This window comes from Phaenicophaeus curvirostris, chromosome 7, assembly GCF_032191515.1.
Source record: "Phaenicophaeus curvirostris isolate KB17595 chromosome 7, BPBGC_Pcur_1.0, whole genome shotgun sequence".
Classification (NCBI taxonomy): domain Eukaryota; kingdom Metazoa; phylum Chordata; class Aves; order Cuculiformes; family Cuculidae; genus Phaenicophaeus; species Phaenicophaeus curvirostris.
In genome coordinates, this window is record NC_091398.1 from 11,196,752 (window position 1) to 11,485,109 (window position 288,358).

At 38.4% G+C, this 288,358-nt stretch overlaps 2 protein-coding genes across 2 annotated transcripts; one reads left to right on the forward strand and one right to left on the reverse strand.

The window, feature by feature from the left end:
* The first annotated feature begins 65,436 nt into the window (after positions 1 to 65,436).
* On the forward strand, positions 65,437 to 115,901 carry COL3A1 (collagen type III alpha 1 chain). Its single transcript, XM_069860771.1, has 51 exons — positions 65,437 to 65,666; positions 83,228 to 83,433; positions 85,291 to 85,329; positions 85,920 to 86,036; positions 87,032 to 87,103; positions 90,321 to 90,386; positions 90,955 to 91,008; positions 91,224 to 91,277; positions 92,022 to 92,075; positions 92,233 to 92,286; positions 92,723 to 92,776; positions 93,377 to 93,421; positions 93,590 to 93,643; positions 94,267 to 94,311; positions 95,039 to 95,092; positions 95,565 to 95,663; positions 95,786 to 95,830; positions 95,942 to 96,040; positions 96,792 to 96,845; positions 96,966 to 97,073; positions 98,265 to 98,318; positions 98,444 to 98,542; positions 99,645 to 99,698; positions 100,022 to 100,120; positions 100,280 to 100,333; positions 100,462 to 100,515; positions 100,953 to 101,006; positions 101,353 to 101,406; positions 101,618 to 101,662; positions 101,754 to 101,852; positions 101,952 to 102,059; positions 102,596 to 102,649; positions 103,710 to 103,763; positions 103,854 to 103,907; positions 104,514 to 104,567; positions 104,886 to 104,993; positions 105,159 to 105,212; positions 105,723 to 105,776; positions 107,142 to 107,303; positions 107,430 to 107,537; positions 108,312 to 108,419; positions 108,802 to 108,855; positions 109,032 to 109,139; positions 109,775 to 109,828; positions 109,934 to 110,041; positions 111,170 to 111,223; positions 111,449 to 111,556; positions 112,221 to 112,500; positions 113,043 to 113,230; positions 113,418 to 113,660; positions 114,733 to 115,901. Exons 1-51 carry the CDS (start codon positions 65,588 to 65,590, stop codon positions 114,877 to 114,879), a joined length of 4,380 nt encoding a protein of 1,459 aa, XP_069716872.1. The 5' UTR covers positions 65,437 to 65,587; the 3' UTR covers positions 114,880 to 115,901.
* Positions 115,902 to 122,858: 6,957 nt separating this feature from the next.
* On the reverse strand, positions 122,859 to 238,176 carry COL5A2 (collagen type V alpha 2 chain). Its single transcript, XM_069860770.1, has 54 exons — positions 237,899 to 238,176; positions 178,656 to 178,880; positions 176,632 to 176,645; positions 174,313 to 174,345; positions 173,659 to 173,691; positions 172,972 to 173,025; positions 169,819 to 169,929; positions 168,766 to 168,843; positions 166,664 to 166,708; positions 166,084 to 166,137; positions 165,407 to 165,460; positions 164,012 to 164,065; positions 162,088 to 162,141; positions 161,355 to 161,408; positions 160,271 to 160,315; positions 159,003 to 159,056; positions 158,051 to 158,095; positions 154,486 to 154,539; positions 152,798 to 152,896; positions 152,309 to 152,353; positions 152,109 to 152,207; positions 151,664 to 151,717; positions 150,615 to 150,722; positions 150,181 to 150,234; positions 149,734 to 149,832; positions 148,973 to 149,026; positions 148,413 to 148,511; positions 148,250 to 148,303; positions 148,100 to 148,153; positions 147,567 to 147,620; positions 147,105 to 147,158; positions 146,746 to 146,790; positions 146,191 to 146,289; positions 145,212 to 145,319; positions 145,034 to 145,087; positions 142,096 to 142,149; positions 141,925 to 141,978; positions 140,845 to 140,898; positions 139,894 to 140,001; positions 139,732 to 139,785; positions 139,480 to 139,533; positions 138,454 to 138,615; positions 138,226 to 138,333; positions 137,146 to 137,253; positions 136,936 to 136,989; positions 136,508 to 136,615; positions 136,355 to 136,408; positions 134,921 to 135,028; positions 133,744 to 133,797; positions 132,141 to 132,248; positions 130,397 to 130,688; positions 129,286 to 129,473; positions 125,643 to 125,867; positions 122,859 to 124,752 (listed from the first exon to the last, which is right to left on the reverse strand). Exons 1-54 carry the CDS (start codon positions 237,996 to 237,998, stop codon positions 124,606 to 124,608), a joined length of 4,488 nt encoding a protein of 1,495 aa, XP_069716871.1. The 5' UTR covers positions 237,999 to 238,176; the 3' UTR covers positions 122,859 to 124,605.
* Positions 238,177 to 288,358: the final 50,182 nt, after the last annotated feature.

The following is a 288,358-nucleotide window of genomic DNA, read 5'->3' on the forward strand; positions in this document are numbered from 1 at the left end:
GATTGCACAAAGGAAATGGAAAAAATGGAACCTATGACTTCAGCAGTTCAGAGAAATGTTTACATGTTTTGGAAACCTTAATCTTCTTACCAAGTACAGCACAGTCTTATAAATCACTTCCAGGTGACAATGAACTTTTTTCCTCCCCTTATTTATTCAATCCAGCATGCATTTTCAATCAATCTCAGTAGATTTATAAATGTATCACAATGTGATTTCATCAGAGGTGACTCTCATATGTTCCACTGTGGAGATGCTGCTGCTTCCGGAAGTTTGTGGTTTACTTTTACAGACACAAATATAACCTCTCTAGGATGTGGCAGAAGCCAGGCTCAGAGTTACTTGGTGGATGTAGATAAAATACAGCCAGAGTCTTCTGGCAACTGGAAAAAATAACTAGAGGGTAAAGCGCAGCAGATTTGCTAGGCTTTTTTTGAGACCCAGCCTTACTAGAAGAGATCACTATTATTTCTGTTGTGGTATCAGCAAAGCACATGACCCCTTAGTCACTATCCTACGGTGCTAGATTCTATAGCACTAAGGGCTCTTACTCACAGTTAAAATAATTAGGCCAGCCTGTATAATATTGAATTATGGATTGAAAATGGAGGAAAGAAGGAGTTGGGGCTGCTGGTGGATAAGAAGCTCAACATGAGCTGGCTATGCGTACTTTCAGCCCAGAAAGCCAACTATATCCTGGGCTGCATCAAAAGAAGTGTGACTAGCAGGTCGAAGGATGTGATTCCATGTCTCTACTCTACTCTCTTGAGACCTCACCTGGAGCCTTGTGCTCAGTTCTGGAGTTCTCAGCACAGGAAGGACATGGATCTGCTGGAGCGAGTACAGAGGAGAGCCATGAAGATGATCAGAGGGCTGGAATGCCTCCCATATGAAGACAGGCTGAGAGAGAAGAGAAGGCTCCAGGAAGATGTAATGGCAGGGGTAGTGTTTTTAGGATGAAAGGGCATAGATTTAGATTAGATATTAGGAAGAAATTTTTGACTGTGAGGGTGGTGAGGCACTGGAACAGTTTGCCCAGAAAAGTCACAGGTGCCCCATCTCTGGAGGTGTTCAAGGCCAGGTTGGATGAGGCTTTGAGCAGCCTGGACTAGCAGAAGGTGTCCTTGCCCATGGCAGAGGGGTTGGAACTGGGTGATCTTTAAGGTCCCTTCCAATGCAAACATTCTATTATTCGACCCTTTTAGAAATGGTTGGTATTTTTAATATTCATAATGTAATTTTCTTTAGTCAATGGAAAAATAATTGGTGACTAAGAGGTACATCATCAGAAAGAAGTTACAATGCCTGTTTCAAAAAAATAAATAAGCCACAATGAACAATTTTAAATATGTCTCTTATCAAGATCAGCATTTATAAAAAAAATGAGACTTTAAAGGTGATTTCATACGGACAACATACCTTTCATACCTTTCCATCTAAAACCTAAAAAAAATTGTTTAAAATTGTCTAAATAGATTAAATGAATGTGAATTATAACTAAAAATCAGGAAAGAATAAAATAGCTCTGTCACAATATGGTAAAATCATCATTGTACTTGCAGAGTATACAAATGCACATTTGTATGTCTGCTGTAAAAGGGTTGTTATCTTGATGTTTTTTCATGAAGTCTGAAGAAGGATGATTACTCTATGTTGTTGTTTCAGAAGTGTTCTGGCGTGCATCTACTAACGCTACATCTGTCTTTTTTTAAAGTATTTTTTTCTTTCCTCCTCAATTTTTTTTCATGTTTTTAATGTCCATCCTTCCCTCACTGAATTCCCTTTGTCTTTTGTGAGACTGGATGTGCAGTACAGGAAAAGACACCTTGAGGATCTGGATAAAGTCCTTCTTTGAGGGAGTAATAGCTTTCTGTTGCAAATTACAAGGCTGTTTCATCAGAGATTTCACTATGTTTGCTGAAAACTGCCTCATTAGGCACCCCAATGCCTGATTAACTCTGAGTGCTGAGTCTGCTTTAATAGGTGCATAAAAGCTGGAATAGTTATTGCTGTATTAAGGATAACCATGTCTTAAGCAACTTGATTTACTTAGAATTTGCAGTGGTATGAATGAAAGCAGATGAAATGAGAGCTTTGTAATACTGTTCAAGGGTAACTCTTTGGGATGTGGGGATTCCACACTGGTATATTGTGGTACTTTGCAACTTTTCCAGGAAGGATTTTCTCTTTCTTTCCAACGTTATCAGCAAACTATTTTTGTCCCTACCAGGTAGTGGAGAACGACTTTTACAGTAACTAACATAACTAGGCTTTGAGCAGAAATCTTTGTTTAAGAAGAGCTAGCATTTTACAGTTACATGACAGAATTTAATTTCAGATGATTAGACAAGCAATAAACTTGTTTCTGAAGTAGCAAAGTAGTTCTTCTATCTGTGAGGACACGGTGCCTTGATTAATGAAATTCCATGATCACATGAGTAGTATTACCAAAAAAGCAACATTTATAAACTCTGCGAATCCTATTTAGGCTTCTGTTTGTCCACGTTAATACTCTAGTCTGCCATTTTGTTATGAATTGCATAATAGTATTCTAGTCCACCCTATTGGCAATGTTTGTGAAACACTTATTTGTAGACTTGCGGAAGTCTCAAAAGATTGTGGAATATGGACAATATCCTATATAATGAATGAACCTACTATTGTTGTTAAGGCATTGCATGCAAGAATGGTTCTGGATCAGTAGCCAAAGTGTTTTCTTTGCTTAGAAAATGATGTTTAAGCTCATACATAGCTGCTTAAGCAGTTCAGAAGTATCAAATTGTATTTTAACCTTCCAGTCATGAGAATTTCTTAACCCTCACTCATCTCCGTACTCCAAGGCAAACATTTTCTAATGCTTTGAAACTTCAGTCATTTTTTTTTTTTTTTTAATTTGGCATTTTCTTACACATCCACCAGCAGCGGCAGAATCAATACAGTCATTTCCATTAATGGCTCAATAATACATAAATAGTAAATGAATCCTGTCCTCACATGAAGTAGTCTTAGATAATGACTAACTGTTAGAATTAAACAATTGCTTGTTATTAGTTCAGTGAGAGCTAATAAATAAGGAATGGTGCAATCACTTCAAATTTACTGCATTCCACCACATTAAACATTTGGTGTTTCATGTCATGTAACCCTAATTTTTAAACAAACCATAGATTAGACTCCAGATGTTCTAAAATGTCTACAGTGACTTTCTTTCATATATTTTACACCTTAGTAGAGGTATCTTGCATGCACTAAAGCTTGGTCTGTACGTTATTGTTCTAAGGAAAAAAACCTATTGGTGTTGACTGAAGCAAAGCATTGACTCTGGCCTGTCTAAAATTCCTCCATATATGCTTTGCAAGACTGTCAGCATGACTAACATGAATCAAGGTATCCATTTCTGGCTTTGAGTTTTGCCCCTTATATTGACTATTGTGGCAAATGCTCATCTTCCATTCCTAATTAACATGCTCAAATGCAGTTTTGAGGCTCTTGCATAAAATCTACGTGAAGTCCTCAAATCAGAGTTCTGAAGACATAAACCAAGTCAATTAACCTTAAGAACAGTATACTGGGAATCTTTGCTAGGTTGAGGTAACAGTGTCACTTCTTGGCTATCACTTCTTTCTACAAAAGTCCTCTGGCTGTGCTGTCCTCAGGTTCAGTACCAGAAAGCACTGCTCATTTTTGTCACAAACAAGGTGGAGGTGCCACTTTCATGAGTAATAAATCTTAGTATGCTTCTTTAATTGCTACAGAAATTTCACTTTCTGGTAGTACTTATCCTTACGGAATTTCATTTCTTTAGGGTAGTCAAAAGTTTAGACTGAGGAGAGGGAATACATTTATGTGGTCATAGTTTTCACAACTCTTGCAATTGGAAGAAAGAATAAAATGAATCATTGCTATGACTGAGTAGTGCTACGGGCAGGTACTACTCTTGGAAAAGTCATCTTCATTGGTATCCTTGGTATCATTGGTATCAGACTGTGTCTGATTATTAATGCAAATAGTTGCTGAAAAAGAAAGTCCAGGTACCAGGTGACACAATCCAATGAAGATACAACCATTGATTTATTCCTTCACTTTGGTGCTATCTTATTTCAGAATAGTTTCTGTTCATTGATAGCACTGACGTACCTCCCAAGTAGAAGAGGTTTAAAAGTAGCAGCACATTATTAATGACTATTGTCATGCTTTCTAACTGCCAAAAATGATGACTGACCAGCTTGAACTAAATAATAAAAACTAAATAATAGTGTAGTTATTGGGCTCATATAGATAGGAATGCAGAAAATGTCACTGTTACCTCTTAAAGACTACCTGTCTGTACAGTATAACGGTATTTTTAGGAAAAGAAAATGTACTGTGCATGTTTGTAGAACAGACAGTGAAGTGATACTTGCAATTGCTACAAAAAGCTGGCATAATAACAACACAGTTGACACTAGTCAACATTGGGGTTTTTTTGGCTCAGGACAGCATCTGAGTTTCTCTGAAATATCTAAGAAACAATAACAGTACAAGTATTATGTCAACCATTGATTTTTAAGCCATGAAAATACTTCTTGGGGTGTGGAGAAATAGTTGCTTGTAAGAAAAACCCTAGCCTTTACGAGGAAAAGAACAGGTAAAAAAACCAGGAAAAGGTGCACCAATTCCACAGCACAAATGCAGAAAGAACAGACACATATGTGTTATTATCCAGGGTAAAGTCATTATAAAAGCACTTGCTGTAGGGCTTCATTTGGTTTTGAAGAAGTCATTGTCCTTCAGTGGTTTCTGATGGAAGAGGAATTAAGTCAACTCTAAGAACTTGGGAAAATGCTATTTTGTTACCATATACGTTGAGACATTTTGATTTCCATTTATGGCTTTGTGGGATTCTGCCTCCTAATGAAAATTGCGTTTGATTTTCACCCATCATGCATGACAGAAAATCTTCAGATTTTCCATGGAAACAGATGAAAATAATAAGGCTAAAAATAAAGTGGACAGGTAATTAACACTGTAAGACAAAAAACAGGAAAAGATTTTAAGTCAGGAACAGAGAAGACAAATATGAATGGCATATTCTGATGTTATGTAATTACTTTTTTATGATATGATTATTAGATCTCTGGTTAGGGTAAGTTAAGAGCAGCTTAGTGAGATCACCGTAAGAAGGGAGATATAGAACAACAAGGAATAGGGCAAATAATATTCAGCATAATGAGTCAAAGTTTCTTCACCCTCTCAAGCATTTGTTTTTCTATTATGCTGGTTTCAGATGGGATAGAATTAATTTTCTTCCCAGTAACAGCTGTGTTTTGGATGCAGTGTGAGAATAGTTTTGATAACACACATTGGTTTAGTTGTTACCAGGTATTGCAAGAATTATTTTGTGGTTTTGACTTAGTATTGAAGGATATTGATAATACACTTACGATTCACAGTAGTTGCTACGAAATCAAGGACTTTTTCAGTTTTCTGTGCTCTGCAGGTGTACAAGAAGCTGGGAGGGAGCATAGTCAGGCAGATGACCCAAACTGGCCAAAGAGATCTTCAATGATATAACATCATGCTCAAGATATAAACAAGAAGTTGGCAAGCAACCATATTGTGCATTACTTGTTTTGTATATGATGGCGATGATGATGATTCTTGTTACTATTACCACCACCATTATTCTTGCTTCCTTTTGCTGTTCTAACAAACTGTCTTTATCTCAACCCATGACTTGTCCTTTTTTTACCTGATTCCCCTCCCCATCCTACTGAGGCAGGGTGCGGAGCGGGAGTATGAAAAAGTGACTGCATGGTCCTAGTTTCTGGCTAGGGTTAAACCATGACACCTATATGCCTTTCCCTTCTGAGTTAATTAACCAAATATATTGTGGCCACATGTGAACCATATCTTCTTGTTATTTAATTAGTCAAACGTGAAACTTTCTTCAGTTGAAACCACTAAAAATGAAATTTCTGTAAATTGTAAAACAAACTCAGATTCTTGTAACTATGAAGTGTGATCAATACAACGTCAGTTTTGCCATCTACCAATCCAAATACAGAGCAGATTCATTGTGTGAAAGCTGGGAAACTGCCATTTCATGGTTTGATACTGCCCATCATCTTAAGTTCTGAGATTTGTATATATGTTTGACATCTAAGTAAATAAGAATGGAAAGATCTTTCTTAATCAAACAAACCAGAAAACCTATCTTCATCTTCCTTATTACAGGACCTTCCCTATTTTGAAAACTCACATGATTGTTTTGAAATTGTCTGCTCCTACGTGCTGCTGTTTACATGTAGCATAGAACAGAAAGAGCACTCCAGAGTCAGTGAGTGCAATCTTGATGCTTTTGTTCAACCACCATGAATAAAATTGAATGAATAGTTCCTAAATGGATCAAATCCTCCCTGTGCGATTATGATCTTCATGAACTCATGCACTAACCTTTTTCTTACCAATTTTACAAATATTCTCTTGTCATAACTATACATTGTACTTTATATCTAAACAGCTCTATTTTTTCTTCTTTTTTCTTTCTTCTTTTCCATCTAATCCCTTTGACAAATTTCTAGAAAGCAATTACAGCTTTTCTAGTCTTTATTTCACCATGTTGAAAAAGCAAACTTTTGTTTAACCTCGTAAGATAGCAGACTTTTCCTATGATTCTAAATATTTTTCAATCTATCCTTATTTGAATTAATCTTTTTTTTAAAAAGAACAATCCAACGTCTCCTTATTCAATATCACAGGAAAGTTTCCAACACTGCATCAATTGGTATTAATAGTTGGTAGTCCTACTGAGATTGCCTGTTTCATCCAGGTTTCAATCCACCTTTGTTTTTAATTGAGATTGTTTTTATGATTCCCAAAGTGTATGGGTTTACATTTTCTATACTTTGCTTAGTCTCTTTTCTGTTGTACCTGTTGTTAAGATATCAGACTTGTTAGGTAACATAGTTGCTGACAAACTTCCCAGCTTTAACTCCTTGAGTCCCACAGTTTACATATCATAGAATCACCAGGTTGGAAGAGACCCATCAGATCATCGACTCCAACCATTCCTATCAAATACTAAACCATGCCCCTCAGGACCTTGTCCACCCGTGCCTTAAACACCTCCAGGGAAGGTGACTCAACCACCTCCCTGGGCAGCCTGATCCAGTACCCAATGACCCTTGCCATGAAAATTTTTTTCCTAATGTCCAGCCTACACCTCCACTGGCGGAGCTTGAGGCCATTTCCTCTCGTCCTGTCCCCTGTCACTTGGGAGAAGAGGCCAGCTCCCTCCCCTCTACAACCTCCTTTCAGGTAGTTGTAAAGAGCAATGAGGTCTCCCCTCAGCCTCCTCTTCTCCAGGCTAAACAACCCCAGCTCTAGCAGCCGCTCCTCATAAGGCCTGTTCTCCAGCCCCTTCACCAGCTTTGTTGCTCTTCTCTGGACTCGCTCCAGAGCCTCAACATCCTTCTTGTGGTGAGGGGCCCAGAAATGAACACAGTATTCAAGGAGCGGTTTCACCAGTACCAAGTACAGAGGGAGAATAACCTCCCTGGACCTGCTGGTCACGCCGTTTCTGATACAAGCCAAGATGCCATTGGCCTTCTTGGCCACCTGGGCACACTGCTGGCTCATGTTCAGTCGGCTGTCAACCAACACCCCCAGGTCTTTCTCCTTCAGGCAGCTCTACAGCCAGACTTCTCCTAGTCTGTAGCACTGCACAGAGTTGTTGTGCCCCAAGTGCAGGACTCAGCATTTGGCCTCATTAAACCTGATGCCATTGGTCTCAGCCCAGCGGTCCAGCCTGTTCAGATCCCTTTGCAGAGCCTCCCTGCCCTCCAGCAGCCCTTCCACCCAGCTTATTGTCATCTGCAAACTTGCTAAGGGTGCACTCAATGCCTTCATCCAGGTCATTGATAAAGACATTGAACAGGGCTGGACCCAGCACTCATCCCTGGGGAACCCCACTTGTAACTGGCCCCCAGCTGGATTTCACACCATTTCCCACCACTCTCTGGGCCTGGCCATCCAACCAGTTTTCCACCCAGGAGAGCGTGCGCCTGTCCAGTCCAGAGGCTGACAGTTTCTCCAGCAGAATGCTGGAGAATGCAGCAGAATGCTGGGAGAAACTGTGTCAAAGGCTTTACTGAAGTCCAGGAACACCACATCCACAGCCTTTCCCTCGTCCAGTAGTCGAGTCACTGTGTCATAGAAGGCGATCAGGTTAGTTTGGCAAGACCTGCCTTTTGTGAACCCATGTTGACTGGGCCTGATCACCCAGTTCTCTTGCATGTGCTTCATGATAGCATTCAAGATCACCTGCTTCATGACTTTCCCCAGCACTGAGGTCAGACTGACAGGCCTGTAGTTTCCTGGGTCCTCCCTGCAACCCTTGTTGTAGATGGGCACAGCATCAGCCAGCCTCCAGTCCAGTGGAACTTCCCAAGTCTTCCAGGACTGCTGGAAGATGATGGAAAGGGGTTTGGCCAGCACATCTGCCAGCTCCTTCAATACACTTGGGTGGATCCCATCTGGCCCCATAGACTTGTGGGTGTCTAGCTGGGCAAGCAAGGCTCTGACCACCTCCTCTTGGATCATGGGAGCCTCATTCTGCTCCTCTAACTCCTGTGCATGTACACAGGGGGAACAACTTTCCTTACTATTAAAGACTGAGGCAAAGAAGGCATTAAGTACCTCAGCCTTGTCCTCATCCCCTGTCACTGTTGTTCCTTCTGCGTCCAATAGGGACTGTATGGTCTCCCTAGTCCTCCTTTTATTGTTAATGTATTAATAGAAAGATTTTTTGTTATCTTTCACAGATTTTGCCAATCTGATTTCTAGTTGAGCCTTAGCCCTCCTGATTTTTTCTCTGCATGATCTCACTTCCCTCCTGTAGTCCACCCAAGATGCCTGTACTTTCTTCCAAAGCTCATAGACATTTCTCTTCTTTTTAATATCTCTCAGGATCTCCCTACTCAATCAAGCTGTATTTTTCCCCTGCTGTCTCTTTTTCTGTAACATGGGGATGGCTTTCTCCTGAGCTGCTAGGATTTCCTTTTTGAAGAGCACCCAGCCCTCATGGGCTCCCTTGCCCTTAAGGGCTGTCTCCCATGGGACTTCACCAACCAGCCTTCTGAACAGTTCAAAGTCTGCCCTCTGGAAGTTTAATGTGACTGTCCTGCCTACCCCCGCTCTTCATCTTACCTAGGACTGAAAACCCCATCATCTCGCAATCACTTTGTCCCAGGTGTCCTCCAACCATCACATCCCCCGCAAGGCCTTCTCTGTTCATGAACAGTAGGTCCAGGAGGGCACCTTCCCTTGTCGGTTCACTCACCAGTTGTGTGAGGAAGTTGTCTTCCACGCACTCCAGGAACCTCCTGGACTGCTTCCTTTCTGCTGTATTGTACTTCCAGCAGATATATGGAAGATTGAAGTCTCCCACGAGGACAAGATGCAGTGATCTAGAGACCATCCCTAGCTGTTTACAGAAGATCTCATCAGCTGCTTCTTCTTGGCTGGATGGTCTGTAACAGACTCCCATCAAAAAATCTGTCTTCTTTTGGGCTCCTCTGATTTTAACCCACAGGCTCTCGATCTCGTCATCACCATAATCGAGCTCGAGGGTATCAAAGCAGTCTCTTACATAGAGGGCTACCCCGCCTCCTCTCCTACCCTTCCTGTCCTGCCTGAAGTGTTTATACCCCACCATAGCTGCACTCCAGTTATGTGAGTCATCCCACCACGTTTCCATGATGGCAATGACATCGTAGTCTCCTTGCTCTACAACAGCTTCCAACTCCTCCTTCTTATTGGCCATGCTGCGTGCATTGGTGTAAATGTACTTCTGCTGGGCTGACAAACCTTCAGCCCTAATAAAGGGAATAAGGTTTATTCCCAATTGACTGGCCCTTAGAATAGCTAATGCCAGAGTACCAGTTTCATCCTTACCGTCACCAGGTGTAATCGCCCACACTTGCTCTGTGGTGATGTACTGGCGGTCCTAACAGCGCACCATCAATCAGTCCCTGGAGTCCCACTTCCAGGCTCACTCCCGTCTAGCCTGGTCTCATCCCCCTCCCCCTTCACATCTAGTTTAAAACTTGGTTTATGAGCCTAGCTAGATTTTTAGTAAGGGCTTTAGTCCCCCTAGGAGACAAGCGTGTCCCATCCCTAGTAAGAACGCCTGGGGGTGCGTGGGCTACCCCATGATCAAAGAACCCAAAGCCTCTCTCCTCACACCAGGCTCGGAGCCAGGCATTAATGAAGTGCATCTTTTTGACTTCTGGCTCCTCATTCCTTAGCATTGGAATGGAGCTAAATACTACTTGCACCCCAGAGCCCTCCATCATACTCCCTAGAGCCCTGAAGTCTCCCTTAATGGCTTTAGGCTTTCTGCTCTGTATGTCATCATTGCCAATTTGAAATACTACTAGAGGATAATAATCTGTCTCTTTGACCAGGGAAGGAAGTTTTCCAGCTACATCCTTCACTGATGCCCCTGGTAAGCAGCAGTCCTCCCTGTGGAGCAGATCCGGTCTCCAGATGGGTCCCTCTGCTTCTTTTAGGAGGGAATCCCCTAAGTTAATCACTCTCCTTTTCTTATTAATGGAGGATGCTCTTATGGTTTTCTGAGGATGGCGCAGCCTAGGTAAAGATTCTAGGCTGTGGGATCCATCTTCTTCATCCTCAGGGACGGATTCCACCTGCAGCGCTTCGTATTTGTTCTTCAGGGGAATCTGGGGTTTTGTCGTCTGGGTTGGGGGAGCAGGTTTCCTTCACCAGGCAGGAACTTGCTGCCATTCCCCATCTCTTGTTCCCCCAGCCTTGCAGTCTGCAGGTGGGTGGTGCTCAGACACACCAGCTCCATCAGCCCACTGAGTCGGTGAGAAGGCCCTGCTCCACTGGTCTATCTCCCTCTCACATTACCTGATGGTACTTAGCCTATTTACCTCCTCCCTTAGCTCTTCCACCATGTGAAGGAGTTCCCCCACTCGAGCACAGCTTCCACAAGTGGAGCCAGTACCAGAGGCACGAGCCGGTGTGGGAGGCGGGCACTGCCTGCAGCCCAGGGTCTGGGTAGCTGCATGCACCCACTGTGGCTCTGGCTGGGTGGCAGCATCCATCCTGCTTGCTGCAGCACACAGAACACCTTCAATCTTCTGCCAGGTGGCCACCATGGTCTTCAGTGTCTTTTGGCTAGTCTCTAGCCCCTCTCTGCACCCTGCCTTCGCGCCCTGCCCGCTCAAACTGCCCCACCCCTCTTCGCTGTGCTCCCAAGGGACCGTTTAACTCTCCCGCGGTAGCCGCCGGGACCGCCCCCTCCCGTCAGGCCCCGCGCGGGACCAGCGTGTGCCGCCTGTCAGGGCCTCAACGCTGCTAGCCCCTCTCCCGCGTGGGTTTTTCTGGGATTTTCCCGGCTCAGGGAAGCCCCCACCGCCTCAAAATGTCCGCTCCACCACAGATCTCACCGTCCTGCTGCCAGGTGCCGCCGAAGAAGTGTTTGAGTGGTTTTGGATACATATTTTTCTTTTTTTTTAAACAGTTGTTTTATGTAAGTAAACACTTTTCCATCTCCTGTTTTGGAGGTTTAGCTTCACTGGAGAAAATGCAAAATGGTTTTGCTGTAGATCATGACTGAATATATTAGTGAAACAAGTCAATGTCTTGTCACCTACTGTCTGGTAGTATTACACAGGTTTTTGGTGAGTCATCTTTTGTTTTCAAAAGAGGAAAGAGTTAGTCTTACCAATGTAAAAAGTGAAAATCTGTGGTTTGAGTAGTGCAATTCCATGGATGACTCAGTGATTGGTCAAGGATTAGTGGTCATGAAGTGCAGCAGCTAAAATCCTCTTGCAGATGATCCCGTTTGGATTTTGAATATGCTTTAACTTATGCTCATTAGCTTCACAGAGCCAAATGCTTCTTTTCTGAACATCTCTGTATAAGCAAGCCCAGATGTTCTCTCAAAAGATCATGAGAAAATTCTTTGAAAATACCATGAGAAATTCTTTGTAGTCCTTGACGTTTCTGACAGTATTATGCAGCAGCCATCCAATGTCTGTCCTAAACTAAGTCTTAGTATTCCGGGCAAAATGATGCTATTGCAAATAAACCCTCTGCCAGTGACAAACAAAGAGCTTATATCACTTTTTGTATATTTGTAGAAGTTATAGGTTGGGAATATAATCCAGTGTTGGATACTGTCTTTCCTGGCAGTGCTCACTGAAGATAATGTGATTACTCCCTGTTGTCAGTGTACCATACTGGTAGTTTCCTGCAAACATCTTGCAAGCATTGTGGGACGTTAGGATAACAATATCACTCTTCAAACAGATTTCTGATATAGAGCTTCTCGTGCATGAGGCAGACTTGAGATCAATGAAAAGATATCAAGGCTGTTGAACAAATCACATTGCAGAACTCCCATGATTTTCTAATGCTTGTTGATTCAGAGGAACAGGTTCTCTGAATCTCTTTTGCCAGTGATTTAGATGGTGGGCAAGGCCTTTAGAATTGAAGGACTTAATTAATTCTGTCACTGATGTTTTGTGCCTAATATTTACATGAGATTGTTGACTAAGTTGTAGTTCAGCTTGTTAGTCATCTCCATGCTGAAAATACCACGTCTGTGGTTTCTCCCCATTCTGTGTTTCTTGGGAAAGCAAAGGGTCGGCTGCCTAGCCAAGAGTTTTGCTGGTGAAAATTTACTTCCTGTAGAAGCATTGTCTTCAACATTAAGCACGGGATAGCTTTGGCCATAGAGAAAGCAGCTCCAAACTACAAATTAGTTGAAGTAGTGGGTAAAGAGCAATCTCACCTTCAAGTTTTTTTAATGCATCTAATTTTAACTAGTTCTGGTAATATCTGTTCATAAGGAATGGCTGCCGAGGCAGCAAACTTTTTAGACTTTCTTTATATAAGCCTGAAATTATATTTTGCATCACTGATAGATCCAAGTTCAAGACTTCAATGCTCAGGATTTTGCTGGGAAAATATGCCGGCTATTCCTGTGGGATTTCTGTGGGCTTCCCACAGAGCTGAAATCATAATGGGCTAAAAGGATATAAGACTTAATACTGTGGTTCCAGGATTTATGGATTTAATTGACCTTTTCTAAGTAACATAATTGTCCCTTGGCCCGAAAGATGACAACGTAAATATAATAAAATGCCAGTCTTCCCCACAGGATTAAGTATGGCAATTAATGCTACAAAATTATCAACATGAGGGAAAAAAACAAAACCAGAAGACTTGCATGTTATCTTTTTCTGTGTACTTCCAGTGCTTTGTTAGACAGGTAATTTTCAGCAGTCAAAATTAAAGACTAAGGGAAGCATAATTAGGATTTGGTAAAAGAACAGAATGTGCTTCAGTAAATCAAAGTATGTTTGAGGGATGCAGCCAATCATCAATGCTCCTATGTACATATCCAAACATTTGCTGAATTGTAGAGGCACAGTCAAAATCAAACAAAATCTCACTGTACCATTGCAATGAATTTTATAGAAGAGCTGCCAAAATAAAGAACATATTAGCCAAAACATTCAGGACTTCAAAATAAATATGAAATGATATGATTAATGTGAAATGTGAGCAACTTGAAATTGTAAACTGCTAGGCTGATGTTACTATTTCAGAAATGCAGTAATGAATGCTGTAGTGAGAAAGCAGCACGTTCCACATGCTTTGTATTCAAGCATACGGAGTTTAATTCTGGGGTTGGAGTACATGAGGAAGATGGATTTAGAAAAAGACGTATGTTAGCAATGTTGAGACAAAAAAATGAATTCTGTCAGTTTCATCTTGAATGATCTGCAAAGGCTCAGTTGCAGTGAGACTAAGAGAAGCTATCAGTAATCAGAGGGAAATATGGCTACAAGCTGAGATTTGGAGAGTGAAGACAGTCAGAAATGCATGAAGATTGAAGAATACGTACAGTTTACAAGGAAAGAGAAAGGAAGATGACTGCTCGGTTCCAACAAAACTATGATCCTAGTAACAGGGAAGAGTAGTGAAGTGGGTTTTCTTCTTTTTGGTTGGAGTGTGGGGTATGATTATTCATTTATTTGCTAAATCTATTTTTTTTTTTTAAGGTGATGCGGACTTACTGAAACATTGGAAGAATTACCAAGGGACAGAACTGTTACATAAAAATGTAAGAAGGGCAGTAACAGACATCATAAACACTAATACTAAAAGGTGTTGCTGAAATTTAGTGAAGGTTATAAGAGGAAAAAGAGCAAGTATTTTCTAAATTCAGTGGCAAAGCTCTTGCTAAAACCACAAGGTCCAAGTCAGACTTTGGGGGCAGAAAAAGAAAGGAACAGCAGGCAAATTGCAAGGATTCCAATCAAAGGATAACTGAGGTACAGCAGGAAGAGTGTGCTAATACAAATCCAAATACAAACTTTGGATTTGTATTAGCAGCTTATGCCTTCTGTCACTGAAAGCAGCAGTCTCTGTTTGCTCTGCTCAAACCATGCTACAGAAAGTTTGTGGCTTTTTGTCCTGTCAAGATTAGTTTTAACATTAACTTTTAAGCTTTCAGGTACTCAAGGATAGACTTTTTTTAAAAAAAAAAATTAAGTATTGTTGATGTATTTTTGTGAAGTTGCTACATAATTGCTCAAATAACAATGGTGGTGATCTATGCAGAATTACTGTGCTTGTTCCCATGAAAAACATGCATATTCTAAACAGCAAGCTGCTACTACTATTATCAGTTGTACATTGTAAAACCACAATATTCTTTCATATTCAGGAAAATATTTTGGTGACTAACTATGGTTGTCTTCACAAGGGAACAACACCTCATTCATGCTGTCACATGGTCCCTTTCTGGTAGTGGAAAGGACTGCAAACCCTTCCATATCCCAGATGGGTATATGGCTAGCTCCTGTGTTTTCCAGTAACTCTTTGGAGAATTTAGCTTCTTGCTTCAGACTTTCCCATTTGGCATAATGGTAACTACACTGTGTATTTATTATTAAAAAACAAACAAACAAAAAACCCAGAACAACCACACAGTTTTTTTACAGTTCTTGAAACCCCTTTCTAATTATGATGTTACTGTAGGGGCTGTATCCCCCAAGAAAAGATAAAACAGTAGAACCATAGAGGGACAAATGGATTTAAGTGTTTGGGAAATTTGAGTTGTTTCTCTGTCTTGGATTTGTGCAGAATGGGCATTGTGGTATTATATCTAAAACTGAACTTGTTCACTTAGATTCATGCAACTGAAATTTCAAATGGATGTTATGAATTCTTGAGGATGGTATCTTAGGGCTTGTCTAATGCTTGGCATAAAATATTAATCTTGCCTGGGGTTCTACACTGAAAGTTTTCAGCAGCATGTAGAAGGATTTGTAAGTGAAATAATAACTTCTTATATTGTTATTCCTCCTTTTGTGTTCTATCTGTGCCAGCAGCAACTTTTACTCGTGTTAAGGTTCTGCATGTAAAATGTTTGAGGGTTTAAAATATCTTAAAGTATTATCCAGTCTGCTATGTCATCAGTCTTCTTCACACAAGACCTATACTTTGTCCATTTTGCAAATTACTGCAGCAACATTATCTTAACTAACCCAACAAGATCAAGTCTCAAATATGGACAAAATTAGAGAGGAAAATGTGAGTGTTCAGAAGTTTCCTTTTAAAATGAAAGTCTAATTATTTTTTTATTCTTTCTTTCAAAGACCCAATTTTGTAACTAAATGCCAGACTTTCTATATTTCTGAATTTGTCAGATCTTGAGGGACAAATTAAAATTTAAAGTATTTTTACACTACTACCATCCCCCCTCCCCCCTCAAACCCTCTGATCTTCCTAAACCACAAAATCTGCATCCCTACTTAAAAGGCACAAATAGAATTGATGTGGGATTCACTGCAATAGGTGTTTGTTCACCAGATGTTCCACGTCATGGAGAGAACAGACGCATTAAGAGAAAGCTAGTGTATCCAGCTGTAGTAGTAACAATCTGATAATGGTAATTTGGCCTTAAGTGGATATTGTCCAATAAATTTAATATCTGCAAAGTTTTATCACTCTGGAAATGATAAACACAAATAGTGAACAAAGAAATTAGTGTGTGATTTCTTACGTTCAACTAAAATAAGCAGATATAAGCACTGCTGACAACCATAACAAATATCTAAATTCTCCCACTTTTAATATTCTTTCTCTAATATTCTCATATGGTCTGAAGAATAATGCAATTTCACAGACTTTGTAATTTATTTACTACCAGCATTAAGTAATCACTGAGAACACAGTGGGAGAGTGGAAGACATCTTGTAGGACATGCTCAGGACTGCACACATCCACTAAATTTTATACATAAGAACAACCTGTCCAGAGAGAACATTCACCCGTTAATTATCTGGTGCAATTTTAAAACACATTCTGAATCTCGGAAAACTGTTTTATGAACCTCTTGTTTCAAACCATTGCAAATGTGTCAAATCAGGCAAACGCCTAAGACCTTAGGATTCTTGCCTGTGGGATTAAGCACAGGCTCTGTAGTAGAGCAATTCTTAGAACAGTGCGACAAAATCTTGCAAAGGATTTGCTGGCAAGGTGCTTGCAGCTACTAAAACATACTTTCTTCCCCTTAATGTGAGAGAGTACACAGGGTACAGTAATTGCATCCTGACAGTGATCTTTCATGATTACACTGGCGACTCCTGATTCCACTGTACTGTAGTTCTTCCTCTTGGGAACTATTCAATGATGAATCATTAACTTGAATGAAAGCAGCTGTGTTTTGCATTTCAGATTCAAGAGACTTTGCAGTGGTTCTCATCAGGAAGGCATCTATATTATCATTATTTCCTGTGATTGAAATTATTTAGTATAATTTTATGGAAAAGGTTATGTTAGTACTTAATAAAATTATAGCTTCCTTTATGCTGGACTGGTCAGTCAGTTGGAGTGGTGTTTTTTTAACGAGTCAATACATGAAGAGAGGATCATTGAAACCCTTCAATGTAGCTCTTGCTCACAGGCTGAAGCAAACTTTCCTTCTTTGTGGAACCACTCTCTGTCGAAAACATTCCTTTTGTATGTACATACATATAAAATATTTTACTCCTTTATCTGGCACAGACAGACAAAGTGAGTTTCAATTCTGTTGTTTACTTACCTGTAAAATCAATAGTGTAGTTGTATCAATCTTATCTGTAGGATCCTTAAAAAACTTATTTTCAAACAACTTTTTCAAAAGGAAAAAGTTACCTCACCATAACCCTTCACATCAAAAAATCCTGACAGATATCCCTTAAAATGCAGCCAAGTGCAGGGAAAACAAATTTAAAAAAAAAAAAAAATTACACATAGCTTGTACAATTTTGAAAAAAATATGTAAGCCTGGGTCATTTAAAACTGTGCATAAACTTAGGAGATTGTAAGTGTGGCAGATCTAATCACAGTCTCTCTACAGAACAACAGCACATCTAATAAAGAAGTTTTCCAAAATGCAAAAAAAAGATGAGTTATGGAAACTGGAAGAAAAAATAATTCACCACTCCCTGTGCATTGGTCACCATAGTGACTAAACAACGATATATATTCATGCTTTTCCACTACAGAGGTAGCTGAAGTTTTCAACTTGTGATAATACCCAAGGTGAATTCTGTGTACCTATAAATACACGTGAAGCATGTCCACGCCTGCATAACATCTGTGTTCCAGCACAAAGAGTCCTTGATTGAATCTTGTGTTCAACTAGAGTTGCATGACTTTGTGTTTTGCCTCACAAAATTTGTGTATTTCTAAACAAATTTTATAAAAGCCAAACTTGAATTTTTATCCAAGCCAGGGAAATTATCTGGAACTAATGTTTTACAGGTGTTAGCAAAACTGAGGACAACTTTCATTCTCTGTGATTGCAGTAAAAGATTAAGCCAGCTGCAGTGTACTAGGCCAGAGTCTTCGGGTAAAAAAATGTGTTCTGTGACCCAGGCAGAGTCATCATGCAGCTGATAAAGAATAACAAGTCATTCCTAAGAACAGCTGCTATACTGAGCAAGGGCTCTAACTTCCTTACTGTAAGTGAGCATTGTTAGATCCTATTGATTTAAAGAGACCTTATCACAAAAACTGCAACACCTCTGCCTTCAAACAATGGTTTACTGTGCAGACCGCTTTGCAATTCCCAGAGGTTTGATTGCCAGCAAAGCACTTGTCTCCAAAACTGTCCTCTAAGACTGACTCCCCGGAGAAACATCAGTTTAGTCCCAATGGGCTGTTTCACGTCTTTTTGGTTTTTGTTTTTGTTTTTTTTTCAGAGACAGTACATAATTTAAATGGAGTGCTTCAAATTTCTGTGGTAGTAGTAGCATAAACCTTGCAGAGATGAATAATCGGTTCTCCAAGATTTTCCAGTACATGTCCCCAGTACGTGCTCGGGCAGTCCAAGCGGAATGAGGCCCTGGCGATGGCACATAGTACAGTCAGTATGGATAGTTAGGCAAGCATGGTTAGTGCCACGCAGAGGTCTTGCCAAACACAGAAGTTGTAGCCACATAGGATCCTTTGTCAACTGTAGATACTGCCTTTTCTTTTATCCTACCCAGTAACATGCCTGTTGTTAAATTATTTTCATTTGTTAGTTGGAAACTTCCTTTAGAAGCATAAAAAGGCCAACAATAGGGGCATCTGGCTGAAGAGAACTGTGCTTTACCTTGTGAAGTAATTTCTTGTAATGTGTCCATCTGTCATGTATCACAATGTTAATGGCATAGTAATAGCAGTGGGAAATACTGGAATAGCTGATCCAAGTTTTGTTTGCTCAGTGGGCTGGTTTTGAACTTTTCTTGTATAATTTCTTTTTTTCTGAGATTTCTCTCCTTCTATTAAACTCTAAAAATACCTCATATGTTTGCGACACTGAGGTGAACAATCTAAGGAGAAAGCAATGTGGGCAACTGTCCAGGACTCTAGGTCATGGGAATACAGAGGGCCCTATTTAAGCTAGATATGTGTCATCCTGAGGAATGAGAAGCCTATGGCTTGGATTTTACACATGGCCAGACAAAATCTTATGCTGTGTGGATTATAATTTAGATTATCTGCATGCGCTTACACAGCATTTATGGCCAAGCACTTACAGACGAATGTATGCTAACGTGTACATTTAAGAAGTCTTTAGTCCAGCCTTTTGATCACAGTGGGATCAGCTATGAGGTCAGAACAAATTATTCAGGGCTTTATGCTGACAGGTTTTGATAAATTCCAATGATGGAGACTGTATAACCAGTCTGGACACCCTGTTCCAATATCTGCATACTCATGATGAAAAAGCCTTGCCTTTTACCCAACTTAACCTTCTCTGTTTCTCAGTTTCTTTTTGCCCCCCTCAGTTTTTGTTGCCCCTCATCATCCCACCATGCATCACTGCAAATGAGCCTGGCTCCATCTCCTGAATTATCTGAAGCTGCTCCTTCTTGGGTCTAAACAACTCCAGTTCCCTCAGCTTCTTCTCACAGGGCAAGTTCTCCAGTTCCTGACTGTCATGGTGGCCCTCTGCTAAACTCATATGAGTTTACCAATGTCTCTCCTGAATGGATGGGCCCAAAATTTGAGGTAGTATTCTAGATATGGTCTGATAAATACTGAATAAAGGGGAATAATTGCTTCCTTTGGCTTACTGATTATGCTTCTGTTGATACAGCCTTGTGAGCTCACTCTTCCAGCCTGCCAGCATTTGTTATGATAGAATCATAGAATAACCAGGTTGGAAGAGACCCACCGGATTATCGACTCCAACCATTCCTATCAAATACCAAACCATGCCCCTCAGCACCTCATCTACCCGTGCCTTAAACACCTCCAGGGAAGGTGAATCAACCACCTCCCTGGGCAGCCTGTTCCAGTGCCCAGTGACCCTTTCTGTGAAAAAATTTTTCCTAATGTTCAGCCTGAACCTCCCCTGGCGGAGCTTGAGGCCATTCACTCTCGTCCTGTCCCCGGTCACTAGGGAGAAGAGGCCAGCACCCTCCTCTCCACAATCTCCTTTCAGGTAGTTGTAGGGAGCAATGAGGTCTCCCCTCAGCCTCCTCTTCTCCAGCCTAAACAACCCCAGCTCTAGCAGCCGCTCCTCATAAGGCCTGTTCTCCAGCCCCTTCACCAGCTTTGTCGTTCTTTAGACTCGCTCCAGAGCCTCAACATCCTTCTTGTGGTGGGGGGCCCAGAAATGAACACAGTATTCAAGGAGCGGTCTCACCAGTACCAAGTACAGAGGGAGAATAACCTCCCTGGACCTGCTGGTCACGCCGTTTCTGATACAAGCCAAGATGCCATTGGCCTTCTTGGCCACCTGGGCACACTGCTGGCTCATGTTCAGTCGGCTGTCAACCAACACCCCCAGGTCTTTCTCCTTCAGGCAGCTCTACAGCCAGACTTCTCCTAGTCTGTAGCACTGCACAGAGTTGTTGTGCTCCAAGTGCAGGACTCAGCATTTGGCCTCATTAAACCTGATGCCATTGGTCTCAGCCCAGCGGTCCAGCCTGTCCAGATCCCTTTGCAGAGCCTCCCTAATCTCCAGCGGATGCACGCTTCCACCCAGCTTATTGTCATCCGCAAACTTGCTAAGGGTGCACTCAATACCTTCATCCAGGTCATTGATAAAGACATTGAACAGGGCTGGACCCAGCACTCAACCCTGGGGAACCCCACTTGTAACTGGCCCCCAGCTGGATTTCACACCATTTACCACCACTCTCTGGGCCCAGATATCCAATCAGTTTTTCACCCAGGACAGTGTGCACCTGTCCAGTCCAGAGGCTGACAGTTTCTCCAGCAGAATGCTGGAGAATGCAGCAGAATGCTGGGAGAAACTGTGTCAAAGGCTTTACTGAAGTCCAGGAACACCACATCCACAGCCTTTCCCTCGTCCAGTAGTCGAGTCACTGTGTCATAGAAGGCGATCAGGTTAGTTTGGCAAGACCTGCCTTTTGTGAACCCATGTTGACTGGGCCTGATCACCCAGTTCTCTTGCATGTGCTTCATGATAGCATTCAAGATCACCTGTTCCATGACTTTCCCCAGCACTGAGGTCAGACTGACAGGCCTGTAGTTTCCTGGGTCCTCCCTGCAACCCTTGTTGTAGATGGGCACAGCATCAGCCAGCCTCCAGTTCAGTGGAACTTCCCCAGTCTTCCAGGACTGCTGGAAGATGATGGAAAGGGGTTTGGCCAGCACATCTGCCAGCTCCTTCAATACACTTGGGTGGATCCCATCTGACCCCATAGACTTGTGGGTGTCTAGTTGGTCAGCAAGGCTCTGACCACCTCCTCTTGGATCATGGGAGCCTCATTTTGCTCCTCTAACTCCTGTGTGTGTACACAGAGGGAACAACTTTGTTTACTATTAAAGACTGAGGCAAAGAAGGCATTAAGTACCTCATCCTTTTCCTCATCCCCTAAGATGAGGAAACCATCTTATTCAGACCATCAGCTTTGTCCTTGAGCGTGTCAACAGGTCCTTTCAGTCTGCACTGGAATGGGGTGGACTGTACAGATACAGATTGAGATAGATCAAGACTCTTCTTTTAAATTCTAACAGATGAAGTGGGTGATACTGTGTTCTTACACATCTTGCAAAACAGAAAATCTTACATTCTTAGAGGATGTAAGCAAACACTGCCAAGTAATTTGTGAATAAATGAATCGGGACTTAAGAACTTCTAGCAAACTCTTCTTACCAGTGGTAGCAGTACAGAAAACACTTTATGAAGAGTCAGAAAGATGTTAGTTTTCAAACTTTCCAACTCAACTGGCTTGACTTAGTTCCAGTTTTCTGCAAAACAGTTCCATGACTTCTGCAAAGCATACATGGGGTTTTTTGTGATGTGGTATGTGTGAACATAGGAAAAACAAGACAAACTAAAAATGTGAGATTAGACTGGAATGGAAATCTTCACAGCATCATGGCTCTGGTTCCATCCTGAGAGATTAGGGTAGAAATAGAGCCCCGGTCCTGTGGGGCTTTAGTATGCATGGAGACTCTTTTCTCTGGTGTTGTGCATGAAGTTCTGCACTGTCTCCAGAAGTGGCCTATCAGGCATTTTAGCTGTAGATTTTCTTATTACTTCAGAAAATACAATGAATGAGTGTCTCACTTAGAGGCTGGATGGGTATTTCAGATGTAGGGAGCATTTATGTTGCTGGTATTCTGTCTGGATCACATTCTTGCTAAGCAGTATGCCTACTTGGAAAAGCTCCATGCTATAGTGAAGGAAATCTGAACTGGAAAAAGATTCCTAATTAGATACTAAGCAGATAATCAAGCCAGAGATTAAGAGGGGTAAGCTATAAAAGGCAAGAAGGGAGCACTGGGAGTATTTGGAAGAACTGTAGAGTTCACCCCTTTTCATGACAAGCCAAAATTTATAGCTCTATGCTGATAACTTGTAATGATTGGTTGTTCTCTTGAGCTATTACTAAGCAAATTCTTGAGTGCTTCAAACTTTCCTTTATTGACAACATTCTGTATAATGTTAGTTGACATTAATAACTATTATTTATAGGTTTTAGTAAACATTTCTTATGGAAATGTAACCACCTAACACGTTAATTTGTTGTTTTCTAGCCTGTTATATATCTGATACAGTAAATTGCCTTATTTTTTTTTTTATATTACATCTAATTACTGTGATTGTTGCACAAAATACTTTATTAATTAGGGAGATCCTTGAGCTTTTAAATATGAGTGCAATCCAATGATCCTTCAGATGACAAGCCATTTGATCTTTCCTGTGTATAACAACAGGAAAGCTCTTCCATGAATACAGTATTTGGAATTTTCTACTGAGCAAATGTCTTCTAACTTTAGCTTGGTCACTTTCTAGTTAATTTTTAACTTCTTTTCTCTTACTGTGCATTTCTATCTGGAACCTTCTTTCCTATGATTCTCATTAAGTGTGATCTCATTAAGGTGATGAAATACCAGTAAGGTGCAGTCCATTTTACTTAAATACGTTTGACCTGTTTCTGTCCTTGCTGAATGATCTGTTTTTTGAAATCTGGGCAAATATTATTTAGCTAAACGGATGTGTTTTGAGATACTTACTATTAAATCACTGAGTTTCTTGCGTGAAATGTACAAAGCTGGAGATGCAATTAAGCTCTCCACCTGCTCCCCCCGCCCCCTTCTGGTGTACTGCTCAGTGGAGCTTGTTCTGGCAAAGACAGAAAGCTGTGGCTAAGCATTAGCGGATAAGACACTTAAAGAGAACTGGAAAGGAGTGGAGGGGGGGAGGAGGGGACTGACCCTGCTTGAGAAGAGCCAAAATAGGTCCAGATGGTCTCCATAAATCTTTTCATATTTGCATGAAGGACAGCAGATAGAAACATCCAGGTCTATGCTTACATTTTCAGCAGTTCTTGTTTTCTTGGAACAACAGAAAATTTCAAGTACATGGGAAACCTCTTCATCAAGTTTCTGCACAGGTTAAGACCAGTCAGGCCAAGCTGAGCACCACATTGCTTGCAGAGTTGCTGGTAACAGTATAATAAGGATTATAACTATAGTTATTAGGAATAACAGTTCTATTACTAAATACTAATATAAATAATGGAAAATACAGGAGTGAGTGAACTTCATTCCAGTGTCATGACTTTGCAGAGGCCAGTACAACTCAGAGCTTTAGTTGCGGAGCACCCCTGCTGAATTCTTGGCCTGATTCCAGGACAGATGAAGTCTCCAGAGTAGTGATGATGAGGCAAATCCCAATAAGCATGCACAGACTGTGTTTCAAATGTTTGTGTGTTCAACAGGGTTTTATAAGTTTGCACAAGAATAGTGAAATATGTTAGGCCATGCCTTGTCATATTTCAACGCTTAGCCCACCTAGCTTAGAGATGTATAAGGTTTTCAAACAAAAAGTGTTGTTATTCTCCTTTGCATCATTTTCAGAAGCGACAAAATGCTTTTTTGTGTAAGATTCTTCCTTCTGCTACTTCTGTATCAATGTGATACAGAGAGTTTGGTCTTGGATAATTTCAGCATAAGGAGCCAGGGCTGTACAAACCTCCAAATGTGGAACTACGTGATGACACACGTTGGGAAAATGTGATAAAGATGACAATACGAGTGTGGTCTACATTGTGTGTGTATGTGTGTCTCTGTTTGGAGCAGTATTTATATTACAGTATCAGCTTTGTAGATACATTATGCTTTCCACTGGATTTTTTTCTGCCAACTATTATATTGTTGGGAAAATATCCTTGAACTAAGGAGTTAAGAGTGATCACAAAACTGTGCAGTGCTGCATATGTAATGCTAATTTATGTAGATTAGATGTTCTGAGAGCTATTTGCTGATGATTAAAACTGTCAAACAAGACCCTTCAAGTTTAACTTGCAGCTCTGTGTAGCCATTGGCTGCTGCAGTGGCCAGATGTCACCCACCACTTATTAATCAGTTGATTGAAATTCAGTGCAAAGGCAATACAAGGTGGAAAAAGGGGGGTGGGAGGGGAAGAGAAAAAAAAATAGAAGCAGCCTTACTAACTAGGGAAGGTGAGGATGTGAGCACAGCTGCCTAAGCTTTGCTAAGTAAACCACATAAAACTTCCTTCAATTCATGTCACATTCTGGCAAACTCCAATGACTAATCCTTGAATACCCACATTTCTTCACCACACAAACAAGAACTGCTCAAACTTTGGCTTTGCAAGGGGACCAAGCAGAGCTGCAAGCTGAATGACAACATAAGAGGGTCTGTAGTGTGCTGCCAGCTCTCTCCTGCATTTTGTCTAGGCTGTGCTGGAGTTGATGCTGGGAATACTGCAGATAAGATCCCTTCCCCATATCAGAGATCTACATGGAAAGCCTGCAAATGTTCTTAAGTGGTCAGCACAACCAGCTTCAGTTTTGCAAACAGCAGCATAGTAACGGTGTGCCTGTCTGGAACAGTTATCTTGATAGATTTTTCTTTGGATTTAGTCAGGCTTTTTGATTTAAAAATGCAAAGCAAATTCCACATAGACATAGGCTGAACTAGGAGAAAAATAGCTCCAAACTGCCCTTGGAAACTGAAATGTCAGTGTTTCATTCAGCTCACAGTGTGAGGAGCAACGCAAAGGGGAATAGGTTTTAAATTGGCCTTTAAACCTAACTGTAGATGTGGGCATCTAAGATTATTTTATTGTTGTTGATTTGGGCTTTGTTTAAACCTGATACAGGACAAAGTTGTAGATGCAAGGGGGCTTTTGCACTAAAAAAAAAAAAAAGTCATAAAGAAAGAAAATCAGGAGGAAAAATATTTTGGAAGACTATTGATGAAGTGTACATGTCTGACATCTATCGCATTCAATTTACACATTTATGATGCCTGTGTTTATAGGCTGGAGATGTTTGACAAAGCTGGTGTTTATACACAAAGGCTTTTTACAATAGTAGAGAGAAGCATATCATTAAAAAAGTGACCCTCTCCTGGAATAAAACTGCATGTTTCTGTAGTATTACCTTCATTTCTATCTTACTAGTTTTTGTGCACATTTTTGCAAATTCTGCCATGATTTCTTCCTTCCAATCACCGGATTGCTATGCTTCTTGGAATGTAGTTTATCAGAAGAAAGACAAGGGGAGAAATAAGCTAGACCCTTTAACTTTACAATGTCAGCCAAAACCCCCGGTTTATAAATTGTCTACTTGCTTAACGAATAAAATTAGTGCTATCGAAGTGTTGTTAGCATTCAAATCAAATCAATGGTTTTATCTCAGGATCAAATGAAAAAACTTACAAATGACAAACTGATTTTTATAGCTTTTTAAAGCAGAATTTTGGGTTGGTTTTGTGATTGTGGAATAGTCCAACCATTCCTACGTGCCACTAAATCTATAAATAATGTTAGAATTTCGATTGAACAAAGATAGGATGGAAGAGTGAAGGAATGGGACAAGGTTTCAAAATCTATTTAAGTTTGTTAAAATGATCGAAGCAGTGTAGAGCAACGCGAGTTTTCTAAAGGATGATCAAAGTGACACAGCTTCTACAAAAGCGAAAGTTATGATATATTGACCTGAAGGAAAGTCTAATGGGAGTTTGGGAGGAAATAATTATTTCAAAGCAATCATACACAGATCTTCTGAAAAAGATTAATGAAAGAACACCGGGGAAGTATTGTGTAAAAATGAGTCAGAAATTCCAGTTATTATTTGGCACCCAGGAAAGGACAAATAATGCAAATGTGATGAGACTGTGACATCTGTGCATCTGTCTCCGTTCCATTTGCTGTGTTATGCATCTTTTGAATCCAGGTCTTCATCCCTTCAAACAGTTGTCATCTTTCTATATGCAGGCATTTAAATATACAGCAATCTTCTCAGTTGCAAAATACTGCTGAAAAAAAAATCACATAACTAGTAAAGAAAATTACAGTAATAATGACAGAGCATTAAATTTTTCATCAGGAAACTGCAATATAATAATGGAGAGCCTAAATGGTCTGTAAATGCCTTGGACAGAAAGAGTGGGCCAGAACAGCCATATGTATGTAAAGAAAGAAAGCAAAGTACTTCAGCAAAACTGAAGATTGATCCTAGTCTCTTTAATCATAAAAGCTTATGAGAATGCAGTTAATGGTGCTTAGAAACTAGGTGAAGGGAAAGAAAAATTAAATCCCAGCTATCTACTGGTCAGCATGAATCACGTAAATACCTACAAGTACAAAAGCAACCATCATACTAGGTAAGTACAAATGTAGAGGGGGAAAGACCTGTTAGTTGGCTGTTTATTTTTATCCTACCTATTATGATTTCCATTGCTTTGAGTAAATGCATATGAGATGGTATGTTGATATGCTTCTCCAGCATACAAGGTGGAATTTGGAAAAGAAAAAACAACTGTCCGCATGTTAGTATGCCAGCCTTACATGTTTAAATCCAGATTTTCCACACTTCTTTCATTATTAATATTTTATTCTGGGTTGCTTTATTTCTTTGTATTGTAGAAAACAAGCAATGCTTATTTTTAAACAGCTATAAAAACAGTTAAGTCCTAAAACAGGCAGAGCAAAACAAGGCTCAATGGGAATTCTTGGCTAATGCAATCATTTATTCTAATGCTTATTTTGCACTAGGGGCTGTTCCACAATTGATTTTAGGAGCATGAGTATTCTCATTAGCACATGTTAGTATATGTCATAAAAATGTACTTCATGTGAGAAGTTGCTCTACAAAGAAATTGAGCCCTTGAGGAACGGCTTTGTTCTACAAATGTAAAATTAGAAATATTTGTGATTATTCTGAGGGCATAGTTATATAGAGCAGTTATGTTTAAATCCTATCAGATTGGCTATCATAATACGGTCTTAAAATCTGAAATGTACCTATAGTTTCTAAAAGATAAGACCAGTGAGGATGGGATAAAAATGCCAGATTAGATTGAAGCATCAGTTTAGCAATATCTCATCCCAATAATGAAATGCTACTGCACAAGACGTGCAACTCATCTGCAATGCGAACATTTATCTTTCCCTGGGGACTCTGTTTTTCTTTCTTTTACATCAAATTCAGTACTTCTGTGGGGCTGTCATTTATTAATAGAAATGTCTTCAAACTTTTTCACCAAGATACAGTAATATATAAAGGAGTTTATCTACCTTTTTAGAAAGGAAATTGTCACTACTATTTTGTTTTCTTCTGAGGTCTAATTAATATGTTCACCGGCCAGCATGGATGATTGATTCCATTTAAGTTACAGTCTCTCTCTGTGAGTTTTATCTTGTAACTATTAGATAAAACTAGCTTTCAAAAACTTTGGGGGCTATTAAAAATGCTTAGTAAAATGAATTTTAAAAAATCTGATTTTTTTTTCTGCTTTAATCATTAAAATAATCTCCAGTATTGTTCAGAAAAACAATTTCTGTTTCACATGGCAAAGCAGAAATATTATTTACCATTCGTCTGCTTTCCTTTTAGAGCTGAAATTTTTCAAGATCTCTACCTGATTCAAGAACATGCTACACATGTTGTGCATTCTCGGTCAGCAATCATGGCTTACAGCAAAATACATGGATAAATAGGTCTTCTCGGGATTGTAAGAAAAAGTCCAATAAATTTTAAAAAGGAAGCAGTTATCACCCAAATATTATGAGTGCTTTTTCCTCTTTATTTTTATTAGCGGATCCAAACCCACTTGGATTAGAAACTTTCTGGCAGGCCAGCTAAGTGCTGTTCACACTGCAATTAGATGTTTCACTCTAAAGTAGAGAGAAACAAGGGCAAAATCAAAAGATGCGGCTGAAAGCTTTTGTATAAATTTTTAGTGAGGGATGCAGAAGTATTTTCTATGAAAAAAAAAGTGTTTTGAAAGATTCAGAAGAGAGTGTGGATGCTTCTTTCTGGTAGGCATCTACAAGCATTTCCTGCTTCTCCAGACTCTTTCCTTGCCACTTCATTTTAGCCTCATCAGTTTTGCAAAAAAACCAAAGTGTTGGAATAAGTAGCGTCCAAATTAGAACATCAGAAGAGAGGATATTAATAGCATTTTAGTATTTACATGAAATACCTGGATTTGATGAAAACAAATGACCAAAATAAAAGACCCAAGCAAAGAAAAGAAAGGCCACAACACAGGAATAGGAAGAAACATGACACTATAGAAAAAGATCGTTAAAGAGAAAACCAGTGATTTCACAAGTATAACGTTGTTTTATCCCGTCTGTTTATGTTAAAAGAAAAACTAAGTAGCACTCAGATTTTTATCAGTAAGAGTTTCTGAGCTTCAAAATGACTGCAGCTAACCATTATGCTATTACAGGCAGTCACTCTCTTCCCTTAATTCTGGTCTCTAACTACTTCAGATTATTTGTATTTCTTTCTGAATGAAGGAAAACCCATCACAAATTTAATCATTATTTATTCTTTAAAATAGTAAAAGTTTGAAATAGAGTCTGCAAAAAACATCAGGTTCTTGGTGTACTGTCCAGCTTCAGTAATATATGTCTGTCCATATATTTTTGTAGCTTTCAACAATTTTAAGAGGTAAGGTACCTGTGGACATGATTCACTTCAGACCTAAGACGAATATCTGGAACTCAAGGTGGTTTTCCTTTTGAGGTCTGCAGTTGTGTTAGATTATATTCTGCAGTAAATATTACAGATTACTCCTAATAATTTCCATTATCTACTCTTCCCCATCTCCCTACCTTCCTGCTATGTAAGCCCTTAACCCAGACATTTTCATGACATAATTGATGGTACAGACTTTAGGTCAGGAATCTGTTTGACAGATGCAGGTGTGTAATTCTGAGATTCCCTACATATCTTTGTATCATTAACTCAAAAAATAAATTAGTTCAGTCAATGTGTGGTGCACTATTACATATAAAAGTAGATATGCACTGCTGTACTTTTCTACTAAGTAATTTTTAATTCTTATTGCAGGAGTATCTTTCTCTGCTACTGAAGCAGTAGCCTGGAAAAATTAGAGTTTTTACACATAACTGGGGGAAAACGACATCAACAGCTTTAGTGAAAGTGCAAGTGGCAGGATAGAGTTCTCCGCTTTCTGAAAGCATTTAAAACTGGGGCATATACTGTGGAGTTAAAGCCCATGTGTTTCCTTATTGTAGTAGAAGAGGAGCAGTTGAAAAGAAGAGTCCTGGGAATTTTAGTGTGTTATTTAATATTACATTATCACAGAGAATTACCTGATATATTTACAGAAAATAAAAATATTCATCTCTTTACCTTTTCTAGTGTCAAATACATACTCTAAACATTCTAGAAACACAAGTAAATGATGATTGCATATAAAGTACTGTGAGTAGGCACTTGTTACTGAATTAATTGTTTTGTTTAATGTAGCAACAAATTACGCTTAAAATGGAAGTTAGGAGAATCCACATCTATGCTGTTCGGCTATATATGCATGGCGTGTGAGAAGAATCACTAATTTTGCCACATGGAGTTTCCAAGATGCTGAATTTAATTTTTTTATTTGCTTCCTAAAATATTCTATTTCAAGTTTCAATTAAAACGTTCCTACTGATGACACATAAAGTTTTCACATACTTTGATAGTCTTATGAGTAAATTGCAAATATCAAAATATTTACAGTACAGCACAAAAAGAAACAAACCTTTGGCAATGATAGATTGGGACAAAGATTAATTTTGTGATTTGTTATTCTGTAGCTGCTCTGCAAGAATATTTTATGCTTTACTTGGTAGCAAGTGATATCAGCTACTGTAGGTGATGGAAGTCAGAATAGTTGGAGTTCTGATCCAATACAGTATTTTCATTGTATGACCGAAACCTCTTCTTCTCCATTTTTTCTTATCTTCGATACAATATTTAGCTGTGACAATTTGACCAAACATACATTTTTTTGCAAGAATACAACATGAGGGCAATATATCTTCATGAATGAAATTTAAAGCTTATGTTACACAGAAAGACATATGGCTACCACTTTATCCAAATTCTTTCGGTGGATGAAAATTGAGAAATAATAAGCTTGTTTAATGTTTATACTTAAAAAGCCTCCAAAGAGTCTCCTGAATGTGCACATTTCTGGAGTGGTAGAAGATCTCCTATGGTTTATGACTAATCCCTAGACTAATTAGTCGCACAAAGAAAAGTAAACACAGTCTAAATTGTGAACTTCTTCCTTCACGATTTCATGTTTGCAGAAGCTGCGTGAGGAAAGATAAACAGTCCTGAGATACAGAGGAGGTAAAAAATCCTTTCTACTAGGTTGTGTAAGATTAAATCTTAAGAGGTAATCCGTAAGGCTGGGTTCTAGATTTGCATTACAAAGTATGTGCCAGGAGAGATTGAAGAGTAGCGTCACATCAAAACTCTTCCCTGAAAATAACCTTGAATGTTTACTGTTTCCATTTGCATCTGTAAAAATATAACCCTTAATAATAGTCTTTCGAAGTATTTCAATTGATAGCACATTTTTTACAAAGACTTTGGGTGGGATTTAGGCTGGTCTTCCCAGTTATGGCCCTTCTTCAGTAGCATCTCATTTTCTAAAGGCTTAAATTAAAACTAAGTTCCAAGTGAAGATGGGATGGATCGTGTGAGCTTCTATGGGGCATTAATAATGAGTTTTTCTACACAGATTTTATTTTGCACATATTATGTAAGCTAACTATATATGAAATAATTGTATTAACTACATTGCTGTTTGTACAGATCCAGTGTCAAATATTGTTCAAATTAGCAATTTTAATGTAAAAATCATCTGTCTTTTAAAAATTTAGTTTTCTTTTATTTATTTAAGACAAAATGTAGTGATTTTATACAGTCATACAGCTTATGGATAACGGCATCTGTTTAGATATCTAGAATTTGCAGTATTAATGCTCTTTAAAAAAGCAGAGCTGCAAGATTGACATAGGGTAGGGTAGAGCTGCAACTCTGAAACTGCAAATGGACAAAAGATATCTTTATATATTTTTTCTTCAGAAGTGGCCTATTTTCTTGTGGATCTTGGGGAATTTTATTCTCGTTCCAATCTCATGCATTTATGAGTTGAGTTTCTGTTGCAAGTTCAGCATGTTGTTTGCTGTTATAATGCCATATGGATTTGTAACCCACACACTTTGCCACATCTGAGTTGGTCATGCATGCTTTCCACATCCTTGCTGATAGTGTCAGCCATCCAAGTCCCTCCTGAGTATAATACTGAGTCTTAATATTTGTGGCAAGTGCTGAAGATGATCCACAGTATCATCAGCCTCTGGGTATAATAAATACTTGCTTAAATCCTGTCTTTCCATCACATGGAACAGCTGATGGAACATCTGTTTCATTGTACGCATTGCTCACATCTGTATGCAATTGAAGGTGTTAACCTGTGGCATGTTTTCACTTTTCAGAACAATTTGAATGCATCACTTGGATCTCTCAGCCTGCAGTCCTTGTTTTGGCATAAGGACTTTTTTTTGAAATGTGGCTTTATGCCCTTCAATATAAACAGAGGATCTTTGGTACTTGGGCAGAACTGCTTGACCTCAAGGTTGCATTTCCTAATAGGTGTCTAGCAAACCAGGGGCAGAGGCTAGTATAGCCTGAGTATAGCTGCTGTACCACAGTTATTGAGCCTGAGATGCCTGATGTAGAAAATCTACTGCCTAGCCCTCACTCAGCTTACATTTCCTTTTTTGTTCTTCAGGCTGGTACAGTATGGTGGTTATAGACCTCACCTTGCAACTTGGTCTGCCCTGTCCTGGGCCTCCATCCCCTCCTTGAAGTTACATAAGCATGTGTAGTGTGAAATAGAATGAAAATTGCATTTTGTCTTGAATCATAGGGAAATTTGCCATTGTACTGTGCTCTTGTCACAGTATTTTGTGCCTTGTGAGAGCCCCAACTGTGCTGGAGGGCAGAAGTGTACTTTGAAGGCAGCTTAGAACCAGACCTGCCACCTTCAGTATCAGTGGGAGGTGAAGGGCAAGCAAATGCATCATGCTTTTGGGAGCTGCAGCAAGGTGAGGCTGCCTGGTCCTTCTCCAAATTCCCTGCTGGAAATAGTAATTGTCATTCATGCCAGAAAGACTTTCAGATAGTCTTGACCATCTGTGGTAGCTGCTGTGTTACAAATGATGTGCAGTATCTTGAGCCTCTAGGTGGTTTAAGTAGTATCAATAGAAGCTATGACTATTCTTCTGTCTTCTGGAGCAGCTGTGGCTCAGACTACAGAGGTGCTCATCATTGTTCACATTGTAAACCCTCTCAGAGCCTTTTTTTGTGCATTGTTTTCAACGATGTGCCCTTTTCCTTTTATGTCTTTCATTACTGTAATGTTGATCCTCTGATACTTGCAAGTGGAAGCACAAAAACCTGAATAATAATCACTGAAAGTTAAGATTTATCTTTCTTGTTTAGTGTTACATATTGATGTCATGTTAAACACAAATCAAATAGGGCAAATCCTCATGAATTCATTCAGATTTTCCAACTTGACTTAAAATCTTTTGCTTCAAGGAGACTTTGATTAAACATAGACTGAGTCTGAAGTATATAATAACAGGAAGCTGGGGTGGTGTTTACTTTGACTTTAATAGAATCAAACCCCTGTTCTTACTCAAACCTATAGCTAAAATGTGCCTTAAACCCACTATATGATACCAATGAATTATGCTATAGAAGTAACAGGAGGTACTAAAATATAAGCAAACCTTTCCCCAGTATTTACTGGGTACAGGAAACTTTACCTAACAGTCAAAGATTGATTTAGCTTTTAAGTTTAGTTCACTTCTAGCTCTGCTGTTGATTTCACTTTGTCCATTATTAGTGTTGACCTCTGGCAAAAGTAACAAAACCAAAGTAGTTCCCCACCCAGTGTATTCTATGTTCTTGAAGCAAGAGGAAAGAAATAGCCTTGCTGTTTGCACAGTGATAGTAAAGGCTTTGTGGCGTAACACATTTCATCATCAACATTATAATAAATATGCCACAATAGTTACACATATACATAAACAATATTATTAGTATCTTTAAATGAAGTGTGACTAAGTTAGGCATGCTGTGAAAGCTATCTCAGTAACCCTTTGAACACCTTAAAAAGAATGAGTAATTTTCTATTCTTTTCCATAAAACATATTATGTTATTCTGTTCATCTAAATGTGCAGCTTGACTTATTGGAAGAAAGTAATGTAAATGAAATCCGAATTACAGCTGTGTTGTGTTATAATGAATAATGTCTACTTAATAAGACACTGAGTCAAGGACTGAGCTCTTTGTGGAAAATGTTTATTTTGTACTGGAAAAGCTGACAGACATACATCTGTGTGCTCTGCTTTGCATGCTGAACACTAGAAATAATACAAATTGTCGGTTTGGTTAGAAGTAGTAAAAACGTGGTTTGGGAATAGTACCACTTTCTGTGTGACTAATTTTGGGAAGCAAATGCAAAGTGTTGGGTGTATTTTTCACTTGTGTTTAGCTTGTCTTCCATACTTATCTTAGTTGTGTTATTACCTTCAATCTGGAATGTCTTAGCAAAGTTCAATAAGTAAATCAACACTTTTTTTTTGATCCTAAATAGATAACTGATTAGCAAAGCAGGATATAAAATAGGGTATCCTATTATGGTCTGAATTTTTCATGCATATGCATACAGCTTTAAATAAAAACATTAGCTTTCTGAACAAGCAACTCTTGTCACAGAGTTTGAGATGTTTGTATGATTTATAGTAGGGCTGTTCTAAGAGAAAGTTTTCTGTTTTGCAGTTTCACTGCAAAGTCAGCTCTGGATATGAGTAAACCTTAATCATGATACTGGACTTCCCTCTGTTCATATGTTCCACTTGCATAAGTTATTTGGAGTATGCACAAGAGTTCTTTTGGATCATATGATAACAGCATGCAAAAATTTCTAAGTCCTTTTTTAAATGTAGACTATTTTGCCTCTTTAATTTCTGTATTATATATGCTCATACATCTAAAATTAGTTGTAAAATTGTAGACAGGTATTAGAATACATTTGAAAAAGCTTGTAAAAATATAAAAAATGTGTGCGACCATCTAACAGATGATGATGCAATTAATTTTCCAGTGCTCAGATTGAAAACTTAGAGTTCTGTATAAAATAGGAAGGAAACACTTATTCTTTAAGAACAGTTGCACAGTACCTAGCCCTCTGCTCTCAGGAAGGGGGTGAAAAACTTTTGGACACTGAATCCTGTTGGCTGGCCAAACTTTGAGGAGGCCAAAGTTTCATCGAATCAGCAAAACAGAAACAGTGCCAGAAATTAAATTTGCTGCTTCTCCTGGTGCTATAATTTTTTCAAGCATCGCCTGACTGACTGTGCTGATGGCTTAGAATCATATGCATCAAAATGTAAGTCCTGCCTTAAGTAGTATTTAGCACTCCAAGACAAGACCTAGGTAAACTGAGCCTTCTAAGATCTAAACTCTACTAAAACAACAACAAAAACAAAGTTGGGGAAAATAAAAAAAAGAATAACTGTAAAAGCTGCTGCCACCTATCACCTAGGCACCTTCTAGTTTAACGCTACCATTCCTTATTTTCCCAGAGCATTGTTCCCATGCATGTCCAGAACTGCTTTTGTGCGGACAACTCCGAGCCTGTTTTCTACCCAGACTTGGTTTTGATCTAAGAATTAGACAGCTGAACAACTAAACACAAGACAGCCCTAATGCAGTACGTGCTCTAGGAGCATGTACAACACGTTCTTCAGAAGTTGATAACATTGCAGTTTGAATAGTTGTGGTGATTTAAACAAACCAAAAGAGTTACCGATCTAGAACATGCACACAGAAGTGCACATACACATGGAAGAGGAACATTTTTGACTTCTGCTCATATAGGTTTATTTTAAAACTTCAAAGGAAAGTTCTTCTGTGTTATGTAGGCCATTGCAGATGGTATTTTCATTCCCTTATCAGCCTGAAAGGACTTATGTTTTCATTTCTCCAGGAAGAAATTTTGACCTCAGGTTGCCTTAGGCCTTTTTAGTGCTTTCATCAGTACCACTATATACAAGAGGTTCTTGGTTTGTCCCTGTTGAAGTCTCCACAACTTTGCCATTTGTGAAAGTAGGAGGACACTTTGCTGAGAGACTAATGTTCACTAGCAGCAAATCGTATGTTTTAGGTGTAATTAGACCTGAAAGAATAGTGTTGTGTATAGAACAGTTATAGAAAGAACATTAAGCCACTGCAGTTATATCTGATGTTATATAAGTCAATATTTAAACTAAAAGCACTGAAAATTTTATCATGATCTACACATCAGGCAATGGTAATAGGCAAAATCAGTCTCTATGTAGCAACAGAGCTTTGTGAGGGAATTTGATTTTCAGAAAATGTAATTACTTTAAAAGAAATACTGATACAGTCCACATATACAGACAAGCAGTCATTTTTGTAAATTGTGTTGCTATCTAAACTCAATTCTTATAGTTAGTTTGCTGCACATCTTGAGCCCTTAGATGAATTGTTGTTTCCACAGTATTGACAGTGGTGTCAATAGACTAATGAAACTCAGTGAAATCTTTTATGAGTGCCTGAAGTAAAATTTACGTAAAAACAAGATTCAGAGTTTCTAGGACCTGGTTTCCCACTGCAAGATGCAATTTTGCTGAGAGCTTTTCTTACCCAGCAGTAAAAGAAGTGACTGCCTAGTTCCTTTGTAATATATATGTTACATGATATGAGTTACAGAACTGACTCACTTCCTTCAAGCAATGCATGTTCTATCAGTTATTTCCCCCCCCGCCTTTTTTTTTTGTCTCTGAGGTCTATGTTAGGTATTCCAGTAATGCGAAAGAAAGCACATTGTTATACTTCAACTTCGAAAATATCTGTGCAGGGGCACAGGACAAAAATAATTTATCTGTTCCTGTAATTAACAATTTAAAAAGTTGCTTAGGCCATTTTGATATTTATTCCCCTTTAAACGAAGTCTGTCTGGTGTAAGTATGTATTTCGTAACTGCCATCTAGGAGACAAAGATTAATTCTCATGTTATGCAAACTTTTAATAACACAAAATGATTTCCTATTTGTTTATATTTAAATATTTTGTAGCTTTCTATCTGGAACAATAGTTAATTTCACTTAATTATTTTAAATATCCATCAGTATTACAAAGGTGCTTATGGTTTCAGACATGTCAGGCATAATTGCCACATAATTCAGACCACTGTATAAATGTACTTGGATTCCTTCAATCCTCTCTCTACTTTTCTTCATCTCTTCCCTTTCTCTTATTTAAACAATATGATGTTTACAGTTAAATTATTTCTCAGTAATTTTGTTCATATTTTTTGATTTTTGACATATATAATGACATATTTGGACACTGATCAAATTTATCTCTCATTTTTGCGTCCTAAGATTGACATAGCATGGCATGGAATGTTTAGGAATCCTTCTAGCACTTGAACAAATGCATGTGTCTCTTCTGTTCTATCTTACCTTTTCTTGGTAAATAGTTGAGAAAGGAAAACAAAACCCAAACTTTAATTTACATCTTTTCAGTACTTCAGTGTTACTTAGGTTGTCAAATTTGACTGAAACCAATGGGACTTTATGTCCTGAATACTCAGACCTTATATGTGTTGAAACCCAATTTAAAATTTTCCCTGAGAATCTATTGGGGTTGTGGTTTTTAATACACAATAACAACTGTACTTCCTAGTAGTAGCCAGCCTTCCTTGGTACTACAGTGACTCTTTGAAATGAGATTTCTTGATTTATATTTGCTCTAAAAAGACTTTATGAAATTCCTTTGAAGCAGGATGGAAGACAGGTAAAGACAAAGCAATAATTTTGAAATATTTGCATGAAAATAGACATCTGGGAAGAGAAAAGAATTGTCTGAGATTCCGTTACTTTAAAATTAGTCTTTTCTCTGGGAATATCCCAAACAAATACCACACATTTCTCTAAAGATTGCATATTACTACTCTTTCAGTCACCATCCCCACTCCCCTGGCCCACATCCCCTACAATTTCCACCAGAAGTAAACATAAGGGGAAATGAGGCTGAAGCTACAGGTGCTGAATTGATATGTTGCTTCATCACAACAGTTCTGTCAGATCTGAAGTTCTGAAGCAGTTTTGCATTTCCATGTAAGTGAGAACAAACAGATGTGAACATTAATTTCAACTTTCACAATGCCTTCATGCCTAGTACCACTTTATTTTGCATCAAACCTTAGCTTTCATCTTCATGTGGACTACTGTGTTGCAACTGGAAATCGTGGTTCTTCTCTTCTTCACCATGAGCTGAATCATAGAGCTAAACATTCCCAAATTTGTATGGAAGGAACTGAAATATAGCTTTGGAGTGTCTCCTGTGGATAAAATCCACCTCTACATGTGATTTCTATCACTGCAGCTTTTATTGCTTTTTTTTGCTATTGAAAATGACCGTTGCAGAGGTATAGGCAAGCTCTTACATAAGCCAAGTATAACCATCATCTCTGTCATTTTTTTTCCAGCAGTTATCTTGATTAGACAGACACATTCAGTCACATAATATAAATGTACAAACCACGCCTTTACAGCACAGAGTTGTAATCTGACAAGCTGAGTCTCTGTAACTTGTGGGCCAGACAGGAGTGAGACAAAACCAGCAGCACTTGAGAAGTGCAGTCACCTAGGTCTATGCCAGAAGGAGAGTGCTACCAGGACAGGCACACATATCTTTAGCAGCACTTGACAGTACAGTCACAGGAAATGTGAACCTCATTCAAAGTCATGCATCAAAAATGCTCTGGAGACAGTCCAGAGCAAGAAGACGTAAAAGTACTCTTTGCTTTATCTCCAAGAGGCGATCTTCAGCTCTTGCACTGTAGGCCTTTCTTCTTCAAAAGTGTCTATACAGCATAATATTTGAGAGATTGTGAAGAATCAGTCAGGGTATCCATGAATGCTAAAAATGTCACAGCTTTCATGCAAGTACTTGGATTCACTCAGGTATTTATTCAAGGAATTTGCAAGGATCTGTGCTACAGCAGAAGTCACATTCGGAACCAGATTCTGGTTATCTCCTAGTGTTTTTTCTCTGTCTCTTTAAAAGTACAGCCATAATGGAAACATAGTATTAGTTTTACTGCTTACTAATTTCCTTCTTAAACTTATCAGCCAGAAACACTCTGTGATAATATTCCAATGGAGTAGAAATGAAACACTCAAATAAAAGACTTTGGAAGCATCCTACCTTCTGAAATTGTAAATTAGGATCAAATGCAAAATGCTCAGGAATGTAAAACTAGTCAAATCTTCAAAGGCAAACAATTCCATTCCCTTTCCTCTCATTCTGTCTGCAAGTAATATAAGTAAAGGTCTGAAGAATAGCTTTTAATAGATTATTTAGGTTATATTTCTTTTCAGCATAAAGGAAATATAAGGTTTCTTAATGCACTGTTTTGTTACTAATGAGACTATTTTCCAAATCTATGAAAATCATAATGAATTCTTTTCTTAAAATACCCTTTTCTTTTGATATTGTTTATAATTAGCCTGTATCATGGCATGAATCTCTCTTTCTTAAGAACTTGCAGACAGTATATAATTTAAGTATGGGCCAAATATCTGTAAATGCCATTAAATAACCTAGACTTCTCTAACTAACTTTCCGGGCAGCACATTCCAATTTACTGCTTTGCTGGAAACACAAGAAGGAACAATAGGACTAGAATTTCTTTCAGAGCTGCCTTTTAAACAAAGATTCTGAAGTCTAGGTATTGAACTAGTCTTTGCAGCATCTATCATCTTTCCAATTTTTTTTTATAAATTTTAATCTGAATTTAGTTCTCTGTGTTCATGTATTTGTCTTACTTTATGTATGTAGCAAGATTTCAGTGAGCACAGGATAGGGCCCAAGTCTTGCTTCACAAACTATCTCTTTCAGAACGTTATCTTCTCTCTGGCATTTTCCACCCCAAGAATTCAGCAGTCTTTTGGAGAGAGGAATGAGAAGGGAAAACTTCTGAGGGCTGAGCAGCAAAGCTTGATATCCAAAACCAAAAAGACTCCCAGATGAACAGAGCAAACCAGAAAACCCAGCAGACATGAACTCTGCCTCATAACCTGTTGATCAAACTGTCTGCATGGACAACTACCTACACAGTCTAGTGATGTTGGTGGAAATCGTAGAATTGCTAGGATGCAAAAGAACTTTGAGATCATTGAGCCCAACCATACCTGCCCACTACTAAATCATATCCTTAAGCACTTCATCTACCCATCTTTTAAATACCTCTAGGGATGGTGACTCAACCACCTCCCTGAGCAGCCATTCCAGTGCCTGAGAACCCTTTTGGAGAAGAACTTTTTTCGTAATGTCTAATCTGAACATCCCCTGCCACAACTTGAGGACATGCCCTCTAGTCCTATCACCTGTCACTTGGGTGAAGAGACCAACACCCACCTCGCTATAATCTCCTTTCAGCTAGCTGCAGAAAGTGATAAAGTCACCCCTCAGCATCTTTTTCTCTAGGCTGAACTACCCCAGTTCACTTAGCTACTCCTTATAAGACTCATTCTGCAGCCCTTTCACCAGCTCCATTCTTCTTCTCTGGACAGGTTCCAGGACCTCCATATCTTTCTTGTGAGGGGCCCAAAACTGAACACGGTATTTGAGTTGCAGCCTCACCAATGCCAAGTACAGGGGCAGAATCACTTCCCTGGTCCTGCTGGCCATGCTGTTTCTGGTACAGACTAAGATGGCCTTCTTGGCCACCCGGGCACACTGTTGATTTGTATTCAGCCAGCTGTCAACCAACACCCCCAGGTTCTTCTCTGAAAGGCAGCTTTATAGCCACTTTTCCCCAAGCCTGATGCACTGCATGGGTTTGTTGCGTTCCAAGTGCAGGAATTGGCACTTAGCCTCATTGAATGTCACACCATTAATCCATGCAGGGGTAAGGATTCCATCTCTTTGCAAAGTAAGATAGACATTAGATTCTGGATGCCATTACATTCTTCTACACGACTCAGTCCAAGCCATTTGGAACTGCTGGATGTCAGGCTGAGCTGGGTGCTGTATTCATCCCTTATTACTGGAAAGTTAGCTACATATCCTAGACAAGAGCATGAGTGAAAGTAAGATTTTTCATCCTATTGTGATCTCTTTTTTTCCTGCCACACAACAAAGCTTTATTTAATTTTGCCCAGTTTTCAGTCATGCAGGAGGAGGCACAGACTAAGGAAATGTGAAATTAGACTTCCACCAGAGTTTCATGGGAAGGTTGACTATGATGCAATTACTCAAAACAATGATGCTATGATTTTTGTACGTTTATGAAAAAATTCCTGTAATGACTAAGTTCTTTATGCTAGTTTATAAATGTTAAAGGTATTTTCTATGACATTCAGACTGCTTTTCTGGACGTGTTTTCTCTCAGAAATCTAAGCTAGTTTAGACTAGATTTTAATAGACCAAACCTAAACCTGAAAAACACATTAAAACTTTTTTCTAAAATGTGTAACATATCTGTTACGTTTAGAGCCTGATTAACTTCAGAAGTTAATTCTTTCGGTATACATAATCCTAAGAGAGTTCTTACAGCATTCTAGCTGAGGAAACAGACATACTTAGAAAAGAGTAGAAAGAATTGCCTTTTTCTCTGAAGTAAATATTTTTCTTTAGTATCTATTTCAAGTTTTAATTCTCTTTCTAATATCCTGTAAGAATTCTGATTTTGTGAAATGTATCATAAGCTTTGTTTTTCAAATGCCTTAAGAATCTGAAGTTTATAGTTTCCAAAGATGCAAAGACAAAATTCATGCTGAGTAAAAACAGAAGAACAAGGTTTCTGGCTTGACCTTCAGGTAGGCAGAAAAAAGATAATCAACCACATTGTTAACAGCCGTTACCTGAATATTTTTCAAAATCTCCCCTTTGACTAGTTTAAACAAATTCTCATTTCTTATATTTTATATTATTATGTTATTATTTTATTTTGTCTTGCTTTACACTAGTGGAATTTCGTACTCATCATCTCTTGGTTCCAGGAATAGCTAACAGCCATCAGTCATTTTCTTTCTATATATAGTTGGGTAACCTTCAGCCTGAGTAAATATCTATATGTGAAACAACTGATTGTCCTAAATTAAATTTGTTACATTTGTATATACATTCAATCAAGTGTCACATCTCAAGTAATTTCATTTGTTGGCCAGGAAAAAAACATATGAGTGAGTGGTTAGGTAGGGCATCTGGTTAACTGTGGAATCTATGCCTGCTGTTCTGCCTGAAATTTTGTTTTAACACAGGTATGCCATTGAAAACTTGGCTCTTCCATTAGCACTCCTCTAACATAGATGTTTTGAAGAATAATATACTTTGAGATACTACAGTCAAGGCACATTAATAGCGAACACAAGACCAGTATGGCAATTCAAGCCTTATTAGATTCTAATAAAAACAGAGAAGGCTAATGATACTGCAAAGATCATTATGAAAATATGGGTTTGAGTGATTAATTTTGGCTGTTAACCTGCACTGCGTGAAAATCATGCATCACTATAGGGAATAAGGATAGTAGCTAAACATCACTTAGACCATCTCTGTTGTGCCTAGATATTCCCATATCACAGCCTTGCAGTTCTGTTTGAACAAGGCTATAAAAGGTTCCTAGCTTCTCCGATAGTTATATCAATTCTTTATCCACTTTAAAAGATACCAACTCCTCTGATTCTGGCTGTTACTTTTCTCTGGAGTAGCTGAATTATTCTATACGACACAAACATTCCCACACCTCAGCTCATGCCTCTAGCAAGGCAACTAACCCCTGCTCCTACAGAGACAGAATGAATGGAAGGCAGCCGTGCAGCTGACATGGGTTGATTTAGAAGACTGTGATTGGAGAGAGTGAAGTAATGACTCTCCCAGAACAGGAGGTTCTCAGAAGGAACTGTTACTGCTGCACATGACTTGACCTTTCCATTCATTCCTTCTGGTCTCTTCTAATAGTGTCTCAGCCTTCACAAAATGTACTTCCAAAAAACACTTGGGCTAAGTGGAGAGGAAGAACACTGCCTACTGTATGCAAGATTTTTACTTTAGGCTTTCATTTGCAATTCAGAAATCCATAGTGTTTAGTTTTTTCTTGTCATAAATGCTTTTTATTTTTTTCTTTCAAGTACTTAAAAACTGGGACACTGGGGAAATCCTCAAGACCACTAGACCATACTGTCTGTTGTTCATTTATGGATTACCATACTGATTGTTATTACAGTCCTTTTAGTCTCTTATTGTCAGGTTACACTGTAAATAATAACAGTGTGAAAGGATAACTTTTACTGTTTATATTACATGCTTGTATTTTACTGCTAGTTGTGTCATACATAGTGAACAATGCATGCAAGAGCTCTGAGGGATTACTTTCTTGATAATCTGTGTTGTAGTCCAGCACTGTTGCCTGTTAAATTCTATATGTACACAAAACGCAGAGTATTAGGGTATTAGTATTATATTATATGTTAGTATTATATTATATATTAGAGTATTAGTATTAGAGTATTAGAGTAGGTTACAGTATTTCTTACTGCAGGTTTTGCCACTGATATGTCTAACAAAATATTTAGTGAAACCACATCATGATGTGTGTAATTTAATCCCATTCTTTCAATACACATTTTTTTATTTGCATAGAACTGTTCATGTCCTAAGATTTTATTTAGATATTTAAATTAGAGTATTAAGTTTGGCCTAATTCCTGTGAAATGTTGTCCTCATCCAATTGGGATTATTCAGGTATATCTCATGTGGGAGGAAGTGTTGATCTATGCAAGGGTAGGGAGGTTCTGCAAAGGGATAAGAACAGACTGGATCAGTAGACTGAGACCAACAGGATGAGTTTCAACAAGGCCAAGTGCACAGTCCTGCACTTGGGACAGAACAACCCCTGTGCTACTGGCTTGGGTAAGAATGGCTTGAAAGCTGCCTGGCAAGGAAGGGCCTTGGGGTGTTGTTTGACAGCCGACTGAACGTGAACCAAGTGTGCCTATGTGGCCAAGAAGGCAAATAGCATCTTGGCTTGTATTGGAAACAGCATGGCCAGAAGGACCAGGGAAGTGATTCTGCCCCTGTACTCTGCACTGGTGAGGCTACACCTTGAATAGTCTTCAGTTTTGGGCCCCTCGCTACAAGGAAGACATTGGGATCCTGAAACCTGTCCAGAAAAGAGCAATGAAGCTGGTGAAGGGGCTGGAGAACAAGTCTTGTGAGGAGCAGCTTAGGGAACTGGGGCTGTTTAGCCTGGAGGAAAGGAGGCTGAGGGGAGACCTTATCACTGCATACAATTAGCTGAAAGGAGGTTGTAGTGAGGTGGCTGTTGGTGTTGTCACGCAAGTGACAGGCAGTAAGGAGGCTCAGGTTAGACATTAGGAAAAATTCCTTCACTGAAAGGGTTATCAGGCACTGTCAGAGGCTGCCCAGGGAAGTGGTTGAGTCACCATTCCTGGAGATGTTTAAAAGATGGTAGATGAAGTGCTTAAGGATATGATTTAGTGGTGGGCAGGTATGGTTATACTTGATGATCTCAAATGTCTTTTCCAACCTAGTGATTCTATGATTCTATGATTCATATTAAGTGTAAAATCTTAACTGTACTAGGGCACTCTTTAACCATAATACCTTTCTTGTTTTTACAGAATCAGGGGGAAATATGGGAAAGCTAAACAAGACAATTGCAAATAAGATTTGTCCAACTTCCCTGGTATATTACTCTGTAGGCAGAGAAGAGAAAGAAACCAAAAGCAACATCTGAGAGATGGAATTCAAGATGAATGTGAGTAAAAGGTTTCTTTTGAAAGATAACACACAAAACTTTTGAATCTGATTAAGTCAGAGACATTTTTCATGTTTCTTCTTACCATTGAAGCTCTATAGGCCATATAGAATAAAGGGATAGTTTGATTTCTTTTTTGAATGATTTTAGTATTACAAGCTTCAAAAATCTTCCCATCCCTATTTATTCACAGTGCAACTACAGCTTAAGTGTGTAAGGCTCAATCTCCTTGCAACCACAGTGTGTCTCTAAATATGTGGGAGTAAAGGCTGCTGCAGTATCCTGTGGGCATTGGCTCTTAGTTTTCATATAATAGGTAGTAAATTTTACCTATTTTTTTTGGTCCTGCAAATAAACTGTCTGTGTTTAAGACACACAAAACTGAAAGACTGTTGTTATGATGCCTTTCCTGTGTAGGACTTCTGCATGTTTTCTTTCCCATATAACTTCATAATATCATAATCTTCTTTTTCCAGTTTCAGAAGGGAAGGCTGAAGTCTTCTGTAATCCATTAGAAGCCAATAGTATCTTTTCTTAATCATGGTCATAAATAATTTCCTATCTTATTTTTCAGGTTTGAGAACAATAAGCATAGCTTCCAGCTGCATTTAGTATAGGCAATATCAGAAAAAAAAATGTGAGAGCATCAGTCATTTCAACAACTTGGAACTTATGACAACCTTGGAAGAACAAGTAATTCTAAAGCTACACATGTTAGTGTTTAAGTTACAATTAAACAAATCAATGTACACACAGATACATGAGCCTGATTATTCATTAAACATTTTAAAATCCTTGTTCTTCCTGTACATCCTGATTTCTGGTTTGTGAAATGTAGAAAAATATAACTCAACCAAGGTGGGTCTGGCTGACTTATTTGTTTTGCTTTTGCAGACTGTGATGATTCCTTAACTCCTTAAAGTTGTCTCTGCTGAGACAGAATATAGGATTTAAAAGATCTTTAATGTCATCCCATATAAGGAAAAAAAGTTTTTGTCCTAAGTAAGGTATGCATATTTTTGCAGAAAAATCTCTGATACGTGGTGCTTTATTATTAAAAGGGAAGTATTAGTGAAGTTAAATACATTTCTGACCATGTAATGCATTCATTGAAGGAAAGAGCTTGGGGTATGTAGTAGTGAACCAGCAGTCAGAGTAATTAACTTAGTGCTAAATCACAGCTGCCTGATAATTTTGGAGAAAAATCGCTCAATGCATGAGACTGAACATATCACATCACATGTTTACAAAAGTGTAGGAGAGTTACAGTTTTCTTTTCTGTGGCCTAGATTCTCTGTTGTGTTTGAAATAAGGCCACAATGAGAATTCTAGCCTATGTGTCAGTCTTAAATGGCTAGAATTAGTTGTGAATCAGGGGATTTCTCTTATTAATCTTCAGGCAATTCACAGCTCATTTAAATTTACAAGTGTTAATAACTTCACTGGGCAACTACGGGACTACATGGAAATATAAATAATAACCAATAGTTATAATAAAAATATTCAAGGTTTCAGATGCCTGTCTTAAGCACGGTAAAGCAGTACCTCTCACTACTAAGTTGTTAATTGAAATCGAGGTCTCATGACAGCAGACCATTTTGAGGAAATACTGGGGGTAAGATGGGGAGGGAATTAAGAGGATGATTCATATACTATATACAATGTATATGTATGTGTATATGTATATGTATGTGTATGTGTATATGTATATGTATATGTGTGATTGCAGAAGTAAAATGCGCACTGAATTCATGGGTTTTGAAGGGCTTTATGCATATCACAGTTAATGATGACAAGAACAAGTACAGGACATTTAAAAGATTGCTATTACTGTTCTTTGTTAGGAAAAACACAATAGTACTGTTTTTCGCAATTACAGGAACTTGAGGAAATCAGAATATATAAAAATAGAATAAGATTGAAGCTTTTTCTCGTAGGGAAAAGAGGAGACTCATTTTTAATAATGACTTCATGTCATCAGTTTAACACATGAATAAGCAGTTTGTCTTCATAGAATCCACCAGCAGATGAAATTTGCTATGAGGATGGAGAGAGCAAGACACAGGCCACATAAATATGCACAGTATGTTATTTTAATCCATTCCAAAGGCTGTAATTGGTTCTCAGGCTGTTTGAATAGACCTGTCTCATACTCTTCTTTATTCTTTAGAAGACTAAAGGGCTGTGTAAGAGTTGGTCAAAGGATCGATTTCTGTCTCAACATTTTCTCATTTTTAGCCTCAGAACTTGACTGTATAAATCACAAATGCAGGCCTTAGAAAAATGGTCAGAGCTGGTACAGAACGAATGCTTTGTGCCTAACTACCTGTACCTGCCTCCTTATCTCAAAAATGTTTTGTACCTGTCTTCAAGCTTCCCTGCTCCCTACCACTGTGAAAGATCCATGAAGCAAGGAGGAAAAGACAGGAAGATTAATGACGGGACCTACCACAGACCCATACCCAACAGAGCATGTGCGCAAGGTGATGATGACTACTGGCCTTCATCGGGAGACCCCAGGTCAACCACTGCCACCAGAAGGAGTGCATGCGCAAGGGGAGGAGACCTGCAGACACTCCTCTCTTGGCATGTGTGGCCTGTTAGGTGGAGATTGACACATCTCCACAGGCAAAGGTGGGTCACAGGTGTATCTACTGGCATAAAAGACAGCTCCAGAGCAGCTGAATAGGGGGAAGAATAGAAGACCGAGGCAGAAGAACACCCCCCCTCACACACACCGTGGGATCACCTCCATCAAAGAATGAAACAGCGAAACGCCGTCTGGACAGGGACTCCCAGAGATGCCAGACGTCTTTGGACCCGTGGTGGTAGCTATAATCCCCTTTTCCTTCCCCATCTCTTTCCCTGTTCTCTGTCTCTTTCTATTGCAAGTCGCTTTATGGGCATAATTAATAAAGCGCCAGACTGAAATTTGACTCCCTTGACTCGTTTCCGCTCTGAAATCATAAATGAAACAAACCATCACACATCCACTTATGAGTGGACCATGACAGGCTGCAAATTATTTCCTTTACTTGTTTCCTTTGTTTCTAACCTAGTCTGTGGTTAATTGATTTGCAGTTGAGAATATGGAAGCATTAAGTTTTCACAGCAGGGTAATCCTGCCCCCAGAAGTAGTTAACTAGTAGTCAAATAATCATAGGTGTCATACCTTTTGTTTTTTGAGTTGGTTAAGAGTCCTATTCTGTTTCCTTACCAATTAACTGATCGATATATTTTGCTTTAAAACTTTCATCTGATCTGCCTGGGAAGATGCTGAACCAGCTATTTTAGTTGTTTATGTCATATATGTGTTTTAAAATTAGGTCCTTTTCATTTGATAAACTGACTTGAGCCTTATGATTAATTAATAGTGAATTGTGATGAAAGCTGTTCAAGGGAACTGGTTTTGTGTAGTGTGATGTTCCCTGCTGGTTCTCGCATAATCAAGTTGTCATTTCACCATCACTTCTGGTTTAGACTGCCCTGATCATACTCCCAACCTACCCACATATACTGTAATGTTGTTTGGAGTCAGAAGTGAAGTAAGATATCTCTCTGTTGTGATGATACTCTATTCAATGCTTCACAATATCGCCCATTGGATTAGTTCATGTCTTTTTACCCCATTGTGGAGATTTGGATACGTATGTAGCCATGTTTATTTACTTTTAATTCCTGATTTATGGACTACAAGGTGTGGCTATGAAGATACTCACCCAGTGATTATCAGTGTGTTTTATAAACAACTCTTACATCCTAAGCATAAATAAATACTGAGATGGTTTCTGGTGTAAAACATACATTTACTAAAATCTTATTTCTTGACCACCCTTGTGGACAATTATTCACTAATCATAGAATCACAGAATCATAAAATAACCAGGTTGGAAGAGACCCACCAGATCATCGAGTCCAAACATTCCTATCAAACACTAAACCATGCCCCTTAGCACCTCGTCCACCTGTGCCTTAAACACCTCCCTGGGTCACCTGTTCCAGTGGCCAATGACCCTTTCTGTGAAAAATTTTTTCCTAATGTCCAGCCTAAACCTCCCCTGGTGGAGCTTGAGGCCATTTCCTATTGTCCTGTGCCCTGTCACTTGGAAGAAGAGGCCAGCACCCTCCAATTCAAGGAGCAGTACTATCTAGCAAAACTGAGAGTTATTTACTTTTTACTGGCTTCTATTACAGACCTTCAAAAAAGTTTTAATATGAAATCTAATGCTACCCACACCATCAGGAAATAGCTTTTCCCTTAGGTAGCATCTTACATCCCCTAAGAAAACATGTGGTCTAAGAACTACAGTTCTTTAAGACCACATCAAGAGCAATCTTAATTTAACTGTTTATAAAGCAAGTGAGTTTTTAGTGTATTCCTGTTACTTTGAACCTTTGAGTTTTGATTTCTACATCAACATCCTTTAGAAATCTTTTAAGTTAGTAAGCGTATTTCTTGCCAAACTAAGCGTCAGCAGCTACTTCCTTCGTGGTATTTATTGTTGAAGCCCCACCTCTCATCCTCTGTAGAGGACTCTTGGACATCGTGCATTATCATCATGCAGCTGCTAACAGCTGCAGAATGGTCCTATCTGAGAAAACTGACTTTTTCAAATCCAGAATCTGTGTGCTAGGATTTGGGAAAAAAAGGAACCCATTCTTCACCTCTGGTAAAGATTATGCCAGCAGCATATATTATAATTGAATGTCACAAATCTTGCACGCTAAAAATGCTACCAGACTTTTGGTTTATGGTATTGTGAAAAAAGTAGCAAGTAGATATTGGAAATGGTAATGCCTAATATCCCTTTTGAGCCTGTTCAGATCCCTTTGCAGAGCCTCCCTACTCTCCAGCACCTCCACCCAGCTTAGTGTCATCCACAAACTTGCTAAGGGTGCACTCAATGCCTTCATCCAGGTCACAGAATCATAGAATCACAGAATCACAGAATAACCAGGTTGGAAGAGACCCACCGGATCATCGAGTCCAACCGTTCCTATCAAACACTAAACCATATCCCTCAGCACCTCGTCCACCTGTGCCTTAAACACCTCCAGGGAAGGTGACTCAACCACCTCCCTGGGCAGCCTGTTCCAGTGCCCAATGACCCTTTCTGTGAAGGTTCCAGTGCCCAATGACCCTTTCTGTGATAAAGACGTTGAACAGGGCTGGACCCAGCACTGAGCCCTGAATCAGGAATGGTTAGAATCAGTGGACTGTAACTCAGGCCATGAAAACACAACCACTAGCCATCCTGAGTGGAGGTGTCAGTCAGAATACTATAGGTGTTCAAAAGCTCCAGTACAAAATTAAGCTCAATATAACCAGATAGTCTAACTTGATTTTACACATCAAATCTAAATAGTCACAAAGCCCTGTAAGGTATTCTCACACTTTATCATATATCTTGTCAATATGCTGCGAAGAAGAGGTCCAGAAAGAAACATTTCAATAGAATTTAGCAAGTAGTTCAGGAAAGGATGATTTTGATTGGTCTTCACATACAATGGTATGCTAAAGGTTTAAATTTCTAGTAGAAGCAGAAAAGTGTAAGAGAGCCTTGCATTTGTATCAAATATTATGCAAACCATTACAAAGTATTACCCAGATTACTGAAAAAGTTGGTGTGTTTTCTGTGGTTCCACCCCTGGTGTATAGCAGGGCAACACTAATTAGGTTTGCTAAATGATGTAGTAAAAACAGGTCTCTGGTTTGGACTGCCCGTACATGATGCCTACTGCTTTGGATGCCAGCAAACGCTGCACCAACAGCTCACAAACTTGCATGGGGAATTTATTCCTCTCTTTTACAAAACCTGGTAATTTTCCCAATAAGTTCATCTTCAGTAGGAATTTTAATAAAAAGAATACTCTCATGAGTATACTCACATAATCTGGGAGACTAGAAGTGGATAGGGCTTATGAGATCATCTAGTTTGCCCATCCGCCAGTGCTTGATTGTGCGCTAAAGTGCAGTTTTTAATTCTTTTCCTATTGGCATTTTGTGCCATGTACAAAGACAAGCATGATTTGTTAGTTTAGACAGAAATTAGGTAGAGGAGAGTTTCTCATTTGAAGATTCTGCACATCTTGTTCGCCTTAGCCAATATAAATAATGGGAGGTTTTCCAGTGAGACCACAACCAGCATTTTTGTCTTAAAATTACATCGAAACTGGGGAAAAAAAATTGTGATTATTCTTCAATTGTTCATTTAACCCATTTGCACCAGAACTGTCATAGTTCACTCTCTAGGTGGTAGAACAGGGTAAAGAGTAAAATTAACAATTTAAACCATTCAGAAACATTAATATTTATCTCTTTTTATTTTTTTAGCAGAACTTTGCCTTTATTGACATAGTCCCCAGATCAGATATTTATAGTCTTCAAGATGTGATGATGAGGTTCTACAGGCCATCTCCCCCACTACCTCCATCCTGATTCAGCTCTCCTTTTGCTGCACAAAGGCTGACGGTTTTTGAGTTTCAAGTGATTTACAGTTACTGTCTTCTTGTCAGTAGAATCTTAATGAGATTCAGTCCTTGAAATCAAGTTCTGGTAGACCTTTCATCAATGCAGCAAGATAGTTAAGGATTCTCAGATGATTTGTCAGTGCTATTGTAAAAATGATAGTTTACTCTGCTAGTTAAAAATCTTTTTGGGCATAAGGCTTCTAGATCACAAAAGACTGACATCTTTTCCTAGTTGGGTGTGCATAGTAAGATGAATAAGATGAAGGAACATAAATGCTGTGCTGCATTAGTATCTGCACAGATATCCAGGGTCTGCTGTTTCAACTTTCCCTCACCACTGTTCTTTTTTAAGGCACTTGCAAACTGCAACTGAACTGTTCCTAAATGGAGAAAACAATACTTTAGTTCTCTGGGTAACTGTTGAGTGTCCTTGGCAATTCAGAGCAAATATTTCTTATGTCAAGGCTCATTTAGGATACAAGATCTCAGAAACTGCTCTCCTCTAGATTTTGCAGATTATTAGAGTTTATCCACCAAATTAGTGGACACATATTGCCTACTTCTAACACCTTGTACTTTATATTTTGGTTGTCTAACTATTGTAATAGCCTCAGAGAAAATAAAGGCCTAACATAAATGTATAGTTTATACAAAGCACAGTTACAGCATTGAACACAGTTTCTACACAAAGTTAGAAAATGTATTAAACATCAAAAAGCATTTATTCTAAAATATACTTTATATAAAGAAGCAATTGTTTGTGATACCTAAAATCATGGTATTTCCACCAAGAATTATATTTTTAATTTGTTTGCGCAAACCCTCTCCTATCACTAACTTCTAGATTGGATTGACTGCTTGATAGCCGTGAAAGAAGTGAAACAGATTTGACAACAGGAAACAAGAGGTACTTACTCCAAAATACCTTGTTGGAATTAAAGGATATTTACTCTGAATGCTTGAGATTTTAGTTCAAATAATTCACTTTGACCTTTGATCTTATAATATACAATTAATAATAAAAATGCTTTATTTTATTTGAAATAGGACGTAAATTTGGGGATCTAGTTCATTTTTTTCGGCTGTGGGGAAAGGGGCAGGAGCTCTTCTTCATGTAAGCGCATTGAAAAAGGAATGAATACCCTATAAAAAATAAATGAATGAATTAATACTCTATAGCTAAAAAACATCATGGAGTGGGTTTGGAAAAGACCTTAAAGATCATCCAGTTCCACCCCCCTGCCATGCAGGGGTATTTTCCACTAGATCATGTTGCTCAAAGCCTCATCCAGTCTGGCCTTGAACACTTCCAGGGATGGGTCATTCATAGATTTTCTGGGCAAAAATATTCTTCCAAATATCTATTCTGAATCTAAAAAAAAACTTAAGAACCCAGATTAGTTCATTCTGGACTGACTGATTTTCTTTCACAGCTGAAACTTGTTTCTTTCCCTGTATTTATAATATACATTTAGTTGTACTTAGAATATCGAAAGCTACCGACAGTTTAAGTGTTTTATAGACATAAGAAGTTAACTGTTCATTTTTCCCATGCTTTTACCGATCTTCTTGCTATCTAATCTAATGTCCACAAACCCACTGTAAACACAGACTGATATAAAGTAAACAGTGAGACCACAGTATGAGATAAACAGAACACTGAAGGTTCAGGTTTTTTTTAGACAAGTCTTCCCAACTTAATTTACCACAAACTTTCCATATGTATCAATTTTCGTGGGACTTTATAAACTTTGCAGTGTTTGCTTTGGTGAAGTCTACAGTTCTGCTGACTACACTGAGGCTTTGATGATACTTTGAGTAGATGTGAATTCAGAAAGTAAAGGAGGTGCTGTGTACGATAACCAAATATGCGTTATTTAATACAGATGTCCAGAAGAAAATATTTTTTACTTCTCCTAGAAAAAAAAAATGCTTTATGAGAAATATCTTAACTTTTGTGAGTTTTTTTATTATTTTGTTAAAACTTCCATGCTTTTCTGACATTAAGGCTTCCACAAGAGAGAAGACCTTTTGTAGACAGGAAAAGTTTTATCCAAGTATTGCCCGTTTGCTTAATTTCACAGAAGACAGAAAAAAAAGCCCAGAAGGTGATCTTTGATGAGCTGGGTAAGGATACTAAAAGGACTTTTGATAATTAACACTGTAGAGGAAGACAATAAAATATTTTGTAGGAAAAAGATGATTGGACAGTTGAACATTATGGTATTAGGGGAGACCAAAGTGATGAAGTATGAAACCAAATACTAAAGAATTAATCATAACTTGATAGCCAGATGGATTTTTTTAGGAAAAAAAGGTGCTTTTTTTCAGCATTGTAAACAAAATCCTAATTTTATATATACCAGGATAAGTGGCAGCTAACTTTGTGGGTGCAGTATAGATATCTGATTATATGTATTTTTCAACTGTCTCAGAAAACTCCATCATCTATAGCCTGAAATTTTTGAATTAGTAAATACCATGGGATTTTTTATTGAAATCTTGCAGGAAACAGTATTTCAGTGATATTTTCTTTAAAAATATCGGATACATTTTTGCTTGGGTTATCTGAATAGAAAATAAAAAATAGGAGCATTGAAGACAGAAATAAAATGGGACAGTGAACAGTGCTGATGTGTAAAACTCAGCCCCAAATGGAAAAGGCAGATGTTGCCAGGATAGATGAGCTGCAATTCAAACACTCCAGAGAAATAATTGATGCACAGTTTTGGGTGTTCTGATCGTCAGAGGGATTTTCAAATTCAAAATTTCAAAGTCATTTAACCCTGATGCAAATTCTTAACCCGGTTTCGCTGCTATCTTTGTTAGGCATCAGTAACCAACTAACCAATGTATTAACTTAGGGTTTTCAGATAAATTAATGTCCGCCAATTGCATATCATAAAAATTTCTCCACATTACCGCACATGCATGTTTCTACAGCACCAAAAATACCAGTTTATCCAGGTGAGAACAACAATCTCTGCTCTTCATAAATCTATGAAGAAATGTTGCAAACAGTGCATGCCCTATAAGATAAATCTCCATGCGGTTTTTCAGTCAAGTCATTGCCCATAAATTTTCCAAAACCACCAAAGCAACATTTAAATAACCATATGTATTTGAGAAAAAACACACGCAGAAAGACGGTTTCAAAGTAAGGTCATTTTATTCCTAAACGTACCATAAATTTGCTTAGATGAGTGGATCAGTGAAAGGTTAGCAGACAGAGCAATACCTTTCTGCTTCTGTTGCATCAGTGTCTGATGGCTGGTCATTTTGTGGGTGGTTCTTTTGCCTTTCAAAATCTCAGCTGAATATCTACTACATTTCAGACATTGTACTTCCTGAAGTACACAGAAATCAAGGAATGAATAACGAACAACTGTGAAAATAACTTGGACATCCAAACATGTATTTTGAGGCAGTCATAAAACAAACCAAAACTTCAAAAAGCAAGGCCAGTTTATAATGAAACATGCTTTATAAACCCGGAAAGGACAGGTACACCAAAAGAAGCCACATTTTTTAAAAAGTTAGTTGGTGGTGTCAGGATAATTGGGATGGGAGTTAATGATTTTTCTAGATAAAAAATTTTAGGTTCATATAGATGAGTCAAAGACAAGTAAGAATAAAGATCTAGTCCAAGGGCATATGTAAAACCATAAAATGATACAAGTAGAATTGCAAGTTTGCAGAGAAACAAAACTGTTATGTCCTTTTCATTATGAAAATGTTACTTGTTTGATATTCAAATGTATATCAAGACCCTAAATTTCAGGACAGGGCCCTAAATTTCAGGAAAGCAGATTTTCAGCTGTTACTCAGTAGGACCCCCTGGGACAAGGGAGCAGAACAGAGCTGGCAAATATTTAAGAATGCTTTCCATGAAGCACAAGAGTGCTCAGTCCCCATATGTAGTAAACTAGGCAGAGAAGGGAAGAGACCAGCGTGGCTGAGTTGAGATCTGCTGGTCACACTCAAGAAACAGAGGGAACTGCACAGGCAGTGCAAGTAGGGATAGGGATCCTGAAAGAGTTTAGGGATGCTGCCCGGTTATGTAGGGATGGGGTCAGGAAGACCAAGGCACAGCTGGAGCTGAGCTTGGCAAGGGAAGTGAAGACTAACAAGAAGGGCTTCTACAGGTACATCAATCAGAAATGGAAGATTAAAGAGAACATGCCCCCACTGATGGATGAGAATGGTGACCTCATATCAACAGATGAGGAGAAGGCTGAGGTACTCAACAAAGGGCTGGAGAACAGGCCTTATGAGGAGCGGCTGAGAGAGCTGGGGTTGTTTAGCCTGGAGAAGAGGAGGCTGAGGGGAGACCTCATTGCTCTCTACAACTACCTGAAAGGATGTTGTAGAGAGGAGGGTGCTGGCCTCTTCTCCCAAGTGACAGGGGACAGGACAAGAGGGAATGGCCTCAAGCTCCGCCAGGGGAGGTTTAGGCTAGACGTTAGGAAAAAATTCTTTACAGAAAGGGTCATTGGGCACTGGAACAGGCTGCCCAGGGAGGTGGTTGAGTCACCTTCCCTGGAGGTGTTTAAGGCACGGGTGGATGAGGTGCTGAGGGATATGGTTTAGTGTTTGATGGGAATGGTTGGACTCGATGATCCGGTGGGTCTCTTCCAACCTGGTTATTCTGTGATTCTGTGATTCTGTGATTTTTGCCTCAGTCTTCACTGACAGCTGCTCCCCTCACCCCTCCTAGGTCATAGGACAGCAAGATGGTGATGAGGGGGTAAACCCCCTCCCACAGTAGAGGAGGATCAGGTTCATGACCAGCTGATGAACCTGAATGTATATAAGTCTATGGAACCTAAAGAGATGCATCCCAGAGTCCTGAGGGAATTGGCTGATGTAGTTGCCAAGCCACTCTCCATAATATTTGAAAAGTAATGGCAATTAGGAGAAATCCCTGGTGACTGGAAGAAAGGTAACATTGTGCCCAATGATGACGTAGAAAAGATGATGCTGGGAACTACTAACCTGTCAGCCACATCTCCGTGCCTAGGAAGATCATGGAATAGATCCTCCTAGAAGCTATGCTAAAGCACATTGAGTATGGGTAGATGATTAGTGGCGGCCAGCACAGCTTTACCAAGGGCAAGTCCTGTATGACCAACCTACTGGCTTTCTACAATGGGGTAAGCACAGCAGCGGACACAGGAAAAACAACCAATGGATGTGATATATCTAGACTTCTGTAAAGCCTTTGACATGGTCCCCCCACAACATCTTTCTCTCTAAATTGGAGAGATACAGATGTGATGAGTGGACTGTTCACTGGATAACAAACTGGTTGGATGGTCGCATTCAGGGAGTAGTGGCCAACATCTCCAAGTCCAGATAGAGATCTGTGACAAGTCGTGTCCCTCAGGGGTCCATATTGGGACCAGTACTGTTTAATAGCTCCATCAATGATATAGGCAGTGAGATTGAGTACACCCTCAGCAAGTCTGCAGATGACACCAAGCTGAGTGGTGCAGTCTCCACACTGGAAGGATGGAATATCATCCAGAGGGACCTGGGCAAGTTGGAGAAGTGAGCCTGTGTGAACCTCATGAGATTCAACAAGGCCAAGCACAAAGTCCTGCACCTGGGTGGGGGCAATCTGCAGTTTCAATACAGGATGGGGGATGATGTGATTGAGAGAAACCCAGTGGAGAAAGACTTGGGGATGCTGACTGATGAGAAGGTTGACATGAGCCGTCAACATGCGCTCTCAGCCCACAAGGCCGACTGTATCCTGGGCTGCATCAAAAAAATCATGGCCAGCAGGTCGAGGGAGGTGATTCTGCCCCTCTATTCCTCTCTTGTGAGACCCCACCTGGAGTATTGTGCCCAGTTCTGGAATCCTCAACATAAGAAGGATATGGAACTGTTGGAGCAGGTCCAGAGGAGGGCTACAAGGATGATCAGAGGGCTGGAACACCTCCCATACAACAACAGACAGAGAGTGGGGTTGTTCAGCCTGGAGAAGAGAGGTGACCAAGGAGATTTTATAGCAACCTTCTAGTACCTGAAGGGAGCCTATAAGAGAGCTGGGGAGGGACTATTCACAAAGGCTTGTAGTGACAGGACTAGGAGGAATGACTATAAAATGGAGAGGGGCAGATTTAGACTAGATATAAGGAGGAATTTCTTCATGATGAGAGTGGTGAGAAACTGGAATTGGTTACTCAGGGAAGTTGTGGATGCCCCATCCCTGGAGGTGTTCAAGGTCAGGTTGGATGGGACCTTGGGCAGCCTGATCTAGTGGGAGGTGTCCCTGCCTATCGCAGGGGCATTGGAACTAGATGATCTTTAAGGGCCCCTTCAACCCAAGCTATTCTATGATTCTAAGATATAATTTTATCATTATAAATCAATGGAATTAAAAGCTACGCCGGATTTCCAAGAGTTTTTATTAAGAATTTTTTTTAAAGTTCAGAACTTGCATATCCCTAAATTCCTGGATGCACTAAATTATGAGGGCTAAATATTCAATATTCATATTCAAGTATTTTGTTGTAAGGTTATCTCATTCCAGACTCTGTTCTGGACTACAAATCAGTCAGTACCTGTAAGAATTTATTTCAGACATCATACACTTCATTTATCATTTGTCAAAATATCTGAATCCAGCTCAGTTCAATGGATGGCAATTGTCACAGGTCAAAGAAAATGTGCTGCTCTGCTGTTGCTGATCTTGCCAGATGAGTTTGGAGGCAGCAAAGCTCCTCCTGCCTCCTGCACCTTCCCACTGTATTTCTCTTCTCACAGAGCAGAAAGGCTCCAATAGGACTGGTGGGCCTGAGGTGTCAGCCCTTGTGCACTTTTGCTCTGCTCCTGGACATAGTTTTCTGCCACGCACAGAGCCCATGGCTTAAATGTCAACCTTTACCTGCATAGCTGCCTGGTCTGGTTCCTACCTAAACCTGAGTCTCATAGTCTCTGCATCCTGTTTCCTGGTCACTCCAGTCAGGGCTGTCCTACACACCTTGATAATTAGTTCGTCAAATAGATGACACCCTGTTCATTTTTACAGTTGTCTGTTTAGACTGGGAATTGTTTTGGTGGTTATCATTGGTTGTATTTGAAGGGAGAACAAAAAGGCAAAACTGCCCAGTTTCTTATATCTGAAATTAACACTAAAAACATGATGCTTGAGTAGTTAATTTGAATTTGATCTAATTGTCAAAGCAAAAGATGAAGAAATACTGCAAGCTCTTTGGGGCAATCTTTTCTATTCATGGTACACATGTACTTGCAGTGAAATAGTAGCACACAAAGAAGCACCAATTTAGATGTCCTTAATTTTTTGATGTGTTACGCACTTAAAATCTTTATTGTGATGACTGTGAAACTCTGAAATGGTAATAGAAAGAGCAACTTCTATCTCCTAATTCCCTCAAAATAGCTAAGAGTCTGTAGGGTCAGCCAAGAAATAACTTGAGGCTAAGCGTCTTGGTTGTGCCTTGCTGTCTTACTGTGAGATTTCTTTATAGTCCTCTGGGGACAGGGAGTGAGGCATTTGGAAAGCCTGCTCTTCAGTTGTCACAGGTCTGAATATAGCTCGTCTTAAATCTCCTTGCCTTTCTTTTTGTCCAGCTTGACTCCAGATGTCAGTGGTGATCTTTGTTACTCAATTAATGTATAATTAGAAAGAACCAGATCCAAAAAGGAAAATGCAGTGAGTGAAAATTGCAGGTATACACACCATCCAAATGCTCTTTGGAGCCTCATTTTTTAGAGGTAGATAGAGGTTCCTGCTGTTGGAAATAGGATTATACGTATAGTGGTCCTATTTCTACCTCCTGGTAAATGCTCTCTTAAGACAAATTGATAGTAATTTCTTAAAATATCTCTTTTTTGTGCCTTATAAGTACAGTTTTCATGGGTTTGAACCTAGATTCCCAAGGAGATCAGCCAGTCTAGATATATAAATATAACTTTCAGGAAGTCAATATATCTCCAACTCTAAGGAATGTGTTAAGTCTCTTTGTGCTGACACGATAGGGCTGTGATGCTTATACTGTATTTGATATGTTCAGGGCTCTTTCTTATGTATTATTCAGCTCATTGAAAAGAATACAATGCATTTAAAAGTTTTGAAACACAGTCGTTTCTCATTTTCTACTACCTATATTGAAACCTATCAAAATATCATATCTCAATATCAATTCTAGAAAGAACCAGATGCAGTGTTTCTGGGAAGCACTAATAGTTATTTTTCACTTTGAGGGGTTATTAGCTCTCCATGAATAGATTAAAACTGGCTTGCTCATTGTACTCTAAAGTAACCAAGGCCCTAGGTCCAAAGGAAAACTGATGCATCGTGTTACATTGATAACTTTAGAAGTTTTTCAAGGTCAAATTCTTTAAATTATTGTGGTCTGAATTATTTTTTACTCTTTGTCTATCACAAATTGCACACTACTTGTGTACTTTTATAAGCACCATATTAAAAATAGCTCATGAATATTAAAGTATTGCTGCTGAGAGCTTTGCAGGTTTCCAAAGATACTAATGAGAGGAATTTTGCTAACCGCCATTTATTTGACAGCAGTGTTTCAATAAGTTTTTAAATAAAAGCTCTGAAAAGTTACTTCATTCTAACACTGAAAAAGTTTTATTTAAAAAAATAGCAAAGACCTCTTTCCTCCCTCCTCCTGTGCTTGTATATAGATGTTTGATTTCAATGTCTGTTGTTTTCTCCCTGATATGACATTTTATTCAGAGTTCAACAAAAATAATATGACCTAATTCCAGTGTCAAAATTTTGAGTGCTGTCAGTCTATCTTCATTAGAAAGCTACTTTAAGCCAAAATTAAAAAATCTTCTGGTCACTAAAATGATGGTGCCACAGGTTTGCACCTAATGCCCTCACAACTGGTACTGCAGGTCATACCTAAGCAAGCTTGCACATACTGTCCTTTATTATAAGCCAATGATGAGTATGTTGAATAATGCCTTTATGATCCAACTTTAACTTTTTGCAGAGTTGTGTTCAGATCATACGTCACTTCATATATCTTGCCATTTTACTATGATCTTTGTCTTGATGTCACCCCAGCCTAAAAAGCAATAGAATAGATTTTAATAGAAAGCATCATGCAAGATCCTTCTTTTTTTGTTGCTTCCCTAAGGCAGTGACCTTGAATCATGAAAATGGAAGGAACTCTGCTTACTGAGAAGAATAGGTGTGAGGTAAAAAAATCAATTCGTATTTGTACTGAAATTTATTGTATCAGTCGATGAACCCTGCTAGTTTGTTGATACCTTTTGCATGGTAATGCCTTATTTAGCTCAGAACATGAACATCAAGAGCAGTAGAGCTTTCTGTAGATTGTACCTATGCAAATGTTCAGACATGTTACCCATTGTAAGAATGTTGATTGAATGCATCCTCAGAAATTTGTTCTATGCTGCGCCTGCATTTAAGAAATGTCTTCTTTTTTTCTTTCCATCGGAAGTGCAGCCAAAAGTGTAGAAGGTCTGAATATGGTGATCTGGACCATCTGGATATTGGTAGAGGATAAAAGAATCAGCATAATAAGCTTCAGAAGGTTTTACTGCTTCACTCACTGGTGGCACAACTCTAGTTCCAAATGTAGCAAGAGTTTGATGGGAATGCCATTTATGTTTTTGAGGAGTAACAGTGAGTGTCATTTAGCTGGTGAGGAAACAAATTTAAGGTACATGACATTCTCCATAAACTGTAATTCATTAAATATGACACTGGTTCAAGACCAGGATTCTTCTTATATCTTTATTTTGTATTTTTTGTCACTTCTTTATGTTGTATTTTCCCATTTGCTTAATGCAAAGATGACACAATAAAGTTCTAAGAGATCTAGAGATGATATATGTAAAGCATTTTGAAATTTCATTAGTCTTTGAAAGGAAAATATTCCCTCTGATTTCTGAGTAGTTAAATAATCTTGGGTGATATCTTGAAAGCTGGAAAAATAACAGTATGTAGTGGCTCTGTTCACAATGGCAAAACATAAAGAGGCACAGCAAGGCAGCTTATGGGAAAGATAGTACAATAACAACACTGACCTCCTGACATTTGTAAATTAGGAAGGGCAATTCTAAATCAAAAACAGCACCAGAAACTCTGGGAATGGAAACAAGCTTAATTCTTTGTCATGTAAAGAACCTAAGATTTCCGTAGCAGCAGGTCAGATTTTCAGCCCTGCCTATGTGTCCTCTCATTTCATACATTCCCAACAGCTGTATCCATCTGCTGGCCTTGGGAATAAGCAGAAGCCAGTGGTGAAGAAGTGGGGTGGGTGGATGCGGACTGGCACTCTTTCCATGCCAATGAGACACAGAATTGCCCAGGAAAGTGGGGATATGAATACTCCTCTGTTCCTGCTGGGGGATCTCTTTGCAGTCAAGACCCTCCTTTCCTACGATGTCTACTGAACTGGCTGAACACTACCACCACAGCAAACAACAAACTGCTGCCATCCGGAAACAGTGGCCCAGACCAGATCTCTCCTTAAAATGAATACTAATCAGATATAATGGCATTCACTGAGAGATTATTTCCACTGCTGCTGTTAGTTTTCTGAATGCGAGGTTTCTTTCATAGTGTAGGTCCTGGAGCTTGACTGATCCCCAGCAAGAGTTTGGTGGAACATCCCTTGGAGGACAGGGAGTTCAGCTGGGGCTTGGAATGCGGGGTTACACCTCTTTTCATTTAAAGACACAGTCCTAAATCTTTACTCACCAAATCATGACTATAGTACTCTTCTATAATCACAATATAGCCTTTTCATCTTGTTTTTCAGTATAGTCATACTAGGCTAATCACTGTTGTGCCACTTGAAAGAAGGAGGTTTAATATCTTCAAATATAGATTTAATTAACTGGAGTATATGCTTCTCTGAATTTTCCATGTGTGTAAAAAAAGTGATGTTCTCAGAAGAATGTGTTCTTATATTGAGTAAGAATTCACACTTCAGAACTGTTTATTAAAAAATAAATATTTTTTTTTAATTGGAACAATATTTTTCTGTTACATTTATTTCCACTTCTCCGTGAGACATAGTTGTTAGGAAAGGAGGTAGAAAGCATTTCTTGACTTTAGGAAATAGAGTAAATGGATCTTGAATGGGACATAACAAATTTTTGATATACATAATAGTTTAAGTCCAATTCATTAGCATAGGCGTTTCACATAAATATATAAAAATAAATGTGTTATTACTATTTTTTGTGCCAGAGAGTTTGTGGGGATGAAAAAGATTCAACGTGTGGTATTTTCATTTTGTTTTGCAGATAATTCTTCTTAACTGTTTAACTTGGTCACCAGAGTCCACCACATCTTTGTTTTTACTACTTTGGTGTGGTTTTGAAATATGTTTTCACTCACAGTACCTGCCAAAACTTTCCCTACTGGCACATCATAGCCCAAACAGTTTTTAGCAATGTGCAACTGTTATGTTTGAAATAGTGTATTCTCTTCTGTAATATTAAAAAAAAATGCTGCAATGCCATGTAAATCTTAGCTGTAAAATTAGCTCAGATCAGTAGTATAATTATGTTCTTCTTTATATATATATATGTATTTTCTTTATCTGCCCTTATACCTCATATTATTAATATATGAGGCTCTCACATACAAGGTGGTGATTTAATGTTCCTAGGACAGGATTAATCTTGAAATGAAAGGTAGTTTTTAAAAAGCGGAACAGATCAACCCAAATATCTAAACTAAGGTCCCAAGTTGTTCTTCTATGCATGATATTGGAGAGATTAATTCCTAAGTGCTCCCAGTAGCGGATGTATAATGAGTTCTATGACAGTATGCTATAGTAAACAGCAGAGAAAAGAATGTGACAAGAGGTTGTGGATCAGAAGAAATCCCATAAAACAGATGTCAAGAGAATCCTTGTATTCAGCCTCTGAGGCCACCCGCCCAGTGGCGCGAGCAGCAGCAGGGCTGGCCCCAGTGTGGTACACTTCCCCTTCTTCCGGAAAAACAGCTGGATGCTGTTCCTCCATTCTAGGAAATTAGTGTGCTTTTGGGACATGTGGAGTGCTTACAGTCTAGAAGAGAACGTCATACCTGCCTCATACCATTGGCTAGTGAAAATTGGTCTGACAGTAGTCATGAAGACTATTACCTTTTTCTTTCTTTTTCAAACTGAGATATCATTTTCAGTGGAAAGGCCTTGTATTTACATGTTCATTGACCTACTTGCACATCTCTAGTGGCCTACATTTCTTTTCAGAAATTCAGTTGTTTTTCCTTGGTAATTGCATTTGCTTCTAATCATATTAATACTGAACAGATCAAGAGTTAAAACATTTAATCCTGTGTTCTTCTGATTTCTGTTTTCTCTAAAGGATGAGTCATATGAGTACAAATGTTATTCTTTAGTAATCTCAAACAGGAATATTTATTCCCTCATTAGAAAAACAATAAATCAGCAAACAGAAAAATGTGAAACAATAATGTTTATGAACTCCTAACTATATCTTACAGTTATTGTTCTTTTTTTATTTTAAAAAGTTCCCCCACCCTTAAAAAAAAAAAAGTATTCATAAATGTGCTGGATTGCTATTGCTGAAGCCTAAAACCTGGAACCTTTCTCTTCCAAGGTCCCACATGAATAAACAGCAGAAGTCCATGAGCCCTTCTGAGAACTACATGTCTAGTGCAACAGTGATTTGAGCAGAAACAACAGATCAGCAACAGGTCCTTGAGCAGAGACAATAGAATCACTTTTTGATTTCCATCATGCCTCTACTTTCTGCACAAACACTGTGGTAGAGAGGTAACCTACGTTTTATGATAATTTGTTCTTGGCATTTCTGATGGATTTAACAGGTTTTTATTACTTAGGGATACAGCAAAACATGGTTTTTTTGTGATTGTGTAAAACTAAACATAGACAGCAATTCACAACCAGGTTATTCTTAAATTTATAAATATTTCTGCCATTTTATGTTATTTTGATCTCCAACTACCAAAAGTATAGAGCATAAAAGCCTTTATAAGACATTTTTCTGCCAGATAACATCATAGCCATTTCATTAAGTACTTCCTTAGGTGGATATGACTGTGATGTTTCATTAAAAAGAGAAGGTTTGGGGGTTTTGGGTTCTACAGTGGAAAACGGAATTAGAGACAAGAAGAAAGGATTCCTTGCAAAATAATTGAGACCTTAGTCAAGAGGAGGAGCATCCTTTCAAAGGCATTGGGCCAGTGTTCTAAATTAAGAGATTCTGCTGCTGCTGACAAGAGTAGGTGCATGTTCAGTACAGAAAACCATGCCCTGACTGTAGATTTTGAGTGCCCTGGTATTTGGTAAACCCAAAGGTCATTAAACTTGTTTGGCTTGTGTCTCTCCTACTGCAAAGAGAAAATGCTGTGGGTGCTGTCTGCTTCACCCATATGCAGTCATAATGTTGGCTCTGCCTTAAGAGCCTTCACAGCTGTGCTGTAGCAGTTAGTTCCCAACATGACTCAGATGGAGAATTTTATTTAATCTGCCCAAGACTTTTGCAAAAAAAGGAGAATTTTCATTTGTGAAAACTGCTGAAGCTGTGCAAAGATGAAAACAGCTCATGTGAACAAGAGGCTGCATCTCAAAAGCAGATTTCCTATTCTCTTAGGAAATAATTTCAGTGAAAATGGAAAGACAGGATTAAAATAAAACAATTTCATTGACTTGGCCACCTTAATTTGCTATTAAGACATCAGCCATAATTTGTCTTCCCTCTAGCTCATAAACAAGAATGGTTAAAGAAGTGCCTGGGTGTCTATGGGCTTTTTGTTTGTTTGTTTAGTGGCTATACAGACAGCTTTTCTTGTAAGCTAAATGGTTTTTAAAAGTGGGCTTTAAGAGAAAACACTGTCATAGATGCATCTTAGCCCTGTGTGTTGGTTCAGTAAGTACAAATTTGGGATAATAATGTTTTTTCTCCCCCCCTTCCCCCATATTTTTGTTCACTATTCGCACTATAAACTATAAACTCCCTTTTAAATTCTAAGCTTCTTTACTATCACTGAAATCCACACAAAGCAAAAAAAAAAAATATCTTGTTCCTAACAAAGGGGTAATTACAACAATGAAATCTGTAGATTCAGTTCACCAAAAGCTCTCTTGAAAACAAGGGAGAGCTGCTAGCCTGGTCTACAGGTCAGAACTTTGGGAACTTTTAAAGTAACACTTAGATCATTTGCTTAAACACTGAATTTTGGAGAGGTGGGCCTGAGGTCACCTGATAAATATGTGAGATCATATCTCTTATTTGTAATTCTGAGGCAGAATGTCACTAACCACAAGATTCAAACACACACAAGGAATCCCAATTTGCAGAGCTGACAGGAATACTCCAGTCATCTAACATCTTCATCTTTGTTGGGGAGCACTAAGAATTAAAAATCATCTTTGAGCTGTACCCATTGAATCCTAATTAACATAAGAAAATGCTTTTCTACAGAGGCTTTACCACAGGACTTCTTTTTTTTCAGTTGCATATAACTAACATAAAGTGCACACTAACTATTCATATACAGTCTCAGAGTGTATTTCGTACACACACACACACAAAACCCCTCCAAGTTCCAGATGTGCTGTGTATCTTGTTTAGCTGACTTTATTCTTCTGTAAAGCCAAGAGAAATATTAATCATTCATTTACTGTTAGGGGATGGGTCGTCTTCTCGTATTTCAGGAAAGGGGGTGGAAAAGTAAAGTAAGCCAATTTTTTTCCTATTTAAGGCCAAAGCTGGGTAATGCTTGTGGCTGAGTTCTGTACATGGCCCAGTGCTGCAAGGGAAGGGAACAACCGATGTTGCTATTTTGAACAGATTTTTCTACACTCCCTCCCCCCCCCATTTTTATTTTTGCACAGAGAGTCTCATGTCTAACATTTAGACATGATGAGCTTTGTGCATAAAGTAACTTTGCTCATTCTTGCTGTGTTTCAACCTTCAGTTATTTTGGCACAACAAGACGGTGAGTAATTCAAGCTTCTTATTATTTTAATGTTTCTATTTTATTTTTACTTTCACCAGTGATGTTAATATCTTGCAAGAAATGTGTATTCACAAATCTCACTTTTCCTTTGTTAATTCAGGAGTCAGATACTGAAATTCAATGCTGAAGCTGAAAGCTGCAGGAGTTTGCATTAGCATCCCAAAGGTTTTTCTTTGCTTTGCTTGCTTCTGTGGCTGAAGGGACTCTATAGGACTGTCTCTCTTAGCTGCATTTGTTCTTGTTCTTACTTGTTTTCCTCTTGCAGACACCAGAGAGTTTCTTTTCGCTCTTGGAATAACATTTTAACCGTTATCTCTGTGCTACCTGGAAGTTAATTATCACAAGCAATAAGTCTTTTCTTCCAGGTTTCTTTGTTTGGAATTCTCTGTTGTACTTGCATGTTTTCTGCTGGCAGCATGGGGAGGTGTTTAAACAACCTGTGTGCGGAAAACAGCCTCAAATTCTAAGCCATTTTGATGAAACAGTTTTTAACAATGATGTATGAAAATATGTCAGCCTAGGGGATTTTTACTTTGACATAAAGCAAGAAAGTGTATTAATTCCCCCAGCTGAAATAGTTTGAATTGTGTATCTACAGGCTGTTTCGGTCCCTCACAAGACTCATTAGCAGCTGATGGTATCTGGAAGTCTGTGCAAGTATGTGTGTGCGTGTTTACAGAGAGTAAGAACACCAAAACCCAAATAAATATTGAATTTAGAGGGGTAATATACTTTGTATACAATATTTCAACTTAGATTGAAGATAAGTATGGTATGACTATTAAAGTTAAACAGCTGACATTCCACAAGTACAGCTGACCTTTTTTGGATGTGTCCTGTGTCTGCTTGCCAGACATTGTAAACCAGACCTTCCTTGAGATAAAACCCTTTTCTTTCTTGTAAATATGAAAGATCTGCAATGTATTCATTCCTGCGTCTAGGCAATTAATAACTACAAATAACTTGATTAACAGTTGCCAAATTAATTGTAGTGCAGTAAAGGAAGCCTTTAAAACCACACCCTACACCATTCTGTATGATGCAAAAAAAAGGAAATTAATACTTTAGCCATTTCATGGCAAATTCAGCTGCCTCAGGACACCTGGAAAGGCCTCTGACCTGAAAAGGTGGCAGTGAGTCTGTCAGCTGATGAAGCTCAACAGGCTCTGTGTGTGAGCTTGTTGGGTAACATCATCTGCAACAGTGGTGTACCCAAATAGCAGCCTCCCTCACCAAGCACAGCCACAGGCTAACCCTTGTAAAGTATCTGAAAAGGAAAATAGGACATGTAAAAGTGTTCTATAGAGAACAAATATAGTATATTGTAAACTGATACTTTTCTATTTCTCCTTTTCCAGTATATAAATTGTCCCATCAGTGTTCCTCAGTGAAGAAAATACTATAAAACATGAGCAAACATATGCTGTGAGTTTTCTCTGCTTACAGCAACGGATATTATACGTAGTGCCTAAATGTATCTCCAGAGGGATAAGTACTAAGGGACCATCCAATATAAAAAAAGGAATATCAAGTTTATTTATCTCAATAAGCAATCACCCCCTGAGTGCTTGATCTCTTTCCCTCACTTTGGGCATATCCCTGAACATTTCTGAGGTGCAACACGTATTTGACTCAAGAAATGGTAAATTTTGTGTAGATGAATAATATATAAATGAGTGCGAAGAAGTATTCTCATTTCTCTGCCACATTCCTGTTTCATGGTGTAGTAACATTTCCTAACTGGACTAACTTCCATAGTACTTACAGGGACAAGGTTACACAGAGAGACTGATAAAACACAGATTATCCTTTACAATATTGAATTTTGCCCTCTCTTTAGAATATTCCTGTCCACTCATTTGAATATTCTTTTCTCACAGAAAATAACAATTGAAGGAGTTAATTACTAGCATCACTAATTCACGTGCAGGGTAGTGATGGACTGGGAGGCCAAATTTTCCACAACTCAGAAGAGAATTTCCAGACAAGCTAAAATGTTCTTTCTTGTCAAGAAAAGAATGTTTCTATGGTTAGTGTCAAATGTGAGTCAGTATAAAATTTTCCTTGGGAAAGCCTGCCAGAAGACAAGACTTGGCAAGGTATTAGAGAAACTGCTTAGTATACACTTGGTTTAGGATAGTCAGATGTACCTCTGGGCTATGTATTTCTCTGTCTTGCTGTAAGAGCTAGGAGTAAATATTCAAGCACAGCCTCAGGATGAACCTCTTCAAAATCTCAGGAACTGGATATTGTGGAACAAGGAATTTTCTGTTACTTCCATAAGCAAAAGCTGTAAGCCACTCGGATGCTTTTAGCCTGCAAATTAAATCACCTTGATGCAATTCAGGTTTGTTGAGTTAGTGTAAGGTATTTGCAAGCCCTGACCATGTTCAAGATAAAATGCTTTCTGGTGGTTGACATGATATAAAGCTGGTGCTTCAGATCTGACAGATTATTCAGATTCAAGCAATGTATATTCAGTTCCACCATTTGAAGGCTCCTTTCATTCCTGCATATTAAACTACTGAAAAGTGTAAGATCTTTGAACGCTTCTTTAGAAAGAAATCCATCCTCTACCCAACCAGTATGATTTGTGCAAGCATTTACTAGCCTCATGGCCTACATTCATACCATTTATCTTGAGTTTGTACAGCCAATCTAGACAGCAACTTCCAGAAGACTGCATAATTTTTAGTTAGACAGACTGGAGTGATTTGGCAATTTCCACCAACTACAAAGGAAGCATATGCACAGCCTAGCTTACATCAGTGCCAAAGGGGAGCTTAGATGGGCTTGGCCTGTCTGAGCTGCATCTGAGATTACTAAGGAAAGTCTCAGTCATCTGTAATGTGATACTTCTCATAAGTACAACCCATAGTCCTTGAGGAACTTCACTGAGGTCATCAGGAAAACTAGTGCTCTAAATACAGCGATAGCAAAGCCAGAAACCCTTCATTATTATTCCAACTAATTTTTTGCTATAATGTAATTTAGTGTTTTCCGTGTAATGCAAGTGTTATCTTGGATGTTTGGTCAGGAAGTTCATTTCTGAGGGAATGACTGAATCCTAAAATATTTGAGAATAGTTATTGACCTTTAATATTACTTTCAGTTGCAAATTACAGTTTCAAAATGGCCATTACATGCTTTCAGGAGGCAACATGCAAAGAACTTTATGTTGAACCCCTACTTCTGATCCCCCAGAAATGAAAGATGATGTTTTAGGAAAGCTTATAAACAGCTTAGTTTAGCCATTTTGCTTTCTTCTTTTATTAAGGAAAGGATTAGGTAGGTAATGAAGTAGATGTGTACTGCACTGATGCGGTATACTTGTGAGACTGTCAGACTGACATTTTTAGCATTTACCTATATGCAACGTTGTGCATACGCATTCTTTGTTGATACATCAGCTAGTTTAAAGGTAATGCTAATGACAGAACTATTTCTTCTCAAAGGCTTTCTTAGCACAGAAAACTCTCCCTCCAGATATTTGAAGGTAAAACCAGATGATGCATGACTATGAGCCAGCAGATAATTACACCATCATAAGTAGTATGGACTATGTAAAGGTATGAAAGATCAGAGATCTACTGCTCTTCCATTTTTCCTAACTGCTTTTTACCAAGCACACAGCTGACAAGGTTATGCTTAGGAAAATTGAAACATTCCTTTCAGACCTGGAAAAACCATGCTAAATGAAAGCCTGGGGAATCCACCCCCTCTAAACACTATATATGTTCTTGGAAATCTGACAAATTTCATAAACACATTTTCAATCACACATCCCTGGAAGACATTAGACTGAGGAAAATGAGACCATTATATATCCCTTTCATTATTTTCCAGATTTGTTCTTTATTTGAGACCGAATCTACACAGACTGATTTTCTAAAAGAGAGCTGGAGCTGGAAACATCCACTACTTTATTATAGGGGGAAGAGGAAGAGGTAGAAGGGCATTATGTCTGGCATGAATATTACTGTCAATGCCTCAGTAAGGTTCTTTACATTTGCTCCCTTCTTAGTGCTGCAGATTACAAGCAGATTATATTTCCTCTTGCATCTACTGCCAAAGTTTTGAGTTTTAAAATAGGCAACCAAGCATCACTTACAAAATCTTATCTGGTGCCAGTCTTATGCAACAGCTGGGTTTTGCCTAGTTTTGATTAATGCTATTGAAGGGAAAGAAAGGAGTGAATTACTACCATTCTTTGTTTCACATGGATCTATTAGTCATTGCTCCAGTTACATGCTAATATTGTTCAAACCTTCTTTTAATCAGAAATGTGCAGAAAATGCTTCATAATTGGAGAAATGTGCTATAAGTCATTAATGGGAATGATGCAGAGTGTCATTTAGTATTTTAGATTAAAAGCATTCTTTTCAGAGCTGAAAGGTTCAGCCTACCAGTAGGGGTAACAATAACAAAGCGTGACTTCCCAGGCTATCAGGCACCGTGAAAACTATATTACTCTCGATGTTTTTGTGGCAAGTTAGTAATGTGGAGAAGAGCTCAAGCCACTGCTGCTGTAACAGTTTTAATTTTTTGGTTTGAAGTAATAATTCATCAAAATCCACAGAAATGGAAATTAGTGCAATGGTCAAATTGTCATATCCATTAATACTTCACATTATGCTGTCCTTTAGTCATACTTGTTTAAGAAACTAGGCAAAAGATCTCAGCTAAAAAAAAGAAAACTGTTGTTAATAGCAAAGATCTGTTGTTAACAAAATGAGAGGGTTTTTGCCTTTAGGTAACTGAATTAGACTGCCACATCATTGCAGAAATTTGATGTGATGGAGCAAAATTCAATTTATAATTAGCAACACCCAAAAATATAAAACACAGACTTGAAAGGGGTATAGTAATTTTTTTTCCGGTTCAACTTGACAACTGCTACCTCATTCTCCTTGTGGTAGCTGCTGAATTTTGAATTGCAAAACTTTAATGTAGTTCAGAGTTCAGTACTTACGATCTGTATGTCTACAGTTTTGAGGTATTCTGATTTTGGGTTTTGGCAAGTGTTTCAACCCAAAATGGAACAAATATTTTGGTGTTATCATTTTACTTGCTGTGATACTTAACCAGGCTATCCCTCCTTTGACACATCCATGTTAATAACCCTGTACAGGAAGAGAGCTGGGAACAGATGTGATTCGTTCTCCAGAAGTGATGTAAAGGTTATTTTGCTTCTGTACCTTAAGGTCAGGCTGTTGAGGGCAGTGTGGATGGGAGCAGAAGAATGTTACAGCCTCTGGCCCTCAGCATACTGCCCATCTCCAGCCCAGGGGATCCGGTGGATTCCTTCTGGTGATAAGGCTGTTCGGGGCTGTCCTGCTCACAATGATCTGTTACAGAGATGGAGACTCACTGCAGTTGGCTTCTCTTGGCCATGTTAGTACTAGATACAGGAGCCAGTGTTCTGGCTTAGTTACTGCTGCAGGACAGCTACACCTCTATGGATTTTTTTTCTTCCATTGAGTCTTTTGATGCACAGGGTTTCTGAAGCTTTACTTTCTGTCCTCTCTATGGGTCCCCTGACAAGAGATGCTTTATCCCCGGAAAAATCTATAAGGATTTCCCGTAGAATTTTCTGATCTTTCTCCATTCAGCACAGACATTGTGTATCTGGGAAATTAGATTACGGTATTTATGTTTAGGGACTATTCCATTAATATTTCACACATTGCTTTGAGACTGTATAATGATTTCAAAGATTAATCCTTATGCTACTCCTGACTGTGGCTGATGAACTGACATCCTCCACAGGCAGTAAAAAATTGCATATTACAGGAGTCAAAGAGTCTCTTCTGTGAGTATAACAGAGATAGAGGTGTGCTTATCCTATCTTAAATGCCAGCAGGGTGCAAGAAGGAATGAGTTCCATCAGTGAATGTACAGGAATGCATCTTTCACAGAGAGGCATAGTAGATTATATTTTGCATTTACATTTTCAAGTGGTTGTTATTTCTTTTCATATTATATTTCCTAAGTTCTCCCCATTTGGCTTTGGGAAAACTTAATCTGCTTCCAACTACTGCTTTTATTTATTTCTTTTTGCTTCAGAGCCCATCTTGTTGTCTTCAGGTTTGTAAAGTTGAAGACTCTGCCATTTTTGTGTCAAAATGATGATGGAAAACATGATATCACCCCTTCCGACAACAACCGTTTGTTGGTTTCAATTTGGATAAATTTCAGCTCTGAGACTTCTGGCTTTGTTTAATGAAAGTACAGTGGAGATTCTTTTCAGATTAGCTAAGAGACTACTTCCATTTTCTCTCATTTATGTCAAACCCTTCATTTAAACATGAACTAGCAGACTGAGAATGAAAACGGTACCTACTTTAACAATGGCTGCACATTTTTGTCATGCTTTGATCCACACAACTACTCTGTGAAGAAATGTCTGCCAGGGAGGAGAGGTCATCACAGGACATTGAACAGGATGAATGTGATGATAATGGAAAGATACATACTTTAAGAATGAATGTGTTATGTTATTTTGAAAATCTAGGCCTTCTCCTACAGCTGAAGGGGCACTCAAATGACTCTTAAGAAATGGAAGATGTGACTCATAGATTTAAGACTTTAGCTGAGTTTGTACAAGAATGACCTTCAGCATAATACAAAGCTATCCACAGGCACAGGAGACCCACCCCTTTCTGCTGCTTGTTTTCTCTTACAACCACTGTGCATCCCATCCTGGAGGGTGGCACAGGCACCTCTGCCCTCTTACCAGGCAGCAAGGTTTCCTTCCATGTACAAAACTTCAATGGACTGCTATGGTGGCTTCAGGCACCAACTTATTCCAAACCCCGGCACTGCGAGGGACAGAGGATTGCAGGAACATCCTGTGTATGTTTACAGCAGTAGAAATGAAAGGATGATCTGTGTATGGAAACTACTTCACACAGCAATTTAACATTGGTAGTTCTTGGGAAACTTCTGGACATAATTAATTCCCACTGAAATTCCCCCATAATTCGTGCTCAGTGACCGGTCTTTGCATTAACTGTCTGCTGCAAACATCTTTTTACCTCTATTCTTTCCCTTTGTGCTTCTTCTGTCTCTTTTCTATCTTTCCATTTTCTTTTAGGGAAAGAGGCAGATGCAAAACTGCATCTCCTTTTTCAAATAGACACAAGAGAAACAGTTGCTCACCCAAACACAGCTAATGGAAAATATGGAAAGCATTGCTCGTTGTTTCTTTGATGCTCAATTTAATGGCCACACTGAGTGTCAAAGGAGAATGAACTACATTCCTCATGCTTTTCTTCAACTATAGGCAGTGAAAATAGGATTCATATTATCTTGGAAAACACTTCTATATTCATGAGACACTCTTTTAAAAAAATATATGTTTTTTTCTGTGTTTGGCTTTAAATCTACTGTGTGGTGTTTTCTTGTTTCCCTACAGAGCAGTAGTCATTCTGGGCTGGCTGTTTAAGAGAAGGATATCCTAGTGAAAGCAAACAATAGGCTATGTAGTGGAAACTGCAAATCTTTGAAAAGAGTAATTGAAAACTGCTCAGGCATTTTGAAGATTCTTTGCACAATATTCCAGGCCTGTTGGTGGCTTAGTCTTTGGCAGGGTGGTCCTCTTTTTAGATTCCTCTTTTTTTGTATGAACAAATAGCATATATATGGGGGGGGGGGGGGGGACTTTCAAATCCAACTGATTCTTTTCCTATAAGAGTCACTGAAGATGGAGCATTATAAATATCTTTCAGTGAAGAATCAGAAAAAAAGTACAGAACCTCTTTGTTTTTCAGATTTTCCCTGGCTCACACTGTTCCACTCTTACCTTTTAAGGACTCCAGCAGATAATCTCTGATGGGTCTGGCTGCGTCTGCTGATGATGTTCTAGCCCTCCTGTGCTACACGACACTATTTATTGTCACCCTGTGCCAGTAGCCATTGTTGCTGCACAGAGCAGTGAGAGCTAAATGCATGCCAGGCTTCAGGAAGCCACTTCAGCAGCAGTGCTTCAGACCTCTGACATTAATGAAAAACCAGTTCTGTGCTTGCAGGCTCTTCTGTGCTTGCAGGCTCTTCACCACACCAGAAATGTGGCTTTTCATCTGACAAGGGAATTATTTAGGAAGATCCTTAGGTCTTCACACTTGCAAAATAGGCACAGAACTTGATACTTGAAAGTGGTCCCAAAAATTAAGGAAGTTGTTTGTGGTACTCTGAGAAAACCCTTAGAATACTTACTTTAGTAGCCTGAGAAACTAAACAATAAGAATGTTGTATCAACTGTACAAAATTTCAAATCTGCCATCTGTATCCAACAACTGTCCAAAATGGATGTGGGGTGAATTAGTTCAAATTGGAATAAGGAGTAAATGAATTCAAGTTGTTATGCAGATGAAACTAGGTTAATGATGTTCTATGCATTCACAATCTCCCCCTTGATCTTCTGAATTACAAATACCTTTAATATATTGGCAGTCAAAGATTTGATTCTTTATTTTAGACAATACCCCAGAGTTCTTTATTCCATCGGTGGAATATGAAATACAACAACCAAACCCTTAATTTACTTCCAACTTCTGAAATTAAGGGAAGTAAATAAAACTGTGTAGGCAGTTATGTTAGCGTAGAATTTACCTCCTGCTACTTTACTCATCTCTAATGTAAATTCACTGTGGCCATGAAGCTATATTAGGGCCACCTCTGCCCAATATATCTGAAAATATAAACTATATTACCATGTTTTCTATACCACATTGTAACACTTCCGATCTGTTTCAGTCTCAGGAGAGAAGCATTGAATCAAGCTGATTTCTTCCAAGGCAAATCATAGAAACAGCATTGCATAAAATTGTTAGTCCTCCCAGGGCACTAACGGGAAAGATAAGATCAAGTCCCACTTGAAATTTTAATCATTTGAGAAAAGTTGTTTTAATTACAAGGCTGGGCAATAAAAAAGAAAATAATTTCGCTCCTCCCCCTGTAGCCTTTGGGTTTTATCTTGCGAGAAGTTTAAATCATACTGTATTAAGTAGTATTAGTTGAATGTTTTACATGAGGTGCTATGTAGAGCAAGCTGTAACAATTATCATTTTCCACTGGTTCCCTTTTGCTTAGTAGCTCAGAAGCTGCATCTCACTATCATAATGCTTTGGATCTGTTAGACTGGCCTGCTTATGCACAATGGCTTTTCCAGTTTTTTCTCTATTCTTGTCAGGAAAGACCTACTGCAAGAAATGTTACAGAGAACCTTCCAATGTTATGAACTATTCCTGGTCCTAGCTAAAATAAGAAACATAGAATTACATGTCTTGGAAGTATTTCTTGGGAGAGTTTTTTTTTTTTTTGAAAGCTCTGACAAAATGTTGTGCTGGATTTGGGTAAATTTTTTCCACCTAATCAATCCTAATAATGTTGAGCATTAAGATTTTTCCTTTCATTAGAAACATGTTAGGCCAGCTTGTGGGATCAAATTGGAAGTGTTCAGGTTTTCAAAATGTAGAATGCCTTGACACTTGGACTCTGACTGTGGAAGTCTTCATTGATTACTCAAGGACTGAGGAGGAAGTATGTTTAAAGAAACTAATAAATCTATAAAATCATCACTAATCACATCAGAACTTGAATTTATGTCAGTTTCTGCTTGGCTTAAGACTCAGATACAAGGTCTTTGTGCCATTTGACATCATTCATTCTAAAGACAAGAAGCACATTGAAAGCAGATTACTGCAGAGTAGTGAGAATTCATGCTAGCACTACAACTAAATAGTCATAAATAAAATAATTGCAGCCTGTTCCTTATTTTTAGTGTGACACCAAATGGCACAAAAGGTGAGGTGCCAAAAAATGTTCTAATGCAGGAATAGAAGGAAAGGAAAAATCTCATGGGCATTTTACTAATAATTGGAAGAGTGACTGAAAAATTATGCAATGCCCTCTCTAAAAGGCATTGGATGCACTGAATTAGGAGGGAAATCTTAATTATTGTGTATCCTGCTCTAAGGCAAATGGTTATTCTTATTACAAGGTTTGATGTTTCAGGTACAGAAGTCCTTCAGTCCTCACCAGAATAACTAGAAATTCATGTTCTTAAGGTCTGATCCAGAGTCCAGTAAAATCAGGGAAGGTTCTAACCAGGCAGCATTTACCCTTGATCAGGAATGAAATATACATTCCGCTGATTATAACAAAAGAAGTCTTTCTCTGCTAAAAAGACAGAAGTATAAATTTAACTATCTGTGTTCCAGCATCAATCTGTTGAAAGAGGACTTTGAAGATGAAATCCCAGAATGACATCTCAATACAGATAGTCATTCAGGAATATCTTTTTCACCTACAAAAAACAATTTAGGCCATGATGTTGTCAAGGAACAGCTAAGAACAAAAGGAGTGCAATCACCTCTTGCACCCATCAGGTTTTTTCCTCAAAATTACTTTTTAAAGTTCAGAAACAGTTATAAGGCCATCTCCCTAAAAGAAGCAAGGTAGCAGGTATATGGTAGTCTGCTCTATCCTGCATCCCAAATGACTCAGTTTGAAATGACAGTTCTGCCAAAAACAACCCCCACCAAATAAACAAATAAGAAAAACACTTCTTGCACTTTGTTTTCCTGCTAGTGGTTTTGAAACAAGGAAACTCTTTTGCTATTATTTTTCATGTCAGACACTAGCTAAAACCAATGGGGTCAACGGGATATTGCAGGTCCCTATTTCAAAGCAACGTTTATGTGGCAGGGTGACCTTTAGAAGCTGCATGAGGAACATCAATCAAAGATTTCAACATGCATGCTTGAACAGAGTAATTTGTGAAACATCAATATTGAGATAGAGAATTGTTACCAATTCAGTCACTTCAGATCACATTACAATGTGATCTAAACAATGTTCCTCTGAAGATAAAGGAGGAAAAACAGGGTTCCTAACATAAATCACACTTTGAAAGCTTAGGGAAAAGCCAATAATCTGCAAGGAAAACAGAAACATTTTGACGTTAACTTGGTAGCAAATATGCCATAAGGATTTTTTTTTAATCTTGATATTTCTAAAATTTCTGAAAGCTATAGAAAGGTTGCAGCATTTGGAGCTTGTAAAGATGAATGAATGGAACAGGCAGTGATTTGTTTAAAAGGCAAGTACTTGTTTGTGCTGGTACAGGCCTGGGCTGATTTTTTTTTCCCCATTTTGTAGTCCAAAAGTTAGATTAGGTGGATTTCAGAGCAAGGACAGCTCGGTTACATGACACAATGATCCATTACCAGAGAACCCAGCCTCTTCAATACATTGCCAATGAAAGAGTGTATGTCCCCTTCCTGCAATACCTCTGACAGACAAGTACAGTATTATGATTAACTAGCATTCTTTTATCCTACTTTCCCTTTCTGCTCTACATGTGAGTAAAGAGGAAAACATCTGGGACTGGTGCAGTGACAGAACTGGCAGAAACACCAGCTTTCTTGGCACACAAGCAACCCTAGAACTAAAAGCTTCAACTTCAGTCTGAAAGCACAGGATGTAGCCATCCTTTTTGGTATGGAACTTGGGAAATCTGTGAACCATTCATTCGTACTCCTTTTCATTCTGCCCAATAGCTGTCTGTCCTCCTACAGAACAGGGAACAGGAAAGCATTTTAAAAATGGACCTGCTCTGAGTTTTCATAGCATGCATTTGAGCATTTTGTCTGTCGAGGTTTCATTCCTGATGCCTTTGTCACATGGTGGACATGCCTTACAAAATATTACATCAGTACTATTAAATGTGAAAGTGTCCTAATAAGTAGGAATGCCCAAACTGGCCCTTGTTTCCTTGTGCACCATATGAAATAGATTCAATTAATTAGCTGGTTGTTTTAAGACAATTCCAGCTGAGAGAAGGTCTGTAGGCTTTGCAATAGAAAAAATCTCATTAAGTCATTTTTTTTCTTATTTTTCCACATCTTTTCCTGATTCCTATGAAACAGACACTGTTTCAGACTTTTTGAGTACTCAGCGCTTACCAGACAGGAGAACATGAGGACAAATCAGGTCACATTGGCTCAGCAAGCCAATTAGTTCATTATGTTAGTCTGTTTGTTTCCATTACTGATCTCAGGATGGAATGAGTATGTTTGATTTTCTTATAAACACCGTCACCATACCAGATGGGGAGCCCAAATTGTTCGCTTTGAGGTAGACGCCTTGGCATTCTTTTCTGCTCAGTAAATGGAAAGCAGCAATACTCCAGATGCTGGGATGGATCCCTCCATCTGCTTCAGTGTAAGAGAGTATTGCAGCATTTCCATTGGAAATTAACAATATATCTGCTTTCTACTTTGTCCTTTGATTAAGCAATGTATAAAACAGTGCTGGAATACACAATATGTAGATGTGTTTACTATAGAATAAAAGTAAAACCACTTTTTGAAGTAATCATCCAGTGAAGCAAATGACCAAGTCAGAGTGAGGAAGGGCAGACTTTGTGCAGTTAAAAGTCCATAAGAAGCAGCAAAAAGACCCTTTTTAGCTTCAACAGACTTTGGATCAAGCCAAAGTCAGAGGCCTCCTTCATCTCAGTGCTTTAACCTTTAAAAGGTTCACTTTAAATAACAGCAAAAACTGATTGCTTGACTCATTGTGTTTGTGATCAGATTCTCACAGATCAAAGCACCTCAGTTTTGCTCCCCAAGCCATGATCAAGCAGCTGCTGGAGGATCATGAATCATCTCTATGTGGACTACTGCCCTTTCTGAGGCAGAACCAGACAAGTTCAAGATGTTCTTTAATTTCTAGCCATTTAGTCACACCTCTGCAAATGGGATATGTCAGTCTGCTACTAACGCAACAGCTGGATATTTGCTTTGTCCAAAGTGGGAATGCCTGTGTTTTTTTGAGAATACTATTAGAAGATTTTTTCTTTTTGCAATATAAGTGTGGTTAAGTAATGATCAAGACACTTGCACAAATACAAAAGGTAAATCCAAAATAGGTCAGCTTCTCAGGTCATGACACTCAATAGCAAATTTCCATTCACCTCACTGGAATCAGGATTACATCCCATATGACATCTGCCATCCTTCAGGCCCACAACAACCAGATTTGTTTTCCTCTATACACATTTGGGCTTTTTTATGTGCCACACTTATTAGCACTTTGAGACTAAATGGAGATTTTCCTTTCAGCTTTTGCTGTATGTCTGCTTACATACAGCTGCTAGTCTGCTTAGGAAATGGGAAATAAAAAACAACTTATGATGAAGATCGTGTTGCCTTTTCTTTCTTTTCTTCAGTTTATAGGCTGACTCAATGAAATGCTACTCACAGCAAGATCTGTGAAGATGTGAATACTCAGTGAACAGCATAAATGCAAAGTTATTCAGGCTATCAAATATTAAATTTTAATATTTTATACAATGAATCAGATTGACACAGCTTCCAACAAACTATTACAATAAATACCATTGAAATGAAGTGCTGCATAGCCACCATTTTTAGGACTTTGGGAAGAAGAATTTTTGAGGGAAGAAGAAGATTTTGCATTGCCATAGGTGAATACTGTTGAGATCTAATATTTTTTTTATAAATCTTAGGCTATTATATATGTTTAGGAATCAATAAGAAAAGCTGCCAACTATGTGACCCTTTTACTGCAAGTCCAGAAGTAAGCAAGTCAGATTTTTTACAGCTTTATTATTCCTAAACGTTACTTGCCAGTGCTTCCAAAGGATTTGGAAGCTAACAGTTAATCTTTATAAGCAATGCAAAATGCATTATGTCATAACATGCTGACATACAGATCTACATCTGAGCACAGAGGGGGTGTCTTCAACAGACTAAGTCTTCCCAGATGTAAGTTTCCTTTGGAAACCTATTTAATATTTTCATTCTGCCAAAGGCCACAATGATTTTCATTGTAGCTCTCCTAGCTTATTTCTTAATTCATTTTACAATGTCCAAAAAATTAGAAGCAGCTATGAATGTCATCATAACCAGATGTCTTCAAATTTTTTCACTCTTCTTTCTGTTAAATAATGCCATCTACTGCAGTGTAAGTGAATGACAAACTTGTAAAAATGCAGAAAGATATGCTTTATTTCTGTATTACTGTAAAATTATGTTAGTTGTTTTGAGACACATCTTAAATATCCATTATTTTCATTGCTATTTTTGACTAAAATATGGAAAGGTGAGTATTCTTCATGTAAAAATTTGGTCACTGAGAAAAGCCTCTGCTACAGAAAAGAGCAGCTGTCTTAAAAACAGAATCTTTTCTAACTAGCAGTGTAAAAATAAGAGAAAGATGGCCTTTTCTTCTCCCCATTTGAGCTTTCTCTTCACTGTAAGGCAGCAGAATCACATTTCTGTAAATAACAAAACAAGGAAAGACCAAAAGTGAAGTAAGAATGAAGAAAAAAATTGACACATGAAATTTCAAACTCCTAGATGAAAATTTCCTCATGAATGAGACCCTTGCTGTCTTAAACACATCATTTAACAAAAAATGTGGGTTTGAAAGGATGAAAGAGTGAAACCAAGAGCTGACTATTAAAAGTAATCAAACATATCTTAGGGGTACAGAACTGTGTGTATACTATGCATTTTTTATATGTATACACAATGCATGTAACTGTATATTACATGTGCACACAGCAACACTATAAAGTTCTTTTGGATCTATGTCATGGTATTTTTATTTTACAATTATGTATAAGCTATGTTTTGCCCTGAACTACAGAAGAATCACCTCTTCTCTTCCTCACTACATTTATAATCAAGACACTTTAACCTGTGGAGCTAGGAAGCGCTTAAGTGGAGTGACAGCACAGTATATCACTCTTGGCTGAGGTGGATCTATGCCCACTCATGCTCTCTAGGGTGTATCCAACCAGCTCTTTTTAGTCAGATAACAAGGCCAACCTCCACAGTACCTCTAGTGGTATTCTGCCTCCCAAAGTGTACTGGTTTTGAGGTCTTCTTGCATAAAGAAAACACCTCGTACATTGAGCAACTCAGCTTTTGCCACACTAGAATTCAAGGTTTTTTTCATAAGTCATTAGAAAGACTATAAAAACTATTTCAGTCATAATGCTACACTTCTCAGTTTTAAGATAAATTTCAGACTTCTTGTTTGTCAGGAAACATTTGTCCTAATTTTTACCAAGGCTGGGCAGTTTAGTATTTTTTACTAAGTTGCTGGCAGTGAAATCCTGCTTTGTTCCAGGAGGAAATTATTTCCTCTCAGAACCAGTCAGCAATTAATTAAGCAAAGAATCAGCTTGTTTACCCGGGATCCACTGACAAGATTATGCAGTTTGAGAACTGGAAAGCCAAACAACTTTTTTTAGAAACTAACTCTAGATTTTCAGATCAAGGAAGGATGCCTAGATCTTCTTCAGAGGTTGTGGCTATTAGGCAGTGTCCTTTAAGTAGCATCTGATGCTTTGACCCTGTGTCAGGATAGGTGTGAGGATGATGCTGTCCTGGAAATAAGCAGTTCTTCTCCACCTCTGTTGTGCAAGGTCTGAAGTTTCTGGTGAGGCTCAAAAGATGCAAAAGTCAAGGGAAAAGGACAAAGTGATTTTCTAAGTGATAGAATACATCTGAGGCAGATTACTTTTCATATGCCACTGGAATGTTTTGGATTGTAAGATATTTTGTGTTATCAAAGGAAGGTTAAATACTGCCTTCCAGCCTGATAACAGGCACAGAAAAAACATTAGCTCAAAAATATCTGAAAAGGATTTTTGAAGCTTCTTGCATCTTGTTGTTGTTCTAATCGAGCTGGTGGTCACAGCATAAGCAGTGTCAGCCTCTACAAATCAACTTTTTCTAGTTTGCTGCTTTTATAGTTTAACTGCAGAATTAACTTAATTTGGTGTAGGCAGAAAGCCTGTAGTGGTGTTGGAAATGGGAAAAGAAACCTCCTGTCCCATCCAGTGACCTGCTCCAAGATCCCCACTCTGGTTCTCCACTCCATGAGCCAGGAAGCTTGTATTCCCCATCACCCTTGCAGTGCTCATGTAAGGAGGTGATAAATTTCACAGGTGACATAGAGGAAGAAGTTGCATTAATACGGTCAAGGAAAAGCTGCTAAGTAAGACATTGAGAAGGGAGAAGAGCCTGAAAAACTAAGCTCAGTTGAGTACATGGCAATAAAAGAGGCAAACTGTTCCAGTACAAGACAAGAGGGTTCAGGGAAGATGACAAACCAAGTTACATCTTATGGAAAAGCAAACTGAATAGAGAAGAAAAGGGCCAAAGCAGAAACAAAAGAAGACAGGGTATGCGTCCAAGTGTGTACTATGCCAAAGAGCATGGGCATACGTATGGAAACAGATACCCACAAATACGGAGAGAAAGAAAAAGAAAGAATGTAAAGAGATCCGTGTTCTGATTTGGTAATGGAAAAGATTAAAAGACAGACATGAAATAGGCTGCATGTAAGAAAAGAAAAAGGGACTACATAACTCTTATGAATGGGCTGCACTGTCTGGAACTAGTGGTAATTTCAATGTCAGAGCTTTGAATTACATCTTTTGGGGTTTGAGGGTTCTTTTTTTTTTTTGATGGATGATGTGTAATAGGTAACTTATTCTAATATTAAAGTTTAAGCAACTTTACACAGGTACACAAATAGCCTTTCTCCAGAGGTTTGTGTTTATAAACAGAATAATTTTCTATCAGTGATGAAAAAAACTCTTATTCCATTATTCAAGATTTACGTGTGCAATCTAAGACTTCTAATATCTTCAAAACTCACAAGGAGTTTGCCCAACATCGTGGTGTTAATTTTCGTAGTGGTTTCTTAAATGGCTGGGTTTTCTGGATCTTGTTTCTCTAAGAAAATACAAACCCAAAATTTAATATTTTAAGCTGATTTTCATCAATCCCTTCAAACTCATTTTCCGTAACAAATTTGACTAGTAGAATAACTGTTGGAAAGAATTCACAGAGCCATTAATATTACAGATGAACATTTTTTTTTTTTCCTGAATATATACACACTTGCAATATTTGAGCAGGCCAGATGGCACATTCATTGCAAACTATTTGGGCAATTACTGTGAATGCAATTTATATCTATTACATACATTAGCTTTCAAAAATACTTTGAAAACACTTTGTTCTAGGTAACAATGCAAGATGGTTGTGGCAAGAGTTCATGCTGGACAGATGGCTTATTCTGAATTCATGTGTAACTACACACATTGGCACATGGGGGCAAATTATAATCTTGTTTGAGAGATTTGGCCTGTTTCCTTTTGAGCTGCAGCAGAGAATTAAATTGCTAATTAAACAGTAACTCAGTCTGACACTAAAATTACTGGAGATGGAAGATTATCACAGATTTAATTGGGCTTTGGATCAGCTCCAGGAGGTTTCCACTGATGTCTACTTACAGATTCAGAGCAGACTCTGCCATTAATGTAACAGATCCTCCCAGTGCTTGAGGGGAAATATTTAGCCCTTTACTTCACACATAAATTATATTACTGTAGAAAACAAAGCAGACTATACAATAGCTTTCATTATTCATCTTTGACTTAAAAACATTTGAAATAATATTGAACCCTATTTTGTCTTTCTTTCTAGTTGCAAGATGTACCCATCTTGGGCAGGTTTATGCTGACAGGGATGTTTGGAAACCAGAGCCATGTCAAATCTGTGTATGTGACTCAGGATCTGTTCTCTGCGATGACATCATCTGTGATGATCAGGAGCTGGACTGTCCCAACCCAGAGATTCCCTTTGGAGAGTGCTGTCCAGTTTGTCCGCAGACGACACCACAACCTACAAGAGTAAGTTTGTCCTCTGTCTTGTTACTTCGGTGTTGCCACCTCCTTGTTCCATATCAACTTCAGTTCGCTCTCTTTTAGGTACTCGTAAACATTTTTCTTTTAAATTCTAAGCTTGTCACTTTCTAACCCTAGGCAAATACTTACAATTGGAAAATTTTTCCAATTAAATTAAGAAAAAACACCTTAAACTTTCACAAAGTTTTATCTTTTTTTTTTTGTTACATTTGCACCTGTTCTGATAAAAACTTGCTAGCCCTTTAAGCTACGCAGCTGAAAGCAAGAAGTCCTTTGACTCAGTTTTATGGAGACAACAGGCACAGATAAACAGTAGAAAGGGTCAGAGGGCAACAATTAGCCTTTATATTTCTCATTTTATGGAGAAGCATGAGAATAATGCAAACTGCAAATTTGTCGACTGCATGTTCAGTCTATATCCATAATACTAATGTCAACACAGGGTTGAAGAAAGTTAGACAATTTTTGCAGTATACTGCAAGTCTGCACAATTCTACATCATCACAGAGCAGATTTCCTTTTGCAGAGCAATTGCTGACTTAACGCCCTGTAAAGGAAAAGTGATTTAATCTCTATATCCCTAATTTATCACCATCTTGTTTATAGACACCAACATTATCTAAACCAGTTACAGCAAGTTAACCTCAGGAAAATCAAGAATGTTAATGCATGCCAAGTCCCCTACCTAAACCACTTCAGTGAGTGAGCCAGCTATACTGAACTCTAAGGTTATCTGAACATTTCGTCCTTGTTTAGATTAGATTAGATATCAGAACTTTTCATCCTTGTTTAGATTAGGTTGGATTTAGATTTTGATTTAGAATAGATTTAGTTTAGATTACATTTCACTCTTGTTTAGATACATGAGATTCTGTTGAAGTACACAGGTTTCCACAGATGTGTTGAAGATTCTTATCCAGCAGGTAAAAGAAGAGATTGAGGGCTGTGTATACAGAAGAGAAAGGGATATGTATTTCTGCAGCTCTATAGGATATCTACTTAAACACGAAACATAATATACAAATATGTCACCTAGTGTGAGTTGCCCCATACTACTGCAACTGTGCTGCTTCCAAGATAACCTTAGCTACTTCACTGAACTCTAAAGCAGTGGTACGTATAAGCATGCCGGAGATTTACACAAAGCTCCCTCTCTTGTTGTGGCTAAAGACTCTTTTACCGGTTCTGTGGTTCCTGATAAAAAAGGACATGTGGACTACTTCCTCCAGCCTCTATCTTCAATATATAAGAGTTCGCCCAGCCCACTCGAAGATGTCCTTCTCGCCTTCGATAGTGCATAGAGAAATGCTACCTTGGAAGATCCAAGATAGTTTCACCTCACAATTCTTTTCTACTGTTAGCAGCTGAATAAAACAGTTCTGAGCAGTGATTTGAGAATCCGGATAGTAACACGTTACTGAATTATTAACTGAAAAAAAATAAAATTGGAGGAATAGATAAGAGAAAGTAAAATAAGCTACATTATTAAATCAAACATGCTGGACTTCAAGGATACAAGAAATCTGTTCCTTACAGCTTTCCACAGTAGATTACTGTCCCCATAGTACTCAATGGCAAGGCTCTACTGACTTCATTATCACCATGTTTTTGCCTACAGGGAAGGTGCAGCTTTATGGATGAACCATGAAAATGCAGATAAAAGACTGATCCATAAGCTCATGGCTCTTAAATATACTGAATAAGACTAAACAGAATTCTTTTAATAAAACTATATTCTAATGTTTAAATAAGGGGTTTTTTTCTTGCTTATGTATAAATATTCAGTTTTCAATTTTATTTTGATTTACTGTCTTAATGTCACTACTTTTCCTTTTTTCCTAGACTCCTGGAGTAATCAGCCGAGGTCCCAAAGGAGACCCTGTAAGTGCGGCTGTGGGGATTTTTTGGGTTTGGTTTGGTTTTTTTTCCAAGGAAACTGACAAAACCAAAAGCCAGTTCCTGCAGTGCTATATACCACATTGAAGTTGCTGAGATACCCAGCCTTCATTGATACCTGTACTCTCTGCAGAACTGTGCAATGTAGTTATTTCAAAGTAGCCCTTTAGCTTCAACAAAACTCTCTTGAATTGAAAAGAGAGGGGAAGCGTTTACCCCAAACTCTATGACATTTGTAATTTTTATTATATTTCTTCCCAACAGAAAAAAAAAAGTAATCTGTGGACTACGCTAGTAGTATTAATTTTAGACTCAGGAATTGACCAGTTTAGTATTTCTCATATGGTCAAATATCAGCTGCTCTAAGGCTCCAGCACTAAGAACAGTTTCCATATGTGACTTTTTCCTACAATACCTTTCCTGAATGTTCAGTTGTGGCCTTAGTTATGTTTAGTAGAGAAAATTTCCCACCACAATTGCACAGACTTTTATGAATGGAAGGATTTGTCCTGTGATACTGTTGCAGATGGAGGCAAGTGCTGATGTCTGTATCTGCTCTGTTTGTGTCTTTGCAGGGTTCTCCTGGGGTACCAGGCAGAAATGGTGCTCCTGGCCCTCCAGGACAGCCAGGAAGTCCTGGAGCCCCAGGCCCCCCTGGGATCTGCCAGTCATGTCCCAGCATAAATGGTGGTGTAAGTCATTATTATGGTCAGCTTCTGCCTTGTTCTTCATAAGCATGCAAACAGTACTGTGAGCACCTACCTCTTGTACCTTCAGACATACTTTGGTTTCAGCCACATCTGTCTCTCATTTGAGCCTTTGAAAAATACAGCTGAGTGGTAGAATTTTCTTTGTTGTTTCCTTGGAGATTTGTCCACAAAATTTGGCTGGAGTGCAATTAAATCTCTGTCTTTTCTTAATTTTTATATCTTTTGGGCCAGATCTTATTAAGGACTTACTTAACTCAGAAATAATGTGACCACACAGAAAGTGTGCAGGAGGAAGTACATTCTCTCAAACTTAATGATTAGGAAACTCTCTTACTTTCCAATGTTTTATCCAATGTATATTTAATGAAAAAAATATTTCCAGGAGACTAGACAAAAACACAGGCCCTCTGTTTCCAGGGCAGCACCATGTAAGTGCTATTTGTCATGCTTCCTCTTTAATTCTGGGGAAGGAGATACGTAGGTAAGAAATATTTTGCTACAAAATATTCTGAAATGAGACATCAGTAAGCCACAGGCAAAACAAAAAGAGGAGACTAATTAACTGTTGAATTGTTGCATCTTTTATCAACTATTTCATCAAATTTCTTCAGTGACAACTAAGGCCAACAGAAAAGAGGTTGTTAAAGAAAGTGGGGGTGGCGAGGAAGCTTAAAAGGAGTCAAACAAGAATAAGGAGGGAGAGGGAAAGGCAATTTTTGGGCTCAGCTGAGGCCAGCTGAATGGGTGCAGATTAGGGAGATAATGCTACCATGAACAAATAAAAAGAAAGATATTGGCTGGGTTTCTGTTATGGATGTTTTAAAAATATGGCTGCTGTATGTTGAACAAGTAGTACTCAGTAGATACAAATGTGTTATTTCCAAACATTTGCCATACCAATGTAAGAAAAGGCTTATTTGGTTTGTAGCAATCACCTTTTTTTTTTTTTTTTCTGTTTTTCTCTATTTCTTTTACAGAGTTTTTCTCCACAGTATGACTCCTATGATGTGAAGGCCGGTTCAGCTGGCATTGGTTACCCACAGCCCATTGTAAGATGATATAGCCTTCTTTCTGTCCTTTCTTTTTTTTTAAAAAGAACAAATTTTTTACTTGTAGATTATACCTTGGGTGCATATGTATCCTGATTTTAATTTAACAAGAAAAGTTTTAATTTTGTTATTGCCTGCAAGTGGAAAGGCAGTAGTAAGGCAGTAGTTTGCTTGGCACTATCATTTGACAAAGTAATTATAGGTTATCTGAGGGGTTTATCTCTCTTTCTTGCTTCCTTTTCTTACCTTCTTTCCCCTAATCGCTCTCTGAATCGCTTTCTTACACTACCTAAACATTTACCCTTTTTCTCCCATGCATACACTCTGCATTTATCTGCTTTGGTACTCTTCTACGAATTGCTGCCCTCCTTTCCACCATTTCTTTCATTTCTTCCACTGTCCCTAGTCTTCCTTTATCCATTCAGTAGCAATCCGATTTTACTCAGTTTGATAATCAACACTTGCTTGTATTTCTACTACTCAAATTTGCCTGATAACAAGTTAGTAAACCCTTCTTATAATCTTTATTTTCATCCCAGCAGTAGTCAAAAGCTTTTCACTTTTTCTTTTTGCAACAATAATCTTTTTTACCCACAGCTATTCAGACTGTGAATACTTCAGACTAAGGATGCTGTATCTGCCAGCTAGGCCTGGCTCGAGCTTTTCAGGTTTTTTTAGTGAGATTAAGTATGGATTGCCTGAAAAAGTCATGTATGAGCAACACCTCCTGTGTAAAATTAATTTAAATGTTGTACCTCATGATTTTCCTTTCAGACACAGGATTTGCAGGTACTCATCACTGATTACATGGAATGTTCTTGATTTAATCAATCTGCTATACAAAGGACATGGTGAATTGCTATTATTTGAAGTTGGCTGCTGTTTCATTAAGCAAAATCATCGTTTTCAATTCAATGCTGTGTAACGAAGTCTGGGTATTATGTATTGTAACATACTGAGACAGTTCCAAGCAAATGTGTTATTTCTCAGGGTTCACTCAGATCATCTTGTAAAACGAATTTTAATTATGACAGCTTTTTTTCCTGAAATACAGTTCATTATTTCCTCACCTTTATTTTAATCTGTTCATTTCTACATCATTCATTTGCTAATATGATTGTCCATGCACTTGTCCTCTTCAACCAGCCATTTTTTTATTTGTTTATTCATATATTCGTATCCAGCTCCTCACAGTTTTGGCCTGCAGCTTATTATATCATCCACATTTTGCTTCTCAGTGTCTTAAAATGGGATGTGCTGAACCAGGCAGATAACCAAGATATCTTTCAGTTAGCAAACATGGTTAGTCATCTCTGTTTTGACACTTTTCCCTGGACCTGGATTAAAAATAAAAAATAAATTAACTGGGCTGCCTGGAATGTCTTCAGTCAGAATTGTCTGTGTGCTTTCAGGTCATATGCATCATGCAATGCATGACTACAAAGCCTGTAACAGAGAAGTTACAGGCAGATGTGACTACACTTGCTGGAACTAAATGTTTATCACTAAGATTACATAGATTAACTTCTTGACTGTTAGTTTAAATATATATCCAAAATGAAATGATTTGTAGGTGTAATAAAATAAATATGACAGCAGTGGCACCAACATTTGTCCATGTCACACATCTCTCCATTTCTCTCTCTTCAGTGGCTTTCCATAGCTTTTTTTTTTTTTCCATAGCTTTTCCATAGCTTATATACTGTCAGTTTTTCTCCTCAGTGTGCACCTTGAAAAAAATACTGCCTTGTTTGTTATAGCTGCATCTCTAATTTATTAATAGCAAGTGATGAGCTGATGGTTCATGCTGAGTTCAAACTTTTGTACCAAATGAGTTCTAAAAATTAACAGTGAGGAACTGCTAGTTGTATTCCTGTAATTTACCAGTTTACCCAGATACTAAATACCCTGCCACTTAGTGTACTTCTTGTCTTAGAAAACTGCAAATATCGCAATGATCCATTTTTTCAAACGAAAGAAAATCTGAGAAATAATATTAACATAGTATATGTGTAGTATAGTAATATACTGAACTGTGTATAGTAGTATAGCTATACTATTAATCTTGTATCATTAAAATTATATTACTGTAACATGTATGTTATATGACTTAGTCTGACACCAAGTGACCATATCCCATGAAACACATTATATATGTTCCATAAGATATGGAATATACTGTCAGTACTGCAGTACTTATTGTTTCTCATGTAATTCATATATTTCAATTGTTTTGGTTGTATCAAACCCATGACAAGTTTAATTTAACGAAAGTATCTTTTTCAAGAGCCACATATAGCTGCAGTAAGCCATTATGCTAATTTTCAAATGCTTTCTGTTTTGCAGAATCAAATACTTTTTTGATTGTTGCTGCAGGAAGTAGAAATATCAACACTCTCCTCAAATTAAGAATAGCAATATTTTACTCCCATTTACCAGTTAAAATAAGGAACAGTATTACTGATTTGAGTTTAAACATATTGAGATTTCATCCGAGTCCCTTGGTTAGTCCAGACATCATTTATTTTTTATGACTTAGTACTCTTGAAATTCAGAAATTATTTCCTTGGTGAGAATGCTTGCCTTGCTGACAAGTTATAAGATTATGGCCTTAATTCAGTATACATGCAAGTTCTACCAAGTCTAGGGTTGTAAATAGAGTTTATCACAAAGTTCTTCTAATGGGCTGCATTTGAAATGTAGTTCTTGTATGCAGGTAAGAAATTTTAAAAAATTTTAGAAAGCAAAATCTGGCATTAGTAGACTAGCAAACTAGTTTATTGTTACATTTTGGTTCCACAGCTGAAGATGGAGGGTTAGTCTAATAAAGATAAGTTACATGGCAGAAGAGCTGAAGCCCATTTATTCTGTGTAACAAAGCAAGAGTTCCAGTTATCTCTCCTTCCAGCTTAAGTATCTGAAAAGCTGAGCTGTAAGAATCCTTCTGCAGGACTATGGAAGTGGAACAGTGATTCAAAAGAAAAAAATACAGCTTTGAAAATACCTTGTGGAGTAGGTCAGCTAAGACTGCAAAGAGAAACAAAGACCACTTTTCTGAAGGGACTGTAGGTACTAGACAATGTACTTAGCAAGGTGTACATATATGGCTTCATCTTTTTTTTGGTGCACAAAATGATGTTACCATGTCATGCAACGACATTAAGATTTATATCTATATTACATGAATGTAATGACTGTTTTTTAATCTACACCACAGAGTGGCTTTCCAGGACCCCCTGGACCCAGCGGCCCCCCTGGCCCACCTGGTCAGGCAGGTCCGCCTGTAAGTAAAATTAATAATCTCATAATCATCTAGTTATTTTATAGGTGCCTCTCATTGTCGCTACCATAAATATTAGGTGCATTTTCAACCAATAAATCTAAATACTAGATGCTGAAGTTCATGCTGTACCAGCTGTGCACAACCGAGACTCAATGGTTGAGGGCTATATACTGTTCTTGCTTAAGTTTGAGTTGACCCAGTGCTTTTTGTAATTCTGGTGCTGGCTAAGCTTGTATTAAGGCATGCCACTGCCTGTCATCCTCTGTTAGTATTACCAAATGTTCAAACATACAAAAATTTAATAGACTATAAATGAGAGTGGGAATCTTAATACATGCTCAGTGAACACACAGAGGGTCTGATTTTTTTGATGTACATCTCCTTTTAGAGGAGTAGTTTTTCATGTTTTTCAGTGGAGGCACATTCTTCTTGCATCTGCTGATTTCACCTTTGGTCTTTTGTTGACAGTTCTGACTGAAGTTTTCCTTATGATTATGAGAGGATAACAAAATATCATAATGGTACGTGTAATTGTTCATGTTCTAACTGCCTTTTTGCTGCATTATAGGGCTCTGCTGGATACCAAGGTTCCCCTGGAGAACCAGGACAACCTGGCCCTCCTGTATGTATACATTACACATCACTATGTATATTAATGACATGATTGTACAAGCATGAATCTGTGTCATCACTGAAGTGGATTGAAATTTTACAATTCATCCTGTCTGTTTACTATCATGTATGTCAAATGTATGAGTATTTTATGACATCTAATGAGTTTTTAATTTAAAAATTTAACTTTGTTTATTATAGTTAATCTTAACTATTTTTCTACAGGGACCTCCAGGCCCTGTTGGAATGATAGGCCCAGTTGGTCCACCAGGGAAAGATGTGAGTTCAATATTATTTATCCAGTAATTAATAAATGGGAAGGAAGAAAGAAATGTCAATAAATCCTAAGATAGCAGAGCACATCAATATTGCATTCAAAAATTTTTAACATCTCCTCACTTCTCAAATTGACATGACTGCAAGAACCTGCATTTGATTTCCATTAGTTATAAATGTCCATTTCAAAAAAGTTTCAGTTTTAGAAGTCAATTTGATTCACACAATTTAGAAAAGAAAAATAGAATGCTTAAGCATGAAATACCCTCTTTTGATCTGGTAAAAAAGAAATCAGCAATTAAAAAGAAAAGCAGATAGTAGTAGTAGCTGCTTCCTCCCTTCAAATATTGCTTTAAGAGTTAAGGATGTTAAAACCACCCTTTGTGTCACAGCTGGGAGTCCTGAAAAGGTATTACACAAAGCAAGACAATTGGCTAAATTTTTTGTCCATTTGAATGGTTCACAATGAAAAATAAACTTTCTGTGTTTGTCTCTTTCTAAAAGCCATCTTGAAATGAGTTAGATCTTAAGCAAAATCCTATTAAAAAATTGAGTTTATAAATTCTGGCAACTGATTTTCAGAAGGTAGCCATATACTGCATTGTCACCCTGATATTAATTTTTCCCGCTGTCTCTGGTGGAAGTTTCACCTCCTTATTCCAAGTTGCCTTGATATACTAGGACTGATTATTTGCCATTAACTGAATGAATAGCAAAGCAAGCAAAAAAATTACTTTTCTTCAATAGGGAGAACCAGGAAGACCAGGCAGAAATGGAGATCGTGGAATACCTGGATTACCGGTATGGAAAAGTCCCCAATAACAATGGTCTTCTAATCAAAGGGTTTGTTTGCCAATTTCAAGTTTTCCCAGTGAATGAGACACACAATGAACATTGACTTGTGCCCTTCATGCAGTAAGTATGGAATTGATGTGTCTTTCTGTATTTGTGTATGTAGGGTCACAAGGGACACCCTGGAATGCCTGGAATGCCTGGGATGAAAGGTCAACGAGTAAGTATTGAGTATTGCTGAGTGTTTCTCTATTTGAATTATGGTGTTGAACTGTTGTTCTCTTCCAGTCATCGATTCCCAGTGAAACAGAATGTATCATAGAATTAAAGATCAATTTCTGGGTAATGTAACCTGACCTTCTGTAATGAAAGGCAGTTAAATTTTATCTAGTTGCCTCAGTTGTAGAGAGTCATCCCAAATGCTGGGCTTAAGCAAGCCATCCGTAAAAGCATTGTTTGTTAATTAATGGCTTTGGAGAGAGAGAAGATTCAAGATTTTCTTTCAAAAAGTGTTCCAATAGCTGATAGAACTCATTATTAAAAGTGTGCCTATTTATAGGAATTTGTCTTAAAGCATAAGATTTTGCCAAGAGGAATAAAGTTTTCCAGAATGTAAAAGAAATATTAATTATAGATATGTTTTTATTTTCCCACAGGGTTTTGATGGAAGAGATGGTGCCAAAGGTGACAGTGGTGCACCTGGTCCAAAGGTAAAAAGCTTTCACGTCATGTTTGTAATACATAAAATAATACCATTCATCAATTTTTATAGAATCATAGAATCACCAGGTTGGAAGAGACCCACCGGATCATCAAGTCCAACCATTCCTATCCAATACTAAACCATGCCCCTCAGCGCCTCATCCACCCATGCCTTAAACACCTCCAGGGAAGGTTATGCAGTTAAAAATATCCATTAAACATTGAAGAAACTCATTGAATATCTCCATGAAAAGAATGAGAATGATTCCAAAGGAACTAGGCTTTCTGAACCATGTCGTGTCCCAATTTTCCGTCCATAACAAAGCTGAGATACCAAAATGAAAGGATATGCCTGGACCATCTGACTTTATTGCTTAATATTAAAGAACTGAGCCTTCCTGATTTTTTTTTCCTGTTAAAATATTTTGTTCTGGCACTTGTTTAGATTTCTTAAACTTCACAGGCTATTCATGCTAAGGATACTCAGCACGATGCAGAAAGGGGCAATGGATTGAGTTGTCTCGTTTCTATCTCTCTTCCCCTTAAATAAAACAAAGATTGTTTTTACCCAAGTTCATTTTGTCATTCATGTTTTCTCTCCATGACAGGGTGAAACTGGTCTTCCTGGAGCAAATGGATCACCAGGCCAACCGGTAAGCATGTGTATCCCCTTTGACAGATTTACTTATTTCCTCTTAACTTCAATTATCCCACCGCCTGCATTGAACAATGCTGAGGTATGCCAATAAGAGCAATGTCTCTTTGCTAGGCCATATTATTTTGGAAGGCATGTAGCAGACTGGGGGTTTTGTGTTTTCTAGGGACCAAGAGGTCCAGCTGGTGAAAGAGGAAGACCTGGGAATCCTGGTGGCCCTGTAAGTAGCAGCAGCAGTTGTTCTGTTCTTATCCAGAAGCAGCACCTTCTTTTTTTTTTTTTCAATGTGTTGAGCATTCCCTACTTCATAGATTTACCTTAAAACAGTTGTAATGCAAAGGATCATGAAACTATAAAATCAGACATGAAAACTTGACAGTCTTAGTTGAAGATGTGACACTTCTAACTCACAACATGTTTACCATCTGAGTCTCCATTTCATTTTTAAATGAATAAGTTACATGTTGAGGGACAGTTTGGGGGGTGTCAGGTTTTTACGTGATTTAGAAGTTACTGTTGTTTTGAAATATACATCTATTTCTATTTTATTTATTGAACCTTAAGAACTGTCCACAGAGATGTTGTTTTGTAACTCTTATTTCCATAAGAAATGTAATAAGAATAAGTTTTTGCGTCTTGCTGTCTCATCATTGCAGTACAAGTAATGTAAAGAGTTGGATATTTCTTCATAAAATATTTTAGAATTGAGGAATGTTTGCGTTTTGGTCAACAAAGTGGAAATGTATAGGCACAAAAAGATGGTCTGTGAATCATGGGCTATAAAGCATATGAGTTCTGTTTCTGGGGTAGTGCTCTTACCTAATATCTTTCTTCTCTCTATAGGGTGCTCATGGCAAAGATGGATCTCCAGGAGCAGCAGGCCCACCTGTAAGATGACTTACAGACATTTGACTTCAAGTTTTTGTATTGCTCAAGTCTAGTTACTTCTAGGTGATGTTCTGCAGTGCTGGCAAGCCTTAGACTGGGCATACACTGGTTTTAGAATGAATATTTTTTTTAATTATGTTTCATAACTGCATCAGTTAAGATACTTTAAGCATACAGTGAAATATGAGAGATTTAACACTGTAAATCAGAAAATGCATAAATCCCAATCTAGATTATTCTCAGGGAACATATAGATGGATAGAATTGCTGCTTTCTATATATATTTTGAATGGTCTTATCAAATATATTATGTAGCTCTCTGAGATGGGTGAATGTTTTTCTTTTCCATCTGTCTAGAAACCTGAGCATGTCCATTTGTATGTGTAACAGCTATATTGGTGCTTTTTTTCTTCTACACCTTTTTTATAACTGGAACAAATTTTGAACATTTTTTATGACAATCTCTTTAATGGCAGGTTTCATGTTTTTTAGATTTACAACACTGAAATTTAGGTGAACTTGTAAAAGTCAGAGTAACTAAGATGTAGGCGTGATATCTTAGAACTAGCCAAAATTCATCTTTTACAGCATGATCTATATTTGCTATTTTTTGCCAGGTGTTTCCTGACTCAGAGAAAAATCTCAGAATCACATTTTTTTTTAAACTTAGAATTAACTCCATATGGCTTTTACCTTTTGCATTAATAGTATTTCTTCAACTTTTAAGGGTCCCCCAGGTCCACCTGGAACTGCAGGATTTCCAGGCTCTCCGGGTTTTAAGGTATTCAGCTAAAGATACATACTAATATAGGATTTGGTCCTTTCTCTAGTTAGCCAGCTTATGTCATCTTTATTCCATGAGTCCTTTTTCTGGCTGCTATGTAATGTTTAGAAGACTAGAACTGATGTATTTTCATATGCAGCATGAGACAAACCTTTTCCTTAACATCTTCACGAATACCAACCCCAAAACACTATTAGGTGGTAGATCCAATGCTTTATGTTGCATTGTGGAAGGGGCTCAAGTGAACTTCCCACAACTGGGACAGCTATGCAGCGTGTTCTGGCTGAAGTGCATGGGTACAAGGGAACCTCAGCACTGAGGTCGCCATGCTGATTTGGCTCTTGCATTCCAGAGATGGTGGTGGTAACCTTCTTCCCAAATCACTCAAAGATGCCACAGTAGAGGAAAAAGCCATGCTGGAAAAAAGGCTAAAATCCATTCATTTTCTCAATTCACTGTTTTTCTACAGGGTGAACCTGGTCCTCCTGGTCCTTCTGGTTCTAGTGGTAGTCCTGGAGAGAGAGGAGAACCAGGTCCTCAGGGTAATGCTGGGCCACCCGGGCCTCAGGTACATAACTACTACATGGGAACTGGGAATTGTTTTGCCACCTGCCCTTCACAAAGCCCTACATGTCTTTTGCTTTAATCTTCGGTTAGCAACATCAGTTACTTACACATTTATTTTTTCAGGGCCCTCCTGGAAGAGCTGGAAGCCCTGGCAACAAGGGTGAAATGGTAGGTACTTTTCATATCACTGTCTACTGCTGCACTATATTGCTGAGAGTCACTGGGCAGTTTAAAAATGCTATGCTGTCTTCATCCCCATCTGCTGTTCACTCTCTGCAGGGACCTTCTGGTATTCCTGGTGCTCCTGGTCTTCCAGGAGGCCGTGGTCTTCCTGGTCCTCCAGGTACAAGTGGGAACCCTGGTGCAAAAGGCACTCCGGTGAGTTACTAATATTCGTTACACTGGTTGTTCTAATAAACATGATGGAAGTAGTTCTGATGCTATTAAAAAAAAATTAATTTTTTCCTATTCACATGAGATGATCTTGTAAATTATTCTACAACAGTAGGCAATTATTTTTAAATATATATTTATCTTTCATGCATTCATATTTTGCTATATGTAAAATTACACATAAACATGGTATTTATTTATTTTCCTAAATTGTCTATTAATTCTGAAACACACAACAAAAAAGTATCTTGTCTAAAATGGCTATGTCAGACCAAATTTGTTTCTTTAAAATCCAGTTTCACCTGTTTAAAATCCCATGGGCTGAGTCCACAGCCCAGTACAGCTAGTGAGTTGTACCTAACTCTTACACCGCCATTTACTCCAGCAGGCTTTCTCCTGACAACCTTATACCATATGTAGCTCCTTGTTTGAGAAAATACTCAGGGACTTCATGCAAAATTCTCAATGATACATACCTGAAATAACTCAGAAACAGACGTGAAATTTTACTCAACAGTGTTAAAGATTGTATCGCTTCTTTCCTTTAATGAATTTTTAAGGAGACCCATCCATTCTATATCCAGATTCATCTAGTGCATGCAAACTCCTTTGCAGACTGTAAAATGATAAAAATGTGTCAATACTTTGAAATATATTAGCATTTTACTGCATCTAGTAGCTCTAGAATAATACCCTGTCGCAATTCATAATTTTAATGGGATTTTCTCCTGTTTAGGGAGAACCTGGTAAGAATGGTGCGAAAGGAGATCCAGGCCCAAAGGGCGATCGTGTAAGTGATATTCAGACTTGTCCTAAGGAAGCATGGAGCCTGAATTATTCTCCATACAAAACCCATGGGTTTTTTGAAACTTCTAATTTCACTGCTGGGATTTTATGTTGTTGTTGACAGGGTGAAAATGGCACCCCAGGTGCTCCTGGACCTCCTGGTGAGGAAGGCAAAAGAGGTGCAAATGGTGAACCTGGCCAGAATGGTGTACCTGGTACACCTGGAGAAAGGGTAAGCTGCTGTAGAACACCAAGAACACAAGGTACATTCTGGTTTAACACAGAGAAAGCAAAATCTGGTCTTCAAAATACTTTGAGGACAAATTTGACTTCATCTCTGTTCTGAGAAAATTCCAGATGTGAAACTGGTTTATAAAACTGGGGAGAATTTTTATCTAGTTTCTCATCTGAACTCCAATGCATTATCTCAGTCTGAAATAAATAATTTATTTTTTTTTGGTATTGAAGTAGCAGTGATCTAATATACCTGGAAGCTGTATCAAAAGATTTGTGCTAAAAAAACAACCATAAAACATGAGAACTACATGGGAAAAAAAAAAAATTTCAAGATTGCTTCTCAGTTAACAAAAATGAACAATCACAAAATTTCAGCTCTGAAAAGTGAAATTAATGCAAATTATTCTGCCTGCAACATATGTCTTTTGATGGAAACATCTTCATTATCAATAGATATAAGATGTCAGGAATGTCAAGAAAAACTATATTGTCAGATTATCTTCTCTGCTAGAATATCTTTATTGTCAACAGGGGTTTTTTATTTAGTAGATTCAGTAACTACTCAAAGAGCATTATCACAAAGAAATTCCTGAATTGATTTATTCAACAAAATAAACAGCAATACTCTTACAAATTTTAGATTTCTATTCCCACCTGAACCAAGGGAAATTATGATGATCTAGTTATAATTCCTAATTTAAGAATTTATTGCAGTGTTTGCTGAAGCTATGAGAGAAAAAAAGATGCGCAATGCTCAAATTATCAATTAAGTCTATAAATGCAGTTGCAAATTAAATTTTATAATTCAAATTTCTTGTAAACAATGAAGAGAGTAGTAAATATAAATATTAGAAAACACAATAGAGTTATTTTTGGTATTGAATTAGAAAATAATCGTTCAAGACTAATTGTGGTTTTTTATATTTTACATGAATTTAGAAAACTCATGAATAAAGTAACTAACTGAAGGCTGGTTAAAAATAATGAATTTCAACAGGAGGGTTACATCCAAAGAGGAAATAATTCTGTAGACTTTTTTGCTACTGACATATCTCATTTCTATCTATATGTCTTTCATTAATTTTCAGAATTATATGTTTAATGGTAATTAGTTTAGAACAAAACACAGTTGCCATTACCTAATTCATATTGCCTGTGATCCACATTTAATTCTTTTACTTGGCAGGGCTCCCCTGGTTTCCGTGGCTTACCTGGTAGCAATGGACTTCCAGGTGAAAAGGTATAAGTCTTCCTCCAAAAAAAATACCCCAAATATATGGAGAATCCAAGTGAATTAAAATGGATAATTTTAGATTCAACATGATGCTGATTTCCTTGCTGTGAATTTCAACATCTCTTTTTAAGGGTCCTGCAGGTGAACGTGGTAGCCCAGGTCCTCCTGGCCCCAGTGGACCAGCAGGAGAGCGTGGACAAGATGGAGGCCCTGGTCTTCCTGGAATGAGAGTAAGAAAGGATGTCTCCAAGAAAATGAGACGAACTCTGTTAGAGATACCTCATCAGAGCTGATACAATAGAGGAGTCCCATTAGCAAGATTTTCTGTAAATTCCTTTAAGCAGAGCACTGTGAATGTATCACAGTGCAACAGACAACCACGGAGACACATGGAGCATTCAGATAACCTCTGTCACAAGTGAACGAGGGAGCTTATTTGAAGCTGAATGTGCTCCCCAGTTCTCGGAGTATGCTGTGCACTGTCATGAGATATTGCTTTAACATGAATTAGCATTGGATGATTTTCTGTATTTCTATTTACATTTTAGCAAATTTTCTAATTAATTAAAAATGTAATATGTTTTTATATTTAACAGCTATTTGGGTTACTGTATTTAAATATTTTTATATCTGAGTTTGTGTTTAAATAGGCTTAAAATTAACATTTACATAATTAAATTATACCTCAATTTAAAGATTTCAATATACTTAAGTATTTAACTTACATTTATTGCTTATTTGCAATTAAAAAATAACCTGTTTGTTAGATTTTCAGGGATAGCCTATTGTGTAATATGTACAGAACATATCATTCTGTGAGCTACACTAATAATTAGCAATGTCTGACAACAAATACATTGAAATTCTAAAGTCAGCATGACTACAGGCTTCTGAGAGCTAAACAAGATTTTATTGGAAATGAAAATAATTTTTTTCAAATATAGCAAAAGTAATATTTAGAAATATAAAACAAGGTAACTAAGATGTTATCTATTTTGTTGCTTTTAGGTGGAGGTACATAGTCAAAATTGTTTCATTCTTAGATTTTTACCACCTGAAATTAGTTTTCTTCCCAAATTATAAAACAATACAATTGTTTTACACACTGATCAATGTTTGATGCCTTGATTATATACAATGACTTCCTAGCAAAAGAATGTTATTTTCCCATTTTCCCCGTTTTCAGTGGCATAAGAGTTTTAATCTTTATTAAAGAGGTTAAAATCAAGCAAGCAGATTAATATGTATTTTTATATATTTATATTTATGTATTGTAACTTAATGCTACCAATTTTAAACTGAAGAATAACATTTTGTTTTCTTCAATTGCAGGGTTTGCCTGGAATTCCAGGAAGCCCTGGAAGTGATGGGAAACCTGGCCCTCCAGTATGTACATTTTACAAATATTTTATAGTAGTTCTCTAACTGACCTTGCCCTCATCCCACAGTATCTACACGACAGGTTGTTAATACAGCTGTTTTAGTTAACAGAGAACTTTAATGCTGCCTCAATGTAATAACATTCTTAAAATCTTCTCATTTAATACTACTTAAAATATGGAGGCTTAGTTGAAATATGATACATATAATAAGCTTTCAATGACAATGTCTCTAGGTAGATCTCACCCTCACTTATTTAATGAATCATGGATATTCACTTGTGTCATGCAACAGATGCTATGTTTCCATATCTTTTTTGCCTATCCCAGGGTAATCAGGGTGAATCCGGCCGCTCAGGTCCACCTGGTCCCCCAGGCCCACGTGGTCAGCCAGGTGTAATGGGTTTTCCTGGTCCAAAGGGCAATGAGGTAAGTGGGATTTCTCCTCTTCTCCTGTGCTTATGCTTGATCAGGCAACTGTTATGTTACTCTGTAGTGAGACTATGTGGTGCTGCTGCTTGGAGTTATATTGCGCTGACCAGAACAGGTACTCTATTATAATAAACTATGATCTTTCTCTTTTGTAAGGGTGCACCAGGGAAGAATGGAGAAAGAGGCCCTGGTGGACCACCTGGAGCAACTGTAAGTTTCATTAACATTTTGTTTAATTATCTAATAATTTATTAATCACATAATATTAATTAATAATAATTTTTTTACTCAAAAATTAAATCAACACATAATCAAAGCCTAATTTTGTCTTTGTATAGGGTCCTGCTGGGAAGAATGGTGATGTTGGCCTCCCAGGTCCTCCTGGACCTACTGTAAGTGTGGTCATCACTTAAGAGGAAATTATGATCTATTGGCAAGGCAGTCTGGCATCTACAGATAGAGACTGTGAATTTAGGGGAAGAAAAATATTTTTAATGATACAAAGAAATCTGGGTCTGTTATACCTGGTGTAAGTTGAAAATAAAAGTAAATTTACAGCTCTAGGGGATCTACCAACTTCTCAAATTGAAGCATGTTATTGTTCCCTTTAAAATTTAACAGAGCAGTATCAATTGTGTCTGCTGAATTACAACTAATGGTTGGAATGAAAAGAGGAAATACCTGAACACCAGGATATATTAGTCTTTAGGATTGCACAATCTCTTCATCAGATCATGATAATGAGTAGAGGTGGTGTGGAGGTCTTTATATGCTGAAATGTCCTCAGAAAGTTTCTCTTTTTTTTTTCCTCTCTTTTGTTTGGTTCTAGGGTGCTTCTGGGGAGAGAGGAGAACCAGGGCCAGCAGGTCCACCTGGCCTCCAGGTGCTGTGTTTATTGGTTTCTGATTATTTTTAATGAACTAACACACATACACAAAAAGAGGCATCTAAAATTTTCCATTACATTGCACATCATCATATTTTGAAGTAAGATAGATCAAGCACTTGAACAAAGTTACTGCTTAGTACTTAATTATTGCAAACCAGATGGCTAACTCAGTAAATTACATCACGTAAAATCTTTAGATATCAAATTATCACCTCCTACTTTGTAAAGGATTAGAATTACTTGGGGACACATCTTCATGTAAAAAAAAATTAAAAATTGCTAGATAGTAAAAAGTATAATTTGTCTATGTAACACATGATAATACTGTTCCTTCATATAGGGATTGCCTGGTGGACCTGGACCAGCTGGAGAGAACGGAAAGCCTGGAGAACCAGTAAGTAGTAGTTCCTTGTTTTAAAATCAATGAAAAATATGTGAAAAGTTCTTCCTAGACTTTGTTGCCAAATTCAGACAGCTATCGTCACTCTGCAAAGCAAAGACGTCTGCTTTAAGGGATAATAGGTGAGAGAAAAAGGGTGCCGAACACAAAGCAGACTTACTAAATAAAGTGCATGGGTAACTTGCGTTTATTTTCTCATAAACAGGGGCCAAAAGGTGATGTTGGAGGACCTGGATTCCCAGGCCCTAAGGTAATTCACACAACAATTCTTCTATAATTACATTAAGGAATTAATGAACTATGTGCTTGACAACAAAGAATAACACATTTCTTTGCCACAGGGTGAAAATGGTGTCCCAGGTGAACGTGGTGCACAGGGTCCTCCAGGACCTCCTGGAACACGAGGTGGGCCAGGTCCTGCTGGCTCAGAAGGTGCCAAGGTACCCACAGATTTGCTTGCTTCCTGCTATTAAGTGCATAATACAGATACGTATTGTTTTTTCTACAGTCAACTCTATTTATTTTTTGTTATTCTTTAGGGTCCCCCTGGACCCCCTGGTGCCCCTGGAGGCACAGGGCTGCCTGGCTTACAGGGAATGCCAGGAGAAAGAGGAGCTTCTGGAAGTCCTGGACCTAAAGGGGATAAGGTAACACACCCATACACAACCACACCCAAACTGTCAATTTTGTGCTAACTCACTGTTAGCTTACCATCTGTTTTTCTTCATTTTCGGCCTAATGTCAGAGGTATTGACTGTGTGGTAGTGTTGTTGATTTAGTAGTGCAATATGGGTCCTATATGTTAAAAAATACAGGATTTTTCACCTCGTTTAATATATGCTAGATATTTTGCTCTGCTAGATCTCTTGGTGGAGGAGTACATCAAATCAGTTCTAGTGAAGCTAATAATAAAAATAGTTCATACTACAGGCAAACAATTTGGCATAGACTCCACTTTGAATCAAACTGGGGTTTTTTTAGTCAAATTATTCAGATGCTGAATGCTAACAATGTCTTCCACAATTTTAGATTTATATGATCACAGTAAGGAAATACATGCACCAAGATACCTTCAGTATGAGAACCTAGCCTTTGTAATGTTAGTTCTTTGCCCTGCAACACCTCCTTACGTTTATCTTATGATTGCTTTTTCGTTATGCTTTTTACATCTTGTGCTTGCTAGGGAGAACCTGGTGGCAAAGGTGCTGATGGCATTCCTGGTGCAAGAGGAGAGAGAGTGAGTAGTCTTTAAACATCTAACTATTCATCAATTAGCTTCACATAGTCTACACTGAGAATATGAGTAAACTTACAGTGAATGTATACAATGGATAACTTTTATTGTCATTGAAAGATAACTGTCATATTGAGGTGATTTTGGATTAGGTTTTGATGGTGCGGAAAAGAAGAGGATAAATGTATTGGAGATCTCTCACGTTGCAAAATGGCTTGATCTTTGTGTGTCATGCAGTGCTACAGACCAGGGGAAATCTGTCTAGAAAGCTGCCTGGAGGAGAAGGACCCGGGGGTGTTGGTTGACAACCGACTGAACATGAGCCAAAAGTGTGCCCAGGTGGCCAAGAAGGCCAATGGCATCTTGGCTTGTAACAGAAACGGTGTGACTAGCAGGTCCAGGGAGGTTATTCTCTCTCTGTACTCAGCGCTGGTGAGACCGCTCCTTGATTACTGTGTTTAGTTCTGGGCCCCTCACCACAAGAAGGATGTTGAGGCTCTGGAGCGAGTCCAGAGAAGAGCAACAAAGCTGGTGAAGGGGCTGGAGAACAGGCCTTCTGAGGAACAGCTGAGAGAGCTGGGGTTGTTTAGCCTGGAGAAGAGGAGGCTGAGGGGAGACCTCATTGCTCTCTACAACTATCTAAAAGGAAGTTGTGGAGAGGGGGGAACTGGCCTCTTCTCCCAGGTGACAGGGGACAGGACAAGAGGGAATGGCCTCAAGCTCCGCCAGGGGAGGTTTAGGTTGGACATCAGGAAAAAATATTTCACAGAAAGGGTCATTGGGCACTGGAACAGGCTACCCAGGGAGGTGGTTGAGTCACCTTCCCTGGAGGTGATTAAGGCACGGGTGGACGAGGTGCTAAGGGGCATGGTTTAGTGATTGATAGGAATGGTTGGACTCGATGATTCGGTGGGTGTCTTCCAACCTGGTTATTCTATGATTCTATGATTTCAAAACATAGCGTAGAACAGTACACTGACATTGTAGACTTGTTTGCACTGGGACATAAATAGAGGACTTAACTTATTTTAATACAAAATGTATTGTTTTCTAATTTTTTTAGGGCAATGTAGGTCCTATCGGTCCTCCTGGTCCCGCTGGCCCACCTGGGGATAAGGTAATGATATTTGATACTGTAAATAGTCACACCAATGGCTGTCTCAAGGGAAAAAGAAAACCACCTAGTAATCATTCTTGTTCCTTACAGGGAGAGACTGGTCCAGCAGGTGCCCCAGGTCCAATGGGTGCCCGTGGTGGTCCTGTAAGTGGTAGTACTCTTTTTCCACTATAACTTTTCCATGGGTCCTCTGGCCTAGTACAGACATCAGTGTTGCACCTACCTTATTAGGAACACATGCGGCTTGAGGTCAAAATAAACTAAGTACTTTTGGCTCCTTTTGACTCTTGGGATTTACTGGTGCTATGGGCTTCAGAAGGTCAGTGCTTTTAACACTGTAGAAGGGTCAGAGGGCTATGGTGATGGGTCAAGGCAAGAGTGTGAGCAATAGCTGTTTCTATCTTGTCTTACAGTTAAGTAAAATTTTAAAAGACTTTTATATTTATATTTACATTTTAGATTGATAAAACAGCTCATTTGGATCTTAGTTGGATCTGGGGAATACAATCTTGGATTGCGTTCAGGCTTTATGCAGGTGTAACTAAGATCAGTTTGTCACACTTTAGATAATCGTTAGATGATTCCAGAAGAGTTGGTTTTAGAGCTCAGGAATTTGGGGGATGTTATTTTTCCTTCAAGGGCTGATAAGACAAAGAAACTTCAGTGTCATTCATGGGAGTGTTTTCTTACCTTGTAAAGTGAAACGTATCTTTCTAACATCTTCCATTGCTGACATGTTGTTTTCTACAGGGTGAACGAGGAGAACAGGGTCTTCCTGGACCTGCTGGCTTCCCTGGAGCTCCAGTAAGTATAGATACTTAAAGAGCAATTGAATGTGATGATCAGTTTTTAGCTTCTCTAAGTTCATCCACATCTTGGAAAGACTTGCTGTAACCCCTTAAATATACATTTGATTTACTTGCTAGTCTTTCTGCACTCAGTCACAAATAGAATAACATATCTTTATTCTTCCCCTCTGGTAGACCAATAGAGTTCAACTGCATTCACATTTAATTATATAGTGAAATTCCCTTCAGAAAAGTTATCTGGATAGGGTTTATCTTCACGATGATCACACCTGCATTTCTTGAGTTGTAATATAACAATGTGATTTTTCTACAGGGCCAAAATGGGGAACCTGGTGGGAAAGGAGAAAGAGGCCCACCTGGTCTAAGAGGAGAGGCTGGACCTCCTGGAGCTGCAGGTCCCCAAGGTGGTCCTGGTGCACCAGTAAGTTTTTGCTGTTCCTTGTTGCTACAAAGAAAGGTTTCTCCCTCAATCTTAAGGTGGCTGTGCCCAAGTGCAAACATTTGAACTGCCTGAAGTTTAATGACACTTCCTGTAATTTTCATTTATTTGTCAAATCACTTGCTTCATCTATTTCCTTCCATGTAGGGTCCCCCTGGTCCCCAAGGAACTAAGGGAGAGCGTGGATCTCCTGGAGGCCCTGTGAGTATCTCTTTGACCTAAGTCACTGATATATGGCTCTATCTGTCACAAGAAATGCGATGCAAATGAAAATGAGAACTTCAGTGACTCCGATATCTGCAGTTCAGGAATGATTATTGTTCCAGAAGGAGTAATTAAAGTTGAGGTTTTAGTGATCTGGATTACATTAATTTTAATATAAGTAAGGTGCCAAAAAAGCTTTTGGCACAATTAGTGAAAGCTGTAAAATGGCTTATCTCAAGAATTATTGTATTTACATGCCATCTTTGCCGGCTTTCTCAGAGCCTTAGTTCACCTTTAAGGAATATATGGGACCTTCTGTTGGAACAAAAACCAACCAATCAAACAAACAAAAATTGTGAACTTCTTCGGTTCCAGGACATTTAATACGTGTTTTAAGCAAAACAGTTTAATATAATTCAAAGTCATCTGTTGTATAAAAAAAATCTGTTTGTTCACATTTTTTCCAATTTTCAGAAAATGACAACTAGAATTATTGATTTCTTATAGGGTGCTGCTGGTTTCCCTGGTGCTCGTGGTTTACCTGGTCCCCCTGGTAACAATGTAAGTTGTCTTATCCCCATTTCCTTTTATTCTTACCTTGTGGATATATTTGGACATACATTAATATATTAAACTATATTAAGTTGTATAGACCTTTACATGAATATAGCATAAGCAAAAGCATCCTCAATATCATGTTTGGACTTAGCGAAACGCTTCGGCAAAAAGGAATTTACTTTCCTCTTATTTCATATGGAATGGCAATTAATTCACTTACTGTTGAGATAATCCTTCTTCTATTATGGTTTGCTACCCAAACTCCATTAGAGCTAGAGGAGTCCTTCTCCTGGACCTTGAGTACTTCTGTTGATGGCAAACATCTTACCTTCTCTCTTGCTCTTTATGATGTACAAAATATTCCGTTCAGGATCTTGAATTGGTCTGCATTTTCAAAGCTATGTTTTGTAGATCACTGTTAATGATTTATTATTTTTTAATTCCTTCTGGATTGGAATAGTGTAAGATTTGACTGTCTTGGGACAAGGGAGTTTGGAAAGATACTTGCAGCAAATTTTCTCCCTTATGATACAGCCTATATCTGAATTTTAATCTACTAGTGTTATTATAAACTAGTGTCTTAATCTACAAGTGTCTTTTTATAAAAAACCTATGCTGATATATCAGGTAACTGCGATATTTTGTACAATATCTATGTGGGAAGAAAGTTTGTTTCATAATATCCTTGTGTGTCTAAATGTACCTGCTTTTGACTGGCATAGTAAAAAATAGATTCTGATCTTTTATTATTTAAAAATTAAGAAAATACAAATACTACAATGGAGTTACTAATTTTAAAATCACAATTGTTATCCTTTATTGTATGGTAAATGAGATACGAAGTAAGAAAAATTTTATATTTGAATAAACAGATGTTTATTTTCTGTCTTATAGTTACAGACAGATGCAAATTGTTGCTGAATAAAAAGAAAAAGTAGGATTTTACTTAAGATGCACTTGTCTTATGTCTGTGTCAACATAATTCCTTCCATTGATTGGCTAAGCTAGTTTTAGAAAGACAGGTCAATCTGCAAACATCTGTCACACCACTTTAAATGTGTTGTATCTGGCATCAGTAGGGTGTGCAACCATTTTGAATTTCTGTGGCAGAGCCCTGGATAAGAAATATCTATCCTGTGTTGGATGCATTACAAACACTGGGCATACAAGCTGCAGGTGTTGTATTATGCAAATTGTATGTCTAGAGAGCAGGGATTAAAAAAATCAGGTTTGAAAGTAGGTCAAAGGATTTGGTGCATAGAGCTTGAACCTCTGGTTGGCTTTAATGGGGAAAGATCAACACCAGCAAGGAGGCACTAATTTTTCAGTTAAAACAGCTAACACCCTCATCTTTAAAATTCCTTTTAGGGTAGTCCAGGTCCTCCTGGTAATGCAGGGCCTGCAGGCAAGGATGGGCCTCCCGGACCCCCTGGTAGTGCTGGCTCTCCTGGCAGTCCAGGTCCTGCTGGAAATAGAGGTGAGCCTGGCTCACCAGGTGAAAAAGGGCCACCTGGCGCACGAGGAGAAAGAGTAAGTACATGTCCAGCCAGGGATCGTTATACGAAAGGGCAGGGATTATGTTTGTCAAAAATAAGAAACCACCTACTGAGTGCTGAAGATCCTCAGTATTGACTAATCTGACCTTTTCCTAAACAGGGGGCACCAGGAGAACCGGGTCCTCAAGGCATTGTTGGTGGCCGGGGTAACACTGGTTTGCCAGGCCTGCGTGGCCCAAGTGGTCCACCTGGTATGGCAGGTGCCAAGGTGAGTGTGCATTTATTGCTGCAACGGCCTCAAAGCTAATGCAACAACTGTAATCCAGCTGCTAAAAGTAGCTTGATGTTACAGAAGGTAATGAATGTATTGTCTTTTTAATCCAAAGACTCCATAATTTACCGTTATTTTTGTTTACTTCTGTAAGATCAGGCTTTAAAAACTCTGGTAACAAGTAGCTGTGGGATGTAATGAGGTTGTCTTCAATCTCTGTTACCAACAGTCCTGGACCAGATTATTTAGAAGTATAAATCTAGCTTCACCCACTTAAGAAATGCAATGGGCTATAACCTCTCCTTGAGACAAGAATTCAGTTATTGTTTCACCTGCTGCAAGTTGTTTATCTTTGCTTAATTTGGAATATGTTTCTTGCTTAAATAATATGACCAAGACAGGGAAATACTTGTACCTCTTTCCTGAAAAGGTGGTGTGAAGCTTGATTTGCATTTTAGTCCTAATATCATTATAGACCAGCTTTTGGGGTTTTTTTGTTGCTTTGGCTATTGTTTTGGGGCACATAAGAAGAGACATCCCCGTTTATTATTTCTTAGTTAACAGAACAGTATGGAATGTTCCTTGGGTTCACTGGCCTTGCATGAATATTAGCAATGAAAGGAAATTTCTTTCTGAATTTGATTATTCACACTGTTCCTTCACTTTATTAGATTTCCTTAATAATTATTGCGTATTTAGTTAAAGATGTATAATATGATGGTATTTCATAAGTACATTATCTGCAATAAGATCTATTCCATTTTTGTTCAGGGTGAAGATGGTAAACCAGGCATCAATGGTGTCCCAGGAGAACGTGGTGCTCCTGGTCCACAAGGTCCTATTGGACAAAGAGGCTTACCTGGAGAGCCTGGCAGAGATGTGAGTGGATGTGTTAGACCTTCCTGCTAGCTTACCAGTTACAAAAAGGAGGCATGGGGACTAAACACGCTTTGAGGTTCACAAAGCCTCCCTCAAGTCCCTGATGCACAGGGGCCCTGGGCAGATTTTATCTTCATGTAAGGTACAATAGCCTGCTGTCTGTGCTATACCTTTTACTGCTTGTGGTCCATGTCTGTCTCACTTGGAACTGAACAAAAGACTATGCTGCCTGTATGCCTACAAAATAATGCAGATCAGATAGATCATTTATGGACCTTCCACTCGAGGAACTCTTCTTTCCAGAAAAAATTCAATCTCTTTGATGACCATTATTTAAGCTTTCTGGAAAGCAACCTGTATATATATAATTTTTTTTTCCCAGGGTAACCCTGGCTCAGATGGCTTGCCTGGACGTGATGGATCCCCAGGAGGCAAAGTAAGAATCGCCAGTATCTTTAGATTGTCAAATAAATGTTATGTAGAGCTGCCACACCTGGTTCTGTGCTATTTTACTTGTTCCTTCAATCTCTTATGCTCCACTGAATATACTCTTCACACTGTAGTTCTGTAAAACATTACATTTCTTCTCCTGTCAACTGTGACTATCCACAGGGTGACCGTGGTGAGAGTGGCTCTCCTGGCCCTCCAGGACCTCCTGGTCACCCTGGACCTGCAGGTAATGTTGGTGCACCTGGAAAAGCTGGTGAAAGAGGATTTCAGGTAAGACTAAAGTTAATAGCTTACTGCTTATTTACAGACCTTTCATATGCAAAATCCAGTTCACGCTGTCATAAAGTGGAAGTTTGGAAGAGTCATACATTTGTTACTGTCATCATTTCCTAGCATTGAGGACTTCTTTTATAAAAATATCAAAGAGAAAGACATCACAGTTCATGTTCCTAATAATTGTACACAAACTAAACTAAAAATCCATGTACTACTTAGCATGCCCAAAGAACATCACTCCACCAGGCCCTGTCTTAATTTCCATTCCATCTGGTGCTCATGCAGCACAAGTGATGTTATTTATTTAAACTAAGGGAGTAACTTCAGAAGTCTTTGAGTTATTTCTGAGAAGTGCTGACAGCAGTACAGCTTGAGCACTGAGCTCACAAAATGAAGAAGTGGTCTAGTGAATGTGGTATGTATCAGTGCCTACAAGAAACTGAGTAAGACTAACATTGGTATAAAAAGAAACTGGACAAAACTCTTGCTGATTATATAGTGTGTGTGTGTGGAGCTTCCCCTTGTTTCTGAACAGCTGCTGGCTTTGAATATACTGCCTATCTGGAAATAAAAAAGCAGTCTAGTCAACTCCAAGTGATGCATGCCATTTTATTCTTATTATGACACAGGGTCCACCTGGCCCTCCTGGCTCTGCTGGTCCAGCTGGTGCTCGAGGTCCTGCTGTAAGTTATATTTAAAGTATTTGTGTTATATATTTGCTATTTCCTGTTATTTGGACTTTTTTTATTTGTTTATATACTCATTTTACTGCAAATATACTCTTAAAGGGTCCTCAAGGTCCTCGTGGTGATAAAGGTGAAACTGGTGAAAGAGGCAGCAATGGCATAAAAGGTCATAGAGGATTTCCTGGTACTCCTGGTCTCCCTGGTCCTCCTGTGAGTATTTTGCATTTGATTAGGAATTGCAGCTGTTCTTAACTCATGTGGTTTGGATCCCAGATAGCTAGTTAGCCTTAACTAATTTACCGAGGAAAGAAAATCATAAAGAAGCTGTGTAATTTGATTGTTAAATATGTTCAAGAGTCCAGATTCCCTGAATCAACTTGAAATAAGTGTTAATGAAGTACTGGAAGAAGTTGTTAAGAGCTGAAGCTGGATTTGCTAAAATCCCTCTCAGCTGCATGTCTGCCTTTGCCTGGAACAAACTCTTTCCCCATTCATTTGTATAGGCTATTTCTGATTGAATCATAAAAGATAAGGGATGAAATATTTGTCTATAAGAAATCTATGCTAGACGGTTATCTAAATCCATGAAAAAGCTGCTTGGAGTCCAAATACTTCTCATCTGTCATGTATCTTTTTGTACTAGTTGTTTTTAGGGCAAAATACGCACAAAGCTGTAAACTTTGTAAACTATTGACTTGTAAACATGCATCACAATTTTGAACAGTTGTTTAATGGCTAAAAGAATTGAAGGATAATAGGCATACTCTTGACATTTATTACAAAAATTTTAAGAGGTATTTATATTAAAAAGAATAGCACTTAGGACAGAAGTGAGAATCAAGAAATCAAAATTCGCCTACTTAATGTACCAATGATAGAAAAAAGATGGAATTGTTGACTATAGATGCCACGAATACCAACCTGTTTAACAATGCAATATAACCTGTTGTCTCACTTATAACATGAACAAAAAGATGTCTGAAAAATTCTTATTTACACTATGACATCAAGATGATTATTCATTTTTAAACATATGGCTTAGTTCTTTATGGTGCATACACAAGAGCAGATTTTTTTTAATGTTTTCAAAATGTGAATATTTGTCAATTTCTTTTCATAACTTTATTGGTAATATGGTTTTATGGTAATGTGAAGCATTTTGCACCTGTAGCTATGTTATATTGTTGTGAATACAAGATTTCAATGATGTCAGTTAGATTTCTTGCCTTCTTACAAGGATGTGTTTCATATAATCTTAATATCCTTGTTTAAGGTACATCCAGATAGATACAAAATATTAATAGGAGGTGTATGACTTGACTCACCTTTTCTTCATAGGGTCCCCTGGGTCCACAAGGCACGATTGGAAGTCCAGGAGCTTCTGGTGCCAGGGTAAGAAAAACTCACCACTTAGTGCAACTGCAAGAAAGATTCAAACTTTGTTTAGAAAAAAAAAAATAAAAAAATTAAAGTTGGTACCCTTAAGAAGCAGCGGCTGAAGAAAAGTGTCTTATAGATTATACAGAATTGTTTCAAATGTCTCATAAAGTATTTCTGATTTTCAGATTATCTGGTAAACTGTTTTGACCATATTATTTTTGTTCAACATTTTTCTAGGGTCCCCCAGGACCAGCTGGGCCACCTGGAAAAGACGGTACCAGTGGCTATCCAGGTCCAATTGGTCCTCCTGGTCCTCGTGGTAACAGAGGTGAAAGTGGCCCTGCAGTAAGTAAATTGTGCACACTCAAGCAAATAAATCTCCAGGAATTACTCATGAAACATAAGGTGTTCTCGAATTTAAATATCTCCCTCAAAGAATTCTGTACTTCGTGGACAGAGTTTGTGGTAGGAAATATCTAGCTGTCAAGGCTAAATAAAAAAAAAATACAGATCACTTGCAGTTCAGTATAACTATTGAGGCACTGGGCATTGTGTTTGTCTCGGATAAACATTGACTTTTCTGTGTAAAACAGGTAGGCAAGTTATCCTCTTCATTTGAAAGCACAGGCTCTCTTTGTGTCCTAGAAGCTCTGAAGTGGGTTTCCTAGAATTCTGTAGAGAGGCCAGGACTGGAAAAGTCACTGGCATAGTCACTTCTAAAGCCAAGAAATAGTTGATTTCTAGATCTTGGTGGAAAAGCTTCCTTCTCAAAGCCCAGACAGAAGGAGTGCAGTCAGAGCTTGACAAAGTTAGGAAAAGAAAATTCCAATTTCAGCAAAATAAAATCCTAGAAACGCTAGCGTATTTATATATAGCAAGTGCCACTATTTAATGAATAAGTAAATTAAATGCTTAGGTGAGGATTCTAACTTTTTAAGGTTAGGCCCCACACAGACTTTTAGTTTCAACCTGAAATTTCTACTAAGCACTATGTTCACTATTATTTTAGGGTCCACCAGGCCAACCTGGTCTTCCTGGTCCTTCTGGTCCTCCTGGTCCATGTTGTGGTGGCGCGGCTGCCCTGGGTGCTGGTGAAAAAGGTCCAGTGGGCTATGGGTATGAATATCGAGATGAGCCAAAAGAAAATGATATCAATCTGAGTGACATCATGTCTTCAATGAAATCGATTAACAACCAGATTGAAAATATCATTAGTCCTGATGGGTCACGGAAAAATCCAGCGCGTAACTGCAGAGACCTGAAATTCTGCCATCCTGAGCTCAAAAGTGGTATGTTAAGATTTGGGGTTTTTTCCACCAGTGGTAGAAGATCCTCACTTTTTTTTAAGGAGGTTATTCTCTTTTACTATTTACATGTAGAGATATGCTATAGAAATTTTGTTTATCATGATGATAATTATAGTTTGTTTATCATCATGATAATTTTGTTTATCATCATGATAATTATAAGTGCAATTATGATTTTAAATTTTAATTTAGTATACATTTACACAGTATATACACTAATCTCAACTTCAGTCCTTACATGTTTGTATGTAAACAATTGTTTAAATACTTTTATAGAAAGTAAAAACTCATCATAAGTTCCGTATTTATTTCAAATGTCTGTTGTATTAGAGTATTTACATGAACTCGGTATGTTTTTATACCATATTATTTTCTGTGACATCTCTTCTGTCAGAATTAATATGCTTCTTAATTTGGCTGGGGAAACTCACACAGAACTAAACTTCATCATCCTGCAGTCAGATTCTTCTCCAAATATATTAAGCTCCTTAACAAATTTATTTTTTTTTTTTTCTAACCTGTAGGAGAGTACTGGATCGATCCAAATCAAGGCTGCAAGATGGATGCTATTAAAGTATACTGTAATATGGAAACTGGTGAGACATGCCTCAATGCTAACCCCAGCACTGTGCCAAGGAAAAACTGGTGGATCAGTGAAAGCAGTGGAAGGAAACATGTTTGGTTTGGAGAATCTATGAATGGAGGCTTCCAGGTAAGAAATTACAACAGATATCTGTCCAAAAGATAGTGCACATTGTACTCACGTATATCTCGAAACACTAAGAAATAATCCTGAAAGTAAACTAAGTTAAACATTTAGCGTGTAAAATAAGAGCTATATGGACTGTCCATAGACATGATTAAATAAAAGCTATTTTTTCTGTGTTGTGTTTTGGCAGTTCAGCTATGGAGATCCTGAACTTCCGGAGGATGTCTCCGAAGTTCAGCTTGCCTTCCTCCGCATCCTCTCAAGCCGTGCCTCACAGAATATCACCTACCACTGCAAGAACAGCATTGCCTACATGGATCAAGACAGTGGAAATGTTAAAAAAGCACTGAAACTGATGAGCTCTACAGAAAGTGAGATCAAGGCTGAAGGAAACAGCAAATTTACATATGCTGTTCTGGAAGATGGCTGTACTGTAAGTGAATAAGACTTTAGTATGATAGTTTAGAGGGAATCATTTATTAGAGGACTAAATTCATAACAAAGGAAGTGAGAGCTTTGCATAACCTGAGTAAGGAAAGAATATAGTAACACCTAATTGGGAAAATTTAGATTCTGTACACCAGAAATGCCACTCCTCTTGAAACTGTAGAAAGTGATTTGCATTCCCATGTAAATCTGAGCTTTACAGATAGCTCCTTGCTTTTAAAAAGTCAGTGAGGTCACAGTGACCAAGATTTTTTTACATCCCATGTCAACTCAAAGACTAAGAGTAGTAGAAATTATCTGAGTTGTAAAAAAAAAAATCAAGGCTAGCTGATTCAAGATATGGGCTATAATTATGGGAAGGGACAAACACAGTCATTTCACAGATGCAACACACTGCTTCACTGTCTTGCCCACTGCAGCAGAATATACTGGAGAGGAGCAGTAACATCAGTGCATATGCTGGTTGATGAGCAGCCTTTTCAGTAGCAAATGCAAAATAACATTGATACCATCTCCAATTTCTCCCTCCTGCAGTTTAAGGCCCAAAAAAATATAACACTGACATATTTTGTAAGCCTGCCGTTTAAGGATGCACAAACACTGGAATGAAGAGTTACCTCATGGAATGAAGTGCCACATGGAATGAAGAGTTACCTCATTACTGCTATTGCTTGTTCTTGAGGCCAAATCCACTTTCCAAATAGAGTAGCCATTTGTACTGTCTCCCAGCACTCAGAGCACATTTCAGTCCTAAGTCAGGGCACTGGCACCAATTCTGCATACTTTACTGTCCATTGAGGATCCCATAGCTTCTGAGCTGCAAGGTCTACAACCCCACAAAACCATGCATAAAAGGCCCAGAAAAGAATAATATGCACCCACATGTTCTTTTCTACAGAGGCGGCAACCAGTTTTCATGACATTGAGAGGGCTGTATGAATATAGAAAGAGAGAGTCTGAAATCCAGTAAACTATAATTTTACTTCCACATAGCCCAATACTGATTTCTCTAACATGCTTGTTGGGGTTTTTTTTTTTTTTTCTTTTCAAATTTACAGAAACACACTGGTGAATGGAGTAAAACAGTATTTGAATACAGAACGCGCAAGACTATGAGGTTGCCTGTGGTTGATATTGCACCAATAGATATTGGTGGTCCTGATCAGGAATTTGGCGTGGACGTTGGCCCAGTCTGCTTCTTATAAATCAAGGATCCTGCTCTATCTGAAACCCCAGCAAACAGATTCACACTCCAACTGTGCTCCTTTGTTTTTGTTTTTGGTGTTTTTTTGCCTTGTCAGCTAGTATAGGTGACCATCTATATCCCAGTTATTTATTAACAAAATTTCTGGGGGAAAAAATCAGTTTGATATCAAGGGTGATTTTGATTTTGCTATTACACAAAGTACAGTTAAGAAAATGCTTTATTGCTCTATTTTTTTTAACCAAATTTCATGTTCAAAAAATGTCTCCGTGGTGCTATAATACAACTTCAACACTTAATAAAACAACACTGTTTTGTATCAGTTGAATGTTATCCAATTTAGAAAGCACTGATTGCTCCCACTACCAAAGTTTACCCTTCGTTCTAAGATGCAGTCCATAAAGCTAGAGAGACCTCCCTGTTTCAACTACCTCAACATGGACCGAAACGGGGATGTGTCTGATGCATCAATACAAGAATTGATCAAACAAAACACATTGGGCCTGTAGGGAATCATTTAATACAAAATTTTCTACTTCTGTACTGATTAGCTGTGAAAAAGTACAGAGTTTAATACCTTAATGTCAGTAGCCACCATAATTTTATTGTTGAATTGTGTTGTTATCAAAGGTGCTTCTCTCCTTTCCTGTCATTGCTGGTCAAGACCACTAAAATTAGGGAAGTGTAAAAGACTAATGTCATGGTGCTAATGTATTTTTTACTCCTCACTCTGCAAGTCAGGGTTATTGACTTGCTTAAAAAGAAAAAAAAGGGTAAAGATTTTAAAGCAATTTTAAATGTATTCTGTCGAAGTTCATCATTGGCATGTCATAGTTGAGAATGTTCTCCCTTCACTCTGTAAAAGTCAATAAAGATGCAAAATTGTGAACAACTTCTGTCATGTTACACATTTATAGTGTTGAAGGTTAACCATCTTTGTAAGCTTTTATATGGTTGTCGGTCTATTCCTTACAGAGACACATAATAAAATATCTTAATAAAATTCCTTGTTGTTTCATAGAACTGACCTTTTCAATTATTGTTTTATTATTTGTATCTCTTTAATTCATTTGAAGAATGACATGGTACACAACTCTGGTACCACTTGCAACTATTTTTCTAAGATTATTTTTTGAAGGAAAATGTGATAATCCTGAGGGATGCAATTCATTTCATTATTCATCCTATGAAATTTTCTTTCTTTTTCCACTCTTCTCCATCTAGTGGTGCCTTCTTTCAAGTACGGTGAGCCTCTTTGACTATCATCATCATAGTTATGACAGCAAGATCCAAAACAGCTCCCATGTACTGAGGCATACCGGTTCAGAGAAAATATGAGCTTAATCCTCCCTCCTGTCAAAAACTCCCTCATTCTAAATAAACAGGAAGTTAGAGGCTACTATCCTTTTAGATAGCAGCTTAATGAAATGGGTCTCCTCCAGTACAGCCTAGTGGCACTAGCAGTTTGATGAAGCTGACAATATAAGCACCTTGATGTTTTTTTATGGCCATTAGAGCCCCATAACTAAGTCAGCCCCAGAACGGAGGAAAAATTCAAGGAAATGCAGTTACCACACTAGTTTGATGGTACTGTCTGAGCTTCTGTCCAGAAGACAAAAATTAGCCACACACTAGGATATGAGTTGTGAAACCTCTCCCGGAGATCAATGCTGATAGATGCACTCAGTCTTTCCTTTGAAGAAAAGTGCAGAGCCTGCCCCTAGATCATTACTGCACTGCCATGTGTTGCTCCATAGCCCAGGGTCATTAAGGAAACTCTACAAAAAGGTCAGAAACCAAATATTAGGGAGAATGAAAAAGCAGATTTTTAAAGGTTCTCATTGATGATTATAGATCGTGCATCCTTTGAGAATACTTTATGGATTGGACCAAGCTGGAAAACTAGGCAGAGATGCTGCTCTTTAAGAGACTTCACCAGATTTGTGTGTGAGCCAAGACACTGCCCTGCTCTGGCATCATGGAATTTGGATAGACCCACACACAACCAGAAGAGTCAGAGTCTGTAGAGATCTTAACAGCACAAATGCAGTATCAACACAGGCATGACACGCGACATAAAAGAATACTGCTAACAATTCATAAAAAATACTGGATTTTGGAAGAAATCTCGTTTTGTGGTGAAAATAGCTACTGTTTATGGAAGATGAGAATTACATGTACTTAATAATATTAATACATGGTAGAAAGCCTTTTGATTTGCATAAAAATTTTATGAAAGCAGCTGCAGGCTAGGGCAAACAATCACTTATAAAGGCTTGTGATGGTTTCTGTATTTGAATAGCTAGTAGGACTTTTCTGTAAGCTAACTATTATCAGCAACTTTCCCTGCGAAAACAAAGACATTAGACATTTAAATAAGCAGCAGCATTATTTGTAACTCTCACTTTTCTGTGGCATCAGCTAAGTGGTTTTAGACCTTTACTTGCAGGCAGTAAATTAGAGGAAGAGCTGTATACAAGAATTCTGAATTCACGAAGTCTGAAGATCTTCCCAACACACAGTTCACCATAATATATAACTACGCTGTTATCTTTAGTGGTTCCTTGTCAGCTGCATATTAGTTATATAAGCTGGAAAGCGTGTTATTTTGGAGGGCTGATTACTATTTATGACAGCAACAATGCTTCATTTTAGTCACCGAATTAGAATATTTTGATTATCATAGATAACTCATTTCAGACAAGACTGAAACCTTAATGGCTCTTTGAAAAGTCATATCTATTTCTTTAACAAGGAAAGAAGTCAAGTCTCTGATTTTTAAACCAAGTGCCTCTCTCCTGGAAATGCAAGTAACGAGGTTCCTGTTGCACAAACCTTAAGCTAAAGTAATGCATGAAATATTTTTATTGTAACTTAGCATTTTAATTCAACATGTGCTTGTAATCAGATGTCCTTGATGATCTTGTTATGCTCTTAAAAAATTCTGTAGAGACCTAGATTTAAAATATTGGCAGAAAAACATGTTTTGCAGGAGTTTTCAGGATTTGGGAGATGAAGAGGTGGTTTATATTTTTTTTTCCTACCTGTTTACTGGGAGGAAGTGAGATGTACTTCATCCTACGCTTGGGGTTTGCAACTTCAGGATGAACAAAGCCCACCAGAGCAAGACCCTGATGGTCTTGTATTCCCACCTGCTCTTTGTCCCACAATCACTTCAGTCTAAAGGATGTCTTTGGGAAGCATGTATCTGTGACCCACACTGCTGCTTTCTCACTACAGCAGCCACTCTTGCTCATGACATCTCCTTCCTAGGCAGTTATTGGTCACTATCTTCTATATTTTTTGCCATAAGTTGTCCTCAGCAAAGCCACACGTATCCAAAATTTCTCTCTGCCAGAAGAGGTTCATGATATAAACTGCATGGCCTCCTTTCAGTAAACCCTTAGCCACGGTCATCTCTGCATTAAGAGTTGAAACTTAAGTTTTCTTGCTGGATCCATGCTTACATCCACTGAGAAGGTAGCCGTTAAAAGATCACTCTTGGAGGCACTGGAAATTTTCCAGTTTCAGTGGGGATTTTCTTATCATGACTCACACTCCAGCTTTAATATCTTTGTTACAGTACCTGAAAACATCTACTCGTTCCTCCTTTTAGTCTGGTAGCATCTGCAAAGCAGAGAGCTAGATTCCTATCAGCAAATAGCTGCATTGATATGGCAGCAGAAGATGTTTGTGTCTTACTGCAAATTTTGTGTAGCATAACACAATGTGTATTTAAATGACAGAGGTTCCTAAATTACAATGCAATTGTCACAATCTTCTTTCAATGTTGTGCTTCATTGTTGCAGAGAAGACTGCTCCATACCAAACATGTAAAAATATTCTACTGGTTTCTAGAATTGTAATAATATTCTTTTGTTGTAATTGGTTGGGTTTGTATTAGATTTTTCACTCAGTTGACTAAGGCAAAAAAAGCAGTACTGTGATGCTTTAGCAGGCATAAACTTGCATAGTTATTTCTGTGCACAAACATTCCTAGATAAGACTGCAGTCTTCTCTGGAGGATAGATAAGCAATACCTCAACTGAGGAACTAATTTTACAATAGAAATCTTTGATAGCGTATCATTGCCCAATACTGAGAACACAACGGACCATAATAATTATGAATATTACTTAGAGAAACCCTAAGACTGTAGGAACAAGATTTCCTACTCTAACAACATGGAAATAAAACTGTGCAAGAAATTAACATATTGGGGATGAAGGAGAAAAATTGATGCTTCCAGCATTCATCTAAAACTAGTGTTAACTGACACCTTAACAGTTTCCTAGACCTTCTACCAACAGATGAGAAAACACATAACACTGGCAGCACAACAGATAAATTAGTAATCAAACTGCCCTAGTTTTATGTTATGTAAATCTATAAAGCATTTCTATTTTAAACTTTGCATTACTCTTCTCAGGTCCTCCTCAACACAGTCCTGTCCATTGCCTCTACAGTGTTCTCCTTTGACTTGTGGGAAAAAGCAGTACAGTTCTTTTACTACTCGTAAAGATATCAGTCAATAATTACCTCATTGGAATGAGCAGCAATTTCACAAGGAAGTTGGTCTTTTGTACCTAGTTTTCCCCTTGTGCCTCAGATTCTTATGCATAATTCATCATTATGGTTCTCACAAGCCCTACTCACATCTCAAATCCTGTGTTCCGTTCTGGGCCCCTCACTACAAGAAGGATGTTGAGGCTCTGGAGCAAGTCCAGAGAAGAGCAACAAAGCTGGTGAAGGGGCTGGAGAACAGGCCTTATGAGGAACGGCTGAGAGAGCTGGGGTTGTTTAGCCTGGAGAAGAGGAGGCTGAGGGGAGACCTCATTGCTCCCTACAACTACCTGAAAGGAGGTTGTGGAGAGGGGGGAGCTGGCCTCTTCTCCCAGGTGACAGGCGACAGGACAAGAGGGAATGGCCTCAAGCTCCGCCAGGGGAGGTTTAGGCTGGACATCAGGAAAAAATATTCCACAGAAAGGGTCATTGGGCACTGGAACAGGCTACCCAGGGAGGTGGTTGATTCACCATCCCTGGAGGTGTTTAAAAGACAGGTGGATGAGGTGCTGAGGGGCATGGTTTAGTGATTGATGGGAATGGTTGGACTCAATGATACAATGAGTCCTTTCCAACCTGGTGATTCTATGATTCTATGATCCTACTTGAAAACAAGTATTACATCTCATTTTAACTGGAGATAAATTTCTGAATAACATGACAGCAGGTAAATTGTCCAGCTGAAAGCATTCTACCTTTTAAGAAACTTAATCTAACTCACTTTTACCAGTCCAATAACCACTTGGGCAGCTACAAGAAATGGAAGAAAGATAGTGGGCACTTACTCTAGAATAATAGTAAAAATACTGCTTTTTGCTTTTAACCCACTTTTAGACTCCATTTGTGTACACTCCACTAGAGGAAAAAAAGTATCTTCCTTGTTCTCTGTTTGATTGCTGTGTTTTCTAGATTTTGGTTGTGGTCCTTCTAGCTGTAATACTCTGCCACGTTAATTCTTACATTTCTGTGTTGCTTGATGCATTCTTCTACGGCATGTAGTACTCCTGGTACTCTATAGGAACTTTTTAGTATTAAAAACTTAGAGCTGTGTATTTATGATGGCTACAAGGAAGCTAATAGGCAAGCAAAGACTTTGGGAGGGAGAGGCTATGAGATTTATGTTCTTATGCATCCAGAGACGGAATATTAGTGGAGTATCAAAACAGAAGAGAAAGGAAACTGTCTGTATGGAAGGCAGGTGGAGGAGACACATCTTAAGCTGCTCCACCAGCCTTTTCAAAGAGCAAACATTCAGCACAAATGTAAACTCTTCACAGTCATTCTAAAACTGAGGTGCATAAATACAAAATTGATTAAAAAAAAACCCTTCTTATTCAGGGAGGACTTAGATTACCAGCTCCTTGTTTGCCTTACACTTCAAGCATCCCAGAGCTGCTCCATATAAAAATCTCTCTGAAAGAATGCTCTAATGCAGTAAGGAGTCTGTGACCACATTTGGCATATATGTATAGAGCTGGGCTCCTCCAGGAAACACAAAAGGAGCAAGAACCTTTTTGTTTTTTTCCCTTTTACAATATTGCTTCATTATATAGTATGCAAAGCCATGTTAATACTGTCCAGTTAAACCATTGCACATGTTAAGTGATGTACCCAATAAACTGTAGCACTGAGCAATTCTGTCCTCTCCATCACTTTTGGCTCAAAATAAACTAAGAGAAAATGTCAAGCAGGAATAAGAGAAAACACCTTGAAGAAGGCATTATTATTGAACTACTTATAAAATAAAATAAATATATAATATAAAGGTGAAAGATCACTAAAACTAGTTAACATTTAGCAATAAGTATTCCTATTTCCTGAGACTTCACTCTTCAAATAAGACTTTGCTCCAGTGATTCTCTAATGATGTTTTTACAGATTATTACCTTAGAATGTTTTCTAGTTAAAGCTCTTTTTTTTCAGGCTCAGTCTCAATTCTTTGTTCATTGTGCTTTCAGGTAAACAGCTTACTAATTTCTGGGAACAGTTATCATAGCTTCTAAGGCCCACTGAGCATATTGGAAATATCTTTCACATTTTTATACTCCCTCAGCAAGAATGTATTCTTTCAAAATTCTAACTTGAAAGAAAGCTAGAAGTAAAATACATGGTAAAAAGTGCTCCGTGTCAGAAAACATTGCTTGAGTAAAGAAATCTGAAATATATTCTACTGTGCGGCTGTATAAAATCTAAACTGTGAAGGTGAAAACTTAGTGTTAAAAAAACTCATGGCCTTATAGAGCAAAGCTGTTGCTTTTCATATTTGGCTACTTTTGCTGCTCTTGGTGAGGTATTAGAAAGCATAGGCTCCCATTTCACTGATGGGACCCCTTGCACTAGGGAAGCTCTGCTTGGTCCCAAGTTTGTAATCTGCCTATAGTTACATACAAAATCTGGTATTTCATGTCCAGACTTCAATAGCACAGGGATAACAGCATGACAGTAAGGATACAAGCACCCTCAGGAAAAAAAAATCACAAATTCAGATGAGTTGATTAAAATCAAATTAGCTAGTGTTTACTTAGGGCTACTTTATAATTAATCAACCTTTTGCAAATCGTCAACGTTCTAGGTTCATGAAATTAAAGCTCTCTTTACATGAGGCTATGCCACATTGCTTGGATAAGAGGTAGGGCAGTTTAAAGCAGTGAAATTGCCCCTGCCCCCTCCTTTTTTTGTCTACTTAAAAAGACTTTGAGGAAAGCTTAAACAGGGAAAAAGATGTAATAATGTAACACATCTATGTGCTATCAGCACAGCCAAGAGAAGAAAAAAACTATGTCCAACTACTTGCATTACAAAGCCTTCTCAGTTAACTACTCGTATTTCCTGAGACCTCACACTTCAAGTGAGACTTTGCTTCATTGATTCCCCAGCAATATTTTTACAGATTATTACCTTAGAGTGCATTCTAGTTAAAGCTCTTTTTTTGGTGCTCAGGGAAATACTGCATGCTTCACATGGAGGTAACCTCATATCCTTAGTATATTGGAGTGAGACATTATACCTCATATTATCCAGGGAAATCAGCATTATCTAAAACTTCTCAAGGATCCCATATCATAAGCTAATTTTTTATAGAAATTATTTTATGGTAGTAAAGAAGAAACTGGAGTTCCTGCTTGGGTAACATAAGCAAATAGGTAACATCACCATAAACCTGTCAACTTCCCTCTTTCCTGTCCTACTCTGTATGGAAATGGATGTGGACAACCCAGAAAACTGCAAAGCTCCTACTGTTTCAAAAGGTGGAAACAAACGTAAATTCTTGCCTCCCTTCTACAATGCAGCTTTATGGCTTGTCCAGAAAATATTTTCCATCAGTGATCCAGGAATTGGACATTGACACCAGGAATTGGCTAAGTAACATTTTATTCATTCTTGAGTAAAAATTTTCTTTCTCTGGGATCTGAAACAATACCAGTTATGTAGCTTTGATAGGGCTTCGGGCAACTACTTAATTCAAATTGACATGTATCTTATAAAAACTGGAACAGAGGGCATTATTCAAAATAACTTTATATTCCTACATGTAAAATAGTTCTAGAGAATGCATTGCAAAGAAGTTATTCAAATAGTAACAAAATAAAAGTTAAATACTTCTATTTTTAATTTCCTGAAAATTAACTGATACAGGACACAGTTAAAGGAATTCTGCAAAAAGGAAACCACTTACATAGCAAGAAGAATGTATTTAATTAAATGTTTTGCAAAGATACATGAATAAAGCTATGTGCATGACTTTCTTTAGGGATGGCCCCAGCTGTTTATTTATTTTTTAAAAGAACAAACAAAAAATGTGGAGAGCACAGATGCAATAAAGAAACAAAAGAACTAAGTAAGCTTGTACCCACATACTTTACAAAATAAAGCATGTTAGTGGCACAAAATATTCCATATACTGTATGACCAACAAATAAATGCACTGTAACATTGTTCTCTCAAACACCATAAAGTCTAACAGCTAAGCTTTGAAAAGGACATTGACAAGTAGGCATCTTTATTTCATCAGCCTTCTACAGAGTCATTTAGCACCGTCGCCTTTTTGTTGGTTTTGCCCTGCCTATCTCCTTTCTGAAAATAATAACAGAAGCATAGCACCTTTTAATATCTAAAGTAAAAATAAGAATATTAAATGCATCCCAGTTTCCAGAGGTGAGGTAGCTATGAGCTAAGAAATGATGGAACTTTCTTGCTTTGACAGCTCAAGGTCAATAAGACAAATTACTGGTGATGCATGTCTGGATGTCAGCTAAAACCAATGAATATCTAAACTTTCTTTCATTTTATTAGCAATTGGTCTGGTATACATGTGAATGATTTGCAACATACATAAATTGGCACCATACATAAGACATCTGTATAATTTGATATGTAATGGCTTCTTAGATTGGTAAATATTGGAAAATCAACAAGTATTGGGTTTAAGATGTATTTTGAAGAAAGGAAAATTTAATAGAATTACACAGATGCATCATGAGAAGTGAAGTCTGGTCTTAAAATTTAAGATATGGGACACCCCTAATGAAAACTTATATTTACCCCAGTAGTATTTATGCTTCATAAATCATTTGTGGTTATGGAATACTCTGAGCAGACTATTACACAGAAGGGTGCAGGAAAGACAATTCCAAATTAAAATGATCTTGCCTGAATAAAAGACACATATTTCTGTTAATGGCTATTATACTGGCAACCACAGGAAGAGAAACTGGGGTTGAAGGAGTAGGTATGATCAAAATATAGCCAACAGTTCACAAAAGTGCTGTACTTTTCTGTCATTCAGTATGCAACCAAGCAAAAGATGTAATCCTTAGAGCTCTATGTTGTACACATTACAACTGCCTGGTCTGAGTACCTGTAAATTTCAAAATAACTTTAAACAAAAGCAAGGAAAATGTTTCATGTTACTTTTAAAAGGTGGTCATCGACCCTCTTAAAATTGTACTATTGTACCAAAAAGTTGGTTTCAATCATTTAAAATTGAAGGTTTCTAAGTAAAATAAATATTCAAAAGGAGGCAGGGCATTTAAAAAGAACTATATGTACAATGCTGATCCAATATCAGCCATTACTTCAAGAGTCTCAGGATTAACTTCAGTCTAAGTTCATGTGTTTAATTGCTGCTGTTGCTGGATAGTGCGTTAATTTCCCCCCCTTCCTCTTACACAAAGCAAACTGGACCAATTTCAACTCCAAATTCCTGGTCTGTACTGCCAATGTCCACCGGTGCAATATCGACGATAGGTAGGCGTGCCACATTCTGCGTCCTGTACTCAAAAACAGTCTTGCCCGTGTTCCCATTACGTTTCTAGATCAAAGAAGAAAATAAAATGAAAAAAAAAAAAAAAGCAACAAACAAAACTGAAGCCAGAGCTCACATCAGGAACAGCCTGAATTCCAGCGGAGGATTGAACGGTTTGATACTTAAGCATTTCATTGTATCTTCCCTGAGCAACACCTGCCTGGTTGTTTTAAAATGTATACACCTTGCTTTGTCAGGATGAACAGACCCACCAGATCAACACAGCAGGATTTCCCTCTTGAGTTGGACTGATTTTAATTTATGCTATGAAATTTATTTGTGTTAACACATGCCTGCACAGATATTCTTGGGCTATTTTATTTAAAAGCACAGAGAATACTCCAATTTATTTCAAGTGCAAAACCAATTTTTAAAATATTTTGCCAGTATCTTGGACTTGGCTGAGTATGTAAATGAACATAAAAAATTAAATAAATTACTATTTGCTGATTTTTGTGCCCACTAGGTAGTTTGAAGGTGGAATATTTTCTTTTCCAACTCAGTCAGTCATAGTACCAATTAGTTTCCTCCAGTGTATTGCTTCAATAATCTTAACCATCTGGCAGGCAAATGCCTGAAGTTATTTGACCTCTTTGTATGAGTCCACACAGGCACACAAATACTGGATAATGCAAAATGGCAAGATATATATCTCAGTATGCTCACTAATAAGTAGTAATTTGTAAATACCCTCTAAATAACATAGGTTTTTTATGATGTGAAGCTAGAATTGTAGTAAAATACCTACTTGATCAGTTACTTCTACAATTCATGGTGAAATTCTACAGCATTTTAATTATCCCATTCTATGGATTTTTTTCTAAATCAAGGAAGAACTGACAGGACAAAAGTCCTTTTTCTCCATAACAAATGAGGACACCCCCCCCCAAACTTACAGAACAGCTGTCATGCAGAACAGTGTATCTGAATCGGCTGTTTCCCTCCGCTTTGATCTCCAGGTCATTGGCCCCTTTCAGAATTATAGCTTTTTTCAGGTTCTTTGTCTGGTCATCCATGTATCCAACACTGTTTTTACAAAGGTAAGTGATATTCTGGGAAGCTTCCTTTGATAGGAGGCGCAGGAATGTCATCTGAGTTACAGCTGTATCCCCATACACAAACTGTGAAGATAAAGAAACAGATCGACACATAGGACATGAAAATTTATTAAGAGTTCATGAATTTTAGATACATCTGTCATTATCATAACCCTTTCCAGAAATGGCTAGCAGGAGCTCTATTACATAAAATCTAAAAATGGTTTCTTTTGTAATTTGCTGCCAGTTGAGGACAAAGAAACACAGACATCCTATAACAGGGATCATTTTGGAGAATTTTGACCATAAAGCTCTGCAGCTGAATAACTGAAAGGCAGTTGGTTCTCCAGAGACATGCTAAGTTTTGTAATGAATTCTGCCTCTAGATATGAAAAGTAAAGCACAGAAAACCCTTTTATAGTGTACCTGCTATATTGCAACTTTAGCAGTCTGCTTTCTATCAGCCTTTGTATTGTGTTTAGAAGCATCATAGTCAAAATTTGATCAGCTGAAAATATTTATAAATTTGCATATGGACTTCTTTTTTTATGGGTGGACCGTTCAGTGGATAAGAAACTGGTTGGATGGTCGCATTCAAAGAGTAGTGGTCAATGCCTTAAAGTCCAGATGGAGATCCGTGACAAGTGGTGACCCTCAGGAACTGAGACCGGTGTTGTTTAATATCCTTATCGATACTAATGGCAAGATTGAGTGCACCCTCAGAAAGTCTGCAGATGACATCAAGCCAAGTGGTACAATTGCCACACCGGAAGGATGGGATGTCATCCAGAGGGACCTGGATAGACTGGAGAAGTGGGCTTGTGAGAACCTCATGAGGTCCAACAAGGCCAAGTGCAAGGTCCTACACCTGGGTTGGGGCAATGCCCATTTTCAGCACATGGTGGGGGACGATGTGATTGAGAGCTGCCCTGCAGAGAAGGACATGAGGGTGCTGGCCAATGAGAAGCTCGACATGAGCCTGTGATGTGCTCTCGCAGCCCAGAAGGCCAACCATATCTTGGGCTGCATCAAAAGACGTATGGCCAGCGCGTTAAGGGAAGTGATTCTTCCCCTCTATTCCTCCCTTGTGAGACCTCATCTGGAGTGCTGTGTCCAGTTCTGGAATCCTCAACATAACAAGGATGTGGAACTGTTGGAATGGGTCCAGAGGGCTACAAAGATGACCAGAGGGCTGGAGCACCTCCCATACAAGGACAGACTGAGAGTGTTGGGATTGTTCAGCCTGGAGAAGAGAAGGCTCCCAGGAGACCTTATAGCAACCTTCCAGTACCTGAAGGGGGCCTACAAGAAAACTGGGGAGGGACATTTTACAAGGGCATGTAGTGATAGGACTAGGGGCAATGGGTATAAACTGGAGAGGGGCAGATTTAGCCTTGATATAAAGAAGAATTTCTTCACCATGAGAGTGGTTAGACACTGGAACAAGTTGCCCAGGGAAGCTCCAGATGCCACATCCCTGGAGGTGTTCAAGGCCAGGTTGGATGGGGCCGTGGTAGCCTGATCTAGTGGGAGGTGTCCCTACCCATGGCAGCAAAGTAGAACTGGATGATCTTTAAGGTCCCTTTCAAGCCAAACTATTCTATGATTCTATGATTTATAAACAAATTAACTTACACAGAAGTTTGAAAAATATTTTACAATGTGCCACTGTTTCCATAAAAAACAAAAGTAATAAAAATACTAACATTTCTGAGATATCTGATATTTTCCCAATCTGTGCAGCTTTCATTTTATTCATGCTTAATGAATCACTGCATAAAAAAAAGTACACATTCCTCTGAAACTGGTGAAGAAAAGAGAAAATCTTATACACTGACACTGTCATTTTTTTGAAAACGTGTTATCTTTGTTTAGCAATCACAGATAAATTTACTACTTAGAACCTGCAAGGAGTGCATATGACTATTACACAGATCATACTGTTACTTCCTGACAGTGTTTTCAAAAATGAAGTATTCTTTTATACTATTCCTAAGATGATTTCTTCCTCCAAAGAGCATCTCACTTTAAAAAAAGCCTATGTGTAAATCTGCAGGCAGCTAGATGTCAGCTACAACATCTTGGGTCATGGTAAGTTCTCCTGAATTTAATAATAAGTGAAAGCAATCTCAGTAAAAGCAATCAATATTACATCTGTTCTCAATTGTTGAAGTTCTGAACTGTCATCAGGAATCCAGTTCATAACAGCACTACTATTTTTACACACCAAAGTCTTATTTTAAATATATAAGTACTTCCTATGAAATAACAATTGAAAATAGTGTCTGTGCTTTTGATTTTATGAACTACGTATAAAAATAGCAAAATTTTGTTAATCATACATTCTGCAGAGGACAAACTTCTGTTATTTGGCAGGATCCTACTTTAGAAGTTACTAAAGAGGGGATAACTGACAGAAAGTTAAGAGTTGAATTCTTGTCTGCCTGGAGACGGATGCATCCAGCATGGAGTATTCTGTCACATATGACAGCAATCATACTTTTTTAAAAAATGGATTAGCTGAGAGAATATATAAAGTCAGCTTCTATTTTTCAGAAGTAAGGAGCTTTCTGAAAAAAAAAAAAAGGTAGAATTCAATTACAACAGAATGATTTAAATCATATATTAGGGTAAAATTACACTTTCTAAGGAGAGGAATAGCGGCTTACTGAAGCAGACTGCTAGAGAAGTTGAATTTTTTGAGATTAAGAGAAATAAATCTCAGCCAGTAATGGTATACTTGTAGCCAATCCTGCTTTAGACACACTTGTATTTTTTCTCTCAGACCTTTCCTATACTGAATGTATAATAACAACCAATTGAATATAAGCCAAGCAATCAATTATTACAATGATCTACCCCTGTGCTCAGTGCTGGTGAAGCCACACCTTGAATACTGTGTTCAGTTTTGGGCCTCTCACCACAAAAGATATTAAAAGACATTGAAGTGCTAGACTGTGTCCAAAGAAGGGCAACTGAGCTGGTGAAGGGTTTGGAGCAAAAGTCTTATGAGAAGTGGCCGAGGGAACTGGGGCTGTTTAGTCTGTAGAGGGGAGACATTATTGCTGTGTACAACTACCTGAAAGAAGGTTGTGGTGAGTTGGGTGTTGGTCTCCTCTCCCAAGTAACAAGTGATAGAACAAGAGAAAATGGACTCAAGTGGCATCAGGGGAGGTTTAGACAGGGTATTAGGAAAAATTACTACACCAAAAGTCTTGTCAAGCGTTGTAACAGGCTGCCTAGGGAAGTTGTTGAGTCAACATCCCTGGAGGTATTTAAAAGATGTGTAGGTATGGTGCTTAGGGATGTGGCTTAGTGGTGGACTAGGTGGCTTAGGTTAAGAGTTGGACTCAATCTTAAAGGTTTTTTCAACCTCAGCAATTTGGGGATTCTATGTTCTGACTGTAGCAGAATCTGCTCAGAATAGCAGACAAAATCCTAAACCAGAAGGAAACCAGAGGTTCATAGAAGTTTATTCTTGACATTAAATATATTCAGTTACCTGTGATCCCCTGTTCATATCAAGGCCATACCAAATGGGCTTTATGTCAGATGACCTGCTGGCCCACCATGTTTTACGTGGTATAGTGGATGGGTTTGCAGAGATACAGGTCTCTCCAGTTTCCATGTTGCAATATACTTTTATAGCATCTTCAACACATCCCTGGTTAGGATCAATCCAATATTCACCTACAAAGAACGTAAAATTGGTTCCGTTACATTATTAAGATTCTTTAAATAATTGAGGAGAGATAAGCAGAAGTGTGTTATGACAGTAAAAAAGCACAAGGTAAACAGGCATATGTTTCACATAACGTGATGCATGTTTTGATGTGTGCATCAGGTGTACTCTACAAGGTTACTTCAAGATACAAGTTGATCAGTATTTCACAAGTAAGGAGTGCAGACTTTAAAGCTGTTTAAGGTTAAACTGTTTTAAAACCATTACAAAGCTCCTGAATACTCCAAGTAAAAGAACACACAATGGCTAGAAGACAGTTTGTAGTACATATGAGAAACTAATGGCAGCCTCACTAGTGTTGATGTTCAAGGCAAAGTTTCAGGAAATGGGAAAAAGCTGTTAAGGCCTGCCACAAATTATCTCTACCTTCCAGTCTATTCTGATGAATCATCAGTAATCCATATGAATTGAGGAGAGTGCTAAATGGCATGTTAATGCATTACCATCTATGAATTGCCACTATAGAGCAACAGTAGAGAATTCTGGATGGAAAGCAAACACAGGTTATCAGCTCATAGGAAATATTTTGAGCTAATAGCGAGTAACCAAGTATTCACAACTGGTGTAACCAGCCTAGTTCTTTGCTTATGAAAGTGATACTCTCTGGTGAAAAAACTGTCAGAACTAATGTACCACGGAAGTATTAAATATTACAGATTTTAAAATACATCTGAATAAATACTGAATAAATAAATACGGGATTTATTAGAATGTATACTTCATGGGCAAGAAGTTGTTTTCAGGCTCCTACTGTGAATGACATTTTAGACAATCAAAATCTGTATTACACAATTTTTCCAGTGACCAAATATCTACTGGATATAAGACAGGATCATATGGCATATACAGGAGATGGTGTATTTATACGCACCACTCTTTTTGGAGGGATGGCACAGTTTCAAGTCATCACAAGTCCGTGCTGGGTGTTTCTTTGAGCCATCTGGGCTGCGCATAGTCTCAATCTGGCTGCTCAGTGACTTCAGTGTGGCATGAACTCCTGGGTCTGTTTTATTACGGTCATCTGGGGCTGCTTCATCTTCAGTAAACTCTGGTAGCGGATCTGCCATAGCATCATCGTAGTGTCCCATGATGTCACCAATGGCAGCAGTGAGATGGCCTGGAGGTCCTGGAGGGCCGGGAGGGCCAGGTTCACCTGGTGGACCCTAAGGTTAAAAAAACAAAAAAAGGTTAATAGAGGCACAGCAGAGTAAATACTAAATAAAATTATTATTTCCTAATAAAAAAAATGTGGTGCTTAAAGACATGGTTTGGTGGTGAACTTGGCAGTATTAAGTTTACAGTTAGACTTGATTATCTTAAAGTTCTTTTCCAAACTAAACGGTTCTGTGATTGTGATTCCATGAAATACTATGCAAAACGATAGCAAATTCAGCAAGTAAAAAGGCAAAACTTTACAGCCAGTCACCTTAACATGCAGGGAAAATTCAGGTGTATTAATAGATAAACAATCCACATTTCCAGGGCTAAGAGATGAGACATGCATGTGAGTTATTCTCTCTGCTTCATGTTCTCTCTGCCTGTCTCAATACCTTGCTCAAGTTTTTCTTACTCCTGATTTCAGACTCAACAGCTGGAAAATGTCGTCAAGGGATGGCCTCCTCATTCCATTTTTTTAAGCCATCTGCCCCTCCTTGTTCAAATCCCTACCGAATAACCTTATTTCTTAGAATTCCCAACAGCTGTAAGCGATTATTACAGCAATCAAAAATTCCTGCATCCCCTGAGTTGCCTCAGGCACATTTTCAATTAGTAAAGCCTGGACAGAAAATTTGGAACTAGAAATATCTTTACATTTATCCTGTATAGCGTCAAGCTTTCTGGCCATGGGAACATGAGACAGATTCTACATCATCTTGGCATACATGACTTGGCACAGCAGGTGTTTCCCTGAACAACGGTGTTGTAAAGTTCTGTCAACCTGAACTGTGACACTAAGGGAAGTAACATGAGTCTTGAGACAGAATGTATCTGTTAATAGTTATATCTCCACCTGCAGGCTCTGCCAGCTTTTCTTGAGCAGTAGAAAGTCTGTAAGACAACTTCGTTGAAAGTTCAATGCTCTGGTGCATCAGATGCTAGATCAGAATGTAGCATTTCTCTTAAGAGCAATTACTTCAGAATTCCCAGCCAGTGCTCCAAATGTTTACTACAGAGCACACACCCAAACATGTTGCATTTGATAAATGAAATCTTAACTTTTGTTTCGTGCTCAGTGGTTCTAATTTGTAGTTGCAGCAAGCCACCATGGAAAGCAAAACTTAAGTTATCAGTAGGTGGTAATTCTTGATTTTCATTACACAGAGGAATGCTCTACCACAAACCATTCATTCAAGTCTTGGTGCCTCAGCAGAAGTGAAGATACCAAGGAGAGCACAGGTGAATGAGACCAGGATTGTCACAGTTTCAGAAGATGAAAATGAGTAAGAAATGAGCCCTCTTAATACACAGCTACCCTGGCTATTTGTTGGAGAAACTGTGTCAAATCTTACCATTTTTCTTCAGCTCATGAATGTTTGAGAAAGTGATGCCATGAACAATAAAAAAAACTCACTATTTGAAGGTAAACTTTTCCATCCATATTTCTATCAATTTACCTCAGGTCCAGCTTCTCCCACACTCCCTCTAACACCAGGAGGCCCAATTGGTCCAAGTGGACCAGGACTTCCATCTTTGCCAGAAGGACCAACTGGACCTGGAGGACCCTAGAAAATATAAAAGAAAGAAGGAATGTATTTTAGCATCCAAGACAAAGTTATACAAAACAGCCCTTTACAAGCATTATCTTTTCAGGAAGCAATCCAATTATTTCTATTACCAAACTTTAAAAGACTAGCCTTTTTCTTCTTTTGTTTCAATGTGGCTCTTCTCAATCACCTCAGCCAATATAGCTTGAATCAGCTGTATATATTTTCCTGAATCACAGAATCACAGAATCACAGAATAACCAGGTTGGAAGAGACCCACCGGATCATCGAGTCCAACCGTTCCTATCAAACACTAAACCATATCCCTCAGCACCTCGTCCACCCGTGCCTTAAACACCTCCAGGGAAGGTGACTCAATCACCTCCCTGGGCAGCCTGTTACACTGCCCAATGACCCTTTCTGTAAAGAATTTTTTCCTAACGTCTAGCCTAAACCTCCCCTGGCGGAGCTTGAGGCCATTCCCTCTTGTCCTGTCCCCTGTCACTTGGGAGAAGAGGCCAGCACCCTCCTCTCTACAACGTCCTTTCAGGTAGTTGTAGAGAGCAATGAGGTCACCCCTCAGCCTCCTCTTCTCCAGGCTAAACAACCCCAGCTCTCTCAGCCGCTCCTCATAAGGCCTGTTCTCCAGCCCTTTCACCAGCTTTGTTGCTCTTCTCTGGACTCGCTCCAGAGCCTCAACATCCTTCTTATGGTGAGGGGCCCAGAACTGAACACAGTATTCGAGGAGCGGTCTCACCAGTGCCGAGTACAGAGGGAGGATAACCTCCCTGGACCTGCTGGTCACGCCGTTTCTGATCCAAGCCAAGATGCCATTGGCCTTCTTGGCCACCTGGGCACACTGCTGGCTCATATTCAGTCGGCTGTCAACCAACACCCCCAGGTCCCTCTCCTCCAGGCAGCTTTCTAGACAGACTTCTCCCAGTCTGTAGCACTGCGTAGGGTTGTTGTGCCCCAAGTGCAGGACCTGGCATTTGGCCTTGCAGGACTTGGCATTTGGCCATCATTTATGTAGGTTCAAATACAGGTGCTACACAGACTGGAGTAGCTGCTGTACGCTCACACGTGTACAGATTCAGACATACACTGCCATTTGGGAACATCCAGGGCAGTCATATTCCTCCTTTACTTTAGGGTGAATGACATACAAGGGGGTATGAATGGCAAAGTAACAAGTGTCAGAGCTGCCCCATATATGGCTTTACATTAGCTGCTGCAAAACTGTCTTTAAAGAGAGACTTGCAGTCCTCTAGTTACTCTGAACTGACCTTTCCATCAGCTGTAAACTACACTTATGTCAAAGCTTTACTGTATTAAACAAGGTAATGGCTCTAAGAAAAAGATAGTGGGATAATTACCACATGATACTGAAGTCAATAAAAGCCAGTGAAATAAAATTGAAACAGAAATAATACTCTGATCACGGAGGGATGGGGATGAGGGTGACAACAACAGAAAATCAGGAAAAGCTGTACACTGGAAATATTATACTCACCCGAGGACCAAATGGGCCTGGAATGCCAGGACTGCCCTGTTCACCAATAGGACCCTAAATAGAAAAAAACATCATATCGTTATGACATTTAAATCATATTACTTTCAGTTTTAAAGTAGTGTGTGATATAAAACAATCTGTATGAAGAGAATTGTAATATACATGAACAGCAGATAGTGCCTTTCCCTCTAGTTCAGCCTTGAGAAGAGGAGGCTGAGGGGAGACCTCATTGCTCTCTACAACTACCTGAAAGGAGGTTTTAGAGAGGTGGGTGCTGGTCTCTTCTCCCAAGTGATGGGTGATAGGACAAGGGGGAATAGCCTCAAGCTGCGACAGGGGAGGTTCAGACTGGACATCAGGAAAAAAAATTTCACAGAAAGGGTCATCAGGCACTGGAACAGGCTGTTCAGGGAGGTGGTTGAGTCACCATTCCTGGAGGTATTTAAAAGATGGGTAATAAGGTGCTCAGGGGCATGGTTTAGTGGTTGACAGGAATGGTTGGACTTGATGATCTCAGAGGTCTTTTCCAACCTAGTGATTCTATGATTCTCTTACAACTCATTCTACTGCTCACTTTTGTCATGAAGACAGAGTAATGACTGTAATTAAGATATAAATTAATAAAAATTTCTTGGTGCTTGGCTATATATAAAGTTGTTTCTGCATAAAAGCCTTGCTTTCATGACATTTAGAATCATTTCACTTACAGGAGTAACTGACAGGGTTATTATGAAGTGTAAAGATGCTGTGGGTGTTGGGGTTTCTTTTGTTGACTCTTTCTGCACGTTGAAACCTCCTGCTCTTACACAGCATCAGTGAACAAATGTAAAAAAATTAAGTCTTCCATGGCATTTTCATTCAATTGCAACTGAAATAATGAAGTTCTTGTAAATGATAGTGAGAAATACTGTCACAGTCCTTGTGGGATTTTGTAATTGATGCCTTGACAATAAAAAGTTCAAACTCTGGCAAAAAAGCACTTCATGCTCTAATGTGCTTATGTGAAACTATCACCTTTTATGATCATCTTGTACTGACGGGTCACAGACTGTGTAGGAGAACACGTATCTTGCAAAATTAAAACATTCACTTTTTTTTCCATTTAAAATAAATAATGCATCAGGAACATTATTAACTCTCAAGGAAATAAAATTATAGTTAAACCAAAGCAACTTACAGGAGGACCAGGAAGACCTTGTAGCCCAGTGAAACCCCTGTGTCCTTTCTGGCCCCTATCGCCTCGATCTCCATTGTCACCTTTGTCACCACGAGGTCCTTGGGGACCCTGTAAATAGCAGTGATGAAATGTAAAATGTCAAACTGAATGCACTCAACCCTAATCTGAAAACCTCTTCACTTACTTTTAGACGTCATATTCAAACCTTTCTCACTTCTAAAGCTAGAAAGAAGGTGATGCTGGGGCACCTCCAAGTATCTTGATTTTTACCAAAGAATAAGTAAATAATTACAGAAATCTGTGTTATGCTTAATTAGAGTTGTGGTAAATTTAGTCTACTTAGCTTCACAATACAGTCAAAACCCTTTGTAATTGTGATACTAAATAATTTACATAACAAAATTCTTAAGATTGAGAAATTTATTTGCCTTACTGGATATGGCAAATAATGTTCATAGATGAGATTGAAACACTGGATCTCTCACAGACTCATAATGTAAAAACATATTTTAGTATGAAATCCTCCATTTTGCAGCTTTACTTCTCACAGCTCCTTTCATCTTCACTATGATTAGAGTCCAACTGAAGTTACATTCCCTAACCACAGACAAGAAGTTCAGGCTTCCAAGTATAAAAAACTTGGTTCAAATATCGCCACTATTTTGTTCTTGGTAGTTTTCATAGTTTCACAGTTTTCATACAAACTCAAGACTCATTGAACAAAATGGAGTCTGCTTTCAATTGTATATTTCTCAGCCCAAAATGCACGCTACATTTCTCAATGCCAGATTGCAAATAGTTTATCAATGCCATCATTATCACTAAGTACTCAATAATTAACTTTTCCTGTTTCTCATGAGACATCTGTTTAGGGATAGACGACGCTGTCTTGAATTTCCCAAGTTTGCAATTAATTTTTTGTTCCAAGCTTGGCCTGTAGAATAGTTATGTAACACGAAAAGATGGGTTTTATTTGTTTTTCCATTTGGACCAAAGTCAGCAACTCATGAGCTGAATTAAGACAGTTTCATGGGAACAGGTGATTTTGTTATATTTCTCTTATTTTTATCTAAAAATCTGGGGGTTTTGTTCAACTTCTATTTTGTTACCCCTTATTTCAATTGTCAAGTTAGCACAATTGCCATGTGCTAACTCAGGTCCTACTGTCATCCAGACAACAACACAGTCCAAATAATGAAGCTTCCAAAGCATTTGTTATTTCTCTGTGAAGTATTTTTAAAGAAAGTGTAGAAATACTAGAGTATTCTAATAGATCCGTACAGCTTTGCAACTCAGAAGTCTACCTGCATCCACCTGCAGTGAGAACACTAAAAGCTGAAGTCCTGTTCAGCATTTTAAGTTGGGCTCAGTTTCTCATCTATTTACCCACAGAAAGTATCTCAGGTAAAACCACAGTCACCACAGAGAACTTACAGGCAAACCTCTTTTTCCTGCACGACCTGGGGGACCCATTGGACCTCGAGAACCCTACAAAGATTGCATACAGAAGATATGTGAAGCAGTGCGCAAGAGCATACACAATAGTTTTTTCATAAACAATTTTTTTTAAAAAAAAGTCTTACTTACAGTTTCACCTCTTTGACCTGCATCTCCTGGAGGGCCAACAGGACCTTGAGTTCCTGGACCCCCTGGGGAACCTGGTAAGCCTGCAGGGCCTGGTTCACCACGATCACCCTGCAAAACACAGATTCAACATTATTTATCTAAAGAGGACTGGACTAGACCAAAGCAACAGGACACAAGTGTTGTTAATCTAATTTCTAGCAATTGCAGCTAACAAAGATATTCCTTCTGTAAGAACTGAAGTTTGAGTGTGTGGAGGCAGGTATTCTTAGCCAGGTTTCCTCAGCTGAGAGAGGGATTAACTATTCAAAGCTGTGATATGCTTTCAGAACAAGTTCTTCATTCAATTTAACTGAATGAAGAGAAAATATACAAGTCAATAATAAAATAGAGATTTCCAGAGTTGGCTTAAGAAAACAATATATTCTTACACGTTCTCCAACAGCTCCATCTCGCCCAGGAGTACCATCATTACCAGCAGGTCCCTAGAGATATGGAATAAAAATAAGGCTACTGATTAGTAATCCTGCATTTCTAGAAGAACTAGAAAGTTGTTCTCCATCTCTAACTTCAAGTCAGGGAGAATAAGCACTAGACTGTCCCTTTTTATTTTTTGCATGTTACAAGGCTCTAATACTCACTTCTGGGCCAGCTTCACCTACAGGTCCAGTGGCACCTGATTGGCCAATAGGTCCTGGGGGACCTTTATCACCAGGTGGCCCTGTGGGACCTTGTTTTCCTGGTGTACCCTAAAAAAGAAGAGTAATATCAAAATTTAAGTCACAAAATAAAGAAAGCATAAAAAATCTGCTGCCTGCAAAACACTACTTATTAACCCAGTTTGAAGTACCATCAACATTGGTAACTTCCAACACCTGCTAAGTAAGGAAAGCATTCTGATACATTTTTAATATAGATTTAATATACTGCATATTTTTATGCAGTTTAGTTATGTTAGTTCATTTTGAATAGGTTTTATTGACTAGAAGCTCCACTTGACATTAGTCTATGTAGTAGCAACTTTCAAACACACACTCCCTTGACACATCAACATGTATGATGGCATTATCTGCAACCGGTAAGGTCTTTTTGCCTCTGGAAAAACATAATGCAGTTTGAAATAAGTAATGTGTTTTTTTCTTTCCTTTTTGTCAACAACAGCAAATTGTGTTAGCCTTGAATAATTACTGGCCAACTTCAACTGTAAATTGACTTTATGGATCCAGTGGTAACAGCAGATCCTCCATACTAACCCTTTTACTAATACTCTATTGAATGACTTGATCTCCTGGATCATTAGGTCTTCTGATAAAAATAAGTCTTAGATAGAAGCAAAGAGAGCACGGACAGCAGTTCTGAAAATTGTAGTTCATAATTAATGAAACAGCAGTTACAGAGTATTTACTCACATTCAAGTGACATTTGGGCACCTAAATGAGAAGTCTGGGTTTGTTTTAAGTCAAATAGGAGCATTTTAGCCAGAACTCTTAATGCTATTATCCATTTACTCTTGATTCAGGTTCAGATCTTCCATTATAGCAGAAAAAAATCTCCCACCTCATGTATTTGCATGAGATAGTTATTTACTATTCTCTCTATATTCACTCCTACAATTGGAGTTTTCCAACTTTCTCGTCATGCTATGGGGCACTATGCTGTCCACCCCACAAAGATGATGAGAATGCCCAAGCTGGTGGCATATTGACTTGACAATTACTTACTGCAGGACCCGGCAGCCCTGGCATGCCTCTTTCCCCTCGCTGTCCTGGCATACCAACAATACCTCTTTGACCAGTAGTTCCTGCTGGACCAGGGGGGCCATTGGGGCCCTAAAATCCACAAAGAATAAAACAACGTGATTACCTTTTATGTAGCAATAAGTATGAGTAACAATGAAACCAAATGTAGAGTTGGTTTGGAGAGAATTAGTAACATCAACCAGGACATACCGGCTGCCCATCTTCCCCTGCATCACCCTTGTCTCCAGGACCACCAGGAGGTCCAGCTGGCCCTCGATCTCCCACACGGCCATGAGAACCAGGATCACCACGAAGACCTGGAGGACCTTCTTTTCCTGGCTCACCAATAGGTCCAGCAGGGCCTGGAGCTCCCTGAGAAAATGAAAACAACCATTTTCTGACTAAGGCAATTAAATTCTACGGATTCTGTTTTGATTAACTATAAATATGAACACTCTAAGGAAGGCCCAATGTGTGACCATATGGTCAAATAAATGAGATGAAATAAACATCTTGTCAAATTATGTCCAAGCTCCACCCTGACCCATTTTGCAATTACAAACTCACTCTTTTAAATGACACTCTTTTTTGTTTGTTTCTCTCTTTTTTCAGATATCACATTTATATTATACTTTCCATAAATTCCACTGCTCAATAAATTCACAATGACTGCAGGTTATTTTTCTCATCAAAACATTCAAAGGCATATAAAGAGAGTGTCACAGTTCTCTGTGTGGAGTTGAATCCTCACTTGTTGATCCACAGCTAATTTGGGTATTTTTAGTGTTTCTGAAAGTGTTTAGAGGTGTGATATTTTGTGGTTTTGTTTTTAATTTATTTTAACTGATCTTATAAGTAACTCCACTGATGACATAACCTGGCAGATATCTCTTCCTTTTCCAAAATATCTCCTAACTTCAGTCACCACTGAAGAGGCAGAAAAGTAAAACATAGAGGAAAACACTGGGTGGTGGTGTTTTGTTTCTGTAAGCAATTAAGTCACCAAAGCAGCTTGAACAGCTGAGAACCTACTTAACTTAGTGAAAAGTCTTGTACTCATTTACACACACTGACACTGGGTCAAACCCAAGACTAATGAGTTTTATTTAATGAAGTTGGATGCATGCATGCAGTCGCAGAAGTCAGTACTGACAAGTTATCCTCTCCAATAGCATGAACGTCAGGTTTTCAACGACCAGTTTGTAAACCACATTAGAGATATGTCAATAGACTTACAGTAGGTCCTGGAGGCCCAACTCTTCCAGCAGATCCTGGGAATCCAGTAGCACCCTAAAAAACATTTTAATGCCAACTTTGTTGAAGGAAATAGAGCACTGGCTACCTCAAATGATCTCAGCTGAATTAGTGAGCAAGTGTTATAATTACAGACTGCAAAAAATAGGCTGAGATTAGAAACAATATGAACATTACATAACATTTCAGTATTAGATTATCTACAGACAGCTCACAAAAATAAATTCTACTTACAGGTGGACCCTGAGTTCCTCTACCACCTTTCAGGCCAGGAACACCTGGAGGACCCTAAGAGAAAAGGAGAATGAAAAACATGCTAGTAAACACGCAGAGCATTTTAAATAAGCAAGATCAGACTATACCATCTGGTTCATTGACAATGTTATTTGAACTTACTGGTGGACCAGGAGACCCAGCAAGACCCTGTGGTCCTGGAGATCCAGCATCTCCTTTCTGTCCAGGTTCTCCAGGTTCACCTTTCACACCTGGCTGACCATCAGGGCCCTATAAAACAGAATATTTATAAGAGACATCAGGTCATAGAATAGCAAATCTTTCCAGCCTAACAAACTAATTTTGTATGGAATTTCTAGAAGGCAAAAAAAAAACCAACCCCGAAACAAGAGGACAAACTAGCCCAGAAAACTGCGCATTTGCAAAATGGTTTGGTTCAAGAGAACTGTAATAGTTTTGCACAGTCTTCAGAAGGTCATAGATGGGATTTTCTGAAGTCTGTTAAGTCAGAATTTCTATTTAAAATACTTTCTTATCTAATTCACATTTGATTTTCCTTTAAGTTTTCTATTTTCCTCAGCAACTATTACATACCTAAAAGCAAAAGGGACTGAACAAACATTGTCTTTTCTATTCTTTTTTTCTTTTCCCCACCAAGGGAAACAGGTGCACGACTCTGTGAAAGTCCTGAAGCACAATATTTGGGCTGTAGGACAGCTTGGGGTATTCAACAGAAAGCTCAGAAACCTTCCATTTGGTCCATCAATTCATTCCAGCCTTTAATACCCATAGAAAAAATTTTTGCTACCTTCAATAGAACACACTTTATAACTCACCTCATTTTAATCTCAAAGGATTAGCATAGCATATTTATGAAAACATGAAATCTGCTGAACAATAACATAATTTTATCAACAAAATCACTTTTCAAGTGTCTAGGATATTTATTGGACCTTTTCTCTACTTGATACACTGATGGGAAAAAGAAACAGTTCTTCTTACAATAAAAATATGAGTCATGTTCCAGAACACTTCAGCATTATTCATAACAAAGGAAAGCAAGTATGTGAACGCATGACTAAAGGAAACTCATTAGTGTTACAAAACACGTACCGGAGGACCAGCAAAACCAACAGCTCCAGTTGGGCCATTTTCTCCTCGGGAACCCTGGCCAAAAATTTAGAATAACTGTATTTAACATAAAAGTCTTGCTATATGCAGTAAAATTTGCAGTTAATTATACAAGAAAGCATCTTAAACATTTACTGTCATAAGTGTGATTATACATTTGCTCTAATAATCAGAATAAAATGATCTTTTAATCACAAAATAAATAATGTTTCCTACTACGTTATGATCTGCCACATGTTCAAGATTATATGTAAACTTTCAGAATTTAGAGATTGAACACATGCACGAGCACTAAAACCACAAAAGGTGAAATTCCACTCACAACCACTGCCTGTGATAGCAGGATTAACTGTGTTCACACTTTATGTAACTTATCATTCCAATCAGATAGGCTGGGAAAAGAAGAGTATTTCAAAGATATGTTTTTCAACAAGGTCAGAATGGGCTATGAAATGCTTCAACTGAGCTTTCCACACAACATTTGTTTGGAAAAGATGGAACTGCTGTCTGCCAAGCTCCAGCACTCCCCAGAGGGGTGGAAGATATTCCAGTTTACACAGAAAATAGGGTTGTTCGGATTTACGACAGAGACATAATCAATTCCTAGCAGTATGAAGTATCTAGAACAGCTGAGCTTCTAACTCCCTCATCCAGGTTAATCCTTAAAATCACAAAAAGACCAAAGATGACAAGAGTTGTTGTGACTAGATAAAAACTAAGACATATTTCTTTGCTTTGTCTTTCTAAGTACTTGTATCTGTACAGTAGTACCTGGTATGGCCATACTTTTAAAAAGATCTAGACAATTAGAAGTGGTGTCATACTTTCAGGAGTGAGGTAAGAGAGGGTAACTCTTTGTAAAGACTGGCCTAAAACAAGTGTAGGACAGATAAGAACTTCCAATAGTTTTGCAAGCATCAAGACAGAGGAACAGATTTTGACTACAAAAAAAGCAGAAGAAAAAGAGGAAAATATATCAGCGAATGAGGCCAAACCTTGAGTTTGAATCAGTGTAAGATATTGTCAACTCTTTCTAGGCAAAACCCAAACATGGTTACTCACAGGGTTCCCACGGGAGCCAGGAGGACCAACTAGACCTCGAGGACCTGGTTCACCCTTAAAATAAAATTGATGGTTATTTCCCAAGTAACTTATCAGACAAGTAGCAGAAGCACTAATAAAATATGACAATATTAAGAAACTTAGTAAGTAATGGCATAAAAATCTATTTACCTTTTCACCAGTGGGACCTGCTGGGCCCGTTGGGCCTATTGGACCAGGAAGACCCTTTTGAACACATTAAGAAGAAAAGGAAGTTAAAAAAGTGATGCTACAAAATAGTTAGCTTAAAACTTCTCGTATGTTACTATTTCTATGTGCTTTTTCATTCCATCAAATTATTTTCCTTTTTCTCTGAAATCTTGTTGGGTGTTTTTTACCTAAAATTTACTTCCATTTCCTCTTCCAGTGACCTAAATTCCACATTATCCTCTCTCTCTTCAGTAACTTCATCTATTTTATGCAGCATTTACGAATAGAAACATAGAATCATAAAATCACTAGGTTGGAAAAGACCCACTGGATCATCGAGTCCAATTATTCCTACCAACCACTAAACCATGCCCCTCAGCACCTCATCCACCCGTGCCTTAAACACCTCCAGGGATGGTGACTCAACCACCTCCCTGGGCAGCCTGTTCCAGTGCCCAATGACCCTTTCTGCGAAAAATTTTTTCTGATGTCCAGCCTGAATCTTACCTGGTGGAGCTTGAGGCCATTCCCTCTTGTCCTGTCCCCTGTCACTTGGAAGAAGAGGCCAGCACCCTCCTCTCTACAACCACCTTTCAGGTAGTTGTAGAGAGCAATAAAGTCTACCTTTCAGGTAGTTGTAGAGAGCAATAAAGTCTCCCCTCAGCCTTCTCTTCTCAAGACTAAACGACTCCAGTTCCCTTAGCCAGTCCTCACAAGACTTGTTCTCCAACCCCTTCACCAGCTTTGTTGCTCTTCTCTGGACTCGCTCCAGAGCCTCAACATCCTTCTTGTGGTGAGGGGCCCAGAACTAAACACAAGATTCGAGGTGCAGTCTCACCAGTGCCGAGTACAAGGGCAGAATAACCTCCCTAGACCTGCTAGCCACGTCGTTTCTGATATAAGCCAAGATGCCATAGGTCTTCTTGGCCACCTGGGCACACTGCTGGCTCATGTTCAGTTGGCTGTCAACCAACACCCCCAGTCCTTCTCCTCCAGGTAACTTTCTAGCCACTCCTCCCCTAGTCTGTAGTACTGCATAGGGTTGTTGTGCCCCAAGTGCAGGACTCAGCATTTGGCCTTGTAAAACCTTACACCATTGGTCTCAACCCAGCGGTCTAGCCTGTTCAGATCCCTTTGGAGCCTCCTTACCCTCCAGCAAATGGACACTTCCACCCAGCTTAGTGTCATCCGCAAACTTGCTAAGGGTGCACTCAATGCCTTCATCCAGGTCATTGATAAAGGCATTGAACAGGGCTGGACCCAGCACTGAGCCCTGGGGAACCCCACTTGTAACTGGCCTCCAGCTGGAGTTAACTCCACCTACCACCACTCTCTGGGCCCGGCCATCCAACCAATTTTCCACTCAGGAGAGCATGCACCTGTCCAGGCCAGAGGCAGTTTCCTAAGCAGAATGCTATGAGAAACTGTGTCAAAGGCTTTAGTGAAGTCCAAGAATAAAGAATAAAGTCAGTGGGGGGAAAAAAAGCCTTTATTTATTTTGCTCTGTCAGGAGGAAATGTTGCCCTTTTTTCTCCACTTGCACAGAAACTCTTTTTGTTTTATGTTAGTATTTCATTGCTTAAATTAATTTTAATGAACCTTTCATTACTTCTGAAGATTAATTTATATCCTGAAAACTCCTCTAGTTTCATTTTCTTCTTCATAGTACCATTAGGCAAATAAGTTCCAATCTCTCCATCTATACCCATGAACTGCAAGTAATGATCCTGCACTACTAGTCCTTTTGCCTTCTTGAATATTTAGATATTCCAATTACAATTCTTTTTCACTAGAAGCAGAGTACTACAAATTTGTACCAAGTTTATCTCAAATAAAATTCCCTCTCCCCCAAAATCTGCACTGTAACTTAGTTCAAAGTGAAAAGAAATACAAAAAAGACAGCATTTACACAGGGTACTGCATGACCATCAATACTTTAGTGATCGGTAGGAGAGATATCTGCAGATTCCTAGCTTTAGAAGAGGGATGAATATTTAGTTCACTCTTACTTTATCTGTTCATTAAGCTATATCACCCTAAAATGAATAAGAACGAGCCTGTATTTTTGGATACAATCTGACTTACAATGAAATTCCAGCTCAGAGCTGCTAATTGTGAATTAGTGTTTATGCATGGTAGGGTTTCTCCAAAACTCATCTTCTCTAACTGGAAATTTAGTCCAATCAGAATCCTCATCTTTCCTACGTATCTCATATGCCTTATGAGGTAGTTCAACTGGTTTGCAAAACGCAAGAATAGGTTTTACACAAACCACATCTAACTGCAACAGCTTCTGGGAAGGAAATATTGCATTTCATACATATGTCATACATAGCAAACACAGCCCATTTGGGATAACTGGACAGTTGGTCTGGAACATACTGGATTTATTGCATGGGAGCAGATCAGTCATGTTATTTATACACAGGAAGTTCAAAGCCTTCCAGAAGTATCAGCAATTTACTGTCCAGATTGGGGTCCACATATTTACAGGAATCTCTGCCTGTGAAACTCATGATAGACTATGGGCAATTCAATCCAAACAATAAGGAGGCACCTGCCTTAGTCCAAGAGTCAGAACTGGTAGGTTTACTTTTTGGCTATTGAGCTCTTCCTGTTCCTTTTTTTTTTCATATTTTTATTATAGTCAGCTCAGCTGAATTCCAAACAAACATTCTACTTCTGGGAATCCTTTACACTGACATCTTAACTCCCATTGGTGATTATAGAAAACACAGACCTACCACAACATCGTATACAGCAGTCTTTAAAAACGTGAAGACCAAATTTGAAGGGTAGCAGGGAATGAGAATGACTGTCAAGTTGAGCAGTGTTTCACTCTGTGAGCTGAGTACCTCTAATACAATAAACTATCTGGCGTGTGGGGAGTAGGTGTAAAAAGAGTGATAGATTTACTTACTCTTGCCCCATCGTTTCCAGCTGTACCTTCAGCACCTTTCTCACCTATGCCGCCCTATGGAAAATACACAGAAAGTCTCTTTTAAGACACTGACTGTTGACTAGTTCGTACCCTGGAACGACTATAGTATTAAGAGACAGGTGGTCCTACTTAGCACAACAGAAATAACCAGACTTACTCTGTCACCCTTGGGGCCAGGTGTTCCAGCAATCCCTCTTTCTCCAGGCATACCCTGAAGACCTGGTGGTCCTGGATCACCAGCTGTCCCACTAGGGCCTGGGCTTCCCTGAAATAAATAAAGAACAAGTTATTGTCTGAGAAATATCTTCGTCTCTAGGCTGTAGAACATGCTGTGCTTGTGTTGAAATCTCTGGGATACGATTTTAAGCAATAATTTTCTGTCAGATTTGGACTTTATTTATGTCAAATCTTTTCCCATCATGTTGCTCAGGAAGTTCAGTTGTAACACCATTGTCCTTCTAAATACATTAGTGTTTATTCAGTGCATACTAGGGATGAAAACACGAAGAATAAGAAGCTTGAATGTCTTTCTAACTTGACCTTGATGCCACATGGGTCTATTACACAAACTAGCTAGAGGCAGAAGTTGCCCAGGTTACGTTATGTTATGTTATGTTATAATTTATTTAATTATTATATTACTTTATTTCTGCTTTGCTTCTCATGTCTCACATCCATTACAGGTCTTGCATTACTAAAGGTACTCCCTACCTGGGGTGGCCTTCCTAGGCCCAATTGTATCAATCACAGGTGAAAGAAAGGCACACAGTTGCCAGTATTTTCTTTTAAATACTCAACCCTGCTAAGTCTCTTTGTGTAAACTGGCATAGTTCTTAAAATCAAGCCATTGCCAGAGGGTTTTCTCCAGTTCAGAAATGGCTTTACCCTGTTCTACTGAGAAACACAAAAAACACTTTAAACTTCAGACCTATATGAATTAATACAAAATGTAATTTCTTAATATTTTAGTATCTTGCAAGTTATTGATTTTGCAATACTGAAATAACTTATGTCCTTCTAGGACTCTTATGTAGATGAGATACCATTCATGAAAAGTTATCCTGTTTATAATCAAAAATATATCTCTCATATTCACGCAAATGAGAGGAATTAAACATTATATCACTGCAGCTTACCTTTGGACCATCAGGACCATGACCTCCAGCCATACCCTTTTCACCCTGGAGTCCTGATGGACCTGGTTCTCCCCTTTCCCCTGGATTGCCACGTTCTCCCTACAATATGAAAAATTACTACTTATTTAGAAGCCAGGGTACAGTTCTTGTAGACAAAATCCCAGATATAATCTAAGTGCAGTACACAACTGTTTGAATAAAGAGCCTGCGAACAAGTTCTAGGACAACTGATCAATCGAAAATCAGCTTTATGCTTTTATTGTTAAAGGCAGAGGAAATGAGTGGTTTTGCTCAGCAAAATAAAAACTGCCATTTCACAGCTGTGATCCAAATCACTTAGCAGCTAATACTCAGAACTGCTTCTTGACCTATGAAACCATTAAGGGTGGTAGGTTTTACAGAAACTGTCTTACAATGTATCCATATTTATAACCACTTAATTGATTGGAAAAAAGGTCAAACATTCACTTTAGCTGTCAAAGTACATATTATATATTGTCTTGAAGCCTTTTCAACTGTTACAAATGTTTAAACTCTTTAAATGTTTATACTTACTCTAGGACCCAACAGACCAACAGCTCCAGGATCTCCAGGAACACCCTAAGGAGGACAGAAGTCACCATTAGAATGAAAGCATTATTCATAGCCTTATAGTTCTGGAAATTCGAAATAAACATTTTCATTTCCAAAGTACTGTGAGTGTAGATGTCTAATTCTGATTATTATCTGTCTATGACAAGAGGAGATAGATTCCAACTCATCCTAAGATGGTGGTCAGATTCTAGCAATTATTTTATTCAAAAAACAGCTCTCTAACAATTTGCAGACTACATTAAGTACATATTTTTAAACAGAGTGGGAAATTAAATTACAAAAATAAGAAAAGGTAAAACTACTTTATGAAGTGAAATTACCTGATCACCTGGCTTTCCTCCCTCGCCTGGAGGACCTGGTGGCCCAGGCAAGCCCTGTAAAAAAGCAAATTAAATGGTCACTAACATGACAGAAAGTTACGTAAATCCACATTTAAATCAAATGTAGTAATATATTCAGCACAAGAGTGTACCTCCAGAGATCCTCAAGCAAAATAGTTACATGTAAATTTCACCAAAGTGTTTTTCCTCCTCTGAGATGGCAGATGTTCTTTAACATTTATTAAAGGTTTTCTCAAGGGATACAGAGCTGGTATGTAAGCCTTTTACAGTTCAGTTTAGTGAATAAAGGATGTGAAATGTATCACTTATTATCCTGAGCATCATTGTTTTAGTTCTGAAGCTGTGTTTTGTTAAACATCACTTGATTGAATTTTGCCAATTTAAGTTGATAAAGACATGGCTGCTCACTTTTTTTCCTACTAAAAATATGAATTAACATACCTGAAACCCTGTAGGACCTGGTGGGCCCTGTTCTCCTCTTTCTCCTGCCAGACCCTACACAAAAGAAAGTAATAGGTATACAGTAGAGGAATATAAGCAGGCTCCACAATTTTTTTTTTCTCTTTCAATATGTATATATTTAGTTGTGCATATATTATATATTTTTACTTATCCCAGGCCAAGATACACCCTGTCTAAAAGATGTAATGAGATGCACCTTAGTTCTTTAAGATTCCCCTTCCCAAAAATCTGTGCTCAGTTCTGCTGAAACTGAGGATACTAGGAAAATTATGAGAAAATTTTGGTCCTTGCACTGGTTGTTGTAATGGTCAGTAAAAGGAATTAGACTACCACCACAAAATTTATTTTATACAAAGCTTCCCATTTCTCTAGGAAATTTTTTCTTGAAATTTTCTTGGAATTTTTTGTTTAGAATCAACAACTGGCATGGAGATAGATAAAAACAGAAGCAGAAAGAGTAATGAATGGATGGAGTGACAGGCAGGCAAAGAAGGTGGTAAAAGGTGACTTACTGGTGGGCCAACAGGACCTGAAGGACCAACTTCACCATCTTTACCAGGGGCTCCCTAAATTAGAATAACATATCTGTAGTACACAGATATAACAGAAAAACAGAATTTTCTGTAATCAAATAACAAACTACAAATAACAGTCACACTCACTCTCTGTCCTGGGACACCAGCATTGCCTGCTTCTCCAGGTTTTCCAGGATCACCCTAATAAGCAGAAGTAAAAATGGTTATTTTTAGATACTGTTTTCATCCATTAAATTATATGAAAATATTTAAAGTTAAACAGATCTTGGGTACCAGCTGCCATACTCACACTACTACCCTTTGGCCCAGGAAGGCCCATGCTGCCTGGCTGACCTCTGATTCCTATTGAACCTGCTGGACCTGGACGTCCATCTTCTCCAGGAGCACCCTACAGAGAAAAAGCATTTTCTACATTAAACTTTAAAGTGTTTGTATACATAAAAAATAACATTAATTTGGTTTGGTGCAGTGTTTATCACTCAAAATGTCTTTAAAGCAGACATAGCTTTAGCCTTGCTGCTTGATTTAACCAAATACTATGGAATAATCATCACTGAGTCATTAAGTGCATATATTTTATTGTTTCCTTAAAGAGACTTTTAAAAAAAAGATAATAGTTCAAAATGGTTTAAATATATTGCAGCAGCTGCTAAACATCAGACTGCTACACAGACAAAACTCAAAGAACGTTATCTGCACTAATTTTGGAGCTGGGAATCTAACGTGAACAAATTAATTTAAGAAAAATCAAGTTAATAAAATTAATTTCAATTAGCTGGGCCCTTCGAATTACAGTTTCCTTACTGAAAGAAGGAAGGAACTGAAAGAACTAGTATTTGTGCTGCTTACCAAGGGGCCAAGTTTTCCTTCAGGGCCTTGAACACCTGGATTTCCTGTCAAACCCTAAAGTAGGAAAAATATGGATGTTAATTGGTGCGTATAACTCTAGAACAACAAAGAAATGTAAATAAATCAAAAGGATATGCTCAATTACTGCCACGGTACAAACACTAAGATATTCTTAACACGAGAGTATCTTCTCATCCCCATTTTCACTCTATAGTTTTATCCCTCTGTCTTTGACCTTCCCTTTTGCTGTTGTTCTTTTTCCTGCTTTAACAACTCATGAGCTTTTCAAAGGCTCATTTCTGTTTCTGCTAGTATTACCCAGCAATATTGTTGCTCCCTTCCTCTCATCTTGTGATATTCTAAATTCTCCCCATATACTTTCCTGAAAAAAATCTCTAATGACATGCACCATTCAACTATGTAAGTTATCAATTGCCAATTTAATGGTCTGTCCTTCAGTTTGTGTTATGTGTGGCATCTATGTTCTTTACAAGCAAACTTCCTTCAGCTGCATTAGCTGGTCTCAATCAGGACTATATCTTATTGAAGATATTGAAGACTTCCTTATTGAAGACATGCGGAACCTGTGCTTCTCCATATCAGCAGGAACAGAGACATGTATTTTGGCGTTTAACTTTTAAATGGTTCCATTGAAACAAGTCTGTCCTTGTATAACAGCTTCTTAATTCTGCAAAGTTCACTGCTGCCTTTTGAAAATGGTAAATGCTGTGGTTTATAGTGTACTGCTATTAGGTCCTTACCCTTGCACCTGGGAGGCCTGGTTCACCAGGACGCCCAGGATCCCCCTGACCTCCTTTAGGACCAGAAGAACCTGCTGGACCACGCTCTCCTTGGGCACCCTAGAAAGATACCAATGAGCTCCTAGTTAACATGCAAAACAGCGACAGTAAGAGAAGGTTAAATAAAACAGGCATCTTCTGTTAAGAGCCTATTCTTGCAAATAGATTATTATTATTACTCTTTTCTTCCCTAAGATTATTACTTAAAAGTGACTTTTCCCCAAATAATTGTAGTCTCAGGCCCCTTTTTAGCATTTGTCAATTCCATTTGTCAAAAGCTTTCAGTGCTTTTGAGGATCTTCCTATTTGCTCAGAAGCAGACATTTTTTATATGTAACACTTTTTATATACCTGTATCAAAATATAAAGAATGACCCAATAAAAGATGGACACTTGAATTTCATTTACCTTTTGTCCAGGCAAACCATCAGAACCTGGAAAACCACGGTTACCGGGAGAACCCTAGGAAAAAATGTATAAAAAAGGTGATTATCTTAGTATTTAAATAACTTATTCCAAATAAATTACTAGATTTATGGTTTGAGGATTCAGATTATTTCCTTACTTCAGTACTTTAAGATGACCATTTGTACAGGGTTAAGCCAAAACCCTTCAGATCATTTCTCCTACCATACTATCCTGGGAAATTAATCCATAAATGCAAATATCCAATGTAAAAAAATAATGTACAATATTAACTAATCTTAGGAAAATAAGAGTAAGGAAAATACAAGTTTGACTGTACCTAGAACAAATACCTAAGAAAATTTGTGGTTATGGCAAGAGGTTTTTCAATTTAGCAGTGCATCTCTCAAGATATATTATTCCTTTGGGTTTCTTACCCTTTCTCCAACAGGACCTGGTGGACCTACTGACCCTGGATCACCTCGAGGACCTCTCTTCCCTTCTTCACCTACAGGGCCAATGGGACCCTGGGGACCCTGTGGGCCCTAGTGAAAATAAAATATTTTTTTTAAAGTCAGTTAAGCTCACCACTCCTCAAGTATATTAAAACAGACTCCTGTCTAAACTTTGACAACTTTTTTTCCAAATAAAAGAAACCCAAAAATATTTAGGCTTTGAAGCAGTTAAAAAATGCAGCTTTTCAGCATCAGCTTTTCTCTTTTACAATAATTATAAGCTAGTATTTCAGTAAGAAGGGGATCATGGATAAACTGTAATTCTGCAGTTTGGCTGTGCAGTACTTTTTACAGTCACCTATATCCTCAGACACCATAATCTGTATTTAGTATTATCAACTGGACAAGCAGCAAAGGACACAAAATTCAGTGAGACTGTAGTCAAAATTCTCAAAGGAGGAGAGAGTAAGTGGTAGGAAGACTTTAGTTCATCTGTACATTTTGGTCAGTCATTACACGATCATTTAGCGTGTAAGAAAAACTAAAGATTTTTGACAAGTCGAACTGACTCTAATGTTGCAGAATCACATCCAAAATCTTCCAGTCTTCCAAAATTCATATGGTGACAGCATGGAATTAACCATATTCTCAAATAATCATTCACAAATACTAGCTGTGGGCTAAACATCTATTCATACTGCGAATGTATTAATACTTTCATTACTTTAATGCATAAATAAAATAGAACTAATATATATGAAAGTGCATAAGCATTAAATGTAAGTGAAAAAGAAAAGAGTCTTTCTTACTATATTTACATGTTCAGAATCACACAGACCCCTCTCATCTGAGATGAAGAAATTGGAATACACTCATTCTGTGTGGTGCAGAAATGTCAGTAGGTGCACTAATGAGTAATTACTCTCGAGATTATGAGCATCAGAAGTGTCTTGAAATGTAAGGATCTATTCAAAGTACTCATGCAAGCCTTTGTGTTTCTTTTTCATCTTACGAAGTATATGGAGACTTACTGGTTCACCCTTGGGTCCTGCTTCTCCCTTGAAACCTGGGACACCAGGGTCTCCCTGAAAACAAACACATGAATAACATCCATAATGCTAAAACTCTGCATAAATAATTGACCATTCTGCATTACACTATGAAGAGGAAGACATCTCCTAGTTTAGCTACTAGTCATCCCCTTAGCATGCTGGTTTTTTTATGAAGTTATGAAGACATAAACAAGACAATTTGAGGAGACAATTGTTACTTTTATATAGATATTCTTCCTTGTTAGACCTTTAAGAAAGCAAAAGCGGTATTTTAGACATAGAAGATTGACAAGATCTGAATCTCAGCATACCCACTAGCATGCTATTCATTTATTTAAAGGAACTGCAATGCCAATTACTGTTTCATAGGGTGACACTCAAGACATTGCAATTTCCTCAAAGACAAAGACAACGACAACATTACCGTCTGGCCTCGAATACCAGGTGGCCCAGTACTGCCTTGTGGTCCTGGAGAACCAGGTGGACCTGACAAACCAGGGAGGCCTCCAGTTCCTGGAGATCCCTACAAACAGAAAGAACAGCAAGCATAGTAAGGAAACATACTAAAAATAAGGAAATAAATTCACTTGCACAAGTTCTTCAACAGGCAATATAATAACTTACAGTAGGGCCCTTAGCTCCTGGAGAACCATCCGTCCCTTCAGCACCCTAAAAGTAATCACCAATCATTAGAATTTATTTTATTTATACCAAAAGCAGAAAAAGATAGTTATTTTATTCACTTTACAAGACCAGACAGAAAAGGCCATTAAATAAATACAGCAACATGTGATCTGCTTGCAAATGCTAATATGGGTAACAAAGCATGCAAGTCTATGTGATTTTTAATCTTTAAGCTCTTATGTTTAAGCTTAAGCTTTAAAGTACCTTCTAGGACTGAGACTGTATCAAGCTGTGAAACCTTCAGTTTTCAGAGTTGTTTTAATTAAATAATGAAAAGTTTTTTTCAACAAAATAAGCACCTTTCCTTTCCTGGGAAAATAGTAATTTGAGTAAAACTCAGTGTCTATCAAGTAGGGTATTAAAATTCACTATAAGCAGGCAACACTCATAAGCTGAAGCGCTGAGGAACATTAAACATAATTTACTTACAGGAAGACCTTGTGATCCTGCTGGGCCCTGTGGACCTGTTTCACCTCTTTGTCCCTGAGGACCTTCAGGACCACGAGGGCCTGTTGGACCTGCTTCACCCTAAATTTCACATGAGAAAACAACTGATGATTACCCTGATCTAAAAAGTAGTGCTACAAAGTAATTAAGCAGGAATACTGAGTTGATAAGAGAAAACCAATTCAGGATTTGAAACAGTTCATTAACTTTAAAATATATTTTTTTCTTACTTAATTTTGATTCTAATACTATGTGAATATAAACTTTAAAAGCATGAAAAAAAAATTGACTCAACATTAGCAGCACTATATCCATTGGCCCAAATCAAATTGAATATTTTAAAAATCTTTCTCTAAAATCCCAGTGTGTACCTGTAATTTGGCAACCAGACAACTTATTTTTACCTTCATGAACAGCTAAGGCTTAAGATTTAAAAACTGTAACACATCTGGGGTTTTTTTTGCACAGTACAGAATTACTGGCTATTGCATTACCATATTAAATATAAAATCTCTGTAAGACTGGACTGGATACTCCAAGAAAAAAAATCTTCCAAGGACCTCCTTTGAATTTCAACTTTATATACATAATTTGTCTTTTGGAACTGATGGCTGTTAAGATCATGTCTTCACTATTGAAGTCCACATCTTCATTGCATAGTCTGCTTAGCTCTTATGACTTCAAAGCAGCTATTCCAATTTTACATCACCTGATCATGAAACTTGAAGGCAGCTCCCACTTTCAAAAGCACTAATTTCTTCAGCTTCTCCAGACACTTCCAAGCACTTAAGCATACCAAAACATTTTATGACATTCACTAAAAGCTCTATCATTTAATTGTATACATTATCCTCATACGCTTATTAAGACTTGTTTCCAAAAACTGTTTCGTGAATGCTGCCAGCTTCACAACATCACAAAACATCTGCTGAACTTGGCTACTTCACTAATTGAGATTTTCTTCCTAGATAACTTTTTCCTATCATGTTTATGGAGTGTAAAGGAACAAAGAGGAGCAACTGGGTGGAAGGGAAGTGTAAGAAGCATAAGGAAGCTGCATGAGTTGTCTTTTCCGTCTTTACAGATGCATTCACAAGGACAGGAAAAAATATTGAGCACTTCCCAGAAAAACAAAAGAAGATACTCCGACAAAGAGAGCACTGCAGCCAATGAAAAGTTTTCCATTTCAGTCCAATCTACACAGAGCCATCAAAGGTGGTAATCATCATTTACTCTGTTGTGAGGAACTGCAGTACATCTCAGTTGGGCTTTAAGCATTTTCCTTACCAATGTTGTACATCTCAAAAAGTATTCTAAGCTGAAACTGGAAGTTTCAGCACTATGAGGTACTGCTTTCATACTGTCTCAGACCAGCCCTCACAAATCAACTTGTAATAATGCATCTTGTTATTCTTTGATAAAATGTAATCACCACTTAGCTCAAGCAAAACCAAAAGCAAAGAAAGTATCCTAACTATGGTGCACTGCAAATGCTTCAGTTCACTTCTGATTGCTATCTTCTGTCTCAAGATTCTTGACTAGGGTTGATTTCACAGCAACTCTTAGGGACCCATATACATGTCCGTCTGAACTCTGCATAGTCTAGCACACATTTTTTTAATACTGTGTTGTTAGACATACTAAAAAGATATTTTTATTTTGTTTTTTACCTTTACACCAGGAGCACCTGGAAAACCTGGAGAACCTGTTATGCCAAGTGGGCCCTGTAACAGACAGACAAACAAAGCCATAATTATGCAGTTTAGATCAAACAGATTATTATGTAGCCATTGGGTAAATATGTTTCTGGAATAAAATGTATTTTTCAGTTGTAAAACACTTCTTCATAACAATTTCAAAATAACAGTAAATATCATCTTTCTAATTAATATACATAAATTGTATGGAATTGTGGTCTAGTATTTATTTTAATAAAGTACTTACTGACTTCAGCAAAGTTATAGCTCTTGATTCAGCTATCAATGTGCAGATTGCAACATACAGAGTTGACAATTATTATAGCAATTGTTTTTCAATTTTAGTTTTTCACAAAACGTTCTATCCTTTTTTTATATTTATGCTACTGTGGTACAGTAATGAAAAGACCAGAAATTTGTTAAGTGATCACAATTTGTTGTACAGTAGGTAGTGAAGGAGAGTTTCAATTCTTACAAAGCTAGAACAGTAATCTAGAAAAAAAGGGAACTTCAAGCCACATCTACATGGAAACAACTGGGTTGCTAGGCAAGATTTTTGAGGTAAGCTACATGACAAGTTAAAATATAATTAAAAGGCTATGCAACTACATGCTCTGTTTCCTACTCTTCTGCCCCACTGAGATTCCCAAATTCACAGAAAAATTCATTTGCAAGATTTAAAACACAGATTTTGTTCCAAATTTTCAAGGCTGTATAGACAAAGATGTACAGCACTGATAGTTTGCTGATTTTATCTTTATCTTTACCATAGTCTTGTGAGTGTCCTTGTAGGGTAGCAGGTGAACTACTTCCTCCTTGATTACGGCAGGTTTTTTCTGCACTCCATCCCTGCCTTCCAGCTCAGCAGGCTGAACACTCTGGGGATAACTGATCTGACTATTTAAGACTGAGGCAAAGAAAGCATTAAGTACCTCAGCCTTCTCTTCACCCTTGGTGGCAATGCTTCCTCCACCCTGCATCCAATAAAGGATGAAGATTGTCCTTGACTCTGTTTCTGCTGTTAATGTATTTGTAAAAACTTTTTTTGTTACTTCTTACAACAGTGGCCAGACTGAGTTCTAGTTGGGCCTTTCTAATTTTCTCTCTGCATGAGATAATGAGATCCCAGTACCTCTTCTTCAAAAAGTGATAAACTCTCCTTTTTTTCCCCAAGTCTCAGCCAAAGCTCCTCATTCAGCCAGGCCAGTCATCCTCCCCACCAGTTTGTCTTACAGCAGATGGGCACAGCCTGCTCCTGCATCTTTAAGACTTCCTTCTTGAACAACGTCCAGCTTTCCTGGACCCCTTTGCCTTTCAGGACTCCCTCCCAAGGGACTCTCTCAACCAGTGTCCTGAACAAGCCAAAGCCTGCCCTGCAGAAGTCCATGGTAGTGGTTTTGCGAACCCTTTCTGCTTCCTTCACCAAAGAATCAAGAACTCTATTATTTCATGGTTGCTAAGCCCCAGATAGCCTCTGACAACCACAAATCCTACTAGTACTTCTCTGCTGGTAAACAGCAGGACGAGCGAGACATTAAATGTATACATGTACAGTATGATACAAACCCTGTTTTGCTAAACAGAAAGACTTTCAATTTAAGGGCTTTGGAGGACATTTGGAAATTGTTTCCATTTTCATGAAGCCTCTTGTGCTGAACAAGACATTCAACAGAAGATGTTTCTACTCTGTTATAAACTCTTTGGATGGCAGCAAACAGTGGTTATATTCACTGCAATGCTGCCCCCAGATTATTCCTCTTTATCTTTTCCTCTTTATCTTTTCCTGATTTTCTCTCTTTCTGTAAAATATGATGCATACTGTTCTATGTAATAAATTTGAACTAACAAACTTAATAAGAACAGTCTGTTCCACTGAGCATTAATTACAGACAACATTTCTGCCATGACCTTGCATTGGATTTCTACAGAACTGATATAACAACTCACTAAGTATATTTTGGAAAACCTATGTTCCAGTTCATTGGATTACAAATACATGTCTGCCAAATCTCTCTCTTGTTGCAGGAAGAGTGTCAGAACTAGTGTTCCACTGCACTGACCCAAATAACAGTACATTTCATTAACATATTTTCCAATGAGAAACATATGCATTAAGTATCTCTGTTGTGACACTAAATGAGATTTTACAAAAAATGTTAGCCAACCCACTATAAACTCTAATGAAGCTAGGCTCATATTTTATGCCAAAGAAAAATTTCAAGCTTCATGTAGAATTTCATACCTCAGGAGCCAGCTTTTTAACTTTATAATTCATTTTCATTACAGAAATATCTTTTAATGGTTTCAAAGTTTCTTCTGACAAGTCATCCTGTTTTCATGATACAGTAAATAAATGCGTTTTGCAGCTTTTGGACACTTAACTCATTTCTTGAGCTTCCATTACAGTTAATTAGTTCTTAATGAAGTTTTTAATAAAGCAGTCTGTTCATTAAGGTGATGCACGTAAATTAATTTTTCTTAGGACATATATCACTATTAAGTAAAGAGTATGCATGGAACAAAATTTTAATTGCAGACAGGTATATTTTGGAGATTTGAAGGGGTTTTTTGGTGTGTTGGTTTTAGGGTGTTTAGGTTTCTTGGTTTTGGTTTTTTTATCAAGTTGAATGTCACATAATGGTAAAAGTTCAGGGTGGTTACATTAACAGGCACACCCTGTCAACCACATCCTAGAATTAATGCTTTCAAAAAAAAGCAAACAAAACAGAATACCATAATTTTGAGTGGAAGCTGGCCTTGCATTAATCATACTAAATCATCATAAGCTTTTGTATGCAAAAGCAATACACAGTTAACTGCATGTATGTGAATAATCCCCCCAGCTTTCTAATACTTATTCATTCAAATACATTTTGCAAATGGACTGTAAGACTGGCCTGTAGGATTGAAACTATCCCCTTTTGATACACCGACATACACAAATTAAACCACCACAGTCCCCTTCAGCCCCATTGCAAACATGAGAACCTCTACAGTCATGTATACCAGGTTTTCTCAGTTTGGCAGACATTCACACATAGGTTTCTGATTCTTCAGTTCAGTGTATGACTGTCCATAGTTAAAAGTCTCTCTTTTACACATTTTGTAGTAGATCAATTGCAAGTAGCAAGTTCTGCTATCAGTGAGTGGTGTTTCTTCTTGCTCAGAGTGGGTACAATCTCATTTGCCAACTTTGTATGTGGAGAAAGATAACATGCAATTATAAACTGTTTTAAATTATAGCGTGTACCTTTACAACGCTTATCTCCCTGCAACATGGTTGCCATTTCATAAAAGCAGCGAAGTATCACCTCTCCAGAGAAGCTGCCACTCCTCTGTAAATTAAAACCCTTAGGTGAAGCAAACTACAGAGTATCATTTCTAAAGCTAAAATGAGGAGAACTGGGAATCTTTTACAGATAATTCCGGGTGCACATAAATGCTACCAGCAATTGGCAATAATTATTTTTGTGCCTCTTCGCATAGTGTCAAAAGGCAAGTGAAAGGTGAAAAAAAAATTGTTAAGATAGAAACTTACCATGGGCCCTGGCTTCCCAGGCATACCGTGCTGGCCACGTCCACCCTAGATAACAAAATAGACAGAATATTTATAGGATCTCTAACTAATTTTTATCTTTATTTACCGTTAGCATTTGTGGTAACAGTCATACAGACTAACTCAACCAAAGAAATGCTGGATTGCAGAGCCTTCCAGACACCGGTATGGAAAACTTTAGGAAAAAATTGTGCTCACCTTGAAGTTAATGGATTTCTCCATTTTCAGAAAGGCCAATATTCTTAAAAGTGCCATTATATGGAGCATATAACATAAACAGAGTGCATGAAAGTCATGGGGAGAAATGTTTGAAAAAACAATACTTTTTGTATTGTATGTACAGCCTGTACATACAACACAAATGTACATACATACAATGACACAGTGTGTAAAGCATCAGAATTTCTACTTGAATATGACCTCATGTCAAAGATAATCCCCCTTTTTGCCAGAAAGCAAAATATTTTTTAAGACAACAGCTTCATTATCTGGAATTAAGTTATAAGACTTAATTTAAATTGAAAGTCTAAACTTCCATTTTTAGTTTTTTTCCTGATAAATTCAATAGGTGTTATTACTAGTTCAATTATTTTTGTTGAAAATAGCTTCTCAGGAGAAATTTCACAGAAACAAAGACAACATTTTTGTTTCAGTAAAGTGTCGTGAGGGAATTGAGCCTCACAGGCAGTTTCCAGTGCGAGACATTGCCAGACAGCTAGGATTCTCCTTTCAATACGCTTTTTTTCACTTTCGAAATCTTCAGTGAAGGTCTCACCCCACAAAACACTGCTCAGCTCCAACTTTCTTAAGCTACAGCAGAACTTGCCACAGAAGTGACTAGTAGTCACATGAATAAACACTTCCAGGCTCAGGGATTAAATATAAGTAAAACAAGCGAAGACTTACAAGAAGAGAGAAGGAAGATCCTACTTACGGGGGCACCTTGTGGTCCAATTCGACCTCTTTCTCCTGGCATTCCTCTAGGTCCCTTGAAGAGAGAACAAAAACCAGTACATTATGTAGAAGCTTATCACGGCAGAATAACAAAAAGGTCCACTTGATTTTCCCTTCCCACCGTGGAGAGAAGAGACATCACTCCCCCTCTCTCTCCACCCCCCTCTTTTTCCTTTGCTTTTTACTTTTTTTTTAAAACATACTTGACTTTTTCTTTGCTTGAAGTAAGTTTTGCACTGCATTGCTCTTTATTGTTTTTCTGCTCAGTCTTCTTTATTTGCATTTAACAAGAACACAATTTAGTTCACTGAGACTACGAGCCTAATAAGGATAGATGATGCTAACCACAGAACCACATTATTTTTTTCCTACTGTAGGTTTAGTTGATCTTGTCCTATAGCAGGAAAAATGTAGCAGCTTACAGGCTTGCCCAGTGGAAATTTAATAGATTGTAATTTCTCTTTTCCTGTTCCAACCAATATCCAGTTTTAAACACATCAGGATAAATTCTGGATAGGCTCACCAGGGTCAATGATGCAATCTCATTTACAATATCTTATTCACAAACTAGGTTCCACTTCAGGGATATTACAGTCTGCATGACACAAGATAGCGTCTTGCAGAGAGATGTCATTATCTGATATCAGAAAGTTGCTTTACTTTCAGAAGCACTGCTGAGAATTTTGGAATGTTACCCTGCTCACAAGTATTCAGTAGTCCAAAACCACATCTGAATGAAAGCTTACTTTGACAAACTTTCTGTTTTACTCCCATGCCATGCATTCTTATCCTCAACATAACTTCCAAAATCCTCTGTCAATCGTTTTCTCACCTAGTGCATTTCTGACCTAAATTACTATGTTTCTGTCTTAGAGCAACCTAAACCAGTTTTTCTCATATTGAAATCACTACATGTGGAACATCAATGTGTAAAAACAAATTTAGTCACCCTACAGTTACATGAGTAGGTAGACAGTTGGAAAACCTACATTCAAGTTTCTGATGTGCCTTCTGATTTATTGTTATTATCTATGGCTGTGAATAGTGAAGAATCACAGCTCATAGTGGACCAAATGTACTGTTAGTGTAACAGAAAACGAAGAGTGTAATAGAAAACAAAGCCTTAATTAAGAGAAAGTTCAGCTTTGCTACACCAAGTACAGCTTTCCAAACCTTAAAAATCCTACTGGCAACAGCATGTGCAATCTTAAAACCACTTCTTTAATATCCAATGTATATGACACTCACTAGAGGACCTGATGGACCCATGGCACCTGTTGGTCCAGACTCTCCCTAGAAATGGAAATAAAATGACACAATTAGGAGGAAATGGGTTAGAGAAAAATGGAGTTACAAGTTTCCTCCCTGTCCTCCACATTTATATCAGACCTAAGTGGCAGATTTACACAATCATCTGTCTACATCAAGAGCAATGTTCCCCATGCTGATAGGAAATGCCATATTTGCATATTCCCAGTGAAGTAGATTTAACTCTTACCTTTTCTAGCTAATAGCCCACATCACCCATTGCACTGTTTCTATCAAGTCTCTTGCTGTTGTTGCCTCCACAGAAAGTGGCAGGCAATCTCAGGAAAGAAATCTTTTCTTACACAAACTCTTCTTAGCTGCTGATTTCATATTTAAATCTACATTTTGAAGATTTACTTCATTTACTAGATTTTTAATCAAAAGGAATAGTTCTAGCCCACATGTGATTGCCACCTACACCAGGCCGAAAGTGTTTCAGCATCAGCACTGATCAATATGGAAAAGGCTGAAAAAAACATCCTACGATCTTTTAAAATAACTTTTAATCCACCTCAAAGGATTGTCTCCATCTGACTGTCCTGTGTTAGCACTGCTTTGAGCTGAAGTTGTAAGAGTGCTGCGGTATAAGTAAGGGTCAAAAATTCTAAAAGAATAAAATTCTTAGGTGAAAAATAGTCAGTTTGATAAAATATATTCTCTTTCCTCTCCAGTGCCCATTGGCTTTCAAGCCAATGTCTAGTGTGGTAATCCAAAAGAAGAAAGTCAAGTTTTAGTTATGCTTTGCTTTATTTTATTTAAAAAAAAGAAGTTATAAAACTGTTTTTCCTTTCTCAGCTTGGTCACATAAGGCCAACAAGAAACACAAACTGGCCAAGCGGAAAACTGTAAGATGTGCAGACTGTTAACCGATGTTATCATCTTCACTATTACACAGGTGTCACAGACAGACCACAGCCAATTCACCTAGTGATACTACTGAATCTCTCCATGTATAAAGCCCAGAAATGTCATTATATAAGTTTGTATAGATCAAACGCAGTAGTTCCTTGGGTCATGAAAATACCTTTGCTCCAGCTGCTCCAATTTCACCTTTTGGACCTTCAAGGCCTTTCAATCCCTGTAACAATTGTATAAAAATGAAGAAACCATATTCATATATGTACACAAATACAGAGCATATTCTAAAGTAGTGGAGCATACTAAAGTAATAAATATGAGGTAAAAAGAGCAAGAAAGGAAAAAAAATTAAAAAAACAATACACATGAAATAAAGTTTTTAAACATTTCCTAAATGGAAACCATTTGCACAAGGTACGTTTCCTTGGAATTTTTTTCGCTTTTAAAACAAGACCATTTATAAATAAAAATCCTCAAACAGCAAAGAGGAGGCTCAGAGCCACAGAAAAACTATTCACTCCTCCCTGAAGTAAAAATCTGTCCAGAAAACTTGGTAATATGTAATCAGTCCATGTTGCAAACACATCCACCTCTTAAGTTCCCCACCCTAAAGCAAGACTTGCCAATAAAGTGAGAGAACTGTCAGGTTTGTGCCTCCTGAAATTTGGCAGTGCTCACACAAGCTCATTCCAGATTCCCAGATCATTTGAAAATAAAGTGAAGAAAACATTAGAGAAAATAATACAGAGAGTCAGCTTAAAGGGGAATAGCATTAAATTTCTCCAAGGCCCTCTTTTCTCACAACTGCCAGTGCTGCAATTGGCAGGACTAAGAGTGTAGTTGACTATACTGAAACTGCCTGGTAACTCTATAAGAAGAGGGAAAATCTTGTTTCTTACCCTGTGACCCTTGAGACCTGGGAGACCAGGAGCACCAGGAAAGCCTCGAGGCCCCTAACAACAAAAAAGAAAAATCAAATAAAATCCTTATTTCTGCAGATAAACCTAGCAATAATGCTTCTAATGGGGAAGAATACTCCTGTGACATGATACAGTGAGGCACAGCATTTCAGCAGGTCACAGATAACAGCATAACATGATATGAAGTTGACAGTCTGAGGGAGTCGGGGTTGTTCAGCCTGGAGAAGAGAAGGCTCTGAGGAGACCTTAGAGCGACCTTCCAGTACCTGAAGGGGGCCTACAGAAAGCTGGGGAGGGACTGTTTACAAGGGCATGTAGTGATAGGACAAGGGGCAATGAGTATGAACTGGAGAGGGGTAAATTTAGACTAGACATAAGGAGGAATTTCTTCACAATAGTGGGGAAGCACTGGAACAGGTTGCCAAGGGAAGTTGTGGATGCCCTATCCCTGAAGGTGTTCAAGGTCAGGCCGGATTGGGCCTTGGGCAGCCTGGTCTAGTGGGACGCCCCTGCCCATGGCAGGGGGGTTGGAACTAGATCATCTTTAAGGTCCCTTCCAACCCAAACCATTCTATGATTCTATGAACTTTCGAAGTTGTACAAATTATGCTTGTTTGGACTGAATATAACCCATAAAGACTATTTTGTTTGTACTCAGTGGTATATGCATATCAGCTGTATACAACCAGGGCAATCAAATGATAAAGCGTACACATGGGACAATTTATATGTTAAGGAGGACAATCACATACAAGGGGAAACAGCCATTCAGTACCTCCATAGAAGCATGTGGGCTGTCATTCATCAAAACATGGCACACTTCTCTAATAAACTATTGGGGTATTCAGTGGTGTTCTTTACAGTGCTACACAAAGAGATTTTATGTGTGTGTGTAGCTGCGGTAATTTTTTCTTCCATTACAAAATTATCTAAAAGATATTTTATTGAGAAAAACAGCTTGATTTGAACAGTACAATATCCCACAGACTACATTTGCCTCAAGCAGCTTATAAAACATTGTCTTTGATCCATAAAACTTGGGAGGAAAACTTGGGAAACAACACTGCTCCATTAGAAAAACACTTCTCTCTCCAAGAGATCATACATCCAGTTGCTAACAAAATTGCCAGGCAAGAACTAAAAAAGAAAAATCAAAAAGAAAAGGAGGCAGCTCAAGATACTATGTGTATCAGATGACTTCTGTTCTGGGATTTATCTGTCCCTTTTTCAATCACACTACAGCTCCATTCAAGGTACAGAAACTTGACTAACAAAGGTAGAATTCTTAATATGTTCTCAAATGATATGAGATCATTTTATCATCAGATATACCTGTTTTATTTTATTTCTAGAGTGTTTTATTTTATTGCTAGAGTTCCTCTGCAGTACAAGTACATATTATTTAGAAATCACTTCATTGCATATATATGCTGAACAAATATATTAAAATAAATTATATGCATATGATACAATCCCTTCTTCTCCTGCCCTCAGACTCAGTGTTTTAAAGCTAAACAGTGCCACCCCAACCTGACATCATTTTATACTTGATCATTTAGACTTTATCATCTATACTGAGCACTTCTGGCATGTATTGTATTGTGAACAACCATGTGAAATACTGGGAAATGGAGTACAACTTGTATGCACTGTCATCTGTTTCATGCATATTTCATGTATGAAACAGTTGAAACAGGCACCTGTGAAATGACTCTCAGGATTAACTCAAGGACTTTTGAATTATCCATTTGGTTCTGAGCTGTCACACTGATCTGGACCATTACAGTAAGCTAAAACAAGTACTGCAGAAATAGAATAGCAGAGATTTACACTTATTATAAAAGGAGATAATGATGACATAAGTATGATTGTTTTGCTAAAATGTAAATAATCATGCCCTTACTGGAGATCCTGGAAATCCAGGCTCACCGGTTTGTCCTGGTCTACCAGGTTCACCCTAAGGAAAAAACAAACAAAAAAAAAAACCAAAAAATAAAAACCATATGAAAATAGGAAATGTGATAACTTAGCACTCTTCCACTCAAACAATCTCCTTACTGTAACAGTTTCAGTGATAAATCAACTGCATACATAACTAACCATGTGCATTTGATACATTAACTTTCAAAAAGGTTTTAACAAATAATTGGGGAAACTGAAGACTGAGTCCAAAATGCACCTCAGCATCACAAGGTGGCGCTGCAACATAGTTTTCCTATGAATTAATGAGGCACTCTTTCCTCATCCCTGCTTGAGAGTGTCAGACTCTAGGTTGGTGACCATTTCTGTGTGATGTAATAGGAAAGAAAAGATGGTAGAACCAAATAAGCATATTTTGAAGATTATTCAAAGTCCTCCAGAGTCAAAACCAAATGCTCCTTTATAGGCATCAATCAGTTCAAACACATACAGGACTCTGAGCTGCAGGAATACGAATGTCTTCCAAAAAACAGTTTCTGGACCAAAAGAAGGAAAAGCTTTTCACAAGTGCAATTAAAGGACCCATTAGAAATGTATGAATTTCTCATAGCAGTATCAAGATTTAGCTTCACTGTACTGAGAGTTAACCATTTTCCAAAGATTCTTACACAGTTTAATGAGAAAGAAGCTGTCACAACAGCTATGGCAATATTTATACTAAAATATCTGGCATCTGCAGTTTTCAACTTATTTCCAAGTTATAAATTTCAATTCAGAGGCATTTAGTAGCTATGCAAATAAGTAATATTCATCTACCAGTAAATTCTTAGCTGAAAATGTGCAGTACATATATACTTACACAACATGCACAATACATACATTATATATATGTATACATACATGGATAGAGTTTTTAATACAGTTACTAATATAATAAATTATTAAAAAGGTAAAAAAATACTAAAGTTTTCTTGTGAAGATGCAGGTGGATTTTATCGTTACAGTTCCTCTAACTCATCATGCAATCCCAAAGAGAGGAGATGCCTTGAATTACCCTGTTCTAACTATGGAATATTAATAAGTCTGATTTCAAGAAAGATATCTCAGTTGAAGAACAGGCTCAAACAACAAATAATAAGGAGCCAGTGCTTAAACCTTAGGTATGATGGTGACATGTAAGGAATAGAAAGGAGGGTTTTGAAAAGGGGTGCTAGATTTTGTTGTTATGACACTGCACTTAATGAGGAGTGTGATTACAAAGAAAAGTAAATAGATTAAAGTAGTACAACAGGCACATCTGCTGGTTAGTCAACGGTCACATAGACGCCAGGATTTGTTTTATTTAAAATAAAACAAGGTACAAAGAATAGCAACTTACATCTTCACCAGGTTTGCCTGGAGGTCCCTCTGGTCCACGAGAACCAACTGGACCCTAAGAAATACATGTATTTCTTGAGAAGTCACTCTAGCCATCATTAAAATATCTATTTTCTCCATTTCAAAGTCCAGTTTTATAAAAACAGATGTGGAAAAGAGATTATTTTATGCCTAAGCACACTTTCTTAATTTTGTGGTGCACTTTCTAACCATCCTGCCCCTAAGAAATCTGCATTATGTTACATAAAAATATAAGATTAATTCTTTAGGAGAAAACAAACAAACAAACACCAATAATCACAGTTGCTATTGTTCCAAATTTATGCTTCTTGCTTTTACTTCTGAATCATTTTATTGCCTCAAAAAATTTACTATTCTCATCATCCTTCATGTAAGTTACACTACCAGGTATGGTTTTTACCAGTGCTTATTCAACCTCAGGTCTGTGCTGGAAAAGTTAATAATGACTATTTACATTATAATCATTATTATGCATGTTCAAAATTATTCCAATTCACTGATTCAGGACAACATGCTTTGAAGACCAGAATTGTTGACTGAAATTACTTAATACCTTCAGCTGAGACAACACGCATAGGAATATTTGTTCTGATGTAAGGGGTTATAACATATTATTTGCAATTTTATTGTAGAAATGTTTGTGTTTATTGGTCTTACCATAGGTCCTGGATCCCCAGGTTCACCAGGTGGGCCTGTGGGGCCAGCACCACCCTAAAGTTAACCAAGGATGAATACAGTTAAAAATTTCAAAAAAGTTAAAAATATAAGGATGTAAATTAAAATCCATGAACAGGAAAATCATGGCCCATGGGACAGTCTGGATCTAATTCAGAACCATCTCACATTGCAAAATGAGTAAAAGTTGGATACTAAAATAGTTCAAGCTATAGTTAAGCCCTGTGCCATACACAAATACTACTGTAAACTTAATACCATGCAATACTGAAACCAGAACAGTTATAATTTTAATTTCTGATTCCTCATTAAAAAATGTGTGTTGGGTTAAAAGTTTGTTAAAAGTCTAGTTAATTGTTCTTTTTGAGTTAATCTGTTTGTATAAGATATATATGGAGCAGAGCTTTTTAGAGCAGCATGTTCAGAATCATCTCTAGATGAAGATGCATTGATCCACACATCATTGAAGATGGACATTGCCTCAGAGACGAACACACACACACATGTGTTTTGCCTTCATTTCTGGCCAATTCTCTCAAATCCCATTTTGTGAAGTACTTACTTGCTTTCCTTGGAGACCCTGAGGACCTCTTGGACCCACTGGACCCTATTGAAAATATAAATTGTTACAAACTGGAAAACACCCTTGCCCAAGTAGTGTTCATCCTATGAAGACTGAAAGAAAACCTGATAATGACCTCCAAGGTAGCATTTCTGTGGTCAAACCCTCTGAAAGGCTTTTACGCAGGAGGGTGATGTTATGAAATGCAAAAAAAAAGTACACAGAATGGAAATCTTCAAACACAAAAAGTATAAATTCATTAGCAGTTGAAAATACGGGGTTGCTTGCTCTCTGGAACCTCACAGTCTCTGGAATCAGTCAAAACAACCAGATTGCCTGCATAGTGCCACTGAAAAAAAATGTAATAACAAAATAGAGCTGTCTTTAATAGTCTTCCCTTGAAGGGAATCTCATTACTCACATTAATCACATAATGGGATCGATGACAAAATAAATAATGCTGCTGTTCTCAGCCATAAGCAGCAAATGGCAATGGACAAACGGATTTTTATGAATCATACAAACCACCAAAACAGCTTCCAAACAGTTGTGGTTTGTTATAGAACATTCATATTTCCCCTTAAAAAAGTTTCCTGGGATTTTCAGGAAAAGTCTCATGCTTAATTGTAGTTTACACCATGAAGTAATGATAAACTTGTCTGAAAGGAATTCTCCTGCTTTTAGCAATACAAAAATATCTACAGAAGACAAAAACTTGCATTTTGACAAAGGCTCAAGGTGTATGTCTTTTACACACATTTCATTAATTTTTACAAAGAAAATGTAGAAAAGTTAGTAATAAGCCATTTAAAAATTCTAATCAATTTACAAACAAAGCAAAGAACAATGGGTCAGCTGAATGACTGCCAGTTATTCTGTTTACAAAGAATCAATCCGAAGAAAGTGAATACCAACTGCCTTCAGTGGACTTTGTGTAAGGCCTTAGAGAGACCTAACATATTCTTGAAAAATACATTAAAAGAGAAAAATATTGAAACAAATCATACTTGAGAAAGACAAGAGATGAGGCACGACAAGAAATGCAATGTCTTGAGACAAACGGAGTGAAAGGATTAAGAAAAATGGTGAGGGGCAACAAAGTAAGGACAGACTTGGAGAACAAATCATGATATGTACATACAGTAAGTTCACGTTCATAAAAAAGGGAAAGTTCTTTGAAGAAATCACTGCAAATCTTAATTCTAAGGCAAAATAGCAGATTATGTTTAGAACCCTTCAAATTGTATTGAAACTGAGTTTAAATGTTACTAACTGGAGACTTGGAGAGATAAGATCCAGGTAGCCAAACTCATGGACAGTACAATCACAAAGGATAGTTTCTTTAAGAATTAATGTTAAAAATAGTAACTAAGAGGGTAGCAGTACCTTCAAGATATCACAATGTGTTAAATACATGTAGTGAAAAGGGATAACATTTAAAAAACAGCCCCAAGAGTTCTAGCAGAGACAGCTTAGGATGGTGAGACAGCTTTCACAGATGGTAACAAAAAATAAAAAGTCAGTGTTGCCATTAAGTCCCCAGCAAACCAAAAGTACAGGGCATGTGAAAACAGTGAGAGATGCCAATGACAAAACTGGACCCATTGAAGAAATAGAATGTCTGTCTTAAAAATAAAGCACAGCTATCAGTTAACAGCTGATTTCAGATATGATCTTCTAAATTACTACCAAAAAGAAATATCTTTGATGTCACAATGTGAAAAGAAGTCTTCAAAGCTATATATTTGTTTAGTATGCTTTGTTTTATAGATGACAATTTTCAGTTACTCTGTAGTGAGTCAAGATATGAGAAAATCATGAGCTGTTTTTTTCCTGTACATTACTCTTATTAGCTCCCATATTTCAGAAGGAGGGAAGGAAGACAACAAGACTAGATATGGAGAAAAAAAACTTTTACTTTAACAGAAGAAAATTTTTTCACTTTTTTATAGATATTGTGCAAAACTGTACTAAAATACAGTGTACCTAGGCATAGTTCTAGAGGCATAGAAACTTGAAGGGAATTAATTTGCCTTTGCATTTTTGCATATGCATTCCACTTTCACCCTCTAATACAGTACACAGGGCTAATCTGGACTTACCACTGCACCAGGCATCAATCCCATCTGACTACCAAGTCCAGATTTCTCATCCAGTCCTGCCATCTGAGCTGAAAATGGCTGAAAAAATAAGGTGGATTATTTTAGCTGCCAGTAATTTTGATGGTTCGTAAGGCAAAAATCCATGTAACTGCATCTTAATCATTTATATGAGCTTTGCAGCACTAACAACAAAATTATTGTTTTAATAATTTTTTAATGATTTTATTTGTCTTTTTTAAGTTGTCTTTCTTGTAAATTTGGCTTCAAAGACCAGTCAAATGCATTATATTGTCTGCTTACTATTCTGACTCTACCTCCACTTTAAAATTAAACAAATGGGAAAATGACCTAAAAACCAGGAAAGCCTCCCATGAAATGAACTGGATTTCTTTCACCACCTTCAAATTCAAGCCACACCTTAATTTCACCCGCAATATTCTTTCACATCTTCTAAGCCATTCTTTTGTTTTCACTAACTGTGCTTCAGGTCCAGAAATATCTTACAGTAAATGGAAGAGTTCCATAAAATTAGTTGGAGGAAAAAAGGAAAAAATCTTGCAGAACACCTTGTCTGTATCTATAGCTGGTTAGCATTACTTTTCACAAACAGTTCCTTACTTAATCTTCTCAGTGGTGATCTGAACAATTCCAGCAAGAAGAATACTTCACCATATTTTAATTTCTCTTATTAGTTATTCTGTTATTTATAATTCATCTTAATTTTTTATTTCCTATATTCCTAATCTGGTACAAGAGTTGCCCAGGGTTTATGTAAGGTGGAAAGAACAAAACTCTGCTGCAGATTTAGATTTAGGCACCTTGGCTTTTTCACATGCTGCAACCAAATGCAAAAGGTGCATCCTTTTCAAAGTTTCTCATATTCAACTTGCCCTAGGTTTTGGCAGAACTTGTGCTGCTGCTGTCTGCTGTACCTCATGACTGTGATACAGGAACTGTGGGCAGAGCATTCCACATTCAGAAGTCACTCTTTGTCTCACATGGATCTGGCCCAAAACTCACTTTACTTTCTACTAAAGCAAGCGTAAAACTTACCCTGCTCAGTCCATCAGGTCCTGGGTGGGTAGGATGTCCTGGAGGACCAGGGTCACCAGGCTGGCCAGGGATACCAGGTTCACCATCAATCCCTGGAGGGCCACGAGGACCCTTGAGAAAAAATTAGAAATGCCAACACTGTAGAAAGGTATTCTTTAAAATCCTGGAAAACAACTACCTAATTTTTTAATAAATATGTATTCCTACAGAAACATCTTCAAACAAATAACATCCCTCAAGATCAGTACCCCTCGAGACCTTTTCCCACCTTCAGATCAGAAGTACTGGGTAAAATTAGTCACAGATCACACACAAGTTACCTGCAGTGATTTCTCTCACAGGCTCTTTTAGAAACTCAGGCTTCCTGTCATTCCAAAATAGAGTATACTCTTCCTGAAAAACTACTTGGCTATGCACACATGTACACACACACCCCCCTACTCCTGAAATGAGTTGTGAACAGACGGTATTCTGAAACAAACGAGAAGATTTGTGCATGTTGGATGGAAGCAGCACTTAGCAGAAAATTTTATTATTTAATATTTCCATTATAAACAGAAGTACACATTGCCAAACCTGAAAGTACATACTGTCCAAAGGAGGAAAAGAACGAGTCATTTTCTTTCCCCTGATCTCAACATAAAGAGAAAACAAAGCTAAGCATTAGGAAAAAGACAAACAAACAAAATAGTTGCCTATGAAGAATTAAGCAAGTTTCTAAGCAATGACTACTGATTTTCAACATCCAAACCAACACCGCTTAACAAACTCTGACATAGAAAAATGTCTCTTTTTTCTGTTTCTTTAAGGAAAAGCACCTACTTTCAGTCACAAAAAAATCAACCTGCTTCAAGCAACCTCCGACACTGAAACACAAAAAGTCCTTGAAAAGCATGTTTGTATTTGTATTTGGCACAGTGATTTATAACCAATGTGTGTGTGTGTGTGGTGGTGGCAATCAGATCTTGAGTATACATTTATTTATTTTATCAATAGATTTTTTTTTAAAAGCCGTTTCATTTTCTTTATTGTCCTATGGACCACGAGGTGGCACTATTGAAACACAGAATCGACTCCTGGCCCATCTCCGCTGCTTGGAAACGGTACCACTACAAGTTTTGCCTGCAATGGAACTGAAGGAAACGCAGACTATAGTAGAACACTGTCAAACTACTACCTATTTTAACTGTTATTGCAATTATAATCGAGTGTAAATCCATACTGAAAACACATCAATACGTTGGAGCCTATTTTCCATCTTTAGAACATCATTTGTAAACATCTCAAATTATATAATGCTCCAAAACTCCCCTTCCTCAGATGTATTTCGCAAATACTAACATGCCTTTCCCTAGCTGTTTCTCCTTCATTGTTACACTAACAAAGAATTTGAAGTAAAAAACATGCTAATACTCCTCAATTCACTTCACATCCAAGGGTCCTGTTTTTTAAAGAAGCAGAGATCCATAGCAAGGCTGCATTCCTTCTGCTCACTAGTCAGAAGGAGCCTATTTAAAGAACAAAGAAAAAAGAAAAGACAAAAAATCCAAAGAAAGAATGTCACAGGTTAATTCTATAAACGGTGTCTGTAAAAGGTCACCTGCTCCATGAGGTATTTTAAACAAAATGCCAACAACGTAGAGAATTTTTCATAACATAAACTGCAGGTGTGAGATAACATCAGTTTTCATAGAAATATTGAATCATTTAGTTTGGAAAAGACCTTGAAAAGATCATCAAGTCCAACCTTTAACCTAGCTCTGCCAACTCCACTACTAAACCATTACCCTAAGGACTACATTTATATGCCTTTTAAATACCTCCAGGGATGGTGACTTAACCACTTCCCTGGGCAGCCTCTTCCAATGCTTGACAACCCCTCTGCTGAAGCAGCACTCCTTGTTCTCAGACCTACACTGACATACACGCAGCTCACCAGAACCTTTTACGTAACATTTTCAAAGCAGCTGACTGGTTTCTAATCCCTTGATACTCCTTGAAAGCAGTGTAATAACGCGTGTCAAAAGAATTCAACGCTACAGCCTTTTGATATTTTAGGTGATTCTAGTGAGAACTCTGTAGAGATATAAAAGAGATGCATGGCACAGAATCAGAAATCATTTAGTATTTCATTATAATACACATCAGGAAACCACTTCAGGCATCTCTACAAACACAGCCAAGACTTCTCTGTGCACAACGAGATTTCACAATCACTCCCAAAACTCTTTTAAACATCTTGATACTCATTCTACATACAAGTGCCTTACAGTAACCCAGAGAGCAGCAGTGGCTTGGCATCCATCTCAAGGAGGCTGCACACTTAACTCCACTACTTTAGAGGAAGCTTCATTACCATCTAAGGAATATAGGCATGTACTGGAGGAACCACACAAAGGAGTCCGTTTTAGGCCTATGCCTAAACACAGCATTTGCTGTGTCCTGAGGGACAGGAAAATATCCTCATAGAAATTACAATGATACAAATCTAAAATCTGCTTTTAGCAGCTTCTGCCCTTTAACCTGTTTTCAACAGGAACATGTCAACTTTGGTATTTTCAGCACTCCTTTCTGGCCTTTCTGTGGTTCTCCAAATGTAAACACCAAAATTCCCTTATGAAGTCTTTATCTCCACAGAGCAATCTTGATTATATTAGTCACCAGCATACCAACATATGTAGTCACATATTAGCTCCTGCTAAATTCCTGAGCTTTTGCCTTTTCTGCAATACACTGAGACACAGTTCATATACTTTGTGATGCACAGTAGTAACCAGCAAAAAAGTCAAGTAACAAGTTCTTAAACAGGTGAATGTGATGTTCCATTTGTGTTCTTTTTTTTTTTTTTTTTTTTTTTAATCCTGAAGAGAGACATACTATCAGACACTGCTTTGGGAAAGTTCGCAGAGAAAGCATGGCTTTCAGTGGAAATACTGCTAAACCTCTGTCAACTATTTCATAACACTCAGATTTCAACTTACCCAGGGAATGGTGGTGAGGTATAAATTTTTTTTCTCTTTGTTACTAGATTCTCAGAAAACAGGAGGAAAGTTCTGGTAAGTCCAGAAGACAGAATCTAGAGTCACAGTTTAAAGCTGTCTAACATTTTGATGGTAGTCCAGTACTTGATTTCTGAGATATTTAATAACTTACAGGTCTTCCCTTTGGTCCTCGTTCTCCTCGTGGGCCTTGTGAGCCTGGAGGTCCCTAAAAGAAATATTAGGTACCTTTTAAACTAGGTAATTATTAATAAAGCCCTGAAAATATAAAATGTAATGTTTAGTTGAAAATTAGTATGTGGTATTTTTTTCACATCATTATAAAGAAAACAGCTACAATCGCCAAGTATTCAATATTTCTTCCCGATTGTACATTGCCTGAAGGGACAAAGAACAGGATACAGAGAACTACAAAATGGTTTAATCTCTGATGTGTTCCACGGGTTACTGTAGCAAAGGTTTTCTGAATGATGGAGGCTCTTAATGCAGAGATGTACAGGTTTGAGACCCATTTCCTGCTGGTCCAGAACTAAACTCGGTTTAGCCACGGCCAGGGCTGCATCACCTTTTACTCCTGTTATATTCCTGCCAGAAAAACATTCCCCAGCATCTACCTTGCACAAAGGTCCTCTTGCTTGTCCACACAATCATTCATTTAGGGCATAGGCTGACCTGATACTAGTAAAATATCCCATAATTTTGTTGCCTACTCAAATCCAATAGCTTTGCAGACAATACACACCACAGCCATGAAAGAGTCCTCCTTCACATTATCCTCAGAAATGGCAGAAAGTGGAAAATGCTATCACATCAGAGAAACAGAAGATCAGAAAATACTCACAGCTGGTCCTGGGCGGCCTCGTATTCCTGAAACCTAAAGAAGGCAATATAAATTAAAGTTAGCACACAGAATTATGGCTATACTTGTCCTAACTACCCTACCGAAAATTTATTATTGAAAATAAATAGCAAGAGGGAAAATTATAGTACCAGGAGAGTTTAGGGGGGTTTTTTAAAATAAATAAATAAATTCCACTGGTTATCTCTTCCCAGTTTAGAGTATAAGCAATATGAGCAAAATCTTGGAAGTACAGTTGTTCTAAAAAGGAAGAAAAAAAAGGTCTCAGCTTTTCATTTCTTGTGTTTATTTTCATGCTAGAAAGGGATAATAAATATAGAAAGTGATAATTTATTTCATCAGTTCTGTAGTGTCTCTGTACTTTCCAAATACTAACTTACCATTATACCTCCACAAAATTCTGATTTTAAAAACAAAGTACATGATTGATTTAACTCAAAAAGATTTTTTCCCAAAATGCAATTGACAAGAATTTCTAATGTCAAATACATGAAACAGCATAATTAATTGCATTCCTTTCAATTTCATAGGCTGTACATTTTGGGGTTATTTCCTTAATTACTGCAACTCTGCTTTGAAGCACTAAGATGTACACTTCAAGGATGTGCTGATAATTTAAGAGAAAAATGAACTTACAGTTGGCACTATTCCAGGTTCTCCTTTTTGTCCCTGTAGGAAAAACATACAAAACCATCAGACAGCAGAAAACAAGTAAAAGTACGTCTAAAGGTACCAGTTTCACCAATACCATCCCCATACAAATACTAAATGACAAATACTAAAACTTCCTTAAGGATACAACTAAGACTAAATTAAAACACCTGCAATGGCTAATCCATACTATTTTTAATGACTGCGGACATTGACTAAATGAAGGCTATAAATTAACAGACTTTGTAACTGCTTAACATACTGTCTGAAAGAAGAGTCAAACTAAAAAAATTACCATGATATTTAAGTACTAGAAAGCGTGTTGTAGTTCTGTTATTGAGTGATTTGATTCATGTGAAAAGCAGAGCCTAGAGTAGCATTCAGATTCCATTTCTGCAAGGCATTAAATTAAAATTCATATCATTACACTTATGGACATAAAAAACCTGCACATAACACGTGCAGTGTAGGGACAGATTACAAAATGTTGTCAAATGACTTTGGAGTGAAGGATGTGGCATTTGCCAATTATTTGAGATGAATGTATTGATAGTGATTACATAAAATAAATGAGTTATTGGAGGTAACCATTTTATTAAGGAAAAAAAAGAGGACTTTGTAAAGATAAAAAATCTTGTGCCTTGTTTATCAATTAATAATAAGCTGGTTAGTCCATGAATTTCCATTAACTACCTCTGTATAAGAGAGCTGCCTGGTTTTAGTAAGTGCATATTCTTGGTCACCTAAAAATTATTTCATTTCTTCTAGCTGCTTACTATCTAAGAAGCTCATTTATCATAATGTATTTTAATTTGTTTTATAATAATAGATATCCTTTTTATTTAATTACATACTATAGGAGATGCTGCCCACAGAAACATGGCTCTGTGTAAGAATGCATTGTCCCTGTGCTACCTACTGCACACTGGACACCTAAGTCTCAGCAAAAAAAACCAAAAAACTCTCCAAGTTTTAATAGTTTGGCTTCTAATCACAGAATAGTTAGTGCTGAAAGAGTCCTTAAAGATCATCTAGTTCTACCCTCGTGCCATGGGCAGGAATATCCCGCTATATCAGGTTACCCAAGGCCCCAGCCAACACAGCCTTAAACAACTCCAGGGATGGGGCTTCCATAACTTCCCTTAGCAACCTGCTCCAGTGTTTCACCACTCTTATGGTGAAGAAATTCCTCCTAATGTCTAGTCTAAATCTGCCCTTCTCCAGCTTATATCCATTCCCCCTTGTCCTATCACCACTGGCTTTTATGAATAGTGCATCTCCAGCTTTCTTGTAGGCCCCCTCCAGGTACTGGAAGGTCACTATAAGATCTCCTTGGAGCCTTCTTTTCTCCAGTCTGAACAACCCCAACTCTCTCAGCCTGTCCTCATAGCAGCGGTGCTCCAACCCTCAGATCATCTTTGTAGCCCTCTTCTGGACCCGTACCAACAGCTCCACATCCTTCTTTGGTTGAGGATTCCAGAACTGGACATAATACCCCAAATGAGGTCTCACAAGAGAGGAATAGAGGCGCAGAATCACTTCCCTCAACCTGCTGGACACACTTCTTTTGATGCAGCTCAGGACACAGTTGGCCTTCTGGTCTGTGAGCACACATTGCCAGCTCATATTGAGCTTCTCATCTACCAGCACCCCGATGTCCTTCTCTGCAGACTGCTCTCAATCACATCATCCCCCATCCTGCATTGAAACCAGGGATTGCCCCAACCCAGCTGTAGGACCTTGCACTTGGCCTTGTTGAACCTCATGATGTTTCCACAGGACCACACAGTCTGTCCAGGTCCCTCTGGATGACGTCCCATCCTTCCAGTGTGGCAACTACACCACTCAGCTTGGTGTCATCTGCAGACTTGCTGAGGGTGCACTCAATCTTGCTGTGAATATAATTGATGATTACATTAAACAGCACCGGTCCCAGTATGGACCCCTGAGGGACAGCACTAGTCACAGATCTCCATCTGGACTTTGACCTAGTCATACCTCCCCTCAATTTGTAGCACTGCTAGAGATGAAACAACCTAACTACTCAAACTGGAATTTCTTTGATGTAGACAGCAGGGATTTTCAGCCAGGGTGTTCTCCATATTAAGACCAGAATTATTGCCTGCGTTCCAGCATTTTTTTCCACACGGACTGCAAACTCCCTAGCCACTGAGAAAGACCAAGACAAAGGAATTAAGTATTTTTAACAGAGTCTATATTTCATTTCTGTGAAAACTTCCAAGAAGATGCAAAAGATTATTTTAACAGTTGTACTACATTAAATACATATTAAGGAAATCTTACCTTTCTTCCTCTACCTGTTAAAAAGGACAAAAGACAAGAGAGGAAATTAATGTTTTTACTCTGAGAGACAGAACATGATAACAGTTGAGTGAAGGTATTGCAGGTAGAGCCATCCCTGATCCTGAATGCACAGAAAATGGCACATTGCCTACAGGGAGCTGGGGAAGTTCCCAGGTAGTGGTTTGCGATGATGTCCTCTGATTTTCAGACGTTTCCAGCATTGCACAGAATAAGGAAAAGCATTTTAGGAAAGCAGAATGTCTTGTAGGCAACTGTCAGAAGCTGGCCTAATGATTGACAGTGAAGTCAAAGGAAGCTTTATTACTGACTTCAGTTCAAGCAATGTTGAAAGATTCACAATTTACTACACAGTATTTTTAAAAAGACAGAGCTGACTGAGGGATTTTTAACCTCATCTTGTCTGAAAAGCACTTACAATATCATGTGCCTGATTTCAGAGTCATATAGTCACACTCATATCCACAGAATAATATTTTATTAATATTTTGAATAACAGTAAGGAACACTGGAATGTATCCATACTGCTTTTATATTTGCTGGGTGTACCTTGTCAGTGTTGGCCTAATGCTTCCCAAAACTCACCAGAATCTACTATCTGTTTATTAATGCTTACCCAATCTTGCTGCATTGCTTAATTTCACAAGTCCCTACTACATGTTCTTTAGAAGTACTTTGTTCTATATTAAGCTAATCAACAGCAATTATATCTCCTGAAGAAATTGCTTTAGTTATTACAAATAGAATGTAGTTCCAGTAATGCAATACACAGTATTAATTAATTGAAAGTTCAGAGATAACCTTTTAAGAACATCTAGGGGGATTGCTTCATCCAAGTCTCTCCAGGAAGAAGAAATGGCCTTGAAAAGACATGATCTTTAAGGTATACCACAGGAAGAATGCATCTAGGGAGTTAATAATACTTAACGCTACTTTTTTTTTATGTCTCACAAAAGGATCACATGTCCATTTTTCCACTTTGGAGAAATACTTTATACTCTTTAGATTTTACCATTTACATATAATGTTTACATTTATTTATCTGTTGAAGGGGTTTCAAATTGAGCATTTTATTAAGCATGCACTTAAAATCATAGAATCATAGAATCACCATGTTGGAAGAGACCCACCGGATCATCGAGTCCAACCATTCCTATCAAACACTAAACCATGCCCCTCAGCGCCTTGTCCACCCGTGCCTTAAACACCTCCAGGGAAGGTGAATCAACCACCTCCCTGGGCAGCCTGTTCCACTGCCCAATGACCCTTTCTGTGAAAAATTTCTTCCTAATGTTCAGCCTAAACCTCCCCTGGTGGAGTTTGAGGCTCCTTGTCCTGTCCCCTGTCACTTGGGAGAAGAGGCCAGTACCCTCCTCTCCACAACTTCCTTTTAGAGAGTTGTAGAGAGCAATGAGGTCTCCTTTCAGCCTCCTTTTCTCCAGGCTAAACAACCCCAGCTCTCTCAGCCACTCCTCGTAAGACTTGTTCTCCAGCCCCCTCACCAGCTTTGTCACTCTTCTTTGGACTCGCTCCAGAGCCTCAACATCCTTCTTGTGGTGAGGGGCCCAGAACTGAACACAGTACTCAAGATGCTGTCTCACCAGTGCTGAGTACTTTAATTATATATTTTTATATAATAAATAATTTATTTTATTTTCTACGTTTATCTTAATATATTTATTATATATATATTTATCTTTCTGTTCCAGATGTTCCACAAGAAGAAGTCAGAGTTCAATCTCCTTGCCATATTAAGATGAAATTTAGTTCAGCCTTTTAGTTATAAAGGCCCTTGGGCTGATAACAGATTCATCATCAGAAGAAAACTGTTTCAAGAGCCAGCTTAGGTGCAACCCAAGATGGAAGATAACTGCCAAGCACCTATTTTCTTTCACCATGTTTAAAGTTTCACCATGGAAATACTACTAGAAATTTCAGTATCATGAGGTTCCTAGTTCTTTGGGCCATCTCTTCTCCCAAAAAAGCAAAGTGGAAAGCAATCTTACCGATGGTGGTGTCAAATTCCCGTGTTGTGTGGGGACACACACGACAACACTCCCCTGGGGGCACCTGCGGGTTCTCACACTCCAGCACATCTTGACACTGGATTTCATCACAAAGAATAGCTCCGTTGTCACAGACGCAAATTTGGCATGGTGAGGGTTTCCAAATATCCCTGTTCAAGTACATTTGGCCATTCTGGGTGCAGGCTATTTCTTCAACATCTTCTCCTGGGATAGGGGAGAGAATATACAACAGGTTTTCCAACTGTGAAATCAAATGAGGAGTAGGTCTGCACAAGGAAACAGCAAGTCTGTAGCTAAAAAGCAGCATCACATACACAAAGAAAACAGAACACAAGAAAAACAAGTGCCCACAAAAGCAATGAACTGTCCCCCCAGGCTGTTCCCAGACAATGGGTCACATATCTGCAAACCAAGATCTCCAGTACCAAGATGGCCTCTTGAGTAGTATGCAACAAAGCTGTCACACACAGTCCAAAATGATGATCCCTGGGATGCTGTAGAGAAGATTAATCTTATCTGGGTGGGACCTCCCTCTGACCACAGAAAACTTCTATCAAAAATGTCTTTCTTACTGGGCAATCCAGTTAAATCTATTACCTGAAAATTCCCAAATAGACCTAATTTTTAACTGATACAAGACTGGGAATAGGGGCAATTTTATATATATAGGACACATCCCATTAATCAAAGATCATGACCACTGTTTTTTTTAAGAAAGCCTGTTATTAGCATAAAAATTAACAGCTCTAAGCACAAGGAAATTTTCAAGTTCTACGCATTTCTGTTCTAATCCAAAACAGATGTAAACAGAAATCACAAAGTAATAATTAGGAACAGATTTGGGATTTCAGCTTCATGCTTTAAATCAAGTCCAGTTATTCTGTCAGTGTGCAAGCTCAGAGAAGCAGATCAGATGTGTCATTAACTGTTGCCTGCCATCACTAACTTCTTCAGCTTTCAAAAAGAAACTGAAATCAAATTTATATCAAGTCACTCCTCTCTTCAATCAATTTACCACACCAGCCAACCAAAAGACTTGAAGGGGTGTTGCAGGAGCTCAGGAGGAAATGTTTTTAATGTGAAGTAAAGACATCAACCAAGCATGCTGCACAGCCCTTTTGTGACACTGCGAGAATAGCTTTCCTAACTACAGACTGTATTTTGGAAAGCACTCTTCTCACTTCTCTCTTGTGTGCATGACATAACGTGCTTGTCTGACATACTTAGCCTTCTCCCCCCAGATGTCTGGCATATGGTCTATGTCTTCCTTAATGTCTCACCCACAGAACTCATTGTGCTGTTCAGAAGAGCAACAGTTTTACATAAATGAAATTTCTAAGTTATCAAGTCCAAAGTCAGCATTCTGTCATAACTTAAAAAAAACCTATGTAGCAACTGCTTTAGCAAACCAGATCTGAGCCACGATGTGACTAGCTTCTGCCTCAGTCCCACTCAGCAGCTGAGAAAGAGGCAGATGAAGGCAGGAGCAAAAATGTATGTACCGATTTCTGGAAGTGTACTAAGAAGTCTGTTTTCCTATCAGATTGCAGATGTGCTGATAACAATGCAAGAAATCCAAACAAAAAAAGCCACCTCAAAATACTGCCAGAAAATAAATTTTTAATTTTAAACCTTTTGGCTATGTTTGGTGCTTTTAGTTTTCTTTTCTAGTGCGACTGCATTACACTGAGAGGGTAACCTGAAAAGAGCAGCTATTTCAAAGCCAATACACCCCACAAGCACATTTTGACTGAACTGCAGGCATGTCCATCTATGCACAGACGGGGAAAAAGCAGCAAAGCAAACTGTTCTACCAATCACAGGTTTGGAAATCTATAAGCTTTTTTAATCACTAAGACTAAGTCACAGACTCATTAGGCTGCCCCTTGTCCCCACCTCTGCAGTTGTAACAAAATAACAAATGGCTTGAGAAGTAGCTTTGGAAATCCTTGCAGTGGCAAAAGGATCTGCTAGCCCGTTTGGTTGCAAATCCATTGAAGTAAGTGAAAATTAATTTCAAAGCAATCTGCAAATATAAGAGGAAAAGTAGAAGAAATATCCTATGATAAATTAAAGACTTACTCATTCATGAGCTTCCACAAAGGACCTTTGTGAAATAGGATCTCAATGAAAAGCATAGCGAATACAATGCAATTATTTTTCCACTGTATATTGATCTGTTGCAGTATCAGATATGCCTATGAGAAGCTATTTGTTCTGAAGTCAAACAGTTGTAGCTAATATGCTGTATCATAATACCTAGACACTACACAACAACAGTTTGGAAGTAAAAATCGGATCATGAACTGATATACCCAGGCCCACTTTTGTGTCAGCGCTGAAATTGTACTTGTTACTGGAGCAGACTTCATCCCAGCCACTAGATGTCAGAGCCCATCCAGCATTGCGAGCAAGTGTCAAAGAAGTTTATGCACAGTAAAGGCATGCAAGGCACACCCTGCTTTGGGCTGAACTTGTTTTCCTTTCCTCATGATTAATTTCACTCCTCAACAAGCCAACAATAGGACAAGCGTTTTAAAAGACACCATATTGCACCACCAGATATACATAATTTGGAAATCAACAGCTGAAAATACACTGCTGCTTAGTCTGCTGTTTAAAAGTTACTCCTTGTTAGGAGTAAGACTCCTAGTCATATTGCTTTCATTGCCTTCTGATTTGCATCTTGCACGTGAATAAGGGAAGCAAGGCCTGGGTTTGGAACTAGGTAGAAACTCTAGAAACTTCCCCAAAGTCCCAAACTATACTGTCCTGCTCCCTGTCTCTGCTTATAGACAACATCACATAGAAGTTGTCAACCACCTTCAGCTGAAGAGGCGGCAAGTATATGATAGAAGGGAACATATCTCTCAATGCCCTACTTGTGAAAAAATGGTTCAAGCAAAACTTGCAGATATAAAGGTTTTCTGCAGACATCAAAAACTTTGGTTCATAGATGAGATGGCAAGGGAAAGAGGAGGATTAGACAGCAAAGTAGCTCTATTTCGTTACATTTTTACTAGTCCTACCAATATGATAATAAAAGGAGCCTAAAGGCTGATAGACCTACAGAAGTAGAGTACAGAAGTAGAGAACATGGTCTAACAAAAGCAAAAAATATGATGACTGGCATTGAAAGCATAGTCTGACATTTTTGTGCTTCCTTCTGCCAAGAGGGACTTCTATGGATGTATGCTGTAACCTAACCTCAATGCTTTTACATTGCCTAACACAAAAAGATTAGAGCAGAAGTGGTATGCTTACTGAATGAAAAAGCACTGGAAACAACGCAGCTTATGCAGGTAGCTTCTCATTCTCTCTTTGTCATCCTGATGCTAGTTTGTAAAAAGTGCAAGGAAATGTAAGACTACACAGATACAGTGATTTTTCAATTAAAAAAAGTTTCTAGAATATGAAAAGCTGAGTTGCAAGTTACAAAATTTAATCCTGCTAACTCACAAAGCAGAAGTGCAGAAGTAAATCAAAGCGAAAGATGATACATATTAACAACCATTTTGCTGATGTACTACTGCCCATGTGTAGAGACTGCCAAGAGAGGGGTGAGAAGAGCTTGGTGTTAATCATCTTTAATTGTCAGCCTGTTACAACAATAATGTAGGGCTTGATCCAGTTCCATTAAAATCAATGGGAAAAAAATCATTTACTGCAATAAGAATCAGGCTGCCTGTTTTGTTTATCTTTTGATAAGGTTTTTTGAGTGGCAAAAAAGTATTATCCAAATTATTGTGCTGTGCAAATTATAATGTAAACAACAATTTTTTGAAAATCAGATACTTTTCAGAAGGGCTGATCAATACAAAGCCTATTTTGTATTTGTTGCACAGAAAGTTCTTGTTAATAATGATTAACACACACAGATTACATAAGTACTTTACTGTTAGATACATGAGTATGAACCTGGAATCCCTTACCAATAAAGGACTGAATTGATTCACAGCTCACTTAAATATTTGATCACCAAAGTCAAATTTACATTCAGACATTTCCTTTCAGGATACATCATACATCTCAGTAAACATTAGATAACAGCTACAGTACAACAATGCACTTAAGTCCAAATAACTTAGCATACTTTTGGAAACACCAACCACTAACAAGGCCTGTAGCACATTCTTAATTCAGTAAGGGTGACAGCAGATGAATCTTCGGTTGGTGCCTTCAAATTTAGTTTAAGTTTCCCTGTACAGGCAAAAGAGTAAGCAATGAATGACACACACAGATTCATCAAGAGTATCATACAGAGGATTTTTAATTATAGGACTGTATAAAAGAATAACTGGCAGAGATTCATTGGTCTAAAATTACAGTCTGTAGCTCTGTGTTGCTTTATGCCAGCTGAAGGTTTGTATGAACATTTTATTTTCCATTTCCCCTAAGGAAATTGGGTTTATGTGATCCTACAGGCTGCACTGTGACATCTCTGTCCCCAAGCCCATTTGAATCCTATGGCTGATTTCAACTAAGTTTGACATAGACCATGTGAGAGACAAGGTCACTAAAATAACTGTGCTCCTGCAAATTTCATGAATATGCACACTTAGAAAGTGAAGGGAGTTCCAAGTTCAGGAATGCATACAGGCACAGAAACGTGTAGGAAACCAGGTTTCAACAGAACTGTTTCTTAGGAAAGCGATGGGGTTTTTAATTCATCCTGCCAAGTTTCTGCTTTAAAAATCCTAGAGAACTACTTGTAAAGTTGACAATAAATAGATGTTTTTTAAAAGCATTTCACAGACATTGAATGGTCTTAGTTCCAAATGAATTTTCAATGTGACTGTGGGAGTCAGCCCTATAGAGAAGAAGCTACAAAACTTTGTGCCTTGTTTCAGAAGCAGAAAAGCCCTGGGATGTTGGCCTAAATTATGTAGATAATTTTAAAACATGTATTTTAGGACTGGAACATTACAGACTCAACTGTTTTTCCTGCAGAGTCCACAAATAAGTATGAATATTGCTAATTATCAAGGTACAAGCTTAGCTCCCAAGCAGAGACTTAATTGCTATAGCAGTTAACCAAAGCCTTACTAAGGACGTACACTTCACTGCTGGCCAGTCACTTCTGGCTGGCACTACGGGGAGGGAGTTCATCCTCTGAGATTCTTCAACAAAAAATATTGAACCTTCAAGCTCTGAACAACAGTCCACAGGCAAAAAGCAAAAAGATGTTCACTGGTGGATTTCAAGGTCCTGAAAGATATGGGGCAAGCAAGGAGTATAGTCATAACTCTAAACTTCAGGAAAGCAGAATTCCAGCACTTCAAGGAGTTAGTCAGTAGGACCCCCTGGAATATGGTCCTCAGGGACAAAGAAGCAGAACAGAGCTGGCAAATATTTAAGGATGCTTTCCATAAAGCACAAGACTTCTCAGCCCCCAGATGTAGGAAACCAAGCAGCGAAGGGAAAAGACCAGCGCGGCTGAGTCAAGACCTGCTGGTCAAACTCAAGAACTGGAGGGAACTGCACAGGCAGTGCAAGCAGGAAAGAGTTTAGGGATGCTGCCCGGTTATGTAGGGATGGGGTCAGGAAGGCCAAGGCACAGCTGGAGCTGAACTTGGCAAGGGAAGTGAAGACTAACTAGAAGGGTTTCTACAGGTACATCAATCAGAAAAGGAAAGTTAAAGAGAACATGCCCCCACTGATGGATGAGAATGGTGACCTCATATCAACAGATAAGGAGAAGGCTGAGGTACTCAACAACATTTTTGCCTCAGTCTTCACTGACAGCTGCTCTCCTCACCCCTCATGGGTCATGGGACAGCAAGATGGTGATCAGGGGGCTAAAGCCCCTCCCACAGTAGAGGAGGATCAGGTTCATGATCACCTGAGGAACCTGAACATATATAAGTCTATGGGACCTGATGAGATGCATCCCAGAGTCCTGAGGGAATTGGCCGATGTGGTTACCAAGCCACTCTCCATAATATTTGAAAAGTCATGGCAGTCAGGAGAAGTCCCTGGTGACTGGAAGAAGGGTAACATTGTCCCCATTTTTTAAAAAAGTAGAAAAGATGACCCTGAGAACTACCAACCCCTCAGGCTTGCCTGGGAAGATCATGGAACAGATCCTCCTAAAAGCTATGCACATGAAGGACAGGGAGGTGATTAGTCTCAGCCAGCATGGCTTCACCAGTGGCAAATCCTGCCTGAACAACCTAGTGGCTTTATATGATGGGGTAACCATAGCAGTGGACACAGGTAAACCAACAGATGTGTTCTATTGGGACTTCTGTAAAACCTTTGACATGGTCTCCCACAATATCCTTCTCTCTAAATTGGAGATATATGAATTTGATGGGTGGACTGTTCAGTGGATAAGAAACTGGTTGGATGGTCGTATTCAGATAGTAGTGCTCAATAGCTTAATGTCCAGATGGAGATCCATGACAATTGATGTCCCTCAGGGGTCCATACTCATACCAGTGCTGTTTAATATCTTCATCAATGATACAGACAGTGAGATAGAGTGCAACTTCAGCAAGTTTGCAGATAACACTAAGCTGAGTGGTGTCATACCAGAAGGATGGGATGTCAGCCAGAGGGACCTGGAGAAACCGGAGAAGTGGGCTTGTGAGAACCTCATGAGGTTCAACAAGGCCAAGTGCAGGGTCCTACAGCGGGGTGGGGCAATTTGCGGTTTCAATACAGGAGGACTGAAATGGGGAATAATGTGATTGCGAGCAGCCCTGCAATGAAGGACATGCGGGTGCTGGTCGATGAAAAGCTCAACATAAGCAGGCAATGTGTGCTTGCAGCCCACAAGGCCAACTGTATCCTGGGCTGCATCAAAAGAACCGTGGCCAGCAGGGCAAGGGAGGTGATTCTGCCTGTCTGTTCCTCGCTTGTGAGATCCCACCTGGAGTATCGTGTCTGGTTCTGGAATCCTCAACATAAGAAAGACATAGATCTGTTGGAACAGGTCCAGAGGAGGGCTACAAGGATGATCTGAGGGCTGGAGCACCTTCTATATGAGGACAGGCTGAGAGAGTTGGGCTTGTTCAGCCTGGAGAAGTCTCTGGGGAGACCTTATAGCGGCCTTCCAGTACCTGAACGGGGCCTACAACAAAGCTGGGGAGGGACTTTTTACAGAGGCATGTGGTGATAGGACTAGGGGAAACGTATTTAAATAGGAGAGGGGCAGACTTAGAGTAGACACAAGGAGGGATTTCTTCACAATGAGGGTGGTGAGGCACTTGCATATGTTGCCCAGAGAGGTCATGGATGTCCCATCCCTGGAAGCATTCAAGGCCGGGTTGGATGGAGCCTTGGGCAGCTTGATCTAGTGGGAGGTGTCCCTGCCCATGGCAGGGTGGTGGAACTGGATGATCTTTAAGGTCCCTTCCAACTCAAACCATTCTACGATTCTGTGATTCTCTGACTCAGAAGAAGAGGTAATTTCCCAGGTAAAGGGCTCTCTGAGTGTGTTCTGACAATTGGGTTTTGTTTCTTCCAAAATAAATAGTTTTGTTTTCCACTCTGAATTGGGATTCCAGATTTGGCTGAACAGGGAAAAATGAAAAGGAAATACTATGTTTAAGATACAGCTAGACTCTTCTGAATGGATTTTAAATTAACATCCAAATTACACAATTGTTTCTCTACTGTTTTCTTACCTGGATGGAAACAATACTACCCTACCTTTGGGTTGGTAGTCTGTATTTCCCCAACTCACAGGTTCATGTATTTATGTCTCCATGAGTGCAAACAGCAGTTTTGCTGGTCTTTTTGTGGATAAAGTTAATTTCCACCACAGAGTAATTGAGAACAATGCCTTTATTACAAGATTCAATACACAGTGGATACAAAGGCAGAATATATTGAGATGCCTTCCAGTAAAAAAGCATTTCTTTGCTGACCCCACAGCACTATCCAACATTTGTCACACAGCTCAATTCCCTAAGACCATATAATGTTGTATTTGCATGTTAACCTCACTGGTCTTGAGCTGCTGAAGAAGACTCAACCCATCTGAACATCCCATCTTATGTTATGGACAAGGCAGGGAACTGTGCAGCAGTGACACTTTGTTGAAAGATTGGTCAGGCTGAACCTTTTCTGTTGTTTACTCCACAGTTGGATCCACATACTTCAAAAGCACCTAGTTAAAATGACTCACTAGAGTTATCACATTACTAAGATTGGATGTAAGTATATTTTTACTTTGTTTTCCTCCGGTTTTACTTTAGTTCACAAGTAGGATGGCTGGACATGTTGCCTAGTGCCAGTAGGGTGAAAGATGGAGTTTGAAGAGCCTGATCTGCTGGCGGTATTTATACAGATACTCCCAGATGACAGCAACCAAGCCTCAAGTGTACAGTGGGAAATAATATTACTTCCAAGTGTCTAAGGCTGCACAAAGATTGTAATGGGAATGCATTCAGAGCAAGCCTAAGAAAACACTGTTGCAGATTTCCATAGTGGGAGCAAATCATGCAAAAGCTGGAGTCAATAGTTGAAGCCCACATGGCCACAAATGCCCTGCCTGGACTTTGTCATGCAAGGTAGCTACAGTGGAGTCAGTTTAGCTATAAACACTTGTAAAGGGTGTTTATAATTGCCAATTATTTTCTTTTATTATTTCAAAAGAGGCTTGAGGCAGAAGTTTTTCTAAGCAAAGTGTTGGAGCACAGTTTTGACTCCAGGATGACTCCAGGATGATTTTTAAGTGGAATCACTTTCATTTGCATAAAGATAGGCTGGTGCCATAGGAACAGCAGATTATTTTGGTGGAGAGCTCGCAAAGAGAACATGCTGCAAGAGCATGTCAGTCAGCAGAGGCAACCAGGGCTCAGCACTGCTAACACTTACAAGCACGGCAATACATGCATTATCTTTAAAATTAAAACAGAATTAGCCCATTTCCCAAAATATAAGAAGGTTTATTCTGGGTTTATTCTCACATGCCCCAACAGTGAGAATTCTGCCCAACCTGCTGCTACTACTAATTAAGCAAATCATCAGGGCATAAGAAACTGCCTGATGCATTTAAAGTTGAACCTAAAATAGCAAGATCACAATGAAAATGTAATATTCTTCTACTATCTACATTGAGTTGCTGTTCTGGAATCCATGAACATTTGATTTTGGTCTTTCCAAAATCCACTCCTGCATTTCGCAAAAATCTCCACTGCATTTTGGCTGTGAAAGAAATACTCTCAGCTGCTTCCTTTGTCAATATCTGTGAGAAACTTTCCACTTACAGTACATGTGAATTCCTGTAGTAAATCTACTGGCAATTCAGAGGAAGCCATCTTGGTTCTTCAACCAGCCAGAAACAAACTGCCCAAGCAATAAACTGTGCAAGGTAAGATTGCATCGTGACAGTCAGGTTCTGAAACAAGCATTTCTTGATAGTCCCAACGTTGACCAGTGGAGAATGTCACTGTTATCTAGCTACCAGTTGAAGTCTGAACCGCCAACTCTTTGAACTCAATAGCCCCACCAGGTTTTTCATTTACTACTCATCCATCCACTGAGTAGTAGTAGACTCAGTAGACTGAGTGGACTAAATGGGACTAAATGGGTGAAGATGGGACTAAATACTTCCCCAATTTGCCTATGGATGCTACAGGAGATGGCATCAAAAGCCTTGCTAAACTAAACAGCACCCACTGCTCTTCCACTGTAGAAGACATTCAGAATTAACTGATTCAATGGCAAAGGGTAAATTAATGAAATATATAGCAACTAGCTACAGCCTGATCTTCTCGTCTCTGCACCCATCTATCCAAACTGTTACAAGTTCCGCTGTTCTAGTTTCATATATTCAAAATCTAACTGATAAAATAACCATGCACCGCAATAGGAACTGGTTTGCCTCCCTTGTTTTATAAGATTAACTCATTTGAAGGCAGACAAAATGTGTCTGGATATTCTTTTACATCTAAGAGAAACACACTTGTTTCTGCCCAAACATCCGCATTCTTTGGAGCTATACACATCAAAGCTCAATAGAAACCTATCATCATGAATTGCCTTTTCCACAAAGCTTTTCTACACTGTGGTTTGCAAGCTGGACTCATGTAATCCCTAAATGTATCCTTCCTTGCTGGCTAATATCACCCTCTTTTTCAACTAAAAAGAAAGATTTGTAATTAGTGAGCAAATTCAATTCCATAATTAAAAATCCTTGCATTCCAACAGGCTCAGCTATTCAAACTGAAGTGAAAACTACCCAGTGTTTGGATGAAGTAGGAAGGTATTGCTGGAAAGCTATATTCATAATCTGCTGTTTGTACAGTGAAGCTATTCATTTGCTGAAATTCTGGGACTCAGAGAAATTGAAAAAAGATGACTGGTAAGCAAGAAAGTCTGCAAGAAATCCAGGAAAAAGCCTCTATTTCTTTTCTGCTACTAGTACCTTTACCACACTTCAGACAGTTCAGTCAGCAACTTCTGTTTTCAAGATGACATGGTACAGGCTTTAGCAGCCCTCATGGCATCCTAGCTCTTTTCTGCACAGAACCAGGAATGAAGGTTATAAAGGAGCAGCCTAGTTTTAACGTAATCTAAAATCAATCACATACATTCGTGTGAAGAAGGGACAGTTATTAGGTGCATTTCACACATAAGACAGAGTTTAACTTCTACAAAAGATAAACTTATTTATTCCTTACAGATATAGAAGCAATAAGCAGTTTCCCTCTTTCAGCGCTTAAAACCAACAATGTCAGTAAGTAATAAGTGAACAAAGATCACCTGGGTCAGGAATGAGAAAATCCTTGAGACTGAATATAAAAGACAATCAGCACTGGCCAAGAATTTTTCTACTTTTTTTTTTTCAGGTTGTTAGGAGTTTTTATTAGATCCAACCATTTGAAAACTCTTCCATTTTCAGAATATTTGAAATTACCTGTTCTAGGGGTACATTGGGGTTTGCTAGAGAGTTCTTTATAACAAACAAACAAAGACTTAGAAATGAAGCTGAGGGAAAATTATTTCATTGACCTGACCCACTTCTATCTTTTTCATCATTCCTGACACACGAGATCTCTTCAAAGCTGCCTCAGTTCATCATGAGTGCATAAGGAAAACCCAGAGCTTTATAAGTGGCTTCCTCTCTTGCACAGCCTGGTGGTCGTACACTGCAACTCCCAAGATGTCTACAAGTTGATGCATTTGCAGACCAGCATATTTTCATTTAATTCCTACTAGAAAAATAATAGAGCCAGGCCAGAGGAAGAATATTCCTTACTCCATTTTCAGTATTGCGTAACTTCATTACATTTAAGAAGGAAGTTTAAAAAAACCTCAGTTTCTTACTTTGCCTTTATGCTACAGTGGGAAAAGGTAACATTAACAAGGCATTAAATAAAAATCCAGTGTGAAAGAAGAATTAAATATATCTTTGCATATCTGGAGACCCTCTGTTGCTACATTCTGCATTTGAGTAAAGTTAGATATTTTTATTTCATTTTCATTTTTAACTTGGCTTTTATACTGTCCCACTTCTTGCTCCATACGTATTAAAATTCAGCATTACAAAAAGACACTGAACATCAAAAAAAAGGCAGCAAAGAAGAAATTCTATCCACCCTGTCATTTAGATGCATAACATTGCTAGATGTTCTTTAAAAAGATACATACCATCCATTACTTTGTTCTCCTGCAGGATTATGGTTTCTGGGACAGAGGAAATGAAAGGCTATCCTGCAGGCTCTCCTGCCCTTATTCATCTGATATCCTTTCATACTTCAGGGATGAAGCAGTATGAACTTTTCTCAGGCAAATATTCCACACTAAAAACGTTTTGAATGAATTAAAATTCAAGTAGGGGTGCATAGTTTAAAACAAACCAGCCGTCATCACCTCCAGCTACTGTTTGCTTTGAACTTAACCTCCTTTCTATTTCCCTTAGTTCTTCCTTTCAAAACTCCTTTAATATTTTCATCACATTCAGATGTGATTTAGAAAACAGTAGTTCAGCCTTGCCCTTCCCAAAAGCATTTCACTGTTAAGGTCCTACAACTGGGTTGGGGCAATCCACAGTTTCAATACCAAGTGGGGGGTGATGTGATTAAGAGCAGCCCTGCGAAGAAGGACTTGGGGGTGCTGGTCAATGAGAAGCTCGACATGAGCTGGCAATATGTGCTCACAGCCCAGAAGGCCAATCCTGTCCTGGGCTGCATCAAAAGAACTGTGGCCAGCAGGGTGAGGGAGGTGATTCTGCCCCACTATTCCTCTCTTGTGAGACCTCACTTGGAGTATTGTGTCCAGTTCTGGAATCTTCAGCATAAGAAGGATATGGAGCTATTGGAACAGGCCCAGAGGAGGCTACAAAGATGATCAGAGAGCTGGAGCACCTCCCATATGAGGACAGGCTGAGAGATTGTAGTTTTTCAGCCTGGAGAAGAGAATGCTCCAAGGAGATCTTAGAGCAACCTTCCAGTATCAGAAAGGGGCCTACAAGAAACCCGTGGAAGGGACTTTTTAAAAATGCTTGTAGTGATAGGACTAAGAGCAATCGGTATAAACTGGGGAGGGACAGATTTAGACTAGACAAAAGGAGGAATTCCTTCACAATGAGAGTGGTGAGGCACTGGAACAGATTGCCCAGGGAAGCTGTGGCTGCCCCATCCCTGGAGGTGTTCAGAGCTAGGTTGGATGGGGCCTTGGGCAGCCCTGTCTGGTGGGAGGTGTCCCTGCCCATTGCAGAGGGGTTGTAACTGGATGATCTCTAAGGTCCCTTCCAACCCAAACCATTCTGTGATTCTATGATTACCTAGGATAATTTAAAGCATGTATCTATTGAAAATTAACAGGGTCGGGGGGGGGGGGTGGTGTTGTTTGTTTTGTTTTTTTTAAGAGCCTACGTAAGAAGTAAATATAAAAATGCTTCTTTTATCATTAAGTTCTGGACCTAACCCAGAATTTGACATTACAGTTTTGACCCCTCTAATTTAAAAATCACGAAATCATTTTCTTAACTTCATTAAACTTGGATCAGGCTCTCCTTTGTACACTTCTATAATTCACTTCACATTGACTAGCTCCGTTCTTGTGCTAGCAACTTTGGGATATTCAAATTCCTCCTATGTTTGGACCACAAATTCTGCCTTGGCAAGGACTTTTTGCTTGCTGCTTGACAGGGGACTTTTTAACTGGGTTTGTGTTTGCCAGGGTGTTTTGTTTTTCTTGTTGAAAAAGGCACTGAAAATGAATAATAAAATGAACAAAATCAATGTGACATTAAATTTGTATCAGATGCTGCGAGCTACTGCAGTTACTCTCATACATAAAACATGAGAATGTACAAAGAGCAACAAAGTTTATGCTCACTTAAAGCTAGGTCATAGCTTTATTTATACTTATTTTTATATTTACACTACCTAAATTTTATATGTATATATAAAATTAATCCATTAAGTGTCTAGGATATCCTCCAATGAGTCAGTTATTAGAAATATGAAGACTGTTGGTTTGGGTTTCAGTAAGCAAGTAAGCAAGCTGAGAATTGAGCTCTGTGGCTTTTTGGCAGGGTACACTTCTGTAGGAATCATAGAATCATAGAATAACCAGGTTGGAAGAGACCCACAGGATCATCGAGTCCAACCATTCCTATCAAACACTAAACCATGCCCCTTAGCACCTCGTCCACCCATGCCTTAAACACCTCCAAGGAAGGTGACTCAACCACCTCCCTGGGCAGCCTGTTACACTGCCCAATGACCCTTTCTGTGAAGAATTTTTTGCTGATGTCCAGTCTGAACCTCCCCTGGCAGAGCTTGAGGCCATTCCCTCTTGTCCTGTCCCCTGTCACCTGGGAGAAGAGGCCAGCACCCTCCTCTCTACAACCTCCTTTCAGGTAGTTGTAGAGAGCAATGAGGTCTCCCCTCAGCCTCCTCTTCTCCAGCCTAAACAACCCCAGCTCTCTCAGCCGCTCCTCATAAGGCCTGTTCTCCAGCCCTTTCACCAGCTTTGTTGCTCTTCTCTGGACTCACTCCAGAGCCTCAACATCCTTCTTATGGTGAGGGGTCCAGAACTGAACACAGTATTCGAGGAGCGGTCTCACCAGTGCCGAGTACAGAGGGAGAATAACCTCCCTGGACCTGCTGGTCACGCCGTTTCTGATCCAAGCCAAGATGCCATTGGCCTTCTTGGCCACCTGGGCACACTGCTGGCTCATGTTCAGTCGCTGTCAACCAACACCCCCAGGTCTTTCTCCTCCAGGCAGCTTTCTAGACAGACTTCTCCTAGTCTGTAGCACTGCATAAGGTTGTTATGACCCAAGTGCACGACCTGGCACTTGGCCTTGTTAAACCTCATGCCATTGGACTCTGCCCAGCGGTCCAGCCTGTTCAGATCCCTTTGCAGAGCCTCCCTGCCCTCCAGCAGATCCACACTTCCACCCAGCTTAGTGTCGTCCGCAAACTTGCTAAGGGTGCACTCAATGCCTTCATCCAGGTCATTGATAAAGACATTGAACAGGGCTGGACCCAGCACTGAGCCCTGGGGAATCCCACTTGTCACTGGCCTCCAGCTGGATTTCACACCATTTCCCACCACTCTCTGGGCCCGGCCATCCAACCAGTTTTCCACCCAGGAGAGCGTGCGCCTGTCCAGTCCAGAGGCTGACAGTTTCTGAAGCAGAACGCTGTGAGAAACTGTGTCAAAGGCTTTACTGAAGTCCAGGAACACCACATCCACAGCCTTTCCCTCATCCAGCAGCCGAGTCACTTTGTCATAGAAGGCGATCAGGTTAGTTTGGCAAGACCTGCCTTTTGTGAACCCATGTTGACTGGGCCTGATCACCCGGTTCCCTTGCATGTGCTTCATGATAGCACTCAAGATCACCTGTTCCATGACCTTCCCTGGCACTGAGGTCAGACTGACAGGCCTGTAGTTTTTTGGGTCCTTCCTGCGACCCTTGTTGTAGATGGGCACAACATCAGCCAGTCTCCAGTCCAGTGGAACTTCCCCAGTCTTCCAGGACTGTAAGCATGAACACAAGAAACTGCTATAAATTTGTATTTACTTTGGGGCATAGGTTGATAGGACAAACAGGGAGAAGTTTACTTCCAAGATGAGATGCACCCCACTGTACAAAGCTGATAAACTGCTACACGACATAGAAATCGCTATGATTTGATTTTAATACAATACTCGTCAATTTAGAAATCCAGTGATTTAAAACTACTATGGGGTATATATTGCAGTTTTTATGATTAAATTTTCTTCTACAAGGAGCAACTATATGAGATGAAAACACGACTTTCTTCAACATCAGGAGAAGTCTGACTTAATGCTAAAAATATAATATGCCAAGAGATAGACTATTCCTTGGGTACTACAAAGTACACCTCCTTTTTTTTTTAATTACCTAGTTATATTTTGGAAGACAGTGATTTGATAAACCTTGGGGGTACAAATTGTCCTATCAACCTATTAGAAGAAAGTAGAAGTTATATAGTTTCAAGACTGACCCCATAGCACAGTTCCATATATTTGGCTGCAGCATTTTAACACACAAAGCCAGAAACTGTGTTCCTAAGCAAATCATATTCTGAGCCATTCCTTGAATATCAATACTTGAAGAACATAAACAGCTTTGTTGTTTCAGGACCCTTTATACTCTTGATATTAAGCAGAGCAACATAGTTTACGCTCAATACAGTCAAGAATTTGAATATAACAACTTAAGAAAGCACATCGATCAGAGATTGCCTGTTGTACTTCATAGAATCTTTCCAACTAATCAGAAAGGTAAGCACCAATTGAGGTACAGTTATGGCAGTAATAAAGGAGTAATAATAAATATATAATAAAAGTAAATTCTAAAAAATAATCTTGTATAGCTGCTGAGTATCTGGCCATTGAAACTAATTAAAGATCTTAACACTCTCAGGTTCAAATATAAAACCCAGAAACATCTCTACTCATCAGAAACTCATTTAATGGAGATGGCTACAAATGATAAAATTGAAATTATTACCCGGTAAAATCACTGTTAGACACTGGCATTTATTGATTCTATTATGCAACCTGCCACATCATTTAAAAGCTTTGGGTTGGTATATATCAGCTCCATATACTATCAGAAATATCCACAGAAACCATGTTCTTCACAAGGACTATACAGCATTTTGTAATTACATTTCAAGATCTGGTTAAAACCATATTTCAGTTAATGCAATCACTTCTTAATTATTATTTTAGTAGGCCACATTGCTCACTTTTAAAGAAACAGAATTAAATATGTAATTTAAACTAAGCATACTGATCATATTCTGAACATATTAAATTATTTGTCTCCAAATCAATTTCAATCCTGTATAATTTCTTAGTTGATTTGCTTTTTAAACTTTAGTAACTATTTTAGTGTACTGCATCTATAATTTAATGTCCTTTACTTGAGATGTGGAACTCTTCTGCACATCTGCCTGAGGACTCATTTGCCCCATTGGAAGTCATCTTCATTACAAACAATTAGATTGAATAAACCAGTTACTGAATTGTCAGAAGACAGGAGCAGAGGTAGAACTTTTGTGCGAGACCAGGGCATTTTTGCCTCATCACACTCTGTTTAGCGGCACTTCCAGAACTCCTACACAGGCAAAGAAAGGTAGGAATGGAACAGTGGGTAACAGAGATGATACATTTCAATATACAACTCTGTAAATACTAAGCAAATGATGACTGTTCCAAGACTTCCAATAACATGCAAACAGACAACACATTAGACCCCACAAGACATACCAGCTCCCACTGACATCAAGCAGTCTGAGACTGTATTTTCCAATTAGAAGAGAAGCCATCAGAAAAATTAAAAGCTACCTTAACAAATCTTGAGAAACCAGAAGAATAGGGCAAACTGAAGTTTTTTATTAATGATGTAATCAATAAAAACATAGTTTGGTAAAACACATAATATGGGGCTCAAGGGTAAAATGGTGAGAATGAATGAAGTGTGAGGGCTAGAGAATATGTGGTCGAACAGTCACTTTCATCTCCAAATACAAGAATCCAGAGAACAACCTTTCACAAACTTAACAAGGTGCTACAGAAATTATTATTACATATATCCATATTCACATTTGGATTGCATGGTTTATTTATTTTTAGTCCAAGCTATATAATTTTATAGGGATCTGTATAGGTGCTACAAAATAGGTAGTTCATTTAAATACTTTGGGAGAGTTACTCTTTGTGTGCTGGATAAAATTTCTGGAGAGAAATCCATGGCTTGCAGATGAACATCATACTGCCTTCTTCATAGTGGTGAAATTACCTCTTCAGACAGATCAACCATTTAGATTAAAAGGGGTAAATACACAAGGACTCTCCCAATGTTTTGCATTTAGTGTGTATGCCCTATATATTATGATATATAGAACCAAGCAAGCTTTATTCCATGTTTACCTTCTAAAACTCCTGCTTTGTCCAGAACTTAACATGGATGCACAGTTTTTTATATTAAACAGTCATTCAAATAGCACAAGATTCAGTCTTAAAACATCTATGTTATAATGCTCCTTTCAACATGTGGGAACTTTCCAGTCTCTGCAAAGGGGGGAAATTATTTTAACTCAGCACCTCAGATAATAAAAGAGGGAAGCAAAACTTCACTAAATCACAATGGGCTGTGAGAAATCCTCCAAGATTAGAAATTGAGGTAAAGTTTGAGAACGTTACAGGACATTGAAAAAAAAAAGCCATCAATGACGCTCCCATTAATTTTCATAACTTATGATTTCTATATATTTCTGAACAGGACATATGGGACACAACTTGATTCTAATTCACAGTAAAGGAGTCCTAAACAACAAATTCTCATCTCCTGATGAGTCAATAGAGAGCAGCAGAGGAGGGTATTTTAAGGACTGCAGGTTCTGCCTGCCCAGACAGATAAAGTTTCTCCATGGACATCTTCAAATATGCCAGCACTATACTCACAGGGTGACTCTTGAGCCTAGGGGCAGCTCAAGCACAGATCCTACAACAAGGCCAGAAGGGCATTGAGCCAGCAGAATACTGAGCTCTGCACTACAGTGAGTCATCAGGAGCTGTCAAAGCCAGCAGTCACTCTGGGAACTGCTTGAGTGTCTGCACCAATGGAACAATTTGAAGAGTCTGCTCACTAAGCTTTATGAATTAACTAGTATTTATAGACTAAATTAAACTGATTGCACATCTTTTTTTCCCTACTACAGATGCTTATTTGCAGATGCTTTTGCAAAAAGCTTTCTTAAATGCAAGACGGCTATTTTCAAGAAAAGCTGTTTATTAGACTATCTGTCACTGTATGCTTAGCAGGATATCTTCACCCCAAAAGCATGAGCTAACGAAACTATGAAACAGAAAGCGATACAGAAATCTATTTTCAAACAATCTGGAAACCAAAATATTGCCCTGTAGTTAATAAGAACCATCAGAAACTTCAAATCTCACAAAGTAGTCTGAAAGAAACTGACGACAAGGCACCGGTAACTAATGACTTTTCCAGTACAAAACAAAACCTTGCATTGTTCTCTAAAATGCTCTACTGTTGCCCATGCTGAAATAAAAGATTAGTCTATTTCTAAAACAAACCCTAAAATCTGGCTTAATTATTTATTCTTCAAGGATTCTCTCATGCTTATTATAACAAAGTATTTCTAAGAAATAACTAAGCTTTGTTTAAAATACTATATTTGTGTTTGTTTATGGTAAGATTAGCTCAATTTACAGCATGATTTTACTACTATCCAATTATTGCAGATGTATTTTTGGCTCCCAAATGCCCACTGGTTCAAAAGCCACTGCATAGCTATTGTTTCATTTTCTGTCAGTAAATGACTAGTAAACACCTGATCAATACCTCCAATAAGCACTTTCACATGCCCATCCTCATAGAAAACCTACCAGTTTCAAGAGACAAAAGAGCTTTTGTGCCACTTTTTATATCTATTTTTATATCACAGGAGTTCATTTTTCTAGTCTCTAAGTGGTAGTTTCCTGCCAGATCCCCCCAGTCATACTGCAGCTTCTCATGGGCTTCTTCAAAACATACAGAGGAGTAATTACAGTTTAACACATATCAAGGCTCCCTACCAAAGAATACCAATGATCTAAGTTTTGCCATCTAAAACTCTAGCACATGATCCATTTCCTGCTTCTACATCAGCTGTTCTTACCATTACTGCTGTTCAGTCTTGGATTTTTTCTTTCAAAAACAAAAAAAAAGGAAGTTCCTTGTAAAGGCATATTGCCAGTAGCTAATAGTTAAGAAACTAACTATTGTTAATTATAGGTTTTATCCTCAATTTTCCTTTCTCTGCCTATAGGTTTAGATCGCTTCAGTTACCTCATCACTAAGTGTAATAAATACATCTAGTAAAACTCTCTTCCCATTACCAAAATATTTAGTGTAAAAACTAAGTTGTCTACAGCAAGCAACACTCACCTTTTATTGTACGAAGTAACTCGAAACATGACACTGAAAAACGCTTACCCGGAGACATAAGCAACTTCTAGATTAGAGGAATCCTTCCTCAGAAGTACCCCATAAATTAGGGTTAAAAAGGAAGCGGTATCTATCAGCACTTTTTTACTGTAAACAGGTGATGAGTACTTAGAATTTACACGCATCCTGCAAATTCCACTGACTATAGCATATAGCACATTTTAAATGGCTTATTTCAATTTATTTGCAATCCTCATGTCTGTCAGAAAGCATAAGGAATACATGCCAAGATATCTAAAGACAACAAACCATCACTTGCCAGAAAACTTGAAAGCTCTTAGATGTATCACAAAAACTGAAACAACACTGGAGAAATCTATTTTCCGGCCTCTTCTATTTGCGGCTTACTAGCAGCACTGCCTTTTAAGTTTTATTTTGCAATTGGTAAGTAGACACAGCTCCTGCTACTACACACTATCCCCCTGTGGGGCTAACCTGTTCATCATAACCAGCCTGCAGATTCTGTCATTTCATCCCCAGGACTCGGGTCAGCCGCCAGGCACCAGTGACAGTCCTACCCTAGGGAACTGGAGGCGTGACCCTATAAAACTCCTTTCCATTGCTGAGAGGTTTTGAAACCTGAAGCACCTGAACGAGACACACACATGCACTTAACATCTGCACTGCTCAAGGTCTATTATCTGTTATCTCAAATTCTTTTTAAAAGTAATTTTAGTACTTTACACGTGGCAAACTGCATAAAGTAACATGAGATTTCTTCTTTTCCTATTTTAAATTAAACCAAGTATCATCCCAATTTACAAAGAAATTCTGAAAATACAGATCTAAACCTAAAGCAGAATTTTGATAACCCAAAATAATAACATCTGTTGGTAAGACAAACACTTAGAAATCTATTGACATAGTACATTATTTTACTGTCTACTGAAAGATATGAACATGGATAGGGTACAAAAAGCTGCAAGATCTCTTCCAGAAACTTAGTCAGTGTAGCGGTTCACCACCACATTACCACAAACATTACTATTCCAATTGTCCTCAGGTGAGGATTCAGTTTCTTCACACATTCAAAAGTATCACAGAATCATAGAATAACCAGGTTGGAAGAGACCCACAGGATCGAGTCCAGCCATTCCTATCAAACACTAAACCATGCCCCTTAGCACCTCGTCCACCCGTGCCTTAAACACCTCCAAGGAAGGTGACTCAACCACCTCCCTGGGTAGCCTGTTCCAGTGCCCAATGACCCTTTCTGTGAAAAATTTTTTCCTAATGAATGTCAGCCACAGTCTGAAATACTAGCTTCATTTTTAATTTCCATGAATTAAAATGCCCCATAAAATGTCAGTTTAAGACTTATGTATTACCTTATTTTATAATATCCTGCTCTATGCTGGAGAGTATATCTAATAAATGGAAAACATACAATCAGCCTGGGATTTTATTCATTCTGAATTTCTGATGGATTTCTTTGCACGGCATTTCTTTTTGTCTCTCAAATACTCCAGTCTGGAAGCATAGCAAGTTCAAAAGACTGTACTTGGCACACATTTAGTATATATTCTCAGGAGTAGAAAAGGGAACATCATAACAAAATAGCAGGCCAGTATCAGCTTAGGATACTGGATTTACATTTTAAAAAAATTCAAGCTCATTTGAGAGTAGACATCAAAATATTTCTGTTAGAGGTAGTCAATATTGTTGTTACTTATGCTTCTGTCCTATGTAATTTTTATTTATCAAAGTGCAGCAATACAAAGAGGCCTTAGACACAGAAGCAATTCATTTAGCTGCATGAAACCAGCTTTTTGTATGTCATAAAGATAAAACATTTGAGACTGCGCACAAAGATAAAAATCTTGGATACATTTTGATGATTGTATAATGGACTAGAAACTTCCCTTCAAGAAGAGAAAAATAGGCAGGCTGGAGAGATGCTTGGAAAAGATCTTTTTCCTTGTGTTTGGAAGGTGTTGCTATCATGGCTACCAATTTCTAGCAATATTCAATTAAAACATTTCTTAATTTAATCATGCAAATCCCTTTTCAATCAGTTTCCCACTGTAATCTTTACAGCCATTATAACTATGTCTATTAAACTTGAATTTAAAAAATCATCTATACAGCATTACAAGCGGTAAGCAAATAAATGAATTGCATATCGATCACCTTGCATATTACATACATACAATAAATTACGTATAAATGAATATGAAGATTTTTAAACCCAAATTATTTACACAGTTCCTTAAACGTATTTGCAAATGTATTTCATGTAACGTATATTAATGTACAGAGCACAGAAATATTATAGAGCTACTCATGGTAACATTACTAAATTGCACAGTAATCACAGAGTGTCTCTCTATGGGTAGTAATGGTAAATATCATCTTATAAAAGTCTTCATTTCCACTGTGCCTCAGTGTCAATTTTCTCAGCCAGGTAGCTTCCTCTTAAAAGAATCAAATATATTTTGAACCTTCATGCCAGGAAGTATCCATTCACACATTTGAAACAGGCAACTACTTCGTTGCACCCTCACAACAAGGCAAGAAGTATAAGGGTCTGATGCTCAAAGTATGGTGTTCCCTCGAGCTGTCTGCAGTTAACCAGGCATCTTGTAAGAGCTCAGCAATGAACAGCTTGTGAGGATACAAAGTACTAGCAAAACATATTCCACATAGAAGACAAAGCACCCTGCCCAAACATAGATTTTAATAGTTCAGTACAGTTTTATGCATTTTCCTCCAATACTTGTCTTTCTCTGTATATAAAACCCTTTGAATGATGAAGAGATTGTAGCCTTTCTCCTGATTTATTCAGCAGAAAAGTTGGCAATTCTTTCAAAAGAGCATCCCTAGCTTAGACCAGTAAAGTTTTTTTGAATCTGTTGTCTCTGGGTTAACAAAGAAAAGGGTCCATGAAGATAACTACAGCCACATATGAAATGCATAAAAGGAAGATGTAGCACTGTACCCTGGCTGCTCCAGGTGTACCGATATGCCAAATACAGTCATACAAATACCATACAGTCGCTATTGGATGCAGAAGGAATAACAGTGACAGGGGATGAGGAAAAGGCTGAGGTACTTAATGCCTTCTTTGCCTCAGTCTTTAATAGTAAGGAAAGTTGTTCCCCCTGTGTACAAACCCAAGAGCTAGAGGAGCAAAATGAGGCTCCCGTGATCCAAGAGGAAGTGGTCAGAGCCTTGCTTGCCCAACTAGACACCCACAAGTCTATGGGGCCAGATGGGATTCACCCTAGGGTATTGAAGGAGCTGGCGGATGTGCTGGCCAAACCCCTTTCCATCATCTTCCAGCAGTCCTGGAACACTGGGGAAGCCCCACTTGACTGGAGGCTGGCTGATGCTGTGCCCATCTACAACAAGGGTCACAGGGAGGACCCAAAAAACTACAGGCCTGTCAGTCTGACCTCAGTGCCAGGGAAAGTCATGGAACAGGTGATCTTGAGTGCTATCATGAAGCACATGCAAGAGAACCGGGTGATCAGGCCCAGTCAACACGGGTTCACAAAAGGCAGGTCTTGCCAGACTAACCTGATCGCCTGCTATGTTACTCAGCTACTGGACAAGGGAAAGGCTGTGGATGTGGTGTTCCTGGACTTCAGTAAAGCCTTTGACACAGTTTCTCACAGCGTTCTGCTTCAGAAACTGTCAGCCTCTGGACTGGACAGGCGCACGCTCTCCTGGGTGGAAAACTGGTTGGATGGCCGGGCCCAGAGAGTGGTGGGAAATGGTGTGAAATCCAGCTGGAGGCCAGTGACAAGTGGGGTTCCCCAGGGCTCAGTGCTGGGTCCAGCCCTGTTCAATGTCTTTATCAATGACCTGGATGAAGGCATTGAGTGCACCCTTAGCAAGTTTGCGGACAACACTAAGCTGGGTGGAAGTGTGGATCTGCTGGAGGGCAGGGAGGCTCTGCAAAGGGATCTGAACAGGCTGGACCGCTGGGCAGAGTCCAATGGCATGAGGTTTAACAAGACCAAGTGCCGGGTCCTGCACTTGGGGCACAACAACCCTATGCAGTGCTACAGACTAGGAGAAGTCTGTCTAGAAAGCTGCCTGGAGGAGAAAGACCTGGGGGTGTTGGTTGACAGCCGACTGAACATGAGCCAGCAGTGTGCCCAGGTGGCCAAGAAGGCCAATGGCATCTTGGCTTGGATCAGAAACGGTGTGACTAGCAGGTCCAGGGAGGTTATTCTCCCTCTGTACTCAGCACTGGTGAGACCACACCTCGAACACTGTGTTTAGTTCTGGGCCCCTCACCACAAGAAGGATGTTGAGGCTCTGGAGAGAGTCCAGAGAAGAGCAACAAAGCTGGAGAACAGGCCTTATGAGGAACGGCTGAAAGAGCTGGGGTTGTTCAGCCTGGAGAAGAGGAGGCTGAGGGGAGACCTCATTGCTCTCTACAACTACCCGAAAGGAGGTTGTAGAGAGGAGGGAACTGGCCTCTTCTTCCAAGTCACAGGGGACAGGACAAGAGGAAACGGCCTCACGCTCCGCCAGGGGAGGTTTAGGCTGGACATTAGGAAAAAATTTTTCACAGAAAGGGTCATTGGGCACTGGAACAGGCTGCCCAGGGAGGTGGTTGAGTCACCTTTCCTAGAGGCATTTAAGGCACGAGTGGATGAGGTGCTAAGGGGCATGGTTTAGTGTTTGATAGGAATGGTTGGACTCGATGATCTGGTGGGTCTCTTCCAACCTGGTTATTCTATGATTCTATGAAATCTGAGCCCAGACCAGAGAGGATCAGAACCTCCTTTCTCAGCAATCCCCCACTGTTTCTTCCTGATAAAAAATGGGGCACAAAAAGAAACTGGCAAACCAGGATTGTGGAAATTGGCCTTTTTTCCCCCAACATGGAACTGGAGTGTAGCTAGGGCACGCACCTGCACCTCTGCCTTCAGTATAAAGAAAGCCAGATGAAGATAAATAGGTTGTTGGTAGATTTATATTGCTCTAGTACTCTACAGCCTCAACATTAAGGGTCCACATATTAAAAAATGCTGAAAAAAAGCCATTATCTTAGGGTTTAGCTGCTGTTAGCAAATCTCTCTGGGTTTCCTTTCCTGCAGTTACTGCAGCCCTGCAGTTCCCACATATTTTGTAGCCTAGAAAACCTTTGTAACTGTAGAATTAGATAAATATAATAAATTGATAAGGAAAAAATCCTGAAAGTGATAGTTACTAACCCAAGCACAGGAAAAAAAAATTAAAATCTACGTTTCATGGTATTTTATAAATGATCACATCCCACTACAGTACAAAAGAACAAAAGCACATTTTCCAGCACTTTAAAACATATGGGAAATGAGACACAGCCAGAAAGACTATTTCATATGGAAATAGCTTCAGTCTTCCAAAGTTCAGAAAACTATTCCATTTCTTTAAAAATATCTCCCAAATTCCAAGGCAGATTAAAACCAAAAATGTGGAATAAAAAATAAATCAGTCTGAAGGCCCAGGTTGACATAAAGTTTAATGACATTAATTTTTAGTCCTTGGGTGGAATTCGTTTTCCTTCCCACTTACACTCACAAAGTTACTGCTCGTGCATTTTCTTTCTTGCTATTTCCTGTTATTACCCCAAAATTATGCAAAATAAAGAAAAAGTCCTGATCTAGGCTATGGCACCTGGAATGGTGCCATTTATCGTAAGAGAAAAGCATAATCCAGCAGGGATTTATCATTCAGCTCAGCAATACTTCAGATGCTTGCTTGACACTGTTCTTTTTTAGTCTCAAATATATCACCAAAGCGGAGGTTTTGGGGAGCAGATTTTATGGCTCCTAAGCACTAGCAAACAGGTGGTAAGAGGACACCATCTTCATAGGCACACAGGGCGTTAACTGATGACTAATTTATAAAACAAATTAAATGTGCACTTCAGGAAAATGCACAGAAATGCCATATATCTTTAGAAACCCATGCTGGAGCACAATGAGCCTGCCAGCTGTTTCTGAAGTAGGGAGCTCTGAAGAGCCTGTAATCAAGTATATTCCATTTCCTAAATGTGTTTTTTGCACGCACATCATGCAGCACATTTGGAAAATAAAAATGGGCACATACGGAGTCTTTTCATTTCAGTAAAGCAATGCTTCTAAACCTCTTGGTTTACTGCTTATTAAATTTCAGCTACTTTATGTTTCCAGTTTAAAAATGTTCAGGAATTGATCTTCACACACTGATCCTTCCAATATCACTAATCATTTTAGACTGCATGCAAAATGCTTGCAGGTCTATGGACACACGTGGCATATACTGACACAGAACTGGACATGTTCCTAGTGGCAGAGCTTCCTTAAGTCAGTGGGTCCTGGGTGGAAAAATTCTCAAAAAAAGGTCCCTTGCAAATAGATTGGGTCTTTCTGAAGAACGTTTTTCTGTACAAGTAATTAGTTCAACTGGAGATGAAATAGCACACCAAAAGCTAATATCGATACCCACCCCTACTTTCAGCTTATGACAATAAAATGTACTACAGTTGGAGCTAAGAACAAACAACTTAAAATTTACACCTAGCTTGCACTAAAGCACAAATCAGTATATCAGTAGCAAAGATAATAAAAAAGATGGATTCACATGGTTCAAGTAACTGGGTGCTCTTACACTGTTTTAAAAAACACTACAAAATTTTTTTTCTGTGAAGACACATTATTTCACATTAGTGAACCAGAACAACGTCTAAGAAGCCCAACATCACCTGCTACAGTAATCAGCCCATGAGCTGAAAACTTCATAGCTCACTGAGGCAAATCAGTACCCATCCACTATTCACCTACAGACACAGTTCACAAAGGATGGCACATTTTATAAAATACTATCAGAAATCATCATTCCAATGCTTACTATTCTATCCCTTCCTATCTGCATTAGCTTTACACAGAAGGAAAAGTTCTCATATTCCTTATCTCTGTTCCACCAACCAGTGTTCCAAGCCCTTTCAGAAACCACCACATTACCAAAAAGAAAAGGGCAGACAAATTTTTTTACCTAACGTGGTCTGGGTGCATAAGCAAATAATAGCTTGTGGGAAAGGAACTTTCACCTGATCTATAAGCATAGTTTAGAACAGTAGGCAAGCTTACTTCTGAAATCGAAGCCACAGATCTGAGAATAGTTTCCTAGTATTAATTTAGAAAACTCACAAAATACAATTGAGGCATAATGCAGTACCAAATACCATTTTCAGAGAGTGCTTTTTCAGATCAGTTATTCTGAAAGACTTGAACCTTATGTCTTAGCTGTCATTAACCTCTGAAGTTGGGTCAACATCACCTTTTCTTACAGAAACAGCATAACAGAATATATTTGGTAATTTCAAAGAGCAATGGTACAAAAATGCACTTAGAAAATGTTTATACCATGTCGTCTTTACATTTAGTATGGCTGGACCTTTCTAGGAATATCAGATACATCCATTATATATTCTAAATCCTTCCTATTTCAAGTATGTACATATCCTGTGTAATTCAAAACAACAAATAAAGTGTACACATTACAAATAAAAGACAAAAGTTTTAAAATCTTCACTTAAAATTAAAATTTAATTTACATGGAGTTAATAATTGACTATACATTGACTCATCTAACATTCACGGCTTTCATTACGACTGAGGAAATCATTTATTTCTCTGCTATTCATGAGTAGAATGCACCTAATTATAATAATGAAACTCCTCCCAAAGATTATTATTATTAAGCATAATTATTTTCCATTATTAAATGGAATGTTAATATAAAGTATAACTCTACCTATTTCTACCTTATGTATGATCCAAACAATCACATCTGTCAACACTAAGAAGGAATAGATGGGGTAATGCATTCCCTATACATTTCCATAATTTCATGATGGGTCTGAAGATCCATGGTATTTTTTTGACAACTATAGATTCAGGGTCATACAATTTATGAGGATTTAAGAAGTCATGAAAAGAAAGGGATAATTCTAACCCAAAGCATGTAAAAGAAAGCTTTAAAATAGAAACAAAGTTAAAAATATGAAAAAGTTGAGTAGAAGACAAAAAAGCTAAATGCAGCTAAGCGTATTACTATTTTCATTATTTATTTAACATGCCTCTTGTTTTTATCAGCTTTTGGACAGGAAACACTGATAAATTTCTTTTCCAGTAATTCTTTTAGAACTATATATTCAGGACTGAATACCCTTTCTTAACCAATCTCAGCACATTCTCTTGTCAATTGAATTTCAGCCCCATTCATTCCCTGAAATATTCCTTCACCACCTCCTAAAATTCTCAATTGCCCTTTCAGAAATGAAAGAATCGCCTCAAGACCTGCCACTCTCTCCCCCTCAAACTAGACTGCAAGGTTTCAAACTAGTCTTACTGTGTTCATGTTCCTTACCTGATAGAATTGTGGTTGGCCAGAAAACAACAGAGATTAAGAGATGAATCTTACACTCTCTATATACATATATATATTTAAACACACACACACACGTATATAAATGAATACTAATTCAGTTTCTTTGATTGGGAGCAGGAGAGTTATTTTTAGCATTTTGTTTGGAGGGGTTTTTTTGTTCGGCTGTTTTTTTTTACAGCAGGGAAGCTAGCATTGGAAAACGTACTGCAAAATCCCAATAGAGACAAGATCAACCATCACTGTAGTAGCACTCAATTACTACAGTTACTTTGCAGTAAAATCCAGGCTAATTTTCTACACTGGCATGAGTAAATGCGTATTAATTATCTAGTGGTGAAAACACAGCTTCTTGGCACTGAGGACAAAGCTATATTGTTCACTTTGGCACAAAATCAATTTCCAAATGGATTTCATTTCATATTATTGAAACAGTTCCTAGATTCATTTAGAATATAAAAACTCACAATTTGGTGGCTGATAATAATCCAGAAGCACCTTTGGTGTTTATTACATAATTGGTGCTTAATTTTTTAACTATCAATACACCCGCTAACCATTAAAAGCACTTCAGATTTAAGCAGCTGAAACTAAATAGACAAAGGGCATATATAAAAATAGCCCAGCTACCATTATACACAGGTTTAATTGTGAATATCCTGTTGTAGAACTTCATTTTATGCTAAAGTCTGAGCAAGAGGAGAATTCAGTCTAAAAATCGAGAAATTAAGAAAGGAGTGCAAGTGTTCACAGCAAGCATACATTTGCCTTTTACCATAAATCCAATGGGGTTTAACCCAAATTTGAAGTCTAGGGGTAAAAAAAAGGCATCTCAGTGTTAAAACTTTCAGGCTAATTTATAGAAAAGTTCCTCTAAATTTCATAGAATCACAGAATCATTGAAGTAATCTATCAAGGTGTACCTGAATTATACATTATCTCTTGCTAGAACTGTGTCCTTAACTCTGTATTTCCTCATTTCCTAACATTCAGGGAGATTCTGCTTTGGTTTATTGTTCTGACCTTCTGTGAAAGAGACCTTTCTTGCATTCCCACCACTGCAGCCCAACACATTGATACCTTTTGTGCAAGAAAAAAAATGCATAAGGCAAACTGTAACCAATATATTCTATACCTTATTACTGTAGTAAATTACACCCCATACCCAGAACTTGTGCATTAACACTGACTGCACACACTAGAAGCCATAAAGAAGAGTACTTGTACTGCCCTGATGCCATCACAGTGGTAGCAGCATGTAGCAGAAGAACGAAGCATGAGGTAAAATTGGTAAAATTCAGAATTCCTCCTCCATGCTTTCATATGAGCCTTCCCTGTGATTTCCTCCTCCGTGCTTTCATATGAGCCTTCCCTGTGTGAGAGGCTTTTTTACTCTATCTACCTTGACCCTTTCTTGCTTCAAGTCTTGCAGCTTTTAAGGCTGCAGTGGCTGGAGCACACCTTCCAGCGAGGTCTGAGCCACACAGAACATGAGACTCGCATCTGCAAAGGGCATGATGAGGCCAGTTACCCTGTTTCAGTAGATCCAGCCCCGCTCCATAGATTGCAGGGGAGAAAAGCCAGATCTCCAAGACTCCAGTACTGAGTTTCACTTGCTGAAAGGCGTGATGAAATTGCTGCAATATTTCATTTGTGAGTCAAGTGAATACAGAATTAGTCTACTTCAGTGACAGGGTTTCCCACTCTCTGCAGAAATGACAGCTGCCACAGCCTTGCTGCAAGCATTTCACACCAAGTACCTGGTAAATTTTAAACATCTCTCTAAATCTTAAAAAAAAAAAAAGAACACAACACAAAAAAACAACAAATCCCACAATAATAGAAAGCAACTCAATATATCACATGCTCTTATAGCTTCCTACTTCAAACATAACCGGTACAGCTAAGTCCTCACAGATTTGAGTACTGTGCTATTTTCAGTATATGTAAACAGGGCCTTCTTTGCAGAACAGTTTTTCATAGTGTCTTGTATTTTTTTCCTCTGTAAAGCTGTACATACATCCCTTTGGGCATGCAGACTCCATAGTTCAGAAAGTACTGGATGGGTATAAACCATGGAGCTGAGAGAAGGTCTCAGCCGCATGCTTAAACGGAGACTTTGCACAGAGAAGTAAGCAGTGACTGCAATAACGGCACACATGTTTGTAAGTCAGTCTGCTCACCTCCCTTGCACATAAATAGAAAATATCCTCCCACATGTTTGGCTGCATTTAATCCATTGTTTTTGAGAGGTTACAGTCTTCTACATATAAAATATGGGCTTAATAGCAATCATCTCTGGCAACAAGTATCTTATCTAAATAGCAATCATCTCTGGCAACAAGTATCTTATCTAGTCATGTTGTGTACTTGTTACAGCTAACTTCATAAAATCAAATGAAATCTTCATGAGCAACACAGCATTAAATATATTTCAGTTTCATGACATCAATCACATCTACTATTATCAGCATTAGTGTTAGTTCTTTTTGTTTAGTTCTTGTTTTCCATTTCAAAGTGCTTTATTAGTGACAAAGCTTTAATTAATTGCATATGTATACCACCAGTTTCCAAAAAAGGCCTAGCATCAGCATTATATGTATCGAAAGCATGTAAACATTTTCTAAATCCTGTCTTTGCTCCTACCTCCACCGCTCAAAAAACACCTACATGCTTACACAAAACAACACAAAAGCATCCCACGGCTAAAAAATACACATTTACTCAACTGCAGGAGTACCTAGCATTCATCAGATTCCCTGGTCCAAGAGGACATTCTCTTTTTATGTTATCAAGCAATTTCAACTTAGTTTACCTTCCCAGTTTGCAGAGAACAACTCAGTTATAAATGAAAATGAACTCAGGTATTTTGCTGTAAAATCCTATCCAGGTCATGAAAACACAAAAAGCTCAATCATGAGTCCTGGCTTGCCACCAGAACCAGACCTGTCAGGTTCTGGCAGGTCTGCACTACTCATAGTCGATTTTCCTCAAATTGAAATCCTGACACATCAGGTACACTAATTTATATAAAAAGAAAGCTGTTGGTTTTACTTTCTGCTTGATATACAACCCGGTACAGCTGAAGTTTGGATTCCTGAACCTTCATTCCTGTTCCTGTTCTGGCTTCTTCCTGTCCTGCTCTAGACATTTACCTTGTGACTTTGAGTCCTCTTACTTGGTCCTTTGGACCAATATAAACATGCTTTAGTCAAGGAATTTCTTGGCATTATATAAGATTCAAAATACTGCACTAAGTGCATTACTAATTTAAATGAGTCTGTGATTTATCTTCCAACAAAAAATTGCAGGACTACAGATGACAAAAATAAAGTCTGAATATTACTTCAAGTGCAAGAGAGCCACGTGGCCATATATAGACAGCACAGGAGAAAAACCTGCTGCAGTGACACTTTCTTCAGTATCTTGGGCTTGATTCAGTAATTTAAATATAAGTCCATCTAGTGATATTTTAGATGCCAAAACATGCAAACTTTGCATAAGGCTAGCAGATACAACACCAGACGTACAGGGGCAAACCAGAACCTGCAGCTGAAAGCAAAGCAGGACCTATTACAGCTTCTCAAATGGCCCTAGGTGCCTACACTCGGGCAACTGTTATGTCCCAGATCCAGCACTGCATGACAGTATGACCCCAAAGTAAACCATACCCTGAAGTATTTTGCTGGATGAAATGAATGTAAGTCTGTTGCGATGACTGGTAAACCAATTCACAGTTTTTGTGACTGAGTCCATACATTAGTTTATCTCAGTGACCATAGTTCCATCATATCTAAAGTAGGTAACAGCCGCGTTTAATTTTACATACTCATGTTATTAAATTGCCCCAGCTTGCCAGCACATGTTTTCTACATCCACAGAAATAAGCTAGCCAGAATTAAACTTATTCACTATTTATTACAAATTAGTGATTATAAAAGTCAGAATAGTTAAAGTTAAATAAAACAACTATAGATAGATAAATGCGTACTGCTTGCATAACCACAGCAACTAAGGGAAGCGTGGCAGGATTTCACTTCTGGCTGTATTTATCGACCCTCAGTTTATTTAGAATATTTAGGGTTCTGTTTGACTTACAGCAAAAGTCTTCTCTAAGGAGTACAAATGCCTGTCTGCATCCAACAGGCTGTCACATAGTTTCACTAGCAGGTTCGGTCATGCTCGTATACTCAGGATCACAGTTGGCAGCAGTTTGCAAGCTTCACGCTACTTTCAAATAACCTATGCACAGGGCAGGGAGTTTTTTAATACTTACAGAATAACTTGTGTTCTGGTTTAACTCAGCTGCAGTTTCAGCTTGCACATGTCTGGCTCTGCAAAAACCTGATGTCTGAATCCAAATCAAATTATTAGGTAATCTTCAAGTTGTAAAATTATTTACAGCCTTAAGCCATGCTTTGTCTTTTGTTGTATTAGGAACATAAAATCATTTACCAGGTATTTAGTTTGCATGATTAACATAAACCATTTGCTGCACATTTTAAAGAAGTTGGAAATATTTTGCTGTTATGTAGTACCTTCAGGACAAAGAACAGAGTTTGTAAGCTAATTTTGAAGTACTTAAGACCTCTGATGTAGCATCACACAATGGAATCAGGGACATGATTTGCAGATAAAATGCCTAAATTTACTAATACTAATAATATTCAGATACTGCTTTTTAATTTTTTTTTCCTGCTCATTTCTTATTCTGTTCATTGTCTGAATTCAGAGAAGACAGGCACTAAGCTTGCTGCACAATCTCTTCCTAAAGAGATTAGGATGCTTACCTTTGTATTACATTAATTCTATATTATACATACGTTATGTATATATTCTAAAGTATTCCAAATGTGTGAATATAGTGTGCGCTATATTTTTAGAGTTATGATCAATATTCTGCAAGAAATTTTGTGATATTCATAATTTAAGGAGTTCATCTTCTATCATACCATAAAATAAGAATATTTTAAGATGCCATTTAATACATGTTAAACATTTTAAAGGCAATTAATTCCATGAAAGGATATTAAGTGCTATGAAGGTTGAAAAAAACCTAGGTTATATAACATTAATTTGTTCCTTTTTTAGAGTTCAAGAATGTGTAATATTTGAACTTTGTCCCTTGTTTCTGGCTGTTCAGCTGGAAAAATTTCTTTTGTTGTTTTCTAATGAAATGATGTACAACTATCACTCAACCTGAATTAAAAAGGGCAAATAAATTGTTCCTTTCAAATTCAGGACTAAAAGTCTCTCAATTTAGAACACTGAAATCTTTACCTCTCTAAATAGTAAGTCTATTCATCTTTAGATACTCTGAGGACAGCTACTCACCAAGTGCATTCCTCCTCCTTTTTTTCAGCTGGCCAACTAGAGGTCACTTTGCAAATTTGACTTTAGTCCGCAGTAAGTTGGAAAGATAAAATCACTTTTTTAGCTAGATTCTATTTAACACCCAATTCATGTAAACTAATAGCTTTTATAAAACTGGAAAGCATTATCAATATCAAACTGGAATCCTTAGCTTTGCTCAGTTTACTTCTTTCACAATAGCAATACTGACTTCAGTGTTAACAAATATTAACATGGGAGTTGAACTCGACAATTCACCTGGCCAGTTCATATTCATGCACTGTCATTCCAGTTTATGTCTGGCACAAATATGACTTCAAGTCACTTCTACTAAAATTAAAAAAAAAAATTCCTAAATATTAATGACAAATGATAAAAAGATTAGCTATACTGCAAGAACGAACAGCAGCAAGCTAAATGGACTGAAAGAATGCATCCAGCCACCTACCTTTCATCCACTGGAAAAAATCCAACAATTATTTTCTGAGACACTCCACAAGTATCTGGTGTTTTTTTCAGTTTTACTAGAAAGTAAACAATACACACTCTCAGCTGAAGTGCATGCACGCAGCATGGGGAATAAGAAGGAAGAACTGGAAGCTGTCGTAGGGCAGGGGGCCTATGATGTCGTTGCCATCACAGAAACGTGGTGGGACGACTCATATAACTGGAGTACGGCTATGGTGGGGTATAAGCTTTTCAGGCGGGACAGGAAGGGTAGGAGAGGAGGTGGGGTAGCCGTCTTTGTAAGGGAGGACTTGGACATCACTGAGATGGATTGTGGCGATCAGGAGGTTGAGTGCCTGTGGGTCAAAATCAGAGGAGACCACCAGAAGGTAGATTTTGTGATGGGAGTCTGTTACAGACCTCCCAACCAAGGAGAAGCAGCAGATGAGCTCTTCTATAAACAGCTGCGGTCAATCTCTAGATCGATGCCTCTCATTCTGGTGGGAGACTTCAATCTTCCTGATATCTGCTGGGTGTACAACACAGCAGAAAGGAAGCAGTCTAGGAGGTTCCTGGAGTGCGTGGGAGACAACTTCCTTGCACAGTTGGTGAATGAACCAACCAGGGAAGGTGCCCTCCTGGACCTCCTGTTGGTGAACAGAGAAGGCCTTGTAGGGGATGTGGTGGTAGGTGGACGCCTAGGACTAAGCGACCATGAGATTATAAAATTTTCTGTTCTAGGTGAAGTGAAGAGGGTGGTTAGCAAGACGGTAACATTAAATTTCCAGAGGGCAGACTTTGATCTCTTCAGCAGGCTGGTTGGTGAAGTCTCATGGGAGACAGTACTCAAGGGCAAGGGAGCCCAGGAGGGCTGGGAGCTCTTCAAAAGGGTGGTCCTAGCAGCTCAGGAGAAAGCCATCCCCGTGGTCCGGAAAAAAAGCCGGCAGGGGAGAAAGCCAGCTTGGTTGAATAGAGAGATCTTGAGGGATATCAAGAAGAAGAGAAATGTTTATGGGCTCTGGAAGAAGGGACAGGCCTCTTGGGTGGACTACAGGAGGGAAGTGAGATTGTATAGAGAAAAAATGAGAAGGGCTAAGGCTCAGCTAGAAATTGGATTGGCCAAGTCAGTGAAAGATAACAAAAAACCTTTCTACAAATATATAAATAATAAAAGGAGGACTAGGGAGACCATACAGTCCCTATTGGATGCAGAAGGAACAACAGTAACAGGGGATGAGGAAAAGGCTGAGGTACTTAATGCCTTCTTTGCCTCAGTCTTTAGTCGTAAGGAGGGTCGTTCCGTCTGTGTACTAACCCAGGAACTAGAGGAGCATAATGAGGCTCCCGTGATCCAAGAGGAGGTGGTCAGAGCCTTGCTAGCCCGACTGGACAGCCACAAGTCTATGGGGCCAGACGGGATTCACCCTAGGGTACTGAAGGAGCTGGCGGATGTGCTGGCCAAACCCCTTTCCATCATCTTCCAACAGTCCTGGAAGACTGGGGAAGTCCCACTGGACTGGAGGCTGGCTGATGTGGTGCCCATCTACAAAAAGGGCCACAGGGAGGACCCAGGAAACTACAGGCCTGTCAGTCTGACCTCAGTGCCAGGGAAAGTCATGGAACAGGTGATCTTGAGTGCTATCATGAAGCACATGCAAGAGAACCGGGTGATCAGGCCCAGTCAACATGGGTTCACAAAAGGCAGGTCTTGCCAAACTAACCTGATCGCCTTCTATGACAAAGTGACTCGGCTGCTGGATGAGGGAAAGGCTGTGGATGTGGTCTTCCTGGACTTCAGTAAAGCCTTTGACACAGTTTCTCACAGCGTTCTGCTCAAGAAACTGTCAGCCTCTGGTCTGGACAGGCGCACACTCTCCTGGGTGGAAAACTGGTTGGATGGCCGGGCCCAGAGAGTGGTAGGAAATGGTGTGAAATCCAGCTGGAGGCCAGTGACAAGTGGGGTTCCCCAGGGCTCAGTGCTGGGTCCAGCCCTGTTCAATGTCTTCATCAACGACCTGGATGAAGGCATCGAGTGCACCCTTAGCAAGTTTGCGGACGACACTAAGCTGGGTGGAAGTGTGGATCTGCTGGAGGGTAGGGAGGCTCTGCAAAGGGATCTGAACAGGCTGGACCGCTGGGCAGAGTCCAATGGCATGAGGTTTAACAAGGCCAAATGCCGGGTCCTGCACTTGGGGCACAACAACCCTATGCAGTGCTACAGACTAGGAGAAGTCTGTCTAGAAAGCTGCCTGGAGGAGAGGGACCTGGGGGTATTGGTTGACAGCCGACTGAATATGAGCCAGCAGTGTGCCCAGGTGGCCAAGAAGGCCAATGGCATCTTGGCTTGGATCAGAAACGGCGTGACCAGCAGGTCCAGGGAGGTTATTCTCCCTCTGTACTCGGCACTGGTGAGACCGCTCCTCGAATACTGTGTTTAGTTCTGGGCCCCTCACCATAAGAAGGATGTTGAGGCTCTGGAGTGAGTCCAGAGAAGAGCAACAAAGCTGGTGAAAGGGCTGGAGAACAGGCCTTATGAGGAACAGCTGAGAGAGCTGGGGTTGTTTAGCCTGGAGAAGAGGAGGCTGAGGGGAGACCTCATTGCTCTCTACAACTACCCGAAAGGAGGTTGTAGAGAGGAGGGTGCTGGCCTCTTCTCCCAAGTGACAGGGGACAGGACAAGAGGGAATGGCCTCAAGCTCCGCCAGGGGAGGTTTAGGCTAGACGTTAGGAAAAAATTCTTTACAGAAAGGGTAATTGGGCATTGGAACAGGCTGCCCAGGGAGGTGGTTGATTCACCTTTCCTGGAGGTGTTTAAGGCACGGGTGGATGAGGTGCTGAGGGATATGGTTTAGTGTTTGATAGGAACGGTTGGACTCGATGATCAGGTGGGTCTCTTCCAACCTGGTTATTCTGTGATTCTGTGATTCTTCATAGCCAAAAGTTTCTGTAGTACACTGCATATCATATTTTGTCACACAATTTCTTCTCATGAGCTGGCAGTGCTGTTATCAAGTCTAAATAAAGTTGTCCAGTCCCCATGTTCAAAGCATTTCTTTTGCAAGGACATTTCATCCTTTGGCATGTTTGTTTCAGTGGAATAAATGATCTTTTGTTGCCTTAAAGATGTTTAGTTTAAGTCTAGGTGGAAATCACTGTTTTCATACATACCATGTGCCAGAGGTGGTCTTCGAACTTGCTATGCTCACTCTTTGAACAGATTTTACTCTTAAACACTACACATAGTAAGTTTCTTTTATTTCTCCTCCTCTATAAACTTTTGTCTAATTATCATTAGCCCCACCATATCTCTAAGGTAAATGTGATTTCTCCATATTAAAGCTTTGTCAGCATAGTCATTAAAATGAAATCAATTGCTGCGCACACAGTTACTTACACTGCCTTGATTGCAACCAAAGAAGGTCACTTACAACGGGAAATTAAATTTATTTTTTTTTAAATTAGGAATTTACCTTGACTCTCCAGCCATACAAGCCAGAACCTGTGGTCTTTTTTCTTACACCACAGTGAAACACATCTAAATTCAGAAATGTTTGTAAATGAAGAGCTACACTCCTTACTCCTTATTAAAAATTCTGAGTTCTTTCACTTCTATCACTCAAGATATAACAATAATGAAAACAAATGAAACTTTGCATATTGAATTAATTCATAAACATGTAGCACGTGAAAGTCAATTTTTTTTTTGAAGCAGACTTGCCACCATTACACCCCCAACAGAGATAGTCACTAGCACAGCACAGAAGTCCCATTTCCTCAGGTAACTGGTAGTGTGATATCTGGTTCACTGGAAAAGAAAATGCAGCAGCACAACACATGAAGAGGCAATTATGGAAACTAATGTGATGCCAAGCCATTAAGTATTATCAAATAGATGTCTTCTCAGCGTCAATGTATCAACCAGACCACAAGGATTAACATTGTTTCCTGCCTTTCCATACTGGTTACAAAATATTTTGATTGCACAGGTGTCCAGGTCTAATACAATAAATAAAAATGCTTGTCAGAATGGAATTTTATAGAGTTGACGTCAATATCATACTACTTACTTCCATTTCCCCAAACTACTTCAGCATTTTACAGTTATGCTTATCAACTAGAAGAAAATAAAAACAAATCTAAATAGAATTATTTAGAGGAAAAAACCCAACCATATCTCATTATGGTAATCGATTAACTGCAAAAGTAGGTGATGCCATTAATTCACTTTGTTTATGTACATTTCCTTGGTTATTTTTGTTCTGGAACACAAGGTGTATTATTAACTAATGCATAATACTGAACAATAACTTACATTCAAGAACATTACTTAGCTTTAAGTGAATTCTATAGAACACTAGATAGAGCGGAAATTTAAGATCTTAAAAAAACCCACCACCCCCAAGCTCTAACAGAAATGCATCACAATTTCAAGCAAGGCTGAAAGAAAGTATAATTCTCTTTTTCTTTGTTGGTTTGGTGTTTTTTTCCTCTCCCCCTCCTTCCTCTTTCAGTGCTGTCCCATGATCCTGCAAAGTAAGCAACCAGCAAACAACAAACGTCTCCTCCCAAGATGGGACTTGATTCTTCCTCCACTCCAGTTTCATGGTTTGTGAATTCTTTGGCCCTGTCTCCATTTTCTCCCACCTACATATATTTCAAATCAAGTCAACAATACTGGAAACATCCATGGTAGTGCTCTAGCAAGGACGCTGATCTTCCTGCCTGAGAGACAGCAGTTACAGAGTTTATGGCAGAGTTGAGGGTTGTTTATGTCATTGCTTTGAGGAATACTTAGACATGGATATCAGTTAAGAAATTTCCCAGAGGTAAAAAGCCTTTTTGTACTAAATAAAATTTGCTGAAATTAAAAGCTTTACTTCTCAAAACAAATTAAATTCATTTCATACTATTTTTTGTCTCTCGTTTGGAAATACAGCAATTTGACCACAAGAGACAGAATTTTTAAAGCAACTATTATTCCTAAATATTGCCGCAAAAGTTGGGAAAGAAAAATCTAACATCTCACTATGCTAACATTCACAAATACCTTGTTTATCTTCTTAAGTGATAAACCCTAACCATAATTTATCAACGTAATAAATTTCCTTTACTTTTGTCCCATATGTGCATACATAGATTCTTTTATATGCACTTTATAGTTGCCCCACCCTACTCTATTAAGAAGTGTTACATAGCAATCAGTGAATTTCTGTTCTTCCAGGAGATGACATGATCTGAAAGTTCAAATAAATACTATTAGCTTATCTGGATATTACACTTATCAACTGCTTTTCTGCCTGACATAAGATCTGGGAAAGAACGACATAGTTAACACAGCAGCCTCCTATGGCTACTTTTAGGTAGCGTTATTATTACTTTTCTTATTATAATCAGAATCTATTTTATAGCAACACCTGGAGATGTGGCAAGGACTTGCCCAACACCTGAGGGATCAGACGATAAGATGTGCTCCTCTCTCGAGAAGTTTACAGTAGTGTCAGCGGAGGTACTAAGTAATCTGCTACACATTGAGAATTAATACCTGCCCATTTAATTGCTGATAGTCTTTATCTCTGACATAATGACAGGGCTCTAAACCCAGTCATTTTCATGTATACATTACATGATATCCGAAATAGCATCAAGAGAGCACTCATATGAGGTCAAAACTGGGCCCAGCTTCTCATTCAGTAAGGGAGAAAAGGTCTCTTTGACATTCCCCAATTAAGATTTAAAGAACTGTGGGATTTCTCAGTAACAACATCCCAACAGCAGAATGGGGCCCTTATCCAAGCCATAATTCAGACATTTAGGGGTATGTTGGATGAGGTCCCAAAAAGTAGCAACCAATGAACTGATACTTTTTTTTTTGTTCTCCTATCCCCAAATTCCAACCTAGCGGTTAGGGAGTATTTACAAACTTGTGGATGTGCTTTATATGCAAGGTAAGCATTAGTAAGGAAAATATTTTCATTGCACAATTGCTGACTATGATTAGCATTAGCTACACACATCACAACAAGCAGATCAGCTCTACCACACTAGAAATCCTCCCACTGTTAAAATATACATTAGGATTTCACAGACAGCTGGGGGGAAGGTGTGGCACAACTGGTCTCTGGATAATGTTGCAGATCTTTGTCTTGAACTGAAGTAATGGAACAACTGTAATTCACACCATTGAAGATCTGTTCCAAGATTTGCCTCTTCCAAACAGAAATGTCGTGATAGTATGTCAAATGATGTGAATTGACTGTACTTATTTTCATGCATTAGTAACCCAAGTTACATTGAAATCAAAGTGACATTGAAATCAAAAGAAAAACATAGTGCAAAATTATTCAGTGTTGAAAAACAACTCCAAAGGATTCACTACAGCTATTACCAGTTTCACTACAGCTTAACAAAGCCTCTCAGAAAAGTGCTGGGTGGGAGTTTGCTTCAAACACAGCATCTAGAAAATTAGAAAACCCTGTTTGGTGTACGTTTTTTTTAAGGGGACAGAGAAGCGGGGCCGGGGGGGGGGGTGTTGGGGTTTTTTTGAGGCAATGATGTCAGAAGACAACTCCTTTCCATTGGAAGCACTTTGTTCCGATCTCCCTGATCAACATGCAACAAGAGCCTTATTTTTATATCTCCATCTACCATAGCACATCAGTAGCCAACAATCCTCAGGTTAATCTGCTGCCAAGAATAATATGATATTTTCTCTTAGCAAAGTCAGAAGAATAGCCATCTAGAAAGAGCCGTTGAGACAAGAATCAGGACTGAAAGGGGATATCACACCATTCTCTCACCTAAAACTAATAATCTACCAGCCATCCCAACTACATTATAATCTTATACTACTACAATTAAAATACGGCCTTTAAGAGCAGTTTATTTGCTGGTAAATTTCTACCCAGAGACAGTGGCTGAGAACTTAATTTTAAACAATTTTTTCTAAGCAAACCAAGTTTGATCCAAACACCAGCTTGATCCTGATCTCAGAAAGTTAAATGTAGCCTATTCCCTTGTTCATTGCATAGATGAGAGAAAGCACACTCCTCTATTAATCCTAGGGTTTTAATCCTAGCTATGCTGGGAGTCTGTTTCGTGATTGACATCTGAGATTCAGAGCACACAGGGAAACATCTGCAGCGACCATCAATGACCTTTTGCAAGTGAGTTCTGGTTTAGAAATAGGACTTTTCAAATGTCCCAGTATGTTTAGTTCTGGAGGGTTGGTCCAGATCCAAAACTCCGGGCTTGATTAATAAGAAGATTCCAGGCAGTCCACAGCTGACCCTGGCCAGTTGCACTGGAACTCCAGATTGCTGACGTGGAAGAGGAATACTGTGTTGGGGACAGAGTAGGTCCAGATGCTGCTTCTCTCTTTAGAAAGGAAATTACAGTCTCTAGAAGAGGAACTTGGCACAGTCAGCTTTCTAAGCTAGGAAATTTCATGATCTGTTGGAATATATTAACATGTACATTTTTAACTCCAATAGAGACATAGCTTGTTTCTGGAAGAAACGTTTGAGAATGGCCGAGTTGCAGAGCCTAAGGGAATGCAAGGGACTGGATGATTTCATTTCCCCAAAGCTAAGGCAGTTGGCAAACATGGGTACAGTTTGCTGCTTTTTTGCTTTTATTGTTATGAATTGTGTGGATAAATGATGGCAGGTTGCCTAGAGCCTGCAATAGGCCTCCTTCATGAAAGCTGAAGTAAATAAACGACAGTTTGCTTTATTTCACTGTTTCTGTGCCTATTTCAGAAACAACCAAGACCTGCCGAGTATTTAAAGGTACCAGCCTGGATGAACAGAGAAGCTGGTTACACACAGTGGCAGCCTGGATATCATGCTTGGATCAGCAACTGCTCCTGGGCCTCAGCACCAACTCCAGACAACTTCTTCAGGTAAAAGAAAATTCTATTTCCAAGAAATTTTTCTAAGACTATTCCCAAGCTCTGAACTTACATTACATGCTGCAGACCAGAGGAAAAATAAATGTAACATGTGAAACTCCCAAGAGTTGCACAGATGTGTACAGATTTCAAGCCTATTTCAATGCCTACTGCATGGAAAGTATTTCCACTACAAGTAAAACATCCAAGGTTACTAGTTCAGTGCCAAGTCATACAAGAATCAAACGTAGTTGTTTCCACTTGACAGTCAGCTTAGTTGCGAGAATAAAATTCCCCTGTTTGAAACTAAACACTTCGCTTACTTCCACCAAATCTGTCAAGGATACCAAGAAAAAAAGGACATGTTTATTCAACTTTTCCAATGCAGAAATAAACTCAGAATCTTAATTAGGGCCATCAATCAACCATTGGTTTTCTAATTGTTTGTTTCAAAAATTGGAATTGGTATATATTAAATTGAAAAAAACCTCCCTTTTTACAGTCAAAGTAATTCACCTACAATGAAAAGAATTTTTAAGCAAACGAGAAATTAAGAACTTGGGAATTCCCAGTTTGAACCAGTGCTGCAAGGGGACCACCAGAAATGGAACTGAGGCCAGGCAGGGTTAGAGGAAGGAGCAAGAACACAATGGTCACTGTTCATCTTGCTCAGAGCAAGGAAAATTGGCATGTGAAAAGAAGAAATTCAATGTCTTAGACGAATAAATTGAATCCCTGCCCAAAACCTGTTTCTCGACCTAAGAATGGGGCAGCTTAGCAACAGGGCTATCCAATCAAATGCAAGTCCAAATCCTGCTCCACCACTCTAGGTAAATGTCACATTGATAGAGTGAAGTTCCCTCCATCATCCTATTCATACTTTGGAGAGAAACTGCTTGTTCTGAAACTTCCCAACACCCCACCCTTAACTGAGGGCTGAGTAGCAGGCTCACAATTGACCCTGGAGCAGACAGGAAATGTTTATAAGTACAGAGCTGTGAATTTCTTGATTGACTGAACTAAAATATCAAAGAAAAAAAAAACAACTTATTTTGTGCTAAAATTCCTCTAGTTGGGAAACAAAGGTTATTGTTATGGTAAAGAGCAACATACAGCCATTTCTTTTGTTCATGAGCATAGTTTGTAGCCAAAGTATGGAAGCAGTCAACCTCACAGCAGAAGACATCTGTGTCTTCTGTGGTGTAGAATTGAGGGAAGGAACAGCAGAGGGCATAACTAACCATACATTTCCCATAAACAGCCATGTAATTTCAACTCAACTGGACTGTAAGATCTATAAAATCCCTCTATGAACTATATTTTCTACATGTACCTCATTGTTATGGTTGGCTGGATTTACATAATGATGTACAGTTTGAGGTCAATGTGGAAAACAAGCCTTATTAATTACTGGCAAGCTCTCTCCAAAAAGAATACACCCTGAGGAGCCCAGTGATCAGGCACAAAAGCATAAGAGCCAACTGGTAAGGTATAAAGCCTGTGATTCCTCCATTCAGAACATAATTACTTTTCAGAATATCTTAAGGGCATTAAATTCCAGGTGTACATCTGACAATAAACAACAGAAGAACAGAATAGCATCCATATAAACACCTGTCTGGTAAGAGAAGCATTTTCTTCCAAACAGCAAAGCATAGAAAAATGTGTAACTGTCTTTTGCAAGACATCCTCCTGCAACTGAGTTATACAGTTAATTATTACTGACATAAAACAGGTGTCTAGAGGTCACTGTGAAACACCCTAATCCAAAAGGTGGTCACTGTATGAATAAATCCGTAAAAGGGGTCTTCCCTACTGACTGTTACCAGTACCATCAATATCCAAAGTGAATATTCAGAATCAGCAGGCAGCTAGACATGTCTCATGACTGTATTTCCATTCCTCTACCTGTGAGCAGTACATCATCTTGAACACATGAAGAACTCAAGGCATAACATATTGGTATGCAGACTGTTTTGGAAGGGGGTGCCATTTTACTGTGATATAGCAATATGATACTTTCAAAATAATCCAGAAAAAAATCTATTCTAAAATCCACCTAGTACAGGAATTTAAAAGTATGATTAATGAAGCATTTTAATAGACCTTGAGAAAAATTTCTCTCCAACTTTCTATTTCCTGTTTTAAAACTACCAGTGCTTGAAGAACAAAAATGTTATCACTGCCTTGAAATCTTAGTGCCAAGTTAGACAGATAAGAAGAACTTGTAATACTGACTCAGAGGTGCACTGAACAGGAGCTAGACTACTTCACATAGGCTCCAAAACTTGCTTTAGAAACTTATTCCCTTTGAAGCAGGCCTCAAGCACCTCAAGTCCTGGTATTACCTTTTTTAAGATTAATTTCTTATAAACATAGATAACCCCTTAAACTGAGTGGAAAACTTTCCTTCACAATCAACAACTCATTAATTTCAGAAAATCGCTGGAATATCCACACGTTATTAAAAAACATAGAGAATTCCAATGCATGATGACTCTGAGAATACTCCTTAAGCTAAAAAGTTGTCAATTTGTATCAAAGGGAGTTGTAATACATAATTTTTTTCTAGCCTCTGTTCTGTTCTTCTTAATATTCTAACGCGTTCTGAGTAAAATGTATTTCTGCCTGTTCAAGGCTTCACCAAACCTTTCTTTTTACTAGATAATGGATGTTCATGCCCAGAACAAATGCTACATATTAGTGTACATACAAGTTTGGAATGTTTGGAATGTTTCTCCAAGTAAGCACTGTCCAAAGCACTGGTGCAACATACGACTTGAGCTTAATCACATAAGACACACCAGAAATTTTATAGGCTACAAAATCTCAAATTTTGCAAGCATTATCAGACTCTTCATAATACAGGGGTCAGTGGATTAACACAGGTACTGGAGAACTCTTTACACATTTAGTTGGACTGAAAGAAAAACATTGCCCTTCAGGCACTTCGTGTGAAGACAATTCCATTTCCAAAACTAGAGGAGTCTGGTAGCAGGCTCCTATGTGTTTCCCACGATAGGAAGGAAAAAACCCAAGAAAACTAGCATCAGCTAGAACAGAAGAAAAGGGCATTTTAAGGAAAAACTTTGTGGTTTTCAGTAGTACATCTATTAGAGATAATGGCTAGACCTGCAATTTCTCCCAGCTCCAAATTTACTACTAGGCTACAAAAACATATAGCAGAACTATACATGAAGAATGGCACACATCTACATCACCCTGAGGAACAGGGGATATGTTTATTAAGACTTGAAAGAAATATTTCAGATACTTAAGAGATTGCACTGCATGGCACAAAAAATATTAATGTAATTGCTATAATTGTACAGCATCTGTACACACCAGTTGCTTAATATTTATATTCCTGAAAAATTGCCTTTGCTATTCCTAATCAAACTAATGATGAAGTTTTCCAGTGTGATAGAGGCTACTATCAGCTAGAATTATATGCAATTTCTTTATTAAACTTGTATTAACTAGAGCTGTGTGATATCATTTATTGTTGTCATCTCCGAGCAAGGCTAGCAGCACTAGAAACATTGCTTTCATGAGAGAAATGAAGGGGCAAGAGAAACTTCTGCATTTGTCAAATCCCCATCTTACTTATACAGGATAACCAAGAAAAGGAAAAACAAACAGACCCCAACCAAACTTCCAACAAAACCTATACCACCAGACCCTTGCAAAACAACTCTCACCTCCTAGCTGCTGAAACAAGTACTAAGAGAATCAAGCCTAAGCAAGATCTAACCTCAAACTTTACGTATTAGATTCCAAAAGGACTCACAATAAGCTACTTCTCTTGCCTGACTGTGATAAAATATCCTAAGATCACCCTGTCATTTTAATAAACAGTTATAAGTCAATGCTATCTGCAAAAGCAGGAACATCATAGTCCTGGTATTTACATTTCATTGTGAACTGCATTACATTGTATAAACAAATGACTTGGAATGTTCTAAGTCTTGCAGACTTGTAGACAGAAGGAATTTTAGTCTTTAATCCTCTCCAAGGAGAAAATTTTAAAAAAAAAAAAAAAATGCAGACACACACAAGAATAAGATGGAGAGGTTTTTTTAAAGAGGCGGGGGAAAAAACATTCTCATTTCTGTTGGAGGTTTTTTAATGAAAAGAAGTATAAACTGGCAGTTTTAGCAATCATGCGGAACTAGTTTTAGTAAAAGTGTATCCTTTTGCCAAACCAGCTCACCATTTCAAAGTAAACAACTGAAAGTGAGAAGATGAAGCACTCCATCAATCCTAACCAGATTCAGTTTTGTATGATCACATTGGGACATAACAGGGATCCATTAAAACCATACCTTTTTTCTTGTGTGCAGGCGGAAACTTAAGGACAAACTGGACAATGGCCTTTATACATGGGCTCAAGACAGTCTATACTTATACTGTAATCCTTTACAATAATGGCTGCACAGTGTCTAACAGCTCTCTCCAAGAGCAGAGCCCTTAAATAACTAATTGATGAAGTTAAGACACTCCTGGATCCTAAGACTACCCCAGCTAATTTGAGTATCAGTGGCTAGTAAGTCTAGATAACAACACTATTCAACAGCGTAGGCTTTCATTTAAACTTGTCATCTTTCAGCCCATAGACTAACTTTATATCTAAAGCAGTAAGATTTATTAGATTATTTTCAGACCCATTTTTTCCAAAGCTTAAATGTTTCACCTATGGGAGAAGTAGACTTCTGGAAAAAAAAAAAGCAGCAGCATAAGAAAAATGTTATACTCCTTTAAGAGAACTCTACTCGCCAAGTAACACCAATGAAGTAATTTCCACTTTGAAAGCAGTGATGGTTGATGCAGACATGAAGAAGCACAGCAGGATCTTTTGCAGTTGTATGCATGTCATGAATTCCTCAGTCGTGATTCCTGTCCCAGTAAGAGGAAGGCAGGAAACTATTATAACAGAAAGTTTCTCCTCATGGCACTAATTCACCAATCACTGACATTTATAGGAGTTAGATTAAGATGCAGCTGTGTCCTGTTAGAAAGCAGGATCGTAGGAACCTCCCCTTCCCAGACACAGTCACATTCTCTCTTACTGCTATTGCTCCAGCCTAGGGCTCCTGAAGCATTCTGCCCTACAGAAGCTATGGATCAGGACATTATACATGCCAAATGTCCAGTTGCAATCAGCTGCCCCAAACTTATGTCTTTACTGAATATTTTGTAGCTTCATGTAAAATTTACCAGGAGTTTGACTATCATTAGAACCCTGTAAACCTTACTTATTCTTCTGTACTGAGATGATGCAAGGACCTTTTCTGTGCCAGATTTGAGCACAGAGTGAACTTGAACAAAAGCTATTGAGATTCCCTTGGCTCCCCCAAATTCAGAAACTGGGCTGTATTTGGGTGCCGCTGTTTACTTATGACTGGAAGAAACCTTAAGGCAAAATTTGTGCAAAAACATACCAAAACTCAGGATGCCTTAACCAGGGAGAATATTACAAAAATTTTGCATTGCTCTAATTCTCCAGCAATAACAGATTTTAAAAACACTAGTTATATGAAGATATCCTCTATATGTACTTAATTTTCTGCATAACTGACAAAAGATTTCCAAGATAACCACTCTTTTATTACAAGTAACTGACTGCCACATCTTTTTTCCTAATTAATTCTTACTTCAGATGACTAGATCCTGATGTTGTTGACCTCTATTAAATGAAAACTTGAAATACGTAAAGTTTTCTTTCATTAAGGGGCAAGGAAACTAGGTATAAATCATCTTATCACAAGAAATAAGGTTATTCATGTGTTATAAAGTACTCCTCTGAATAGAAAGCTTAAATGACCAAATATTTACTTACCGTGTTCATTACATTCTAACAAAACCAAAATAAACTGCCTATCTTGCACAGTGCCTGTAAAAAAGATAAATTCCATCCTGCAGAGGTTTCCTAGGAAACCAGAGAAGACTCAAAGAAACAGAGAACAGCTGGAAAAAAAAAAGGGGGTGGGGGGGAACAAAAAAACCCAAAGAAGTAAGTGCTCCATATCCTCAATTTTAAAACCATTAGAAAGACACCACTACTGAAAAATAAAGCAGTGCAATTCACACTGGTTGGCGCCAGCATTCTTCATAACAGCAAACATGCGCAGCCTGAGGAGAATAGGATTTAATTCTTCTCTAGCTATCATCCCACCCTGCTCCCCTAAAAAAAAAAACCTACAAAACGCTCAAGAAATAGGAATGTTTTGGTACAATGTAGTAAAGCTTCAGAGTTTTGGTCTGTCCGCTAAAAGAGTGGCCAGACCTACAGAGAGGTTTGCTTTACTGAAACCTTACAGCAAGGAAGAGTTTATGTATTTCACAGTCCAGAGATTTCTTTGCTGAGGAGCAAGATTCCACTCCTGAAATTAGTCAGCTACTCAACATGAAAATCTGTGCAATTCAAGAAAAATATTATTAGCACAATGGCTCAGTATGTATACTACAATAGTACCCTAAGGCTTCATCTGAGATCAAGGATGCTTTGTGCTCAGCACTGCACAAATTCATAGCGAGGTCATAGCAAGGTCTTGCACTTTACAGTAATGACATGTAACCAAAGCATGTCCAATGTCCAGGTTTAGATAAAATCTTCTATCACTAGAGCAAATATTTCAACCAGAAAAAAAATATTAAAAAGAGGTGAAGGACAATTTGTCTAACCTCAGTTCTAACTTCTGAAGTAGACTTATACTAAAGAATGGCAGAGTGCCATAATTCCAATATCCAGGGCTGTCACAGCAGCCATGCTGTCATGTCAGCTCTTCCTTCCCCACATGGCTCCACTTTCCATGTTCTGCTTTGCTCGTCACCAGGCTTGATATGACCTTACCGTCCTTTGTTGCCAAAGTCTGTTCTGTACTTCCTGACTCTTGGCAAAGCAAGCATTTAAACATCTGGAAATCATCCTCTATTGCTTTCAAAAGCAAGATTCACCTAACTTGCAAAGTTGTTACCATAGAGTGGGAATGTCTGATGTCTTAAGACATCACATTTGATATACAAATATATATTAAAAAAAAGTTCTACATACATCTAACACACTGTATATTACATCTCTCTAAAATTAAACATGCAGTTACAAAGATATGAATTGCTTTTAAAATATTAATCATGTATTTGGAATGGTTGGACTCGATGATCCGGTGGGTCTCTTCCAACCTGGTTATTCTATGATTCTATAATTAAAATTTAAGCACGTATACTTGCAGCTTTACAGACCAAAACGTTCATGATTTGAGAGTTCTAAATTACCGATATTTAAAATACATATGGAGCAATACTTTACATTGAGAATTGTGTTGTTTTTCTAGTGCAGGAAATTTGAAATTGAAATATATTACTTTTAACTAAGATTCCCTGAAAAAAAAAGAAAAAAAAAGCATTTAACGGACAAAATGAGATTTCAGATGTAAAACTGGGACACTCTTGTATGATCTGCCTGTAATGACATCAAAGTGCTATGATTTAAATGCAAGGTCTACAAAAGTCTTAATTGTGTCTTCAGAAGTTGCCACTTACATGCCACTTCACTACTCAGATAATTTGAGTGGTTTTCAAAGGTTCAGTTTTATAAAATACAGGATGGCTAACAAATCAGATCCTGTGCGTCATAAGATACAAATAGGCATAATACAAGCATTCTGTCTTGTAAGCCCATTGTCACAAACATCCTTTAGGCCTGTGAGGCTTTAAAACAAGCACTGTCAAGGCTGAGACATACCAAGTGAAAACCTCTTGCACGTTCTTCATCGCTGAAGAAAATACACCCTTCAACAGTAGAGGTTCTTTATCTGTATCATAAAGCCACAAAACGTATTGCCTTTTCTTTTAGAAACCAACAGATTTTCAATGCATGTATTACAGTGTGTTAGTTTGGGTTTGGGTTTTTTTTTTCTTATAATAAATGAAGACACTCCTTCAATGGAAAGTTACTACAGAGGAAAAGAGACACTACCTTCTGTCTATGTAAACTATTTCTGCCCCTTTTCCACAGCCTGAAGTCACAACAGGGCAACAACACCACAGCTGCACAGAGCCAAGGGCTCCTTTAGAGGTAGGAAGCCCATCTCACACCCGGTGCCTCTCTGGAAGTTCCTGCCTTTTTTCTTCCCTTAGTCTTCCTTTCTCAGAGCTTTGGTCACACTGAGGATTATTGAGTCTGACAGGTGTGCACACAGCAAAAATCTTGAATAAAAGGGATTGAGTCTTCAGAATATTTGTCCTATTCAAGTCTAGGCCCCTTATATTTCCATTTTACTATCATGGTCTCCTCCTCCCCCTCCCCCCGCATAAATTACCACTTAGACCAACACCAGTCTTGACCACTGAAGGATAAACAGAAGCCCCTTTGTCATTTTCCTCATGCTTTTCTGCCTAATGGACTATCAGAACTATATTTTTCTTCACCAAATCCTACTATGTGACAAAGAATAGCATCCTTAGTTTTAGCCTCCTCTTACCACAAAGCACAACACAAACTCTGTTGTTATCACTCCAGCCTACACTTCTCCAAGATAATTCTCTTCTTTGTATTTCTTACCCATATTTTTGCACATGTCGAGTATTTCATTCCTCATGAACATCTCTAGATTTCATTAACATTTGGTTTCTTTCCTGATCCAGAAGCTTACAGAAGACTGTAAAACCATGAGATTCCATCCACAACAGATACATTAATCAGGTACCTTTATTTAATTTTCCCCACCATAAAAGCAATATTCTAGCCCTTGCTAACTTTAAGATTTCACAAGACTGAACCAAATACTTTACTAGCAGTCAAATCATTTTATGTTAACATAGAATAAAGCCATCAAGAAATAGCATTTCAAAGTTATCGGTGGGCAGAGGGGGAAATTCTGCAATCTTCTTCCTTGATAACAACAGCCATGTAATTGTAACTTAATAGTACACACACTGAATGATTTAAAGTTCTCCCTTAAGGGACATAGAGATGCCGCAGTACCTACTGCAAGTTTGGCGCCTCAAATATTTTGGAAGGATTTGCTCATATCTCCAAACACATGAAGTTTAATAGTTTTTCAACTTCCTTATGAATAATTGACAAATTTTCTAGAACTACAATAAATTACTTTTGATTGTAGAGATAATACCTGACAGCTTAAGAAACTTCCAGACAGATCAGTATAAGCATCCATGCTGACAGGCAACATTAGGCCAGGATAACCCCAGAACCACAACATGCTTTGATAGCGGCAGTTCTCAGTGGTTAATACCCATTTTAATTGGTTTAGTCAGCAGGTTTCTGTGGAGCTGGTCATAGCTACCATGGAGAATACTCTACTTTCTTGACCTTAACTTCTTGTGCAAAGCATCACTACCACTGGGAACAGGATATATGTGATGATAATTGAATGTATAAAAGCATATTCACATTTTTTGACAGGAAGAGAAGTTTCAGGAAACCTCCCAGAGTCTTAAAGGAAAAGTGAGATGACGCAGCTACTCAACAGATTCTTTCATACCAGGAGGCTCATCATTAATGTAAACGAGAACAACAAAGAAATACATGTTTATTGATTACATTATCCGTAACAATAATTCTAATTCATAATAACAATAATAATATTATAACAATGTTCATAATTCAGAGCAACTTGATTTCCTGAAAATAGCACTGATGGCTTAAAGATGGCTACATTGTCCCTACACTTAATACAACTAATCATATATCCTAGTCTAAAGGAAGTTCCTCTGGCCAGGGAGATTTCAATTATTTATCTCAGCAGTGTGCCACAAGATGCTGTTACCCGGCCATTGAATATGTGATGTTTAGTACTTCGAAAAATTAAGGCACTGCCTTAAGGGAAAGGACTGCTTTAGGATAGACAGAAAATGAGACAAATAATTATCACAGGACAGCAATCACTACAGGATTACATGACATTTTCATTACATCAAAAGATTTGGTAGTACCCTGTAATGAAAATATTTATAAAAGTCTGAGTAGAAAAGCGGCAAGCAAGAAAGCACAGCTTCTGTTCACCATTTCTGCCTTAATTTCTTCCTTTAATATTTTTCTCTTTACCTGCTGGGATACATGTGATCTCTGCCAGAGTGAGAACTGCTTTAAAGAAAACTCTGTGTAACCTCAGAAGTTACCTGTAGTAATACAGCTATTCCAGGACAGGTGACAGACATTGTCTGCAAATGAGGAACAGTTTCTTCCTGGCTTTCAGACTGTATTTTCATTGTAATTTTAATATGCAATATTAATCTTAGAGCACTGGGACTAGGAAAGATTCATAGTGATACCTTTTCTCTCCTGTAATCTTTTCCTACACTACACTGCCATTGTGTCTCTAATCCTTCACTTCAGATGGTCAGCTTGCTGAAGCTTGCTGGCAAGCATTTCATGACCGAAGAGTATTTGGAGAGGATACTGTACAGACCTTCTCAGCCAGAGATCTACTCCACAGCAGGGGACAGGCCTCAGTGAGACAGTTTACTCTTCTGTTCCTACTCTAAATGAGTTCATGTCCAAAACTCTGAATTCCTGACAGCAGTATCAGAGTCACTGCTTGTGTTTCTATTCAGCTGCATTATCCAACAAACAGGGGCACAGAGATTAAAATTAATTCTTTAGTCCTCCCATGCAACTGTTACATAGTCCAAAGACTATAAATGAAAACTACTGAACGTCTGAACAGGCTGGACCGCTGGGCAGAGTCCAATGGCATGAGGTTTAACAAGGCCAAATGCCGGGTCCTGCACTTGGGGCACAACAACCCTATGCAGTGCTACAGGCTAGGAGAAGTCTGTCTAGAAAGCTGCCTGGAGGAGAGGGACGTGGGCATGTTGGTTGACAGCCGACTGAATATGAGCCAGCAGTGGCCCAGGTGGCCAAGAAGGCCAATGGCATCTTGGCTTGTATCAGAAACAGCGTGACCAGCAGGTCCAGGGAGGTTATTCTCCCTCTGTACTCGGCACTGGTGAGACCGCTCCTCGAATACTGTGTTTAGTTCTGGGCCCCTCACCATAAGAAGGATGTTGAGGCTCTGGAGTGAGTCCAGAGAAGAGCAACAAAGCTGGTGAGGGGGCTGGAGAGCAGGTCTTACAAGGAGTGGCTGAGAGAGCTGGGGTTGTTTATCCTGGAGAAGAGGAGGCTGAGGGGAGACCTCATTGCTCTCTACAACTACCCGAAAGGAGGTTGTAGAGAGGAGGGTGCTGGCCTCTTCTCCTAAGTGACAGGGGACAGGACAAGAGGGAATGGCCTCAAGCTCCGCCAGGGAAGTTTAGGCTGGACATTAGGAAAAAATTCTTCACAGAAAGGGTCATTGGGCAGTGTAACAGGCTGCCCAGGGAGGTGGTTGACTCGCCTTCCCTGGAGGTGTTTAAGGCACAGGTGGACGAGGTGCTAAGGGGTATGGTTTAGTGTTTGATAGGAATGGTTGGACTCGATTATCCGGTGGGTCTCTTCCAACCTGGTGATTCTACGATACTAAAGACAAAATACTGTGGAAATGTTTCAGTATGAAAACAACTGCATTATATAATTCTCCCAACCGCACTATTTGCATCAGAAAAATACAAATTCTCCAAAACTCCAATCAAGCTTAAGCTGACAGCAGGATGGCCAAGGAACAACCTTAGACCAACTCTCAAAAGACAAGACCTGTCCTCAGCAGCTAATAAAAACAGAATCTCAAGGGCCTGCATGAATATAGATTCTCTGTACAGAGAGTATCCCATTGCTAGCCCTCTGACAGACTTAGTCTTCATGCTTCACACATGACCTTTCTGCAACAAACTTGGGTGGGATAGTGGAATAATGGAATTGTTTCTCTCTATAAAAGATAGCACAGCAGGCTATGATAAATGTACATTCCTTACTAAGAAAAGATAATCGTAAATAGCAGTTTAGATATTTTAATTACCACATCAAGAGCTTATCAGCATCCAAAGATTCCTGTGTGCTATTGTTTTCATAACCACAAATCAATTTATTAAACAAGAATTTATTAAACAAGTTGTGCCACTTCTGATAAGATAGTACTACTGTTTTATCCTTTCTGATTGTTCAGTAACAGCACAAACTCTTTAAATTTTTCAGAATTTAAGTCAGGAGAATCATAAATCAGAGAACACAACCTGTAACAAACTGTGAAGAAAAGGTATTATTTGTACAGACATAATGTATTGATTGCATGAAATACATATGCAATCAACAACATCAGTACCTCTTATCTTCAGTGTTGCATAACTTATAAGTCTTTTTTTCCCAACCTGAATGTACTTGATTCCTTAAATAACCAAAGAACACTTATTTTATACCACTGAAAGAAACACGTTTTCCTCAGTCCCTTCTCATTATGCTTTGAATTAATACATCAGTTGTTCCAGCTCAAATTATACCTAACCTTCTGCACATGACAGTCTCACCAAGGCTTTGATCAGGCAGTTTAACAAGGTGGATCTGCTGCAGTTTGAGAGTTCAGGCAGCAAGTGCAACAATCTTTCCTCATGCTCTGAAAGTTCTACAAAGGCTTCTTGGAGTTTGAAAACTGAAATTCCAAGTTAATCCGATTAGTTTATTCATTTTATACTAAAGGATACTTGGTCTTGCCCTGTGCATTAGATTAAAAATAGATTCTTTTGTCTATAAAATAAGTTACAGTGCAAGCCCAGTCTCTTTTCCCAGACCCAACTGAGAATCCATTGGATTGCTACTTTGGTTTTTCTTTCCAAGAAGAATTTTTGAGAAAAAAAAGAAATTGTACATCATGAGGACCTTAAACAGAAAAATGTCACAAAGACAAACATAAGTGAGACAATACGCATACATATAAGGATAGATCACATGCCTCCAGCTGGAATTCCAACTACTCTTTATGACTACCTTATTATTTTTTGGCACAGAGGGCCTTGAACATCTGCCCATTTTTTTTAAAAGGATCATAGCATTGCATGAAGGTCTGCCTCCAGAGTTTCTGCTTCCCCACATGTATACCCAAGATTCCCCGTATTTCTTTTTTCACAAAACATCAAGAAACAAGTAATGTGACAAGCTGATCACTTCTAATTCTAACTGCAGAAAAATCATACAACTTCCAGTTAACCCAGATAGAAAAACCAGGTATTATTCCTAAGCAGAGTTTTCCTAGGCAAATTTATAATAAATTAAAGGGTTTCGTGGATTTTTTTTTCCTGAAAAGTTCTAAAAAGAGTTAAGAAATTGAAAAAGGCTTCCTTTTATGATAATATATGTTATTGTTAAACAGGACCAATCCCGCAATATTGACTAAATCAACCTGATATAGCGTTCTCTCACTGAAACAAATTGCAATAATGAAAGGATTACACCAAGAAATGAAGAGTGACTATGCCAAAACATGAATGAGAGCATGAAATGACCATTCGGTTTCCATGGCAATAATCTATATTTGTAAACATTCTGGCAAAAAAAAAAAAAGCCTGCATTAACAGCCACATCATGCAATTAGTCTTCAACCACCAAGTATTTCCTAAAAAAAAAAAAAAAGACAAAACAAAAAAAAAGCTAATGTGGATAGCTTAATATGACCCTCAATTTATGTATTCCATAATCCTTAATCCTGAGCAAAATTTTGCTCAGTCTGTGCAGGAGAAAACTTCTTGAGGACTCTTTTTGTGTAAATTTCTATGTAGAGTCCTCTTCCCATACTTTTACAGGCAGGGGAGTCAACAGCAAACATTCAGAAGTCATGAGTCAGTCCCCAAAGAACTGTGATTTTTTTATTTAATACATAAGCAATTAACATTTTCCGCTTGTTTAGAGCCATAATCACTTCTTATTTGCTATGATTAGACCCGTAAACATGCACATACATGCTTTCTCGCTAAGAAAGTAGGGGTATACATGTAAGTGATTCATCCTGGTACCTGGAACTTTGGGGGAAACAAAAAGGAATCAAGTATTATAAGATCCTTGCTAAAACTGTGAGAATTAGCATGATGGATTTTTTTATCATCCTTCATATCATTCTCCTTACCTTAGGAGCTTTAAGGATTCTTTATAAAGGTGAAAGACACATAAGCACCTGTCATGAATGCTAAATAATTTTCTTAACTCCTCATAGACACAGCAGGCTTTCCCTTCCCATCATATTCCCAACACCTGTCTCAGTGAGGAGACTGTGCAATGCAGTAATCTATTTTCTCCTTAATGTCTCTAATATCAATGAGGGAATAGTTGATGTATATAATAGCCCCCATTCAACCAGCTCAGCTGTTTCTGCCTCCGTTAATGCCAGTCCATTTTCCTCCACCCTTTGCATGGTTTCCAGACAAAGTGAAAGACCTCGAGAATTCAAGAAACTACTGGAGAGAGCAGAGGGCCAGGAAGATGAGAGGACTAAAGCATTTCTCTTACAAGGAAAGGCTGGGATCTGGGTCTGCTTAGCCTGGAGGAGAGAAGACTGAGAGGGGATCTTACAAATGCTTATAAATATCTAAGGGTCAGGTGTCAAGAAGAATAGGCCAAACTCTTCTCAAGAGTGCCAAGGGACAAGACAAGGGGCAATGGGCACAAGCTTGAACACAGGAAGTTCCACCCAAACATGAGGAAAAACCTCTTTACCATGAGGGTGATGGAGCACTGGAACAGGCTGGCCAGGGAGGTTGTGGGGTCTCCTTCTCCTGAGATATTCAAACCCCTCCCAGGCACATTCCTGCTGTAGGTGAACCTGCTTTACAGGGATGTTGGACTGGATGATCTCCAGAGGTCTCTTCCAACTCCATCATTCTGTGATAATTCAAAGAAGGTAAAGAGGTTCTTGAATTCAAATGCAACAATCAGTGTTTGGTTTTGCTTGGTCATGCTGTGGAAGAACACAGATACTTTTAAATCAATACAAGGATTCACACTAATCTCAGCTGAAGTAGGGCTGACACCACAAGAGTATGTTGCAGAAACTGATGAGACTCTAAAGGGAAGTATAGGATTGCAGTGAGAAATACAGGAGATGGTGGCAATAGATTGTCACTGCCACATCCATGTACAATTCGCACAGACAAATCCTCTTGGACGCAGCGATTCCTACAATTTCAGCTCTATCATTTACTAGAGATTCTCCATTGAAAGTATGTTTCTAGTTTTCCTAAAGAACTTTTTTGAAGAAAGCAATCACCTTTACAGTCACAATTGGATGGGAAAGGATCCCAAAAGCATGCACTGCTTCTGCTAGTAGTTTCCTCTATCCTAAGTCCTAAAGAAAATGAAAAGATTACACAGTGCATGGACGTTCAGGGATTCCAAATACTCAGTGTTTAAACAGCACATAATTTCAGCCATCTTCTGGGCATTTTTGAGCCCTATTGGATTTCTGAACTAGTCTGGGCCCCTACACAGGATTTAAAAACAGCATCTCTCAGTCTTCTAGGACTTTCCAGCACTGATTTTATTTTATTTATATAACTTTCCAAAAGGCACATTTAAAACAGCTAGTCTCAAAATGACCGATTTTGTTGTATTAGGTTTGAAATAGTCTGTTTTTTCACATTTTTACATGCATTTTAAGTATATGTACTATATCGCACTACCAGCCAAGTATTCTTGAGCAAAACAGATCAATATGGTTCTAAGAGGGGAAAAAAGAAATGGCATTATTTAAAAGCACAATAATAAGCGCCTTCCCCCAAAAAATTAATAAGTATCCTTGGCTTAAAGAAGTATTACAGTTTTTATCAATTATTTTGAAAATTATTTTACCCACTTCATTATGTTCAATTTATCAATATCCCTCACATTCATCTTGATAAATACTGTAACATACTTCTGGAAAAGCTATTACTTTCTTCCACTGTGGTTAAGGTTCATAACCAGTATTTAATCGTCTTTTTTTTTTTTCCTAAGACTGGCATGAAAAATGACTGGTAAAACACCGTTTTACAAACTTCCTCAAGATATTTTTTTTTCTAATCTAAGCTTCCTGAAGTGCCTTACTCGCTTTCCCAGATACCTCCAATATTTGTTTACCATAGCACCTACACTGAAGTGACACATTTGACGAAGTGAATGGGGAGAAGTGAAGCAGCTGTATAGACAAAATTGCCTGCAGTACGATACAGCATACACTGAACGTAGACCTCTGCACAACCAAGTACTAAATCCAAGACAAACTACATGTAAAAACTTTCCCGTTTTGAAGCATTTGTGGGCTTCAGTCTGGAAGTAAATCAAAACTGAAATTCCCTTGTTTATGCAAGCAAACCAGACCAACAGGCAGGATGTACCCTCTTTCCACACTATGCACCATTCTTCACAATATATTCAAATATCTTCGGAGCTTGTTTGTTTTATTTTCACCATAACGAACATTCGAGAAGCAGCTTTTCTGTATGTATGGTAGACAAAAGCCATTACATTCTCAAACAGGAAGATGAATAAGTGAAGTAAGTGTAAACAGATGTTACTAATTTATTACAATGTATTTTTCTCTCTGACTTACTACTAACTCCAAGTTTCCTCAGCCATCAGCATATGGGAAGTACATCCCAGAAGGTGTTGTTACATCCCATAATGGCAACAAACTTATAAATGACACGTAATAACCCCACAGAAATTTCACATAAGACTAATTTTTTTTTTTTTTTTTTTTTTAGAGAGAGGGAAAAAAAACACAGGAAGAAAAGCAACCTTTTTTACTACATAGACATTGAAAAGTGAAGTCTATTTTCACAAGCGTTTTCTTTGTAATTATACGGATCTAAAAAGCGATTAGTATCTGTCTCCCATTATGGTGAACAGATGAGTTACACTCCCAAGGTTATAAAAAGTGTCCCCTCTACGGGACTTCTTACACAGCTGGGCATCATCAGAAGAGAATCATTTTGCTTCACAGAACAAAAGTTTCAGAACTATCGCGCTGTTTTATTCGCCAGGCTATGACTCCTCCTCACTCGCACAATGCAGCTTACTGCCAGGAAAGTTCGCTTACAAGAAAAATTAAACTCCTGAAAATGGGCAATAAAATAACTGTAAACTGCACTATGCGGCAACGCACTGGTCTTTGTTGGGCATTATTTGGAAAAGAAGCCAGTATTCCACACAGAAGCCCAGGGAGCGTGTGAGTATTACGACAGACCCAGACTGTCCCACGACGTCTTCTCACGTTTCAGGAAACCAACATACAGCACGACACCCACCCGGGCTAATGAGAGAGCACGGCCCCGTACACTCTACTGACCATCGCTCTCTCCCTCTCCGGCACCGAGATGATATTTAGTAAGAAAGGACATAAAGCAGCCTAAGACAGGTCGGGTAGCAGGGAGGCTGCGAGCACCGCAGGCTGGGCTCGGGCAGCGCCGCGGCGGCAGCCGGGACACGAGGAGAAAGGAGGAGGAAAAGAAAAGGAAGAAGGGGACCCCCACGTTTTGGTATCCCTCTAAAACAAAGAGAGCATCGCAGACGCAGCCCGCCCTGCGAGGTCCGAGTGCTCCCGGCTCGCGGGCGGCCGTTCCTGCCCCAGCCCCGCTCCGCTCGCCTCCCCGGCGGAGCCCGGCGCTGCTCTCCAAGCCCGGTTACTCCTCTACCCGCGCCCCACCCCGCCAACTTTCATTTCACTTATTATCCCAATCGCACTGCATACAAAGAGTGGGAATTATTTGGGTTTTGGTTTGGGGGGGAGGGGGGGGTTGTGTTTGGTTTGGTTTTGGAGTTTTTTTGGAGGGAAAGAAAGAGAAACTCACCACCATCATATTCTTCGTCTTCTTGCGCTTTTATGGTTATAAATTGCCCTAATAAAGCAGCAAGGATGAAAAAAGTTCTCGCTTGTTCCCAGCTTGCCATTATGCCTGGCTATTAGGCGTGTATCCTCCTGGGCAGCAAAAAAGTGCAGAAATGCAAGGTTATTTTAGCACTATGAAGCCATCTGGTGACTCTTTCTGCCCTTCAGCATCAGTTCCAGGACAAAGTCTGCCAGCCCCTTTTTTCAGCACCAGCTCCAGCGGGGTCTGCAAACACTCCTCTCAGGGAATGCAGCTTTAAATAGGAAGAATGCTGCCTCCACTTCTCTTCCTGCCCCTTTTGAGCTCGTTCAGGCTCCTAATCATCCACTCCCTGCCAAGCAACAGTCTGATTGATGGTAAATAACCGAATCAGAGCTGGCTTCACTCTTCCTTGAATTTTTTCCTTTAGGAGTACACTTGTAGGAGACTTCCCTGCTGCTGTGCAGTGCTTTGTGCTGTGTCAGGACCATCTATTAAGTAACTAAAGCATAGCTCTGTCAGAAAGTGTCAGGAAGAGAAGGCTCTGCTTTTAACACACCCAACCCACACTACCCGGGACTGGAGGTATGGCCTCATTTGGAGTTGATTCCCTTATTAGGAACTTGATTCCTTCCAGCTTGTGGAAAGGAGGATTTCCTCCTCTGCCTTAACTGCTCTCTGCCTCGCTGTAGTGTTGTTATTAAATATGACTTCGGTCCCTTGGGAGGGGCTGCAGAGCTATCAATGCAGCCTGTTTCAGGAACCTGTAAATAACCACCTTTTTCCCCCAGAGGGTGTCTGGATAATCTTTCCTCAAATGCTTAGTGTGTTCTATATTTACTGTCCTACAAACTGGGAAGAATATTGCAGATCTCTAGATGTTTTATGCTTTGAATGCAAGAATGACACTCCAAGCTATCCAATTACCTGCTTTTCTCCATGGCTCTCCACCCTTGTTCCTTAAAAACTGGAAACCTACCTCAGTCCCAGCCTAGAATTTAGTCTCTAACTGCATGCCTTAATTACAATTCTAATGTGGGCACTAAGTAACTCTCTCTTTTGTGGATCACTTTCATCTGGGAGTAGGATACTAGGCATTTTTCTTTCCACGGTGTTTATCGTTTATGGAGCTCCATCACTAATGCCTTCGTTTGCCAAGAATTGGGGTCGCCTATACCTACTGGAGGCAAATGCAGATCTATCTCTTAGAAGGTTTTCTATCTTCAGCCATCTCAGCTTGAGAAAACCCATCAGAAGTGGATGCAGTGAGAAGTAAACCTTTGCACGTTGGCAACGTTCTGGCTATCACAGCACAATTAGCACTTCTCAGTGATGCAGAATCCTAAAGCCTGTGAAGTTTTCTTTTCTCTTCAAAAGAGCTGTGTGCCTAGAAGAGGAATGGTAACCCAGAAAACTGTATAGCACTGCAATGCTACATCATGCCTACTTCAGTAGCAAAACCAGATATTAATGTACAGGTACGCTGAAAGAGAACAAAATGAAAATAATCTGCTCTCTTACACTAGGCAGTCTTGACACTACAGTCTTTTATGCGAGTTACACGTTTTCACTGCAGGAGCGCAGTATCGCACAGTCCCTGTTGCTCAAGAGTGGTAGCTATGAGAACAAATAGAAATACTGAAGCTGTGCAAGCCACTGCAATTTTTTTTTTTTAAAGTAGTCATAATAATTGGTAAGCATCAGTTGAGAATTCAGAACTGGAGAAATGGAAGTTAACATTTGTTAACCTGCTCAGTCATAGGCAAGATTCTGTTTGACTGGCACACGAGTACTTGCACTGGTCTCCTAGTTTCAAAAGTTGTATATCTTATGTGTTGTACTTCCACAGAACCCTAGGAAATCTCCTTTGGAAAGCTGATTTTACATGAGGCTGGCTAGAAACAGCAGATGCTTTAGGTGATATATCTAGTTTAGAACCAGATCTGATCTTTGTGATTTCCACTGTTCTATACACCCATTAGTTATGAGAGAACAGCAAACAAGAAAGCTTACAGCCATAACCTAGCCCACCGCCACTGCTAAATCGTCACATGAAATTACACAACGCAAAATCACTGCATACGTTAGAAAAGGAAAATAACACATTTAAAGAACCACACTACATGAGGTTTCCCACAATCGGGAGTGACCAGTCATGCACAGTATTAAGTACAGAAATATTTAAATTAGTAATTTAAGAGGAGAAAGGCTGAGAATATGGACATTTCTGAAAAGTTTCCTGTGCTCATTGATGAAAAACTGTTACGACTATTAGGTGTTTCTGAACTACATGCTGCGGCTGGGGGACAACTGCTTAAAGAACTCACACCTGAAAGTCCTTCATGTAGCCTGGAGAAAGCAACAATGAAGCCATGGGGAATTCTGGCTCTACCACAGAATCATAGAAATGGCCACACACTGGGAAAACATGTCTTTATGGTTGCTAAATTTGTCCTCAAAATTAGATAGCAAGTTCTGATGCTCATTTTCCCAAATCTTAAGTCTCCAACAGACTGTTAAATTCCTAGTGTATTCAAAGCAAGAATGAGCCTTACCGTTATTATCTCTTATACCCTCTGAGTCAAACACAAGAAGAACAGCATAGAATTATGGTAATATTTTTTTACCTTCATAGCTCATTGAGAAAAAAAATTAGGATTCCTTTTACCATTGTCAATGAGACTTTTTCCTGAAGAGCCGGGGAGATTTTCAGAGGTACATTCTGCCATTTCAGTTTTAGTCTGTCCTTTGGAGAGATCTAAAAGTTGCCCTTCAAATCTATTTCTGCCTTGCTGTCATCACTCAATTATGCCACGTAACCAAAACAGATGAGAACAGACAAGGATGTAAACTGCTTAGCAATTTTAATCAGGCAATCATCTTATGCCTCCTTAAAAGTACTTCCCTTCATCATGGATATATTTTTAAAAAGGTTTTCAGTTCTATTACAATCACCATACCTAGTTATTAAGTCTATCATTTTTCATTTAAACAAATTCACTTCTAGACCTAAGCTATTTGATTGCATCACATTAGATACAAATGAGAGAAGTTCTTTAGTTAGCACCACTGTAAAAAGAGTCCAATTAAGCAGTTGTGAGTGGGCAGATAAATAATTCCAAGTATGCTCAGTGTCACCTCACCCCTCCTCCTCTCAGTAGGGGAGAAACCAGTATCACACAGAATAATACCATATTTATGCAGCAACTTCTCTCCAACCGCTTTTCACTTTTTCCATCGTTTTTGTGATTCTGTAAGAACAGAGGAATGTGGAATTTAGCAGACTAGCCTAAGGTCATACATTCAGCAGAAGTAAAGCTAGACACAGACTTTTTGGAGCTCATTTCTTTTCTGTGCCAAGGAAAACTTAACACATGATGAAAATTTCTTGGGAGGAGAATCCAGGGCCCCAGCTTCTGGAACTGATTCTCTTCCAGTGTGCCTTAAATATACTCATTCAAATTTAGAAGACAGAGTCACTGCAGAAGTGCAAGCTACAACTTAGCAGAGTGGTAGGTATGTCCTGGAAATGCAGGGCGCACATCCAGCCTCTTCCTACCAGCAGGTTATTCTTTTGAAACTGGCAGAGTCTCAGCTACCGGTATGTGTGCTTCACACTAGAGCAACCAGTCATTTTCAAGTTTGGAGGATCTCTATATCAAATGAACTGAAAGAACAAAGCGAGAGCAAAATCTTCATACAAAAGCAGCATGATATGCTGCTTTTATGATATGCTTTAAAAAGTCTTCATGAAATTACAGCTGTTCCAAAGCTAGGACATTCCTAGAAATGTCAGATACAATATAGTGAAAAACCAGCAAAAAAACCCCAAAACCTACATACTCCCTAATACTCCAGTCTGTCAATATTCATTCTTCTGTTTTAGCCAGTAAGTAAAGACCGTATGTTATCTGATCTAAAAATCATATGTGAAGTTCAAAGTTACTCAAAATTTAAAGAGCATTTTGAGTGATAAATGAAGTTAGGGGATGCTACTAGGTAATTGTAAGGACTCAGAAATACATTAAAATACAATTCACAGGCTTACATCTTCCAAAATTTCAAAGTTGGGCCAGAAAAAAACAAACCCACAATTCTTAGCTTTGGATGCTTCAGAGCATGCATATATATGAGCAATTAAAATTGCAGTATCCATGAGAGTCTCTCCTCAGTAGAGGGAGACTTCATGGTTTAGCCTCACCTGACCAAATTCAACAGCTAAAACTGTGCAGTTGAGCCTTCGAAATCCCTTCACCCCCTACATTCCACAGGGAAGGGGAGATAAGAGAAAAAAGACTTCATATAAATGACCAATCATAATGCAACAAATAAGATGCTGGACGAGTCTTTAAGCAGAAATATGAAATCAGTGGAATCATGGAAACTGATCAGAAACTGTACTTGAATTCAAAAAGTATCTATTAAAAAACAAGCAAGAAATTTTAAAAGCAGTCTGCTTTTACTAAAGTGAGCTTAAGTCAATGTGAGAGTTTCTATCAAATTTTATAGAATCATAGAATCACCAGGTTGGAAGAGACCCACCGGATAATCGAGTCCAACCATTCCTATCAAACACTAAACCATGCCCCTTAGCACCTCGTCCACCCGTGCCTTAAACACCTCCAGGGAAGGCGAGTCAACCACCTCCCTGGGCAGCCTGTTACACTGCCCAATGACCCTTTCTGTGAAGAATTTTTTCCTAATGTCCAGCCTAAATCTCCCCTGGCAGAGCTTGAGGCCATTCCCTCTTGTCCTGTCCCCTGTCACTTGGGAGAAGAGGCCAGCACCCTCATCTCTACAACCTCCTTTCGGGTAGTTGTAGAGAGCAATGAGGTCTCCCCTCAGCCTCCTTTTCTCTAGGCTAAACAACCCCAGCTCTCTCAGCCACTCCTCGTAAGACCTGCTCTCCAGCCCCCTCACCAGCTTTGTTGCTCTTCTCTGGACTCACTCCAGAGCCTCAACATCCTTCTTGTGGTGAGGGGCCCAGAAATAAACACAGTATTCGAGGAGCGGTCTCACCAGTGCCGAGTACAGATCGAGAATAACCTCCCTGGACCTGCTGGTCATGCCATTTCTGATACAAGCCAAGATGCCATTGGCCTTCTTGGCCACCTGGGCCACTGCTGGCTCATGTTCAGTCGTCTGTCAACCAACACACCCAGGTCCCTCTCCTCCAGGCAGCTTTCTAGACAGACTTCTCCTAGTCTGTAGCACTGCATAGGGTTGTTGTGCCCCAAGTGCAGGACCCGGCATTTGGCCTTGCTAAACCTCATGCCATTGGACTCAGCCCAGTGGTCCAGCCTGTTCAGATCCCTTTGCAGAGCCTCCCTGCCCTCCAGCAGATCCACACTTCCACCCAGCTTAGTGTCGTCTGCAAACGTGCTAAGGGTGCACTCAATGCCTTCATCCAGGTCATTGATAAAGACATTGAACAGGGCTGGACCCAGCACTCATCCCTGGGGAACCCTGCTTGTAACTGGCCTCCAGCTGGATTTCACACCATTTCCCACCACTCTCTGGGCCCAGCCATCCAACCAGTTTTCCACCCAGTCTGGCAAGACCTGCCTTTTGTGAACCCGTGTTGACTGTGCCTGATCACCCGGTTCTCTTGCATGTGCTTCATGAGAGCACTCAAGATCACCTGCTCCATGACTTTCTCTGGCACTGAGGTCAGACTGACAGGCCTGTAGTTCTCTGGATCCTCCTTGCGACCCTTCTTGTAGATGGGCACAGCATCAGCCAGCCTCCAGTCCAGTGGGACTTCCCCGGTCAGCCAGGACTGTTGGAAGATGATGGAAAGGGGCTTGGCCAGCACATCCACCAGCTCCCTCAATACTCTTGGGTGAATCCCATCTGGCCCCATAGACTTGTGGGTGTCTAGTCGGGCTAGCAAGGCTTTGACCACCTCCTCTTGGATCACGGGAGCCTCATTTTGCTCCTCTAGCTCTTGGGTTTGTACACAGATGGAACGACTTTCTTTACAATTAAAGACTGAGGCAAAGAAGGCCTCAGCCTTTTCCTCATCCCCTGTCACTGTTCTTCCTTCTGCATCCAATAGGGACTGTATGGTCTCCCTAGTCCTCCTTTTATTATTTATATATTTATAGAAAGATTTTATTTATGTAGGCAATTAAATCCACAGTAAGTGCTCTTTGAAATTTCCACCTTGTATAACTCATTTGATCACACAGTTATCTAAAAAAAAAAAGAGGAAGAGGCATAAAATTACTTTACCACATTTTTAATTCACAAGAATATAGTTCACGTAAAATGCTTTACTATTATTTTTTAGAATTAACTATTAAAATGAACATGACTGAAATAATATATGAGAGGAAAATAGTTCTTTTCCTTTGAAATGTGTTCACTTTGCACTTTTAAGACCCTTTACTGCATAAGGAATCAGAATTCTTGTTTTATACAGGCTATTCAGCTAGCAAAAGGACAAAAAAATCCATTATTCAGAATACGAAAATGTAATAGGGAAATACAGAAATTGGCAAGATTATAAACCGAGGAACATGATACTACTTTTAAATCAGGTCTTTTAATGAACTGAACTAGATTCCAAACAGTATCACCTCAAATTCCTAGTCTTCCTGCTAAAAAATCCACCAAAAAAACCCTGGTATCAGCCAGAAATTTAAACAATGCTACATCAGTAATGTTACTGCTTATTTGCAGGAGAATTTTTCAAACAACTTTTAGGTATGAAGCTTTAATAGACTCATTTAAGTCCTTATGGAGAAGGAGGAGGAAATAGACCTTTCTTGGATACATTCAAACTTTTCCTTCAGAATGCCTCCACTAAATTAAACTCAACATTAGTCCAAGCAAAAAAATCAGGAATAACTAGGGAAAGTCTTGCATGAAGTTCCTCTGTAAATTATACTTATTTTTTACCTAGAACAGTAAAACCAGCTTCATTATTTCATTGTTTATTCCAAATTCACAGTCAAGCTAGTTTTTGTCTGCCTAAGGACTTAAACTGACTAAGTGAAAACATGAAAGGGTCACAGCAAGCTACCCACTTGAATGGCAAGGACAAATGCTACTCTGTAATTTAAATAGATTCCAACTCATGATAGGCATCCACTTTTTTTTTTTTTAATATTACATTCATTTGCCTTAGGACCCTAAGACAGTTCATTTTGTACTTTTTCACTGATTCAAGATCCATGCAAAAGTAGAATTAAAGACCCATCCAACAAGCAGATTCACATCTCCAGTCATTTATTGGGACCCAGGGACCTGATGAAATCAAGAGGACTGTAAACAGGGAATTTGGCTGAAAGTTCATTTTCAACCTTCTCCTAGGAACAGGCTTGTTACAGGCTGTGTTGAAGCTCATTGATCACCACCTCAAAGCTTTATGCACAATTTTAAAAGAATACCACAGTGGTTTATACATGTTTCAGTACCATTGCTTTATTTAAAAATCTGTGTTCTAAGCTCTGTGTAGAGCTATTTGATCTTACTGTCACAGGTATCAGACCACTGCATTGTGCAGCCCCAAGCACAAAATGAGCCTTTTAGGAACTTTCATCATGTCATAGTACAACAAATCATGTATTTAAGAAACAAAATACTGTATCTGTCATTTAGAGGTTAAACTGTAATAGCTAAGGACATGATTAAAGTCTCATGTGTTTATTTTATCCATTGCTGTTCAGGTTTTTTATCTCTTGCTGTTACTTAAATGAGTGTAATTACTGCAGGTTTCACCTATTAAAAAATATTACAGAATTTATTCTCATAAAATGCAGGAAGGATGGGAAAAGATGGGAAGATGGTCTTCAGATCAGTTAAACCCTTACTACCCATACCTTTATCAAAAGCTACATGTAGATGTAAGCCTACATTCAGTAGTATTTATTTGCAAGCTAAGGCCAGGCTGGATGGGGCCTTGGGCAGCCTTATCTAGTGGGACATGTCCCTGCCCATGGCAGGGGGTTAGAACTGGATGATCTTTAAGGTCCCTTCCAATCCTAAGTATTCTATGATTCTATGACCCAAGACTATATGTCCTCAACTATCAGAAGCAAAATAGCGCTCTTGCCCATAGTTGCTTCAGTTTGGGTAAGAAGAGCGCACATGGATTCCATTTTTGGTCTCGTGTACTAACATAACATCAGCTGCAAAAAGACCAGATAATATTTGACCAAAGCATTGTAAATACACCAGCCAGTTGTTTTCTTTCCCTGTCATTACATTTTTTAATACTTTTTTAAGCACTGATTTTCAGCCATATAGTTCATTCTCTGGAATATCCAGAGCTGAAACAATCATGTATTCAAGGCAGGCCTAGAGAATAGAGCATTTAAATTTAAGCCTGTAGCAAAATTCTTACCAACCATAACAAGATTTAGAAGTTCAAGATGCAATTTAACATATTATGTTGTTCCCATGTTACCTCTTATTTCCTAGCAAAATAAAAATGCTGGAAAAAAAGTACACACTATGTGCCAATTAACAGTTGGCCTACCGATTTGCATTGAGAATGTCTAAAGCAGCATCAGTACTCCAGGAGGGACTTGAAAGTCACCATGCTACTCACAGTAAATGCATGTTTAAATTAATTTTAGAAAGAAAAATATATATACAGTGTTCCAAAGAAAGCTAGTTACTGATCAAGCTCTACAGAACAAAGTGCCAAATATGATAAATCCCAAGGTAACCAAATATACTGGAATTTGTTAGCTTAAACATGAGACTTTTTCAGCAATCTCTCTTGGCCTTAGCCAGGGAGCTACGGGGGAACCACCCTGGGTGGTCTGCAGAAGGGAGTATCTTGAGCAGATGAGGCACTGTGCAAGCCAGAAGTGGAGATGGGTCCAAGGAGAATTTCTCTTCTCAGGAGGGAAACACTGAGGGAAAGGGCCACTGGGCTAAAGAATATTCCACCCTCCCTGCCAAAAAAACTGTATTCATTACTACATCCATATGAAACAAAGTGCCTGTGACTTTACACACACTATGAAATAGGACTGAAGGGATCCATTTACACAGGTTATTGTTTCCCATGTACAAAAACCTTGGCAGATGTTTAGCAAGTGTCTGATATAATGTCATACATTAAATTTACTTTCACCACAAAACCTCCATTTTTAATCATAGTCATTTTGTCCTGGATAGTCAAAGATCATTTGATTTTACTTACCCTATAAAATTAGGAAAGCTCCATTGTCAAATCAACTTTGCTTTCTCAAAATACCTTACCATAATTGCTCAGCTTTTTGTAAGGTAGTCTTCTTACCATATATTGTCTAAGATATTTAAGTAATATTTTGTGTGAAAAAGAAAGGAGAAACACATTTAATAATTTTGGGGCAAGTCTCCTCAACATCACTTCAAAGCAGTAGACACCACGGTGAAATATTGGTCTTGTTGAAGTGGGCAGCAGTAATTCAGCTTCTGAATTCATCTTTTCCCTTGGGATGGATGTTTCTAATCCTTTCTAACAATCTCACACTATTTAACTAAGAAAGCAATACTGGACATCCCTAATTGGAGCGTTGATCTTTGCACCCCTTTGACAAGTGCTAGCAGCAGCAGCAGTAGCCCCATCCAATCTGCTGTTTCCAAAAAAGCAAACTATGGTTCAAATACTCAGCACAAGCACACTTTCATGCAACCTTGGTTTTAAGATAATAAAGTCTCCCTGGTCATCTTTGACCATAACATTTCTGTCCCTCTTGAACATTCAAAAGAATGAGAATGTAGAATCATGGATTTGGTTTGTGGGTTTCTTGTGTGAGTGCAGACCAATAAATAAAAGAAAATGTACAAACGAACACCTCATCAGTGCATCAGCAGCCCTAGAAAGTGAACTTTGGCTACTTGTAGGCCTTTCTCTTCCACATGCATCTTAATTGCTTTCATATGAAACGTGACCTTTCTCTGCACATGCAGAATGTGGAGCACTTCTGCAACAGCAAACCAGCTGCACAGGGCCAGAGCAAGAAATGGTGATGGGCATGTTGCACTTCTCCCACCATGAAGGGTCTATAAGAAAAATATCTGCCAGGAATAATGTGGATAGGGTTCATCCAGACTTAAAGGATGGGAATATTCTAGATGTTATTTTTAGATTATTTCCAGCCCTATTTTTCTTCCAGCAGGAAAATGTGATTTATATACTGATCACATTTTCTCTCAAAAGTGAGTCCTCTTCTAGAAGATAGGATCCACTGATATCAGAAAATAAGATCTGACAAATGACAAACCAGGGAATGAATGAATGAAAATTTAGAAGCATTTTTAAAAACAAAACCAATAATAACAAGAAAGCCCACTACTGAAAATGAAAACGTGTCATATTTTTAGTATTTTCTATCTTGGCATGGACATTCCATTTCTCTCTCTTGGAAGAAACAAGTTAAAAACTGTGTCAATTTGATCAAATCATGATTAACAGGAGAAAGGGGGAAAGCAACGACAGAAGAAGGAAGTAATAGAAATAAAGGAGCAAAAAAGGAATCAACATCCATGTAAGTCAAGGATCTAAGACTTGAATTTACACATCACATTCACACAGAGACAATTTCTTTCTTGTTTTAGCTAAGAAAGCTATAACTAGTGCAGTGGATGCTGCAGTCTCTATTGGAACTCTTAAGCCCAAGACAACATTAGATACATGTCAGTACAGTTGCCTGGTTACGTAGGCTGGATTCAAATACAGAATGCAGAACAGATTTATTAAGGAGAAAGGTTCATTCTGCCTCCTTTACTTTTCCATTTCCTTTTTGCACTGTCTTCTTTCCAATATTTTATAGCTTTTATGAGCTTTATTGCACTATGATTTGAATACATGTGTGGAACACATTTCCTGCTGCTTTTAAAGGTCAAGTGCTAATTGAAAACATAGTTCACTCAGAAACAATCCATCAAGTCTACGTTTAATTTTTGCTATGAAAAAAAGTTAACTGAGATTTTTCAAAAGCTTTTTTCAATACTCTTCATGAGGTGGGCTTATTTTCTAAGATATGGCTCATCAGGAAGTGGGGTTTCATCTAGTTAATGGGCAGAAAGGGGAATGCCTACCCTTCATATTCACTGGCATGTTTTATTTTGGCTCAAGTGATTACTTCCATGAGTCATTCGAGGAAAGCAGCCTTTTACTATTTTTAAAGAATGATAGCTTAGATAAGCCCAAGATATTTTACAAAATAGTTATTAATGCTTAAAGATAGTTTTACATTTCCTCTGCAGTGTAGCTTACTTGTTTTTCTAAGATCCCTACTCCCTAAAATTCCCATGATAGGTGAAAACCAATGAACAATTTCCTTTTATCTCCTGTTAGCTAAGTCATTTCTGACAGCAGCTAAAATACATAAACTTGGTGGCACTGCAGCTCCTGAACACATCACCATGTGACTTGAGCCCCCTTGATTCAGTAATGGGTGGATTTAAAACATAGCCCAAGATAAGGAATAGCCACAGTGGATGACTGGACTTCTATTTTCCCCTCAGCTAACAGCTGTTTGACATCTAGGATTTAGAGTTCTTGTTAGAAAGCATGGTTTTGCATAAAGGGTTTATATTGAAGTACTTTAAAAGTACCATATCATGTCACATATACTCTCCTTCAAATCTCCCAGGGCACTCATTTACACCCGTGTTAGTTGAGCACACAAATCTAAGCATCATTTACACCCGTGTTAGTTGAGCACACAAATCTAAGCATCGCTACACACAGCAAAGCCTACATAGACTTTGCTATGTATAAAAAAAAAAGCCCCAGAGAAGACACAGGCAGAACCCACAGATCTGGTTAACTGTGTCTATTTCCACCACTTAATGTGTTTTCCACGTGGACCCCTCGACTAAACCTCTGATCACATGGAAAGATACCCATCAGCACAGTGTCCCACAACAACCTGGTGAGCAGCCTCCATCCACTTGAGCCTCCCACTGCTCAGCAAACACACAGCCCTGGTACTGCAGGCTGCTCTCCAAATGTGCAATGGAAATTCATATTTTTAAAGCTTTTTGTGCCAACTTTATTTCAAGTACACTACTTTATGGTTCTAATTGTCACGTATCTTCCAGCTTTATTGGACTAAGCTCCATTCACTTAAGCCAAGCACAAACACTAACACTAAATATAGGTGTGAGTTAATCATAATGTGCGTTTCTTGTAATCATGCTTGTTGGTTAGACATGTCTTATATTGAGTTATCATTTTGGTTATGGTATTCCTAACAATCTTTCAGGTTACTTTCAAGAGAATTATTTGCCTTTGTTTATTTAATGTGACCTCACACAATACTGCCTCTTAAGTACATTCCAATCACATATTTATTAAGAAAAGAGGCTTAAATAGAAAGTACTTAATGTTCTACAGATTTTAGAGAACCAGAAATTAGAGGTTTGATTATTATTGCCTATTTGTATGCTTGTTTTTAAACATATGACAATCTGAGTAGAAAACTCACATGAAAATGCTGTTTCAACTTCTTCCACATACTTCCAGCATTCTACACAGCAATAATTCTCCTAAGGAAAGCAAAGTTTAATTTGCAAGAGTGGCACTTTCAAGCAGGATGGAACAGATACTTTTTCTTAGTATTAATAAAATCTTACCTTTTGCAACTGGAATACAAGCTTCAGATACCTGCCATTATTATTTCATGTACACTTATAAAGCTAGCAATAGAAAATGTGGCAATTCAAATACATTTTCAGTGAAGGGGAAGAATTTTCCAGATTTTTCATCTGCTTCTTGCAACTATTTTTAGAATAAAAGACTAAGAATAAGACACTACCATGAAATCTTAGATCTGTTCTACTGAGAATAAAGGAAAGCTTTAAATATAAAATCTTGATCTCGTTTATTTGCATTCAAGAGGCCTATGACAATGTCCCCCTGAATAGAAAGCAAATACTTGCATGTCCCTGTCATGAACCAGACACTGATCCCAGCCTTATCTTGTAACAGTCTCTTAGGAATAGTTGTCAAAACTGCCACAAGCCCAACTGTAGGGCTTGTGCAGATGTTGACTCAAAGATGTGGCTAAGTATTTAAAAGTCACCAGCATTTAGTTAAATATTCCTAGAGTTGAATCCTGCACTTTTTACAGGATCTAAATTATCCAAATTCCAAAGAAAAGACACTACCCCAAGTTAACTACATAGGGAAAAAAAGAGAGCAGAGACATAATATAGAATTATTCCTTCTATGTACTATTGAAACTTAAGTGTCTGATATTTTCCAGTCTTCACATAAATCATTGTCCTCTGTCTAGAAGGAGGATCCCAAAAATAGCCCTTTTTTTCATTCACATTTATTCAGGGACTGCTGGAAGGCTTCAATTCTGTACCAAATGCTTGTCTACAATATTTCTCCCTAAACATGCAGATGCCCAATATTCATCCTGACAAGTGAGCTCTCATTTTTTTCCTATTTTTATTTGAGACTGAATTTATCTGTATTTATTAAGGACAGACATAGGTAGAGTTTAATTTTCATCTACTTCTTTAGAAAACTTCCCTGATCTATAAAAGGCCGATGAAATTCTCAAAGTTAACCTACTTCCACAAAGAAAATTTAAGGCTAAGGCACTTTGCTGATTTCTCATTTAACAATCTAGATCAAAATATCCAGTGACTAACTTTACATGTCTTGTCACTGTTGCACTGTCACGGTATTCTTTTAAAAGCCAATGTACTTTCAAAGTAAGATCTCACAAAAGGAATCACATAAAGTTACTTTTTCCAGATTTAAACTGGTCGATGCAGAATTTCTGTGAAATGTGATGGCATTACAACTATGTGTATACTTAGGAACATAAGGACTAATTACAGAACTTGTTTTGCAAATGAGGTAAAATCAGCACAACTCTTCATCTGTGCAAACTTTGGTTCCCATTACAAAAATCAGGAAGGGTTTAAGTAATTAATTATTTTTTATATATATGTTGGAATATTGAAGGACTTTCTCATGGAAAACGGCCAAGTGAACAATCCAGCCTACGAGTTGATATGCTAAAAGTAACAAACCAAGGACGGCTGAGGAGTGGTACCCGTGAGAATAAAGGGAGTACAAGAATGAATAACTCCCTGATGTTGCAAAGAGAAACTTTGGGCCTGTGTATATGTGGTGTACGTGCAAAGCTGTTCTGCTAGCAATTATTCTTGCTGAAGATACTAACCAATAAGACAATCATTGTATTTGCATGGACACCTTATATTAACCAATGCTAAAGAAAAGATTTACATACCGGTCGTGTGTACTATTGCCTTTTCTATAAAAGCTTCTGGTGCTCTGTAATAAATTGAACATTCGCTGATCATATTGATCTCTGCATTTGATTCCTGATCTCCCGTCAACATGTTTGTAAGAAAACAGCTTGCAAAATTCAGGCATTCATGCTCAAACAAAAAGCAAAGTATTTTGAAATCCCAAGGCCATCAATGCACTTGTGTTAGTCTCATTAAACTTAATAGACATAACACAGATTTGTTGATGGCAAACACTTTCTCCTAGAGCTGAAGCTTTTCTTGAATGACTGCTCATTTTCATGGCTTTTTATGATTGTTGCCAGATTACATTTCTACATCACAAAACTATAGTATGTTTCAGCAGACTAATCGATTTTTTTGGCTTTGGGCACATGTTAGTTGAGGTTTAGCTCAGAGTATGAGATAAGGAGCCGCAGACAGCTGTGGTTCACAATGTCCCAGCTCCTCCAGTTGTCTACACACTGCCAGGGGACACAGTGAAAGACTTCTGCTGCTAGCTTAACATAAGCCAGTTTGAAGGAGGGTGAGTCTCAGTGGCTCATCCTCTTGATTTCTGAGCTTTCCCACTTGCTCCAAAAGTGGAGATCTGGGCACAAGCATAGCTGCTCTCCTGCCTGCACCTAGTGATTAAATCCAGGCAGGGCTCACACAGCTGTATAAGGGGTTGGATATAATTGATGCCTTGTTAGACAGATGCTCCTTAGGAGTCATTTTTACCTCTTGCTAGGGTTTCAAATGCATAAATTTAAATTGCTGTGAAAGCTGCTAGGGTTTTCATAGCAGGTCAGGGCTAGGACAAAGCCAAGCAGAGGAACTATAACTAGTTCCTCTGTGCAGCTCTGGAAACTGGTCACAGCCGCAGACACAGCACTACATCACGCCCACAAGGATGAGGAGTGGGAATCAATAGTCCATCTCCTGCCAGTCCGTCCTGCTCTACTACCCTGCCCAACTGCACATATGTTATGTATTCAACCATCATATTTCTGTTCACATTCCTTTACCACCTGCCTCATCTTGCAGTACTTGAGCATTTGCCAAAAGTGAGTTATATCATTATTTTGTAAAGGAAATAGGTGCTGAATATGTGTCATTTCTTCCATACACCACTTAATAATAAGATGATAAAGCCACTTAATAAAACCCAGGTTACATTAAGTTAAGCCTAAATTTTATGTCACAGTGAAACATGTTGAAAAAGATAATTATTTCTGTGAATCATAGAATCATAGAGTCATAGAATCACCAGGTTGGAAGAGACCCACTGGATCATGGAGTCCAACCATTCCCACCAATCTCTAAACCATGCCCCTCAGTACCTCATCCACCCGCACCTTAAACACCTCCAGGGAAGGCGAGTCAACCACCTCCCTGGGCAGACCGTTCCATTGCCTAATGACCCTTTCAGTGAAGAATTTTTTCCTTATGTCGAGCCTGAACCTCCCCTGGCGGAGCTTGAGGCCATTCCCTCTTGTCCTGTCCCCTGTCACTTGGGAGAAGAGGCCAGCTCACTCCTCTCTACAACGTCCTTTCAGGTAGTTGTAGAGAGCAATAAGGTCTCCCCTCAGCCTCCTCTTCTCCAGGCTAAACAACCCCAGCTCTCTCAGTCACTCCTCGTAAGGCTTGTTCTCCAGCCCTTTCACCAGCTTTGTCGCTCTTCTCTGGACACGCTCCAGAGATGAGAAATGTGTTCCATTTTATGAACTGAGTAGCTGACAGGATCTGCAGGGTAATGAGAGTGTATGGATAGCTTAGTAACTGTAATGAATAGCAAGTAGCATTTGTCTTTTCTCTAGTGAATAATGTTGTATCATGTCATGATGTTTTGAAAGTCATCACTTGAATAAAAAAATCAATTTTGGAATTTTGTGCTAATTTCTTGTTTCTAAAACCACATAAATTGAATACTAAGACATTTTGTTTAACAGCACACAATGCAAGCAAGGAGATGATATATATCTACCAAGTAGATACTTCCTGACTGTGCCCTGGAGGATTCCTAAACTGTGTTTTTTATTTCTACAACTGATGCTGTACCAATGACTTCAATGTGTATTCCACACCAGATGGGGTTGGCATGGTAAAAAAACAAGGAAATAGCAGGACATGGGTTAATGTCCTTGCTAAGGAGGATACTGGATTGTGAGCAAAAGGCATGTATAAGCCAACACACATGAGTAAGGCTCTCCCTTGGAGGCGTGCAGGAGGAGGGCTAAAGCAAAGAGAATAGAAGCTTCTGCCTCCCTTGCAAATGCAGCTGAGCCAACACAGAGCTAAGGTTTACTGCTCCAAAGACTGGTTCCCTGTACAAGGCTAAGAGCAAGTTCCCAGCTTAGGATGTTCACAGGACTGCATATTCCAAGGAAGACAACTCTGGCCAGGTTAGGAGAGGTGAAAAACATGAAATAAATCATCCCACTTCAGCATCTCATCTTCTTCAAGCAACAGACACACCTGAAGTTTCCCCTTTTCTGTCAGACAGCCAAGCCTTTCCTCTCCCCTTCAGACCATCCTTCACCAGCCTGTTGCCTCCTCTACGTAGTCCTGCTTCCATGAGTTCCTAACCAAATGTGTGACTCCCTTCACAGTAGTGTCCCAAAAGCTGCTTTTATTTCATACCTTTGAGCTTTGTAATTCTCTCTCAGATGTTTGCTCCTCTATTTGCTCCGCCCCCTCCCTCCTCCCCGCCCCTTTCCCATAAGAACTTAAAAGCCTGGTTTCCCAGCAAGGCTATAAAATAATTTAAAAAAGCAAAGAGATTGTGAGCTAAGGCATTTCAGAATCAAAGAAATTAGAACTTTTAATAAATTTAACTTCCAGTGCATTTCTTAAGCAACATGACAAGTATCTTTATTTTTCTGTCTCTTCACCAAGTTCCCCAGAAAATGCAGGGGAAAGCTGGCAATTCAGTAATATGCTAAGGAGAGTCTCACTTTTCCCTGAACAATGAGGTAAATACAGCTGCGCAGTCGTCTACTAGGAATCCCTCTTGATGGAGCAGAAAAGCTGCTGCTTCATTTGAAAATTCTACACTGGATTTGTAAGTTCTACTGAGAGGTTCATGTGACATGCAGGAGTGCAGGACGGATTTGGGGAGAATTGAAAGAAAATAATTTCTGTGAAGACTTTTTTTTCTTTAAAGAGTATAGAGATTTTATTTAGTTGAATAGAAACATAGTATCGTCTAAGACTGGTTATAACTGTTCCCATGTTTTGGCTATAGAAAGCAAAATTACATCAGCAAACCAATCCCTGGCAAGTAGGATGAGTCACATTTCAGTCTGTTTTCACTTAATTCAATTTTGTGGTTTTGGGGTTTTTTTTCACATTTATGGGGTATAGAAAAAACAACTCAGACAACAATTGCAACTGGAAAATTATTAAAAGGGAAAATATGAAGAGGTTCTGACTCATTGGCTAGGTATTCCTGACTTCAAGAAAACTCTGAGGAAATAATGGTACCTTTTGTAATTTGCAGAAATAATAACACAAACCTTCTGAAAGAGTGTCCAGTGTAATTTTTCAAATTTAACACATGCTCTACCGCTGTCCCAGAAAAGGAATCCTAATTTTTAATAAGGCAAATATATGCTAGGTGAGAAGACAAAGTGAGAAATGGAGTGAAAATGAGAGAAAAAAAGCAAACAAGAGAGACAAAAAAATACAGCCTGCTTTCCATTTTTGCAACTGTGATTTATTAAGATTCAGTGAAGAGATAGTTCCAGATTAAAGCAATATGGTTTAAAATGTAATGTTAAAATATATAAAAAAAAAAAGAGACTTCAAAGGTGTTTCATCTTCAGACATGTGAAAGATAATATAAAAATAATGTTTTTTTAAAGCAACTGAAATAATTCCAAACCTGTTGCTTTGATCATTTTCCTTTAAATGTAAGCGTAATTTTATTTCAAAGAATCTTCCACTGTGTCCTGATGAACAAGTTACTCTGAGATACCTTGTTACATCAAAGACCATGACACAGTGGTTGTTGCTGAACCAAGTGGTCTCCATGGGTATTTCAAGCAAACAAAATCTATTAAAGTGACTTGGCATAAAGATTATGTTGCCTAAGTTCGAGATTATGAAAAAAATGCCAAAGTTGAAAGAAAAGACAATTTATGTGGACAACCCTTCTGCCTGGCCACAGTCCTTTAAATATATATTTTTTAAAAGGCCCTATTTCCCCGCAAGTTCAGGAGTGTTAAGCAGGTGTGGGAGGGTAAAACAATAATGTGTTTGGAGCAGAGTACATTTTTATATATCCAAAATTGCTTTTGAAAATATTTGCATGCCTGGGCCAATTCCATAGCTCACTTCATAACACTATACAATAGTATTTATTCCATGCAACAGTATTTATTCTCTATTTACTTCATTCCATAATTTTCATCCTTTGGTATCTGGGCCTTGAGTTTAGGATGAAAGTATTTTGGCTTCTCTCAACACACACACACACACAATAGAACAACCTGGAAAATGGGCAAGGATTTCTTGGTTTCTGCCTACAGCTGATAAGCCAATGCATACTAAATACTCCAATCTTCCAAGCCCAGAACTTTCTCCTTGACTTTTCTCTTACCTTTCCTAAATCTCAACCCTGTGCAGTGAATTGGTACTGGCATATCAGTTTACCACACATCCCCACACTGAAACGCTACAATTAAACGAGCTTATTTGGACACAGGCATGGGAAAGGGACCAACAGACAGTTGAATCTCATGCCGTTTTAAGCAAGAAAGGAAGACACCAAAGAGGAAAAAGTATGGCCAAAACTAAAGTCAATAACAATAGCTTTGTTATGGCTGTGGTTTCACCTGTTACCACATATACTCACAAAAAGAACATTCAAACATTTAGTCTCCCAATCAGAATTTACAATCTATATGCTTTCCATTTCTGTGCTGTACTGATTTGATCACCTCTTACCTGAATTCCTCTGACTGAATTTTTTCTTTCCTAAGAGAAATCTCCAAAGTCACTTTGGTCATAGCTTCCAGAGAAAAGTGAGACTGTGGGGAGAATGGGCCACAGTTCACTACAGAAAGTATGTTAAATGCACAATGAGCTCCAAATTTAGCTACAACTGTTTACCCCCCCTCCTTTTTTTTGTATTTCAAAAATAGGAACATGCCTGTCCTGCATCATTTTTCTGAGTACTACTCTCCTAGAATATTGCAGCATTAGAAAAAAGCATTGAACAAATATACTGATTTAAATAACACAGCATTCCTTACATTTGTATGGTGCCCAGAATTAGTTATTTTACTCATTTATGCTACAACTTCAACACAAATGCTCTGGCCCAGCGATTTCATGACCCTGAATCCATCCATGTCTGAAGATCCTCAGAACTGTACTGCAGTGTTACCAGTCCATGTGGACTAATCAGCCACGTACTTTGCAGTGCAGAAACTCAGATATAAATGAGTTTCTTTCTCCCCTTGATCCCAGTTCAGGTTTGTTAATAAGGTCAGTACTACAAGAAGCCTAATTAAACCCATAATCTATACTTGATGTTAAGTAGCATCTTAATTTCAGTCTCCTCTTTATAGCTAAGTTCTTAATTATTATCTCCATTACCATATAAATTGTCAGTTATTACTATAATCTCAATTATTTCCTATGAAATTGAGCCACAAAACATGTAAAAAAAATGAAGCTTTCTTTTCAAAAGCCAAAACTTCTTCGAATGAAGAGCTTTTCAAGAAATAAACAGACTTAACAACCCACTTATCAATGTCCACAACAGATTTTGACTTAGATGTAGTCAAAAGAATCTCATATTTTTGCCAAGGATGTCCATAACAATCCTCAACTTTTAAGAATTATTTTTGTTACAATGTGGAAATAGCTTCCAGCAAAACATAACATCTGAAAATCTGAAACAAACTGATTAGCAATTAACTAAGTCTGTCTAGAAAGTCTGTCTAGAAAGCTGCCTGGAGGAGAGGGACGTGGGTGTGTTGGTTGACAACCGACTGAATATGAGCCAGCAGTGTGCCCAGGTGGCCAAGAAGGCCAATGACATCTTGGCTTGTATCAGAAACGGCATGACCAGCAGGTCCAGGGAGGTTATCCTCCCTCTGTACTCGGCACTGGTGAGACCGCTTCTTGAATTCTGTGTTCAGTTCTGGGCCCCTCACCATAAGAAGGATGTTGAGGCTCTGGAGCGAGTCCAGAGAAGAGCAACAAAGCTGGTGAAGGGACTGGAGAACAGGCCTTATGAGGAACGGCTGAGAGAGCTGGGGTTGTTTAGCCTGGAGAAGAGGAGGCTGAGGGGAGACCTCATTTGCTCTCTACAACTACCCGAAAGGAGGTTGTAGAGAGGAGGGTGCTGGCCTCTTCTCCCAAGTGACAGGGGACAGGACAAGAGGGAATGGCCTCAAGCTCCGCCAGGGGAGGTTTAGGCTAGACGTTAGGAAAAAATTCTTTACAGAAAGGGTCATTGGGCAGTGTAACAGGCTGCCCAGGGAGGTGGTTGATTCACCTTCCCTGGAGGTGTTTAAGGCACGGGTGGACGAGGTGCTGAGGGATATGGTTTAGTGTTTGATAGGAACGGTTGCACTCGATGATCCAGTGGGTCTCTTCCAACCTGGTTATTCTGTGATTCTGTGATTCTGTGAACTGAAAAGAAAGCAAGCAATAAGTAAGAACTGCATACGGAAAGTGACAGATATGGCAGAAACCAGTGGAAAATCCACATTAGGGGATATCATGACAGATCACAACACTCAGAGTATTGGCAATCTCTTGAATGAAGCTTGCCAATGTCAATGGATAGGATAAGAAAGTTTCAACTGTTTGGCTTTGTAGAAAACTCCAGTTAGTTAATTTGCACGATAAACGCAGTTGATAGTCCAGAGGGGAAGCCAAACCATTACACTCAAAAAAAAGCCCCAAAGCAGAAAAGAACAGGCCAGCAGCATGCAAAATCAGAACTAAGACCATTTGCTATATTAGGTACGTTAACACTCCTGAATGTGCAAGCTCAAAATGTGCAAACCCAATATTTTTGGATGGTTAGTACTATTGGTTAAATGTCTGGAGAAAGAAATGAAAAAGCCCACATACCATTCTCTGCTTAGAAGTACTCCTCAATACTGCTCAGGGCTTTCATATCAATTACATTTATATTGTAGAAACAATTCAGTTTTATTTGAGTTCACAATGAAAGAAGACTCAGAGCCAGGAGATTCAGCATCCTAATGCCATTTCTTGGTAACCAGATGAAAGCCATAGGCACTGTCCAGAGTCATATGCAAGTCAAACAGTAAGCAAGAAGGTGCAAATAAAAACAAAGTGGAAAAAAAAGAGAGAAGGGAAAAGTGTGAAATTAGTTCACATGCCTAAAAACTTCAATGTGATCATATAATATTCATAGCCCTAGACCAGACTGTTGATCTCTTGGAGTGAGTCAGTCCGCAGGGGAAAAATTGTGTAGGACACCCACAAATTACGTCCTCCAGGGGAAGGCTGAAGCAGAAAGTACACTATTTAATTCCTTTTGTGTTCCAGTGTTTCAGCTGTGGTGTAGTAAAGCTCTTATCAAAGACTGTGTTGAAGTCCTGCCAGCTCTGTGATACAGACATGAACTGAGCTTTGCATAAAAACATGAGGAAGTAACAGGGAGCTAGTTAGGGCATTTGATCACAAGTCTTGAATTAAATGAGACTACTTGAATAATCTTCATTGGCACTACACACTTCCTCATGTGGGAACACTTGATGGTGAAATACCTACCCAGCCTGACAGTAACAGGCTGTATCCTGGAGTACCCACAACACCAAAGCAGGTAAGTGCAGCTGCCATACATGGATATAAGTAGGCAACATGCAGACTCAGAGCTCTGCAGTGATTGCTCCTCTCCATCTCCAAAAGCCCATGAGCCAGATCCATCTAGCAAATGGGGTTAAGAATCAGAGAGCTGCTACAGGGCCAGGAGCGTGTAGACTGCTGGCAGAAAAGTAGGAGGAGAGCAGTCAAGTTTCATACATGAAACTTTACAGGTTACCTGAAGCATCACTCAGTACAAAAAGAGATAGTAAAAGCTCCTCATAAAGAAAAAAAAAATAGTTCCCATGTTCATAGTGATACTTCTCATTTCCAGAAAAGACCAAACAGGTAAATACAAAATTAGCCTTCATTGATGCAAAGTAGAAACATACAGATCATGTTAGAAAATTTTTCTCCTTGTTCAAATTTTATTTGACTTCTACAGCCTCTACTTGATAATTTTTACTGCCACTCTCTGGTCACAAATAACTTCTAACTTTCAGAAGTGAATTTACTCACCTTGCAGTAATGATTTGTGCATTAGTTCCTGCATTGCCAAGCTTCTGTGAATGCTCTCTGGTGACCAGGGAACCCGCACAAGTTGAGGAACTATACAAAACAAACAACTTTCTTTGGAAGTCTTTCCACATTTATTTTCCCACTATTTTAATGGATTTTAGTCACTGCAAGTCTAATTGCAGTGACTAATTGATACTATCTAATTGATAGTAAAGAAATCTCTTTCAGGCAGCCCTCGGTTTTACCTCATTATACTTGGTATCCTAACATGGAAGGAAAAGTGCAATTCAATCATATCCTTATTATCCTTAAAAGCATTTATCCTTAAAAACATTGATGAATGATTCTGTCCTGCCACCATGATATAAAAGGATGCAACATGGGCTGTTCTCCCATCAGAACACCTGACATAAGCAGCATCTCCCTGTCACCTGAATGGCGCATACAGAGGAAGGAATTATATTAAAAGCATTTGCAAGCAGAGAAATTTATTTGTCCATCATGTAAATACATAGCAATTGTGCAATGCTATTTTCTACAATCAATTCACTGAATTTTTGTCCTACGTTATGGTTGTGCTACATTACATCATTCTGTATAAATAGATGTAAATTTTGTTTCTTGAGAAATACGTAATGGATTTTTAGTATATGTTACTTATATTTACTTTTTATTTGTATTATTTTATAATCATTTTCAGTAGATCACCTTCTTGGTCCCTGATACTACTATTGATTTTTCTTATATAGACTATGAGTTCAGTCTGTCTTATTTTAAATCTGAAAAGCTAGTTTGGCTTTTCTACAGCTCTGAGGGTTCTGATCTTAAAATGAATACGATTTATACCCACTAGTGACTGATTATGTCATGAAAATATGTTTGCAAGGAAAACTTTGTCTAAAATATGCTTCTGGAAGAGGTGCCTTTTCACATTTGCAGCCATGCATAATAAAAAGAAACAGCTGTGTGCCATCTAGCAGAAGACTCTAAATGATCAAATATTTGCTTCCACAGCAGACAGTAAGTTGATCCTCTGACTCTAGAGGAGCAGTTGACAAGCATTCGTGGGACTTAAACCACGTAATTTAGGACATGGCTTGGGGCCAATTCAAACCTGCCTGCTTTCATCCTTAGGAGTGTATTTTCACTTCAAGGAAAGAAGAAACTGCCTATTACGCTTACTGGTAGATGGGTAGCCAAAAACTTGACCGTACAGCTAATGAAATGTGGAACATCACAAGACAAGGAGAACCAGATAATTAAATACATCAGGAATGACTCATCTTTCTTGTTCCTTGCAAAGTATTCTAAAACTCTTTCATCTTCAGCTCTGCATCCTACTGTCTGCATAGTTAACATGTTACTTCAGCAAAGTTAGGAGGGAGAGGGAGAGAGACACAGTGGTATAGTTTTTATGACTGTCCTCAGACTTTAAAATGGCCATACTTGTTTAATTAAAGATGAGTATCTCATAGATCACATTAGGACGCCAAGAAGGATGGAGTTCAAAAGGCGAGAAGCATTATTTATAGTTCCTGCAACTTTTTCTCAGGAACAGGCTATAATTTTAATCCAAGTCATTAAATGTAGTAATAAACGGGAACTAAAGAAATTAAGATAAAAATCCAAACTTTTCTTATTGGTGCAATTACAGTGCAAGAATCTCTGTGTAAGCACAGTCCAAGGATCAGAATAACGGGGTTTTATTTTAGGTTGCTGTGTAGGTCTCACTACACTTTGGCAAGTCACTAAGTTTACATTTTAGGCTGCACAGTATTAAGAAAAAAAATGATGCCACATTTTAAAAATCATAGAGTAGTTCTTTTGAGGCGTGATACCTCTGAATTTTTGAAATATTATTTACATGGAGTAGGATTCCCCAAGAAGAATGAGAATCAAGTGTTGATATCACTCTGAAATAAAATGCACTGGGGCTACTTGTTCCCTGCTAACTCTGAATTTCAGAGCCATACCTTTCATGCTAAGACTCCGCAGACAGAAATGTTTTCCAGTTAGTTTTCACCCTTCTTCATGAATTAATTTGCTTCCGAGCCACAACCTTAACTGATCAGCCTCATCTTGTTGATTTTTAAGAAGCACCCAACTTTAAGGACTGTTTTCATTTGGAGATGTCTGTTTGGCCCTGGTATTTACACATGTATATTATATTGTCACAGTGTAGCTCCACCCAGCCACATTCAGCAGCTAAAGCCATACAGTTGAGGCTCCAAAATCCTTTCCCCTCAACACACCCCACAGGGATAGGGAAATGAGAGGAAAAAGACCTAAGAGTTGGAAACTAGAACTACAGCTTTAATGAAGTGATAACGATAACAATGAAAATAATTAGAAAGTAATAAAATAAACACAAATATTTGAGATTGCACCCCCACCCCTCGATGATTTTACATCACCACAGATGCTGGAGGGCAGACATGAGGGATTGGGTCCATGGCTGGGAGAGAGCTGGACTCAGGAACTGGATTCAAGAACATGTGGATCTGGGATCAGGAGCAACTAGACAAACGAGGTCTTCACTGGATGTCAGCCATCGCCAATGAGATTGAGGCCCTTGTGATCTCTCAATTTATACTGAGTCTGACGTATGTGGGATGGAATACTCTGTTTAGGGTCACCTGCCCTATTCACCCCTCTTTGCAGGTGTAGCTCCTTTTCCACCAGTTTGAGGATAGCCTTGGTTAAGTATAAGCATTGGCCTTTTTGCATACCAATGCCCTGTGTTATTACTTTAGAGAAGAACATTGTCTCAAAATCATGCAGTTAGCTTTCAGAAAATTAAGTTACATACAGCAACTCAGTCACAAAACTGACTCTAATTTACCTCAAACTACAGCAAATACATTTAAAGCTTAGGCACAAGCTAGTTTAAAGGACTAATAAAACAAAGAGAAAATATCCTCCACTGCTGTAAATTTCTATTCAGACAGAAAGCTGAATTTCTTCCACTTGGGCAAAGAAAAATCAGAATTTCCTGATGTTCTATTTTTTTTTTTTAAAAAAAGTATCCCAAAGGCCTAGACTTCCATTTTGAAAAAAAAAAAAACACAACAGAAAAACCCAACCACACTTTGTCCATGTGTCTGGAGTTCATGAAGCCATCTGAATCACTGAATAACTGATAGCCCACCAGGGACTCTCAGGCTAGCAAGCAGTACAAAGGCCTTAAACAACAGCAGCAGTTGATAGTTATATGCTAGAACAGTTTGAATATATCCTGATGTTTACAGACAAATTAAGAATATATATATGGTAAAATATATTTTAATTGCATACAAATTGCTCAAAATACCACCTACATTGTAAGGACAACTGTCTAAACAGACATCTGCAAAGTAATAGCCCTATTCAGGTGTTAGACCTTCCACTTTTAGAGTATGTCCCTTTCTTATGTCTCGAAGTTCTGCAAAGCAAATATGAATGGAGGAAATGAAACTATTTCCTCTTATTTAATTTTCAAATAATTTTACAAATACACTTTTTAATTAATTTAATAAAACTAAATTGAAAAAGGCATTTTTCACACTCATAGTCTAACAATAAACATTCTTCATTTAGTTCAGTCTTGCAGTAATATGAAATGGATGTTTGATGCTGAGAGAAAAAAAAGGCAGCAAGAAACTATCTTGTGTCAACTGCAGAATCTGAGACAAGTCATATGGAAATCCACAGTAACTCACCAACATGTCAGTATTCTTTTTGAAAAAAAACAGTAGTTCTTCATAGAAACTGGGAAACAGTAATCAGCACAATCACTTTATGTGCCCGTTTCCCATTCAATCAATACTTCCTCCAGTGCAGAATCGAAAATCGTTGAATAGCTATAAATCTCATAAAGATACTTCTTTGTTTGCATTTCTGAAAATTAGACCAAACTTGTTCATCTGGGTCATGGAGTTTTTCTTTCCGCCTGAGGAAACATTTTTTCTAATTGCAACTCTACTTAGGAAAGATGTGACAAAATGGATTCACAATTCAGGCTTAAGTGCCCTGTTTGTGGGGTGTCACAGTTTCCTGGGAAGTCTGATTGCCCCAAGTTCTTCAGATTAAGCTCAGATGCAATCACATGTGAACAATTAGACATATTCATTTTGGTGTATAAAAAGCTCCACTGTTTAGTTCCATATGTTTTTATGACATGGATTAGTAGCTTTTATTCCCCCTCTGTCATCATTTGTTTTCCTACCAAAGCAGTCTGGTATTTCAGAGTGGTTATGCCTCTCCACAACTATGTCGAAGTGATGAAAATGAAGAAACAGATGAGGGATGAAGAACTGTACTCTGAATATGTGAAAGTGGCCTCAATTATACAGGCACAAAGCTTTCTTAAAAATAGCTTTTTTCCCCGGTTTTCTGGGGAAGTAAAGTTCATTCATTTTGTCTTATCTTTTTAATATGTTTTCAAGAACCGGTGTGACTGGTGCTTTTTGAAATCTGCTTTTTAAATCTGCTTTACAACTTAATACAATTGAAAAAAAGAAGAAATTGGAGTAGGTACTTTGCACTATACTTGGCTTTAAAAGTACATACAAAATCTTTAACTAGCTGTGGCAGTTGTATTTCATAGCCTAATTCATAAAGCTACTTTGATAAGCAAACATGGGAAAAGGCAAATCTCATATGTATCTTTAAAAAGCAAATTAAATGGACATTCAAAGCTATCATATGCAATTGTTGCATTTATGCACTAGATAAGCTTATTTGTAATTCAGTAAATATTTTTTAAACCATGAAACAAATAAAATCTATCTTAAAATATTGGAATGCAGAATAGATACTTTTTGATTTGCCTTTAAATTTATTTTCTTCAGCTTCTCAAGAAACCTAACACTTGTCATAGGCTTTTCTGTAATTTCTGTAAGATCTTTATGGATACTTCATTTGTTGACTTATTCCTCCACACTTTACTCCTTTCAACATTGATTCTAACTAAATTTCATCAGTGTGACAATAAAAATTAGTACATGCTTCTGCTAGCAGCTAATTTCACATTTCAACAGTAAACCCATATTTTCTACTCTATAGCACTGTGCTATTAGATGTTGCTTTCTTTTTCCTTTATCACAGTCCATGCATTGTTAATAGGATTTTTTGTCATTGGTAAAAACACTAAATATTGTATCCAGAGTCACAACATTGCGGGTGAAATAATTATAGGAATAGATGTGAGATTCATTCAAGTGATCAAAACCTGAACCCAAAGAGAAATATTATACTATGACTAGAAGAAAAGGTTTTGAAAAAGCATCTGGCCATAGCCCCTTTCTCTGAGGGAGCTGGAAATCGTTCTCCTGCAGCAAAAAGGGAATTAAAGCAACATCACCTCCTGCTTTGTCAGCTGCCATACACTGGGCACTCTGCTGAATATTTCTCCTGTGTTGCTTCTGGAGCAGACTTTTCCAGGTGATTAAATAAGGTAGTAAAAGCTTAAGTAAGCTAAAATAAGGTGGTGTCGCTCAACCTTCAAGATGTCTCTCATCCAATTCCCTGATACCGCACCTTCTCACTCCCATCTTTTTTTCTTTGAAGGTCTACTTTTACCAGGAGGATATGCCATAAACATCTTTTTTCACAGACTGCTGCAGCAGTAACATTTCCCATTTTTAATTGTCCATTTGAACAACATATTTGTGTTACAGTATTATCTCATTATTTTCTTGGCTAAATAACATTGTACTCCATGTAATAAAAAGTTAATTGAAATCTTAAGGCAGTCACAAAACCATTCAGGAGTTTAACTAAAAGTCATCTTGCAAAGCAACATTTTTGTCTGGTTAACAGCAGAAAAAGTGGCTCATTAGAAAATAAGTTCTTTGCAGAACAATATGCACAGACAAAAAATACATATATTAATTTTACTTCTCAAACTCCTACAGAACCTCACAGTAATTGTTGTCACTAGTTACCAATACCAATAAAATAAAGTAACACTAGAACTATTTGGTTTGAGCTCTCTTTTGATAACAAGCTTCTATTTTCAGGCATTAATGAATTGATACTGTCATACCCAGCTACCACAAAGAGCTTAGTACAGAAATGATGGATATCTTCATCTAGGGTAGACAACGAGAAACTCTTGTTTTTCTCCAAATGCATTGTTACTGGATTTGGAACATTGGATTTTATCCTCTATGAACACAGTTTTTTGTCTCCAAGATGAAATATCGTTACTGTCAGTGAAATAAGTGGAGTTACCCATCTGCAAAATCAGCACAAGCAAGAAAATTAGGTCTGTTAGGGCCAAATGTTTCACATTTAACATAAGATTGCTGGCATAGAATCTGATGTTTCTCATGTTCATTTCCGTTCAGAAAGGGGACAGATATGACTCAACAGCATTTAACAGTGCTCCGAAGAACTTTGTATTCCTAGTTTGCACATAAAATACACTTGAGGAGCAGACTAAGAATAGATCTTAATTAAGATATTAATGTCACCTCCCTGGCAGTAAAATGTTTAAGTTTGATCCATTCCAAATGCTCTACATTAAAAAAAAAAACCCAACAAAAAACCCAAAAAAAACGCTGTGCCTATTCAATACTTGTGGACCAGTCCTGCTGCAAGCCCTGCCTTTCAACAGAGACAAATATGCCAAAAAAGTCTGAGCAATGTTATTTTCAAAACCATTGCACTTCCTAAATATAGATCATTGCATGCTTAGCACATCACAAACACATCCAAAACTGCAATTCAAAGGTAAATTAAGCAGTAATATGGTACACAATAATAAAATTATATGGCAAATAGGACACAACATGTCTATAATTCCTCAGAAGAAAGAACTTGCATATGAAGGAACATCCTTGTTTGCTTCAAACAGCAGAGGATCCGTAATTATAAAGAACTTAATTTTCAGAGCCTTAAATGTGGAAACTACGCTTTTTTTCTCATGCAGTTCTGCTAAGAGTGATTCACCAAGGGTGGTACACAAAGATGGATTTAGGAGTTTCAGAAGGCAGGCCCTCATTTTCTGTCCCACAATCAGAATTGGCTGCAAATGCAGGAAAGGATGCTGAGGGATACCAGACTGGACATAGAACAGATTTAGGAATCAACAGAGGCTTTCCCTGCTGCCACTGTATTTGCCCCAACTCTAAGAACTCTGAGGGCTTAATCAACAGAACACTCTACGTATCAGACTTATTCTCACAAATATTCAATATTCTCAGTATTAAAATAGGTACGAAGATTGTTTTCTGCAAATTCACTGATTTTGAATTTCACGTCATGCACTGGTCTCTGTGAAAACAACGGGACTGTGCTGGTTTTACAGCATGAATCCAGTAAACTCAGCTGCATGGCAAGTAGCTGCAGTGTAATTACAGAGATGTAAAATAGTTATTAGCAACATCAAAATTAAATTAGGAGGTACTGAAAAAATTGAGGAAAAAAACCTATGCAAAAAAACCTATGCAACCTTTTCACTCTGATATTTCAATATTTTGGTTCAGAAATACTGTAGCATTGCTTCAGATGGTCTTTCACATGCATCTGACTGCCAGTTATATCATTACAGAAAAGTCTAGTTATTGCTTGCCAGATGACTCATCAGAATCCATCAGGTTTTCCACTGTAAAAAAAAAAGACACTGCATCCAGTCAAGAAGGTAGGAAGAAGCATAGTGTAGAGTTAAGTGTAGCTGAAGTTGCTAAGAAGTGCGAATTTTATTAGTCATTTTTACATTAAATGTGAGGCCTCTATGCTGCCATGATGTCTGTGCAATAACACCAGCAGTTAAAATCAGCTTATTTACCTATGTTGCAGAACATCAGTTTTTCAAGGTACACTATTAAACACATTTACTCTTTTTTACTAAAGCCACTCACCTTGTACACACCAGCCTGACTTCCTAGTTCTCACACCCCTGCACACAACTGCTTTCCTTAGATTTTTCTAAGTTACAGGTGTTGTTTTCCTTAGTTTTGTTAAAATGAAAGTGAGGGTATTTAAGTACTTAAAGAAATCCCAAGGAGACAAAGGCATTCAAAGGTTTGATTATAAAATTTTGACTGGTAGGCTTCTAATTCAAATGTAATTCACTCCAGCAATGACAAAGTTGAAATGTGGCATGACAACATAGGTGATCTAGGGTTTCAAAATCATTTTCTAGTGAACAAGTGTCTTTAGTACATTACCTGTCATAACTACACATCAAAAGATGCCCTGGAGGCTGAAACATGCTTAAAGCTGTCTCTCTGAATTAGGATGAGTAAATTAGCAGCTTGATCTACACCTGGGCATACTGAAGCTGTTCTCAGAAAAGACAAATTTTCTTTTTTAGCATTATCAATGTGACAGATCTCACCTGTACTCTATCTGATAAAAAGGCCTAAGTGTCTTGACAGAATCCTTTTAATCCTCAATCATTTTCCTAATACAGTACCAAATTAGAATTGCCCATTTACAAAAGTCATTCACTCTACACTGATATATACTCTCTGCATATACATATTCATACACACTTAGATAAATATATATCTAATGTGCAGTATACCCTAACAAGAAGCAGTCACATCTTCTGGTCCCTTCAGTGTGCCTATGGCTATGACAGCTTTAGCAGTCACAAAATTTTACCTCTGTAACATAGACAATAACTGAGCTACTAATCGTTGACAGAATTGCTCACTGCTCACCCCATGATTTCCACAGCCAAAATAACTGCCCGGACTAAGGTCCTGGAGATAAGAGGAATAAAACAGGCACTCAAATGAGGGAAGGGTAAGACACATCAAACCACTTTATGCCATCATCTGTAACTATACCAGAGCATACAACTCCCTAGACATTCATTGTATGTCCCTCCCTCATACTTCCACATTGAATTTTAATTGCATTAATTTTCTGCTAAAAGCCTAATCCATAGCCTACACTGTCTCACAACACATGAAGATTAGACTGATGCATTTTAGCATGAGCTTTTTCTTCATACATACAGAAAGTAAAATCAGTCTGTGTATTCTTCCCACTTATTTTACTGAGGATTCAAATTATAAACCATTCATCTGGTTGGCTGATCTACTGCATTACAAGACTGAGGGTTTTTCCAGGTTTGTTGACGAAATGATGCAATATTTTTTTATCAGCAATATTATCAAATACCAAAAAGGGCATTGATTCTCTTTTTCATTTTTAAAATAAATTAGAATCATTGGTTCTTGCAAAAGGAGCTTGCAAATACAAATCTCAGGAAAATTACTTTTGCTTGCTTTCCTTCAGGAGTAGCTAAAGGTGTAGAAATATAGGAGTGGCAAATTCCAGAGGAACATCAAATAGATTATTCTATTTAATCATATTTATCATAAGATGGTACTAATCCTTCCTTGAGGCCACATATTTTAAAGCTATATTTGGATACTGAGAAGTGCAGGCAGCTTATATGGAACACAAAATATCATTGGCCTGATTATTAATTTAAAATTATTTTGGAACTTGCCTGCTTCCATACCCACTCAGGTGGGTTCTGATATAAGCCCAAAGTGGCATCTTGTTTCCCAAGAGGAAAAAATAAAGAAAACACTGAAGTTTTTGGCCAGTTCCTTAGCAGGAATTCTCAGCATAATCCATAATGACTTTCACAGACCACTGTGAAAGTCAGAAGTCCTACTTGCATCTGAGATGCCCTGATTTCAAACTAATTTTCCTGGCAGCTGGCAGGAGTTTATTAATTATTGCATTTTTCAGGAGCATAGCAACAATTTCAAACATAAATCTGGGGTTAGGGTACAAAAATGATTATTAAGGAAATATATATCAAGGAAATATTAAATCACCATTGGCTATTTCTTAATCAATTTCACAACAGAACGAGAACGTCAACATACAGCCACATCAGAAGCATATTTGTCAAAGAAATCTGTTTGCAAACATGACTTCTAAAGATCAACTGCTGCCTTAAACTTTGGAGAAAATGGGAAAATAAAATATACTAGAAATGAAATTCATTTATATTCAATTCTGAGTAAAGATTGTAAAAGCAGCAGCATGGTGTTGGTTCTGTAACTTAGACATTTAAACAGTAAGCTTAAATATACTTTCATCATCAAATAAAAACATCATATAAAGATGTTTTGTTACTTATTTGGGTATCAGAAAATGCCTCCATGTACTATATATGTATAATCAAAGAGTTGGACTTGTTTAGCCTAGAGAAGAGAAGTCTCTGTGGAGACCTTATAGCAGCCTTCCAGTACTTAAAGGGACCTACAGGAAAGCTGGAGAGGGGCTCTTTATCAGGGAGCACAGGGATAGGGTGAGGAGTAATGGTTTTAAGCGGAAAGAGGGGAGATTTAGATTAGATATTCAGAAGAAATTTTTTACTCTGAGGGTGTTGAGGCACTGTCACATATTGCCCAGAGAAGTCCTGGCTGCCCCATCCCTGGAAGTGTTCAAGACCAGGTGGGATGAGGCTTTGATCAACCTGATCCAGTGGGAGGTGCCCCTGCCATAGGCAGGGGGAGTAGAACTGGATTATCTTTAAGGTCCTTTCCAACCCAAACTGTTCTATGATTGTATAACATAACACTAACGGTGAGGATAAACTGCATTAAATTCTATGTTTTATGTAGCAGACAGCAAAAATGCAAAGGTAATGCAACTGTTGAACCTGAACCACACAACCATCTGCAAATGTCTTTCAAATCAGATGCCTGTGTTGAAGTACACCTCTTTTCTTTTCACCAAGAAAAACATTTCCTTTGAGGTTCTTTCTGAAAATTATAAACACTTCCTAGGAAGCTGTTGTATAGTTTGTCTTATTTTCTTTTGCTCAAAGGAGACAGTGTAGAAGAAGCAAAGCAAAGATCCAGGGCTGGAAAAGATGCTCAGACACATCCTGCTAATGACACGCATCTTGGTTTCTGCATGAGAAGTAATATAAAGACTTCTTTAAAGCATGTCTTCAAAAGTCAAAGTTTGCTGCAAAACTTAAATCCTACTTTTGGATGGAAAGAAGGGTTTCCCTCTTTCCAGTATCCTCTGGCTTAGAAATGCCAAGCCTTCTCTGCTTTCTCTTAGAGATTGCCACCTCATGTGTTGGAACGTTTCATATTAGAGTTGATACTTCTAGAAACTGTTACAAAAGAAATCTCACCCAATTTCCTCCTCAGTATTAAATTTGACAGAACTTGACAGAGAATAAAAATTTCCTTCAAAGCCAAAATATTTGTCGATGCATTATGCATCAGGTATGTATAGAATCGATTCCCCTGCAAGTTCTTAAAAAAACCCCACAACCTGCTCAAAGATGCCATTGAAGAAAAACAAGACAAAACAGAATTCCACTTTTCAGAAAATTCCTTGGGGTCAGATATCCATGTCATAATGTAACACACAACAACAAAACCGCTTTGTTATCACAATAAAGATTAGTTAGATATAAACACAGGGGTCACTGAACCCATGCATACTGCATTCTCCTTCTGCAGAGATATTCAAACCCCACCTGGATGCATTCCTGTGCAACCTGCTGTAGGCGTACCTGCTTTAGAGGAAGATTGGGCTGGATGATCTCCAGAGGTCCCTTCCAACCCCTGCCATTCTATGATACTTACGCATACAAGAGAGTCTGTAGTAGGTGGATACTTTATTTAGGTAAGAGAGCTACTCATCTGTAACTGCCAAAGGGAGTTCAACAGATGGAGTTCCGGAGTTCCTCACTGGAATCTGGCCAGGGCATTGCCATTATCAAGTCCTCTTTTCTGAAAAACAGCCATAGTACTTGCATATCACACACTAAAGCTATTAAAGGGCATTAGGCAACTAGAAACTGATTTTACTTTTCTTTGCAGACTTATTGGTACCTGAAGGAGGTATATGTAAAACTCCTACCTCTCCAAGATGACAGATTTTTATACCAATTTTGTACAAGTATCAAGAACTATAAAGACGTAATGCAGTTGCAATTACAGTCTTCAGATAGGAATAACCTAGAAATCTTCTCACAACTATAAGGCAAATCTGATTACTGCCTTCAAATAAAGAAAACCCCACAGAATTAATGTATCTTTAAAATTCTGAAGCAGTTTAATCCTAAAATGCCTAAACATCTAAAAACCTAAACTAGTTTAAAATAAATCAGCATCAAAAACTGACGGTCCAATATTGATAAACATATTTACTAATAAAATATCATCCACCAAGGTGTTTCAGTAGTATATAAAGAGAGAACAGGAATAGTTAGTACATACAACAGGAAACATATTATAAAAGGAAAGTGTTTCGAAATTTGCTCCTTAGGCTCCTGCACGTATGTGTATCTAAGCAGGGAGCAATCACACAGAGGACAAGGATTCCTTCTGTTATCCTGCCTTTTTGTGGGTATGTCACTCAGGAAGGGGTGTTCAGCCTGTCTGTGCACAGAGCACTTCTCTTGGAAAAGATGAGAGACTTTGTAGCAGGAATAGTGAATGTATTTCTTGTTCATTGGAGACTAAATATGGACCTTTCTGGAACTGAACTTTGAACCTGGATGAAAATAACAGCTGTATCCTAAAGCTGAGTTTATTCCATCAGTTCACATAGAAAACTTCTACAAATGTTTATTTCATGAGCTCCTTAGATTGCAACAAAAGGCATGTCATGAGTGGGTGTTAGCTTGGAATGTCTACTTTCTCCCTTAGCTGCTAAGTAGAGGTTATAAAATGAGTTGAGATACATTCCTCCAGAAATGCACATTTTCCTGCTCATATAACCTGAAACCCTCTGACTTGCTCTGTTTAAACACGTTTTCTCTGCCTTCTGCTTTTCAGCCAGAGAAGATAATTTATCCAATCACATAGGAAGCCAGCATCTCAGCTGTGAAAGATTTCCTCCTTAAAGTAGATGGTTCAGAAGTGCAATAAATTTCTCCATGGCCATCCTCACTCCATGCTCTGCTACACATGGAGTGCTTGCACTACCTGTAGCCCCCTTCTCCATGTCAACCCCTGAGGAGCACCCTGCCTGTCTCTGCTACCTTGAATTTATTAGGATGCTTGTAATTCTACTTCTCAGCAAAGTGACACTCTAATTCATTATTTGAATACAGGGATAAGGAAAATGGAACATTAAAATCCAAGATACACTTAAAAGGAGAAATAGACCCATAACTCACTGATCACGGGGGCAAGTAACTTAGCTGAGAAAGCTGCTGAGGCAGTGGCCCCAGCTGTTTTGCTGTCCCCACTGTAGGGGGCAACAAAAAAACTTCACCAATCTCCTCCTCAACTGGCACAATTCTGTGTGATTTCACGAGCTGGCCACAAAGTGCTTGCAAATGCTGTTTTACACATCTCTGTTACACTGCCTTCTCTATTCTCTAGAAAATCTGTAAAATCCCCTAAGGTGAAGAAATGCACCCCTATGAGACACATCACTTCTTTCTCAATGGAAAGGAAGGAAAAAATAAAGCAAAATAATTTGTAGCTACAAAATAGTGAATAATTTTTCATAAACAGTAGCAATATTTTCTGGGTCATGTTTGTTTTCCAAAACAACTGATCTGTAATGTTTCTTTTGTGCGTGCGATTATGTATAAACAACAAGGCATTTTTAACTTACATAAAAGGTTTCTGTAAAGACAGTTCATTCTTGGGGCAGTGTTTGTTAACAGTGCCAATATAAATATATTCTAGACAGCAAATCCAGTTAATACATAAAATGTATCTAAAACATGAAGAACACACATATAAAAATACACTATATACTTATATTATATTTAGCAAAAAAAACCCAAACCAAACATCTAGGACTTTTAACCTGCAGTATGCTACTTAGATCTATAATTTACCCTTACATCCTCAGAGCATGAGCTGTTGACTTCTGAACCTTAGGTCCTACTTGGCATTACATTATTAGATAACGTCCCGGTATATAACATGTCAACAGCTACAATTACCAACCGGTTAAGCCTGATGGCACAGAAAATAGTTTCCAAATCAGAAAGCCTTCATGGTGTACAGTACATGTTGCAGGGATTGTTTGCCATTTTTGCATTTCTATCACAAAAGCACAACCTGTCCCACACATCTGTTACTTCAGTGCAGTTTTAAATGAGAAGTGTACATCTCATAAATCAACCAAACTGGGAATTCTGAAAGTCCTCTCCAGTCCTCACTTCTGCATTGCACTCTTACTGTCTGTGGGAACTGTACTTCTGAATTTCCAGCAGTTATATTTGGATTATTTTTTTTCTCTGCGAGCTAATCAGAACATGAGCAGCAGTGCAGCAATTGCACAAACTGAACAAAACCAAAAAGCACCGACAGCTACCAGGTGCTCAGAAGGACAAGTGAAGAACAGCAAGAAAGTATCAGGCAGCAGAGAAACACTGCAAATGGTTTTGTTCTTCTTGTTATGTTTCCTTCATTGCTGTTTTACTTGGTCTGAGGTGATCGAATTTTGCTACTTTTTTTCTAGAGCAACACTCCAGTTCTGCATGAAAGCCTTGAAGTTTCCCCTCCACCAATTTCAAAGAACTCCAGCTGGTGCTACCACAAAGCAGTAACATACAGTATTTCTGTGCAGCAATAACCTGGAACTACTGCTGAGACTTGGCAGAAGGGGAGGAGGTCATACCCACAAAATTAGTTTCCTTGCATATAGTTTCTGCTACATACTACATAGATAGGTCTTTGTCTACCATATCAAAGCACTGCTCCATGCAGCTTTTCATAGACTGAGGGGAAGGTGACCTTTTACTCATCTCTAGAGTATTGATGGAAACATGAGTTATGGCAAAGTGCCAGGCATCAAAAAAATTTCAGAGAACTACCCGTATGGGTGTGCAAAGTGTTATATCACACATACATAATCTACAGTTAAACTCTGCTAATATCTAGTGTATAAGCAGGGAACTAAAGTAATTTGCAAGTGCCTTTTCAAACTTTTTCTTCAGCTGGCTATAAAGTAACTTGTAAGTAAATCTCACACAGTAAGGGAATTGGCATTACAAGGCTACAACAGTTCGCGTACTCCCATCAAGAAGAGTGAGAGAAGCATTGCTTCATTGGGATTTGGCACTGCATTTGCCACTGCACTCCCCCCTGTGGTGTCTACATTTCTGGTTTTGTAGTATGCAATCTTTTCATCCTACATGGGCGGAGGATTTATGAAAATTTTACACTCCCAAAAATATATTTAATGTATCTATTAAATTTTATTTTTCCAGGTATGTTCAGAGATAAGTTGCTTGTGGTTCACCCACTGTGAAACTGAAACCCTAAATAGAGGCTAAACTGTTGGGTTTTTTAACTTAACCTAAAAAAAGCAATTGTACTTCTCACTCCTAGGAAGTGTATTTTGTTTGCTTCTCAGGTTATGAAAGGCCTGCTATGGGGAGGACACAAGATTTGGTCACTGTGAGCTTTCAGATTCACATTCAGAACAGCATAACATGTTTTAACAACACTACAGAACTACAGGGGAGTGGGGTGTTTGGTTTTTGTTTGCTTGTTGTTTTGGCTTTATGTTTCTTATTAAAATCATAGATCCATATTGTCAGCATTCAGATGGTTCGAGGGGGATGTCTAAACTTCTTGCAAGTTTTTTCATACTTTTTCATCAGTGTAGCTCTTTTAAGTAGTTTTAGCTCCTTAACCACATTTTATTACACAGTTTCTTTTCTAATGCTTTTATAAGCCACAAACAAAGCTGCATTCCTAATGTAGCAGTCACTGCACAAGCATGCAGGGAGCCATGCAGTCCTTTTCCAATACTCAGAGGTATTTTGGGCAGTTTTCAAAGAACAGGAGTTCAGTGTTCAACTACAGTTGAATTTGAACAGGTGTATCTCAATACGCAGCTGTGAAAATCTTCATAAAACCCAGTGGAATTCAGAAAATCTTAGAAATAAGAGTCATCTATTTTTAAAAAATACATAATTTTTAGAATAAAATTTCTCAAACCCAAACTTCATTTCTATAACACTTTATAGAACTTTTCTATAAAATATTATGTTAGAGAATGCAAAAATCATGCTTAAAGCCTAACAAATACAAGGGAAACAATTCAGTGAAAAAAAAACCCAAACCAGTATTTTTTTTTAAATGACAACAAAGTTGGTCATCTCCTTTCCCATTTATTATTTGGTCTCAAACTCAAATTTCTCCAATTCACAAGCCTATTCCCTTTTCTCCTTGGCTACATAACTTAAGAAAGAGTCCAGATTACCTGATGAGAATCACAGCTAAGAAATAAACTACACATCTGTGCAGAATGGAAAAACATCAATCTCACAGTGACTTGCTGCAATGCTTTAAGTGCCTGCTAGTTAGAATTTCAGTGGAGGAGTGATGGAATAAAAGAACATGAACTCAAACTTTATAAGCATAACATTTGGAATTTTCTATACTGTGTATCAGAAATACAGAACTAATTCATATGATTCCAACCCTACAAAGTCTTTAGGAGACAGGAGTGGCAAGCATTATATTACTATGAGTGATGCTACAAATGCGACTCCTTCATTCTTGCTAACTTTAAATTGCAGTTTCCGTGGAAAACATAAAGATCGTATACCAAAACCTGGATTCTTTTATCATTCAAGATAGCATCTCTGTCACAAAGCCAAGAAGCTATAGCAGAAATCAAAATGTTAAGAGAATAGACTTCAAAGGCTAATGCAAACAACTTCTGCAAGCTATACTGATTTTCAGAATTCTTAAAACACAAACATTCTTCAATACTGCTCATATAAAATGTCCAGTTTTGTCTTTATAACTTATAAAACCATATATAAATAGCTATGTCAATTTAATCTGGAATATTCCACTTGTAAAATTATTTATATTTGATAAATGCAGTCCAACAATGCCACACAGGTCTGCGTGAAGAAGCAGACACATGGGTCAAATAAAAGAGGCTTTTTAGATCACCATTTCAAAAACTGATCAATGCTGGCACATCCAAAAAAAATTCTTACTAGTTGCTGATTATATCCAGTTTTACCACCAAATCCTTAGGGTTCTTTCAAAATACTCACTGATTTCAGCCCAAGAGATAGAGTGAATTCAGCTACCAAGTTTGTGTTACACCCCTGTTTCACAACCTTCAGGTGTTGACATTTCCCCTAAACTTTCACTGCTACTTTAAAAAAATAAGTGTCAAAGTTTAACCAACAAAAGAACTTAAGATCTGCCCATTTCTAACCCAGAATAAAGATAGACAAGGCCAGAATTAATATTTTAAGTTATAAAATCATGACTTGGTAGCAACATCACCTACATTTCTCTAGATTTCTTGAATCCATAGAATTTGGTCATCTTTACCAAGTAGTCCAGTCCTAATATATAAGCGGAAAACCCACAAAAAAGAAATGCAGAATCTTTCAGTAAAACTCTTTACGATTATTTCAACAAAATAAAAGGAAGGGCTTCAGCAATTTCTGTTACCACTGTGGTTAATATCTATCAATCTAACTTTTTTCCTCAAAAATATATCCAGAAAAAGTTTGATAGTGCAGATCCTTGTTGTATCACAAATAAACTCTATTACTGTTAACACTTCAAAAAATTGGTTAATACATATATGTGCAGGTGTTGGCTTTAGTTTGCTTGGGTTTGTTGTTTGCTTTTTAGGCAAGCAAATTACATAAGCAATGAAACTAGTTTAATTACTTCCTAAGATCACAAAGACGTCCTAGAATCATAGTATGGTTGGGAATGGACATTAAAAACCATATAGTTCCAACCGCCCTGCCATGGCAGGGGGCAACGCTTTAGACTATGGGAAAGATCCTCCAAAAACATCAACTCCATTACTTGGCCGTCACTTCACTTTGTTCTTTCCCTTAGAATTTTGTACACTTAGGAGTTCAGGTCAGAGGCAGCACATTCAAAGATTATTTCCCTCAAGCTCTACATAAAAGCTACAGGTTGCCTACAGTGAGTCTCCACCTGACATGGCTGCATGCTGCTGCACAAGACTTCTCCTTCTAACCACTTGTGGAAGAGCTCCTACAGATCCTGGCACACCACTTTTTCAACTTTACCTGTTTGTTGAATTAACCTGTTAACAACCTTGATGATTCACAGCTGTCATTGAGATTGCTATTTTGCTAACACGTGAGCACCCATTTCTTGGCTACTGCACAAAATAGTCACAGAAATGTAATTAGGTATAGATGTAAAGCCAGCTTTTTTATTAACACTGTGCTGTAGTGGGTTGCTATATCTTCTTAAAGCTTTCTTTTCTTAGCATTGTTAGTTATTCTTAAAAAGACACAGCACATAGGCATAGGTTTGCGAAGAAATTAAGCCATCTGAAAAAAACAATCTCTACAACTGCAGTTACTCTAGTGTTTAAAAAAGAGTAAATTTTAGCAGGGTGTGATTTAGTATAAAAAGCCTCATTTAATAGAACATATGAAATTTAGTGCTGGCTGTGATAATGAAATGCAACTTTTTATTTTTAAGATAGTGTTCAGGTATTTCTTTTTAACCACCTTTGAGGACTGTTTTTGCTTAGCAATACTCCAGATAAGTGACTCCTCTCTTTCACCCAGCCCATGGAATGCAGGAGGTACCATAAATACAGAAAAGCATCAGTGCCCTTGGATTCACTCTGTGATGTTACACAGCAACAAATTGTTAATTGTGCTAAAATATTTCATTTTTACTGGAAAAGGAAAAGAAAGTCAAATTAATTCTAACAATGTGAGGCAGGTAACTCTTTACAGAAATTGAGTTCTAGCCATTCCAGAAGCTGTTAATATTAAGCACTAGTAATTTGGCCTCCTTAACAGCACTTATATTGCACACTCTAATGGACTTTTAAATATTCTAAGAAAATAAGAATCATAAAATATTTCTGCTGCTTACTGCATACAACCTCTGCTTCAGAATAAAACCTCTAGCTGAAGACTCTTGCAAATCCAGCCTTTTTCACCAAAATAGTTCTTTCTTGCCAATTTGATAAAATATGTTGATAAAAATAAAAGTTCTAATTTCAAAATTATATTAAAGATTATTCACTCTTCAAACAACTGAGGCTTCCCTTCTGCAATGAATAGACATAGACATGTTTCTGCACAGAGAACTTTCACCATTTGAATGAGGCCTGTTGCATTTAGACCACACAATGAACCCATCACTGCAATAGCTAAATTTTTATCATAGCAGATAGAAATTCTGTTTGACATGAAATGCTGTAGTATATTAAATCTGGCTTTATTTGATAGGGTTTTGTCTACTGTGTGGGCAAGGCAGCCCAGCAACTGAGGCTGGGCTGTGGCCGCAAACTGTAAAGGAACTAAAACAGAAACCCACCGGGAAATGAAACTCTGGCCAAATACTTAGCTATAGCCTGACTGGCTAAACAAACCCAGACAGGTTTTATAAAAGAGCATGTGGCTGGTATACCCTGTAAAACTACACATAGTGCAATGGCATCTATACTGCATTCAAAACCAGAACAAAACTAAAACTGACATTTCTCATATTATAAATGCTTTCAGAGGGGGCAAAATAAGTGTTCAACAAAAAGGATTTTGCTGTCTAAATGTCTTTAAGATCTGCCATTATCTTGAGTAAATCTTAAGATGGATAAATACATTTAATAACCTGAATTTCACTATCCTATGATTATAAATGTCAGCTAATGACTTGCTTCCTTGTCTGCCAAGGTACGAGAGCTATGAAAAAAACAAAAATTTAGAAAAATACAAATAAAATGTCATGAATTATCAAATACCACAAGATTCGGTTTTCTTTGTACAAGTAATCGTGTTCTTTGTTATAGTAACTTACAAGGTATCTTAACCTTGTAACAGTTTATGGAAGCTCTGAACAGAAATGTGGTACTGGATGTTCAAGAGAAAGTTCTCTTATAGACGATATTACAGAAAAGCATTACCTCCCCAAAATGGGCAGAGCCAATGCTGACGCAGTTACAAAATCTGACATATATGGACTCAGTTCCCAAAGCAACAGCTGTTCCTGTGGGGAGAAAACTTTTTTTTTCCCAGTTCTCAGAACAACAGCTTTGGCCAGTCTTGTTATCTGAACTGAGGTGGTACATGTAATGAAACATTATTTTCTGTAACTGGTTTTCAATTAAGGGTTATTAGTGGAAATGCTGTAAAGAACTCTCAATCTTTAATCTACTGTATTCCTTGTCGTTTTTTAAACTTTAAAAACCTTATGTCCTGGCTGCATACTTTACTCAGACTGTTCATCTGCAAACAGATCACTGTCTTCCCACGGTGTAACACAAAGATTTTGTGATGAAATAGTTGCACATATCAGCATAACCAAATTTCTTTTCCAAAATAAACTGTGCAAACTGATAAATCAGTCTCAACACTGGAGCAACTACAGCATGCCAGACAAAGGTCACACTGCACAGCCTGGCACACACAGAGACAAGGGGTAGACAGGAGATACCTCCCTCTGCTCCCAAGTTTCTCAGAGTGCTAACTTGTCAAACAGAAATTCATAACAGGGAAAATGAAATTAATTGCCACATGAAGAATCCAGTAAGAAGCACTTGTTTAGCCAACTAACTTAATTTATTCTAAATAGAATTCTCTCACATTCTTGCAGCTGGACTGCAGAAAAATCACTGTTCTGCAACTAAAGTGAATAGACAAACTTAAAAAAGTGAGGATTGGACAAGAGTTGTGAGTCACTACAGAGCTATCCAAAGGGATACAGAGGTCATCTACTTGCTAGAACGTGGGCTGGAACAGTTACTGATTTATTTTCCAAGAATCTCAATAAGAGGCGCTCTCAGGGGAACACAAGTCAAGAGGCTGCACAATTGCAGCTACAAAGATGACTGTAGTTAAGAAATTCTGGCAAATGTCAGTGGCTCAAGTAGCAATTCAATGTCGTACTTGGAAACCTTTGGGAATATCAGCATTGATCAGGAAGCAAGGCATTAAAATCACATAACTGATATAAGAGTTTTTGAGTACTAAATGTACTTATTAATTCATTTATTCACATGCATTCCTACCAAAGAAAATATCTAGATTCAGTGTTTGGGACTCCTGTTTTATGACTGAGTGCTTGACAGTAGTTTTGGGCATCAGTCTCTGAGTTATCGGATTAGTGGGTATCCCTTCCTAGCAAGGAATATAAGTAACGTTTTGTTTACTATTGTACTCAGACTTTACTTACCCACCCCCAACTCCATTCCACAGAAGTGGTGAATTCCAGTTACTTTTTTTCAGATTAGTGAAAAAGACAGCCAAGTAGGGCTACTCGATGAAATGAAAAAATGTGGAATATAAAATTTTATTACATTATAAGCCAGCCCTTCTGCTTTAGGTTATGGATCAGCCTTAAGTATGTTAAATGCAAGAATTTGTAATTTTATTTAGTATTTATATATTTAGTATATAGTATTAGTATTTATTTATTAGTATTAGTATTAGTATTAGTATTTATATATATATTTTTATTTATATATTTAGTATTTATATAGTATTAATTTAAAATCAAACCAATAATAACTCTACCTCTAAGGCTCTAGATGATTTAATTTAATTATACAATATGCTAAAATGCAATTAAATTAAAACACAAAACCTTGGCTAGCTTTTACTTTCATCTTCCACAATTTAAAATGGAAGCATTTAATCTGCCTGGCAGAGGCATGTTTTCTTTAGCAGTATCTCTAGAAGTCACCAAATTGACTCTATTTCTGAGTAAGTCATACAGAAATCCTGATCTTTGAGCCCTTGCAAGAAGATTTTGTATGCAGCCCAGCTACTTTAATACAGCTCTGGCAGTACTACTAATTACATCTGTACCACTTGAAACGGCATATTAAAGAAATTCTGACATAACTGGTTAGAACTAGTAGAAATTATCACTCATTACAGTAAAAGGCATAGGTTATATATAAAACTAAATATATAAGAAATACAGTTTTAAATGGGGAATTGAGAAAGGACCTCAATCTTTTTTATTTATGAGTGATCTAAGGCTGAAGAAAAAAATCCTGCCATTGGGAGGTACAAGATGATGACATACAGAAGTCCAGATCAGAAGTGGTTAGGTCTGTAATTCTACAAATTATAGAGGCATAGAATGGTTTGGGTTCGAAGGGACCTAAACCTATAGTCTCATTCCCCGCCCCCAGCCCCTACAGCAAACAGTGACAATTTGATCAGTTGCTCAGAGCCCCATCCTATGTGACCTTGAAGGTTTCCAGGGATGGGGTATCTACCACGCCTCTGGGCAATCTGTTCCAGTGTTTCACCACCTTCCTTGTAAAAAATCTCTTCTTCTATATAGTCTAAATCTACTCTTCTTTAGTTTAAAAAATTTTTCCCCAAGTCACCTTCTGTCAGCTGATTTTGTCACACTCCTGTCTGCCCCAAATTCATCATGGACATGATTTCCAGGCTAAAACACAGTTTTGTGCAACATATGGGTTATTTACCTGTTTTCTCAACCATAAGTCTAAAGAACTAGAACCATGATTCACTTTCACTGACTTCTTTGAAACCCTTCTGTTCTCAGCACCATTTTTTAGGTGTTGCTAAAGGGAACACCAGGGCCACAGTAGCCATGCTAAAGGTCACAAAGCTTTAATTGAGAAGTTTCTTTGTGCCCACATTGCTTCACAGGCTGCTAGCTCTCTGCTTGCTTCTGATGCCTGTCATATCATTGATTATTTTTTTGATGAATGTTCTGACTCAGATGTAAGAAAAAAAATAGAATCAAAGATAAGTTATGACCAGGCTCTGTCACTTCCTATGACTAAAACTTCACGTTTAACCATTAAAGTAAAGAGGACATTTTGCAGCCACAACCATTTTTCCTCTCTATGATAACATATGTCACAACCTTTTAACATTTTTAATGGTGTATGTATTTTAAATGGAGAAAGTAATCACAAAGCTGTGCAAAATCACTGTGCCAGATGTTGAGGTAGTAGAAGAGGAATCCCAGAGTTATAATAGACTGGAAGCCACAGTCAATCTAGGAAGCCAACCTGGAAAACATGACTACTGCTGTGAGTAATGTTGGAGTTCAAACATCTGTCTTTTCTACCAGAAAAGGAAAAAAACACACCCTTTGAATTTCTACAGCTACATATATCTACACATGATCTGAAAAATGCTGCAGACTTTTATGTGCTATTTTCTGTCTGCTTTTTAAGTAACCTTAGTTTCAGAGTAGACATGGCCCTTCAATTTTGCCTAGAAAACATGACTAATATGATTTTAATTAGAAATACGCAGTTTTGAAAATACTATCCTGTGTTTTGCATCAACTGTCCACACCAAGATGGGAAATATTAATCATTGTAGCAGTCTGCCACACACAAAAAGATTCATTTAACAGATGTAAAAAATTGGTGCTCTTGGTCAAAAATATGGGGTAAATGCAATACAAGGGAAATAAAGAACAAAAGATAAGCTTTTCGCTTCCATGAAAGTCAAAAGGATTTCTCTTTAACTTGATGCAAAAATGTATAGAAATAACTAGAAATTTCTTAGCTAGAAAATTCAATAGGATTTGGATCAGTGTCATTGAATTAGAAGATGACAAAATAAATTGTACACTGCTCTATTTCCCTGGACTAAGTACACAAAAAAACCCACACAAATGAGAGCTTTTAATTTTTTTTAATTAAAACAAAAATCCTTACAGAAAGACAATTCCTTTCAGTGACAAAATTATTACTCCATCTCTCAAAGCGTTATTAAAATACCATTCCCATAACATCAGTTAGTCTTACTACCATCAAGCAGGAAAATTTGAGTAAATGGAGTATTTAATTTGCAGTCTTACTACACAGCTAGAAATACACTAACAGGTTGTAATTCTTCAAGAATAAAAGGCTGTAATATATGCTGTGGCTTATACGTATTTCTAAAATAGACCAATATTTCCATTTTATTAACAAAGTTATTACAGCTTTAACATATTTTATGTTACTGCTGTCGGGATATATTTAGACAACTCATGACTTATTTTTACTTTGTGGAAGGGCTTAGAAATAATGGTCAAAGATCATGGCATATCAACACTGCGATGAGAACAGAAAATAGTAAGAGAGAGTGAATGCAACAAAGGAGACTGCAACTCACAACCAGAATTACGAGGTAACAAGCAAATAGCATAATGAGCAATATAAAGACAGACTTAATCCCCTGGGTAAATATCATTGGGAATTTGGAGGTATCTCTGGGCTGACAAAAACGATAAGGATAGCCAGCAAGCAGGGTTTGGGCTAAGTTTTCTGTTTGGAATTTTGTGTGTTGGTTTTGTTCTTTTATTTTAAACAGAAAACTTGCATGAAAGCTTCAGGAAAAGCAGGGAGCTTGCTGCAAACAAAGAAGTAGTCAATTTGTATGTAACTCATAGCAAAGAGACATCGGTGAGCTAGAAACACATTAGTTAATGGGTAGGTGAAGTATTGGATCATCAGACATATTTAAAGTTAAGATGTTATTTATACTCCTAAATGTTAAGTTTAGAGCTTATTGTAACTTCATTTTCATTAGTAAATACTAGTTGAAACAAAACATCTCTTCAGTAGCAGCATCTGAACTACAATGAAGAGCAGCTAAAAAGCCTCCTACTTTAAAGTAACCATAAAGCACTATAAACATGAACTGGAAAAATGCAACCTTGTACACGTACAAATGAACCGTAAACAAAAGGCTTTCTAGGGCAACCTCAGAAATTAGATAATGACAGTAAACTTTCATTGCAAACACTTCCATAACATTATACACCTGTTTCTAGTCCTGAAGAACTGACATCAAACATGCTCTTTCTGTGATATTTGAAATGTCATGGCAATCAGGAGAAGTCCCTGGTGACTGGATGAACAGTAACAGTGTCCCTGTTTTTTAAAAAGGGTAGAAAAGATGACCCTGTGAACTACCAACCTCTCAGCCTCACTTCTGATCTGGGAAGATCATGGAACAGATCCTCCTAAAAGCTATGCTAAAGCACATGAAGGTCAGGGATGTGATGTGCAGCCATGCAGCCAGCATGGCTTCACCAAGGGGAAGTCCTGCCTGACCAACCTAACGGCTTTCTGTGATGCGTTAACCGCATCAGTGGACACAGGAAAACCAACAGATGTGTTCTATCAGGACTTCTGTGAAGCCTTTGCCATGGTCCCGCACAATATCCTTCTCTCTAAATTGGAGAGATATGGATTTGATGGGTGGACTGTTTGGTGGATAAAACACTGGTTGGATAGTCGTATTCAGAGAGTACTGGTCAATGGCTCAATGTCCAGATGGATGTCCATGACAACTGGTGTCGTTCAGGGGTCTGTACTGCGACAAGTGCTTTTTAATGTCTTCATCAGTGATATAGACAGTGAAATTGAGTGCACTCTCAGCAGGTTTGCAAATGATGCCAAGCTGAGTGGTACAGTTGTCATACTGAAAGAACGGGAAGTCATCCAGAGGGACCTGCACAAGTTGGAGAATTGGGCCTGTGTAAATTTCATGAGGTTCAACAAGGCCAAATGCAAGGTTCTCCACCTGGGTCAGGCCAATCTGCAGTTTCAATACAGGATGGGGGACGATGTGATTGAGAGCATCCCTGTGGAGACAGACTTGGGGCTGCTGACTGATGAGAAGCTCGACATGAGCCATCTATGTTAATCTCCAAACATACGGCATCTTCATGGTTAAAATTTTGAAACATTATTTAGTGTTTTGCATTTATACCAGTGTTGTTACATAAACCAGATGTAAGCAGTATAAGGATGAGAAAATCCCAAGACACAGCTTAAACTTTCATCTGTCTTTTTCAGTGGCAGCTATTCAGTAGGTAAAGCAGTTTCAGTTTGGAGGAGGATGTGAAGGAGATGCTTAAAATATCGTTTTACAAGCTATCAGTATTTTTCTCCCCAGCTCGTCTCACCCCACCACCTATCATGGACTAAACTGAAGTCATATAAGTTGACCCCTGGTGTGAAAGTATTTATATTCATAAATGAAAGTTGGATTAGGTCCTCAGTGGAGGAAGTATGTAAATAAAAGCAAAGCAGTAACTTTAGCTTAGCAGTACGGAGAAAAATATATTTGGAAAGAGAGAATATCAAGAGTCAAAGAATTGGAACACTGCTTTAATTAAAAAGAATGTTAAACTAATGTTTACACTAGAATAAATTACTTGAAAAAAAAACTAAGAGAAAGTATGAAAGTAGGAAAACATATCTAGACCACAAAGTCAAAATAGATTAAATTTTAAGAAGATATAGAAGGGAACCTGAAATTTCCTGTTATTCTCCTTTGTTAGATTTGTAATAGAAATAAGAAAGTGATCTTAGCAAGAGATGTATCATCTGTGACTCTTGTCTCATATTACCTTGGAAAATCATGATAATGAACTGTAAAAACACAAGCTCCGTATGTGCTACCACACATTATTTGCTGGTTTGTATTTTTGTTGAAGAAATTCTGGTCCATATTACCTGTGATATAAATTCTAGTGTAAAGGTTTATGAAAAAGTTGCTTTTCCCCCATCTGAAAATGGAGTAGAGCAAACTTCACACCCTGATGCCAGATCTGAGCATAGAGCTAAGTCTTATGGCCAAAGGACGTGAAGGAATGGGAATAATGGGGCTCCAGAAAGTGTGGAAGTATTAGCAGAAAGCTTGTTGGCAAATACTAAGATTTCATCCTTTTATGTGGGGAAGGGAAGAGCAGAAAAAAACCCACTCCACAAAAGTAAAAAGGAAGAAACAACTGTATGTCATGCTATGGACACAGCTACATACATTTTACTGTCTCAAATCGATGACAGCACAATTCATCTTGCATCCAAAAGCCTCCATTTCTGCAAGCAAAAGGTAAAAAGTGTTTAATCGGTTATAGAGATTGCTTCTTGATCTTTGTCTCCAAATTAATCCTATTTGTACTCCATGTAATTAATTTAAATAATTTCTAATCAGTGCAAACATTTTCTCTAACACTCCCCTTTTCAAGTTAGTTTCTATGTTGGAATATGCAGTCTATAAACAAGGGAGGGTGTAGATACTTGTATTATACACTTGGAAGTTATATTTCATAGACTGTTTCATCAACTATTCTTGTGGCAAGAAAGTAATGACTTTTATAATTACATTAAACAATTCATATAATCATATACAATTATATATTATTTACAATAAGGTATTAAATAATTGGTAAAAGCGATTCTGGTTAAGTTGTTACAGGTGCATGAAGAGAATTGACTAGAAACTTGTAACCTTAAATATGCAATGCAATGATCATTTGTCACAGATCACCATCAAGCCATTGACTCTCTGAAGCTGTTGACCACTGCTCTCTGAAGTATAAAGTGCTTATTTACGAATGTCAAAACATGCTGGCATCAGAATCCATATCGCTGTGGCCATTAAAAGCACAGCCAGCCTGGAATAGTATCCATAACTCACAGTAGCATTTCACTGGCAAAGCTATGCCCAAAGCTTTTTTAGTCCATGGATCACAACAAGCCATGAATTCTCTACAATGCTCCCAAAGGTGAAGCACAGAATCTCATTCAGAAATCAGTTTCTGTCACTGGCCTCAGAACATTTCCTACTTTATCCAAATTCTTTTTTCCATGTCCACATATACACACACTTCAACAGGCTGATCTTGCATCATTTTTGTTTTTTATTATATGAAGGACTGTTATTAATTTAATATGATGACAATTTGTTTAAGATAGTGACATCTTGGTAAAGCTAATAGAATTTAGTCTGCTTTTGTAACTAGTGTCTAGCAAAACTAATTTGCCTGTAAGCAATCAGCACAGAGTAACTGCAAAATCTCTGAAAATTCCCACAGGTTGCACTTCTAGTACAGTTAGAGAAACTGTAAGAAAAATATATGTAGAATTGGATTGGAAGGGACCCCTAAAGGTCATCTCATCCAACTCCCCTGCAGTGAGCAGGGACATCTTCAACTCAATCGAGTTGCTCAGAGACCTGTCTTA

What these genes read in the sequence shown, in the direction of transcription:
- COL3A1 (XM_069860771.1), top strand. Translation starts at nt 65,588, where the DNA reads ATGATGAGCTTTGTGCATAAAGTAACTTTGCTCATTCTTGCTGTGTTT. An exon ending in ATGGATCCCCAGGAGGCAAA is followed by an intron (nt 108,856 to 109,031) that starts GTAAGAATCGCC and finishes GACTATCCACAG; the next exon opens with GGTGACCGTGGTGAGAGTGG. An exon ending in CTGGTGAAAGAGGATTTCAG is followed by an intron (nt 109,140 to 109,774) that starts GTAAGACTAAAG and finishes ATTATGACACAG; the next exon opens with GGTCCACCTGGCCCTCCTGG.
- COL5A2 (XM_069860770.1), bottom strand. Translation starts at nt 237,998, where the DNA reads ATGGCAAGCTGGGAACAAGCGAGAACTTTTTTCATCCTTGCTGCTTTA. An exon ending in CAGGAGCTAAGGGCCCTACT is followed by an intron (nt 152,208 to 152,308) that starts GTAAGTTATTAT and finishes TTCTGTTTGTAG; the next exon opens with GGATCTCCAGGAACTGGAGG. An exon ending in GAGGAACTCAGGGTCCACCT is followed by an intron (nt 139,534 to 139,731) that starts GTAAGTAGAATT and finishes AATGTTTTTTAG; the next exon opens with GGTGCTACTGGATTCCCAGG.